The 285,912-nt window shown below is 39.8% G+C and overlaps 2 protein-coding genes and 1 long non-coding RNA gene across 5 annotated transcripts; 2 read left to right on the top strand and 1 right to left on the bottom strand.

Moving 5' to 3' along the window:
- Nucleotides 1-68,323: 68,323 nt before the first annotated feature.
- Nucleotides 68,324-253,134, bottom strand: LOC113025860 (transmembrane protein 132C). The gene is made up of 10 exons (XM_026174062.1): nucleotides 252,996-253,134; nucleotides 252,362-252,553; nucleotides 195,749-196,670; nucleotides 145,660-145,803; nucleotides 110,114-110,303; nucleotides 93,422-93,565; nucleotides 87,271-87,479; nucleotides 82,227-82,536; nucleotides 72,211-72,402; nucleotides 68,324-71,609 (listed from the first exon to the last, which is right to left on the bottom strand). The coding sequence occupies exons 2-10, from the start codon at nucleotides 252,408-252,410 to the stop codon at nucleotides 70,527-70,529; spliced, it is 3,243 nt and encodes a 1,080-aa protein (XP_026029847.1). The 5' UTR covers nucleotides 252,411-252,553; nucleotides 252,996-253,134; the 3' UTR covers nucleotides 68,324-70,526.
- A 5,144-nt stretch (nucleotides 253,135-258,278) lies between these two features.
- On the top strand, nucleotides 258,279-259,695 carry LOC113027326 (insertion element IS630 uncharacterized 39 kDa protein-like). Its single transcript, XM_026176943.1, has 3 exons — nucleotides 258,279-258,353; nucleotides 258,588-258,870; nucleotides 259,052-259,695. The coding sequence occupies exons 2-3, from the start codon at nucleotides 258,589-258,591 to the stop codon at nucleotides 259,568-259,570; spliced, it is 801 nt and encodes a 266-aa protein (XP_026032728.1). The 5' UTR covers nucleotides 258,279-258,353; nucleotide 258,588; the 3' UTR covers nucleotides 259,571-259,695.
- Nucleotides 259,696-266,628: 6,933 nt separating this feature from the next.
- On the top strand, nucleotides 266,629-270,043 carry LOC113027325 (uncharacterized). 3 transcript variants are annotated; one of them, XR_003273025.1, is made up of 3 exons: nucleotides 266,629-267,912; nucleotides 268,698-268,758; nucleotides 269,243-270,043. It is a non-coding gene; the product is annotated as an uncharacterized LOC113027325 (long non-coding RNA). The 3 variants fall into 3 exon arrangements; XR_003273024.1 differs by having other exon boundaries at nucleotides 268,698-269,866; nucleotides 269,925-270,043; XR_003273023.1 differs by having other exon boundaries at nucleotides 268,698-270,043.
- The last annotated feature ends 15,869 nt before the right edge of the window (nucleotides 270,044-285,912 follow it).

Here is a 285,912-nt window from a genome sequence, read left to right as displayed (position 1 = left end):
CTTTGTCAGAACAAAAGAAGAAGTCCTATTTTAGAAAAGAGAAATTTCAGCAAGATGAAACCGTGTACAGACAACAGGTAAACAATTTTGGTCATAATAACTTTTATTTTTGATGTCTTTTGAGTAAGAAGGCATTAAACAACATATAGTTTATAACTAAACGCCTAAGTAACAAGAAAAGTACAAACTAGGACAGGAGGAAACTGACAGGAGGCAAGCTGGGATACAGAAGATGGGATGACTCATTACTGCATGACTGTCTGCTCCTTAGAAACTGTTTAAATTTTTAAATGATCAAACTATGTTTTTTTTCTGTTGTTGTTGCTGCGTGGTGAGGCAATTGTGCAAAATATTTTCCAAGTAAGACTTTGTAATTCTCCACAGACATTAAGCCAGATCATTGTGAGATTTCATGAGTTCATTATGAGTATGAGGAGCTTGGTCTTGTTTCCCTGTTAATGTATGAATGAAATAGTTCTCCTGAGATTGCTACATTTGTGAGACCATGACAATAGTCAATAGCCATTTTAGTCAATGTGAAGCTTGATGTGGAGCTCACAGCAGTGTTTTCAGCTACTATGAATGCTGCCATAGTAACAGTGACAGTGTGATGATAAGCAAGTGTAATGTTTATCACCTTCACCATTTTTATGTTTGGCACGTTGGCAAAAAAGTACAGCTAAGGCTGATTCATGATTCATTGTAAGGTATGTACAAATTCTGATTTATGTTTATTATTGTTTGAAATTGACATGAGCGCTTAAATTTATCATGAAAATATGCCAGATTTAGCCACACAAGCTATTTTTCGTCTGTAGTTCCTGGCGGTTTGATCGAAGACAGAAATGTAATTAACATAACACACATATTTTATAGATTTAAAGAAAGAAGTAAAGCATGTCATGTTCTTTATTTCTGTGGGTGTATGTGCCACCTGATAGTACTTTTCCTGAGGGCTGTTCTACTGTTCCCCCTAGAAGGTGCTCTGTTAAATGTAGATTATTTTGATTTTGGTGAAAGTTGAGAGTTTTTTATGTTCTTTTTTTAGACCATATAGAATATCTGTAAATTTAATAAATCATATCTTGTTTAAATTTTTGTAATGATGAAACAAATTTGACTTTTTATGCAACAATTTCAAGGCCTGCTTAAAGTCTTTTTATTGACTGTAGTCCAGCTTGTGTTAGTGAGAGAATAGTTCATATGACAGGGAATCATGGCATTGATTTACATTTTTGAGGCTTTAGTCGTTAAATTGTTTCTAATATATTTGACCCTATTGACTCTATCAATGCTTCATTCATCCAATATACATCCTTTGCTCTTGAATGTTTAAGAGAAGAAAATATTATATGAAATTTAGAATCAGTCACTTCTCTAAAAGTCAGCATCTGACTTTGAGCCTTAAAAAATCTAAAGTCAGCTTTAGTATTTAGAATAATTTAAGTCAGCTTTAACGTTTTGATGAAAAAAAAAAGAAAAAAAAAAAGGCTGTTGTTGCCACTATAATTTGATCACGATTCACACTTCTCCCGTTTTGTTAAACCACAGGCATTGTATTTCCCTGCCAGGGGTGGATCCAGAGAAATTTTCTTAGGGTGGCATGAGGGTGGCAAAGAAATCAAATGGCGTGGCAAAATCAAAGCCCCTTTTTTTTTTCAAATACATATGCAGGTGGTTATATATGATTATAATGATTCAAATGCAGTAAGTATACACGTTTTTCATATAAATATAGTCTATAACTTAATTATTGTCTGTAGCCCACATAATTACACACTTTAGTTACATAAAACATGTGAGTTTTGATCTTATGTACTGTATAGCCTGTATAATAAATAAATACGTAGCCCAATAACTATAAAATCCAGAAAGCTACACAACATGGGGCAGTTCAGTTACAAACACAAGTCTAACTTAGGTTTCACACTGTTTTTTTGTTAGAAAACAATCACATTGTTACATGCTTAAATTACACAAAATGTCAGAAATCTGCACTGTCATGAACAAAAATTTAAACCTAATTTTCCATGATTTGTTGGATTAACCCACTAAGGTCTGTAATACAACCGGCCATTTTTGATTCCTTTTGAGTTTACGCTTGTAGTTCACTCTCAAATTGTTTCATTTTGGTTTCTTTTCCCCTTACCTTGTTTGGTATCATTCTTTTCAGCTCAATTGAATTCAGTTGTTTTTTTCACTGACATATTGCATTAGTATTACTGATCTGAAATCACACAAAGAACTTAAAATCCTAGTAGTATTTTTTACTGTAAAAAAAACCCCCACAGACACGTTGAGTGAATTTTTATAACTTGAAATGCAAATATAAAATGTACATTTTGTAAACATATACAACTATTTATCTAAAAATGCAGCCAATACACCTGCAGTTTTTTTCATTTTGCACAACCATTTAAAAATATTACTAAAACTAAAATGAGAGAACAATCAGGTGTTGCAATCCGGTTGTTCAGTCTGACGTCACTAGCCGTGTCTGGACCTAAACTCCGCTGCAGGTCCATATATCAAACGATCACTATGGCATTACTGAGAGTTGAAAAACTGTCTAAAGTCTTTCATCTTTAATAAAATGATCAGCGTTCTGCTCTACCAGGTGTAACAATTGAGTTTAACATTCAGGCATCCATGAAAACTGAATTTATGACATTTAACGGAGTTAGAAGTTAGCAGGGAGTTAGCTCGCTAGCTTCTATCTAAATACAATATAGCATGTCCTGACTGCGGGGTTTTGGAAACAAATTAAAACGTACAGCTCTGCTATCACTTCCAGCATAAATGAAGACAGAAAGCTAAACAGCAGTGACGTTTGTAAGGTTACTGAAGTTTGGCTAGCTGGTATATAATGATGTGCTACGTGACCGCTTGCGACACAGCTATGTTAGCATAATATAAACAAGCTAACTTTTTTTCCTCTTGATAAAAGTTTATGTGAGTGTTCTCGGTGGTCTGGAACAAATGTAATTGCATGGCAGGATGCTGTAAAAGGACCAAACTTCAGCCAGGAGAACAACTGAGATAATCCATCCACAATACGAGGTTAGTCATTCATATACTGCTGCATGGGCTGGGCTGTAGTTACATCCTAAGGTTTTAAAAACTGAGCTTAAATAAATGATTAGCGGTAATAAAAGCCGAGGGAGGTCAACAGGGATCACTGACTATTTTACGAGCTTTTTGAGATCAAATAGAAGAAAATACATAACATTAAACATGTTAACAACACAAAAGCCATATTAAACGCAGACTACTTTAGGCCCGGAAGTAGGATTCGTCGCGTCATCACTGAACAACCGGATAAGGTGTGCCAGCGAAAAAAAAGTTTGTCCAACAAAAGACAGAACAGCGCAGTAAACCTGCAGGCCTGACAACAGGAGGTGTAGCACTCCGCTGGTTTTCGACTTTGTGACAGTGTTTAAGTTGCAAATGTGCCTCTGTAACATTCATTAGTGCCCTCTAGTGATGGGATTTCCAGCTCTTTCAGCTCCGAACCGGCTCTTCAGGTTGTTTTGTTGCTTTAATTAATTTATTATTAACAATAATATAAAATTATGCACAAAAGGAATTACTAATGTAAAAAAAGTGGTTTTATTTATATATGTTTATATATAAATATATGCGGTGGCCCCTAGAGACAAAGCACGTACAAACTCTAAAGCATATACAAACTCCAAAACACATTTCTAGCGTTAACTGAACTTCCTAAACAGAGCTACCTAGATCACTTAAATTACACAATTGAAAGCATATGTGTATTGTTTGTGTATTTATAGACAAGCACTCACATATATTCAAATAATAAAAAAAAAAAAAAAGTTCATTTACCTGTTACTACCACACACCAAATCTGATCGTTGATACTTCCTGGCTTGTGTAGCCACTAGGTAACAAAAGCTCAACACTGCGCCTAGCATCCTGGAACACCTCTGTTGTCTTTTGTATGTGCTTCGGAGTTTGTACATGCTTCTGAGTTTTTATGTGTTTTGGAATTTTTACGTGTTTCGGGGTTTGTACGTGTTTTGGAGTTTTTACGTGTTTTGGAGTTTGTACGTGCTTCTGAGTTTTTACGTGTTTTGGAGTTTGTACGTGCTTCTGAGTTTTTACGTGTTTTGGAGTTTGTACGTGCTTCGGAGTTGTTACGTCTTTTGGGGTTTGTACGTGCTTCAGGGTTTGTACGTGCTTTGGAGTTTGTATGTGTTTTGGAGTTTGTACGTGCTTTGTCTCTAAGGGCCACCATAAATATACTTTATTTATTCACTCCACATAAAATGTAATAAATAAATCATATAATACAAAAAACAACTATTTACATTTTAAACTTTTAACTATTTAAATGTTCAGCTTTTTCCTTTTAAACAAATTTAAAGTGAAACAACACAAAACACTGCAAACCACAACACAATTAAATATAAATTAAAATATGAAAACAAAAAGAAGATGCATATTCTCTGTCATATGGGCCTGCAGGAATAAGCTTTCTGAATCCGTTATCATCCACAACTGAAAATAGTTGTGGATGATTACTATACCTTTCTAGTGTGACATTATTGTCCCTGGCTCTCTTTCTCTCCGGCTCTGTTCCTGTGCTACTGCGAGTGTAACTACCGCCCCCTCTTCCCAGCGCAAAGCACAAGACTCGCGTGCAGAGTGAAGCAGAAAAAAGGGCAAGAGAGAGGGTGAGAGAAAGAAAAAAAACAAACCCCCATGACTCCCATTAAGGATCCGGCTCGCGTTGTTCACTTCAAAGAGTCGGCCCTAAGAGCCGTTTAGGACACATCACTAGTGCCCTCACTGACACACAAAACAAAACAACTACACAAGACAACACACTAAGTATACACTCCACACTAAACTCACAAATCGCCCACATCTAAAAACTCTCTCTCTCTCGCTCTGTCTCCTGCTGTTACTTCACTCCCAAAACTTTCCCTCTTCCTAAACAACCAAATCCCACGTGTTGACTTTTTTTTTAATTGGTCGACATGGTACATTTTTCCACCGATAGGAAAGAGGTGGCCTTTTCCCTTTCTTTACTGTTTTCGTGCTGTCCTTACAAAACGCTTAAAACACAGTATTTAGAAAAAAGCATGGCTGATATATATTATCATAACTCTGGATGTACTAGCCTGTAATTAAAATGTAAAAACTTTGAAGTCCGAACTTTTAATGTGGGCTGAAATAGAGACTCAGCGTGGCTGCAGCTTGTTGCCATGTCAGCTTACATCAGTCATGTGATTTGGAGGTGCAGTGTCCACAGAGGTTTAATATCACTCACCTTCCTTCCATGTCCAGAGTGTAACATCCAACCACCTGTGTAAAAAGCGAAATTCCCATTATATTGTTCAAAATGTGCTCTGGCACAATCATAAACATAGCTTGCTACTGAAAACAAGAAAAAAGCCGTCCTGCAATGGGCTGAACCATTTGTTAATGGTGGAGGGGGGAAACACTATGCAATATATTCAGTTTTAGCATTTATAGTCACCGTTGACTGTAACTACGCTCAAACTGTTAATGCTATCTTATTTTAATAAACAACACTGTCATATGGAAAACTGGGGTGGCACTTGGGGTGGCAAGGGATCATTTTAGGGTGGCACTTGCCACCCCATACCACCCTTCTAGATCCGCCCTGCTAACTTCTTTAAATTCTGCCAAGTTTCTCTTTGCTTTCCAGATAACATCAATAAAAATGCTTACTTGGCCTGAGCTGTTTTTTTACAACCTTATTTCTCAATGTAATAAAAAACCACCTGTCATCTGTGTTTTATTCTGGAGAGCCACCTTTAGGCATGGTTCCTTTGTTTCATAAGTAAACATAAACATATTTCCATTTAACCAAAGTAAATAAACTTTTTGGCAAGTTTTACTTTTAAGTTGTCTGATATATACTTTTCTGTAATAAAGTTATGAAAGCATGACAATTATTATCCATGCTTTCATGAAAAAAAACCCCAGCAACAACCCTGTGCTCTTTACAGTTTATTTCAGTGATTGATTTTCGAGATTCATTTATTCACTCTTATACTGCTCATTAAATCTCCTTTTTGTACATTTTCTTAAAACCAGGATCATATTGTGGTCAGATAGCCCTTTAACACCTCTTTTAACTCTTTTTAAATGTATCTCTCCAGTTTATATTAAAATCACCTAATGACCTCACTATTGTTAACACACTCTTTAATAAGAATATTCAGTTTATTATAAAACACTTTTTGTTGCAGATACTGATCTATAGATTTATAATTGCAGTGAAAGACAACTTTCAGCTGAGTATTAATTTGAGAACTGCACATTCCGAGTCATTAACATGACCATTGTATTTGTTTACAGCTTATACTGTTTTTAACATTGAAAAGGACTAAAATAATAAAACCTATTAAAATATAATAACAATGCACATTCAATATGTGAGCAGGGGAGTTTTCATATAGCCATCTCTACAATAAGAACATAAGGTCCAGGTTTGAGTCATACATAAGATGTTGTAATTGTTCCACATTAGGAAAGATGTTTTAATGTCCATCTAATAGTTACTGTACTTGGTCTAGCCTGAGAATCCCATAATCCGGTTGTTCAGTCTGACGTCACTAGCCGTGTCTGGACCTAAACTCCGCTGCAGGTCCATATATCAAACAATCACTATGGCATTACTGAGAGTTGAAAAACTGTCTAAAGTCTTTCATCTTTAATAAAATGATCAGCGTTCTGCTCTACCAGGTGTAACAATTGAGTTTAACATCCAGGCATCCATGAAAACGGAATTTATGATATTTAACGGAGTTAGAAGTTAGCAGGGAGTTAGCTCGCTAGCTTCTATCTAAATACAATATAGCATGTCCTGACTGCGGGGTTTTGGAAACAAATTAAAACGTACAGCTCTGTTATCACTTCTAACATAAATGAAGACAGAAAACTAAACAGCAGTGACGTTTGTAGGGTTACTGAAGTTTGGCTAGCTGTTATATAATGATGTGCTACGTGACCGCTAGCGACACAGCTATGTTAGCATAATATAAACAAGCTAACTTTTTTTCCTCTCGATAAAGGTTAACGTGAGTCTTCTCGGTGGTCAGGAACAAATGTAATTGCATGGCAGGATGCTGTAAAAGGACCAAACTTCAGCCAGGAGAACAACTGAGATAATCCATCCACAATATGAGGTTAGTCATTCATATACTGCTGCATGGGCTGGGCTGTAGTTACATCCTAAGGTTTTAAAAACTGAGCTTAAATAAATGATTAGCGGTAATAAAAGCCGAGGGAGGTCAAAAGTGATCACTGACTGTTTTAGGAGCTTTTTGAGATCAAATAGAAGAAAATACATAACATTAAACATGTTAACAACACAAAAGCCATATTAAACGCAGGCTACTTTAGGCCCGGAAATAGGATTCGTCGTGTCATCCCTGAACAACCGGATAGATGCCCACCACAGTTATTATGACGCATCCTCCAAACTGTGCAGGAATTCATTCATCTTACTCTCATGGCAGCACTAGAGCTAAATCAGCCACTCAGCATTGTGATAAGCCATCTCCTCCAGAACAATAAACTTCGCTACAAACATTTCATGGCTGTCCACCAGGGAGTTGGCATCGAAAATATCAGGAAGAGAAAGGAACTGTTTTGACAATGCTGTCAAAAGTACTAAATGAATAACTGCCATTCAGTTCAGAGAACCAGCAGATTTAATGATATAGTGATACTCATTCTTAATCTGTTTATCATTATCAGTACTGAAATCTCAGCATCTTTTGGTCAGCAGCAAGTCTCCAACTCTTATTAATGAAATAATATTTCATCTCTCTCACAGAATTCCAGAAAGTGTAGAATGAGTTCCAAAGTGCATTGAAACTGTTCTTGTGGTGACACTTTATGTTTTATTTTCATTAGACCAGTTGTAGCTCAGGTTAACTTTAATTCATTGTATTGATGTAGAAGGAAGTTCAGTGACCCCCAGCCTTGAAATGTATCTGATTTGTGACAGAGCGTTAGTAGCGTGAGTGAAAAGGCTCATGGGAAGACCAATTATTGTCATATAATTGTCCATTTGCAGCATTCAAAGCCTAGCTTTCAGATCATTGACGCTATCTGGGGAGATTTCGTGGAGTGCTTCCTGAAGCAGCTTCAACAAGTTGGATTGGTTTGTCAGGCACTTGTTACATAACATACAATCATGCTGATCCCACAAGAGTCCAAAAGAGATGAGATTCAGCGACTGTGCCGGCCACTTCACCAGAGACAGAAACCCAGCTGGCTGCTCATTCTATAGTTCTCACATGTTTTGGATCAGTTGTTGTCCTCCAGACGGAAGCAGAGTGATAGCCTTCCTTGTTCCAGATCACTTATATATATCTTGTGTGAATCACCCACTGTGCAATCACCAAAGCACCCCAAACTATTACATTTATCTGCCATGCTTGAAAGATGGCGTCAAGCACTTCTGTAGCAACTTCTTATTTGTTTTGTGTCACACGAATGTTCCTGTTTTTAACCCAAACACCTGAAACAAAGATTTATCTGTTAATAAAACTTTTCTGCAATCTTCTTCTGTCTAATGCTTGTGTTGTTTTGCCTATCTTAATCTTTTCTTTTATGTCTTTTTTTTTCAATCCTTTGTCACATATGGCTTTCCTTTGCATCCAAGAGTCGCCTCTTCAATGTTGACATTAAGACTGGTGTTCTTTGCTGTCGCCATGTAATGAAGCTGCCAGCTGAGGACCTCTGAGGTGACTGTTTGTTTCTTAAACTAGGGACTCTGATGTATTTGTCCTGATGGCCTCACACTTCTCAATCGATTTTGGTTAGAGCCAGTTTACGTTGGTCTATGTGTGAAGGGAGTAGTTCCCTCTGTTGAATGAAAACTCAAGTTTTGGGGGGCAATTTCCCATAAATGTAATAGCATTCATTTAGAAAACTCTAAAGTGTTTATTTTGGGTGATTTTGATACTAAAATTGAAACCACAAAGACTGATCCAAGATATATTTAACAAGTCATATGCATAGCTCTATTAAAGGGCAGTTTTTGGCTGTGTGAACCTTATTGCAGTGTTTCATTGGAATACAGGTTGGGAGCCAGTATATATAATATATATTTAATCAGATTAAAACCACAATTGTTTTCAGACTCTGATTAATAACTCTATTGCTCAATAACTGCAATGTCATGAAGAAGATAAAATGTATTTATCAAAGAACACCCTGCAAAAATAAGTTGGATGAACACTAGGGACCACAAATATTAACAAACAATTTTCTAAGAATAGTGCTAATCTTGCAAATAATACCGAGATGATTTTAGTATTGTTTTAAACATAAATATTAATGTTGAGAACTGAAAATGTACACACACCTTTCACACTCAGTAGAATCGGTTTCTTCACCTCCAGCAACTCCATCTGTGAATTTATTTTCTAAGGTTGCTAATGTGTTGCACACAGCTAGACCCCATTTCGAAAAACCATGAAAGCCTATTTATGCTTTCTCATTAACAAAACGCATTGCTTGATTGCTGTTTGCCCCCTTTTATGAGTTGTATGCCGCAAAGTTGCAACCAGAAATTATGGTGCTGCTACCTTCAAGAAAAATGAAATGATGGGACTGCATAGCAAGTCAGACGTACCATGGCGACATTAAAGGTGTTTGTAATGGAATAGTTGTATTCATCCCTGAGATAGCTGCAGGCGCCCGTCTGGCTTCTCAGTTATTTTTCCACCTCATTTCAGATCTGAAGAGCGGGGTATGGGCGTGTGTCTGAGAAATATAATCATACTTTCACATAGAAAGAGTGAGCTTGGGTTTGCCTGTGCATGTCTGTGTATATGTGGGTTAAGTATGAAGGTAAAGGAGACAGAACTGGTTTGTCAGATAGGAAAAAAAGGAAAATGCTTGATAGGTTGTAAGGAGTGGAAGAAATTCTTAAAACTCACACAAATGTTTGCAATATTTCTTTTTGTTTAGCTGACAAATCATTTTGAAGAAGTAAGCATCAGTGATTCACCCACAGTAGCCTATACTCATTTGTTTTTTGAACTGTGGTCTCAGCTTGTTCACGGTAAACACCTCTCTATTAATTTAATCCTTGACAACTGTTATATTCCACATCTTGCCTTTCTGTCACACTTCCTTTTCCTCTACTTGATTCTCCACTTGCTTCACACTTTATACACATGGTGCATTCATCTTGCCTATAGCCCTTAGACAAAGACTACCTGTCATGCGGTTTTCTTCCCCACGCTCTTTCTCTCCCTCACACCTGCCACTCTCCCTGTATCCTCTTGATATTTGTTTCCCCTTGAGTTTTTTGCTGACACTGTGTTTTCCTCTGTCTATAGAATATCTCAGTGCCTGACACAAAGTGAAATCCCAGGATTTAGGATTCATTTCAGACTAAATCTATCAAATTATTTTAGACTGCAGTATTACACTTCATGAATATTGCTTTCCTTTTGTTCAAGGATTCAAGGAAGCTTTATTTTCATTCGCTTTGCATATTTACATGAGGTGGAACGAAATTACATACACAAATAAATAGAGTGCAACAACCTCAGTACCAGTATGGAGTATATATAGAGAAATGTGGAAATTTTGTTTTGGGAATAGATGCAGAAAAAAAGTGAAACAGTAACTATAAGTGGGGGAAAAAATGCAGAGCTTTAAAACTGGAAGGGGAAACCAAATTTTGTCCTAAGAAAGGTTGCCACTCAGCCATAGATCCTTAGATATGTTAAATGTGCACCAATTTATTCAGGTTTTTCCTTAATTTGGCTCTCCTTTCAATTTCATATTCTGATTTACCTGTTATATTTTCCTTTTTGTAAAAGATTCAAGTTATTTTATTTCCACAGATGTTTGACTCATAGTGGAAAATGCCATTTGTTAAGAATTCCTTTTGAAAAGAAGAAATCAGAATGGTAAGAAACAGTGAGCTGTCAGACCAAAGCAGCACCCAATCACAAAATTAGATCTGCCGGGTTTTTTTGTCTTGATTGACAGAAAAAGACTAAACATGGCAATGTCACCTTTAATATGACATTAATGTAGCGTATATTTAACTGTGGTTCATATTGTTAGAGGGTTTTTTTCAAGATAATTTATTTAATATTGAATACTTTGAGTGCCTGTATTTGAAAGTACATGCTTATTTCTGTAGGAAAACAAAAATAATAATTTGATAATTATTATTTAATTTTACAATAATGATTATTTAATTACAGAAGAGGATTAGAGCCACTGGGAAAAAAAAGTGGGCACGTCTTTATTTTTTTCTTTTCCAGAATTCTGAGATTGAATTCAGAATTCTGACTTTATTAAACTTCGGTTGTTTTAATTAAAATTCTGTTGTTTTTATTCAGCTTCTGTTGTTTTCATTCAACTTCTGTTGTATTTAAGTTGAATATAAACAACTGAATTTGAATGAAAACAACAGAAGCTGTAAAAAAGAAGAGAAGTTGAATGAAAACATAAGTTGAATAAATACAGAATTTGATTAAAAACAACAGAATTTTAATTAAAACAACAGAAGTTTAATAAAAACAAGAGAAGTTGAATGAAAACAGAAGTTGAATCAAAACAACAGAAGTTGAAAACACACAAGAGAAGTTGAATGAAAGAAACATGGGTTGAAGAAAAGCAGACTTTGAAATAAAACAAAAGCACAGAATTCCCAGATTAAAGTCAGAATTCTGAGGGGGGAAAAAAGAACTCAGAATTTGAATGAAAACAAGACAATTTGAATGAAAGCAACAGAAGCTGAACAAAAACAGAATTTGAATGAAAACAACAAAAACAAACACACAACAGAAGTTGAATGTAAAGAACACAAGTTGAATAAAAACACACACAACAGAAGTTAAATGAAAACAACATAAACTGAATAAAAACAGAATTCTGACTTTTCCCCCCATAATTCTGTCCTTTTTCTCAGAATTCTCAGATTAAAGTCAGAATTCTGAGAAAAATAAAACTCAGAATTTGAATTAAAAACAACAGAAGTTGAATGAAAAAAATATAGGTTAAATGAAAACAACAGAATTTGAATGAAAACAACAGAAGTTGGAAAAAATACATAAGAGAAGTTGAATGAAAGAAACACAAGTTTAACAAAAAAAGACTGAAACAAAACAAAAGCTCAGAATTCTCAGATTAAAGTCAGAATTCTGGGGGGGAAAAGAACTCTGAATTTAAATTATAAACAAAATAAGTTGAATAAAAACAACAGAATTTAAATGAAAACAACATAAGTTGAATTAAAAAAAACAAAAGAATTTGAATGAAAACAACAGTTTTCTTTTTCTCTGAAAAAACTTTTTTCTCTCAGAATTCTGACATTAATCTCAGAACTCTGATATTAAAGTCAGAATTCTGACTTTTTGTTCAGAACTCTGAGAATAAATTCAGAATTCTGAGAAATTCGAGAATTCTGAGAAAAAAGACAGAATTCTGGAAAAGAAAAAGAAAAGACGTTCTCCCTTTTTTCAGTGGCCCTAATCCTCTTCTGTATTGAATTATTTAAACAGTGCCTCTGGAAAAGTTGTTATGGAGGCCCCTAAGGGTCACAGTGTGAACTATTTTAATGGCCTACAATACCTTTCAGTACTTTTAGATTCCCTTTTATATCGTTTCACTTTTGTGTTGTATTACTGGTGCACATTTTTAATAATTTCATGAAAATAATTTAATTATTTAATTTTTGCATAGGGCAGTGGAGAAGACAGCAAAGCTGAGAAAAAGACCAGGGAAAGCAAATAACCCAGGCCTCTGCATTAACCTTACTCTGCATTAACCTTACTCCAATCCACTAAATTTTAAATAAATGCTTTAAACAGCATAATTCAACAGAAAGACCATCTATGATTTTATCTGTTTTGATTTTATATACTGTTGTTTGTTTGTTTGTTAATTAGTTAGTTAGTTTATTTGCTTGTTTTATTCAATTTTAAATCATGCTTTTTATTTGTTCTTGTTTCTAATGTCTCTGTAAAGCACTTTGAATCACCTTGTTGTTGAATTGTGCTATACAAATAAACTTGCCTTGCCTTGCCTTGCCTTACAGGTTGTAGATGTTTCCTATAACATTCCTACAACATTGAACATTTCGATTTCAACAATATAAAGCTTCAGTCTGCAAAGCAAAGTTATCACCCCATTCTAATTTCAGAGAGGAACATGGTGTGGAATTTGCAGCACTGAAAGGCAGCATCACCTGAAAGTGTAGCCACCCTCATGGGAGACTTGGGTTGCTCAGAGCAACTCATATTTATTTGATTGGAAAATGAGGGGCAGTGCAAATGTGAAAAGGAGAAGCAATATAACATAAATTAAAAAAAAAAAAAAAAACTCCCAGTAGTATTCTCCTCTTGGGCTAGACCAGGGGTAGGCAACGCCAGGCCTCGAGTCCTGCAGGTTTTAGATCTCACCCTGGGTCAACGCACCTGAATCAAATGATTAGTTCATTACCAGCCCCCTGGAGAACTTCAAGACTTGTTGAGGAGGTAATTTAGCCATTTGAATCAGCTGTGTTGGATCAAGGACACATCTAAAACCTGCGGGACACCGGCACTCGAGGCCTGGCGTTGCCTACCCCTGGGCAAGACTAATGGTTGTTGTTATAGCTTTTCTGAACTTTATTTTCATACTTACATACTTTCCGGTTCAAATTAGACAAATTTTAACACTTAACAGTAGCAAAAACAGCAACTACTTTTCCTAAAGTGACCCAATATACAAACATTAAATATTTTTATATCTATTTCTATTATATTTATATGTATTTTTTACATTATTGTGCAGGACCTACAGCATTTTTGTACACACAATGCTGTCAGATTCAACCCACATTGTGATGGATTTTGCAACTAGTGTGGGTCTAATATGGTCTCGGGACCTTCCGGTTACGCCACCGCGATATGGCAGCCTCGCTTCTGTCAGACTGCACCAGGGCAGCTGTGGGTACAACCGTAGCTTGCCTCCACCAGTGTGTGAATGTGAGAGTGAACTGGTATTGGATCAACCCCAAACATACAATATGACAAAAAATATATAATTTTTTTAATCTATAGCCTATATCACATTTGAACAGTGCTTTAGACGCAGGCACATTTATATTCCAGGTCTCCAAAAAAACCCACAGCTTTATATTGCAAGGAAAGGTGAAAGATGTGTTTTGTTCTGTTAGCTATGTACAGTGGAAATTGAAAGTTACAGTGATTTAGTGGCCATTGAATTGTGTTCGGAACTAAATTGATCATGATTCATCTCATCTTATCACATTGCTTTCCCCTACATAAGCTGCCGTTATAGGGCAAAAATATTGGTATCACGTATTTTTTCAATGTATGCAACTAATTAAATTGCATTAAAAAGAAATGATTGAAAAAGACAGAGAAGAGAAGAGAATGGCCAGACTGCTTGAAGCTGACAGGAAAACAACAATCACTCAAATAACCACTTGTTACAACCAAGGTATACAGAAGAGCATCTCTGATCACACAACATGTTGAATCTTGAAGCAGATGAGATACAGCAACAAAAGAGAACACTGGGTGCCACTCCTGTTAGTCAAGAATAGGAAAGTGAGGGTACAATCTGCAAAGGCTCCCCAAAATTGGACAACTCAAGCCTGGTGAAACATTGCCAGGTCTGATGAGTCTTGATTTCTGCTGCAACATTCAGATGGTAGGGGGAGAATTTGGTGTAAACAACATGAAAGCATGGATCCGTCCTGCCTTGTATCAACAGTTGAGGCCTATTGTGTAATGGCACATTTTGCCCCTCATCACGAGCTGAGCATTGTTTAAATACCAGAGCCTACCTGAATACTGTTGCTGACCATGTCCATCCCTTCATAACCTCAGTGTACCATCTTTTCAACACACCATATCATGACCATTGCCTGGTCAAACAATGTCATAAAGCTCAAATAATCTCAAACTGGTTTCTTGAACATGACAGTGAATTTACTGTACCCCACAGGCTGTCTAACAGAGCAGAGGTTCTGTTACTTGTCTGTTGCAGCAGTCAATTCAAACTGTTTTCCTGTATGGCATTATTTTTGTGCCTCTATTCTGAGCGCATGTAAAAAAAAAAATTGCAAGCACAAATGTTGCATTCTGATGAGAAAATTATTTTGAGCAAAGAAAAGTTTAATTTGAGCAAACAAAATTCATTGCCTCGTGCAAGAAATGTATTTCAGTGTTTGCTATTATCCATATACACACACAATAACAGGCCCTCTCGATCAGTTGTTGGCATTTGCTCTTGCTCAGATCTCTGCTCTGTGTGCTCACAGACTTCTGCAGACCTGCTCTCAGGGTGACGTTCACGCTCACAACATCTCTGCTCCGTGCTTCAACTCTCTGTACGCTGTTACAAGTGTGCCACAAAACCAACCAATCACAAACTTGGATGCAAAAATTCTGATTGGCTGTTATGGTCTCCAAACAGCTCGCTAACTACACTATTCCGGAAACATGATTCAGGATGTAGTTAAATCCATTTTCAGTTAGTATGTTTATTTATTTTATTTTAAAATGTATAATTTTTAAAGACCACTGTTGGTTTTAATCTAGTTTAAACCAAACCACTCCACTGGATTTAGCCAATCTGAATTTTTGCATCCAAGTCTGTGATTGGTTGGTTTTGTGCTGTTATTGTGTGTGTATATGGATAATAGCAAACACTGAAATACATTTCTTGCACGCTGCAATGCATTTTGTTTGCTCAAATTAAACTTTTCTTCGCTCAAAATAATTTTCTCCTCAAAATGCAACATTTAAGCTTAAAATTTTTTTTAACATGCGCTCAGAGTAGAGGCACAAAAATAATGTCATATTTCTGGAGTATTTGCTTTGTAGCAATTATAACAGGTTTCTGAATTAGGATATAGCTGTTGTTTGCATTTTATACACCACCATCCAGGTGAGTAGCCACAGCAGTTTTCCTCAAGTTTCCTTTATGAGAGATTGTACTGTGCATTAAGTGCTGTAACAAATGTGTTGGGTTGGGTGAAAAATTTTACTATTATCCTGAGCTTGTAGGTGGTGATGAGATTAGAAAATAGATATAGGCTACTCACTGTTTTGTTTTGTTTTACAGACTACATCTGTTCCAGTAAATAAGAATCAAGGGAAGGGAATATTTTTTATTCATATTTAAGCATCATGGATCCATTCTTGTTGTGCACTACTATCCAGAGGGCATGAATGCGTAACAACCTTTTTGATTTGTGTCTTTCTTTCACTTATTCCATATCACTGTATTTTACTTTCTCTCACATTCAGCTCGAGGCTACTATTTTAATTGTGCCATGACAGTAAACTTGTCTTATCCAGGTCAAGAAGAAAAGGTATTTCTTTTTTTGTACTAATTTATCAGTAATCTTTTTTACCTCACCAGATGTCTTGATTCATTTTTCTCCTGCACTGGGGTTGGAAGTACAGCTCCACTGCGGCAGGTGCAAGAACATAACTGTGGTATAAAGCGGCACCAGTTCAGTTCATGAATATTTGCTGTCTGGAGCGTGAAAGAATCTGATGTGATATTAATAACTTTTTTTGTCATTTTGAGAACACATAGATCAATCCTGTTTTGGCTGACATGCACTGTATGGATGTCTCATCTAAATTACATATGATAACAGACGAAGACATTCTGTAACCAAACCTCTAGACTACTACATCACTACACCACTAGACCAGTGTAAACATGTACATTGTTCTGTGATTGTTATAAATGTCAAAATTTTATACTGCGATAATTTTCTCTATGCTACTGAAAATTATATCAACTTATTCTAGATGTATTTTGTAGCTTTAAAATCCTATTTTCAGGACATCAGTACATTTCTTTAATTACAAAATTCAAGAAGCCTTTGTCTGGGAATAAATGGTTGTTGATGAAAATGATTAGTCAGCAAAATTAACACTCCATCCATCCATCCATCCATCCATCCATCATGGTGAGGGAGTTTGATTTTTAACATGTGCAAGACATCTTGTTTTTACAAAGTAAGTTCATTTGAAAAAAAAAAACCCCCAAAAAAACAACAACTTTACTTTTTTGTCACATCCTTTTCATTTTTATCTGATAAATATTATTGCTTGTCTTTAACTAGCCCCTGGCCTCCTGTCATAGTGCAAGAGTGCCCCTAGAGAAAATCAAGTTGAGAATCCCTGCTCTGAACTTTTTCTTTATAAATCAGATCTTTGACATTTTTGATCTACTACTTTGGAAGCATCTTATCAGTGTTATCCCTATAGGCAGGGTTTCATAAGATAGCTTACCTAAGAATGCAAAGAGAAATTCACAGTTTACAGAGTTTGTCTTTAAATATCCTATCGCAGCCATCACAGGGTGCACCCTGTAAGAAGGATTGCGCTCCATTCAGGTCACCTCTCCATTGCTGGGTTAACACGAAGAGACATTCACACTCAAATTCACACCTAGGGTCCACTGAATCACCTGTTAACCTAATGAGCATGTCTTTGGAGTGTGGGAGAAAGTAGTACCAAGAGGGAACCCATGGAGAACATCAAAACTGCACACAAAAAAGGTCCCAGTTGGCTAACATGTTGTTATCTGAAAATTAAATGATAGCAGTCACATTCAAAAATAATTATACTGTAATAATATAGCATTACATCATGATCCCATCAAGCAACAGTTTGGTAGCCTAGTCAATTATGTCATTTTGTTGCCAAGACTTTGTTAGTTTAATCTTATTTTCACCACTAAACGGTCCGGCAATTAATTAGTTGATGAGATCAAGTTTTATTTCAGGAAGCTCAAATAACTCAGGCAATATTACATATGACAAAGGGTAATGACAAGCATGACTGAAATGCCATGTGGATGGAAGAATTTATGAGTAGTAATGGAGAAAACTATAACAAAAGTTCATCCTTTTTTTTGAAGGGTTTTAACATTTGTTTTAACATGACTTTGTAACAAAGCTGTAAAAAAAAAAAGCAATGGCACTGGTAAAAACAAGCAAAGAGTCATCATAGAAAAGTTTGTTTAAAGGCCCACATGTTCACCTCAGGCTTCAATCTGGCAGTATCTTCATCACTACACTTGTCACCAGATCTGATGTGTGCTGTCCATGAAAGCTTTTAGATCACAAAGACAACTTGTCGTTTTGAGGCATGGGACTTTGATTGTCAGCATTACTACATGCCTGTAATCGTGCAGGATTGGTTTTGCTGATCAGGCGGCAACGTGCGGGGGTGCACCCAGCAGGTGGTTGACTTCCACAGTGATCTGATGTCTTAACACCCACAGGATGTCTGTGGGCTGGATGTGTCACTATCAAACGTCGCTACCTTGGATTCAGTGGCAGAGAGATGTAATTACATTGTGTTGCATGAAAAATGAAATGAAAACGACGGGTGTGTGTAGGGGGCTGGGGGTGGGGGAGTTGGGATGGTGGTAGGAGGGAGAAATAGAAAGTTATTACCTTTGCAGTGACAACTCACTGGCAGAGATGGAGGGCCTTTGATGGTGAGCTCAGTGTGTATCTTTTTGAAGTCAAATTGGAGATCTGAGAATCATTTATTCATGAGTCTACATATCTAATGCTTGCTGGCTGGCTAAGTTGTTTGTTATTCTTGCCTTAGGCTTGTATAGTTCCTGAATAATTTCTTTTATTCACCATTGTTTCTGGTTTATTTGGGTGCAGAGGATATAGTTGTCACTTTAATTTGTTCTTTCTTCTTAATTTAACTGTCCCTTGTCTTTTGTCGCTCTTCCACCATAGGCTGGATTACTGACCACTACTTAGCTGCTCAGCCAAATGGAAACTTAAGAACTATTAGTTGAAAAAAAAATGTTTGGAACTGTTGTTTTGGAAAACCATGCTTATGTACTGTGGACTGACTGTGTCACACAAGCTCAGCAACAACATCGTACAAGCCAAGGGCATCACTTGACAGCATCGCATGCTGTCAGTATGAAAGAACAAGTCAAATAAGTCTAAATTAAAGTAAGTCTTACATGAATTTTCTCAGAATAATACAAACAGTGCATCCAGAAGTTATTCATAGCAATTCTCTTATGTTATTTTACAGCTTTACTTCAAAATTAATTGAATTAATTTTTCACCTTGAGATTCTACACAAAATATCCCATAATGAGACAGCAAAATAAAACGTTTGCTTGTAATTCTTGCAAATTTATGGGTATTGCATGCAGAATATTAAAATGAAAAATACATGTAATCTATGTTGGAATAAAACATGCTGCCAATTAAATAAATCTGCTACATCACAATAGTTCTTCCGACTACAAAATTGAACTGTCATCACAAATGCAAAAGATGTGCAGGGTCTGAAACAATTCGAGAATATGTTACGAAAAACTATTATCCTAATAAAAGTAGAAAAACCCCAGTGACAAAAAACCCCAAATATTAATGCTTCAGTCATTCCCTTGGTGGTTGCATCTGTGAGGAGTTCAATGGATCATCTTGGTCCAGGTGCTCTAGTGATCTTCACAGGTAAGAATATGAGAATTTTAGGTGTTGGGTCAAGGGCTTTATATATGGTTCTCATGGTCCGAGTGAGTGCAGGGTTTTTTTCCCATAGAGCCAGTGGTTCAACCTCTGGGCGGAGTCGCCACATTCCAGCTTGCAGTCTACACCTGTTGGCAATTAAGCTGCCGGTACTTAAGACCAGTGCTCGTAACTACTCTTCGCCAACTAACTAACCTTCATTTGGACACTGGTCTTCTCGGCAGCTTTTTCAGTCACAGCTCATGCTCACTTCTCTCCTGTGCCTGAGCTACTGGGTACCTCGGATCATCCCCGTCTGGATTCATCTCTGTCTCACTCGGACCACTTTCCCCTTCCATGCCAGACCTCCACCTGCAACAAGTAAGACTGAACTGCACCAGAACACCGGTTACAGTGACTCAAAGACTCCTGGTTCCATTCCCCAGCCTGACTTCCCCTTTGCTCCATGCCACAGAGTTCATGATATTATTGTTTACGAAAGTTTCACATTTATTGCACAGTTCACGTTTGCTACATTACTTCATAGAATTTTACGTACATTTCATAGCTGATGTAAACCTTATAGTTCACAGTTCATGGTTGCTTCACAGTTGTATTTCTCAGTTTTTAAATAAAGCTTTGTTACCACATTTACCAGTGCCTCCGTCTGTATCATGCAAATTAAGTCAGTTTTCCTGGTTTGGCCTTCGGCAGCGCCAATGGTCATGCCCAGGGATACTTCCTATCGTCACTCATTTGCCAGACAACCGGGGTTACCTAGGTAACCAAATTACCAAGTGCATGATATTTAATATCATCTTCACATGTTTTCTAGGGTTCCTATTGTGTCATCTAAATTTAGGTATTGCTTCTGTTCTATTACTTCCCGAACTTTCTGTATTTAACTACATGTACTTACATCTAGTACACTGCACACAGTGGGGTTTTTTGTTTTTTTTTTGGTTTTTTTACTTTGTTAAATTCAGCAGCAGACATTGTTTTGAACAAAGAAATTGTATCTGTGGCATTCAAGTAGTTTTCCTGTGAATCACTTCAAAAGTTAAGAAGCCCACTTGATGTGTTAGTGAGTTCTTTAATCCTCTAGGAATCATAATGAAACATGACAAGCTGAAGCAGCTTTTCTTTTATAGAAGCCTCAGAAATCATGCTAACTTTTTTTATATAACTGCTCTGTCTGTTTTAGTGGGCAACACTGGCTTTTCCCCTTCTTTTTTGAAAACAGGAGGTTCACATAACAAAATCAAACAGTCAAGGACAGAAAATGCCAGTTGCAGCTCTTTCAAATCTTAAGACTGTTTCTCTGCTGCACAGATTCCTTTTAATTCACCCTATCATTGTGATAATTTAGCTAAGCTGAATCTAACCTGGATGCTGCTTTCAGAGGATGAGATGGGTTTCATATATTCGACTAGCTGTCTTGATTTCACACTGTGCTTTTTTGTGGAACTGGCACTTCCTTTCATTTTTCTAAGGCAGGGGTTTCAAACCTGCAGTGATTTTATCCATCCCCATTGGCTTCCTGCGGCTTGCTATATCCTCTTAAATTTGCTGCACCTCAATAGCAGTCATTGAGACGGATGTGTACACATAAATGTATCCTTCTAATAAAAGTGAATAAATAAAACAGGAGGATGAAAACAGAACATTAAAAGTTGGACAGGCGTCTTTGCTTTCACCATTATGCTTGATCTGCAGCTGGTCTTTAATTCAAATTAAAAGAAACTTGACAGCACAGTAGTTTGACGGTTTGTGCTATCGTCTAATAGCAAGAAGGTTCTAGGTTTGCATCCAGTGTCTGGTAGGGGTCTCTCTGGGTACTCGATCTTCTCAAAGTACAGGGACATACATGTTAGGTTAATTAGTGATATTCAATTGGCTGTGAGTGTAAAAAGTTGTCTCTGTATTTGTCCTCCAACAAACTGGCAGCTTGTCCAGAGTGCACTCTGCCCTTTGCCCTGTGGCAGCTGGGATAGAATCCAGTGTTACAACCCTGTGACCCTGGCTTGGATAAACAGGAAAAAAATGGGTGGAAGCGATAAAACTGGACTTTTTGTGATATTTATTATTTTTAAGGCATAAATGCTATTTAGTAACTAAATTAAAAATATCTATTTATTTTCACAGGCAGAGGCAATATTCAAAGTCCCCTCCACAGCTTTACAGCTACTCTGTTTCAAAATGGACTTATATATGGTAATTAGGGATGCACCGATACCGATACTGGTATCGTGTATCGGGGCCGATACTGTAAAATGTGTGTGTACTTATACTCGTAAAAGTTAACCGATACCATGAACCGATACTAACTTATTTCATTAATCAGAGGGTGGCTTGTCATTTCTGTTGTAGTTTTTTAGATTGGCCACTAGGGGAACATCCCGCGCTAAACAGGCACAGGGTTAGGCGAGTGAGACTAGTGGCTCCAGATAAAAAAGAGAAACTGGAGGCTGCTGTAGCAAGGCTAAACAAAATGTCAGCAGTGTGGACCGGAACAGCCAACTTTAACTCAGGTTTTGGAAAAGCGATGAAAAATGTCAAGAGAAAATCCACGGGCAGTTAAAATAACAGAGGCTCTGACTCCTTTTATTGCTCTGGATGACCAGCCAATGCCGGTCGTGGAAAATCAGGGAGATAATGGTGCCAAAACTTTCTGAAGAGGTAAAGACAAGCAGTGTGCGCGCGATGTCAGTCCTTGGTTTAACGGCACAGTGGACTGATGATCCACGGGCAGATGAGGAGTTTGTTCGTCAATGCCGAATACTTTCGTTATTTTGTTTGTTTACATTATGGACACTCTGCAATAATTTAAAAGTTTATCTTATTCTCAAACCTAATTTGTATTTATTTTATTCCAAACAGAAGTGTTTATTTATTATTCTGAAAGCTCGAGACAGTGCCAATAGTTCAGTGATATTTTGTTAAATTATGTGGCGACTCTGCAATAATTTAACAGAAGTGCTTATTTTTCACTCGAAATTTTTTTGTGGTCATTTTTATTAAGATTTTATTTTTTATTGGCAGAGAATAAAATAAAACCTTTCTTCCAATCCATTGCATTTGTGTGTGTGTGTGTGTGTGTGTGTGTGTGTGTGTGTGTGTGTGTGTGTGTGTGTGGTAGAAGTATCGGTTTTTGTACTCTCTATCGGCAAGTACTCAGATCCAAGTATGGGTATTGTATCGGCTTGAAAAAATTGGTATCGTTGCATCCCTAATGGTAATAAGATTAATTGTTTTGGTACTATGATTTAAATGAAATGAAATAATATATTATTACATTGAAAATGCAAATTTAAAGTCCTGTTGCAGAGTAGTCACATGTGCCAAAAGACCTATTGGTAATATTAATAGGCTCAATAGGCTATGTTATCTTCATTAAAATATAAGATAAGAGTAGTTATGCATTATTTATCCCAAAGCTGGTACAGCAGGTAAAAGGTTAAAAGGCGTACAAACATATAGCAAATGCATCAAATATGCAGATTCTGGAAATGGTGGTGACATTTCTTTCCATATTCTGTCCAATTTTCAGTCTGTATTTGTGTAAAAGAACATTGTTCATCATGTGAAACACGCTGGTTGAAAATATTTTTTCTTTGTGTTTGTGTTCTGAATCATTTTCTAAAGTGCCTTTAAGATGAATATATTCATCTTACTGGAATCCAGTAACAATAATGCTGGCAATATTGCATGGCTGCACAAATCTCCAGTGTTAAATTAACACTGGAGAGTGTCTATATGGGTCCACACCTCTGAGTGTTAAATACAACACTGTTGAGTGTTAAATTAACACTTTTGACAGTGTTATATGTTTAAAAGTAACCTAGTCAGTTTTGAAGATTAACAAAAAAAAAAAAAAAAAAAAAAAAAAGATTAACAATCGCTAACACTGAGCAGTGCTGATTTTCTAACACTGGAATATTTCTAACATATTGAGTTATTTTCCAGTGTTAGAAAAGCATAATTCTTGCACTGGGTGAATCAGCGGACTTTGGTGTACTTTGACTGCGATTTACATAGCTCTTTGTATCTCCGTCGCGGAGATATGACGAGAGAAGAAACGGCTTCATTTTCGGAATTTGAAAACTGAGAGGAGGACAGATTTCCACCCCTCAAACAAGTCCAACTCATCTCAGAACGGTAATAGGTGAGAAAATAATTCTTGAATTGTGAGCGTCAGGAGTGTCTGAAGATATACGGGGACAAGCCTCATGTCTTAACTTTGCTTCGTTAAGGAGATATGACGATTTGAAAATGCCTTCAGTTTCAGTATTTCAGCTCTGACTTTCAAAACCTCCCCATAGACTTTGAATGGGGAGTTTTTAGACCATGTGTCACTTCGAGGCAAATTGTGAAAAAACCGTAACTCTCACAATAATTATAGTGACACTGTCTTAAAGCCAGCAAAAATACCTACGTTTTGATGTATAATTTGTGGAAGTTGAGTTGAGAAAAAAGCAGTCTGCAGAAAAAAGCTGAAAAAGTTGAAAAAAAAAAAAATGTTGCCCTGATGAGGATTTGAACCTGGCCCTCCTGGTTTAAGGGCAGCTATTTAGCTCACTGAGCCAATGTCATTCTCACAAAGAATAGGTGGAGAGATTGACAATTGGGCTGAAATGAGCAGAAGAGGCGGAGAATTGTGCTGATAGGAGGTGAAAAGGCTTAAAATGTTTCAGAAGAGGTGAATAAGCAGAATTTGGGCAGAAAAGAGGTGAAAACTCTGAATATTTTGCTGAAAAGAGTTCAATCAGCAGAATTTCTTCTGAAAAGAGTTCAATCAGCAGAATTTTGCTGAGAAGAGGTTTTTTCTGAAAACGGCAGAAAAAACTGAAAATTTTGTTGAAAAGAGTTTAATCAGCAGAATTTCTTCTGAAAAGAGTTCAATCAGCAGAATTTTGCTAAAAAGAGTTTTTTTCTGAAAATAGCAGAAAAAAGTGAAAAACTTTTCTGAGAAGAGTTCAATCAGCAGAATTTGTGGTGAAAAGAGTTCAATGAGTAGAATTCTGCTGAAAAGCTGGTATTTGTGTTGAAAAGTGGTGAAAAAACTGAAAATTGTGCTGAAAAGGGGTGAAAAAGCTTACATTTGTGTTAAAAAGACTTAAGAAAGTGTAACTGTTGACTGAAAGAAATGTTGCCATAAGCGGGATTTGAACCCGGACCTCCCAGTCTGAGAACGGACGCTCATCTCACTGAGCTAAAACACAGGTCAAGCCGGCAAGGAAAATCAGTGAGGCCACTGATAATATGCAAAAAAGGGCAAAAAATATTGAAAAGAAAAATCAATATCTCAAAAAGTATAGAAGTTATGAGCACCAAAAGTCATAGCTGGAAAGAGCAGAAAGAGCAGAATTTTTTAAGATTTGAACTGAGAAAATCGGCTGAAAACTGAGGGAGTAGTTAAGCGCCGAAAAACGTACGGAAGCAACTTGAAGATGAAGAAAAGATAAAGAACTAGAAAAATTTGCATTTCCTGCGAAAATGCAGTGTGGATGCTTTAAAGCTGAAGCTGTATGCAAAAAGTAGCTGAAAAAGCTGAAAAGTTGCAAAAATTGTAAAAACTTTGCAGAAGCAAAGGAACTTTGCTAAAATGGAATAACTTAGCAGAACTGCAATATCTTAGAGGAAACATAATACTTGGCAGAAATACAATAGCATAGCAGAACTTAGCAGAAATATTGTAACTTACCAGAAACATAACTTCTCAAAAATACAAGAATTTAGGAGAAATAGTATAAGATAACAGAAAGAATATATTTAGACAAAAATACTTAAGCATTACAGAAACACTATGATTTAGAAAAATAGTACAACATAGCAGAAATACTGTGATTTACCAGAGACACTGTGATGAACTATGAATATTGTAATTTTAAATTAAGACTATGTTTTAGCACAAATATTATAATTTGGCAGAAATACTATGATACAGCACAAATACTCTGGTTTAGCACAAATATTATAACATAGCAGAAATACAATTATATAGCAGAAATGCTATATTTAGAAATAAAAATATAATATAGTAGAAATAGTATGATTGAGCAGAAATACTACAATATAGCATAATAACAATGATTTAGCAGAAATACTATGATTGAGCAGAAGTACTAAGATGTAGTAAAAGTACTTTGATTTAACAGAAATACAATTATGGAGGAGTAATACTTTAAAATGGGAGAAATATTGATACACACACACACATACACAGAGCCTAAAGGGAAGAGTATTTGTGCCATGGAGTGTTAAGAATGTGAGGTCCATATTAGAAAAGCTGGTAAAATCATAAAAGTTTGCAGAATTGTAATAAATGATGAATATGAATTACTGGTCTGTGACAGTGTATTAATTTGTAGGGAAAAAAACATGTTGACCAAGGTGGAATCGAACCCACGATCTTTGGCTTGCAGACCCGTGTCATTACCAACTGCGCCACTGGGAAAGAGAGGAGCTGTTTGAAAAACAGGGTGATGAGCAGTCAGAATTAGATCCCGGTGAGAGGCGAAAAACGTTGTGTAACTCAAAAACTAGGTGGACTAGAGGCATAATTCTTGTACTGGGTGAATCAGCGGACTTTGGTGTGCTTTGACTGCGATTTTCATTGCTCTTTGTACAACCGTCGCTGAGATATGACGAGAGAGGAAACGGAAGACCTCAGACATGATTGGCTGGCTGGGAAGCCGTGCAGGCCCTGATATGTGATATGTGTCTGAGTCCGCACAGAGGATTGGCTGCCTGGCAGAAATATATAGAAATAGTATGATTAAGCATAAATACTACATTTAGCAGAAATACTATATTAAGCACAAATCCTATAAAAAGCAGAAATAGTATATTAAGCACAAATCCTATTAAAAGCAGAAATAGTATATTAAGCACAAATCTTATAAAATAGCAGAAATAGTATGATTTAGCACAATAGTAATAAGTTAAACAGAAAAATTGGAAAAGCAAAATGGACAGCTGAAGAAATGCTGAACATGCTGAGGGTCCCTCAAATATACTTGTTAAATGAAAAAAATCAGCAAAAAAAATATATAACAGCCACACAATCAGAAATATGTACACATAAGGAAACACACATGCACAGAGAGACACACACACAAGATCCAATTCAGTCAACCAGTCTAAATATATTGAATTTGAATCTTAGAATGAGATCATCCCATTAAAAGGCCTTCTCTCTCTCTCTCTCTCTCTCTGTCACACACACACACACACACACACACACACACACACACACACACACACACAGGGAGAGAGAAGTAAGTTTCTAGCTCAGTCAGCCTGGGAGCTGCTGAATTTGAATCCACCAATCAGAGAGCCTGTGCACTTTTTCCCGCCAAAACAGGTGCATCTATTTACACACGCAGCACAGAGAGACACAGGATTATCCGGTTGTTAAGTCTGACGTCACTAGCCGTGTCTGGGTCTAAACTCCGCTGCAGGTCCATATATCAAACAATCACTATGGCATTACTGTGAGTTGAAAAACTGTCTAAAGTCTTTCATCTTTAATAAAATGATCAGCGTTCTGCTCTACCAGGTGTAACAATTGAGTTTAACATCCAGGCATCCATGAAAACAGAATTTATGACATTTAACGGAGTTAGAAGTTAGCAGGGAGTTAGCTCGCTAGCTTCTATCTAAATACAATATAGCATGTCCTGACTGCGGGGTTTTGGAAACAAATTCAAACGTACAGCTCTGTTATCACTTCCAACATAAATGAAGACAGAAAGCTAAACAGCAGTGACGTTTGTAGGGTTACTGAAGTTTGGCTAGCTGGTATATAATGATGTGCTACGTGACCGCTAGCGACACAGCTATGTTAGCATAATATAAACAAGCTAACTTTTTTTCCACTTGATAAAAGTTACCGTGAGTGTTCTCGGTGGTCAGGAACAAATGTAATTGCATGGCAGGATGCTGTAAACGGACCAAACTTCAGCCAGGAGAACAACTGAGAACAACCATCCACAATACGAGGTTAGTCATTCATATACTGCTGCATGGGCTGGGCTGTAGTTACATGCTAAGGTTTTAAAAACTGAGCTTAAATAAATGATTAGCGGTAATAAAAGCCGAGGGAGGTCAACAGTGATCGCTGACTGTTTTAGGAGCTTTTTGAGATCAAATAGAAGAAAATACATAACATTAAACATGTTAACAACACAAATGCCATATTAAACGCAGACTACTTTAGACCCGGAAGTAGGATTCGTCGCGTCATCACTGAACAACCGGATTGCAGTCTATTTCTCATAATGACGACTCCCCTCAAACAAATGACCATAATTTCCTAATCGTAGGGGCTAGAGCGGTCATTCTTACACCGTTTTGTTCAGAAGAGATGGGGGAATCTTCAAGTGTTGACAATTTATCATTAAAATATGAATTTTTAGAGATACATGACATGGATGACTTGTTGACTTAGAAGCCACGAATTCCCCAATATGCAAATTTGAATGCCTCAGACCACATATATGATTGGCTGGCTGGGAAGCCGTGCAGGCCCTGATTTGTGGATTTGAATTCCTCAGCCCTCAGATATGATTGGCTGGCTTAGAAGCCATGAAGGCCCCAATATGCAAATTTGAATGCCTCAGGACACATATATGATTGGCTGGGAAGCCGTGCAGGCCCTGATTTGAAAATTTGAATGTCTCAGTCCTCACAGAGGATTGGCTGCCTGGGGACCTGGCAGAAATATATAGAAATACTATGATTAAGCATAAATACTACATTTAGTAGAAATACTATGTTTTAGCACAAATACTATAAAAAGCAGAAATACTATAATTTACCAGAAATACTATATTAAGCACAAATCCTATAAAAAGCAGAAATAGTATGATTAAGCATAAACACTACATTTAGTAGAAATACTATGTTTTAGCACAAATACTATAAAAAGCAGAAATACTATAATTTAGCAGAAATACTATATTAAGCACAAATCCTATAAAAAGCAGAAATAGTATGATTAAGTATAAACACTACATTTAGTAGAAATACTATATTTGAGCAAAAATCCTATAAAAAGCAGAAATACTATATTAGGCACAAATCCTATAAAAAGCAGAAATAGTATGATTAAGCATAAATACTACATTTAATAGAAATACTATGTTTTAGCACAAATCCTATAAAAAGCAGAAATACTGTAATTTAGCAGAAATACTATATTAGGCACAAATTCTATGAAAAGCATAAATAGTATGATTAAGCATAAATACTACATTTAGTAGAAATACTATGTTTTAGCACAAATCCTATAAAAAGCAGAAATACTGTACTATGATTTAGTAGAAAAACTATAAATAATCAGAAATACTATATTTTGCACAAATCTTATAAAATAGCAGAAATAGTATGATTTAGCACAATAGTAATAAGTTAAACAGAAAAATTTGAAAAGCAAAATGGACAGCTGAAAAAATGCTGAACATGCTGAGGGTCCCTCAAATATACCTGTTAAATGAAAAAATCAGCAAAAAAATGCACAGGGAGAGAGAAGTAAGTTTCTAGGTCAGCCTGGGAGCTGCTGAATTTGAATCCACCAATCAGAGAGCCTGTGTACTTTTTCCCGCCAAAACAGGTGCATCTATTTACACACGCAGCACAGAGAGGCACAGGATTATTGCAGCCTATTTCTCATAGTGACGACTCCCCTCAAACAAATGACCATAATTTCCTAACCGTAGGGGCTAGAGCGGTCAATCTTACACCGTTTTGTTCAGAAGAGATGGGGGAATCTTCCAGTGTTGACAATTTATCATTAAAATATGAATTATTAAAGATATTTGACTTCTAATGCACCATAACTGAGTAGAGCGAAGCAAAAACTGGCTTGACTTGCCCTCAAACAACGCTTTGTAACTCGAAATCTATTTGGAGTATCGATATCATTCTTTCACCGTAAGAGACAGCAGGCTTTGGTGAACAGTCATGGAAATTTTCAGGTCTCTGTGGAAATCCAACAAAAAGTTATGACGAGAGAAAAAAGTGGTTCATTTCCAGGGTTTGAAATCTGAAGAAATCTGAGCGACGGACGAATTTCCTACCCTCAAACAAGTCCAACTCATTTCAGAACGGTAATACGTGAGAAAGAAATTCTTGAATTGTGAGCGTCACGAGTGTCTGAAGATATACCGGGACAAGCCTCATGTCTTAACTTTGCTTCGTTAAGGAGATATGATGATTCGAATATGCCTCTCATTACAGAAATGCAGCGGTGATTTTGAACAAACTCTCCATTGACTTTATATGGAGAGTTTTCCGACATTGTGTTGGTCTGAGGAGATTTGCGAAAGTTCTATGAATACCACAACAATGATAGTGACATTTTCGGAAACCCAGCAAAAATACCTATGTTTTGATGTATAATTTGTGGAAGTTGAGTGAAGATTGAGCAAGTAGCAAGAAGTTGTTCGGACATGAAGAGAAGACTGCAAAACCTTCAGTGGCACACTGGAAGCCAAGTGCATAGCAACCATAACAACGCATGTATTTTGTGAAAAATCACAATTTTGCAACTGAAAACTTTAAGAGGCATAAAGGTAAAATGGTAAAAGATTTGAAAAAGCTGAATCATACCTGAATAGCCCAATAATTTGAGAACATTTTAAAGTTTGAATGGTTGTTCTACGTGAAAATATGAGGAAGTAGTTAAGTTTCAGAAACAAGCAAATTTTAGCAGAATTGCAGAAGTTTCCCATTCATTTCAATGGGACAAATTAAGCTTAATATTTTAAAAAGTATAATAGTGAAAAATACCAAAAGACATAGCAGGAATTAGCAGAAATAGCAGAATATTTTAAAATTTGAACGGTGAAAATCGGCTGAAAATTGTGGAAGTAGTTAAGTGCCAAAAAGTGTACGGAAGTCCCAAGAGGAACTCAAGAGTGTGGATGCCCTCAAGGGCATCCACACAATTATCTGACTAAGCTAACATAGTCATTGGGGGTAAAAAAAAGAAAAGAAAAAAGGCTTAATTTGTCCCTTTATGTCATTAGATGAAGATGCTTTTAACCATGTTCATCTCAGATGAAATGGTTTTTAGTGGGTTGAGTTTGGTGAAGCTCCTATATTGTATTTTCAGACTTTATTGTTTGCTAGGGGCTCATTCAGTTCAAATATGTAGATTCTGAAAATGAGATTTCTCCATTACTTTAACACTGTGTGCTATTGTAACCCATCCAATGGGAAATATCTTATGTATTTATTCAAAGTGGAAAACTAAACCACATCCAAAATACTGTAAATATCACTGGTATATAATTAGCAGTGCTACCATTATGGGTGAGCCTTGGGGGTCCAGGCCCATCCAATAAAGTCTCTATGCTCCCCCAGCTGAATTCTGCTGAGATATTTCAACTGTGAGTTACATTAATTCATACAGTTTGTCGGTGAAAGACATAAACACCCATATGGCCGATAAGCTATTGCAGTGGAAGCTCAATTTAATTATTTGGTTTTGCAGAAAACGTGATAGAACGACAGAAGAGGACACTGCATGGATGGGCCTAAGCCGGTCAGACTCTGGGAAGTAACACTCGTGTCTCTTTGAAACTAAAACGGGGTCATTCATCAGCTTGTGCAGCTACTTTTAAGCACAACCCTACTTGAAAACTGCAAAACAAATTTAAATGTATTGAGGATATTTTGCGATAGTGTGTGGTGAGTTCACAGATTCATTTCTGCACCTAGAGAAAATGTCTCTCCTGTTTTGCCACTGCAGTCCACTATAGATGTTTCTGCATTTTTTAAACTGTGCATGCATTTCTCTACGACCATGCTATGTGCGTATGGGTATAATTATGCATACTGAAACATTCTTGTGGTTTAAAAAGTAACATGTTTATCCTTAGATAAATTGTGTAGCCTGTAAATGTTGAGGTTGAGTAATCATACAGGACTAACTCTTATAGTATTCTTTAAAAGTGTACATTTAATAGGTATTGCTGTGCATTTTTTTTTATAGCTTCTAATGTAGCATGTGTGAGTACAATCTCTATTCTCTTTTTTTTTTTGAATAGCAAAGTTGCTTGAGTCAAATGCCACGCTGTCAAAACCAGTTGCCTGTTCAGTTCAAATGGTATTGTGCTGACCCGAGCTGTTAGTTTTTTCAGTTTTCTGTTATACATCCAGCATAAAAGCAGAAAAAAGTTGATTTATATTATTTTGGACATGTTGAACCTTCTCAAGAGTGTGTGGGTATGTAGGGTCAAACGCTGCCTGATTAACACGCCTCTTACTCTTCTTTCCACCCAGTTTCCATCACATTTTATTTTAACGTGAGCAAAGCTCTAAAGAGAATAGCTGAACACACCTTTGTAGGGCTTTTAACTACCATATATTATACACACGTGAAAAACTTCTTAAAAATGCAAAATCATTTCACGATAATGTTTTATTTTGTGCGATGATCTGTGCTTACACTAGCAATAAACATGGTAATTGCAATTTTCTGCTGCTTCCTGAAAAATCCTACCCAGGAAATCATTTAACCCGTGTCTTTCTAAAGGAAAATCCATTTGAGCTCAGCTGAAATTTTTCATTAGTTTCCTTTTTTTTTTTTCCTAAGAAAAAAATGTTACTTTGTGAAAACACAGGCTTTTTATCAGTTGGCATGTGTATTCATCTATGGGACCAAAGTCTGTTTCCATCAGCTGCTTTTCTTTGTTTTAGAAGAAGTATTGTTTTATAAGAAGAATTAGGAACTTTGGTGGTGGTTTTGTTGCTAGGTAGACATCAGTGTAGCAGCTAAAGCTCACAGTCCACTGAACCAGCTTGTCCTTTTGAGTGCTGAAGGCAAAACTGGTAGACTTGAGTAGTAGCAGGAAATAAGTAGCTTTAAATCTGGACACAATCTTTGGCTTTTATGTGAAGGTGTTTCTCTTTTCTTTCACACTGTTTTCTAAATGTCTTGCACTTAAATGTGATGAATACATTTGGGAGAAGCACCATAGTGCTGTGGTTAACACTGTAGCCTCACAGCAAGCGCGCCCTCCACCATCCAGATGGCGCCCTTCTGTTTGGAGTTTACAGATGCTCTCTTTATTCACCTTCCTCCTGCAGTCCAAAGACATACATAGTGATTAGTTGGCTATTCTAAAATTTTCACAGCTGGGATTGGCTCCAGTCTGCCTATCACCAGTCATAATACATTTTTTCAGCTATACTCAAAAGTATTTCATGCCAGCATGTTCGTGTCAGTTTGAAAACTTATTGTCCTTTTAAATAGCTCTATATAGTGTTTTTACCTTTTTGACCTACAGCTCAATCTATTGAACTTGAAGGAGAGGTCAGAAGTCAAATGTGGCATCATATTTAAAACTTTATGCAGTACTTTCTGTACATTGACAAAGTAGGAATCATATTTTTTAATTTGTAAGGCTTTTGGTTAATTTTCAACCAATAACTCACTAATTTGACCTTGGAGACCTTGGTAAACCAAATTTTAATGGTTTCTTTACATTAACCCAAACTCTACTCCCCTAAAAAAATTATCAGAGTTCATTCAAAACTTTCTGAGCTATCTTGTTTACAGATAGATTGACCTGCAAATGCTACGAAAAACATAACCTCCTCAAGTGGAAAAAAATGGTATCCATCCAGTGATTAATGAATTTCAGGGGCGATCGTGGCTCAAGAGTTGGGAGTTCGCCTTGTAATTTGAAGGTTGCCGGTTCGAGCCCCGGCTTGGACAGCCTCGGTCGTTGTGTCCTTGGACAAGACACTTCACCCGTTGCCTACTGGTGGTGGTCAGAGGGCCTGGTGGCGCCAGTGTCCGGCAGCCTCGCCTCTGTCAGTGCGCCCCAGGGTGGCTGTGGCTACAATGTAGCTTGCCATCACCGGTGTGTGAATGTGTGTGTGGATGACTGGATATGTAAAGCGCTTTGGGGTCCTTAGGGACTAGTAAAGTGCTATATAAATACAGGCCATTTACCATATTTACTGCAGCAATGTGAAGAAATCATGGTGCCCTTTGGCATACATCAGCTAACTCCACTTAGCGCTTTCCTTGTAATTGTCACACTCTCCTCATAAGTTGCTGCTATTCTTCAGTGAGGTACTTGATCTTTTGCTTTGATCAATGCCATCCTTCTTGGTATTTTTAACATGGTGCGATAACGTTAAATCACCCCTGTGAAGACGACCTTAAAGTTCTATACATCGACTATATTTATTGATAATGACCGATTTTAACATTTCCCTTTTGTGCTTTTTGTTAAAAAAATTTTTTTTTAAATCATCGAAGGTTCCACAATGGTTTGACATCTTTCATTTAATGCGATTCTGCACTGACTCTATCCTTATGACTGCTGTCAGTCAGTATTTTCTGATTCTGCATCAGGATAACTATTCTGCAGAAAAATAAACTCTACACTCTGAGACAGAGACTATTTTGTGGAACTTGAAAAAATGTCTTGTGTCAAAAGTCTCATCTAAAAAGAACATTAACCATTTAGTATCACTCCATGATGATACTGTCGTGTATATGTGATAATGAGATTGAAAAAATGTTGACTTTAGTGTATTACAACACAAATCAGCCACACATCAGAAGTATATGACTCAGAAATACATATTTTTCCAGAATTTCTTTTATTCCTTTTCTTATTTTATTTCCCACAAGATTTCCTTACCCCCACTCGCACTGCCCCAAGAACAAACAGAAACGAAAACACACCCATGTGTCTGTCGAATGTGTATTAATTCAAACACCATGGTTTGTGCCATGCAGGCTTCATCCTCCATCACCTTGCTGAGCCTCCATCGTCCCGCTGAGCTCTCTGACTTGTTTGTCAGGGGCTTTGACTTCCTTTAGCCACATCAAAGTGAAAGAATAAACATGCCTGAAATAAGAAATTAAAGAACACATACAATAGCATACACAAACACTACTGCAGAAGAAGTAGAGTAATTCTTCTAACTGTGGGCATTAGGGTAAAACTGCTATTCCCAGTCTTAAGAATATTTGATTGTAAATTAATGAATTTGTCTGTGTGCACATTATTAAGAAAATCTGTAAAAACATGGTAAAATATTGTGATGAAAATATGACATACAATTAACAAATAATAAAAAAAAGTACAGAGCTATGGTATATAGCGATATGCAGAAAATAGGTTTTTATTACATTACTTACGTTAAATTACTATCAGTGCTTGGATTTCATATCAGCGCTGTACTTTTCAATGTCCCTGTGTACCACGAAAGATTGCATCTATTCAGTGGCCATTTGCTGGTTGCTTTTATTTCTCAATACAGCTATGTATTGATAGTTACTCGTAGAGCTCTGGCATCTGGACGGATGAAGAAAGGAGGAGAAGTCTGAATGGAGAGAATTTGCTCCTGTAATGGTTTTGTTGTGTCCCCACATGTCCTTTTCCTTCTCTCTGGTGACTAGAGGAGGCATGTGCTACACTGAGACAGATGGTTTGAAGCAGCTTTCTTTGGAGCCAGGAGGGACACAGAGGGAGGTAGCAGGAAATGAATGAAAAAAGTAGGAGGACAGTGGGAGAGAAATTGAAGTGAAGAGATTACTTTGTGAGTCCAGACCTAGTCTTTGAAAATCCTTTGATTTAAAAACATCTTGTGCTTTTCAGACAGGATGATTAAAAAAAAAATCATTTCTGGGGATTTTCAATGAGAATAATAAACTATTTTTTTTAATCAGTAGTATTAACAATTATTGGAAGTCTTGCAACAAAATTCCCAATAAGCTAATGTTAGGTGACCTTTAACATGCTTGCATTTTACAACTCCAATTCCAAAAAACATGGAGATGCTGTGCAAAATATAAATAAAAAACAGAATGCAATGTATGCATATCAGATAATTCCATATTTTATTCAACATATAAAACAGAAAACATAAAATGTTTCAAATGAAATATTTAGCTATTTGATCAAAAAATATTAGCTTGCTATCAGCTCATAGTCCAAACTTTTGCATCTCTGATGGTACCGGGGTGCATCATCACCTATGGAACTGACATCTTGCACATGTGGAAAGGCACCATCAATGCTGCTGAAGACTTTTGGTTTATCATGAGCAGCTACAATCCCATGCCAAGCAATGGAAAAACATGTCTCTCCCAAAAGTCCAGCAACAGAAGAAGAGGGTGTGCTACACAGTGGTAAATATGGCCCTCTCCCAACATTTTGGGCCTTTTTTGACATGCATTACTGTCATTAAATTCAAATGAGCCACTTTTTCCCTAAAATGGCCCATCTTCTGAGTTTTACCATTTAACTTGTTTTCTGTGTTTGACTGTAAATAAGAAATGCATTTTTGTGATTTGCAAACCACTGCATTTTTGGAATTATGGTTTTATTTTTGCATGCTATTCTGCTAACATTTTCTAATCAACATCAAACATGTAAGCAAGTCAGCTAAATCACTGTTTAGATTCATCCATACAGGACCATTAATATCTTTGCCTTTGTAAGGACATTTGCGCCAAACAACATATATTTTAGAACTGAGAACTGCTGATTGTCTCTTTTGCCAGGCGCTCATTGGATAAATGAATGCAATGTGTGCATCGGGGTGCTGAATGACGAGACAGATGATAACAAATACCTTAGAAATTTAGCGTAGCACAGTTAAAGCCCAACTCAGTCTGCTATGAATGTATTGGTCATCCCTCTAAGATTTATCCTTTTAAATGGCATGATATTCCATCAGGGAAACATTTAACTGTTTCTGGTTGACGTACTACTACTTAACAACCTTCCTATGCCGCAAATGAGGTGGATGTTAGACGAAAATTAAATTGAATTCATTTATAGGGTTTCCAGAATAGTTTAGGACCCATTCACGTTGCACCAACATTAATTTATTTTTTTATTACTAGATAGACGGGCATTTAATTAAAGGCTCAATTTGAGGTACTGGGATCACATACTAGGGGTTTTAGTAACTTCAAACACAGTGACTTACAGTATATACGACCTTTTTATTTATAAGTACAGCAAATGCCTGTAAAGAAATCTAAGACTTTGACCTTTCCTGACATTAAAAGCCAGCCATCAATTACAGATTCAAGTGAAAAGTACCAACTGTTGCCAAGTTGAAAAAGCTACTACTGAAGACTATCTTCTGGCTCATTTAGCAAGCCACACAGCAGGTTGCTTCAGTCTCCAGAGTCAATTAATCATGCTCCCATTTACTGAATAAGTAGATGACATTTCTGTGCTGCTGCATCCTCCCTGGTGGTTGGTAAAATTGCACCTAGAATTTTTTCCACATTTAACACTTTTAATTGATCTGCTATGACCCTCATCTGCTGCAGAAGCCTGGTTTTATTCATGTATCTGTGTTTGCAAGGACAGCCAAAGGTTTGTGAGGCAACACCGAGTGGGGTTGGCAACCTTAAAGCTGCTGAGTTATCAGTACAGTAAGCCTGAGCTCACTGACAGAGAGGCTGAAGAGGCTTGACAGGTTATGTCAGGGCAGCAAATAAATGTTTGAATGGGAAAGTGGGCCCAAAGAAAGGAAGCATGCACAGCCAGACAAGCTGACACCTCCCAGATAATGGAGCTGCCAGAGCCTCTCCCACATTACATTTCACCTCACCAAAACACAATCACAAGAAAACACATCCACGTACACATGCTGACATGGTCCCATACACAGCACATACAACAGAAGTGTCACATGCATTCTTGAGGTTCCTGCTGAGCTCTTTAAGAACTGGATAGCTGAGATAAAGACAGAAAGAGAGAAAACATGAGGTTGGATCGGTGTGAGTAGAGAATGCTTCATTGATTAGTGGCTAAGGCATAGGGCTCCACTTGAAAACCAGCTCTCCTTTTCTGTGTACTGGTAGTCTCCCCTGTCAACTGTACAACCAGCCTGTAATTTGATAAATTGCTGGGCTGAGATGAAGTGAAAATGGGCTTGACAGCGCAGAGGCCTCCCACCCTCTGACACCGATCATCTGATCCTTTTTTACAGCACATTAAATATAGAATAGAGCTTCTTTCTTCCATGGCTTCATGCTCTAAGACATAATAACAATTTGTGTTGCGAAAAGAGTAGGATTAAAAAGCAAGGGGCCATGGCTGTCCCAACAGAATGATAGGAAAAGTGCAGACCTTTGGAAACAGTTTAAATTGGCCTTGAAACAATTGACAAAAGTGATCCATTACCTTCAAACCTTGTGTAACACATCATCAGAGTTTTATTTTTGGTTTTTTATTAGAGCATGATCCCAGAAAAGAGTACCAGAAAAGATGACAATGAATGTGTTCACAGTGAGAAATGCACACGGATCATATTATCTGGATAAAATAAGTGACTGAATCAAATCCAAAGCTGTTGATGTATGATTTGCTGTCCTCCATTATTGTCACAGTGGTGGACGGACTCAGGCACAGACTGAGGTAGCACGGTTCAACAACACTTAATTAATCACTCCGATGCACTATGTATGTACACGTGAAAGGGGGGACACCAGGGTCCCGGGGGTCAATAGGGGGGAAACACACGTCTTCACACTTGCTCCTCTCCTCGTCCAAACACTCCTCACACGAGCAACCCACTCACACTCACAGGGTCCAGGAATCAAAACGGGCGGGTCCAGATAAACCTATAAACATAGACGAGGGTAAGTCGGCGGCAAGCACGGGAAAAACTAATTCACAATGAAGCCAGGCAATACTGATGAGGGTCACTCAGCCACTCATTCCAGTGACGAATAGCTCAGAGCCCCAGCCTTAAGAAGAGCCAGAGATCAATTGCAATTCACTCAAGATCAGCTGCAGGTGCGTGGGCCAAGGGCGGGAGCCCAATCAGAGCTCCGCCCAGGCAGACGGGTAGGAGGGAGAGAGAGAGAGAGAGAAACAACAAACACTTGTGGCCACACTGGGCTGGCCGGGGAGGCACAGGGACTATGACAATTATAGTTTAATGTCATAGCACACTAACATTTAGGTGAGGGATTCAGTGGCAACTTATTCTCTGATTAGAGAAAACTAGATAAGGTTTCTTTATCAGCTTTTGAGTGAATTGTAAATCTTTCATTTGATGCTCTTGATTTAATGAAATATATAAAAGATACCTTTTGCACCCCTTTTAGCACTTTTTCAGGTAACTATACATACATGTCTGCTAAAAAATGTTGTTGCTCATTAAAAAAAGAAAAACAAAGCAACCCTTGAGGCAGTCATTTCTTTTGTCTTTCTTTACTTTGTACATCAAACATGTGCAAAAATGACAACTCTGCAGTTTTGAGTTTCAACTCTTTCAACAATTCCTAAACACACAGAATCCAGCAACGCCAATAAATCCAAGCATTAGTTGTAGTTGATTTTTGTACTTTGACTTAAAATATGTAGACAAACTGTAATGCTGATTAAAATAATTAGATCACAATAGTTAAGGATATTCATCCTGAAAAGTATGTGAATATGTGCTTAATGGCCATTTATTCATTATTTGTAGTTTAACGTAACCAGTGAGCCCAACAGCATACACACCCATATGGAAAAGATATATATAAATCTTATAAAGTTTGTATCTGTCTTGTGTGAAACTTGTAGGAAAAGTATACAAGAGTGAAAACAGATATAAGATCCCTTGAAAAATCATATAAATGAAACTTGTATGTTTTGTATACTTACTAAAACAATATATGAAAGTAATGAGAAAGTGGCCACTTTCATGAGTAAATCATATAAGCCTTATCGCTATATGAAGTAGGCCACATCTTATGCAAGTCTTTTATACGTTTTTACTATTTCTTTTCTTTAAGGGCACAGGTGTACAGCATTATGTACATTAGAGCTCCTAGTAGACTTTATTAATCGTACTTAACTCTATTAGACTTTGATAGACTTCATTGTACAATCCCTTGAGTAATCAGCACTGATACCTGCCTGGTGTCATGAATGGGAAAGGGTAAACCGATTCATTAGGGTCATTAGGTGGACACCCTGCGTCCTCAGTGTTTTGTTGATGTTATGCCCACAACACTTCCTGAGGGCTCAACAGCAAAACCTGGTGTCCCAGATGTGCCCCCCCCCCCCATGCTATTACCACTCAATGGTCATCACACTGCCCACTTGTAATTCTTTCTAGTATTTAAGAAGATGACCACAAAATAAGGTCTGACCTGAGATTAGTTTTTATTATCTCTGTTGGAAACACTAGTTTGTCATCGAGGTTGACCTGCAACTTCCAGTTAAGAAGGCTGATAATTTCACTGGGCATTCTCCTGCTCGCACAAAGGCAATGGTAATGGGCAGGCATTGGAGTGAATTGGTGGCAGATCTTCTTCCTTCTAGGATACATGGCAGTTGTCTCAAAACCTGGTTGTTCTCCAGGTATGGTGGCCTTGGGACAGTCAGCCAGTAAGGATCTGCCTAGAGTTGCTGAAGTTTGGCACAAACCACAAGTAGGATCTTTTTGGGGGTGTAGGAATTACATTATTGGTGGTTCTGATTTTAAAGCTGATTCTGGTTCATTGTGACTCCCAGAAATCTTTCTAGGTGAAGTTTCGATGTTCCAGGTTTTCCCACTTTGTCTCCTGGCCCTGATTGGATTGTATAACTGCCTTTCTGCATCGTTCTCGACCTTCTTGACACCAAACCTGTTCAATTACCAGTCTTCTTGTCTGGATGGATGCAAAAATCTGATCAGAATCTGAATCAGAAAGACTTTATTGATCCCCAAGGGGCAATTAAGTGTGTGTGTGTGTCCTGATGTGTGGAGAGTGGGACGACAAGATTATTTCCAGATGATGAAAAGTGAGACTTTGGATGGGTGGCTGATACACTTGGAGCCTGAAGCAGGAAGATAGAAGACCAAGGTAAGTTAAGGGGAAAAAAGCTAAACTGAGCCAAACTAGATATCACTAAAGTTTCTGTAATAAATTGATGTGAGTGGGTGTTGATCCAGGCCTTTTGTTTGCAAGATGGGGTCCTAAGATGGGAGGCAGGTGCATCAGCCAGTGTTTCAGCCAGCAGGTAGGACCCTCTTCTAGGAAGACCTTGTAGGCAGGTGGGTACCATGTACATGAAGCAGGGACAGAGGAGAGAAAGACAGAGAGCGGCAGAAAAAAAGAGAGAAGGAAAGAGCCAGGCCACCAAAAAAAAAAAAAAAAATCAAATAGGATGTAAATAAGGTGGTAAATAAGGAAAGGTTGGAGATTACTCAGAGTTATTCATCTAGGAACCAGGAATGTTGGTTCCTAGTTGTAGTCCACATGATACCTCTGATCCACACAAATCCCAAGACCCATGGTTCCACAGAAGAACAATGGCAACACCATCAGTATACCTGTTGCAACCATTTTCTCACATGACTAATGTAGGTCATGTAATACAATTCATTCAGCCCACCTTCCTCCACGGGCACGTTCTAATACTTGCATGTCCTTTCACAGATGTCCTAACACAAGTCAAACACAGATTTGAAATTTTCAGCAATTTGTTCTTCATTTGCTCTTCTTTAGGATCAAGACATGAGCTAGTCTTTTCTCCCCACCATTCAGCTGTGGAGACCCAAAACGCTGCTGCCAGATCACTAGTTTTCCTTTTTTGGACTACTTTTGATAGGGACTAACACCGCTGCACCGACCCACTCACATCCCTATTAGACTTTGACCCTTGTCAAAGTTCCTCCTTGCTCTTGTCCATTTTTCTTGCTTTCAAAACATCAGCTTCAAGAACTGTTCATCTGTTGCTTGGTATATCCTATCTCTTGACAGGTGCCACTCTTGTTCTACTTCACTTGTCACTGTTTTTTATATTGTGGCCAACAGATCTATACTGCATGTTTGCCTGGGCTGGAAGAGAGATACAGAGATACTTAAGCCAGTAGACGCTCATTGAAGTTTTTCTTTTCCTATTTTGTTTAATCTCCCTTAGAAACAACTAAAATATTTGCTACTCGGAGCTGTAAGACTGTTAAACAATGCAGTCAAGTTAAAAACTCCTACCACCGTGTGAGTCAACATTTCTCTGAACGTTATCGAGAATAAAAGGGAAAGAAAATATTGTTTAAAAATGGTTAAAAGATTTAAGTGTTGGAAACTAGTGCATTATACTGCACAGGTTTTCCAGTAACAGTTGGGTCTTCTGGTTGTCACTGTAAGCCGGCTATGGCAGGGACAACAGTATGCTCTTTTGCATACACAAAAGCAATATCAGAGGGACTTTATGCATTTTAACAGCTGGATATCTTTCACTTTTAAAATATGCCATTTAATTACCGACTGGCAGCGTTCTTTTAATATAGTCTTGCTATGCTTTAACACAACATACTGTATGTTGTTGGTGATACATACATTTAAATAGACTCTGAGTCCTGGTTATTACTATTGTGGCACATATAGAAACTGTAAGAAAACTAGATTATTCTAGTGGACATTGTGCTTTGAGAAAAATTAATTACCTGTATAAATATATTCACATCTAAAGCCAGCATATTTACATTTTACTGTTCACATAACATAATGGAGTTAGGGGAAATGTATTTGCCACTGAAGGCTTGTGATAGAAATATATGCTCTACCCAAGAGTGCTGATAACAAACTCTAAAACTGTTTGTGTGTTTTCTGTTTCCTCCTGCTGGCATTGTTTATTTTGAAGCTCTTCGACTGGGAAAGCGTTGGCCAACATTTTTTCATCTGACTCTACACAAAACAAACACACACTTGGATTACAACTATGCCTACTTAGCACGTGAACAATAGCAGACAGAAGAAAACTAGCTGCGTCCAATTTTGTTGGACTGCTTTAACCCTAATCTATCCAAGGAATGCTGACTAAATTTGCTGTGTACAATTGTTTTTTTTTTTTTATTGTAGTTGCAATTGAAGCAGCTTTAGAAATACGTTTTGTGTGTCCACACTTACAAGGCAAATACTGAGATGCAGTCTACAGCACTTTTTTCAAACCTCAGGTGATTTTTTTGTAAGTATCAGACCCATTAAACACTGACAGGGTAAGAAGCTTCCAGGCAAATCTTTTCTTTTTAATTTAACAGATGTTTGACAGGTAATGGAAAATATCCATTATTAATGCAGTTTGGGATGACATAGTATATGCTAAAGGGGGCCAGGGAACATTAGCATGAATAATATTTGTCAGCAGGTGACAAGTGCAATGACACTACAAGTTCAGAAGCCATTTAAAAACCAAAACAATAATTTTGCAGTATTACATAAATTACCCTGGTGTACTTAAGAACCTTCACTTTCTGTACAAATATATGACAACAGTGTCAGAAAGTGTGAGAGAATGTGCTTGACAGTGAAAGAGAGAGAGAGAGAGAGAGAGAGAGAGGGGCATGGGAGAGAGCAAAGATAAAAAAGAGTTGAAGTTTAAGGGCCATAGAGAAAATCATCCATCCATTTTCTTAACCGCTTATCCAATTCAGTGCCACAGGGGGGTTGGAGTCTATCCCAGCTGTCACTGGCCAAAAGGCACGGTACATCCTGCACTACTCCAGGGCCAACACAGAGAGGCAGATGGACTGTCATTTATACTCTCAGTCACACAAGTAGCCCAATAAGAATCACCAGTTAACCCAACATCCATGTCTCTGGACTGTGAACCAGGAATCCTCTTCCTGTGAGACAACAATACTAACCATTGCACCAACATGGCAAATGCAGAATTGGCAACCCAGTGCGGGGCCATTTAATCTGACGCAAAGCAACAACATATTTCTCAGTCTCCTTCTCACTCTCTCTCTCCCCCTCTCTCTCTCTCTCACTCACTCACACACACACACACACACACACACACACACACACACACACACACACACACACACACACACACACTCATTTTCACATCTTAATGAGGACATCTAATTGCCATAATGCTTTCCCTAGGTACTTACCCTAACCTTAACCATCAAAAATAAATGCCTAAACCTAACCATAACCTAATTGTAACCCTGACCCTAAAACCACATTTTGAGTCTCAAAAATTCCTACAAACTTGTGGGACAGGCATTTTGTCCTCATAAGTTACTGTTGGTCCCAACACGGTCCCCACAAGTATAGTGGCATGCCAGTTTTTTCTGTCCTCACAAAGATGTTTAAACATGCGCGAGCACACACACACACACACAACCCCGTTCAGCTATCTTAGTGAGGACCTTCATTGACATAATGGTTTCCTTAGCCCCTAACCCTAACCATTAACCCCTAACCCTATACCTAACCATAAACTAATTGTAACCCTGAGGTGTGTGTGTGTGTGTGTTCCTGTCTAGCTATCATTGTGAGGACCAAAATCTGCATTCTACTATACTTGTGAGAACCAACAGTCACTTGTGAGGACACACTCGCTGGTCCTCACAAGTTTGAAGGCCTTTTTCAGGCTCAAAAAGTGGTTAGCTTAACAAAACAGTTTCCCACTTTGCCTCACTAGATGGCGATGTGTCTGGATCATGTTTACGTATCGTTTCTTTGCATGATACAGCTTCTGCCTGCATTTGTGGAAGGGTTCCTGAGTCTGTGACGTCATTTCCATGACAGAATCATGCTTGCTTTTATTGCAGTGCTGTAGAGTGGCCAATGATCACAGGCGTCTAATATTGATTTTCAGTCTTCCCATATGGAAAAGAAATAGTAAAAACTTATATGTGATTACTCATGAAAGTGGCCACTTTCATGAGTAAATCATATAAGGCTTACATGATTTACTCATGAAAGTGGCCACTTTCTCATTACTTTCATACATTGTTTTAGTAAGTATCCAAAACATACAAGTTCCATCCATCCATCTTCATCCGCTTTGTCCGGGGCCGGGTCGCGGGGGCAGCAGCCTAAGCAAAGAGGCCCAGACTTCCCTCTCCCCAGCCACCTCCTCCAGCTTATCCGGGGGAATACCAAGGCGTTCCCAGGCCAGCCGAGAGATATAATCTCTCCAGCGTGTCCTGGGTCTGCCCCGGGGCCTCCTCCCGGTGGGACATGCCTGGAACACCTCACCCAGGAGGCGCCCAGGGGGCATCCTTGTCAGATGCCCGAACCACCTCAGCTGGCTCCTTTCGATGTGGAGCAGCAGCTGCTCTACTCTGAGCCCCTCCCGGATGGCTGAACTTCTCACCCTATCTCTAAGGGAGAGGCCAGCCACCCTTCGGAGGAAGCTCATTTCTGCCGCTTGTATCCGCGATCTCGTTCTTTCGGTCACTACCCACAGCTTGTGGCCATAGGTGAGGGTAGGGACGTAGATCGACCGGTAAATTGAGAGCTTCGCTTTTACACTCAGCTCCCTCTTCACCACGACGGACCGGTGCAGCGTCCGCATTACTGCAGCTGCAGCCCCAATCCGTCTGTCGATCTCCGGCTCCCTTCTCCCATCACTCGCGAACAAGACCCCGAGATACTTGAACTCCTCCACTTGGGGCAGGAACTCATCCCCGACCCGGAGTGGGCACTCCACCCTTTTCCGGCTGAGAACCATGGCCTCAGATTTGGAGGTGCTGATCCTCATTCCCGCTGCTTCACACTCGGCTGCGAACCGTTCCAGTGCGAGCTGGAGGCCCTCACCCAATGAAGCCAACAGAACCACATCATCTGCAAAAATCAGAGATGAGATTCTGAGGCCACCAAAGCGAAAGCCCTCCGCCACTTGGCTGCGCCTAGAAATCCTGTCCATAAAAATTATGAACAGAACCGGAGACAAAGGGCAGCCCTGGCGGAGCCCATCACCCACCGGGAACGAGTCCGACTTATTGCCCGCAATGCGAACCAAGCTCTTGCAACGGTTGTATAGGGATCGAATGGCCCGTAGCAATGGGCCAGACACCCCATATTCCCGCAACACCTCCCACAGGACACCCCGAGGGACACGGTCGAATGCCTTCTCCAAGCCCACAAAACACACGTAGACTGGTTGGGCAAACTCCCATGCACCCTCAAGTATCCTGGAGAGGATAAAGAGCTGGTCCAGTGTTCCGCGACCAGGACGAAAACCGCATTGTTCCTCCTGTATCCGAGGTTCGACTAACGGACGAACTCTCCTTTCCAGCACCCTGGCATAGACTTTCCCAGGGAGGCTGAGGAGTGTGATCCCCCTGTAGTTGGAACACTCCCTCCGGTCCCCTTTCTTAAAGATGGGGACCACCACCCCGGTCTGCCAGTCCACAGGTACTGCCCCTGATCTCCACGCAACATTGCAGAGGCGTGTCAACCAGGACAGCCCTACAACGTCCAGAGCCTTCAGGAACTCGGGGCGGACCTCATCAACACCAGGGGCTCTGCCACCAAGGAGTTGTTTAACTGCCTCAGTGACCTCGCCCCCGGAAATTGGCGGGTCATTCCCCTCATCCCCAGACTCTGCTTCCTCCTCGGAAGACGTGTCAGTGGGATTAAGGAGGTCCTCGAAGTATTCCTTCCACCGCCTGACAATTTTCTCAGTCGACGTCAGCAGCGCTCCGCCAGCACTATACACAGTGCAGGTAGAGCACCGCTTTCCCCTCCTGAGACGTCTGACGGTTTGCCAGAATCTCTTCGAGGCAGTCCGAAAGTCTTTTTCCATGGCCTCTCCGAACTCCTCCCACACCCGAGTTTTTGCTTCAGCCACTGCCCGAGCCGCATTCCGCTTGGCCTGTCGATACCTGTCGGCTGCCTCCGGAGTCCCACAGGCTAACCAAGCCCGATAGGACTCCTTCTTCAGCCTGGTGGCTCCCTTCACCTCTGGTGTCCACCATTTGGTTCGGGGATTACCACCACGGCAGGCACCAACCACCTTGCGGCCGCAGCTCAATGCAGCAGCTTCGGCAATGGAGACGCTGAACATGGTCCATTCAGACTCAATGTCCCCAGTCTCCCTCGGAATGCTGTTGAAGCTCTGCCGGAGGTGTGCGTTGAAGATCTCGCGGACTGGGGCCTCTGCTAGACGTTCCCAACACACCCTCACTACGCGTTTAGGTGCACCAGGTCTGTCCAGCGTCTTCCCCCGCCACCTGATCCAACTCACCACCAGGTGGTGATCAGTTGACAGCTCAGCCCCTCTCTTTACCCGAGTGTCCAGAACATATGGTCGCAGGTCTGCTGATACGATTACAAAATCGATCATCGACCTACGGCCTAGAGCGTCCTGGTGCCACGTGCACTTATGGACACTCTTATGTTCGAACAGGGTGTTCGTTATGGCCAAACTGTGATTAGCACAGAAGTCCAATAACAGAGCACCACTCGGGTTCAGATCAGGGAGGCCGTTCCTCCCAATCACGCCCCTCCAGGTCTCGCTGTCGTTACCCACGTGAGCATTGAAGTCTCCCAGCAGGACAACAGAGTCTCCAGGTGGAGCACCCTCCAGCACCCCCCCAGGGACTCTAAGAAGGCTGGGTACTCTGAACTGCCACTCGGCGCATAAGCGCAGATGACAGTCAGGACCCGTTCCCCGACCCTAAGGCGCACGGAACAAACCCTCTCGTCCACCGGGAAAAACCCCAACGTACCGGCAGCAAGCCGAGGGGATATTAGGATACCCACCCCAGCCCGCCGCCTCTCACCAGGGGCAACTCCAGACTGAGACAGAGTCCAGCCCCTCTCCAGGAGACTGGTTCCAGAGCCCAAGCCATGTGTAGAGGTGAGCCCGACTATATCTAGCCGGTACCTCTCAACCTCACGCACTAACTCAGGCTCCTTCCCCACCAGAGAGGTGAGATTCCATGTCCCTATTGCCAGTCTTGGCAGCCGGGGGTCAGTCCGCCAGGGCCTCCGCTCCTGGCCGCCACCCGGCACACAATGCACCCGACCCCTATGGCGCCTCCTGCGGGTGGTGGGCCTGCGGGAGGATGGGCCCATGTCTCCTCTTCGGGCTGTGCCCAGCCGGGCCCCATGGACTAAGGCCCGGCCACCAGACGCTCGCCCTCGGGCACCCTCCTCGGGCCTGGCTCCAGGGCGGGGCCCCGGTAACCCTATCCCGGGCAGGGTAAACTGTTCCCTCGGTGTCCTTTTCATAAGGGTCTTATGAATCGCTCTTTGTCTGGTCCCTCACCCAGGGCCAATTTGCCATGGGAGACCCTACCAGGGGGCAAAAGCCCCCAGACAACATAGCCCCTGGGATCCCTGTGACACACAAACCCCTCCACCACGATAAGGTAGCGATTCAAGGAGGAGCAAAACATACAAGTTTCATTATATAATTTTTCAAGGGATCTTATATCTGTTTTCACTCTTATATGCTTTTCATACAAGTTTCACACAAGACAGATACAAACTTTATAAGATTTATATGTATCTTTTCCATATGGGTTGTCCTTTGCACACAGAGATTTCTCCAAACTGCCTGAATCTTTCGATGATGTTACGTTGGTAAACAGCTACCAAACTTCACTTCTGAGAAACTCTTTTTATAACAACTCATGTTATACTGAATTTTTTATGTTATTTGGAAATAGTAGTTTAAATACAAATGCAAAGATTCAAATAAATGGTGTTGACACTGAAAGAGTCAGTGAAAATAAATTTCTGGGGGTAATAATAGATGAAAAACGTAACTGGAGAGCTCACGTAAGATATATTCATTCCAAAGTATCACATAGCATTGCAATACTAAATAAGGCAAAACAGGTATTCGACAGAACATCACTTCATATTCTATACTGTTCACTGGTTTCACCATACTTAAGCTATTGTGCAGAGGTCTGGGGCAATAACTATAAAACCACATTACATTCACTTTTTACTCTTCAAAAAAAGCAATTCGAATCATCCACAATGCAGGTTATAGGGAACATACAAACTCACTATTTTTGCAGTCTGAAATAGTGAAAATTGACGATCTAGTGAAATTCCAAACAGCACAAATTCTATTCAAAGCAAAAAATAAAGAACTGCCAGGTAGGGATGGGTACCGGTGTCCGGTGCCATGATGGCACCGGTTCTGACATAAACGGTAGTAACCAGACCGAAAAGCAGCGCACATTTCGGTGCTTTATTTCGGTGCTTTTTTTTCCTGAGCTGTGATACACTTTAGATTCTAGCCAATCATTTTACGTTTCCGAGGATAGTAGGCGGGGCCAGGTACATACGTTCTGTTAGAGCAGAGCTACAGATTAAAAATGTCCAAGGCGAAGCGGTCAAAAGTCTGGCTGTACTTCACAGCAAAATATGCAAACTCAGCAGCCTGCAACAAGTGCTTTAAGCTGATACTGTGATACTGTCAAAGGAGGTAACACCTCAAATCCGATGAAACACCTGGCGACGCATAGCGTTTTTTTTAAAAGCCCAGAAATGCGCCGTATTTGATAGCTTGCTGCGAGACCTCACACCGAGCGCATCTACTGCGGGTGGGTTGCCTGTTATGCAACATCCCCCAAAAACACGAAGAGGAGAGTCCTGGCCCCTAGCCCTGCCAGTGTAGCAGAAATGATGACGGATGATGGTGGCAGCAGCCGTTCTTCTCTGCGTGAGTAGCTAATTTACGTTGAGTAGGCTAACCACGTTATTACATTAATGCATGTAAGGTGAACTAGCAAACATCATCATAGCTACATGCGGCTGTCCTCTTGTTTGATGGCAGATGCTCCCTTCACCCTGGCTAAAAAGGCTAAAATGACCAAAGAAAAAGTGGAAAACAGTTAAACATGAGAGGTTTAGGACAAAGTTTGTGTTTTTTCCATTGTTTAAGCACTGCTTCCAGCCAAGAGTGATACCATATATGCCCCATAGCTGCAGAAAAGGCTAACATTGTTATATTTTTACAAAAAACAGCTGAACATGAGAGGTTTTTGGACCAATTTTGTGTTCTCCATTCTTTAAGCACCGGTTTGAGCACCGTTTAAGCACCGGCACCGTTTCAAAAGTACCGATTTGGCACCGGTATCGGATAAAACCTAAACGATACCCATCCCTACTGCCAGGTAATATTCTGAGTATGTTTTTTTTTTGAACGAAGGAAGTTATAATTAAGGGGTTTTTGTAACTTCAAAACAAAGAAGGTACGTACTACAAGAAAAGGCTTTTGTGTTTCTGTTCATGGAGTGAAACTGTGGAACAGTCTGAATATGGAATTAAAGCAACGTCCAAACATAAAACAGTTCAAAAAGAGTTATAAAAATATGATCTTCTCGAACTATAAAGAAAGGGAAAATATTGAAATTAAGTGAATGTCTCTATTTAAAAAAAATACATAAAAATTTTCATAATGTGATATTATAGTTAGAAATGGCACGATACCACTTTTTTATGTCCGATACGATATCATAAATTTGGATATCTGCCGATACCGATATGAATCCGATATAGTGTGTTTTTTAATCAACAAAACAGTTTTTTTAATATCTTGCTGCACTTTGTATAAGTTCATACTCAAGTTTAAATAAACAAGAACACTAAAGCTATTCTGTTATACCTGTATGCAAAAAGTACACTGCACCCAAAATATTTCATAGTTCAGCAAAACTGATCAATCTAATAAACTTAAACCTACACCATCCTCCCTATTCTGGTATTTTAAAGAGTACTTAGCAGAAATATTAAGCAACCTAACTAATAGGGTTGCAAACTCCCAGCAAAAAAATAAAAATACCCCACCCTCCACCTCATGATGCTTAATCGACGTAATCAACTTTAATTTGATGCAGTGTGGAAAAAAAAATGCACAGAAATAAATTATTTTTCAAGAATAATTAAATAGATTCAACATCTTTCTTCAACAGAACTGCAGACTGCACAGATGGTATCTTCCCAACAGAAAAAGTACTATAGCTTACTAGGGTATATTAGACTTAACAGTTACTATATACAGTAATGGACTTCTATACATTTTACATCAGATTAAAACTTTGGGTGTAAGATTCAGATAATGATTTATTAAAAGCTAGACATTTTAAATGAGAATAAGAAAGAAAAGCATGTCTTTGTGCCCCCCTTTTTCCTGTTAATGCCCTATCGACCCCCTTGGCTAAACTTTGCTAGATCCGCCCCTGCACAGTTACCAGTAGTGATGTGCGATACCACTGATTTCCTTTCCGATCCGATACCAAGTAATATTCAGGGTGGTATCGACAATACTGATCAGATACCGATACTTTATTTATTGTATCTCAAATTATAGCGTTATAATGATTACAGGACATCAGATTACTTGTTCTTATCACTTAATCAGTAGCTGTTTTAGATACGGGCAACACGGCCGGTTGCCCGGGGTGACACCGTGGTGGGGGGTGGCATCACGGGCATCGGCAAAAAAAAAATAAAAAATTGCTTGTACTCATGCTGCGTGACATCATGCCAGCACATACTGGGAATGGCATAGGCACCGATCGGTTTTCTATTGCCCATTTGCTGGGAGTAAGGGCGCCCTCCGTTTGCGAGGTGCGCCTGCTGCTTGCGGCACAGGGAGGAGAGGCCGGGGCGGCGGGGGATTCTCTGGCTGGCTGGAGCAGCGTCTAATAACCAACTCGCAAAATAAAACAAAATAAAAACAAACCATATAGTATATAGAGAGAGGTTGAGCCCCAGCTCGGACAGTCTCGGTCGTCGTGTCCTTGGGCAAGACACTTCACCCGTTGGTGGTGGTCAGAGGGCCCGGTGGCGCCAGTGTCCGGCAGCCTCGCCTCTGTCAGTGCGCCCCAGGGTGGCTGTGGCTACATCACCAGTGTGTGAATGTGTGTGTGAATGGGTGGATGACAGGTTGTGTAAAGCGCTTTGGGGTCCTTAGGGACTAGAAAACCATACATGCCACAACCATACATGCCAACCCTTCCGATTTTTTTCGGGAGAATACCGAATTTCAGTGCCCCTCCCGAAAATCTCCCGGAGCCACCATTCTCCCGAATTTCTCCCGATTTTCCACCCGGACAACAAAATTGAAAAACCATGTCGGGTTATCGGGTTAAACATGATATATAAGTCACTTTGATAACTTAAAAATGTTATTGTTTGGCTTTTTCAGTGTTTTATTTGTTCGTGAGTAAATCGGTTTGGCTGAGATTAAAGTTATTAGATTAGATTAAATTAAATTTAACTTTATTAATCCCTCGGGAGGGTTCCTTCGGGGTTCTGATACAGATGAATAAATGTCAAACAGAAAATGATTAAACAGAAGAGTTTACGTCAGTGCCCGGTCATATTTTAGATAGAAAGGAGCAGACGGCAGAGCTTCACTTCTTTAGACCGCGAAGGCCGGGTCCTCAGGTGGAAGTAGCCTCTGAATTTGGATACTCCCGCTGTTTCGGGGCCGTCCAATAATAACGGTGACATTTAACGTATTTTGTCCGATAAATAAACACTGTAAAATGTATTTACCCCCCCCCCCCCCCCCCCCCCCCAACAACCCCTTTGAATGTCTCCCTAGTATGACACCTGTTCTGGGAATTTCTCCTACCCCGTAAACCGTCCTACCCGTTGTTCCTGAGCATGTGCACGCATGCACACAACACAAAAAGGGAAGCTAAGCGCATCTGGCTGTGATTTCACGCTACTCCGTTGTCATATTTGCAGGAGAATAGGTAAGTAGTAAGTATTAGTACTTTTTTATTGACGTTGATACTTGATTTTTTAAGCCTTTGTGATTGCTTGTCAATATGAAAGTGAAGTCGCTATCTGCTTTCTCCACAAAACTGTCGAATTTGCAGCTTTGGTGAAGTCTGCTGTCAAGTTACTGGACACGTGGTATTTGCACAACACTTTTGAGTCCGCAGCTTCGGTGTTTTAAGGCTGTTTCGGTAATGTCGTTATTTAATAAGTTAAAAATATTTGCATTGTTAACTGCACATATTGAAGCTCATAAGAAAATGTTTACTTACAATCGTAGATATGGAGAAGAAGTGGGAAGAGATTTACGCGTTCATTTCTGCGGGCTCCTACCCTTCAGGATATGACAAGGCTCAGAGGCAAAACCTCAGAAGATATGCCTCAAAATTCAAACAAAAGGGTCAGTAATTTATTGTTAATACTAACAACTCATATATGTGGTTAAATTAATTTCTAAATATATATTGTTTTACTGCAGATGGAGAACTCTTTGTTGGAACCAGAAGAGTAGTAAAAACCATGGATGATGCCAAGAAGATATTTCATGAGTTTCATTCATCTCCAATTGGAGGACACACTGGCACACACAAAACGCTAAATGTCCGATAATTTGAAGACGCACACAAAGTATTGTTGCTAAATTGTTTGTTTGTTAGAGAATATGTCATTAAGTGTTTTCGTTTTGTTTTTGTTTTTTTTACAAATGAGAATGTTGAACATTTACGTGAACTCCATAAATATTTTTACCTTAAAGATTCTGGAATGTGACCAGTGTCATGAAGTTGGGAAACCACTGACTGCTGTGCAACCATTGCAGTGTATTCAGGTAAATATTATGCCCCGTTTACCCATCAAACTATGCTTGTAGCTCATATTCATAAAGGCAGGAGGGTTTGCCACCTAATTTTAACCATCAATGTCAATGTGTACATTATACAAATTGTTATTCAAATTATTAATTTGTCCTTGATAGGTGTCTGAAGTGTGGGAACTTATTGGTATAGATCTTACTGGACCTCTTCCTAAAACTTCAAGCGGCTTCCAGTATATACTTACTGCAACTGACTACTTTTCAAAATGGGTTGAAGCTTTCCCATTAAAAACAAAATCTGCATCTGAGGTAGCCCAGCACTTGTGCTCCATTATATATAGACATGGCTGCCCCAAAAGGATTTTGTCAGACCAAGGCAGAAAGTTTGTGAATGAAGTAACTGTTAAATAATTTTCAGTTACATTTTTTAACTTTACTTCACTGGGGTCAAAGATTTTTTCTTGTGTGCTTGTATAAGCAGTATAACCTTGTCCTTATCTGTTGAAGCTCAACTCTGATCTTTGCAAGTTATTGCAAATTGAAAGAAGTGTCACAACAGCATACCATCCACAGACCAATGGTCTAGATGAAAAGACCAATGACAACATAAAAAGGTATGCCTAATTTTTATCTATCAGTTTTTAATAACATTACTTATGTTATTCAAACTTAATTGTTACTTAAGAATTTATTAATTTCTTTACTTCTAATTAAACTTTCTGTCTTACTTACTGTCTTTACATATTTCTATGCCTGCATTTAGAGCCCTCCGAAAACTGGTGAATGACCAGCAGAATAACTGGGAGCTGTATCTAGATCCCACCCTGTTTTCACTGCGGTCAAAAGTACACACCACAACAATATACACACCTTTTTTTCTGATGTATGGAAGAGAAGCAGAAGTGCCTGCTCAAGTGCCGGTGAGTGTTTGTCAAATTCTTTCTATGTTAGAACTAAGAATTGAAACCATTTAAGAAAAAAACCCAGTAATGTCTTTATGAATATGATATCATCTTGTTTTAATTGCTAATATCTACAAAATTTTAGATTTCCAACATCATTCTGCCAGACGACAAAAGGTACAGTGACTATGTACAGTCTGAAAGTGAAGCACAACATGCAGTTAAAGAAACTGCACAAGAAAACATTGCGAAGTCACAAGACAAGCAAAAGGTTGTATATGCCAAGCGGGCCCTGAAAAAGTACAAAAATGTTGTGTACAATGTAGGGGATCAAATTCTGCTTCTAAATATGAGGAAACGTGGGCGAAAAGGAGGAAGACTTGAACCGGATTTTTCAGGTCCCTACACAATTGATGACTTCAGTGGAAAATCTGTTAGACTGAAAAACGCTGAGGGAAATACTTTAAAAAGTCTATACAGTATTGGCCACATTAAACCCTATAGAAGAAGCCACCCTGTCCAAGTCTCAACTCCAACTGAACCTGTTGAGAGTAGCACATCTTCTGAGATGTGGCCTTGCAGTCCTCAGCGTCATCATGAAGCGCTGCAAAATAACAGATCCTCTGTCATTCAGTTTGCACCAAAAATAGCTCAGGTAAAATCAGTCCAAGCACCAGAAGAGCTTGTACCAGTGACCCCCCAGAAACCCAGCGTGCAAGAAAAAGGTGGCATAGCTAAAAATCTCATTCTGACCGGTTGGTCAACTGTTGCCAGTTTGGCTAGTCGAATGGATAGAATGTTTTATTTTTTTCTCCCCTCTTACTAATTTTGACCTGTTGGTCCAATTTTGGCTAATTTCTGATTTACATAAAGCTACTCCCCTCTGGCATGTTTATTTTGTTGGCCCTTTGGCCCTTGTCTGCTTGTGGCCCATTGGCCATTGACCGTGATTTTCAAATGGCAACTGTTATTACTAAAGAAACTTATCATATTTTGTTTTTTAGTGAAGTGGCTTTGGGCTGCAAAGGACACCGGGCGTGTGGAGGCAGTGGTTGGGCCATGCAAATTGTATGACTCTTCTTTTCGCACACTGGAGGACAGTGGGTGGCTTTCTGATGAGGTAAGTGAAGTAATCATTTTTGGTCGTAGTGGTGGTCTTTAAAAATAATCTTCTTTTAATCCAAACAGGTCATTGATACATACCTGCACTGCCTCATTAGGAAACAAAAAGGCAAGTAAGAACGTATGCCGGTTATTTCACAAAGGTATTTTATACAATTTTGTAATCTTTTAAAAAAAACAAAATCTTGCATTTTTCAGAAACCTGTGTATCAGTTGTCTTGCGTTGTTGCAACCTCTCTGTTTTCTGGGAAGTTTAAATGTGTCAGCAAGGTAATGTAGATGTTAAACCTTTATAAACTTAAAAATATTCCACAGATGTTGTTTCCGGCTGAGGACATTTGGTTGTGCTCACTGAACTCTGGTGCACACTGGATCCTTGTGGTACATGTTCACACCTCATGTGTTTTTTCTCTTTTTTGTTTTACTGTTCTTTTTAGCAGCATATTCTTATTTTGAAAATGCTTACAATTGATTATGTTTACTTAAGTGAGTGTAATACACATATTCTACTAAATACAATTTTTATTTTAGGTTGTCAAAATCTCCTCACAATCTGTACTGCTGTTAGACCCTCTTGGAAATGAAGGTTGTTATGAAAGGAAAGTTATGCGTAACTGGAGGTATTCATCATTCATTAATTTTCTGTTTTGGGTTGTTTGGTTTGTGGGGGGTTTTTTTCTTTTTATTTAGAGCAAAATGCTGGCTACATTTTAAAAACTTGTTTTATTTTTATTAGGAATTTTCTGAGGATGAAAGGAAAGGAAGAGTCCCGAGTGGATTGGAAAATGGAGACTCTGCCACACAACAAGCAGATGGACTCCAGCAGTTGTGGAGTTTTAGTGTTGAAGGTATTTAATAAGCAATTGTATTTAATTGTATTTATTGTATTTAACTAGAATTAAGTTAATCAATTCCAATTACTGTAACATATTTTACAGTTTGCCAAACACTACCTTCTGAGTGGAGAGGTTACTGTCCACTCCAGAAGCCATTGGGCTGCAGCGCACTGAAATTGCTTGCGAACTGCTAGAACATGAAAGTAAGTTGAGTCATGTGCTTTTGTATTGCAATAGCACTTTCAGTTTTGTTTAAAAACTGTTAGGTTGAACGCCAGTGTGTTTCTAGGTAATGCTGATGACTACTGTGTGGTTTGTTCCATGCTGGAAGCCGATCCTGAGTCCAGTATGATTGAAATGGTAAAACAAATAAACCACAAATGCAATATACAGTGGCTTGCAATAGTATTCGGCCCCCTTGAACTTTTCCACATTTTGTCACTTTACAGCCAAAAATACAAATCAATTTTATTGTAATTCCACGTGAAAGACCAACACAAAGTGGTGTACACGTGAGAAGTAGAACAACAATCATACATGATTCCAAACAATTTTTACAAATTAATAACTGAAAAGTGGGGTGTGCGTAATTATTCAGCCCCCTGAGTCAATACTTTGTAGAACCACCTTTATCTGCAATTACAGCTGCCAGTCTTTTAGGGTATGTCTCTACCAGCTAGAGACTGGTAGAGACATTGGTCTTTCACGTGGAATTCCAATAAAATTGATTCATGTTTGTGAATGCAATCTGACAAAATGTGGAAAAGTTCATGGGGGCCGAATACTTTTGCAAGCCACTGTTGTAATTATTTTCTCATCAAATTCACAATGTTGGTTAACACACTTACACCCCCTACCCTTCTCCCTCTTCAGGTGCAGTGCGAGTTTTGTTCCAGATGGGCACATTTTGGATGTGCTCAATATGAGAGCAGCCTGGTCAAACACCTGTGCGACAAATGTGCATAATTTGTACACCGTTTCTTTTTCAGTTCTTTCTCCCTGTGTTCTGTTGGATCTATAAATGTCAAATATATGTATCTGTAAATATATTCAGTAAATACTGTATATACTGTAACTATAATGGAGTGAGTTCATTGTCAAAGTTTATATAGTCAGGTGTTCCAATCACTTCAATAGTGACAGCTGTATAACTTAAGCACCTTGGCATGCAGACTGCTTCTACAAACAAGTGCCAAACCATGCTACTGTTGTGATTATAAACTAGAAGCATACTCTGATAGGAAGAATTACGTGCCAAACCATGCTACCTTTGTTAATATAAACTAGAAGCATAATTCTGACGGGAAGAATTGTGTGCCAAAACATGCTACCTTTGTGAACGTGACCTACAAGCACACTTTAATGGGTAAAAAGAAGTGTCAAACCGAACTGGCTTTATGAATATCAGCTAAAAACATACTCTGATGGGCAAAGTTAAGTGGCAAACCGTCATACCTACTTAAATTGGTGCTGGAATTATTGTTTGGCAGCAGAAATGTGCATAAATTTCGTACCGTAGGACATTTTGCCAAAGTAGGGCAGTTTGTCATATGGCAGCTTAAAATTATCCTACTGGTAGGACGGTTTGCCAAAGTAGGACTGTTTGTCAGGGGACACCGTAAAATTATCCTACGGGTAGGACGTTTTGCCAAAGTAGGATGGTTTGTCAGAACACCACAACACCTCACTCTTGGAGCACTTTTTTGCCACATGTATCGCTAACCACGTCTCAGCTGTTTGTGGAGGTAAAATATGTCCGCACAATTACGCTCAGCCATTGTTGTGCGTGCGCACACCAAGGTGCTGCGAGACATTTATACAGCCGTATTTCGGACATGACTATGAAAGGCGGAAGAGGAAGTAGTTCCTTTGAATGTAGACAATCCGAGTGTTATAGTTTCTTTCCATTGTGTCCCTGTTGATGATAAACTACAAATTTACTCTAAATTACTAAAATATCGATATTTTAATGTGAGAATCGATTCTAGAACATAAATGATTGGCATCGGAGGAATCTATATTTCAGGATTGATCCGCACATCACTAGTTACCAGCCGTCAGCTACATAGAAAAGGATCCTGGTGTAGAAAGTAATATTAAATAAATTCTAACAACAGCTGATCAAGCTTAAACGTGCTGCTGTTGTTCAGCTGCTGGTTTCCTCTTTCTGGTGCAAAGTGGGCCAAAAACAAAGAAGAGAGACGGACTCGCGACAGAAAAGCCGATCAGCTGATCATTAATCAGTTTCAGGATTGAAGCACCAGCAGGAGAAGGGAGGGAGAGAGGCAGTCGCTCCATATATCGGTTGTTAAGCTTAACATGGGAATGTTTTACAAACATTCAGAGATGAACTTACACATTTGCTTTACTTCTCTCTGGGATAACTTCCTCGGAGATGAAATGCCACAGGTTTGGTAGCGAGGCTACAAATACACACAGCCGCTCTATCACGTGATGCATACTGCTGCGAGGTGCTACGGGTATGAGCCGAGTTATGCCGTGTCACAAGTTTTGTGAGGTGCTCTTTTGATATTTAATGGATCGGATTACATTTTTTATTTCTCTCCGATATCCGATCCAGTAATTTATGTCAGTATCAGACAGATGCCGATATGTAATATCAGATTGGTCCATCTCTAATTATAGTATATAGTATATCAGAAATCTGTTCACTATTTTTTGTTACAAATTATATCAGTAAGGAAGCTGACTAAATATTAACTGATAATTTATGGCAAAGGGGTGGGATTAAATAAGTGTTTACTTCTTCCCACTCCCTTTCAACATGTAAATTAATCAGAATGTTTTTTTGTATGTATTTTGTATAGTATTTTTTCTCTCTTATTTTCTTTTCTAATGTTACGGCCCTAGCAGGGCCTCCTCCTGAAGGTGCCTGTGTGGGCGTGTCCCACCACTTCTTCTGCCTGAGGTGCCACCTTTCCCTGTTACACAGCTGACTCACATCAGTAATTAAAAGTATTTAAGCCCAGGGAAAGGTGAGCTCTGGGCCAGAGTGCCATTTTTTGTGGTGTTTGCAGCTAGTGAGCTGTGTGTGTTTTGTGGTGTTTGCAGCTAGTGAGCTGTCTGTGTTTTGTGGTGATTGCAGCTAGTGAGCTGTCTGTGTTTTGTGGTGATTGCAGCTAGTGAGCTGTGTTTGTGGTTTCCAGCTAGTGAGCTGCGCTTTCCTTTTGACTTTGCTTTATTGACCAACGCCTGAGTTTTTGTTTGTTTTTCTTAAATGGTGATAGCGGCTTGTCCGTCTCTCTTAGTTGAGCTACTTTAATAAAACTCTTTAATTTAACCCTTTTGCCTCCTTGACTCCTTTTTCTAACCCGGTCACTTTTTGTTACTCTCCCCTCACCGCCTAGACCCCTCAGGGGAACGTAACAAGTGGGGGCTCGTCCGGGATCGTTGAAAAGGGAGTTTTGAGTTAGAATTGGTTTTTGATTATCTTGGGTTTTTTTTTTCGCCTTTAGAGGTTCAACTTCCCAGTTTAGTTAGGTGAGTGTCCAGCTGAGCTTCGTTTTAAGTTCTTCCTTCGGGCACTCTTTTGTTATTTTGCCTTTTTTATTTTCGGAGTAATCCTGGGCGGGGATTAGTTCCCTGTTGGGGGTAGGCAATTCAGGGCTCCGGTCGCTGAAGTTCTGCCTTTCAAGTTGCCTCGAGCCCAGCACGCTCCAGAAGATAGGTAGGTAAAGTTTGTTGTGCTTAGGAACTGGGTAGGTTGTATTTGTTAGTGTGTGTGTGTGTAGCAAAAGGTAAGTTGGTCAAGAAGAGTAAGTTGTTCGGTTACCATTAATTGTTGGCTAGCCTGTGAGAACTGGCACAGGTGTGTGTGTGTGGTGGTTTTCTTCAGGCTGAAATGGCGTTCCAGTTGAATCAGCTGGAGCTGACAAGCACTGGGCCTACATCTGTTGGTGAGCAGGTGTCTAGAAGCTCGTTTGTGGGCAATAACATCCACCTGGTTCCCGTTTTCTGTGAATCCAGTGTTGAGAGCTTCTTCAGTGTATTTGAAAGCATAGCAACTGCATTACAGTGGCCTGAAGACGTGTGGGGGGTGATGTTGCTGTGTAAATTCACAGGTAAGGCTCAGGAAGCTTGCTCTGGTCTGTCTATGCAGGACAGCCTAGTTTATGAAAAGATTAAAAGTGCTGTCCTCCAAGCCTATGAACTTGTGCCTGAGGCCTATAGGCAGAACTTTCGAGGTTTGGAGTTGGCACAGGGTCAGTGCTACCTTGACTTTGCTCGGGAGAAGGCAAAGCTTTTTGGTAGGTGGTGCTCTGCAAGCCAGGTTAAAAGTTTGGGGTCGTTACGTGAGCTCATGCTTGTGGAGGATTTTAAAAACTCTGTTCCTGAGTGTATTGCTCTTTATTTAAGTGAACAGAGGGTTTCCACTTTACAGCAGGCTGCCATACTGGCAGATGAGTTTACCCTAACTCATAAAACAAATGCTGTAGAATGTGACATCCCTTCTCACTACAATACATCTTGGAGAGCTAGGAGGGAGCCAGCTAACGAGGCTGAAAAAGTGGTGGTTTCAAGTTCCAAAGCAAAACTGTGTTTCTTCTGCCACAAGCCTGGCCATGTGGTTGCTGATTGTGTGAAACTGGCACTTAAGCGGAAAGCGTATCGAAAGGGAAGAAGGCCTGATTTGAAAACAGTCACTCATGGTTCTCAAACTAACAAGGTTGTCAGGCCCAGCAAAGGACCACACTTGGGGCATAGTTGTATAAGGGGCTCCTGTGGTCAGTGTAAGGGATCAATTAACCCTGAGCGGCCGCTGGTTGACAATTTCCCAGGTCCCCAAAATGACCTGCAGGGGGACAGGCTGTGTATAAAACCACCAGTAAGACCCGCAACCCTGGCTAACAAACATGCCTGTACCGGTGACTTGAGGAATCGTCTGCAAAGTGTTGCAGAAAGGTCTTCTGACTGCCTGTGTTCTCCACATGTGATGGCTCAAAAAAGCCCTAGCCATCACATGAGACATTGTTTTGAGGGTCTGGGGCCACCTTCAGTAAGTATTTTGAACCCATTGAGATGGGGTTGGCAGCTTCCGCTGACAATGCCTAACCGTTGCTATGGGGTTTGGTAGGTGGAAAACCTGCAATTTGGTGATGCAATGGTTACGGACTTGATTAATCATTTTGGTTATCGAGATAATTTGACAAACCACGGGTTTGTATTTATGGGAGGGGGTGTTACGGCCCTAGCAGGGCCTCCTCCTGAAGGTGCCTGTGTGGGCGTGTCCCACCACTTCTTCTGCCTGAGGTGCCACCTTTCCCTGTTACACAGCTGACTCACATCAGTAATTAAAAGTATTTAAGCCCAGGGAAAGGTGAGCTCTGGGCCAGAGTGCCATTTTTTGTGGTGTTTGCAGCTAGTGAGCTGTGTGTGTTTTGTGGTGATTGCAGCTAGTGAGCTGTCTGTGTTTTGTGGTGATTGCAGCTAGTGAGCTGTGTTTGTGGTTTCCAGCTAGTGAGCTGCGCTTTCCTTTTGACTTTGCTTTATTGACCAACGCCTGAGTTTTTGTTTGTTTTTCTTAAATGGTGATAGCGGCTTGTCCGTCTCTCTTAGTTGAGCTACTTTAATAAAACTCTTTAATTTAACCCTTTTGCCTCCTTGACTCCTTTTTCTAACCCGGTCACTTTTTGTTACTCTCCCCTCACCGCCTAGACCCCTCAGGGGAACGTAACACTAAATGTATCTGTATATTGTTCACATGTTGAAATAAATTACCAAATTACCAAAGAAAACCCAAAAAACTTAGTTACAGCCTTGTTCCAATCTTGCTGTGCTTCACATCACAACTTGTTTTTTTTTTTTTTTTAGATGTGTTGATGCCATTAGATTCAAACTAAGATTTTTATTTTTCACGAAACAGTAAAATGTCTCAGTCTAAACGTTCCATCCATCCATCTGTTTACTTCTGCTTATTAGGAGTCATGTGTCTACGGTGATTTACTGAGCATTTCATAAAAATGGTGGCTGCAGGACAAACTGAAGCAAATTGGTAGAGCGGTGACTGTCAAAATTAGTACAATGCTCTCCTTGCCCATCAGCTGCAATTACTCTACCTTCCCAGGAGTCTAGTTTGATCTCTTTTAGAGACAACATATCTCATCACCACACTGCTGGTGAATGTGTTGCCTTTTGGAAGGCAGTCTAACCGGGTTTTGAAATCAGACAAAGCAAGTTTCAACTACTTAGGTTTCATTTGGACTCTGGCACACAAGTTATCACTACTGAATTTCCAGGGTAGAGAGTAAAGACTTGAGCTGGTCCCTGAGCTTGTCTCTGAAGCTCTGGGTATGAACGCAGAGCTCCAGAGCTTCAGGAGGCTTTAATTAGCTCATCCTTTCAAATGTAATAAGGTGTCTGTTCACATCTGACTCATCAGTCTGTTACAGAAGGAATCAGTCATTGCCAGATGATTCATCTTCCACATCACACTGAGATACTGTGAGCCTAGAGAGCATTTTAAAACTAATATTGTCTGCTCTTGTCACTGAGGGGTTCACATCAGCCATCCCATTTAAGGCTAAGTTATTGAAGAGACTGTGTACAGACAGTTTATCAAACAGTTTACAGTCAAAGTGATACATGCAACTCATAATCGCAGATGAATTTTTAAATTTAAAGATGTTTAGATTAAAATGAACAAAAATTTAAATCATTTTCTTTCAACGAAACTAACACAGGAGCTATTAAGCCATATAAATACTTGACCCCTTAACAACAATCTCCTCCACTCAGAAACACAGCTACTCTGGCTGCTCCCTTATTCCCCAGGGGCCACCACAGTAGATAGCTCCACATGTGTTAAGTTGCCAGAATTGTACACTGGATGTCCCTCCTGATGCAACCCCAAAGGCTTGTGTCTCCTCCTGGGGGTTAAACTGGGTATTTTTTGCTTTTTATGCGAATGTGTAAACCACTACACTCTGGTCCTCCACTCAAGAATCCTGTTAAGCAAACAGTGACTTTTTTTCCCTCAATTTCTGAACACCCTCCACAAAAACTGTTTCCAACAGCAATTTTCTTAGCCTGTCAGTATGGCATTGTGCTGCAGAACAAAGAAACCAGCTAACAAGCCATCATTATCACTTCAGGGACCCAGAATACACATTCCCCTAGGATGCTGAAAAACACAGACGTAAAAACAAAAATATCATTAGGGATTTTAAAAAACCCACCAAACATATATTCCAGAGCAGAGTAGAAGTGTTTTTTCAGCAGAAGAGGTGCATAAAAACCACAGCCCTGTCTGTTTGCGGAGCTCAACAAGACCATTACCACAGGGATTTGCAATGATCAGCTTCACATTGCTACAAATGCTATGATTCATTTTGTCTTAATGAACAATTCATTTGTTTTTCAGGGCTACGCCAGGTCACTTATGGCGGCATCCCATAAGGCTTTATTGTTTACAACTGCAGACAGAGTTGGGTCAAAGACTTCTTGTGTTTCAATGTCAGCAGAATAAAGAAAACAATGCCACAATCAGACCTGCCTTAATTGCAACACTGCAACCCATAAATCACACTGACGCATGGACACATGTAGGAAGACACACACACACTTATACACACACAGTGTGTATAAGTGTGTGTGTCTTCTTTTTTTAATATATATACACTCACACAACGACAGGCAAGCATGCATTATACAGTACCATTAGAAATGCACACTGGCCAGCGTACACACAAACTATAGTACTTCATAAGTTTCTTAAACCATAGTGCCTCTTCTGGCTTAAAGATAGATGCAGAATTTTGGCTTAAATTAATGAAAAGAGTAACAACAGGCTTACTTAGGTGTTCAAACATACAGTCAAGTAAATAAATACATTACAGGAGGGTCTTTTTGAATATCTTTTTATATAAATTGTATGTCTGGTAAAATTGCATGCCGTTGTTACATTTTTTTTAGTCTGCTGACTAGATCACCACCTTTAAATTTTAATTACCTAACCCTAAATGACTTTAGGCATGTCAATAATGGTCTAGAATGAAACCTACTCACTATGAGTTATAAATTATAAGTCACTTACCTGACTTATAGAAGTTTGTCCCATGACATCATGTGCACATTGCTGGAGAGATGTCCCCTATATTGGATGAGATACCACCATCTGTTGTGAGGGGAAATGTATATTCCCTAATGGTTGGTGAGTAGTGCTTGTAGGTTTCTGGCTGTCAGTAGGTGAAATTGGTCACGAAGAGGGTGCTGCACCAAAAATCTCCTTTGGTTTCTAGAAACTTGTTGGCCTCTTTCTGTAGCCAACATGTTTTTAAATATGCACCTTTTAACTTACAGTGGGGCAAAAAAGTATTTAGTCAGCCACCGATTGTGCAAGTTCCCCCACTTAAAATGATGACAGAGGTCAGTAATTTGCACCAGAGGTACACTTCAACTGTGAGAGACAGAATGTGAAAAAAAATCCATGAATTCACATGGTAGGATTTGTAAAGAATTTATTTGTAAATTAGGGTGGAAAATAAGTATTTGGTCACCTCAAACAAGGAAAATCTCTGGCTCTCACAGACCTGTAACGTCTTCTGTAAGAAGCTTTTCTGTCCCCCACTCGTTACCTGTATGAATGGCACCTGTTTGAACTCATCATCTGTATAAAAGACACCTGTCCACAGCCTCAAACAGTCAGACTCCAAACGCTGCCATGGCCAAGACCAAAGAGCTTTCGAAGGACACCAGGAAAAGTATTGTAGACCTGCACCAGACTGGGAAGAGTGAATCTACAATAGGCAAGCAGCTTGGTGTGAAAAAATCAACTGTGGGAGCAATCATCAGAAAATGGAAGACATACAAGACCACTGATAATCTCCCTCGATCTGGGGCTCCACGCAAGATCTCATCCCGTGGGGTCAAAATGATCATGAGAACGGTGAGCAAAGATCCCAGAACCACACGGGGGGACCTGGTGAATGACCTGCAGAGAGCTGGGACCAAAGTAACAAAGGTCACCATCAGTAACACACTACAACGGCAGGGAATCAAATCCCGCAGTGCCAGACGTGTTCCGCTGCTGAAGCCAGTGCATGTCCAGGCCCGTCTGAAGTTTGCCAGAGAGCACATGGATGATACAGCAGAGGATTGGGAGAATGTCATGTGGTCAGATGAAACCAAAGTAGAACTTTTTGGTATAAACTCAACTCGTCGTGTTTGGAGGAAGAAGAATACTGAGTTGCATCCCAAGAACACCATACCTACTGTGAAGCATGGGGGTGGAAACATCATGCTATGGGGCTGTTTTTCGCCAAGGGGACAGGACGACTGATCCGTGTTAAGGACAGAATGAATGGGGCCATGTATCGTGAGATTTTGAGCCAAAACCTCCTTCAATCAGTGAGAACTTTGAAGATGAAACGAGGCTGGGTCTTCCAACATGACAATGATCCAAAACACACCGCCCGGGCAACAAAGGAGTGGCTCCGTAAGAAGCATTTGAAAGTCCTGGAGTGGCCTAGCCAGTCTCCAGACCTCAACCCCATAGAAAATCTGTGGCGGGAGTTGAAAGTCCGTGTTGCTCGGCGACAGCCCCAAAACATCACTGCTCTCGAGAAGATCTGCATGGAGGAATGGGCCAAAATACCAGCTACTGTGTGTGCAAACCTGGTAAAGACCTATAGTAAACGTTTGACCTCTGTTATTGCCAACAAAGGTTATGTTACAAAGTATTGAGTTGTATTTTTGTTATTGACCAAATACTTATTTTCCACCCTGATTTACGAATAAATTCTTTACAAATCCTACCATGTGGATTCATGGATTTTTTTTTTTTCCACATTCTGTCTCTCACAGTTGAAGTGTACCTCTGGTGCAAATTACTGACCTCTGTCATTATTTTAGGTGGGGGAACTTGCACAATCGGTGGCTGACTAAATACTTTTTTGCCCCGCTGTAGAAGGCAGCGTTCTCTGTTTCCAGTTTGAAAAACACTTTCAAGTTTTACTACTTTTTGGCTAATAGTTTGTGAGTAATGACTTGCTGTCTACCATGCAAACAATGGTTTGCCAGTGGTTGTCTGGTGATGTATCTGACTAGTCTTTAGGCTTGTGTAACTCAGGCTTTAGCAACCGATTTCCCAGCAGCTACCATGAACCTCGAGCAACTACTCATCAACCAGTTGGGGAAAAGTTTTTTCCTGTTGGTTGCTAGACGGGGCGATCGTGGCTCAAGAGTTGGGAGTTCGCCTTGTAATCGGAAGGTTGCCGGTTCGAGCCCCGGCTTGGACAGTCTCGGTCATTGTGTCCTTGGGCAAGACACTTCACCCGTTGCCTACTGGTGGTGGTCAGAGGGCCCGGTGGCGCCAGTGTCCGGCAGCCTCGCCTCTGTCAGTGCGCCCCAGGGTGGCTGTGGCTACAATGTAGCTTGCCATCACCAGTGTGTGAATGTGTGCGTGAATGGGTGGATGACTGGATATGTAAAGCGCTTTGGGGTCCTTAGGGACTAGTAAAGCGCTATATAAATACAGGCCATTTACCATTTACCATGGTTGCAGACCAATCCTGTGTGACTTATGCCCTTACTCGCTTGCACCACCTTGACACAATGATTGTCACACATCCAAAAAGGGAAGACAGCACTCATATGTGTGCAAAGGCTCATGTTTCCAGTGGGTTACCAGCTGCTCTTTGACAATGGATTACAGCAAATCTCAGTGTAGGCATTCATGGTTAGACCCTGAATTTACGCCACACTGAACTTGGTATCTTGGGTTTCAAATAAAACAACTGGTGGACAGATTATCATGAAAATGGATGCATACAGTTATCAGACCCCTTTCAGTGTTTATTTATTTGCTGATCCACTGACTTTTTACCATCAGTTTCAACTTACTTTATTACAAAATACCTAAACCTAATCATACAAATCCCATCATCCTCAGCTGTAATGGGCTACATTACACCCACTCAACATGACAATTTTAGCATTGCGGCTTCTGTTGACTCGTATCATAGACTTGCTTTGTTATAGTCAATCCTTTTGCAGTCAAAACGATTGGTCAGCAGGAATATTTTATATATTTAGGATAGGAATCAAGGCCATGCATGGACAAACATAGACCTTACTTCATATTACAGACTTTGTATTGGAGCAGTTTTCAGCTGTGCAACTGCTTATACCAGCTAGCCAGCCTACATGTCAAAGAAACAAAATGGTAAGGAGAAGGGAAGAAGAGAGGGTCATGTTGAGGATTGTTGGCATAGCAACGGTGGGGAAAATGGAATGGGATAACAAGTGATGTATCTGCAAAATGAATGTCAGTGGAGATGGTTCGTGATAGTGAAAAGGTTCTGTTCCATTATACCTGACAGGTGCTCCTAGTTATTTAGTTAGCTAGAGTAGAGACCCTGAGATTCCTGTGTCAGCAAGAAGAGTACCTGGCACTTCAGCATACAAAGGACAAAGGCAGAAGTATAAGTCTCAGACTAAAGCGAATATGGAAGTGGAAGTTCAGGTAGAAGTGTGGCAGTGCAGGCTGTTTGTGGTCCAGTGTGATAACAGTATCCTCTGATGTGGTAGACAGATTTTGTTCTGACTGACTGAATTGTTCCTCTGTTTTACCTACAGATAGGTAAAAGAACCAGAAAGTGCTAAATATAAAAAAGCAAAATAAGCGCATGATACCCCCAATTTTGTACATCTGCTGCAATGTATTGAATTAATCTAAAAGCACATCATTCATGAGGTCTATAAATGAAAATGTTTACATCCTTTCCTGATATGCACAGGTCCTCTGGGTTTATTTTAATTAGGGTGCAAATTATATCAGAGTAGGTACAGTAAGTGGGCAAGACAAATTGCATAGGAAATGCCACATTAACATGTAATAAGACTGAACTAAGTAATCCCTAATTATGTTGCCCTTTTAGAAAGGGGAGCATGTCTGTGATCCTGTGGAAAAAGACCAATTTTCTGAGTATGCTACAAGTGTTTCGGGGCTCATATGCACTTAGCCTATAACCTTTTTCATCAGGAAATTGTTATACACAAATTATGCCCACGGGTATTATTACATGTAAAGAATGGTCAGTTTAGGCTGGCTCCAAAACCAAATAAATCCCCAAATGCCCTAATGTCATACTCAAATGCCCAGCATCATAGCAGAGAAAGGATGTGTACTGCCTGTACAAAGAATCGTTTTGGTCTTTAAAGGTAATAGCCCACTGTGCTGCTGCTTTGGTTCACGGTTCAACCCTCCTGGATGGTTTTGATCTTTCTGTGTGTTCTCCCTGGCTGTATGGGTTTTCCTTGGCTGTATAGGCTTTCCTTTGGTATTCTGGCTTCCTCTCACAGTCGTAAGACATATGGAGTTGGTTAATTAATGAGTCTAAATTTGCCATAGGAGTGGATGTGAGAGCGTGTGGTTATTTGTCTCTCTGTGTTGGTCCTGTGATGGACTGGTGACCTGTCAAGGGTATACCCTGCATTTTGCCCCATGAAAGCTGTGATGGGCTCCAGCCCCATCTGTGGCCCTAAGCTATATAAGAGCTTAAGAAAATGGATGGATGGAGCGAACTTTATTTAGGCTTAAATGTTTGACTGACAGGTGGATGCCAACACAAGCAGCTGTAGCCAGCAGCTGTCTGCCAGGCTCCATATCTTCTAATTGGAATCACAGGAGTGGACCTTCTAACTGTATTTGTGGTGTTGGTGCCCTTCAGAGTTTTTTGATATGACAAATAACAGAGCTTGCTGTGTGGGTAATTCTACTAGCATGCCATCCAAAGAAGTCTGAACTCCATCTTTGATAAGTGAAATTCAATTATTTTATTTATAGGCTGCTAGGCACTAATTAGGAAGTATTTGTGTGATGAACCCATAGTGTCTGTGGATGCAGCTTGCTAATCGTTTCTCTGTGGTAAAAACTGATCCAGCACAGTGATATGAAGGTCGCAAAGTCTGACACTTTGACTGGAGGTGAACATTTTTTAAACAGGTACAACAACATGGGTATCACTTGCTCAATAGCATAGGGCCTGCATTTAGTCTCAAATTTGTAGTTTTGCTTGGGGAAAAGAAAAATTGCTTTTAAAACCCTGGTTTTGACTGGTAATAATGATAAGGTGGTGCGTTTGAGCCATCTGGTCTCACAGTTTTGCTCACACTGTTCCTCACTGATTTATTTTTAAAAAATTTCAATATGAAAATTTAAATTAAAAAACCTACCTGGGGCTTAAAGGGCTGACCAGTTCTGCAAATTTTGGCTGTTAACTTGGCACACTCTACCCTCTCCTCTCATCTAACTCATCCAACTTTGGTTACTTCCAAAGACCATGCTTCCAAAGCAAACAAACAGACATTATGGAATCAAAACTCGTGGCTGACATTATGATGGTAAAAATATTATTGTGTTTATATTTTTTTCGGTTTGTCTATTTCAAATCACGGTGCGGCGTAAAGCCAATATATAATATTATCTTAACAGTATTCACTTGTGAAACAAATAAAAAAACAAACAAACAAAAAACATCTTTTACTTTTGCCTTTTGAAGAGAAATGTGAAGAACTCCAAAAGCTGCACCAATCATCGTTTTGATATCTGATGAAGCCACTGTCTCTGTGGTTATTCGTGAGAGCAGTATTTGATGGACTGAGATTGGAAAACAATGGCTAGGCCAATAAATCACACAGCCACAAAAAAAAAAAGGAAGAGTCAACTTCAGGGTTTAATTAGTCCACCAGCCAATTTTAAAACAGACATACAGTAGAAAATGTTGGAACTGACTAATACTGCTTATGACAAAAAGCAAAAGGGTCAGATTTGGGCTTTCTTCTACAGTTTACAGGATTCAAAATGTCATACAGCAATTTGAAAAATCACTGTAAATGTGTTTTCTGACGTCCACCTAATTTGGGCCACACAACTTGAAACCTGGACAAGTTTTACGGGAAAATTATAATGAAGAATTTTTTTTTATTTTTTATTTTTTTTAAATGTGATTGTCTTTGATACTTTTGGTTGTGTCAGTATATTTATATTGACTATTCTGATTTAATCAAAATTTGTCCTTTTGAATCCTAAAAAGTCAGTTTAATGTGAACTATGCAACAGGAGGTTACATAAACCAATATAAGGAGGGAAAATGTAGGGCCCAATAAATCTCTTAAACCAACATCAACATATTGAATTCAAAGCTAAACTCACCCACAGTGAATGACATGTCTCCAGGGGTACTGGTATTAGTTATCTACAAATTTTCAGTTTGCATACCAGATCAGACTCACATGCCTCCTTTTAAATAACATCATGCATGGATCTGCTTTCTGGAGACAAAACTAACTGAAAAGAAACTAAAGCAAAACAAAACCATACATCACTTTAAAAAATGTTGCTATACATACAGTCCTTCCAAATTAAACTCTGCTTTTATTTACAATACAAAATTTCTTTTAACCTTACTCTCCTAGATTCAATAATTTCTGACAGGGAAAGAAGCCTCTAGAAAAATAACAGAAAGTCGCAAAAATTACAACAAACGTGATATTAAAACATGGCGATTTGAAAAAACAAAACAAAGCGGTGTAGATGGTGCGTAGGAAAGAAAACTAGAAACAAAGAACATACATTTAATTTAAGCAACAATACTAATTTCACATTTTCTTCTTGATGCTGTGGTGTTGTGGTATCTTTTTGTAGTCCATAGCTCGACCTTTTCTGAGTACTTTCATGAAAAAACAGAGGCTGAATGCACCATCCTCTTGCTATGGTAAGGTGTACAGTTTAACAGCGGCTTCAGTCTCTTCTTCACCTCTCCTTCGTAACCCTCCTTCCCTTGTTAGTCTGAAGGCATTCAGGTGAGTTTCTCTTTAGTTCAATGAAAACACCCAGTACCCCCTATGCAATGTTCTTAATTGCGTTCTCATTAAGCTTTTCCATGTAGTTCCTAAGATCCTTTGAGTCTCCGAGCTCGATGTCTGGACATACCCATTTTATCTCACTGGTCTGCACTAGTGCTAAGGGGCTGAGGGCAGGACACCCATTACTCGACTTGACACTTGAAAAAGTGGTGAACTTCACCCTCTTTCTCTTGGTGGTGGGTGAGTTAAGTGACTCATTCCTGTGATCCCTCCCACTTGAGCTACATCCTGCTCCACCAGTATTACCTCGCTGGAGGCCTCCATTTAATAGCTGACTACCTTCTTCTAGGGTACCGCCCAGTTCGTCCTGCTGCTGTTGTTGGAGACACAGCCCCTCCTCTTGGCCAAGCCAAACCCAGTCATGTGCATGAGGCATTGCCTCTGGAGCCTCCAAGGAGAACTGCTTGCTACGGTACTTGTATGCATAAGAGATGCAGTTAATGAGAAAAACCAAAATGGCCAGACAGAAAACTCCCAGCAGGGCATACATACCGATCTCCAAGTCCGTCAGGCCTCGTCGGGAGGTCAACAAGTCCTCATCGGTGCTGCGGCTCCGGGGCAGCTCGGCCTGATCGGGATATTCAGAGAATTCATTTGGAGCCCTTGCTCCAACTTCTGCTGAAAGACGGCCCCCACTTGGCCTTACTGGAACATGGCCCCTGATGGTAGTGGCTCCACGGTTATTTAACCCAGTTTCCATGTCAGAGATAGATCCGCCATAATATGGAGGGTCAGGGCGTGTACGTCGGCCACCTGGCTGTCTGAATTGTTCCTCTGTTTGACCAAGTCTTACATGTGTGCTCGCCATTCCTGTGGCTAAAACAGTATGTCGTTTTCCCTTCTGGCACATTTCTGATGGGCTCATTTCAACACGTACAAGCAAACCTTGACCTTCTCCTTTGGCAACAATGATAGGCCACTTCCATGCTGGACTTTGCTGCACCACCACAACCTGTTCATCCAATGAGGTGGCTGCCAGGGTAAAATGGGCAGGGTTGTAGTTATCTAGAGGAGTCATGGATCCGTCACTGAAATGAAGCCAAGCACTGATGAGGGACTCCTAAGAAATCAAAACAAACAAACAAACAAACAAAAAAACCCCCCAACGTTACACAGTAAAAATAATATTCTTCACAATTCTTATTAATACATAAGGACCATAAACTAAAAACAGACACTAAAAAATAAAGTAGAGGAACATGGAGGACAGAAAAGTCAGTGTTAACAAAGGTTCATTGAAACAATTGGATAGAACGGATACAAAACTATTCTCCTGAAAGCTAAATATCCTTTCTAGGGAAAGAGACTGTAGCCTACCTTCATTTGAAATTATAATTATAGGAATAACAGAGCTGTTCCATGGTTAGAGATGCAAATCAAAGAGAAAGCTTTGTATATGAAAAGTGAATTAATTCTAAACAACAATGAATACCATAGACTTCGTAATAAACCTAATCCATTTCTAAACTTGCAAGCTATTATGACTGAGCTGAGCATAAAGCCAAATATGAAGCCAAATCAGACTCACAGAAAAATGCTAATTTTGCATCAACAAGTCCACTCTAGTCTTACTGTTGGATGAGCAGTTATTAGTCAAATTGCCATGTAAAATGTTTATATGTCTATATTACCTATATTATATATTATTATAGAAGTCATACCTGCTTGAGAGATTCAATAACTTCCTGTGTTGTTGCAGTGGCAACAATAGCCCTGTTGCTGCCTGGGCTGAGCTGCAGGGACAGAGTTAATCCAGATACCAACTGCACCCCTAGCTCTGTCACGCTCACTTTATCATCCACCACTCTGATGCTCCTTTCAGCCAGGACTGATGATGTCAGAGGGGACAGCACCTGGAACACATAAACAAACAAACAAAAAAAACCCTTATTGCTTTGTTACTAATGGTAGTCCATTAGGATTTTGTTGTTTATAGTGGTGTCAACGTAAAGGATCAGATGTCTTTTCCCACAGCCCTTCTGCTAAATCCTGGAATTTAAATGGAGTTTTGGCAAAGGTAGTTCCTTCTCAGAATACATATTTACAGAGTACGCCAACTGTTATTAAATTTAAGTCGGTACAATATATGTGCAATCACCACATATTGAAAATGCATGGTTTTAAACTGCTCTCCCAAATGACACAGAATAAAAGTATTTTGTGACAACCTGGTCGCCAGGAAGACATTGTTTGTCCATGTTTTGTATTAGAAAAAAACAGTAGTATAAAACTAAGGGAGATTTTATCGTTGATTTCAACTGTAGCCACAGCTCACACTAAACATTCCTGACTTTGGAATAAATAAATATAATTGACTTCTTACTAAAGGAATAGAAAAACTGACCTTGCTAATGCTTAGGAAAGTATAAACTAGAGCAAAAACCACAGTTACAAACATAAAACACCATCCTATGAACAGACACATTATAAACACCAAAAGAAAAAAATGTTTTAATGATTTATCTTCCCTGTGAAGCCCTCAACTATACGTTGGCTTCCTAAATTGGCACTAAGTCATCAAAACTTTGAGAACTATGCCCTAAGGGTAGCGCCCCAAGAACTACATAACTTCAAGGGTTATTTTTCTGTTTGTATTCACATCACCAGTAGGAACATTTGAAATTATGTAACAGCCGTCTGGCATTTGGTATGTGTCACAGTTGGGATGTATTTCCTCCACAACATAGTCTTATTAAAGCCTTGGCTTCACTGTCAGTCCAATGTTTTACCAATGTTTGTTTTTTTTTTTCTTTTTTTATCATAGCAAGAGCTGGTGTCAGTCTGATGCTGTGTCAATCAAAGGTCCCTGGTGTGCCAGGAGAATACGTACTGGGAGCTAGGAGCTCAGAAAAAGCCCTGAGAACTGACTTCTAAGGCCTTTGATGTTTCTTAGATCCTGCAGTGCAAGCACGAAGAAAGGCGGCTCTTCCTTCCACAATTATAAGAACTTCCTACGGTCTAAAAGCGCTTCATCGTAGCCATTATGACTTAAGAATGATTGTGGTCAAAGCAGATTTAGTTTCTTGAACACACAAAAAAAATCATACTTTTTCAGCCCTGGAACAAAAAATGCAGTAAACGTATGCTTTTGATTGGTAGAGAAAGAAAATACTATTCTTTTGTATTCTTTAACCTAAACTTTCGTATTTTATGATTTTATATTCTGTGATTATAAAAACAGGCACATACTAACACATGAAGTGCTCCTGAACTCACATGGCAAAAACGATCTCCTCCCTAATAGCACACTCTCTAAGTCTCTGAGTTGCCAGAGGTGTAAGCATGTAAATAGTTGTGATATTGTTATGATATGAGAATCCCTCCCATCCGCTCCAATTAGGGCTCCCGTCTCTCCTCCTGCCGCCCCCACATGGCTGCATTTACCAGCCATAATGAACTGTCAGCACAGATCACTGCCTCATTTGTACAGACCAATTCCATGTTTTCTTCTCTTTGGTTTAGCTCTTTGCATTTTTTCTTTGCATTGCTAGTCACACAATGAAACTGATATCTGAATGTTAAACAGCATAAATGAGCATGGTCTCAAAACAGGCATCAACCTGATCTTTGATGTAAAAGCAAACATTAAAGAACCAGACAGCTGGTAAATATGAAGATTGTTGAATATTTTCAAAAATAAAGAATAATAAAAATAAAGATACACATTAATTGATGTGAAATCTGGGTTTTTCTTTTTTTACAGACAAAAAGGAAAGCAAAATGAGCAAAAAAAAATACAGCTGCTGGTTTGTTATATTATTTTAGAGTTTGCAGCAGCCGTTTATTCTTCAAGTAAATCCACCATCATTATCTTTTCTTTTCCTCCAACATTGGATGCTTAGATCTATTTTATTCCACTTTACGATAAAATTAAATAAAAACGGATTTGCAGATGACGCATACTTACTAGGAACTTAAGATATTAAAATAGAAGCAAGGAAATTGGTATATAAGGCAAAGTTTGAGAAGTTAAGAAGAAGTCCATTTTGGAGAAGGATAAGAATGACCTGTATCATTCTCCTCTAAAGGTATAATCTATAAACCTACTATAGAGCTGTCCACACGATGTCAGAAGTGATTTTAGCATCGCTCAAAAAGGAACAATACTCCTCTCCACCAAACCCCAACTCCATACTAACAATGCCCACACTTTGTACTGCTCTCATCTTGGGATGTCAAGATTCTTTCCCCCAGTTCTGTGATGGAAGTCAGATCCCTTCTTCTAACCCCTTCATCAGTCTCCTTTGTCCATTTTTTAGAAATGTTCTGTCTCTGCTTCACACCATTAGAGAAACCGCAAACACTGCTTTTGGCCTACATCCATATTCGTGAGAGTCTCCCAGAAGACTTCCAGAGATGTCAAGTCCCTTCCTTATTCTGGCTCTAGAGTTTACAGATTCCTTCATTCTTTCTCGAGAGAGCAATTAAGTACTCCTTTCAGGTTTACCACTATCTATTCACAGCTGTCAGAGCTGCCTTGTCTTGTATGAACCTGAAATCCCATGTGCACCTGGAACTAGTCTGGTGCAACCGATACTAATATATAAAATCTACTGAGGCTCACACAATGAGTCTCAGACTTACAAACTAACACATTTGCAAAGGTTAATAGCTTAATGTGTTTTGCATGTAAGCACTCTATCCATAACATGTGAGAAAGGCAGTGCTTAAATGGATTTGTTACTTTCTTTTGCCACACTATCAAACTTGCAGCATAGTGTATATCGGCGATCACATTTCCAATTCCCTACCTGATATAGAATCTTCTAGAATCAATGACCTTTTGAAATCTTTGCCTTTAGTTACACATAATCAAAGTTTTCCATTATAATACTTCAAAGCTGAATCTAAATGAAACTGTATTACCACTCTATCATATGGTAGCACTGGAAAAGATAAAAGGTTATACTCACAGCACTTTATTATGTGGAATGGGCCTAAATTAATTTAGACTATTGGCTGATTTAACAATCTACACAACTGTCAGATGTAAAACTGTAAATGCTACTTTCTAGGTCTAACAAGACCTTGGGTATATTTTTTAATGGGCTTCCATTTATGAGTAACTACTTATCCTATTCAGGGTCCATGGCTCGTGTATTTACGAAGAAAAGAAAAAAAAAACCATTGCAACTTTGCTTTTCAATCTTCTTTTTACATATCTGAATAAAATCAACAGTAGAAGAACAAAAAAGACAAAATGTTTGAAAATAATGAGTATATGTTCCTCTTGCACATTCCTCTAATAAGCTACACTTGCGGGTTATTAGTGTAATACTACAATATGTCCACCTGTATAAATACTATTTTTAAAATTGCATTTAAGATGTTGGGAATGAACCAATATAACAAACCAAAAATTGCAGTTCTGCCTCTGTACACTGCCACAGTGTATTTTAAATCAAACAATCAATTTGTAGTGCAGACTTTTAGTTTCAATTCAAAGGGTTTCACAAAACTTTTCCATTAACACTTTAGGAATTACACACATGCACATACAATATACACAGTTCCCCATTTTTGGAAGCTCAGAATTAATCCGGTCGTTAAGTCTGACGTCACTAGCCGTGTCTGGACCTAAACTCCGCTGCAGGTCCATATATCAAACGATCACTATGGCATTACTGAGAGTTGAAAAACTGTCTAAAGTCTTTCATCTTTAATAAAATGATCAGCGTTCTGCTCTACCAGGTGTAACAATTGAGATTAACATCCAGGCATCCATGAAAATGGAATTTATGACATTTAACGGAGTTAGAAGTTAGCAGGAAGTTAGCTCGCTAGCTTCTATCTAAATACAATATAGCATGTCCTGACTGCGGGGTTTTGGAAACAAATTAAAACGTACAGCTCTGTTATCACTTCCAACATAAATGAAGACAGAAAACTAAACAGCAGTGACGTTTGTAGGGTTACTGAAGTTTGGCTAGCTGGTATATAATGATGTGCTACGTGACCGCTAGCGACACAGCTATGTTAGCATAATATAAACAAGCTAACTTTTTTTTCCACTCGATAAAAGTTAACGTGAGTCTTCTCGGTGGTCAGGAACAAATGTAATCGCATGGCAGGATGCTGTAAAAGGACCAAACTTCAGCCAGGAGAATAACTGAGATAATCCATCCACAATACGAGGTTAGTCATTCATATACTGCTGCATGGGCTGGGCTGTAGTTACATGCTAAGGTTTTAAAACTGAGCTTAAATAAATGATTAGCGGTAATAAAAGCTGAGGGAGGTCAACAGGGATCACTGACTGTTTTAGGAGCTTTTTGAGATCAAATAGAAGAAAATACATAACATTAAACATGTTAACAACACAAAAGCCATATTAAACGCAGACTACTTTAGGCCCGGAAGTAGGATTCGTCACGTCATTACTTAACGACCGGATAGGACGGTTGACTGAAAAGCGGTTTCATGGTCAGGTGAGATGTGACAAATTAATTAGGCATATCTAAAGTTGACTCAAAATGTTGAATTTGTATTTAATTGCTTTGCAATGTAATTTTAAATATGAAAGCCTAACAGATGTGAGTGCAAGTAGGGGAGGTTGTTACTAGGTTGGAAAAAAAAAAAACATAAAATAAATAAATCAGAAGTTTAGCAAAAAAACTTTAGTGTCCAACAGAACAATTTAATACATTATTGAAAAGAAGGAATGCACTGACTAGCTTATAAACACCAAAAGGCCTCAAAGACTACAGAAGACAACGAAGTTATTATTTACAACAGACTTATTTCCATGGTTAAGAAAAGCAACTTCATGAGATCTAACCAAGTCTAACCAAGTGAAGAACACTTGAGAGGAGGTAGGAATTCATTTGCAATGTCTGCAATCAAGAGAAACCTTAATAAATGGAAATCCAGAGTAAGGTGCAAACCACCGGTTTCCCAACAAAACACAATGAAATGAAAATTAACTTGTGCCAGAATAATGTGAAGGAAGGAAAAAGTACGGAAAAGGAAAAGAGCAACTGTAGTATACCTCATTACCTGTCTAACACGGCGGAGACAATGTTATGGGATGGACATGTAAGACTCAATAGCATTGATGTGACTGCTGATAGATGTAGAATGAGATTTTCTGAAATGTACAACATTATAATCTTCTACGGTTCAGCCAAATGCAACCCAAGGGTTAGTCAAGGCAAAGATATAAAATGTTTTTTTGTTACTGAAGACAAAACTGAAGGCTGAGAGAGAGAAGTGAAAGTGGCTGCAGTAAAGACTTAGCAGAAAATTTCAAGGGAGTAAACAGTATTTGGTGATGTCCATGAGTTCTACACTTCAGACAGTCATTGACTACAAAGGACTTTGATCCAAGTCTTAAAAATAATCCTCATATTTTGAAATTATGTTTGTATGTCCGATTAATGTTGAGCCCCTGAAAATGGGAGACCATGGATAAGAATATCTCCACAGGAAAAAAACCTTGAATTAAAGCTGGAAGTGCACTTCAATTGATTTTTTGATTTAAAATCCACTGTGATAAAATGAGAAAAATTGTTTCTTTGTCCAACAAATTATGGACCTATAATGAGAAGCACAAGTCATAGAAAGCATGATGCTGAAATAGGTTGTGCTGATTTTAAGAGAAAATAAAACATAAAAAGGCTTGAATACCACCACCAGTAGTTCATTTGTCACGATCCACAGTGGCAGACCGAGTGGAGAGTGTGTGGAGGACTCAGGTGCAGACATGGGCGAAGACACGAAACTGAGTTCAAACGAAAAGCGAGCCTTTATTTTGGCTGATGACATGGGGGTCAAACAAGGCAAAAGCACAGTGACGAAACTAAACTATAACTAAACTGGGAAACTGGTACTATGATCCCACAGAAAACTATGAATGCAAACATGGTGGTTGAGAACACAGACGACGCAACACTGAACACAGCAAGGCTGAGGACTAAATACACACATGAGGTGATCAGGGGAAGTGGAGACACATGGGGACACAGCTGACCAGAATGAAACATAATGACAACACAGCGGAGAGTAAACTAAATGCAGTGAACAAAGAACAGACTCTTTCAAAATAAAACAGGAAACACGGAGACATAGATATGAAACGAACTAGACAACAAGAGCCACACAGACATGACACATAACGGGTAGGCACACGAACCAGGGAGACCGACTACAGGGGAAGATGACAGAAACGATAACATGAACTTGACAATATAAGACACACAGACATAAACACATGAAGGGCAAGGGAGACTTAACACAAGGGTAATACAATAACAAATGAGCTAGAAAAACTTAATGAACCTAAACAAACAATAAACATCAAAATAGACTAAAACTCAAAACACTGGGTCGCACGACCCAGGACCATGACATCATTAGGCTGACTGTTGGGCTTATGGAGCTGATTCTGTCATTTGTCCACCTACTACACTAAGCTTTAACATGATTTCACTCGATGAAGCCCATAAACTTTGACCTGACCAGCATGGCATGCCAAGCACTACACTAAAAATACATAAGCTGATAGCACACAGGCAACAACGTTGACTTAAAATGGACAGCTGGATAGCTGCAGACTATTTAAACTTTCTCTGCATTTTGATTTAATTAACACAAGCTTCTTTCATACAGTGGGGCAAAAAAGTATTTAGTCAGCCACCGATTGTGCAAGTTCCCCCACTTAAAATGATGACGGAGGTCAGTAATTTGCACCAGAGGTAAAAAAAACCCAATGAATTCACATGGTAGGATTTGTAAAGAATTTATTCGTAAATTAGGGTGGAAAATAAGTATTTGGTCACCTCGAACAAGGAAAATCTCTGGCTCTCACAGACCTGTAACGTCTTCTGTAAGAAGCTTTTCTGTCCCCCACTCATTACCTGTATGAATGGCACCTGTTTGAACTCATCATCTGTATAAAAGACACCTGTCCACAGCCTCAAACAGTCAGACTCCAAACTCCGCCATGGCCAAGACCAAAGAGCTTTCGAAGGACACCAGGAAAAGTATTGTAGACCTGCACCAGACTGGGAAGAGTGAATCTACAATAGGCAAGCAGCTTGGTGTGAAAAAATCAACTGTGGGAGCAATCATCAGAAAATGGAAGACATACAAGACCACTGATAATCTCCCTCGATCTGGGGCTCCACGCAAGATCTCATCCCGTGGGGTCAAAATGATCATGAGAACGGTGAGCAAAGATCCCAGAACCACACGGGGGGACCTGGTGAATGACCTGCAGAGAGCTGGGACCAAAGTAACAAAGGTCACCATCAGTAACACACTACAACGGCAGGGAATCAAATCCCGCAGTGCCAGACGTGTTCCGCTGCTGAAGCCAGTGCATGTCCAGGCCCGTCTGAAGTTTGCCAGAGAGCACATGGATGATACAGCAGAGGATTGGGAGAATGTCATGTGGTCAGATGGAACCAAAGTAGAACTTTTTGGTATAAACTCAACTCGTCGTGTTTGGAGGACGAAGAATACTGAGTTGCATCCCAAGAACACCATACCTACTGTGAAGCATGGGGGTGGAAACATCATGCTATGGGGCTGTTTTTCTGCCAAGGGGACAGGACGACTGATCCGTGTTAAGGACAGAATGAATGGGGCCATGTATCGTGAGATTTTGAGCCAAAACCTCCTTCCATCAGTGAGAACTTTGAAGATGAAACGAGGCTGGGTCTTCCAACATGACAATGATCCAAAACACACCGCCCGGGCAACAAAGGAGTGGCTCCGTAAGAAGCATTTGAAAGTCCTGGAGTGGCCTAGCCAGTCTCCAGACCTCAACCCCATAGAAAATCTGTGGCGGGAGTTGAAAGTCCGTGTTGCTCGGCGACAGCCCCAAAACATCACTGCTCTCGAGAAGATCTGCATGGAGGAATGGGCCAAAATACCAGCTACTGTGTGTGCAAACCTGGTAAAGACCTATAGTAAACGTTTGACCTCTGTTATTGCCAACAAAGGTTATGTTACAAAGTTTTGAGTTGTATTTTTGTTATTGACCAAATACTTATTTTCCACCCTGATTTACGAATAAATTCTTTACAAATCCTACCATGTGGATTCATGGATTTTTTTTTCACATTCTGTCTCTCACAGTTGAAGTGTACCTCTGGTGCAAATTACTGACCTCTGTCATCATTTTAGGTGGGGGAACTTGCACAATCGGTGGCTGACTAAATACTTTTTTGCCCCACTGTATATCGCTTTATCTGTAATTTAAAGTTTCCTGTGACCAGCGGTGAAAGAAGCACTTGTTCTTGTCTCACACAGTCACATACTACTAGCAGCCACGATACTAACAAGTGAAATAAATAAGGTCGGATCTGTTGTGGTGGCACAATAGTAACCCATGTGGATTTAGAGTAATACTGTAGTATAGCTGATTGAACATATCCTTGAATTTAAAAAGAAAATGGAAGGTTTCACAACGCCATTCGACTGCTTCAACAACTGATGTTCATTTAGTGTGTGAGAACATGTGCTATACTGAGAAACGCCTTATTGGATTATTGGATAAATAGTATTCTGAGATACACGGTGAAAGGGTCACAGAATGAGAGGCTGCACAGGTGCAAGCTTTTACAAGACGTGCCATGAAGGCATGTTTCTTTGTCAACTCATGATAGGCTTAAGTGTTTGTTCCATGCTGCAATCAATATAGTTGTTTTTATATCTTACTCCGTTTAGACTAAAAAAACATTCTACCATACTCTGCACAGACTCTTTCAGTCCATAACTGCTTCACCATATGTTCATCAGCTTATTGTTAACCTTTTATGTCTGTCTGTCTTACTTTCTATCCATCTATCTTTATATCTATCATGACCCCAAATTGGATAACTTAGCCTCTTAAATGTGATAATATGATGATTATTTATCTGTGGCTTACAAGTTCAAATAACATTTTGAACATTAATATTGGAGCAGATGACCATTAACTTTTTAAAAAATGTAGTAGACTAATGGTATCTTTAGTGGAGAATTAAAGTTATGCTTTCTATGTGTGTCCTGTCCCTGCATTTATAAACAAACTAGAAAGCCACATTCTGCTCCGCATTGACAAAGCAAAGCGGCTGAGCACAGTTTGGAGCTTTTCAGCTTGAAAAAACTTGAAACCCTGTTGGGTAATATTGACTGTGACAATAAGACGGATAAGACCAGAGTCAACAGTGGTCCGACTTTTTCTATTCAGTTCTTTTGGTCCATCGTGCTTGTGCTTTGCTTAATTCATACATTTCTAATACTTCAATGTCAACCTAATCAAAATACTTTGCATTAAAAGAGTCTAGATGAATGGATTTGCTTTATTGCTTTTAGACTTCTCATTGTAATTTTCCTAATCCACTTGCCAGGTTACTTTACTGCTGCGTCTATGTCAGTTTATCAGTTCAAATACGTCTGATATTGTGCTCACTTGTGACCTTTTGTTTGGCTGCCAAAACAACCAAGCCAGTCAGGTCATTTAATCGAGTAAAGCTGCATGTTTCCTTAGTAACAACAAAGACTGTATTGCGATGGCTGATTCAAGCATTAGTTACTGCAGCTTCCGTGACAGTTACAATTTAGGTCTATGAGATGAACGTGTAAATCCCCACTGATCAGTCATGGCAAAACAATCCTGACAGCCACACTGCAGAGACATGCAGTACAACTTCTGCTTTAGAAACTGTGATAAATTATACATAAATACAACCTGTAGTTTGGTGTTTCCAGTGCTCAGCCCGATTACGACTTGGTCATCCAAAAGCTGGGCAACCTTTGGGTCCTCCACCCTCAGAGACTCCTTCACCAACTGTGTCACATCCACCTGCCAGTCAGTGCCCAGCAGGAAGGTCTGCTGGCCCAGTACATCTTCCTCCATGGCTCCTCTACTTTCACTGATGTCAGCCACAAAGTGGGTGAGGATGCGCAGAGTGGTGCTTTGGTACTGGGCAACACAAGCAGTCTCTGTCCTCCCCTCTACTGGATCGACACTATCCTTATCATCTGTGACCCTCTCGTACCTAATGAAGAATGAAAAGAGGAAAACACTGATCAACTGCTGGCAAGCCTGAAGAGCAGGGATATCATAAACCCATGTCAGACTGTGTTTGAGGTAAAAAGCGCTGAGAGCTCTCTGTGGACTCTGTGTCACCATTAGTGTCCATGAAGTAGAAACTCTCTGATGTAAAGTATTTACTGCTGTCAAATCATCTGCTGTGTGCTTTGCTGCAAGTTCGCCTGACTTTCCAAAAGTAATAGCCTCCCATTATTTTCAAAAATCCCTTAAAAACAGCTTGCAGAGAGAAACTGCCACCCGGCTTGCGTTCTCATTTTCTTTAAAAGAGCAACTGATATTTTTCTGTGTACCTGCTATTTATTTGGCTCACAGAAAACACTCTGCAATTTTGGCATCTCAGAAAATGTTTCCTAAAAAAAATCAATGTTTTTAAACTCACAGCTGGATATTTGTAAAGCATTTGTTCTACACTCTTGCTCCTATTTAAGTGGAGCTTATACAGCCCTTTATTTTTATTTATCTAAAAAAAGAAGCCAACCAACCCCCCACAGATAAATCTGAACATGGTGGAAAAGAATGAAGGAGAAATAATCCTTTAATGGTAGCAACTACAGAAATCCGTTTTTATTTGCGTGCTAATAGGTGCACACCTAGCCCAGACCCAAGATGGCAGTAAAATACAAACACCAGAAATGTTCAGAGTGACAAGTATTTGCAATACTTGCCAGACCTCACAAATAATTGCCTTAATCAGTATTGTTTGGCCTATAAAAGAGGTTGAGTCTTAAAGAAAAAAGGTTTAGCAGAGAGCTGAAGCTCCTCCTTGCCTAGTTTGCTAACGGCCAATTTTTTGGATCAAAGATTTTCATTTCCTGAAATTCTTTTTTCGCCATTCAGGGCTAAAGACAAGAGGGACCGCTTACCTGTTATCAACACACAAGTCAAGCATCCCTTATGGTACCAGCATGCATCAGTTCACATGCCATGAGTAACCTGCACATTTGGAGCAACATTTCCTGTCATTCAGAGGATCTTTTTTCAGTAAAGGCCTTGCTAATTTAAGCAGGTCAATGGCAAATCACATTCTGCTGTTATTACACCAACCTTAATTAAAAGTGTTTGGATATTAAACTTGCCTGCTGTCTATACCTGTCACCCATTTATAATAAGTAGAATGAGAAATATGAGCTCTCTTGAATTTTTATCACATATGAAACAAAAATGGACCCAAATGCTTACAGTATTTTAAAAAATGCAATGCAACACAGTGGTAAACATGCCCCTATTTGAACTTTGTGCCTTTGTGCTACTTGTTGTCTTCTGTTTTCTGAATTAATTGCAGTGTTTAAATCATTTGCAAAGGATTTTTTTTTACACACCAACTGGAAATGCTGTTGTAATAATAAAAATGTACATTTCTAAAATACTGTAAATATCCCACTGGCCTGTCTGTGCTGTATTTTCTTATTGGTATGTCTTACCATTCCTGTTAAGGCACAAGACACACACATTATTCTCATCCATCTCCACTTTATATTCCATTAGTATATATCACTCGCCTATAAATCTGTTTTTCTTCTCTCTTTTTTCGTCCTGTGCTATGCCATCATCATCGCTCTCACACTGTGTGTCTGCCTCATTCTATATTCTCAACATAAACTTGTTATTGGACTTCCTTGTAATCTATTTTTCCAACTTTCTTCCCCTGCTTTTCTCTCCCTCTTCTCCTTGCTCTCACCTCATATTGTCTTTTTCTTTCAAGCTCTGCCAGCCTCTTTTTACCGGTCAGGTGGCCAGGGGTGGAGTGACAGTGACAGTTCCCATTAGGTTTAATGAGGTATGGCCGGTCTGGCAGGAAAACGGGCTGACAGGTTAACATGATGTGGCCCAATGGCTTGGCTTAGTTATAACCTGCCTTCCCCATCCCCTCCCAGGTTCTTATTCCACATCAGCAAAAGGACGGCACTTTAAACCAAGGTGACACTATTTGCTGGCATCAGAAACAGGAGGTCAGGACATGTTTGTTGCAGGAAGTGAGAGGTCAGCCATAGCACTTTTGTCAATGTACACATAAGCACACTGACCCATGAAAGCATTAATAAACCAGTGCCACCCCTGTTAAAGTACACATAACACACGTTCTTCACACAGTGATGCGCTTGAAAGAAATGATTGATGTGATCTTGCTTAGGTAGCAGGGGGCATTTGTGTTAGAGTGCCACCCTGTGGGTGGTACGCTAACGTGAGGAAATGTGAGGTATTTCTGAGTTGAAATACTCTCTAAGACTCCTTAGTTAGCATTTACAGTGCTTTCTTTAATTGAAAACATAAATATAGCCCTCCAAGGCCTATCTCCCCTCACCACACTCCCTGCCGGTGACTGATGCCCTCAGGGGTCGGTGCATTGGTGGTTCTTGGTGTCCGGGGCTGGGCGCTCAGGTATGTACCAGCTCACTCCCGGTGGCTACTTGGCGGGGCCTGGCGCCTGTTGCTCGGTCAGGCCTCCTCCGGGGTGCGGGTGGCCCTCAGGCCTCCGGCCTCTGGGCCTGCAGCTTGGTTCACTCTGGCACAGCTGGCTGCCGGCAGAGCCGGCGGGCACGCCGGTGCAGCCCCCTCTAGTTTCTGCTCGGTGGCTACTGGGTGACGCCTTGTCTGGGGATCCTCAGCCCTTCTCATGAGGGTGGCACAGATGCCCCTCCGGTGGTCCTCCTTGGGCTCTCGCACTCTGGGGCCTCTGGATGTCTGGGGCCTGGATCTCCTCCATGCCTGCTTCATGCCCTGGGGGACCGGGCTATGGCTCTCTACATCCTCTTGCAGACCATTACATGTGGAAACCATTTGAATACAAGCGCGCTGATCCACACAGGTGTGCACACGGGTGTTCACTGTTCGTAGACTTAAATTACACCTTTCTTGGCTGCTACTTCAAAGCACATTGTGCACTGTCGGTCCTGCGTGCTGCACAACAACATTGAATATTTAGTATTTACTGCTGTTTACACTTAGCTAGATTAATGCGATGATGTTGTGTTTAGTATGTTGCTTTGGTTTTTTTTTGCTCGTTTTCTATTCTTTCTCTCTCAACAGGTGATCCAGGAGATTTTATTATTATTTTTTCCCCCTTTCTCACTGTCCCTCTTCCCTTCTGTTTTTCTTTTCCTTCCTCTTTCTTTCTCCCTTTCCTATCCCTCACTCATGTCTGTCCCGTCTGTAACAACTGAAAATAAAATAAATAATAAAAACAAAGGTCGATCAAATGGACCAATACGGCAATGCCACGATGATCCATTTGGCAAAATAAATCCATTGGGTATCCTTGTTGGTCTTCAGACAACAATTCTGACGGCTAAAGAACCAAATGGGACAGGCAAAAAACAAAACAAAAAAAACAAACAAAAAAAAACATAAATATAAATTAAAAAGTGTTTGTACACATGATATATACACCGTAACTACCCCTGTTGCAATAATGAATGACATTATTTTGACATATTTCATCATTACATACTACATAACATGTTTTCCAGTTCAAAAATAGTAAACATGGCCATTTTGAAAGCAGCGTCACTATTACTGAAAAAAGTACAAATTTTAAAAAACTGTCTTCATAAGAAGTTGGGCCAACACCATGAGTGTCCTGATGGTTGAGTTGGTGCCTATGAAAGCCATGCCATATGACCTACATCATATCAAACCACACAGACGGATTTGGGCTGACCCTTCCATCCAAGGTGACAATACCGATATCCATATAATCTCCTGAAAGCATCAGAATAGGTAAGGTAAGTTCTTCTGTGTTAAGCACATTGAGTTTCACAGCAAACTGGGGCTCTAACTGTGACGACTGATTCTATCACTCATTACTCACTGCAACAAATCATGACGTATATGTCATCTGCTAGCTCATGTAACCGCTGCTTTCATTCCACAGTATAATTCATGAATGTATATCTTGGCTCAAAGACAAAGATGGTAAACACTGGGGCGCAGGGAACAATCTAAATCTTGTTCACTTTATAAACACAACAGTGCTCTATTGTTTCTTCAACATAGTCACTATAAATATGATCACAGTAAATCATAATTATAAAAGCTATTATTAAATGTAAATTAGTCACTGTGCTTCACTGATCTTTGATATTGAAAAGGGTTAGTTCTATTTTAATCAGCAGAAATCATATTAGCAGAAAGATCATTAATTTAAATATTTTTATTAGGATCATCTTGTACAACTCACGCTGCACTGCACAGATCATTGTACACTATATATCTCTTTAAACCCTCAGGAATATGCTCAAGCTCTGTAATGCTCAAAATTATTAGTCATTCCTTATTCAGTATAAGTACTTTTTTTCCCCCTGTAGACCAATCCAGTGAATTATTAGACACTTATTATGCAGCTGCACTTGCATTATGCTTCATATGTCTGCACCATCATTACTGAGCCAATTTCACGTGGTCTCCATTTTTATTTTTTTATTTTTTTAACCAAATGAAAAATATGATTGTCATAAAGGGATTGTTAAGAACTTCTCAGGTTTATGACCTACACAGAGAAATTTAGATTTTTGATTCTTGTGATTTTTTTAAGTTGCCAACTTTTCTTGTGATATACAGATGTGGGATAAAGCCCCCTCGGCCCATCGGAGTCAGTTTCTGAAGTGATGAAAGTGATGATGTGTTTTTTTTTTTATTACAACATGCAACAACATAGACACAACAGACAGTCATGACTTACCTCCTATTGCCCATACTAACAGGGACCTTCCAACCCTTAATCTGACTGAGCTCAGGGTCAGCCACATCAATTAGCAAGGGCAGGCGGGGCATCCATACGCTCATCTCGAGTTGTGCATTCAGAAAACTATAGGTGAAGTTAAGCATCACCCTGTTTTTTCCTCTTGTCTCCTTTCCATTGACATACACATAGTCACAGCGCTCTGACACCTAAAGAATAAAGGAAAAATTGCTGTGAGAGGAAGATAAGATGCAAACACACTATCTACAGTTCAGTCAGATCTCTCAAGTCATCAGGGCAGATCTTTAAACGGTTCCTATAATTAGATCTAAGCGTGATGATGTCACGGTCTGGCTGGGGCAGACCGTATGTGTTGCAGAGGAGGACTCAAACGCAGACCAAAACGTAGTGTGGATAAACAAAACACACAGACTAAATGGACACAGGAAGATAATGAGGGAAGTGGCAACACCTGGGGAAACAGCTGGCACACATGAACATAATGACGTCACTGTGGGAGAGTAAAACTGAACACGATGAACACAGAAACGCCAGACCTCTTCACAACAGAGTGAGACATAGACATGACAACCTGAACTTGACAACATAAGCCACAGACATGAAATACATGAAAAGCAGGGGAGACTTAACATGGTGGAAACACAAGGGGAAAATAACTAGAAACACCTAGGCATGAAAACGATGAACTTAGGAAACCTGAAGGCTACATAAACTAAACACAAAACGCTGGGTCAGCAGACCCAGGATCATGACAGATGAAGGTGCTTTCAGTTATTGCTGTCCTGTTCTTCGGAACAAGCTGCCTGCTGACCTGAAATCAATTACATCTGTGCATACATTAAAAACAGACTAGAAACCTTTTTATTAACACAGGCCTACACTCAGCACATGTTTTCACTGCCTTTGGCATTGTAAACCTACACAGGTTTTTATGTTCTTCTGTGTTAAGCACATTGAGTTTGCCATTGCCAAAACAATTTACATGACTTAAAGATTGCAAAGTACTCAAGAACAATCTCACTGCCAAAAAACAACAACAACAAAAAATAATAAAATAAAATAGGAATAAATAATAAAGCATAATTAGACATAATGTTTTCATGTTGCCCATCTGTCCATCCATCTGTCTGTGCAACTCTAATAAACATGTTATTTCTTAAAGAATACTTAAACATGACTTAAAGATTGCAAAGTACTCTAGAATCTGATTGCCAAAACAATCTAACCGGGAAAAAATAAGAATAAATAAGCAGATACAAAAATCCACTGTAGAAGTAAAGTTGCTCTATTTCACCTTTTTATTTACATAGTAAGTAAATCTGATCATTTAGGCTGCTTTGAAAAAGATTTAAGTGCTTGGATTACTCAATTTCTTCCAGTTTCTTTTCTGTGTGTGTTTGTTTCAGAACCGCTCTATTCTTAATGCATGCCTGTGTGTGAAGCATAGTATGTGCACAATTTATGTGACTTTGGTCCAACTTAACAGATGGAGCTACGAAATGACACAAACCTAATTCATCTAGCCAGAGAGAAAAACACTTGCTCAAAACAAATTATGAAGTGTCTGGATAAAGTACACCACCAGTCATTTGCCAAAGTTACTCTAATACATCTCCAACATAAAGAACTGATACAGCATGAACATCAGAAGTATCTGTCATTATCTCCAAAGCCCCAGAATCTCCTTATCAAACATTTCCCCCTTGACGAACAAATGTATTTAACAGTCTGTCATTGAATTTTGTTTGTAATCACTTGCATTTCATTTTTTTTCCACTCTCAAATACCATATAAGCTTGATTGGCACAACTGGTAATTTCAACACATGTCCTCAATACTGACAATTGCTTCTTTATAACAAACCAGTCACAAGAAGACTGTCATCTGTCGCCACTTCTTTGCATATAACTTGGCAGCTTTACTCTCGAATGATGTCAAACCAAGCCCTCTCTCTGAGGAACAAAAGTGACAGCTTGCTGTCTGTCAGTTTTCTCCTCCTCCTCCCTTTCATTTCCCTTTTCTCTTTCTCTCCCACTCCTTCGCTCTCACCCTCAGCCTTCTCCAGCATTACTGCACCTCCTACATATTTCGTCTTCCTGTAATGAGAACAGGTTGGAACTCTGAAAGGAGGATTCTTAGATATGAGGGAAAGTTTAGGGTTTCACCTCGATGTATGCTAAATGGAAATGTAAAGCGGTATGAATGCAATTCATTTTCATTTAAAGTTTCCAAATTATTTGTCTTAACGAGTGCAAACCAAGGAATGCAAGGCTGATACTGGATTGCATACAGTCACAAAACTCACACAAGGATAATTTCTTTGTTCTTGTGATTTTAAAGTATGAAAGGCAACCATCCAGAGAGTAAACTAAATCTATCTACTTCTGCATTTTTTAGTCTCACTTTTTTTTGCTCTTTTATTATGCCTCAATGCTTAAGACATAATGTTTTCAGATTGCCCATCTGTCCATCCATCTGTTTGTCTAATTCTAGCAAACGTGGTATTTCTTAAATAATACTTAAACAGAACTTAAAGACTGCAAAGTTCTCAAGAATGATCTGATTAAACTTGGTGGCAAAAGACCAAGGTCACGGTGACCTTACACAGCACTTTTTTGGCATTAACCGAATAATTCACTTGCAAAATTATGATAAACCTCATACAAATGTCTACCATGCACTGCAAAAGTACATAAAACACACTAGATATTGAACAAAATATGATGGAACAGATCCAAACGTGACAGAAAACAAAACATGCCAAGGATTGCATCTGTGTTTTAAGGGAGAAAAACTTTTGCTCTTTTGCTTTTATTCTTGGTTTGCTTTGGTAGCATTTTTTGTTATTTCCACCTATTCCAGCACACTAAACACTGCATCATACTAATAGGATCTAATAACATTTTATAGGTTAACTTCACTGTGACATCATAATGAAAAGAAAAGTAAAAACAACTGTTTTCTTACTGTTACAGCAGGGTACACATGAGAGTTACTGACTGAAATAATTCTGTCTGACTAACCTGACTAAAACCGACTCATGAGAGAGCACTGTATTTAACATTTATGAAGTACTATGCTTTGGGGGTTGCAAAATTTCTAAAAGTTCCTAAAACCTAAAGAGCTAAAGCTTAGTGGTTTACTGGATCCGTCAAGTGTTCTACATTATTGGGATACAAGGAGAAACTGTAGCGCAACACTTTAAATCAGAAAATAATCATCAGAAAATAAAAACTTGCAGTGCAGTACAGCAATGATGGATCTATTGTCTTTTTTTCCCCATTCTAAAGCTGTGACTTATATGAGGGGGCTCACAGGATTTGGAAACAACGAGCATTTTAAAATGGGTTCAATGGCAGTTTGTGTCTGGATTGCTATTGAAACACTCTTAAATACACCACGCTATAAATGTCGAGAGCAAGCCAGATGACTGGGTGAACTTCAACACAGTATTATTATATGTGAAGTGTAAAGAAGAGTACTTGCTGTGATTGAGGCTGGAAGTTACACTACATGGACAAAGGTATTGGTCCATTTTAAACCTCAGGTGTTTTCAGTCCTATTTTCACAGGTAAAATCAAGCTCCTAATCATGCATGCAGCATCTGTAAAACAAGCGCTCACTGCATTCAAGTACCACAGCTGCAGAAGTCAGTTGGTATAAAATTTCTTCCCACTAGAAGATCTAGTTGCTATTTAAGCATATTGTGATCATACTGCCCTTCAGTAGAGATTCAAACTATAGACTGAATGTTTTTTGTAAAGGTAACTTTTTTGCTGAAGTTCATAAAAATGTATATGATTATTGCATTTTGTTTTTTTAGTCATGATTAACATGGCATTAATCATGTAGTGCAGTAAGCACAGCAGTCTGTTGAAGGTATTGTATTTGAATATAATGTTAGGCAGAAAACAATGTTTTATTTATGCACTGACAGGCTACTTACACTTTTTCGTGTCTTGTCTTGCAGGACGGGCTGCACATCTGGTTGTGTCGCTCCACTTTTTTCTTCCTAGTTTGATGTATTTTAAAACTTGGGGTTGTTTTTATGTTAACTGGGCCAGGCGCAATGTTAGTCGGGCAATGTGCAGTCCCTGAGTTGGGGTTAACGCCTCACAGGAATCAGGCCTTGCATTGGTGTGTATGGCAAACTGATTTGCTGTGTCTATTATAACTTGGTTGCAGTGGTATCAATTATTTCTTAGGGGTACACTTAGTGCATGTAATAAGCACCCCTGTGGGATCGTATTTTTTTGGGGTGGATTTGGTTAAAAAAAAAAAAAAAAAAAAAAAAAAGCACCTGTAAGTTTCCTGTTGGTGAAAGCGAGTTATCATGTGATTGCTACACTGCTGACGAGCTGCACCATTAAAGGTACATTATGGATCATTAGTGGTCTTTTATTATGATAGTCTGATTTGATTGCAAACTCTCTGAAATAATAAAATTGTATACATTTTGGATGATTTTGATCACTTGTCCCATTTATTCTGGACTCGTCCCTGCATGATTTCCTGACTGGAAGTTTGTAAGAGCAGGATCAAGGCCTCAATGCTCACCATGGGTGTTTTTGATCACTACACGTATATAACTCTCTTATGTTTCCCAGTGTTTACCAGTTTCCTGTCTTTAATGACCCTATGTTTGTGTCACTGTTGTCACTTTGGGTTTCTTTTGGTAACTACATTTCCTTGGGCTTCTTTTGTTGTTTTACTCCCTATCTTTGTCCCTTGTAATTATCTGCTCTGCCCTTATTGTGTTCATCAGTTGCCTTTGCCTTGCTCTTCCACTTATCTTTGTCAGAGAAGTGCCCTTTGCTCATGTTTCACCTGTGCTCTCCTTTTATAGCACGTTGTGCCTTCCTCTGCTTCCCTTTTTTGCTCATCACTTTGCTGCAATCAACTTTAGATCATTTACCCTGTGTATTGTATCTGGATTACTTATCACCATTTGGACTTTATTTTTGAAGTATCAGCTTAGTGAAATAAAGCTCATCTTTTGTTTGCTTAACTTAGATTGTGTCTGCATTGGGGTCCTCCTTTTTGTCTACATATAACATAAAAAAAAGAAGGATTTAACTTCAAAGTCTCAAAGAAACAGTGAAGTGGGGAAAAATAAAGCTGTTTTATCTTGAGATGCCTTTGAAAATAGTATGAAGAAAAGATGGGTACTGCTTACTGTTCTCAAACCCGACGAGCGGGCAGGGGAGTAGACTACTGAGGTCAGCGTCACAATATGTGGTACTACTTCAGTTGATAATTAAACCCTTTGAGAGATCTCCCTCTTTTCTTCTATCTGATATGCATGTATAGTAAACACAACACACTTGTAGCACTGTTCTTTTTTTATCACGCCTACTCACAATCAAGAATAAACACTTTTATTTTTCTTATTTTTCCCCAGTTATATTTTTCTTGCTTCTCCTTTCACATAACGCCGCAGAGACGGATAATAAATCTGCTGTGGTGGTAAACAGCTCACAATTATTTCCTTATTTTATGTTAACAATAAATCCTTTGCAGCACTTCCCAAAAATTCAGTAAGGTTTCAGATTAATTATGTAAGACCTCTAAAAGCCAATGAAAATCAACTTACAGAGATTTAAAACTTGCTATATTCAGACATGGTGAGCAGTTTGTCACCTTGACAGTTTGATGGTGTTATGTAATATATAAGTGGTATGGATACAGACTCTCTTTCAGCATGATGATTGTTAATTATTCCTCCTTTAAAACAAGAGCAGAGTATAGAGTATGTAATCAGTGTTTTTTTTGTCTGTTTCTCACCAAGATTACACAAAAAAGCTGCCAAGCTGCACTTCATGGTGGCGAATTGGAGCACGAGAAAAGGATACCCCCCCCCCCCCCCCTTCTAGGGTTTCTGTGATTTAAACCTGACTTTTTCAAACAGCTTTCTGTTTTTCCCTTGCCATTAAACTAATGTATTTTGGTACATGTTTTGATGTTTTGCTAGAAGAAAACGAGCACCTTCATTTTGATTTCACTGTGCGAAAAACTCTTGAAGCCCACAAACAGAAGTGTTATTCTTCCTGTTAACGTACCTGCATGCCACTAGAAAGCTGAGCATTAAGGATGAGATAAAGTGGAAAAAAAGAATTCATGTTGCACGAACCTTGATAACCTGTTCATCCGTTGACTTGCACTCCACTGACTCTGTAACATCAGAGACCGCACCATCCGTCCCTACAGTGACGACCTTCAGCGGAACAGCGACAGTACGCCCAGTGAGCACAGCCGTGTTGAGAATTTCAGTGTCCTGTCAGGTGAAAAAGAAAGAAACACACACATACTCTTAATATTACTATTATTATAAACTTTTTTGCTGCTGCCTCAATCCTGGTTTACCCCAAGTTAAGAATCCATTGGCTGATTTTCTACTAGATAAAGCAGCTGATGGGCTGAAAGTTGATGATGAAGCAGCAATGAAAAACTTGGCTACAGCTTTTCTACAAGATGACCAATAACATTCAAAGAGCAATCACCAGGGGTAAAACATGAAAGTGTGAAAAACATGTATGTTCTTGAAAGGCCACTCGAGGCTGGCTCTGAAAGCGGATCAGTCCCTGTAGATTCCAATGTTAAAATACAGCTAATATATGCTTTTACAACCTGCCACCAAATAATTTTCATTGCTTGAGTTGATTTCTCCCTTGACAATAACGAATGATTTTTTTTCTGTTTGTTTTTTTTTAACTCATCTGTTTATATTTTACTAAGGATTTAATTTACTTCTCTTTAGTAAATTCGATCACCTTTAGGGGCGATCGTGGCTCAAGAGTTGGGAGTTCGCCTTGTAATTGGAAGGTTGCCGGTTCGAGCCCCGGCTTGGACAGTCTCGGTCATTGTGTCCTTGGGCGAGACACTTCACCCGTTGCCTACTGGTGGTGGTCAGAGGGCCCGGTGGCGCCAGTGTCCGGCAGCCTCGCCTCTGTCAGTGCGCCCCAGGGTGGCTGTGGCTACAATGTAGTTGCCATCACCAGTGTGTGAATGTGTGCGTGGATGACTGGATATGTGAAGCGCTTTGGGGTCCTTAGGAATTAGTAAAGCGCTATATAAATACAGGCCATTTACCATTTAGCCCTTTTGGCGCGTGGCTGTTTTGAGGGACAGGTGGGTGTTGATTAGGCCACTCTAAATCTGCTAGCCTTCACCTCAGCTAACTGGTGACAACGTGTTGATAGTGTTTGTGGTGTTGGTGCATCGGTGCCAGCAAGCCTTATTATTATCTGACAATATAATATCTGACAAATAACAAGGCTTGTGCTGTGTCTTCATTATAATGAAAGCTGGACCAAAAAGTCTGTGCTTCACTTTTGGTGTTTTTTTTATTTTTTATTTTTATTTTGTACGAATCAGCAGAGAGGTGTACTATGAATGGAGATTAGGTTAGCCAAGACTGTTGAGCTTAAGGTCAGAGTTTTCACAAAAGTGTCACTTTTTTTTACCTTGATAATCACCATGGTAGTACGTGCTCAACTCAAACTGGCTCTCAGCAGACGGTGTTTAGTATTTTGGTTTAAAGGGGGCTGGATGATCAGGAATTTTCTGGAATGCATGTTATAGATGCATAAACTGCATAAACTGCAGCTGTTGGAGCTCTGATTAGAAAGATGATTAGTAGATTTTTTTTTATCACCAGTAATTTTCAATCATGAAAATTAATTTTGCATTAATAAACTAAAGGGATTTCCACATCTCCTTTCCACCGACTAACATTTAATCCTTAAATGTATCATAATTTTCGAAGCTCTATTGTGCAGCTTTCCTGTACCCAGCAGCAGCGAGTGTGCACAGAGTGGTAAAATAAACACAAGTCAATGTTTTTTTTTTTCTTCCTGCTCAGCGTGTTTGTAATGATTGTGGAATCAGAAGATTAATGATCATCTGCAGCATTACTTTTTTGTCTTATTTTCAGCACCAGTTTTGCATTTTAATGCTCACTATATATCTTTATAATGTTCATAGATCTTTATTATTCATCAGTGTGATGATGTCTCTGATTAGAGTAGGTGATCCTCAATGGAAGCATGCAGCGAGCCTAATGCAGAAAGTCTGGTTTAACAGAGGATGCTGATAACCACCATCATGATACTCGTCACCTCTGACTGGGGTTTCACATTTTGTCTAGCTAGCTAATGCAAAGAAACACTAGTGAACGTTCTTCATAATATACCCCCTCAGGTCTCTGTCTCCATGGGATGCACCCCTCAAGTCCATGGATACAATTTACTAACCAATTTTGCTATAGCATTACTGTATCTGATAACTTCTGGCATTCCATCCTCTTGTCACTTCTGGTTACAGATGCCAATGGAAACAATGCAATAATGCATCCAAGACTTCAAAAAATGGCTCTAAAAACCAACAGCAGTTACATCCATTTTTAATAATCGAGTCTATGATAATATCACTTTCATGCTGGAATACTGAACCAGCATGAAACCGATGATCTGACGACTTTTGATTGTTACTTTCTACTGACACCTTCATCCTCCTTATTAGCCAAACGTTTGGTGTTGTTGATTTTACAAATACACAGGATCATTTTGTGTGTAGAGAAGGTTCTATTCTCGACCATCATCTTTGTTGCTATGAATATTTTTTGTGAGCTCCATCAAAGAGCAGAACATTTCCAACAATATCAACGATAAAGGTAACGCTAATACTCAAATACTGCAGGCAAATTAAATGTAAGATGATATGACATTTATGTGTAGACTTGGAAAAACACGATTTACTTACTGGCAGCTTTCCAAGTTATATACATAAACATAAACAGGATAACAATTGGCTAAAATAAAAAAGAATACAAATACATAGCAGGAATACCAGTGTGTTTCAAAATGACCTAAATGCTTTCTGCACACTAGTGCAAATAAAACAAAGCAACCAAAAATCTCAGTGGTGGCAGGGCAAGGGTTATTAGAAATGCCCACTGTGTATAGGCAAACTTTTGGCCTGTGGGGTGGGGGTCATAATATTTAGGCAAAAGGCTTTAGTGCTCAGTCTTTTGTTTTCTAGCTAGACCAAACAACACTTCGTGTATGTTTGCATACATTAAAAACATGTATTGTAGAAAAAAAAATATACGTTTTATATTTATAGTGATATCCCTAATGAGTCTTCTATATGCTGTGAACCTAGTTTCAAATGCCATTTATTATCCGAAGGTCAAATCTCACGCAACTATAGACTGTAGTTATTGCAAAAGGTTTTTTACCTCCGCGTTCAAGTAGCCCATCATACAGTAAGGATGAGCAGCAGCTGTGAGAAGTGCTATTTACTGCTACAGAGATCCTGCAAAGCACAAGTGAGGCTGTGTGACTGTTCACTTAAAGATCTTTGAGCGCAAATAGTAACGATTTTTTAAATGGACTTTTGCATCAGTCAATAAGCCTGCTTTTTTCATTTTGTTTACATTGCATAGAATGTATGAAGCAGCAAGTCTTCACATTTAACAATCCTGAAATAACTAAGTGTGGCATTTTTTAAAATAACTCGAATGATTACAAGATTCTCAATCTCTGAACGATCAAAAATGCAACATTTCTATGTAAGAAAATATATATAAATCTTTATTCCATGCATTTTTTTCCTACCTTCTTAAAGTCTGATACCTACATCCCCACAATACAATATTCAATGATGGGTGTGATGGTTCAATCGAAGATTAGAAGCAGCTAACACAGCTCTGGGCTACAGAAATGTTGTAAGCTCACTTCTAATTCTCCCCTTGATTTTTTTTTAATTTGAATGTCTACTCTTTAGCCCAGCCGATACCGCCCCGAGAGACATCACTTATTAGTTTAAATCGATTTTGAACAGCCCCCTCTTGAACCACGTAGGGCTTTACATCACATATACAGTGCTAATTCTTCAGATCAGTAAACAGATGCCTAATATTGTTCCCTCTACTGGTTTACATTGCAGTGAGGTCACAGTATGACAGTTATTCGAGTCTTCCCAGCTATTCACCATTATTCCCCAGAACCAACCTTAATTAAAAGAAAAAATACAAAACATTGACAATAATGCTTCACACCAAATTGCAGTCATTCCAAAGCTATAGCTAGATTCACTTGAGAATGACAGCCCTTACAGAAGAGCAGGAAGAAGATAATGAGATCAATTAAGACAATGCCTGGTAATCCTTGAGTTCTCAGTGTGTTTGTCGTATAGAAGATTTGCTATAACAGTAGATCATTCTCATCACTGCTCAGTTTAAATAAGACTACTAAGAGCCTGTGAATGCCAAAGGCATCTATTTGTTCATTAAAACAGTTGCCTTTTTGTTTTTCTTTGTCATTAACTATCCCCCGTATCTGCAGACATACACACAGAGAAACTGCTTTTTAACCTTGGTGAAATGTGTGGTGGTGATTCCATGCTGTTTTGTTTAAATATTTCTTGCTTGGCTGATAGATCTTTCTCAAGGGATGTGTTTGTCCTGCCACAAGGGAAACAAACCCGAAAGTTAGAATGAACAGAGGGCAAATTCCTGCAAGTGAGCAATTTAGTGCTATCCTTTACAAGCACAATTGTTAGGCCTCTTGTACGTTTCAAGTTTCACAAAGACAAACAAACTTGCAAGTCTGCCTTGTTTGAGTTTCAGATCATTTATAGTATATTGATGGTAAAGCATGGGATATACAGCGCACAATTCATTTCCTGAAATGGATTTGAAAGTGAGGCTCGTTTTTCACAGATTCAAATGATATGCAAGCATATTTAAATCTCCAGCAATCCAGTAAAGCCAACACTCAACAAGTGAGACATCCATATAAACTCTAGTCCTTGTTGTGAATGATAAATATATCTGCTGCTAACTGCATGGTGCTGATGATACTAAGCACCTGTAAAAAGTCTTCTCTGTGTGATCACTACTCCTACATGTAATGGGAAGTACCTTTTTTTTTGCTTAGTGAGCCATTACAACTGGAACAGCATGATAAAAAAGAGGTCTTAATGATCTTCGGCATGTATTGCGGAGACTGTCCATTCTCATAAAGAACTGAGTAGTGAACAAGATCAAATGTAATCCACATAATGACAAAAAAAGTGAAATTTAATAAGAGAGCATTAATGATGCACGAGGCAGCAAAGGCAGCGTCTTCATCTGTAAAACCCACCTACGTCTCATCAGCCACCGCCTGGCTGTTCAATATCCCCCCTGTGGATGAGAAGGTCTGGTGTGTATTCCTCATTGACGAGGCGTACTTGTACACACCAGCAGATAAGCATTTATGACTGAAAATGACTATATTATAGACTAATGTGCACACATACACGTAAACAGCTAAACACATAAAAGTGCTACATATATTGCATAGCAACCCACAGTATCAGTATACATATGCAACAACTTAACTTAGACACACACTTGCAAGCACAAAGACACCCTACTTTTTTTTGCCCAGCTCAAACAAAAGAAAAAAGAAAAAGAGGCATGTCTCCCCCCTTCTCATGCTGCAGCTTATCTTAACAACCTCTCATTGCAGTGCAGAGAGCAGGGCAAGAAAAGAGAAGAAAGAAGGCGAGAGAAGGGAGAATCAATAAAAGGCCATTATATTTCTGAGCAGCAGGGGGTAGAAGCATAGAGTGTGTGGGGGCTGATATGGTTGTGGATGAATGATGTGTAAGGTAGCAGACAAACTACAAAAGTCCTGCTTGGAGAATAGTTACTGTATGTAAATGTGTAAATGCTCAAGGACAAAATCTGCTGTTGTTACCCAACTTTGATTTAATATATATGCTTTATTGCAAGAGGGCATTATTATTCTGCCACTTTGGTTTCAAGACCTGCGCAGATCAGACAAGTCCAATGAAAAATTAGGAACTGATGGCTCTTTTTTCACATAACGACTACGCACAACAAACCCCTAAAGTTCCTGCACTTTTGGATAACCTCCCAGTCTCTGCAGTGGAGTCCCTCTTCTGTATGGCAGGCTTGTGTGAATAATGACTAATGTTTATACCCCTATCAGATTGTTTCATCTTACGACTGCAGCTTCTTTGCTCATTCATACAACATAACGTATTATTTTCCTCACATTTTTTTGCAAACTTGTTCACTGTCAGTAACAGTATTTGGATGCTAGAGCAAACGCTAGGAAATAGGGTAGTATTAATAGTAAAACACTATTATTATGAAAAAAAAAAACAATATACAAAAACTACTGCTAATAAAATCATAAAATTGTGATTTTGTGTGTAGTCTCTTGCTACGATACACCTTATAAGCACAAGAGGTCTAAAGATGGAGTTAAAAGAAATTACAGCATAATGATAAGTGACTACTAATCCATATAGACTTATTCAAAGGGTTTAAACAAGCAGGGTAGGGACACATCTAAGATATGCTGGTCTTAGATGTGGCCCAGAACACCTTTTAACCATGGCTAGCTGTTTATTATTCAGTCACTGAACAGATGCCTCTGACCCACAGAAAACCACAGCTCAACTGTTTTCTAAGCAGCTGAGATTGGCAGGAAGCTCACAGGTCCTGTTCTGTGTTTGCCAACAGTACAGTAGGTTTATATTGCCACTGCAGCACTCCATCCATTCAGTTCATATCAATTATCAATCAAAAAGTCTATTCCCTCTAGCACCTATATAGTCTCCCCCTGCCACTCAAAAACTTTGGAACATCTTAAAGTGTATAGTAGGAGATAAAATGAAAGCAAAGGCAGGGGAATCAATGCCTCTAAGGATTTAATTTCTTTTTTCCCACTATTTTTTTTTTGTTAGAAATGGTGATACAACAGAAGGAGAGAGCGGTGTTCATACAATGTAATCCTTTTACGGTTATGACTTGGGAAAAAAGGCACAGCAGCCAAGGTGTTCTGCACTGCAGTGCTATAGTCGGACAAAAATCGGAGCAAGGTGCTGATAACTGAAGTGATGAGTGATGTGATGGAGCGAGCAAAAGAGGGAAATTACTATTTTGTTGCCAAAGTTAGGAAGATGACAGTCATTTTACGTGTAGCTGCTGAAACTTAGCAAATCGTCAGGGTTTGGAGTTTTCATTTTAGCGAGTGAACAAAAATACTCCATAGTACTTACAGCGGAGTATGCAGAAATCCTACATTTTGCTAGTAAGCTAGGTATTTGATGAAAACACGCTGAAAGTCAATTGAATCTGGAGTTTTTTTGAGGATGAAATAAGCTGAATAATCAGCTTCTGCGTCTCCGCTGATTTACCTCAATTGGCATAGCAGCTATAATTGCAGTATTAGCAAATAAAGAGTTGAAGGCAGTTTGGGGCCATTCTGCATTGACCATGAGTAAGAAATACCACTATTGATTATTAAATTGGGGCCTACAGTGATTTATACTCTCCTCATTAATTAGATATTGATTTATAACTTCTTGTCCTGGCAATGGGTTGGGTTTGTTATTGTGTACTGTGAGCTCTAAATACTTTTAGTAAGATTAAATATTAAGCGTCTGTTGTTTTTTCCTGCCTCATACTTCCTCACTTTAACATAAGGAGCGGAAATGCCAAAGTCAGCAGTGATAAATTGGCTGTCGCTGATAAAGCCTGTCCATATTCTGAGGACCTTTCTCCTGTCTCCGGCTGAGGCCATTTGATTAGAATAAACCAGAGAGCACTATACTGGTCCATGGCCCGTGCTGGCCAAATAAAAGACCCTCAACCCAGCCTGACAGAATGAGGGAAAGGGTAAGGAAGGCAAGCCAGCAAAAAAGTAAACAAACCACAACAAATGACAGAACGGACAGGCTTAACTTCAAAGTAAAGCCTGACTGACATACATATCTTGGGCCCTGAGAGAGGCAAGAGAGACATGCTGGGCGGCAGAAGTGAAATAGTTTGTGTGTGAGTACAGAGGATATGCACACATGTCATCCTCATTCTCTGCCGCTCCGCTTCATGCTCACTGTTACACAACCCACCCTGAAAAAAAAAGTTTTTGAGTCCAACCAATGTGATCATTCACATTCTTTAGATTTAGAAGTTGCGTGTCAATAAGATGAAGGTACTTGCTGACACTGCTATTTTACACTACTGTGCAAAGGTTTTGAGCCACCCTTCATTTCGTTCTTGCATAGGATATAGATTCAGTGATTCAGTGAAGCATGCACATGCAGAAATTGCTATACAGAAAAGACGTTCGCAGGATTTCGAAACTGGTATGACATTACTCAGTTTTTGGTTCCCCCCCCCGCAAGATCTTTATAAAGTGTTTCCTTAGAGCCTCAGCTTTGGTGTCAGCTGGCCTCTAATGCAGGCATGTGCATAACACAGAAGGAGGGAAGGAAGGAAAAAAGAAGAAGCAAAGAAATTACAGTCCTAAACAACTAAATAAATAACAGAAACATTGTTATTTGAATAGAGTTTGCTAATTTTGATCTCCCTGACTGTCTGCTGTCTCATCTCCCTCTCCTGCTTGCTGTAGGATGATCAGGATCAACAATGACAAACAAGCCTGATGCATAAGGAACATTTTTCCCCAGAGCGAAGGTGATAAAGAGAATTTGTTTATTCAAAAAGCACAGCATAAAGATAAGGCAGAAAATTAGAGACCCATATATACACAAGAGGACTTAATTAAGCTATAAGGGGCATTATAGTTGCATGCAGATGGCTAATGTTGCCCTGAGGGCACTTAGCATGCCAATGGATAGCCTCACTGCTTCCCGATTAGTACTCTGTCATGTCATTTCCAAATACTGTTACTGACAGTGAAACAGTATGACTGATAGCATCTTGCTTGAAAATTGCTGGCGAGTTCTGATGCAGTGATAGCACTTTGTATAAATTATAGATATACGACCCTTTATTTTGGACTTGGTTTAGGCCGCCAAGCAGCATGGGAACACACAGGGTTTCTGCTTTCTCTTCTTCTTTTGTTCTTTTGATTTTCGAAAGCATTTGTCCATCAAAGTTGATTGCCAACTTAAAATTGCAAGGACAGTAAATGAGAAAACCAAACTGGGTACAGTGGAACCCCGACTTACGAAATTAATTAGTTCCCAAGGGTCTTTCGTAAGTCTGAAATTTTCGTAAGTCAAAGCACCCATCGCGCCTATAGCCTATTGAGTGAACAATAGGCTATAGGCTAATTGCTAACGGCAACAACAATACGTCGTTCAAGTGGAACAGCGAAGCGCAAGTACGAAAGCCAAGGGGTTGTCACATGATTCGGAAGGCATTGTGGACATTCTGGGCTCAGCCAATCAGAGCCAGCGGATTTCGTAACACGGGCAGAAATATTGCCGTTCAGTGCCTTTGTAACTTGAATTTTTCGTTTAACGGGGTATTCGTAAGTCGGGGTTCCACTGTATATGGATTCAGGACCCTGTTATTCAAAAGCACTATAAACTTCGATGCATTCACCAGTCACCCAAGTAGTATTTCAGCTGCTGAATTACAGTATTTGCTTTAACCAAAAAAATTTTTCTTGACTTGTAATACTCGCAGGAGGCCTGAAGGCTGATAGATGGCAGCTAGTCATGGCAATTTAATTGATTTATCGAAAACACTTTCTTTTTCTCTTTCAATCTTCACCACTATTGGCACAGATAAACTTCCCGCCAAGCTTTACCAATGTTATCTGAGGAATTTCTGATTTTTTAAAACACCAGTGCGAATTCTGACCAATCTGACAAACCGAAAGTTACATTCTCAGAAACTGTTTCATGTATTGACACGGGATTTGTTCTAGGACTAGGCACCCCTCGCTGAGGGAGGTGTCTTGCTGGCTTCAGAGTATCATTATCTGTTAATGAAAGATCATTTTAACTTGGGGGTACCCTCCAGCCCCTGTTAACCCTCCGCCCTTAAAAAAAAGGACTATACCCTGATTGCTCACCGTGTCTGCAAAAGTAATGCGTTTTCTGTGAGTATGGGAAGAGCACTCTCCGAGCTGCTGGTTAACTTGCATTCTTCAAGAGCTTGGACAGGATGAAGACTCTTGTGTTCACTATTGAAGTGAACAAAAGAACATTTGCTGTGCTTTGATCGCAGATGAGACTTTCTGAAAGCACAAGCGGCTGTTCAAAGTAAATAATGGCAGACTGCATCGTTCCTTGAGAGTGTGCCAAAGTAGCCGCTATGCGGGTATTTTACATTTTTTTTTCCCTACATAGTGACAAAGACAGGTAGGCTAACAGATGAGAAGCCTTGACTACAAAGAAAGTTTCTCAGTTCTGTAGCAGAGAAATACTCTCTCTGGTGCTGACTTTGGGCTTTGTAACTTTACACACTGCTTAAACGTGGGACTATAAATCATTTAAAAAAAGGAAAACCCTCTTTAAAAAAAAAAGTCACTTTAAACCACTGAATGGAGCCAAAATGAATAAATCTGAATTTGCCCTGGTGATTATAATTCTAGACAAAGGTGCTTAACCACGGCCACAAATACAGTTAATGCAGAGCTTCCTGCTAATGGTGCTGATTATAATGTTATGGGACTGTAAGCACAAAGCGAATGTTATTGAGTTTGAAATAGAGTGAGTTTCAGAAGCTATGAATAAAATGCTAATGATTACATTTGGGATGTACTGTAAAGAGCTATGGGGGCCAACTGGCTGTCTCTTCTAATGAGAGAACAGAGAGGCAGGGAGCAGCAAGAGAGGGATCAAAAATTCATGGGAGGATGCAATAAAAGTAGTGCACACTCAGCTGGCATGTTCTCTGCATGTACCGTCTTTCAAGCTTATTAATGAAACACCACCATCGTCTCTCTTTTCCTGTCTGTTCCCGGGCCAGATTGTGTTCAGCCCTGCAGTTTTCTTTGATTGTCCCGTTAAAATCAGAGTAGCCAATATCACTTAACACAAACAATGTAGCGCCATTTGTCTTGGTGACGTCGAGCTGGCATTCACAGGTCCAGAGTTCAGTTCAGTATCTCAGTAATTCTCAGCACGAGAATTCTCACACAGTAAGAGGAAAATAGCAGTGTCTTAAGTGCAGACAACTTCCTCTGCGCTTGTCCTCTATTAAATGTATTGATTTATGAGATTTCAAAAAGGAGTGCGTTACAAACTGAAGACGAGAGCCACTGAGGGTTTCTAAATGGAGACAAAACTGCTCATCTGAACAACCCATACAATCTAGTATTAACTCCTAAAAACTACTCTCGTGAAAGCAGTTTTCAGTAGTACTAAACTCACAAATTTTCCAATAATAACTGCCACTTAATATTAGCAATGCAATCTCTCTATGATTTTGTCTTTCTTAAGGGTAGCAATAGATTACATATATCTACAAGTCTATTATTTCATCTTCAATTCAATTCAATTTTATTTATATAGCGCCAAATCACAACATAAGTCGCCTCAAGGAACTTCATAGATACAGAGAAAAACCCAACAATCATATGACCCCCTATGAGCAAGCACTTTGGCAACAGTGGGAAGGAAAAACTCCCTTTTAACAGGAAGAAACCTCCGGCAGAACCAGGCTCAGGGAGGGGCGGCCATCTGCTACGACCGGTTGGGGTGAGAGAAGGAAGACAGGATAAAAGACATGCTGTGGAAGAGAGACAGAGGTTAATAACAGATATGATGATGCAGAGAGGTCTATTAATACATAGTGAGTGAGAAAGGTGACTGGAAAGGAAAAACTCAATGCATCATGGGAATCCCCCGGCAGCCTACATCTATTGCAGCATAACTAAGGGAGGATTCAGGGTCACCTGGTCCAGCCCTAACTATATGCTTTAGTAAAAAGGAAAGTTTTAAGCCTAATCTTAAAAGTAGAGATAGTGTCTGTCTCCTGAATCCAAACTGGAAGCTGGTTCCACAGAAGAGGGGCCTGAAAACTGAAGGCGCTCCCTCCCATTCTACTTTTAAATACTCTAGGAACAACAAGTAGGCCTGCAGAGTGAGAGCGAAGTGCTCTAATAGGGTGATATGGTACTACAAGGTCATTAAGATAAGATGGGGCCTGATTATTTAATCTTCACGTCAGAATTCTCCTTTCATATCCAGAAAAAAAAAGAAACACGCTTTGAATGCTAAATTACTTGCTTAGCGCACTCACACAAGATCCTCATTGTCTTCAGTATTCATCTAGCATTCTATAATATCCTGTTCTGCCATAAAAGGCACAAAATTGCGAGTCATCGGTTGAACTACAAATTGCTCTGTTCAATTTTCCTGGAAAATGCATCTCCTCTGAAATTATGAGCTTTGACCATTGCTGCGGGATGAATATCCAATACTGATCTCTCGCGCTCTCTTAAACACTGACTGCAGAAAGCTTATACCTGTAGAATTCACAGAAACATGTCTTCAGTAAAAATGAAAGAAAATTAAAAATGTCAGGGTATGCGTAAACTGATCTCACCCATCTTCTGTTTTAACATGCGCCTTCTTATCTACTCATTCGTACTTGTTTCTTCTTGACCTTTTTGTGCATGCACACAAATGACAAATTTAAAAAGCAATTCTAGGCATTTTCAGCTGTTCAAAAAAACCCCTTGTAAGAACAACAAAAAAAAAAGGAAGAAAAAAAAAAGACAAGTTCTGCACTTCATGTTTGGCAGCCAGGAGGTACTGGGTGAGTGTGAGCATGCGTGTGCTTCTCTGTGGGAGTTAAGGCCAGAAGCACTCACGGAGAGATGAGAGTTCTCTTGAACAGGGGTGTCTGGCATTCTGTATCCAGACAAGTACTGCTAAGTGCCAGGAATGATTGGTGTCTACCTACACATACTGCCGCAAAGGTGATGGCTGATGTCATATATCCACCCATCCATCCATCCATCCATCCGTGCATCTATTTTTTACACATCCTATCGGGTTCGGTGTTTTGGAGGAGGCTGGAGCCTATCCCAGCTGTTATTGTTCCGAGAGGCGGGGTATACCCTGGACATGGCCATCTAAGGCGCAGTTTGCTCAGACAATGACTCGTCTACCTTTAATTTATTAGCTGGCACTTAACAAGCAATATGTGCTGTCAAAGCATGGGTGCCCTTTAGAGAGCAGAATTTGTTTTCGGAAGTCAGAGAGACAACTAACGTCTCAAAGACTGCACCAAGACAGTGTCCTACATATGAGGAGTGAGCAAAACGTTTTGAGAACTGGCTAAGAGTAATTCACATGATCTTCTCTTATATTGCTTAAATATTTTAAATGGGGCTGCTGTTTTTAGATCACTCTGTTGAAGTACCATTATGCGCCCTTGTAACGTAGTTGATCCTTCAGACTTTTTGTAAAGTGGGCCAACTTGCCAGTGGTGCAGGTAGTGTGTGAACACTGTGTCGGTGTGGCCACAAACACAATCACAATTTTTAACTAACTTACAGCACTAGTAAAGATAGCAAAGTACTGTTGTTCTAAGATTTACCTTCGTTATTGCAGTGCACTTTTACGTTATCCAAAAGTTCTAAATAAAAATTCATTTTCCTGTTGTGTGGGCTCTTAGTTCATTTTAGGTCTTCAGCCTTGGTGTATTTAGGCTTCTTAGCTAAATATTTTACTTCATTTATTTATTTATTTTTATTTTGTGTGTGTGTGTGTGTGTGTGTGTGTGTGGGGGGGGGGATTACAGAGGCATACTGTTAATGTTATTGTTTCTGTTTTTTGTCACACATATTGGTTTTGCTTTACTCCTTCAGTTTCCCCATTTCCTCTCACCTTCTCTGTTAACCGGTTTCTATCTTTTTTTTTGCCAATGTGTTATCTGTCTTAGAGTAACTTCCTGTTTTACTTTGAAGGTTATTTTCCTGTGTCTTCCTGCCTTTGTTTCTTCTCCTCACTTTCTTGATTATATTCCCACCTCACCTGAGCATGCCTTTGTCCCATTTCCCAGCCAGCCCTCTGTATATATCTATTTTTTTTTTTTAACAGATCATTTTTTCCTTCCCGTTTCCGTCGCCTGCATTCCCGAGATTCCTGCTGTTGCCCCTTTGCCACCCCATGCTTACTTTAACACTAATTGGCATTTAAATAATGTTTAAATAAGACTTTAACAGAAAATGTTTATTACTACTACTACTATTAATTTAATAACAGCTAACTAATTAGACCTATTGACAAATTGTTGAATCTTTAATAAGACACATTTTCTTCTTAAATCAAAGTTTGCACGCTGTCAGTACTTTCTGAAATCTTTATTACAATACATCTTTGCATTTTTTCCATATCTCTTTCAATTAGTTGTCCATTAAACTTTTTAGTATTACTATTATTTAATACAATATAATTGGAGTGTGCATTCTCTTTTATTAAGCCACTAAAAGTGGAGAAATGTAGCCAAAGCCTTAAAGCTGCTCTACTCGCCACAAACCATAAATCAGCAGTGCACCGCTGCCTCACAAAATGAGTATGATAAAACTTTATGAAGTGCTTGAAAGCATTTGATTTGTACATGGACATAATCAATGACAAAAATTAAAACTGCCCTATTCTCTCTTCATCACACAGAACGATTTTCCTCAAAAACAATTAAGAACAATTCATTATGTTTACAGTGTCATTATGATAATACAGTTAGCAATCATAAGCCACTTGCCAATTCATCCACATTTGGATTGTTAAAATCCAACTCAATTTAACTTCTCATTCTGCAAATTGAGAGCGGCGTTTAAAAGCTTCATGACGATTAGAAGTTAGTCCAAGCTTTGTTTTAAAAATAATAATTGGGTCTGGGTTTTTTTCTTCAGGACTAATAAATGATGATTGCTTTGCCATACTTTCATATGGCAAATTATTATTCTTTATAAAGAGGCTAAATACTTTTATTTAAAGTCAGAATCAAAAAATGCACAATGGCCTTGCTAAGAAACTTGTAGACTTTAAGACTAAAAATGGGAAATGAAAATAAATGAAATACAGAGTGGCTCCTAATTAGACAATACCTTGTTGTTCACTGAACAGGACATGCTGCTTTTATCCCTTTTATCATTTATACATTATAAAAATGTTTTTAGTGTGGGAGAGCTGTAAACTCTTTAAAAAGAAACATGTTTTTTTTTAAAGTATTTCCACTGGACCTTGAATGTCATAGTAAACAAGTAAAAGAAACAGTTGCCAAGTAACTGCCAAAACTATCTTGTTACAAGACATGATTGAATGTGGGTGTTCATCTTGTACTATGTTTAGCTTTAAGTTGATCTCACAAATCGAATGGGGTTTGTGAGGTTTTCTTCATTACAGCTCTCTTTTTGCTCTTTAACTTTCCAGTGCATCCACATCTCAGCATTATTAAGATGCCGAGACATTTTCCATTGTGTTGGGTTTTATGATGTCAAACTCAAAATTAGTTTAATTTGTTGACATGGTTCTGTTCTGTCGTATGTAAAACCAGAAGAGCAACACTCCTGTGCAGAACAGAGGAGACGTCAGTGGAAAGCGGCTTGTAAAAGGGCAGCAGTAACTATAAACTAAAAAAGCACTGGCTATATGAGATTTGCCAGTTAGATTTGTAGAAAGGAATCAGCTGAGCCAACAGCTGATATTCTAGCCTGCCTGAATTAACACCAGCCTCAATGCAATGGCCGCCAAGTTGAAAGTTTATCTTATTAATAGCTACTTTGAGCTGCTCCCTGCTCCCATTCACAAGGGGTTGCCACAGCGGGTAGCTCCGCATTGATTTGGCAGAGTTTTACACCAGATGCCCTTCCTGATACAACCCCAAAGGGACTGTTTCTCCTTTCGGGATGAAACTGGTGATCTTGATAGTTGAATGCATAAACCACTACATTATAGAGAGTTATGTTATTAATATAATATTACTTTTTGGGTGGAAATAAGTTCAAAAGCTACTAGACATCTAATATAATCTCTTGCTTTTGCTTTCAGACTACCACTTAACCAATTTAAGGCTGTGGGGTAGAAGTAGGGGGAATCTATCCCTGATTTCACAGGCACTCCACCAGTCTGTCACAGGACTAACACACTGAGACAGGTAACCTTTCACACTCACAATTTAGATTCAGCAGTAAACCTAGGAGTACCCCACCCTGGATTCTAACTCAAGACCTTCTTGATCATCCTTCTTAATCATGTTTTAGTCTTGTTCTCTGCAATTGCAAAACAGGCTTTGTTGGATATAGGTCACCTTGTTTCAACAAGCACTTCATTGATGCATTTTTAAAAAAATGCGGTCTCATCTGCTTAAGACAACTGTCCTGCTGCATGGGTCACATTTAGCTCAAGTTTCCACCATTGTGTAGGATTATATATCACCTGCTACCCTTGTTTGAGCTCTTCACATGCCAAAGTGTGTTCTGTTTCTACCAGGTAAGGTCTGCCCCAGATTCTGTTTATCTTATGTGTCTCGATAAATCTTTTGTTTTCTTCTCAGTATGTCAGTGTCCAAGAGCTAAAGTTGGTCTGACCGAATCTGTTGATGTGCTTTTTTTGAGGCATTTTAGTCTCATGTAGACTTCTGCACTGGAAGTTGAATACACAGACGACTAGTATAAAAAGCATCACCAGGATGCCACAACCCTTATACATATAATATATGCATTATTTATCCTTTCCTAATTTCATCAGTCAGTTTCATCTGTCCCCTGTCAACCCCAAATGACCCGGGTATGCTGGTTTTTTTCTCCCGTTGTTTGGTAGGAGCAACTCAAATCGCTCTTTTGATGTTGAAGGTTGCTGACGACTGGTTTGGGGTAAAGTATCAGACACAAAGTAGTAAAACAGTTTATAACATTGGAAGTAACAACTTTGCAAACTTACTGTGGCTCTAACTATCTGTGATAACACACTCAAAAAACAAATGCATGTAGTGTTGATGGGTTATTTTAAGTTAGCCTAACACTGAACTTAGACACATATTCCCTTACGCACACATGCTTCCAATTTCCAACCAGTCACTCCTCACCATGGCCAGTGGCACGATGCCACCCAGGTCCTGCGGTGCCAGACGGATGAGAGTCTGCACTTCACTGGTCAGGGTGCGCGTGAGCGGATACTCGACCTGCCATGCCACCTCCCTGCTCCCCTGAGTTACCATCAGCCCATTTACCTCCAAGTCTACTTGTAGCACTCGCTGGTAGCCCACTGCCTCCATTCTGCAGAGAGAGGATAAAAATTTGTATGTCAGGAGTGGATTTTGATAAAAGGTTAAATAAAAGGTTGGAGTCAAAAGGGATAAGAAGGTAGCAGGGAAAATAAGGTAAAGCAAGGAAAAAAGAAGCAAACACAAGAACTTGAAATAATGTGAACACACAGGAATGATGGAAGGATTAACAGGAGGGGAAATAAAACATCGGTCAGCCCATTCAGGGAAAACTACCTAAAAAGAAGAATTACACTTTACATTTTAATCACCTATTTAAAAAGTTATGTAGCACAAACACTTTGATGGTACCATTAAACCATTAAAATTCCATGAACCACGATGTGTGCAAAAAATAAATAAATAAATCGTTGCAATATGAAGTCTGTCTTGCAGACTGCCAGGGCCATGCAAATTATTTTCCAGCATCCGATGGAGATGCAAACAAAGCAGAAAAACAATGAATGTCAAAGAACACCCATCAAACTTATTTGATTTGCTGAATGCTTGCCTTGATCAAGCTGCTGCCTTTCACCTCTCTTTGTCGCAGCTAAAAATCAATGCCGCACCATTTTCTGAACAACCTGAGACTGATATACAGAGCACGCACTGTCTTGAATAATACAGTTTACCAGATCGGAAGTCTGGAAGTGACTCACAGAGGTAAGTGCTGAGGTTGTGAGAGTCTGCTACTTTAAATCACAGCGACAACAAAAGCTAAAAACAACTCAGATGCTTCCTATAATTTAAAAAAAAGAAGATAATAGGCATGAAAATTCAAGATGTTGTTAGCTTTGCATCTGTTTATAATGAGTACTATCCTAATTATATCTCTAGCCTAAAAAGTAGGTTTGCTTTTTCTGTGTCGCAATCAATACAAGGCTGGATAGAGTCCAAACTGAGGTTCAGGAGGTTTTGAGGGATAAGATCCAAGGTTTTTCTTGAACATATTTTGGCCAAGTCTGCAGTTAAATATCCCCAAACTCTCCCTTATGTTCACAGTTCAGACGCTAGCCCCATTTCAAAGTGCAGATTTAAGGATCCACTCCGGTTTAAAAAAAATAAAAAGAAAGAAATGCAAGGGAGGACAGTTTTGAAAACTGAAATCAGTGTGGATGAAAACTGCTTAAATAGCAATTCTAGGTCAGGCAGAAAAGCCTCTCAGTTTCAGTGGGTAATATTCTGAATTATACAAAAACATGCTTTCAAATAACCATTGAGAAGGTTTGGCTCTGGATGATCACAGAGGAGCACTGCTGTGAATCTGACCCCACAATGAGAAATATTAAGGTGCAGTTCCGTTTGAACAAAGCAGAATTTCACGGGTGAGTAGCATTGTGCCAAAGGTAGGGGTTGTTCTTTGTACTGTACTAACATTCACAAAGTTAAAAGTCATGAGATTTTTACACAAAGGATCTGCCTTCCCTTCTTTTATCCCCAATTTTTTTTAAAAACAAAAAACAAACAAATAAGACAAATACTTTTTTGCTGCATTGCTCTATTTTGTACACCCATTTAAATACAGGTTTTGAAATTCAAAGAGAAAAATGTATCAAAAATGTGCCACACTTTGGTGCCAGTATGGTTCACCAGGTTAATCCATATGCTGTAAGGCTACTGCAGAGACCTGGGTTCGAATCTGCCCTCAGGCCTTTTACTGTCTGCCGTCCCCTCCCTATTCCCATATGGAAAAGATATATATAAATCTTATAAAGTTTGTATCTGTCTTGTGTGAAACTTGTATGAAAAGCATACAAGAGTGAAAACAGATATAAGATCCCTTGAAAAATTATATAATGAAACTTGTATGTTTTGGATACTTCCTAAAACAATATATGAAAGTAATGAGAAAGTGGCCACTTTCATGAGTAAATCATATAAGTTTTTACTATTTCTTTTCCATATGGGTTGTTTTCTACTCGCCTTTACAGAAGTTTACAGGCTTCCAAACTCGTATAAAGTTGTTTTGAAATTGCACAATAAAAATATATATCAACTGAAGAAGAACGGATAAGATCTGAATGCTTTGTTAATCTTGTCATAGATTGGCGACCTGTCTATTGTGTAACCCTTCTTTTGTCCAGTATCAGCTTGAATAGGCTCCACTCTACGGATCGGTGGATAGCTGCAATTTGGTCTGTTTGAAAGCAGTATACAATTTATGAAGTGTCTGTTGTGATGCACAAGATCATGGGAAATGCTGGTAAATTTGAAAGCAAACGTAGGTAAGATCTGCTATTAGCATACTATCCCCACTCTCTCAGTAGTGTTCAACCTATCTAGAGAGCAGCTTTGATGGCAAAGATCCTACAACAGGTGGCCCTGAAATGTATTAATAGCAATAACATGGGACAGGGTTAGACACAAAAGATGGATCGTGCACAATGCCTGCCATGCTGGGCTGTTTTGTCTGAATACAGAATAAAAGCGTTTTGCTTTTTGAAATAAATAATCAGGATGCAGATGGCAGAAAAATGGATATTTGTAGAAGTTTCTGTGCAAGATGCAACAATCACAAACCAATTTTTGTACCTGACAGAGCTGGGTAAATGGCCCAAGCAAGGCAAAAAGACACCCAACTAACTAAATCATGTTGGAGTCTGATAGCATTCTTTTTGTGGCAACATCAGTTAAATATATCCATCACTTTCACGTTTTGGTAAGCCAGGCAGAAAGAATCCCTGTTAAATGCAGGAAGGCCTTTTAAATCCTTAAGTTATTTAGGAAAGACGTGCATACTAGCTATGTCCTTATTAATATATTGGTACAAAGTCTGTATGGCAAACAAATTCTAATGTTAAGTAAAGAACTGATAAAAGGAAACGTTTAAACCAAGTGTGCATAAATAATAAAATGTAACAGGGTTCTGAAACAATCCACAACTCATCAGAAATACCCAGTTTTTCCATTAAAAGTAGTGCAGAAAAGAACTCGAATTTATGCGATCTAGTTATTAACTCACACATTTGATCTCAGTGCTGCTCCTTTGCAAGTTGTGGCAAGTTGGAAAGATGAACTAACACTCATCTGTTTTGGTTTTCCACGGAATAGGATTTGAGAACAGTTGGAAAATATTGTCAGTAAATTTTGTAATGTATTCAGTGTAAAGTAAGGCCAATGTACCCCGCTTTGTACAAAAGATGGGGAGAAGGAAATACATTCTCCTTGAATTAATTACCCCATCTCTATCACATCTTTCTACTTATATTACTCTCTGTGTTGAAATTCTACACAGTTCAATCAGCATTTTTGAGGTTGGATCTGTGCCACTGGAAAAACTCTAAAAACTAAAATGAGGGATTAATAAAAAATAATAAAATCAAACGATTTGCCAAATATTACATTAGAATAAAAGAGTTGTGTTGATACTATATGAATAAAAAAAACATGCTTTCATGTAGGGCACACTTAAGCAATTTCTTGACCATTTTTTGCCCTTTGATTTCCCTTTTAAAGTAAAAACATCAAAAGCAAAAGAGAGGAACTGATGAGCGCAAACATCCCACATAACGCCATGCTGTAGATTTTAGTTCTATTTGGTTAGCTGTATTAACAGATTTGTTGAAAATCCTTACTTCTGTCTGCGGACAGAGTATCAGTCATTTGTTGGAGCTTATTCAAGCCCATCCATTACCTCTTTTTCTTTTCAGTTTCTTTCAGAGACAAAAATTTGGAGTGCCACAAAGCCACAGTATCCTCTACTGCCTGGCAGCATCCTGGGCTCAGCGGTAGTGACTGTAGTGATTATGTGATTTACGCTTTATGGTGTATAATTACATCCAAATCAATTATCGGTAACAGACAGTTTTGCTTTACAATGTAGCTGCAAGCAGTCAGAGCTTCAGTGCTGAACACAAAACGACACCCCCGCTTCTCCAGCCTGTTCCTCTTTGTGTTGGTTCTACAAGGTGGGTTTTTTCCCCTAATATTCTTCTCATCATCCCTTCTTCATCTTTAATTTATTCCTCTTGCTGACCCGCAGTGTGGTGTTACTCTCAATAGAGGGCAGTGCTCTCTCTCTCTCCCCCCTCACCCCTTCATCCACCATGTGTTTGGGATGATGAATGTCTGCAGCGCACCAGCTGGAGAGGTCAGGCCGCTTCTCTGTGTCTCATTAGAAACATAACTGCACCGTGTGCCCTTTTCTCACTGCGATTACCATACAATTTAATACACTCATACACTCACTGGCAACTATCACTGCTCTTGCCCTGAATTGTGCATGCGGATAAGAGCAAGAGGTTGACACGGAGATAGAAACAAAAAAAACACAGAGCAGAAACAGGGTTAGAAGGGCTCAGATAAAAGCAAAATGTCTACAAGGATCACAAAACTGGCTCTGCCACTATAAAAGCGAGTAGTGACAATGCCCTGGTATCATAGTGGGTTTGTTGTGGCAAAATGAGGTAGAAAATCGCTCATGTCAATTTGAGAAGGCTTTTGAGGCATCTCCATTTGTCAGTCCTATTGTTGGATGTAAAAGCACAAACAGAACAAGGTAAAGGAATCCACTTAGATGAAAAAAAAAGAAGCTCGCACTTTAAATTCTGTAAGATACATTTCAAACACATCCTTGTAGCAACAAAAGGACTCTGTCAAAAAAAAAGTATAACTGGGAAAAAAAAAATGACAAGAATGAAATTCCTTTTGTTCGTAAATAGGAAAATAAAAGTGGAGCTAAGGAACACAAAAGCCCTGTTAACCATACAGTCATGTTTTCCTCTTTTCACTCTGTGGATATCTGTCTTGGAAAAAAAAAAAGAAAATCAGTGAAAGAAAAGTCTGCTGTCTCTTCTGGAGACCTGAGGGGGTTCGTTTCATGCACAGCAGTGATTTGGTTAGCACTGACAACAATGATACATCAAAGACCTGAATCTGTTTCAACACCGCAAATTGACAGTGAGTCCAGCAATGGAAGGAGAGATTGTGTGTGTCTTTATGTATTAGATTGTTATGTAAAACACCTTCTTCCAGGTAAATGTGAATATATAATTTTTCTTTTACTCATATGTGAGCAAAAAGAAAGCAGGACTTTTGCAGCCGGTGTGGAGATATGCTCTGCTATGGCTGTGGCACTTTTTGTGTAGTCAGATTTCAATGATAGATTTCCTTTCAAACTTGGTTTTGTTTGTTTGATGTGCTGTAGATAGGCCGCTTGTTTTTGTGACCCAGCACACATGATTTCCTGTGTGTTTGTCTACTGGGTCATACTAACAAGAGAACGGGACATCTGCATGAAAATGCATTCCAAGATGGACATGATAGACCTTTTGGCAGCAGGAAAAAAATGACCAGATGGAGGTATTGTATGGAGAACAGTGGGTACAGTTGTCTTGGCCATAACTGAATCCTGACTTGTGAGACCAGCGTTAATTTAAAAATGTGATGATGGGTAGGATGAAAACCCCCCAGCTGTCCATCTATTCTTGCATGAATCTTGCTTGGATTTCTCTCTGTTAGTAGTCAGATTTTCAGTTATAAATTAAAAGTAAGGTCTAAATTCAGAGAAGGCACTTCAATCAACTCAGTCACTAGCTTTATTTCTTGAAAATACCTTCTGGAGATTTTTCGAAATGTCCTCTGCGCCTGTCATGAAGGCTTTGTGGTGTGGAAATGGAAAACTAAATGCTAGTTTCTCCTGGTTACTGGAGTGTGTTAGCTGGGTCACATGGACCTCACAGGCACAAGGTGGATAAAAGTCACAGCGACAAGGTTTTATTATTCAATATAAAGCAACATCAAATGAATAATTTGGCATTATGGTAACAATGTGTAACCAAACAAAATGTGACAGAGGCATATTTTATGAGGAGTCACGTACTGGAGCTATTTCTTGGTAATGGCCAGTAGGGTGCCGTGGCTTCCTGTAATTTGCTGGTTGCCCGACTGTGACAAAGTCCAGGAAGTGGCAGCTGCAAGTGAGAAATAACGTGTATGTAACAAATATTTTTAATCTCTCCTTTCCGACACAGATTAGATAAATGAGCGTCAATAGGGAGCTAAACAAGAGCCACAAGGCTCATGTTTGCTCTTCAGATGGAGAGGGTATTAAGTGGAGCGCCAAACAATGCTGTATTATTCCATTAATGCAGTCCTTATCATGCTAAGAACTGTATCCCTCCCTGCTTTCTAAATGTCTTGGTGCACTGACATGAACGATTTACTTTTGCAGCTGTTTTAATTATTTGTAGTTCAATTACTCTCCAGCTGTGTGGCTGACTGTTCTCTGTGTCGGAGTCTAGATGTCTCTCAAACTGAAATACATTTTGATTCTAATTGGTTTGAAGACTTCAAGGGAAATCAGATAATAGCTCCAATGAATAAAAGCTGGTTTCAACAGGAGCTCCATCTGCTTCTTACTGTGACGCAGCTATAAAGGCCGTAGCATATTAATAGTAGAGACTACCTCTGACTCTACTAGTTCACCTGAAGCTAACCTAAATGTGTGTGTAATGAGGTCATTTAGCCTGATGTATTTGGGCGTCATTAGACTATTGGGATTAACTCAGGATCTGGTGGCGGAGATACCAGAAATTTTGTGTGCTGATGGCGTGTGTGCTTCCTAGGGGGGGTTCAAGCTCCTCTCTAATGAGTTTCACTTCTAATATTTGCCTTTTCACTCTGATTATCTTATTGAAATGTTAACTTGCTAACAACATGCCTTCTGTAAAGACTGAAAGGCAACAGTAGGTCACTGTTTGGAGAACTGCTGAGTTATTTAGAAAGGACAGGGGAGTGTAAACCGGGTTTAAGTGTCAAAATATAGCTCAAATTTGGAAATGGCATTATTAATTGCCTTAAAAAGGGCCAGCTTTCTTAATAGATGACAGCTCACTGAGCCAGGTTACAGCCAGTAATAAATGTATGGAGCTCACAGAAAATCCACTCTAAAATCCCAAACTCATAGTGTCTGGGGAGCTAGTGGCTTCCCATACAGTGATGTCTGTTTCATCTGGTATCACTTAAACTCATCAAGTTTAAAGAGTGATAAAGACTGGCATATGACAGACAGATAATGAAAGAGATCATAAAATGAAACCATGTCAAGAGGCAGATGAAACGTAGAATAACCAATTTATGTATGTGGGAGATTTCCCTCAGGATCTATCAAACACTCCACGTCAGCCCTGTCCTTGTCAGTACAGATTAGTTTGCTCTCACAGTAGGACTGCAGACTGTGGATTGGGTGGGGACTAAAGGGAGGGGGGGGGGGGGGGGGGTGAGAGAAGAAGAAAAACTGAAAGAGAAATATTGGAGTCCCTCTCCAAAATTGCCTTTTTGGTTCGTCTCATCTTCAATATTTTCTGAAATAACCCCCCTCTGTTTTGGTCTTTTGTTGCCTCGCATGCCTATTCCTTCACTGACCTCTGTTCTTCCTTTTCATCCTCTCTTTTTTTCCCCTCTCTAGCTCATCTTTGCTGTCTCAACTCTCTCCTTCTGCATTTCTTCATATATTTTTTTTCCCCAAATGTTGTGTGAAATGAAACAGATGTGGCTCCACGCATCAGCCAATCAAAAGGCACTGTTGCCACTCTACACCATATTGTAACAAAAGGCAATCAGACCCTAAAAACGCAGTCGGGGAAACAGAGACGTGTCTTGGAAAATTGAAAATATTAACGTAGTGTAAAAAACCAAAAAAAAAACCCTCAAGCTCATCTTCTAAGAATTTAATATGAACCCAATAACCAGAAAGCCTTATTAACGCTTTTAAACTTGTGTGTACCCACAGCCATGTCCTTCTCTACTATATAAATGTGATTTTAGTCTGTTAGGTGGTCACCAGGCAATGTGACTGCATGATAATAAATAATATATATCTTTATATTATAGTTTGTTGATATGAATTTAATGTCATTGGTGTGAAATGAATTGATACAATGCTCTTATAGGTTTTATAGGCACATACATGCTAAAAATGGGTAATTTGAGAATATTTGAAGAAGGCTGCTAGGCAACATGATGACAACCTAGGATCTGGCATAGATGAGAACCTTAAGGAGCCTAAGATGTACCTGTGTCAAATTTGGTTGCTCGACTCAGGATTATGTAGGAGGAATTTGAGGATAAGCAGACAGACAGAAAGTTGGTGCATTACAATAAGACACCAGTGATGGTATTCAGTGTTGTAGTGTTTAAAACTCCACTCATGTCAAATAAGTGGAATTTTTTCAAAAAAAAAAAATAAGAGAAAAGGTCCGCATTGACCTCCTGATTACACAGCAATGATGGTGCCTACATTTAAAGGGAAACATATTTTGAACCCTTTCATTAAAATCTAAACATCAAACAGAAAACGTAATGCTTCTTTATATTGATGCCTTTGCAAACTAATTGTAATATTAACCTCCTGAGACCTCCTCTTTGATATTTGGGCATATTGGGGCCCGATGAATGTAAAAACAAAGAATTACCAGATTTTTTTTTTTTTTTACCTTATTTTTGTTTTTAAGAGAAATAAGAGCCACATCTGAGGATATTCGTTTACATTTTTGATAGAACAGAAGCAGTATAATGTCCTTGTAAGTGGATATCAGGCCCTTGCAGAGCAAAATTGAGTATTTTGGGCTAAATAACCCAAAATGTGATGCCGACATATGTGGACGCCAGGTCCTAGGAGGTTAACTAAATGTGGTTTTTTTTTATTTTTTAGAACCATAGCCTTTATTGATTTTTTTCTGAAAAAACATTTCTAATTTGTTTTTCCTGCAGTACGTCCTTCTAATTACTTATAAAACAGTTTATTTCCCATTTTGTTTCACCAGTTGGAACTAAAGAAAAATGTCAACATCCACTGAATGGATGGCCATGAAAATTTGCACAAGCATTTGTGATTTGTGTAAAAGATCTTGAGCCACCTGACATTTCTGTATATTTTACTTCCTTTGAATTTTATAAAAATTATATGTTAATTCTTAAGAAGTTGGCAACATGCTGGTGCAGTGTGTCTTTAGCACACATGAGGAAACATGAGGAAGCTGGACAAGTTATAGACAAAACAAGATGAAAGGTGATGATGTTGATAATGTCAATCTACTGTTCACCCAAGCCTGATCAGAAATGATCTCAGTGGGAGGGGGAGGGTGGCGGGATAGAGGTACAACAGTGTCGTATGGAGGTTCTGCCGTGATTTGGGAATGCATCTCAGCCACTGGTGTTGGGAATCTTGTAGAAAGTGATGGAAGATTGTGATTCAATATCCAATACCATCTAGAAAGAATTTACAAAAGAATCTGTTGGCTACTGCTTTATTTTTAGCATGAAAATGCAGTAAAAGCATAGCTGGATAGAAAAACACAATAGAGCACTACCAGTCATGGATTGGCCACCCCAGAGTCCGGACCTCAAAAATATTGAAGCAGTGAGGGATCATCTTAAAATGGAACAAAAGACATTCATCATCCAAAGAAGAGCTTTGAATGTTCTTCAATAAGCCTGGACAATTATTCTCGAGGACTACTTAAATAAATAATAAGAAAGCTTTCTTAAGGTTCTACTGAGAAATATTTTCTAGCAAATTATAAAGGAATGAGAGGTGACTCAAACCAAAAGCAGGTTCTGCTTTTTTTTTTTTTTTTAAATTTACTTGGCAAACTAATGACACACCCATTGCCCTGTACCTTGTGTTTAGAGCCAATTAGCAAATACAAGTTAATCCATTAAACTGTCCTGATCGACCCTGTCTCAACTGAATGTTAGATGCGCCATTGTCAGCACACAGCCCGTTGATGTTAACATTTGTCTTTCAAAAGCAACACTATTTCTAGGTACAGTTTTTCAGATCAGAAGCAAAAGATGAAACATATTGATTTTTAAGTATTTATCCAAAACAATATTCAAATCTTAATCATAACTAACTGGTTTAGTAGAATACACATGAGGTATAGATGAAAGATTTGTACACCTAACCATCCAGCAAATCCCATTTACATATTTTAGCAAACTCTTTTCAACTTAAATTGTTTTTCTACAAATAAATGCAGTTTCTGTAAAGCTTTTAACATTGTCCTTTGAGACACCTACAAGTGTAGCATACAAGATTAAAGAAATTTGTGAAAGCTGGGGAAGTAGCATATTGAAGTACAGCAGTTTTTTTTTTTTAATCAAATTCATTTTTATTCAGTTTATCAGATTATCAAAGGCCACACAGTGCCAGACTGGAAGATACCAGCTTTCATCGTCTTGTAACTATTGGCCACTAAACCGCTCCCAAGGACCAGCTGGTGGTTGTAAGCCATGCTGAACACAGTGAAAATGATACAACGCAATCAATCAGTGTATAAACACCATCTTCGCTCCCTTTATTGATTTCAGAAAGCTGTAGCAGTGTTGGTAAAAATCTCCAGAGGGCCATGGTGCTCATCCTCTTATCCTGGACAATGAGATCAACTCAGCGTGACTGCCTAATCTCCCCCTTGGAGCTTAAACTCTCCACCAGAAATGGCACTTCCCCTTTTCCTTGTTACTCACACATATACACACACAGATGACAAGAATTAGATTAACTTGTCCTTTTCATTATTTGCCCCTGAGTTGGTCCTTCATACTTTTAAGGCTTGTGAGAAGCATGATTTGAGGCTTTGTGCACTGTGGCCTGAAAGGCATCACATTTAAACAGTGTTCTTGTGTACTTTTGTCTTTTCATCTTGCTTTTCTGATTTTGGCTTACCGCTCCAGCCACTTCGTACATTGCCTCTCTTCTTTTTTCCCCTGTTTTGAGTCACTTTATCTCTCAGTGGGCTATAACGATGTGAGAACAGAGGGAATCTAGCATGTAATCACAAGCTTCCTCCCATTTCACTTCTCTTTCCTCTTCTGATCTTAGAACTTCAGTAGTTATATTTGGCTGTAATGTTTATATACAATCAAATGGAGCATCTAATGCTGAAAAACCTCCTCTAACTTTAGAGTTTACTACAGTGCAAAAATGGTTCGCCAAAGTTTGCGGCAGGCAATTTACTGCATCACATAACGCTGAAAGTAAGTATAACTGTAATACTGCAGGTGTCTATGAGTGGTCATTAATGTGAGTAATGAGTGTGTAATTTGCACAGATGTGTTTTCCAAAGTTGTGATCACGATGCCAAAAATGTGACAGTTCATGTTTAAACTTAGATTAGTTCTGTTAAATAATATTTTTTAGTTTTTATGTTCAGAAATCAGCAATAACTGCAGGCTGTATGCATCACTTTCTGCCTTATGACTCAACTTGAACAATCTCCAGTTCGTGTCATTGCCCTGTATGTTTACTGGTTTGTGTATATGAGCAGAATTGGTGTTTTCAAAAGGTGAAAAGCTTCAGAAATGACGTTGTGACTTTTGACTTTCTATTAACAAATGGAAATGTGTTACAAAGATGCTAAAGTATAGACTTTTGCTAACATGTTTCTGTCAGAGTCCTGCACCTTCCTTTATATTTTCTGTAGTTTAGAAAGTCAATACACCTTCTGACTTTGGAAAGTTTTAAATTGAAAATGACAATGGTTACTTTTGTGGAGGGTTTTACCTCTCTGTATTTGCTTTGCATGTGTAATACAGGGTTTTTAAACAAAGGTCGGGTGGCTAAAAAAAGACAACCAAGTTTGAACTCAATATGGCAAATACAGGCCAACAAACACTGCTCAATGTTAGAGCTGTTTGGATCACAGAAAGAAAATAGTCTAAACAGATAAAGAACATGCCATGTTTTGTTCTTCTCCTTGATATCATTCAATCAGTGGTCTAACAGGCTAATTAGTGAGCTGCAAAAGGAACCCCAATTCCCATGTAGCTGTAGAAAAGTTACAGTGGGTGGCTGGTTTGATTTTAAATGACAACGTGAACTCAATATACAGAGGATGCAAGTTTCTTTCATTTGGACTAAGGCATTTTTTTTCTCAGACTGTGCATTTGATGATAAATGACCCAACTGCTGCAGACCAAATCTTTCTACAAATAAACCAATCTGAACCTGGAGATAAATAAAGGTCAGAGCCCTGGCCAAAAACACAAAAAGGTGGCAGCCGGTTTGGACAGCCTCACAATAGGTTATAGTGGCTTATCACCCTAAGTTAATTAAATAGTGAATGCACAAGAAAGAAAGAAGAAGAAAAAGCACCGCCAAGGCTTCCATTGAGAAATAAAAAATAAAAAATCCACAAAGCGACAGAGAACTGATGGTGCTGCAGAGGAGCTTGGTCTGTGGGACCAAGAGATGCTTTTGGTAATGCTGGCTTCTTTTAAACAGGGGCAAACAATCAATTGGTCCCTCCTGACAAAAGTGAGAATGAGAAAAGCTAAAACAGATAAAAACAAACAAACAAGAAGACACCAAAAATGGATTGAAGAAGGAGTGAATACAATGGGGATGCATAACGGAGCCAATAAAATGTATGTCCTCATAGCTTGCAAGTATTATACTTTTACCATGAATACACTGAGGGTGTAGTAAAATCTGTAAAAGAAATACTGCTTAAAATTATGAATATTTATGATACTTGTCTCAGCTCTTGTAGGTTTCCAGTGCAAACTGTTTTTTTTGTTAGCCTAATGTATATTTTGTGGTACTTGAACTTACAACCACAATTGCTAAAAAGTTGGGATGTTGTATAAAACAGAAAAAATAGAATGCAATGATCTGCAAATTTCATAAACTCATATTTTATTCTCAATAGAACATAGAAATCAAATATTTAAACTCATTAATTTTCCAGATTTGTTGGTAATTTGTTGGCAACAACACATCACAAAAACGTTGGCATGAGAATAACAAAAAGCTGGGCTGATCTAGCTGGGGGAATCGCTTTGCAACCAATTAGATCGATTGGCAACAGGTGATATAACAAGAGCATCTTCACTTGCTCTGAAGTAAAGATGGGCAGAAGTTTACCAATCAGCAGAAAACTGCAGCTACAAATTGTGGAATAATTTCAGAATAGTGTTTCACAATTGTGAAGACTTTGAACATAGTATCATCTGCGGCACAGATAATGTCATCAAAAGATTCTGAGCATCTGGAGAAATCTGTGCCCCAAGGGACAAGGCTGAAAATCAATATTGGATGTCTGTGATCTTCGGGCCCTCGGGCGGGGCCACATTAAACACAGGCATGATTCTGTCATGGAAATCACTGCATGGGCTCAGGAACAGTTAAAAAAAAAAAATCACTCTCATGCCACCCACAAATCCAGGTTAAAGCTCTACCATGCAAAGACGAACCCATATATGAAGAAGCTCTGGAAATACTGCCATCATCTCTGGGCCAAAGGTCATTTAACATTGTTCTCCTCCTCTTGTCTAAAGAAGAGGGGATGCTACACAGTGGAACTACAAACATGGCTCTGTCCCAACTATCTTGAGAGATGCTGCTTCCATCAAATCCATCAAAATGATTCTGATGATTTCTTGCTTCCTTAAAGTGGTGCATAAATGCATTTAAACATTTGATGTGAATAGAATTAGATTAGAATAAAGGCTTGTGAGATTTGCAAATCACATTTGCAAGCTGACATTCTGTGAACAATGCTACATGCATTGTTCACAGAATGTCAACTTTGAGGAATTCAGGCTGTACGCTAACTAAACACACACACATGACAAAGTAGTGAATAAAAGTGTCACGGAGCGCTGTGCGGCAGGCAGGAGTAGGACCCAAAATGCAGGACTCACAGGCACGAGGGAATGAACTCAAAACTCAGCTTTATTTGCTGGCAGAACAAACATATAAACTAAACTAAACTAAACTAAACTGGGAAACCACAAACTAAGAACTCACAGAGAGACACACAGGGAGATCCACACAGCAAGAGGGACGACGTCACGCTGAACAGAGGGAGACGCAGACAGAAATACACAGAGGGTTAACGAGGGGAGTGGGAACACACGGGGAACACAGGTGACACTGATAATCATAACGAGACAGGGCGGGGTGAACTGAACACTGACGGGAGAGGTGAAACAGGAAGTACAGGAGGAGAGAGAGCACGAGAAGGAACACCAACGTAACAGGCAGGGGAGACATGGAATAAACACGAAGGGGACGAGGGTCATAAATACATAGAGGGCACGACATGGGAATGAGAGGAGCACGGGGAGACTTAGACATAATGGGCAGGGCCACCCAGGCGAAGGCGGTCCGGGGGCCGGCCGCGCGGAAGGCAGCGGCGGCGGCTCTCCAGTGTCAGGCGTACTGGCCGAGGCCCGGTGGGCACAGGACCAGTCGAGACGGGACCAGGCGGGGCACAGGACCAGTCGAGACGGGACCAGGCGGGGCACAGGACCAGTCGAGACGGGACCAGGCGAAGCACAGGCTGAGGCCGGACCAGACGAGGACGAAGACTCGGAGGCCGGACCAGACGAGGACGAAGACTCGGAGGCCGGACCAGACGAGGACGAAGACTCGGAGGCCGGACCAGACGAGGACGAAGACTCGGAGGCCGGACCAGACGAGGACGAAGACTCGGAGGCCGGACCAGACGAGGACGAAGACTCGGAGGCCGGACCAGACGAGGACGAAGACTCGAAAGCCGGACCAGACGAGGACGAAGACTCGGAGGCCGGACCAGACGAGGACGAAGACTCGGAGGCCGGACCAGACGAGGACAAAGACTCGGAGGCCGGACCAGACGAGGACGAAGACTCGGAGGCCGGACCAGACGAGGACGAAGACACGGAGGCCGGACCAGACGAGGACGAAGACTCGGAGGCTGGACCAGACGAGGACGAAGACTCGGCGGCCGGACCAGACGAGGACGAAGACTCGGAGGCCGGACCAGACGAGGACGAAGACTCGGCGGCCGGACCAGACGAGGGCGACGACGAGGCGGTCGCAGATGGCGGCTGGACAGGCTCCTCGGGCCCTCCAGCCGATGCGGCGTGAGGCTGAACGGGCCCCTCAGACCCTCCAGCGGAGACAGGAGGCTGAACGGGCCCCTCGGACCCTCCAGCGGAGACAGGAGGCTGAACGGGCCCCTCGGACCCTCCAGCGGAGACAGGAGGCTGAACGGGCCCCTCGGACCCTCCAGCGGAGACAGGAGGCTGAACGGGCCCCTCGGACCCTCCAGCGGAGACAGGAGGCTGAACGGGCCCCTCGGACCCTCCAGCGGAGACAGGAGGCTGAACGGGCCCCTCGGACCCTCCTGCGGAGACCAAAACAACGCCAACAGGCATGAAGTCCTTCGGCCGACATGAGGACAACTGGCGCTGCACTGAGCACTGACTCTGCCCAGGCAATGCGAACATGGTGCAGTTCTTAGGGGGCTGCTTAAACTTCAGGGGTCCAGAATCAGCTGGTGACCGAGACCTAGCCTCTGGGGAAGCCCTGGAGTGGCAAACTGTGCCAACAACGGCTAAACCATGGAAAGTACCCTGAGTAGAAATCCAGTTACCTCTCTGCATGGAGTGAATGAGAAAAACTGGCGACACAGGAGACTGAGCGGAGAGTGGCTGCTGGGCAGCTAACTGAGTTACTGGAGACACGGGTGAGAGCGGGAGCTGAGCTGCTGGAGACACGGGTGAGAGTGGGAGCTGAGCTACTGACGGTGGTGAAGTAGATAACTGCACGGGAGACTGAACTGAGGGCGTCTGCACTGGCACAGGGGACTGAACTGATGTCTGTTGTAACGGAGGTGGTGAGAGTGGAGAAGGCAGGGGAGTTGATGACTTCACAGGAGAATGAACCAGAGGTGAGTGCACAGGAGACTGAGCTAGAGGTGGTAGTGATAGTTGAGGGGAAAGTGGAGCTGGTGATTGAGTGGATGACTGTGCTAAGGGATGCTGCACTGGGGACAGCAGGGCTGCTGGAGACTGCACTGGGGACACTGGAGACTGCACTGGAGACACTGGAGGGGACACTGGAGGGGACACTGGAGGGGACACTGGAGGGGACACTGGAGACTGCACTGGGGACACTGGAGACTGCACTGGGGACACTGGAGACTGCACTGGGGACACTGGAGACTGCACTGGGGACACTGGAGACTGCACTGGGGACACTGGAGACTGCACTGGGGACACTGGAGACTGCACTGGGGACACTGGAGACTGCACTGGGGAAAGCAGAGCTGCAGGTGACTGCGCTAGAGACTGCAGTGATGGTTGTAGTGGAGGTGTGACGGGTGGAGGAGTGGCTGAAGTGGCTGCGGGTCGGGCGGCTAGTGGCTCAGCTACAGAGCATATTAACGGCAGGGCTATGGGTTGAATGACTGACTGAGTAGCAGCCTGAGTGGCTGGGTGTAGTGACGGTTGTGGTGGAAGAGAAACAGGTGGTAGTGTGGATGATGGAGCTAAGGGCGACTGAGTGGCAGACCGAACTGATGACTGAAGCGATGGTAGAGGTGAAAATGGAGCTTGTGGTGGAGTTAATGGCTGAGCTAGCGGGGACACAGGAGACTGAGCCGCGGGTGGCGGCGAGGGAGCTAACTGAGCTGCGGGTGGCGGCGAGGGAGCTAACTGAGCTGCGGGTGGCGGCGAGGGAGCTAACTGAGCCGCGGGTGGCGGCGAGGGAGCTAACTGAGCTGCGGGTGGCGGCGAGGGAGCTAACTGAGCTGCGGGTGGCGGCGAGGGAGCTAACTGAGCTGCGGGTGGCGCGTCGGCGGCGTGAATGCCATTTCTTTTTTGATGATGGCTCTGACGGGCCGAGCGGCTCCACATCCGGCCCTTCAGGCAGGTGGGTAGTAGCAGCGGGGGGATGAAGGTGGAGCTCGTTGCGGATTAAATCCTGTTCGAGTGGGTGGAGCGCACTGAGTAGCCAGGGAAGACCAGAGAACAAGCGCTGTAGTTTGGTTTCCACAGCACGGCGAAATTCCTTCCCCTCATGTTCGAGCCACAGATGCAGGAGTCTTTCCACGGAGTAGATTATGTCCAGGCGCAGTTCTTCTGGTGGGTTGAGTGCTGCTGGGTCCATATCTGGTGACGTCGTACTGTCACGGAGCGCTGTGCGGCAGGCAGGAGTAGGACCCAAAATGCAGGACTCACAGGCACGAGGGAATGAACTCAAAACTCAGCTTTATTTGCTGGCAGAACAAACATATAAACTAAACTAAACTAAACTGGGAAACCACAAACTAAGAACTCACAGAGAGACACACAGGGAGATCCACACAGCAAGAGGGACGACGTCACGCTGAACAGAGGGAGACGCAGACAGAAATACACAGAGGGTTAACGAGGGGAGTGGGAACACACGGGGAACACAGGTGACACTGATAATCATAACGAGACAGGGCGGGGTGAACTGAACACTGACGGGAGAGGTGAAACAGGAAGTACAGGAGGAGAGAGAGCACGAGAAGAACACCAACGTAACAGGCAGGGGAGACATGGAATAAACACGAAAGGGGACGAGGGCTCATAAATACATAGAGGGCACACAGGGGGAAGAGAGAGCACGGGGAGAACTTAGACATAATGGGCAGGGGAAACATGGAATAAAATACAAACATACAAGGAAACTAAGAACACTGGGCCAACATGGCCCAGGACCATGACAAAAAGGCCATGCAACCCTCACTTTTTCTCTTTCCTTAATTTTGCTCAGCACATCTACACCTTATAAATACTCCCCCCCCACCACCGCATTTAGTTACATTGATTCAGTTTTACTGATTAACGGGCCTATAATAGATATCTACACTTTCTCTTAAATTTCATTGCCTTTTAATCAGATAGGGTCCCATACATTGTAAAGAAGGTGATCTGCAAAAGTCGTTTTTAAAAAAAAGAAGAAAAAAAAATTGGGAATTCAGTCATTTGTGTTTAAATGTATAGCCTGTGGTGGTAGCACTGTGCCCCTGGTGTAGTGCTGTAGACTTTTTTGGGAGCCCTTTGTCCGAGCCTTGTTTACTTGTAAATTCTAATGAAGTCCATGTTTCATTCAAAGTAGTATTAGTGCCATTGTGGGTTATTTTATTATACTCATGGGTCATCATTAGACTGTTTTTTGTTGTACTTGTTTGGCTGCATCTGACACAGGAAATCAATATGAACACAGCATTAATTGCTCTTGACGGAAATTGTGCATTTTTGTTCTGTTTTCTTCATTTTTTGCCTCGGTACATGCCAGAGAAATGGTTGAACAAACTGTCAGTGGCACTAAGCCACGTATCAGACATCTTGGTTTGTATTGCTCTCTCATTAAAATATACCAAAGTGGAAATCTTGTTTATATCTTGAGGGTTTTACATGCATCATCGACTTGTATGCAGTGCATGCTTTCAAAGGCAGCCTTTAATATTTTATGCTACCTTGAACCACTCTAGACACCTGCGTGATTTCTGGCCACAAATCTCATACTCTGTCTCTCTTTCACACACACTCTCTGAAGTACAAACAAATGTAAACACTGGCAACAGACGCACATGAATGTTCAGGTCTGACACAAACATAAACAAACAGGCAGACGCCTCCCTGGATGAGTTCAACTGAATCGGTGTATCTGGCAGGGTTAATAAGAATGCTGACCCCCACAGTGACCCTTTTCTGATCTGGGCCCTTACTTCTTCTCCCCTGCCTCATTAATCTGTCAAGTAAACAGAATCCTTGCCTCTGGATAAGAGAAGCATTTGATGGGAGAACGAGATATAAAGGCTTTTTTTCCTCCCCCCATCCTGTACATTCTGCTTTTTTAAAGGTCGCAGTTCACTGGAAACTACTTTTCAAGCTTGTCTAAATTTTTCTCACTCTTTCATCACATCCCACTGAATTTTAAATGACATTCTGGGAATTCTGGTGATACATGACAATGTGAGTACTGTTATGATAAGTGGAAAAGGATGAGGTCTGCTAACTTCACTCCATACGCTATGTTTAAGTTGGAGTAGGGCTGTGTGCTGGAAATCCCTTGACATCTTCCTGCACCACCTCAAAGAGAACTCTAAAGCATTAACAGGGGCCAAGGTTTCAGAGGATGATTTATTAGAAGATGAAGTGGATCAGAGGGTCTAAGCCTAGGGTCCCAATGCCAATAGGCCTGCCTTATCAAACACCACCAGGTTCCATTGCCAATCTCCAGCTTGTCTGTGGGCAACACCCCACCAGCCCTGGCTTTGGTTGCTGATAAGTCAGATTGAGGAACTACAAAGCTTTGTTAGGAGGAGAGAAGAGGAGACCTCAGAATGAGGTGTATTCTTCATTCCTAAATAAATATGCTCTTAAACTATCAGGAAGAGGTTATGTTATGAAGATCTTTACACAAACTTTCTATTAACTTGAATTTTAACACTCCAGAAAGAGTTTAAGGAGCATGCCTGATCTGATTTGGGGTTTTTGATAAAACCTGCAGTGTAGGGCTCATGATTGGTAGTGAAAGCAATAACGTTAACATGTGGGCTTATGAGATATACAATATACAGTGAAATTTTCCACAGTTGTTTGGACAATAATCATTTATTTAGGCAGATCCCGCTCCAAATATTTTACAAACACCAACCTGTTAAAGAGCCTTAAGGTGATATCTGTGTTGCTCATAGTCACTTCTCTTCTCACAGGGCTCTCCAATGACGAAAAGCTCTACTGAGAGTAATCCGTGTCCTTGCCAACAACAGTTTTCTTTCTGAGACTATAATCCTTCTTCTGAAAACTGAGTTTATCTGGAGCCTTAGAAACTTTGCTTGAATGCATCCAGGTTTTTCTATAGGCGTTGCTTTATCCTGCTCTGTCTCTATTATTGCTTCCACTTTCAGCACACGCAAACCACAGCTTGCTGAAACCACTGCTGATTTTGGGGCAGAAGTCTGAAGTTTCAGTCTTATCCGGGACCAAACTTTCACTTGTTTAATTTTTACTTGCTGTTTGGTTACGTTTTGGCACAAAAATGAGAAAAACAGCACTGCTTCGGTGGACAACTTGATGAAAGCTGACGAAACTATGGGTGTGCAGGTAAGGTGTGGTAGGGCAATATGGCCAAAAATATTTATCATGATATATATTTGAAAATTTGCAATAGAGATATAACTGACTATATAATAGATGCGAGACAAAAAACTCCACAACTTCATTAGTGCAAAAAAAACCCCATCAATTTATTTTCACTTAAACAAGCAGTGTGCCAAAGAAATAAATCAAATACGTATTTTTCTAACAGAACTATAAGGCGCAATAAGGTCAGATAAGTCTAACTTTTTGGCAGCACGGTGGCACGGTGGTTAGCACTGTTGCCGCACAGCAAGAAGGTCCTGAGTTCAATTCCAACACCAGGCCGGGGTCTTTCTGTGTGGAGTTTGCATGTTCTCCCCGTGTTTGCGTGGGTTCTCTCCGGGTACTCCGGCTTCCTCCCACCGTCCAAAGACATGCAGCTTGTGGGGATAGGTTAATTGGATAATCCAAATTGTCACTAGGTGTGAATGTGCGAATGAATGTGAGTGCAAATGGTTGTTTGTCCCTGTGTGTTGGCCCTGCGACAGACTGGCGACCTGTCCAGGGTGTACCTCGCCTCTCGCCCTATGACAGCTGGGATAGGCTCCAGCACCCCCCGCGACCCTGAAAAGGATAAGCGGAAGCGAATGGATGGATGGAAGTCTAACTTTACTCAATTCAATTCATTCTTCTTGCTTCCTCCACTTCTGTGCCATTGATTCAATAATGACGGTATAATATGGCTCAATCCTAGCTATGGGTTTCTTAACTTCAGAAACACAAGTACAGTTCATGGGAACAGTTTGCAGAAATAAGCTATGGAGTCATTTTCTGTCGGAGAAAAAGGCTTGATTAATTTGCACTGTGCGCAACTTGTTTAGCAAGGGCTTGAATGTAGCAGACATAAAAGTAAAAGTCACGCACTCCAGTGTTAACTTGACAAGACTGAAATTGATGCAAGCGCCAAACAAGTGATAAAGGAGCACAGTAGAGACAGATAACAGAAGAAGTTATCCTCCTTCCTCTTCTCCTGCAGATTCTCTCCATCTGTGTTTTTTGGTGCATAGTCAAGGCCACATTCAAAGCCTCTGAAGGCTCAATCACAGATGATTTACTTCACACAGGCAGATACAGTAGTTCACTGATGTTGTGTAGTTCAAGGGTACGAGAAAATCCACAGCAAACATCTAAATTCATGTCTTAAGTGGTTAATGGAAAAGGTTAGATGGAGGAGAAGGCAGAGTGCTTCTACGAGGATGGGGCATAAATCATTCCCCTGAGATTTAATTAATTATATTTCATTAGTGGCATTTGTCATGTTGATTTCCATTAATGATGGCAGATTGGAGAGAATAAATAGGACTTGTGTTTTTATTTTTATCCCATTAGATTCAGGAGGGAGTCTTAATGATTAAAGTATGAGAAAGCCCAGCAACACATAGGACTCATCTGCCACTCATGTAAATTAAATTCTAAGCAGTCAATATTACAGATACAGCTAACAATCTCACAGACAGTCTGGCTTGGGCCACTGCAGGGATCTTCTTAATGTAAGAGAGGTAGTGAGAAGAGCCTGTTTTTATCAATGCATTAGTGACCCTATGGGCAAATGCAGGTACAAAACGATATCCGAATGATTGCTTAAAAGGATCGTGGCACGTATTCATATATTTTTCACACTAAATTGTAAGCTACCTGTACCTGCAATAAGCCCGCTAAAGAAAACAGCAGTTCACAAACATATAAATTAGACCACCTGGGAGGGTAATTGCTTTGTCTCCCCTATCCATCAACTATAACATTGCACTTTGAAGACCCTTCGCATATCCAAGGACATGGAAGAAAACACATGCACAAACACACACCTACACACACAAATGCATCTTATCTCCTCCTTACACTGGATTTTTCATCTGTCTCGCACTACACAAGCTCCTTAAATCTTTCCGCTGGGCCTTTTACAGTAGAGGATACAGTTTTAACCACTGTTAACTGGGCACATTACAAAAATAGGGAAAACTGCTACACTCCTCCAAGGCTCTTTGTAATGGTATCCAATCCTTAAATTTCCCACCTAATCAAAAACACACAAATAAGTGTCTACGTGGCTTACGATAGACCCTTTGCAGGAAGGTCATTAAGATCCACGCGACTTGCTGATGTATTGAGAGTTCCTTCATTGTAATCAGATTGCACTGAAGGGACCTTTGATTTAACTCCAGTTGTAAATGCAGTCCCACCGCTCCCGCTTGGTCTGGCCATTGATTGTATTTGTTCATTCGCCATGTGAGCTAAGCTCAGTGTAATCAGAAAGAACAGCTCGAGGCCCTCTGACCTCTTCTCGTGAAAGCAGGAGAACTGAATATTGAACTCCTTTCTCGCTCAATCTTCACTCATCATTGTTCTGTCAATTACACCAGCTACTAACAACTCTCTGGCATGGAGTGGAGCTGGCTTACAGACACACACACTCTCTTACCCAAACAATGCAAATGTACATAGGCAGAGGTCCAGTCAAATGTCACTGGTGAATAAACACACTGTTCTTTATGCAAACTCTTGCTCTTGTATATGTATATATTCCCAAACTGAAACTCTGCAGCCTTATTTTGCATACACAAATTCTAAAATGGCACATAAGGAATATTATCATTATATCCATTGCGGGATGACAATATTGCTCAAAATAAAAAATGGCATCATATGCCAATGACAAATGTCTACTATTTTCTAATGACAGGATTTACATAAGAGAAGTCACACAATAAGTGGCTCGCATTTCATATCAGGCGCAGAGAAAGTGAGCGAATCTGTCATCGGGGTGGAGAGAAGAAGTGATGAGCAGGGGAAGGCGCAATCATCTCCTTCCTGACAAGGCTTTAGGCTATTATTACCGTATCATGAGAACAATCATTCAAATTGTGTTAAAATGTACATGTGGTTTCAGGGTCACTTAGGCTTGCGTAACAATATTATATATACAGCACAGATTTCATATAAGGGGAACAGAGTGGGCTGCTCAAAACCCTGGCCCCAAGTAACCTACGTGTGATTGAAGACTTCATGCAATACAAGGATCATTTAACCTTCCGTGTATTTTTTCGATCCTTGTCGTCTATGATTATCTTCTTATCTATTTAAATTAGATTGATAGATGAGAGGCCTTTATTGAGATTTTATAGCATAGTTTCCTCTCCATTGAGATAGATGTCTGTCTATTGAGATAGGATAGATAAACTATTATCTATCTTAGGCATTAGAGTCATCTTAGACAGATGGATGTCTAAATATTTATCTGTTCATATTTCTTTCAACATGGTTTTGCTGCTGGGAGTGTCCTTTATAGAATATGATATGTTTGAATCATATGTTAGAATGTGATTGTTTTTATATAAGAGAAAATAGCCATCAGGGGATTTCATCCAATAATTTTTCAAATATTACAATCCATAAGCAAACGCTACCATCAAAGGAGCCATAACACTGCTGAGGCACAAAGAACATTTACACAGTCAAATTCATCATTACCACATCAACAACATAACATGATGAGATCCTGTCATTATATGTTTCAGTGGAAAGTCGATATACAATTACTGTCCCTAAGGTCCACAACTATCCATAGATCTCAGCGTAATAATACACCATATGTGATTCACAGGACTCAAGTGATGTCTTGAAGAGCGATAAAGGAATGCCTAGCAGAGGCAATCTCAAACCTTTATGGACTTTTTAATACGGGAATTGTGATTTTCTCCTTCCTGGGAACCGAGTATGCTAATCATTTCAGTCTAAAACAAGTCTGCCATTCGCCTCAATGATGCTTGCTTCCTCTGTTTCACATAAAGACCCTTAGAGGCGCATGTCACATTCCCCAGCAGATGGCTGGGGCAAACATAGAATGACAAGCCTCGATTTCAGCAATGCTTAAAACATGATTTCATCAACTGTCGGAAAACAATTTGAATCTTTAACCTATTTTCACACCGGAGTTTGCACACTGAGCGGAGTCATCAAAGGCTCAGCAGTACACTGAGACTCTTTGTGCAACTTCCCTGTAATCCTACCCCTAAAATAAGTTCCATTAAATGGCTGAAACAAGTGCAAACATGATGAAACGCACGCACACACTGTAAAGCACACATTGTTGGCTCGAATTTAATTCCATTTATCCCGGTGTCTCGTTGCATTCTCACTCGAGACGTGTTGTTTGTAGATAGCGGCCCTACGAACTTTGGTTTGCAGGCTTGCATCATTGTGTAGGTGTTGTAAGGCTGTCTTGTCAATCTTTTAGGTTAAACCTTACTCCTCCACACTTACAGCAGGGGTTCTCTCTAGCAACAATAGACAAATTGAATGTAGTGACATGTGTCATGATCCCATAGACTTTGAAGGTGAAAAATGCTGGAGAGTTCTGTTTCTTCTGTGATGTTTGTTTGGGTAAGTGTTTCAGATAGTGCCCATGCTGAGTTGTACACATACAGTACAAGCGGGACTCTGTAAATATTTACATTAAGACAGCACCATGTAGTTTTGCATATATCAAAGCACATAACCTCATTTAGAGATGTACTGGTTTACATAAAGAGAGCTTCTACTTTTACATCTGTCAAGCCTGAATAAACACCTGAGCCCCTTTTTATGCAAAGGTCACATCATATGTTATACCTGGAGATTATTTATATTACAACACATAGGTTACAAATCTGAATTTAAGCATGATAATTTAAAGCAGTACATGAGGAGATAAAAGGGGAAGGATCCAAAACAAACTGGTCTGCCAGTATTAAAAGACTGCATCTTAACTGTTACTAAACCATGAACAATGAACAAATGTCACGCATGAGGAGACGTTCAGTTTAAATAGATTACACTGGTTTTGCAGTGTAGGTGCAGTAATCACATAACTACCAATGAACAAGGCCATTGTAAATTACTTTTAATGTAACTCTTTATCAATTAATTTACTTTCCTAGGAATGCATAGCATGTGGCTTGTGTGCGCTTTACTGGTCAATAAACAAAAAAGCAGCGTCAGTTTTTTTCATTCAAAATGTTTTTGTGAGAACATATTGATCTGCACAACAAACAGGTTATTTGCTCTGTGTGTGTATTGTTTGTTGAGTTTATGACTTGCTAACAGGTGTTGGTGAAAACCCAGTGCTGTTGGTATTTACAGAGAAAGTGCAGTGACAAGATTGCATGTAAAAGGTGGGACTGATTCTGTTGCATAAAAAGAGACATTTTGCGCCATGCAAAATATACAGAATATTTTAAAAACGCACGTAAAATGATTTATTATCATTTGCAACTCGCAATTTATTGCTAAGTGCACCAATATTTAATGCGCCAAAAAAGCATGTCTTAGTTCATTTCGATATTTTAGACTTAGACTTAGATCCTCCCATGACTTATGTGGCATATCGGGCTCGATCTTGTGCCCGGGCTTCAGCTTCTTCCAATGATATATTCGATGTCTAGGTCTTGATGGAATGACCTCCGCCAGGTGTTGCGGGGACGTCCTCGTGGTCTTTTAACACCCAGGGGTTGCCAGCGCATCGCTGTTTTTGGAATCTGTGCGTCATCCATGCTGAAGATATGGCCGGCCAGTGGGAGTCTTCGGCATGCGACGACTTTGTGAAGTTTGACCGTGCCACTCCTTTGCAGGACCTCCTCGTTGGTGATGTGGTCGGTGTAGCGAATCTTCAGAATCTGGCGAAGACATCGCTGCTGAAAGACGTCGAGCTTGGTGTTGATGCAGGTCGACACCTTTCAAGTCTCGCTGGTATAAATGGCGGTTGGGATCACGAATGAATTAAGCAAGCGGAGTTTGATCATTTCAATATCTACCACTAAAAATGTCTGGAGAGGGACCCTGGACATTTAAGCCCAGGACCTTCTTGCTAACCTCCTCCACCACATATCTGAGAGTGGAAATAATGCCTTGAAATACATGTATAGCCACAGGGTTAGATTTAAATTTGTCTCTGATTGTGCTGCAGTGTTCAGCTATGAGAGATTTTCAAGATCTCCTTGTCTAACCAGTCCACATGGACATTTAAGCACGCCTATGACACTGACAGTAGAACATGAAATTACCCTTTTAATGTTGTATTTTTCCCATAAGAGGGTGGGTGAATTGACACGCGAGACCACAAGGGTAATTTTCAGAGGGAACAGAGCTGAACATAATGAAGGAAATGTGAGGGCGATAGAGAGGGAAGACAGCATCTTAAGTAGGTTAGAAGGCCTTTTAGAAAAGCAGAAGAAGGCTGAGAAAAACACTTCTTATTTGCTAGATACATATCAGGAATGTGAGATTATTTTGAGTGGGTTTTAGCAAGGCAACTAGATTGATATTGAATTATACAGGTCTTAAAAATTATTTCTCTCTCTCTCTCTCTCTCTCCCTCTCCCTCTCTCTCTCTGGATACAAGAGTAATCACTGGAACTGCGTAACTACTTAATTCTATTAAAATAGGACACACAATATTTCTTAAGCGAAGTGGGATGATAAAATTCACTGTGAATAATAAAGTTTCTGTGAGCTCACACTATAAAGAATAGCCTTAGTTTTTTCTTTAATTAGCTGTAAATCTATGAAATTAATGTTGAAACAGTGAACCGAACATGTTTTCCTAGTTCATAAGATTATGGAATTCCTGTAACGAAGCATCTGATCCTGTATAAAATAAGTAAAATGCCTTCAGCAATTTAACACGTACTGGGTAAAAAATGAATTCCCATCAATAATAACAGAAAATAGAAGTAATTACACATCCAAAACTGTGTACTGCAGCATTGGAGTCCAATTTAAAAAGAATATGGCAGCTAGCAGGCACCGTTCAAAGGGGTGCCTGCCTGAATATATAGGGATTCAACATCCATTGAAAAGTGCTGTGTGGTTTCAACTTCCTGTGCTAACTTCATGACTCTGATGAAGTGTTCAATAGTACAGTTTTTACCTGTGGTTATAGAAATTAATACAACAAAAAACTGAAACTAGTCAGGAACTCCATTTGTGTGCATGTTCAGATTAATAACCTCATTCAAATAAGGTTTTAACCCTGCTGTGAAAGCACTGACTTGTGAAGTTGGTCTGTAGTCCAACTTTCTGTAGAAGTCAGCATTAGTGAGATGTTTTCATCTCCCAATCATATGACATCCTATCTAATATGACCTTCATTTATCAGCACTCTGAATAACCTGTGTCATCTTTTTTCCTTTGAAGGAAGATAAAATTTGAGATTTTTCTTTTAATAAGAACCAATTTTCAGTCACCAGACCAGTGAGTTTGTCTGCTACACCTCAAATGACAGCTATCAAAATAATGTGTACTTTATTTGGAAAGGATCATAGGCTATGTTGCAGGTATTCCATAGTACTAGAACCACCAAGGGGGTCATTTTGACCCCTTTTCATTTTAGAATTGAGTAACTCTTACAATAACATCCAATAATCTCATGTTTCATGACTTTTCCTGAAATGAGTTTATCACGCAGTGAATTTGGGGGTGTGTGGGATAAAGAGAGAAAAAAAAAAAGAAAGCTGAGCACCATCAAGGATGTCAGTTTGACTTCCATTGAAATCAATGTAAAATGCCGCAGTCAACATTCTTATTGTTGACATGCTTTTTCATATGAAGGCTGATATGACAGGAGCCAGAGGTAGCTAGATACGATTGATAGAGAAATAGGCAGTAGACTAAAACATGAATAATTAAAAGGTAGGACTGAACGGGTCATAAGTCAGAGCAGAGCAGAGAGCCTGGCAGGTTGCTGGCTGTGCAGAACAGTGTGAAAAGTACTAATCTGAGGAAATAAAAACTAAAATCCCAACTAGAGCAACCGAATCGGACAGATTTCAGGCCTGAGGAGCAGAGCTGAGGAGCTGAAGGGCTGCAGACTGAGGCGGAGCAGTGTGGACGGTGGATAAGAGAGGATGACTTGGCTGCAGGCCTAGTGAAGAGGAGGCAGAGGTGGACAAGTTGATAAAACGTCACTGTTTTAATTTTACAATCATAGTTTTTGATATGTTATGTATATTGTTCTGTGGCACTGTTTGTCCGTTAGTGAATTCTAAAACATATTTTGTCTTTATGATCTGAAATGAAATAATCTCAAATATTTGTAAAACTAACGAAACCTCCATAATCTTAAATACTTATTTTCCCTGAAAAAATCCTTTTGCATTCAATTAGATAAATCTGAGGTTTGAATGAGGACTTCTTCACCCAAACCAAGCATCTGGAAAATCACGTCAGAGAAAAAGAACATACACAGGCTTGAATAAAAACGTGCATCATTACTTTTTTCCCTACCTGTCACAAACTGAATGCCTTGCTGCTACCCACTGAAAAGGAACTGAACTTAGAATTCAGCGGTTTCAAAAGCTTCAGAAAATGTAATAAAAAAAAAAAAAAAGCTGGCACATTCTTGATACAGATCCAGCACTTAAGCAGTGTTTTTTTCTGCACCCTCATGCGGTGCACAAAAGACCTCCTGACCTATGTAACATGTTGGCTGGCGCATCTTCCCACTCCATCGCACTCACATTCACTCATTCTGTTGTGGTCATTGCCAATGATGCCATTTCACATATAAAACTAATTCATCCACCCCCTAAATGGGAAAGAAATACAGCATAAAAAAGGTCATTTTGTGTTCTACTGTGAAAACCTTGTAGAATACTTAAATCTCCATGTGGATTGGATCACCATCTTTACAAACCTGCATAGCTGAACACTTCAGCGCTACTGAAAACACAACATAGTAGGGAAAAACAATATTTCACCTCAGATAGAGTTAATCAAAAATCCATTAAGAGGGGAATAGTCTTACTTAGGTTGATTCACTTTCTGCATTTAATTTTTGCCTGACACTAGAAAAACAGACAAAACAGACCAATAAGAGCAGGTATCATACTCAGTCTTTATTATTCTGAAATTGTTCTGCAATGTAAAATTATGATGACTTTAAATATCATCTATAGCACATAATGAAATGCACTATTAATATCATCATAAGATTCCAAAGAGAATCAAGAAAAATCTTTGTGCGCAACAAACAAAGCTGAAAATTAATACCAGATGTCCGTGATCGTTGGGCCCCCAGGAGGCACTGCGTTAAAAACAGCTATGATTCTGTCATGGAAATCACTGATGAAGAAATGCCCCCATTTTCTTTATACAATACAAAAACCGTGTGTGTGTGTGTGTGTGTGTGTGTGTGTGTGTGTGTACTGTATATATACTTCACCAACACAATTGATTTGATAAAAGTCTGTGCAATGCATTCATTTGAAGCTGTTTTTCTTTGCCGTACCAAGTAGTGGTTACATGCTGCTGCTCTTGACTCACTCTGTGAAATAAATTGACGTTCATTTATGCTCTCAGACAAAAACAAAACTAAGAAACAGATGATGAGAGTACATTTCTGTTGATATAAATGGGTGGGGATGTCACCCGTACAAGCTTAAAAATAAAACAGTAAGCAAGAAATAGAGATTTGAACTTAGAGACATCTAAGTAAGACCAATTCATCTGTCCAGATAATCTGATTCAGTTGTTTTGTTTATACCCCCTAAACCACACAGTACAACATTCCTCTGCTTTAATAGCAGAATGTGTCAACAATCTAAAACAGAATTGCCCTAATGCCTGTACCATTCTTCTGAGAAACGTGAATAAATGCAACTTTAAGAATTGTTTAAGGAGACATTCAAGGCTGGTAACCTCCAGAAATCTGAAGACCATGAAAACAGGTAAGTCAAGTATGAGGCACAAGTCATTCACAACTAAATACACTTTTTTTTAATCTCCAGGTTTGAAACCATAGAAAACCCAGAAAGATGCTGAGGTGCTGGAGTCTAAAAACAGTGGGCTTAAGATAGAGTGGAAGTCTCAGAGGGTCAGACTGCCAATGTCTTTCAACACTTCGATGAATGTAATCCCGTTTGCTCCAACAACATCAGTGCCTCTATTCTAAAGACAAACAGTTTTGGATTTACCCTGCTGTGCCAGCCCATTTTCCCTAATTTTCTCTCTCCACAAACACACACATCCATCCACACAGCCTGGGAAACGTCAAGCAGCCTAGTTCTACACCCCAAGGAGTGCAATGAGGTTTAACCCGTGGCCCTAAACTAAAGACTTAATAAGTAACTAATTAGAGAAACAGCTCTCATATGCTCTCTGATGCCACACAGGATAAACCAAAGATGTGAGAGCCGAACACTGAAGATGTCATTTCCACCCTTGTGCACCTTGTGTCAATATATCCACTATTACTTAAACAGCGTATAGTTGTGTATCCCTCAAACAGGGATCAGTCTTTTTTGTGTGTGTCATGGCCTATTGCCATTTACAATCAGTGCCTGATGTATAGCAGTTAAGTCCAATTAATTCTTTGGTTCTTATATTTGGAAAGCAACTTCAAGTTTTCTGGAAAGCAGAAAAATTGACCTCTGATCTTGACCTTGAGTTGAAGGTCACAGAGATTTGAACTCGTCTGAGATTTTTAGTAGATGTACCTGTGGTATCAATTTCCTACATTGCTTCATTCTTGAGTTGTTCACAAAGTTGGGTATCGACGCCACCCGCTAGCCTGCCAGCCCCACCAGTCCAACCAGCAGAGTGACAACATCAGACTTTTACACTGAGGGGTAAAACCATACTAAAGGAATCCACCTTGTAAAATCCTCTCATACCAGAAGATCATGAATAAGGTTTTTATCTGAAGCTTGTTCAGCTTGTTCTTTGACAGCGTGCATCCATCTTTGAGAAGCAATATTGTAATCTTTGATGTTGATTATGTCGAGGACGTTGTCATTGTCCTCGCTCTAACCTAGACACTGAGTGACATTTAATTTCTCTCTGTTTGTTATTTAACGCTGTTCATCCAAATTTGGCACTACACTTCCAGATAGAATGGCTATTGAGAAAAACAGCACGCATAAATTTAGCCAAAAAAAAAATAGCTATTATCCAACTTATCAGTAAAAACACACAAATAAAGAACTGGCAGATGACACAGCATTTATCTTTTAGTGATTAGATCAGGTAATATATTTTATGGTCACTGATTGAACACTCAATTCACTCTATTCATAGTTAAATCTTGCCAACAGTGTTTAGTTGTTCACAAATTATGTCATATCAATTAGTGCAGATATGATATTAAGTTTTAGTCTTAATATACAGTACCTAAGTTATTTTGTACACTTGTTAAAACAGCAAAAGAAAGCATTGTATATGCTGGATGTACTTTAAAGAAAAATGTATAACTGTATAGGAAACTGTTGCTGACTGAGCTTAAGTTAGGTACAGTTAACTCAGAGACACCCTGATGTTGCCTGGGACATGATCTAGCTGACCTTTTTCTTTAAGACAGGAATCTAGGTTTGATGAGTTGACACATGGGGGTGTCCATGCGTCAAGAGGAGGGGTCCAGAATTAACATGAAACTATGTTTTCTATGATTTTTGCAGTGATTTGTGGGATTAACAGTTCATTTACAGGTATTACACCTATACAAGTGGTGCATCCATGTTCAGATGAGGCTTTGATGGTCCATAAGTGAAGTTCACTGAACTAAAGAATGTGGTTTGATGATGGTTGACGTGCTTTCCAAATAGAAGGTTTTTCCTCCTAGCAAGGAAATACAGGTGCAGCAGTCAGAGTATTGCTGAAAGGAATCTCCTGAGAAATTTTCAGAGGCCCAGTGAGAAACAAGAACCATTCCAGGCATAGCAGACAGCCCAGGCAGTGGTTGAGGTCGAAGGTTGAGCTGTTTGGGGCCCATCATGAGATCAGATTCCGGAGCCACAGCAAGGACCACAAAACTGCGTTGGAATGAGATCTGTGCAAAGGGGGCTTTCCAGAGGCCAACAGAGGAGATTGTGGACAACAGACGGGCACCTGAAGGATTAGGGGAGCGTGCCAAGCTCCATCGACAGCGCAGGAGTCCAAGGATGGCATCATGATTCTGTGAAAAGCACAGGAACCAGAAGCTATGGTGTTGCACCATGACCACTTCTACATGTCCCGTTTGAATGCCTATGCTACATACATTTGGACTCTGGTCCTATGGACAGTGATGGAAAAAACTGGAAGAGACATTTATGACGCCCTGCAGAACAATGTATGAACGTGTGATTAAAATGTGATTTTTTAGCCTGAAGTCTAAATTTTGTCATGGTGAGTTAAAATGTACTGGACCTGAGAACTCATGATACTACCCTACTTATTTAAGGTAGACACATTAACAGTTACTGCTTATTTCTGTAATCTCTATTTATCACGATTATCTGTGCCTTCTCGAAATAGCTTCCAAGTCCACCTTTGACTTTAATAGATCATGGCGCTGCAGAGATTTCTCTCTTCCCCTTTTGTGGCTATGTTGTCAGTTTTCATTACCTAAGAGGGAAAAATGCTTTCATCTAAATTCCCTAAAATCTATGTTTGCTATTATAACTTTTGTAAGGTTTTATATTACATTAAATCTTCTTGTTTCCGCTGGTCTCTTTAGGGGTCTGCCTACATCTCATCACTACATCCATGAGTCTGCTCTGTGGTCTTTCCTCCTACCTGGAAGCTACATAACAACATCCTTTGTCTAGCATATCCACTATTTCACCTCCGCATGTTTTCAGACCATCTCAGCTTTGCCTCTCTAACTTTGCCTCCAAACTGCTCAACCTGATTTGTCCCTCTGATATACTCATTTCTAATCCTGTCCATCTTGGTCACTCCCAGTGAAAATCTTTATCTGCCACTTCCAGCTCAGCCTCATGTCTTCTTTTTAGTGCCACTGCCTCCAAACTATACATCATAGTAGGTCTTACAGCCATCTTGTAAACATTTCCTTTCACTGCCATCCTTCTGTCACAAATCTCCCCTGACACTCGTCTCCACCCACTCCACCCTGCCTGCACTCTCTTCTTCACCTCGCTTGGACTCACCTCCCCTGTGCACTGACATTGGTATTACATTGGCTTTGGCACAAAATAAATATTGTGGGAAGATCTGCACTTTCCAACTTTAATCAACTGGTGGATTAAAGTTGCTCCTTTAGGCACCAAATGTTTAAAACTTTTACTGACAGTAGTATGCAATGACACAGATTATAACAGCAGGAAAGAATAAAGCTAAATGTGTACAAGAAAAGACAGGGAACACTGCTGGAGGCAATGTGGTGTTGCTTCGTGGCCTCCAATGAAAGTGGGCAGATGAAGTGACAAAACCACACAAACTCTCTACTGAGGTCGAACTGCCCCGCCATCATCCTCGGGGTATACATCTTTGAAGCTCTCCTACTGATTCTGTTTTAATGCTCAGCAAAGTAGGTTGATGGACATCTGACCAATATCTTTTAGTCAATGCAGTCAAATAAAATGTCTCCCTGACTATGAACATACTACTGATGAGTACGAAAAAAGTATGTCAAAAGCAAGTACGAGAGTTAAAGGATTATACACGTATTTAAGTGAAAATTATTCTAGATTGTTTTTTCTTTTGTTATAGAGTCTCAGCCCACCAGCTGGGACTCTGACCAGTGAAGTTTATTTGAAAAACCTCTGGGAGACAGTGGACAATAGGATCCCCCTGCTCAGGAGACGAAGCATACTGTGATTTGTGTATTTTATGTTATTTACATACCTTTATTTTTTATGTATTCCACATATTTTTATCTTTTCAATAAAATAGAAAAAAAAACAAAAAACATGACAGCTGCCGTCTACCAGTTTACAACCCTCAAAGAGATTCTTAATTACAGTTATGGTCATTTCATGCACAGGTGTAGTAAATAACAGAACACTAAATAAGTTACAGATTTTCCACATTACTCAATTTGATGAATAACCCACAAAACTTGAAAGCCCAGGTTCGTGGTCATTTCAATACTTCAAGGCAGTCTTTTGCTGAGTGGTGAATTGCAAGGTATAGTACGCAGTCAACATGTATGACCTTGATATGAGCGGTCCTGTATAATTCACTGTATCTTCCCCTCAGCAGGGCTGTGAAAGAGAAACATGTAAATGATAGATGACTTGTCTTTCATCACTGCCGTCACCTTGACACCCAGGAGGAAATAACAATCCAGCCAGTGGGGTGTGTCACTTCCTGTGTGGAGCTACTTTGTCTTTTCCTAAAGCCATTTAGCTGCAGAAGTGAATGTCAAGTACTGTAGACTGCCACGCACAGAGACACGCACACAGTTATCACTCACTGATTGAAAACAGCCACCTCTGAGCAACAATCACCTACATGCAGTGCTTTAAATCCTTTTGACACATAATGACTTTAACTAAGTTTGTTCTTGTAAATACTTTTAAGTAATTGCATTGTATAGTTGTAAATTAGAGGTTTGCTCGATTTCAGCATATAAAGTATATAATATTTATATACATTTTACCTGATAACCACTTAAGTGTAGCATAATTACTAGTTACCAGCACATGAAGGTTTCACAATCTCAAAATGTTTTTAACACGTCCAATAATACTTACACATCTGTGTCAGTTTATCTTATTGTCTTGGAAATCTGATTTTTATACTAACAGCTCTTTGATATTTCTTGAATCCTCTTTATATGTAACACTAGTTGTCTCTGCTTGTAATTAGAGTATCACACCATGCTATAGACATTTTTGGATAGAAGCTGCAAAGGATCAAGTATCAGTACCAAACTGCAACAACGTGAAATCTCGAGAGGTGTCTGCAGTAAAACAAAGTCTAAATAACTTGCTTAATGTAATGTATGTATACTTGACATTCAATTAATTTTATAAGACTTGAAAGTTTGCGATAGTACAAGATGTTAACTGGAAAACCATATTTGTTGTTCACCGTTTTCAGCTGTGCATTTGGTTTCCCATAGCAGGACTGTTCATGTTTGACTGATACTTAATGCATCATGCATTATGTAACAGTGGATTTCAATAAGCTGTGCGTACACAGAAGGCGTAGTGTGCCGAGATGCTCAGTGTGACTATGTATGTGTGTTTAAGTCCAATACTAAATTTAGGGTCGGCTGAGGTTTTTCGAAGTGCTCAGTACCTGAACCCCTCTAAAAGAAATTGTACCTATGCAAAACATGCTGAAAATAAACTTAAGTGTAACATTTGCTTTTGTTGCATTTGCAGGCAAAGTATATGTATTTTGATGAATGACTTTAATGTGCAATTACAATGCTACATGTTCAGATATCCTTTTAAGTATCTAATGGTATGTAGACAGAAAGAAAAATATCAGATATTACCAAAATTATCCTTTAAGTCCAAGCATACCTTAGACTTTATGTTCCTCAAACAATTCATTTTATTGACTACACTTGGGACTAGCTGAGAACCTGCATGAATGGCAGTGCCAAAGATTAATGTTTAATAATGTTCTCCTTCATACTCTTTTTTTTTGCAATCGCTCTTTCAGCACCTGAGAAACCAAGCGGGGTGCTGCTGTTTGGTTGTTCAGCAGGGATGTAAGGTTATTATTTCAGTCACACACTCATTAATTCAGTAGAAGGAGGGAGTCAGACGGACCTTTGACTGAAGCTGTTCTCCTTCCTGTGGCAGTGCAGGGTGACAACTCTGTGACCTTCACTTCTGACATCCTGACTCACCGTCCACATAACTGGGTTACTGGCTCTAGCTCCCAAGAATGCCACTCCATCTTTCAGCTTGACCCTGAAACACAGAAATATACTGGTCAAAAGTCCATCCATCCATGAGCATGACAAGGAATGGATGGAGCCTATCCCAGAATGGTGGTGGTGTGTGTGTGTGTGTGTGTGTGTGTGTGTGTGTGTGTGTGTGTGTGTGTGTGTGTGTGTGTGTGTGTGTGTGTGTGTGTGTGTGTGTGGAAGAAAATGTGGCAACTCCCACTAACAGTCAATTAGGAAGAAGGAAAACGGAAAAAAATGAGAAGAATCAGCAGCTGAAACATTAGAGACTGTAAAGGTTAAGCACAACACTTAAGAACCGTCGAATGCTGCTGGATGGTCTATGCTTGAAAAAGTTTACAAGTCAGATTTATTCTATTAGCAGTCGTAACACCAGGATGACAGATGGCATGCTAGCTGAACTAAGGAGTCAGGGTTAGTGAGTTTAAATTAAATTCTGCAAAAGTTAAACAGAATTAGCAAACACACTGTAGTATCTTGTATGGCAAGTCTTGTTTTGCAAACAAAAATAAGGGCAACAACTTGGCACCAAGCACCATTTCAGACAAATTGTGTCCATTTTTTTCCCTCTCCAGTATCTACCACTTTCATGCCACTTCTACCTGCGTCCCACCCTTTTCCCCCCTGCAATCGCTTCCATTACTCATGGTCACAGTCTGTGGGAGGATACTGAGATAGTGAGAAACCATGACCTCCCCTTCTTCCAGTATGTCAGCAGCTGCTTTCTGCATTTTCGTCTGTCACATGAAGTTACTTCCAGTTCTTTTACAACATGCCAACCCGCTCTTTTTCAAACCTTTGGCACAAATGTAGCCGTATGTATCAAGTAGAAAAGGAAGCAGAAGAGGAAGATAGATGGCACGTGAAAGCTGCTCTAAAGTAAAACACCGGAGAACAAAAAGAAAAAAAAGTGAAAGTGAAAAGGAACATTTTCATTCACTAAAATTTCAGCGCTGGGTAATTTTCCCCCTACATCAAAATAATTGAAGACTGTCCTCATTCTGCATCTTTGAAAGACTTGTAAAGGAAGAAAAAAACATGAACGTTAACGGGGGGAGATGACATGACATTCTGTGAAGCAGTGCTTAGAAGAGAACAGTCATTACATCTTCCATGTTCAACCAGTCTCCTTTGATCTTATCATGGTCGCTGCTGCGGTAATAACTGGCCTTGTGTTGGTCGCTGCCTCTGACGAGCAAAGATAAAGGCCGCTGGTGTGGAAGGCGCAGGCAATAACTAGGAGGAGACAGCTGATTGCTGTCTGCCCCCCTGTATCCAAGTTGTCACCTTAGCCACAGCACAGTAATTACCACAAACTTGCAAGCAGATGTAGCACTGACAGAGAACTACAAAAGGACCAATAATCAACTAATTTCATGCAGCATTCTGTATGCTGCATTGATCACATCTCAAACTCCAATTTCACAGAATAAATGCACTGCATTTTCCTTCTTTTCCACATCAGTTTCTAGCTGGTGCAAAATGAACTTGAACAACAAGTTGATTTGTCTGTTTATGCTGATACCTGCATTTACAGGGGGCGGTTGGCCAAACTTAACTTTTACAATATGCTCTGCATTTCAGAGTAAATGATCAGTTAATCAATACGTTGTAGTTGATGAATTACACTCCACTACAGTGTCGATGTGCTCTGTGTTCTTTCTTTCTTACTATAATATTCTATTTTTCCTGAAATTCATCCACTCTTTGACGTAAAAAACAAAGCATCTCCTATAGGGTCGGAGCAGGGGGCTGAATTAAGAAATGGCATGTTGTAAATGAGATTGGTTTGGCTAATGTGATTTCTGGGGGAGGGAGGACAAACGGGGGGGAGGCAATAAAGGAAAGCAATTTGAAGGGAGCTCTCCTTTCACATGCATCAGCACATGAAGCTGCCTCATTAATTCCATGAAACCGTGCATCAGTGGGATGAGTATTTACAGATGAGATGAGGTTGTCAGAAAAGACAGGTTTCAACTCCACCCAACTGAGGCTCAGAAATGACACACCAGAATGGCCATAGTCCAAATAACATGTCAGCACACCTTCCACTCTTACATCCATCTTGCATACTGAAAGAAATACCTATGTGCATTAATATTAATGCACTTTACACAGCAGGAAATTGAACAGGATACAAAAACACATTGCAAACATCCTGTAAGATCAGGTGTTGTACGTTACGTATTTCAATCTGGTAATTGCCCTGGATGATTAGGTAAGGAATTGCCAGCTATTGTGGATAACTATTGTGGCTTTGGGGCTTGGGGAAGTATGCCCGTTTCAAATATTATTGGAATTCATCTAATATTTCACTCAAAAACAGAAATCTAATAGTGGTGCTGCAGAAAGTCATTAAGAATTCTCCTTTGAGCTCAACTGCACCAAATGTCATGACAATCTAGCCTACAGTTGTTGAGACTTTTCACTCTGCTGGACCAAACTGGGTGGCAGACAATCAAACCAACACACTGAATAAAATATACATGCATGCATTTATGTTTTCAGATGCCAGCAGTTCCAGCTTAGCGGCCCCACCAGTAAAGGCTGAATCACCTTCATACACTATTAGGGCCACTTTCTACTAGAGATGGCACGATACCACTTTTTTATGTCCGATACCGATACCGATATCATAAATTTGGATATCTGCCGATACCGATATGAATCCGATATAGTGTTTTTTAACCAACAAAACTGTTTTTTAAAATATCTTGCTGCGTTTTGCAAGTCTGCAAGTTCATACTCAAGTTTAAAACAACAACTACACTAAAGCTATTCTGTTATACCTGTATACAAAAAAAATATTTCATAGTTCAGCAATACTGATCAATCTAATAAACTTAAACCTACACCATCCTCCCTATTCTGGTATTTTAAAGAGTACTTAGTGTAAATATTAAGCAATCTAACTAATAGGGTTCCAACTCCCAGCAACAACAAAAATAAATAAATAAAAAATAGGGAACCACCCCTCACGCGCCACCTCATGATGCTTAATCGACGTAATCAACCTTAATTTGATGCAGTGCGAAAAAAAATGCACAGAAATCAATTATTTTTCAAGAAATATTAAATAGATTCAACATCTTTCTTCAACAAAATTGCAGACTGCACAGATGGTACCTTCCCAAAGTAAAGAGTACTATAGCTTACTAGGGTATATATATTAGACTTAATAGTCACTATATACAGTAATGGACTTCTATTCATTTTGCATCAAATTAAAACTTTGGGTGTCAGATAATTATTTATTAAAAGCTAGACATTTTAAATGAGAATAAGAAAGAAAAGTATGTCTTTGTGCCCCCTTTTCCCTGTTAATGCCCTATCGGCCCCCCTGGCTAAACTTTGCTAGATCCGCCCCTGCACAGTTACCAGCGTCAGCTACGTAGAAAAAGATCCTGGAGTAGAAAGTAATATTAAATACATTCTAACAACAGCTGATCAAGCTTAAACGTGCTGCTGTTGTTCAGCCGCTGGTTTCCTCTTTCTGGTGCAAAGTGGGCCAAAAACAAACAAGAGAGACTACTCCCGACAGAAAAGCCGATCAGCTGATCATTAAGCAGTTTCATGATTGAAGTAGCAGCCGGAGAGCGAGAGGCAGTCGCTCCTTAAGCTTAACGCAGGAATGCTTTACAAACATTCAGAGATGGACTTACACACTTGCTTTACTTCTCTCGGGGATAACTTTGTCGGAGATGAAATGCCGGGTTGCTAGCGAAGCTCCACATGCTATCCAGACCACCGACAGGTCCCGCATGCCACAGCCGCTCTATCACGTGATGCATACTGCTCCGACGTGCTAACGTTCTGAGGTGAGTTACGGCGTGTTGCAAGTTTTGTGAGGTGCTTTCGTGATATTTAATGGATCGGATTACATTTTTTATTTTTCTCCGATATCCGATCCAGTAATTTAGGTCAGTATCGGACCGATACCGATACCTAATATCGGATCGGTCCATCTCTACTTTCTACTCACTGTAGAGCCTGCAACAAAATTGTATATCGTTTTTCATTAACTCTGATTTCCAGTTTATTGTAAGGGATTATACAGGTTTTGCCTCAGTGCAATATAAAAAAAAAAGGGTAAAATAAAAAAATAAAGAGGTGCCATTAACTTTAAAAAATAAATAAATAAATACTATTATGAGTACTATTCACGATTTCCTCTTAAGACACAGGGGATCCAGAGAAACATAACAGTGCAAACAGTTAAACATGCCATAATTGACATACAGGTAAAGGCCCCAGGAGACAGACTGGATTAAGCATAAAGCAAACCTGTTTATTGAAGCTGTTTGCAACGTCAAGGCAAAACTAAATCCACACACAGGGCAGAGGGACAGATCACAGACACTCTGACAAGAAAGGTGCAAGTTATTTATACACACAGGGTTAATTAGGGGAAGTGGACACAGGTGGGGAAAACACACATGTGCAAACAGTCAAGGTACTGTGACAAGGAGAAGTAAAACTGAATACAATACATATTCAATTCAATTTTAATTCTAAAGTGCCACCTTACCCCAACAATAAGACAACCCGCTTCAAGCAAAAGCTTGGCCACAGTGGGAAGGAAAAACTCTGTTTTAACAAGGAAAAACCTAGAAAGCAGGCCCAGGGAGGGGCCTGTTAATGAAGTTAATAAATGTGTGAAAATGACATGAGAAACAAATTGTCAAAATAAAATGTGCTGCAGTTTAAAAAATAATAAATATTCCTCTACAGTAGATTCAGGAGAAAACAGCCTTTGGCTTTCCTACAAAGTGCCCCTTTTTAACTCTCATTTGAAGATCTCCATACAGGGAAGAAGGAAACATCCATTTGCTAATATCAGGAGTAGGACTTTAAAGTTTATGACTTAATATATTTGTAAAAATGGAATAACTATGTGTTCACGAACTCCAGATTCAAACTTGTGAATGATTATTTTTTTCTATTCTTTTTTTTTTTTTAAACACAGGAGTGTGGCTGCTAATCTCTTTCAGCCCTTCACAGCAGCTGCCAACAAAGCCAACAAAATGTGAATGTATTTTCTTCTAGAGATGTCCATTATAACTGCAGGATGTTGCAGTTAGCAGCTTCGGTGCTGGAAGTTAACAATTTGAAAGAAGAAGCTGCATAACTAAACTTTGTCACGAATTCGAATGTCAACGAACAGGCAACTGTTTGACACACAGCATGAATACTTCTAGGATTTTTGGTGAGCCTCCTGCCACTGTGAACACATTTCACTTCTCTTTTATTTAGTTAACGATAGTTTTGACCCTGAAACAGCTGTGCTTAGTGAGTTCATGAAACGGTGAAGCAGAACGAGATCTGGATGATCTCCTCAAACAGCGTCATCTCTGCTCTTACAGATTGCAAGCGCTAAAAGTCAGTTTCTGATTTGACTGATGTTCGTGCTGTTGACTGTTTCAAGAGCTAAAAATCAGAGGGAGGGGGTTGAATATTTATCCCCGCAGGAGATAAAAAATAATCAAGCAGAGGGAGGGAAATCCCTCTCTCCCTAAGCACACACCCTGGTAATACACAGTTGATGATCACTAACTAGGAGATCTTTTTATTTTAACTGCTGATATTGGGATCGTTGAGAGTTATAAATATCTAGGTGTGGTACTTGACCGTAAACTGTAGTGGCATCATGCTGATGCCACTACTAAAAAAGTTCAACAAAGACTGTTCTTTTTAAGGAAAATGAAATTTTTTAATGTCTCATCTGAGATGTTGTCTTTGTTTTATAGAAGTTTTATTGAATCTGTGATGTCCTTTTGTATCGCTGCCTGGTTTGCTAACTTGACGGTGAAGAATAAGAATCGGTTGGGACTTCTGGTAAAAACTGCTAGCAAAATTTCAGGGCGCTGGCAAGATGGAATTTTGGCCATCTACAATAGAAATGTGCTTAGAAAGGCGCTTTCTATTATTAATTGTTTGAACCACAGTGAGTTTGAGTTGTTGCCGTCCGGCCGCCGTTTTAAAGAGACCCTGGGGGGAAGACTAAAAGACTCGAGTTTTCTTTTATCCCTACGGCATCTTGTCTCCTGAATTCCTGAAGGCTCTGGACATTGTAGGGCTGTCCTGGTTGACACGCCTCAGGGCGTGGAGATCAGGGGCAGTACCCCTGGACTGGCATACCGGGGTGGTGGTCCCCATCTTTAAGAAGGGGACCGGAGGATGTGTTCCAGCTACAGGGGGATCACACTCCTCAGCCTCCCTGGGAAAGTCTATGCCAGGGTGCTGGAAAGGAGAGTTTGTCCGCTAGTCGAACCTCGGATACAGGAGGAACAATGCGGTTTTTGCCCTGGTTGCAGAACACTGGACCAGCTCTTTATCCTCTCAAGGATACCTGAGGGCGTATGGGAGTTTGCCCAACCAGTCTACATGTGTTTTGTGGACTTAGAGAAGGCATTTGACCGTGTCCCTCGGGGTGTCCTGTGGGACGTGCTACGGGAGTATGGGGTGTCTGACCCATTGCTATGGGCCATTTGATTCCTATACAACCATTGCAAGAGCTTGGTTCGCATTGCCGGCAATAAGTCGGACTCGTTCCCGGTGGGTGATGGGCTCCACCAGGGATGCCCTTTGTCACCGATTCTGTTCATAATTTTTATGGACAGGATTTCTAGGCGCAGCAAAGTGGCGAAGGGCTTTCACTTTGGTGGCCTCAGAATCTCATCTCTGCTTTTCGCGGATGATGTGGTTCTGTTGGTTTCATCGGGTGATGGCCTCCAGCTCGCACTGGAACGGTTCGCAGCCGAGTGTGAAGCAGCGGGAATGAGGATCAGCACCTCCAAATCTGAGGCCATGGTTCTCTGCCGGAAAAGGGTGGAGTGCCCACTCCGGGTCGGGGATGAGTTCCTGCCCCAAGTGGAGTAGTTCAAGTATTAGTGGTAGGGGCTCAGAGTAGAGCTGCTGCTCTTCCACATCGAAAAGGAGCCAGCTGAGGTGGTTCAGGCATCTGACAAGGATGCCTCATGGGCACCTCCTGGGGTTGGTGTTCCGGGCATGTCCCACTGGGAGGAGGCCCCAGGGCAGACCAAGGACACACTGGAGAGATTATATCTCTCGGCTGGCCTGGGAACGCCTTGGTGTTCCCCTGGACAAGCTAGAGGAGGTGGCTGGGGAGAGGGAGGTCTGGGCTTCTCTGCTTAGGCTGCTGCCCCTGCGACCCGGCCCCGGATAAAGCGGAAGAAGATGGATGGATGGATGGATGGAGATGGCATCTTGTCTCCTTAATGGCAAATAACTGTCCTTTGACTTTTTTTATCACTATTATTGTCATTATTTTATATTATTGCTCTGTTTATTTTTATCCTGCTGCTAAACTAATTTCCCCTTGTGGGACAATAAAGAAATTAAATTGAATTGAATTATTCATGAATTTTAAAAACATATAAAAAGGAAGAAAAAAAAAGACCATTAATGAAAGACAAGGATCCCAGTAGTAATATAACATCCTCCAGTGGCAGTAGCAAGGAAGATTTCAAAACAAAAGCTTGCTTTGGATACGATAGTCTGATTTTAATCACTCTGACAGGATAGACAGTCACAGGATTTGAGACAGAAAAAATTTAAAATGCAGGAATAATTGCCTTTAATGACCTTTAATAGAGTACACACATACTCATTTAAAACTGAGGCAGGACAGATTTGGAATAAACAAAAAACCCAGGACCCAGAAAATGAGGAACAGCATATTACCTTGAAAGGAAAAGTTCACTTCAAGATAATAATAACTAGACGGCATTTAGCAAATGATTGCACTTTCAGGTATTATATCCTGCTGTCACTCAAAAGCATCCTTTCTTACATGATGTGTAAATGGCCTTTTGATAATAATGGAGGAGAATAGGTTAGGTAGGTGGTGGGGGTGATGTTGAGAGCATAACGGTCTCAACATCAGGGGAGATCTTGGTGTTAAAGGTATGTGAGCAGAAAAACAGATTAGCTGTGAGGATTAAAAAAGAAGGGTGTTGTGTCAGGGTGGGTGAAAAAGGCCAGAGTATGGGGAAAACATCCAGCAGTGGAAAGAAGCTAAAGTGAGAGATAATGGATAAGAAACTGGAATATTATATATATAGCAATGGCATTTGCTGTGTGTTCTGATTATACATTTTCAACCAAAAGAGACAGAAATTTATGTCAGTGCCATTATCAAGAGGCTACCTGAAAGGTTTTGAGCTCTAAGTTATAATAATTTTAGTTTAAATGAAAAGAAAAGGGAGAGAAATTATCCCTTGTATTACCCTTAAGGAGAAAAAAAACAACAACTCCCTTTTAACAGGAAGAAACCCTCAGCAGAACTAGGCTCAGGGAGGGGTGGACATCTGCCACGACCTGTTGGGGTGAGGGGAGCAAGAGAGGACAAAATCATGCTCTGGAAGAGAGCCGGAGATTATTAATAATATAATTGTTTCATCGCAGAACAGGTAAGGGTTTTGATTTTTGTTCTAAGAATGAACACATTAGGGGAAGTCAGCATTAAAAGAAAACTTTTAGTGAATATAAATGAACGTGAGCACAACAGTTTTGATTTGAGCTGTGTCACAAAAAGTACCTTTGGTTCCTACATCACCTAACACCTCTTACAAAGGGGTGTTAGGTGATGTAGGGTCACAGCACTTATATATACTTGAAACCAATGAAAGGGAAAAAAATAGATTGCAAATTGCTCTGGTTGGTAAACTCATTGTTAAGCATATTCCAAATTGATTTTAAAGAGGTATTTTAGCTGAATTTAATCTACAAACAGAAGGGTAAAATTGGCCAAATTGCATTTAGGTTATTTAGTCAGCCTGTGTTCCATAATTCTCAAACACCTGCAGCTAAATCCTGTTATGAAATATAAACAGACAAGCTGTTGGGTATAACAGCCTAGATTTTCTTTAGGCTTTTCTCTGTTGCTCTATATCCCTGTCCTCAAAAACGAAATAATCTTCACCAGCACGGGGTAAAATTGAATTAGAAAGTAGCCCCTGACAGCACAACCAGGCTGGGACCTGGACCAATAAATTAGGAGAATGAAACAGGGCTGCACAGGAGCTTTGAGTCAATTAGCTGAAGAGTAGTTGTTGGCGGAGTGTTTTTCGGGGCGAGTGGACACAGGCAGATGTGGAGATAAAGAGAGAGCTAATTCAATTAATGAGTTTGATGCTGTTCCTCCCATTATCAAAGCTAGTTAAAAGTGCTGGTGCGTAGCAATGTTGAGAACTGAGGACAAGATTACCACTATCCAGATAAAGAGTGCACACCAGACAATGCTCATCTCCACCCATGCATGCCGCTGCGTTTCTCTCCATCTCAACCCTTTGTGTCTTTCTCAGCACATCTCTTTTCCCATCTGCTTTTGTCTGTCTTTATCTTTTTCCTTTGAAACATTATGCTCTTCCTCACTGCATCTACACACCCAAACCTCCCTCACCTCAACTCCATACCTCTAGAGTTCTCCATCTGTCTTTGGTGTTCTGCATTTATTCATAAAAAAATGAATCACACATCCTTGAATCGGTCATGCTTATTAATTTTATGTAATGACCTTATCTTGGTTGATAAATTTTCATCAGACAATTTGAAGCACTAATGAGTGAAACATGTTAATTAAGAAAAGCGTGTACAAATAGCCGACAGTTTGCAGGAACTCCTTCCTAGTTTGCAGTGTTTTGGTCCAGCACACCTGTAATTAGGACTTCATAGGGTATGAGACCGCTGCTGAAAGTGTTCACAGGTAGTCTTTCTACCACTGTGGTCCAAGCTTTGATGAGAAATATACCACAAGCAGTAGCAATGTCTCAGCTGTTGAATTGATTAAGCAACTGGTCATGTTCATGTGGCTTTAGTTTACATCTTCTGCCATTACTACAGTAGGTTAAATTTCAATTTGTCAGCACTGTCTTTGCTTTCTTTATGGTAAGTATTAAAAACCAACACAGGTTTGTTTCTGCTGTCTCTTGTAATCATTGTGCATAAAATCAGTTGGTGATCAAATCCATAACCTTTACATTTTGGGACCAAAAGACGTACCAAATACGTCTGTTGGTTCAAAAAATAAATATTTGTTTTGGACTTTAAAACAATTCAGACATGAATGATTGACATCTTTATCTGTTCAAGTGATCAATCGCTCACCTAATCATCTGCATCCATGATGATTAGGTGAAAACTGAAAAGTGCTGAAACTAAAGGCTTAAATGGCCTCTAACTTTACCTTTCTTATTTTCACTTCTTTCTACCATTCCATGTGCGAAAGATACAGGGAAAAAAAACCTACCATGTTTTCGTGAGTTATGCTTCATTTTTTTTTAGTTCTTTGGGTAACTGCTATAGCTCAGGAGATCAGGAGATCAGGAAATCAGGAGATCAGGAAATCAGGTAGCCCTCAGCTGGAAGGCTAGTGACTCCTCTGGTCTGAATGCCAAAATGTTCTCAAGGAATATGAGTGTCCGTTTTAGATAAAGCCCCAGTTTAACAGGTCTAGAAACCAGCTGGCCACCCTCTAGTCTACGACTGCTAGGGGAAAAAATTTATATTTCCCAAATGGTTTATGAATGGTTGTTCCAAGTGTTAGGTAAAATTGATGACAAAAAAATAGTAGATTGCCACGGTCGGTTGTAGTTACATTGAAGACACCAACCTGTCTACAAACACTTGCCTAATACGTCCTGAGGAGTTGTGAAACTGAAAAGTGCAAGAAACTAAAAACAGAGACCATAAAGTATAAGTTATGCCTATTGTTATATGTTGGCTGTAATGGTTAGACAACTCTTACTTTGAAAGAAAATGTTCTCCATTACACTTTTTCAGTTACACTACTGCACAACGAATAGTTGGCGACTGTTTGCAGACAAGTTGGGGGTCTTCTAACTTGTTGGCATCTTGCTAGCAAATTGTCAACTTTGGCAGTCTGCTAGCCACTAAAGCAATCACAACGAGGTTTTTCCTCTCTGTGTGACCAATTTCAGCTTGTGACAACCAGCAAACAATCGCCAATCATTTGGCCACAACATTTTTCCCATAGAGGCAGCCAGGAAGGTACCGAACAGTCTCTAGGCATAAACTGGGGTTGCACAAATGTGTCCATCTGCGTATACATTTCTGTTCAGACAGCAAGAAGAAGGGTTTTTACCCATCGCACACATGCTCCCGTGCAGTCCTCCAAAATGCTAACTGATAATTGGCTGACATTGGTTTGATGAGAAAAGGGAAAGGAGTAACAGCAGAATTCAATGGGAATGGTACAGTAGAACTGTGAAAAAACTTAAAAGATCAAAAATTTCAACACAAAAATCACAGACAGTGGCTGCAGTCGACATTTTTCACTGTTGTTAACCCTTGTTTCACTTCAGCTCTTTGTCTGTTATAACTCCGCTCTTCTTCTGATAGACCAACAACAACACAAATAAGATTGACCCACAGACCAGGTGTACCACATGCACTGCCGCCATCTGACAATGAAGCTCTCTGCAGGGACACGGGTCATCCGCAGACTCCCAGTGGACCGCAAACGTGCTACCCTCGCTGAAGGATAAATTCCACTTGAGGCCACACGTACTGTTTGCATAAACTATAGAACTCTGTGAAGCTGGCTTGTACTGTCAAGTGTAGTAGTGTATATAGTGTTCATAGTGTCAAATGTAGTAGTGTATATAAAAATGTAGAGAAGTGCTAAATAAATCCCGAGCCATTTACAATAATTATGAAATTATGAAACAATTATAAGAAAAATTCAAAGGTGGACTTTCATATGTAAATCACACTATCAAAGATATGTAAAACTAATGAATCCTACAATACATATAAAATACGTTTTTAACTTTTCAACTTCTTTTTCCATATGCATTGACCACCTCGTTCTTTACAGAATACGATCCTAAACTAGACAGCATATATATTAGTTATAAGGACGTGTTAGCTGCGAGGGTTAAAAGCTACCAATCTATCAAGGGACAAGGATGATCAGAAGTAATACTTAAAGTGCCACTCAGTAATTTCAAACTGTGGTGGATTGTATTGAGTGCTACTTAATTGAGTAGATGTTGTCTTTCACTAAACACTACCCACATTTGTGCATGTGGCTATACAAGGTCTGCACTACCCAAGAAAATCAGTTTTCACTTGTAGAGGAGAGAAGAGCACAAGATTGCCTTTAGCCAAAATCTTTCTTCATCCATAGCTCATCCCCGAATAACACACAGAGTGTGGTTATGCCTCATATGCAGTAACATCTAACATCTCTTTCGGTCTTTTTTTAATTAAAGGGAAAAGCAGGCAGATGACTGACATATGAAGCTTGGACCTGAGCTCTGGGAACAAACTCTCGCCTTTAAAAGAGAACATGATGAAATAACTGTCAGAGAAGTGTGGCTGACTTCAAATGAGAAGAGGTTAGAAATGTGAGCTGGCCATACCCTCATGACACGAAAGAATCCATGACAGATCAAGAGAAATCACATGGGCAGGAGCACTGAGAAATGAATTTGAGTGAAATTCAGAGAAGCCCCTGAGCGGGGAAAGGAACATTTAATTTAAAAACCCAGGTTTAATACATACAGCAAATCTTAAATATAGGACATCTTAGTACTAATAAAATCATTATTTTCCTGCAGCAAATAGCAAAGGTCCCAAGGTCATGATGGCCTTTGATCCTTGAACAGCTGAATTGATATAATTTACACTCACAATGAGCAGTCCTATCATTCTCAAGTATACTTTTCACTTGTCACACAGCACCATTTAAACAGCATCTGAACAGTGATCAAAATGCACATGGCTTCTATAACTGAGGCAATGAAAAAAGGAAAATTCCCAATGTAATGGCTAAAGACCAAATTCAACCAGCCACATACTTAAACAAATGAGACAAATTGGGTTCTAAAAACATGACTCTTTGAGCAAAGGCCTCAAGAGTGCTATGACTGTAATATGATGAGATAGCACTAATGTTCCAATTTTTGTACAATAAAGGACTGCTGTTTTGGCCCACAGTGCAATCCATAGAGAAACCATACTATAAAAGCGAGGAAAGAAGATGTAATTAATGCATTATTTCTTTTAAAAATGTAGGAAATGTAGAAATTGTAGCTCATTAAAAATAAAATTCACAAACGCTTACAGCTTAGAGCAATCAATGAGTTTCTTTAATCTCCCCCAAGCTCTCATTATCTCCCTAAGTCACATTATTTTTAATGCAACAAAGAATATGTTATTCTAAATAAAGAAAAAAGGCTATATGTGGGTGGGTATTGACTGAAATGACAAGGAGATCCTTGTGTGTGCAGCGACTGTGTACATGAAAGCGGGCCAACGGGATGATGACACCAAGGGGCGTGACAGTGCAACACCCACAGTGGCCAAAAGCAAATCACCTCCAGTATATCACAGCTTGGTTCTTATCACCATGCAAGGCTTGAAATGTAAAATTCAGGAACATTACCAATCTGGTGCCCTACATGTAGCATATTTTGATCCTTACTTGAGTCATGGGATTGTGAAGCAAGCACAGGATTTCAGACACACAAATTTGAAATATGTGTCACAAGGGTTTTCCTTTTCATATTTGATGTTTGTGCAAATGTACAGGATACTAAAAACTTCCAATTTTCAATTTGCTTTAATGCTGGATTTCAGGAACTTACTACACTGCTGCTGTAGATTATAGCTGAAGGAATGAGGTCATGTTGTAGCAGACAGAAGCTTGATCCCTATGGCTGCCATTTGAAAAGAAGCCTAGCCAGTTAAATAGGGTAGGAAATAGGGGATACAAACACATGCAAACACTGCTTCCAGTAAAACCTATCTGACATAAGGTTGCGTTCACGGGATAAAAATTAGACTTTGCGTTTTCCTCCATTGAGTTCGACGGATGATCCAGGACTGATCCAATATTTGGATTGGTACACAGTATAATCTCACGATATAGTAGGTCAGATTATGGCAGACTGGTGGACCTGATGGAGAAAGGGTTACACTGATTAACACTGGTGCTATCATTGCTCCAAGCATTGGGCACATACAAATGCAGTGCAATGAGTAGTCAATTGGCTTTTCGTCAAAAATCACAAATCAAAGCATCAAATGGCTGCACAGTTTAATGACCAAATGATGTCTTCTATCCTTAGACTGGTGGTTCAATAAAGAAAAGTCCCTCATCAATGAAGAATGAAGGATAGTGTCTGTCCATCCATGTATTCTCTTCCACTTATCCTTAACAGGGTGATGAAAGATGGCATTAAACTTAAATTTAGTTTAATCACTGATAGTGCACATTTTCAGGCTAGAATTATTAACCCACTCACAATCACTCTTAAGCCATGCTTTAGTTTTTTCACTGTATTTTTCAGCTGATTTAATACTTTGCTCCAGAGTAAAAAGGATGGATTACTATATAGAGAGGATAAATATTATATGGACTAGTTCTTGCATAGCACTACTACTCAGATGAGCACTTTCTACTACAAGTCTCATTAACCCAATCACACACGCATTCACACAGTCCATTTATGTATGCCTAAGCACTTTCTAACATTCACACACAAGCATACAGCACCTGGCATTACCAAGAGGTCTGACATCCAAGTACTAACCAGGCTCGACCCTGTTTAGCTTCCGGGATCAGACATGCTCAGGGTGGTATGGCTGTAAGCCATATTACTGGCATACATCCATCTATCCATTTTCAACTTCCACAATTTGGCGCCATGGGGTTGCTGGGGTTTATCCCAGATGTCATGGGGCAAGACGTGGGATACACCAGTCTATCATAGGGCTAACACAGAGAGACAGATAACCAGCCCATTCAGAATCCCCAGTCAACCCAACATGCATGTCTTTGGACTGTGGGAGATCCACACAGGCACTGGGAAAACATACTATATATAAACTGAAGCCAGCCGTTGAGTGTGAGGCAACAGTGCCAACCATCACACCTACATACCACCTACTGATTTACAGTATTTACAAATGGCAAATTGAATCACATTTATAAAGCTCTCATAAATGGTCTTCAAATTGCTTAAAGCACAGAGGTCTGTTTTGCCTGTATGAAGCTAAATGCAGAAATTTCATGACAACATCTGGATGGAATTTGATGGAAATGGATACAGGAGAAAATATCTGTAGTTTTCACATTTTCAGTGAAATTTGTTCAAGTCTACAACATTTATTGTCATTGTAAGAGGGTAAAAATATATCATGTCAATGTCCTTGTGAGAATGCCATACTCCCTACAAACACAGATCGGACTAACATATATGCATATATATCTCTATATATTTATCTATATAAATATAGATATATATATATGTGTGTGTGTGTGTGTGTGTGTGTGTGTGTGTGTGTGTGTGTGTGTGTGTGTGTGTGTGTGTGTGTGAACTTCATATGTCAGTAACCTTAAAAAAGTATAAGAACTTTCCTAAAGCTGAACTATGTTTTAGATGCGATATTTGCTATATACTTTGGCAGAAAGTTATTTCTAGACAGAAGTGTCAGAAACAGTTTTTGCAAATCAAGCAGATGAAGAGCAGAAAAATCCTAATTGCCATATGTATGCAAATTACATCAATCTGAAGCGATTACTGAAACAATTAATCTTTAGCAATCACTAAAACATTTTAATCACGATCGTTACAAATGGTTGACTATTCATTATGCCCTCTAATTAGATCATAAATTGTATGAGCACATTGTTGTGGGAGGTTTTGAAGGATGTGACACACGGGGGACAAACACAAAAGCCAGCTAGGACTAATGAAGTGTGCTGCATAAATGGCACTGGGAACTAGGGTTGCTGAGGTGGGACTAAATGCCTGTTCCCTCCTGACTTCATCTATGAGTAATTTATTGACTGGCTCACTGAAGGTTTGAGCTTGCAGATGTGTGATCAGGTGATCGGTGTCAGATGTGTCAGTAAGTCATTTAGCTGCCCTGAGGTTAAAGAGAATATTCCAGATGTAATTGATTAAATGCTACCTGCTGGTGTGAGTGAAATGTGAGAGCCCTGCCAAAAGTAGACACATTCTTGGTCTAAATGTCATGTGTTGTTGTACTTGTCAGTACTGTGACATTTCTGTGAAGCAGTGGGAAGGAGGTATCATAAGTGCTGGAGTGCCAATGTGACAAGGTAGATGACAGTTACCATACTAAGACAACATTTCAGATGATGTCCATGTACAGTCTGTCATAATAGTGTCACAAAATCTGAGAGAATTGTCTCTTGCTGAGAAAATACAAACTTCACCTTGGTTTCATTCACTGTTTCAGACTTCCTCCAGGGACAGAAAAAGAGGCATATGTCTGAAATTACCACAAATTCGCCTCAGCACCTTGCAAAAATTCAGAAATAAAATTTCAGATGAATTGATTCAGGGCTGAAAAAGCTAGTATGTCAGCCAGCCCATTAGTCAAATTTTCACTTCGTTATATGCACCAGTGGACAGTCAACATCAGCAAGCTCCACTACATACAGGAGACAGGAAAGAAGCCCAAGTCACTCCAAAGACATGCGTTATATCGTGTGGCTGAAAATGAGGGATGTGAAGGATGTGATGTGACAAAGAGAAAGAAAGGCAATCAAAGAGAAGATGGATTGTTGATTTAGGGGTTGAATAACTGACTATGATGAAGGCTTGGGAAGAAAAAAACAATACATAACCCCTGCTGATGCATTTGTTGTTTTGCTTTTGTCACAAAAGTATAGACAAAGTAGAACACTGAAGATGTTTTTGCTGCAGTGTTCGTTTTTCAGCGAAGCTACGCTATAGCCCTCCTTAAAAGGAAATAAAAACAAAATCTTACAGGAATATACAGACAGATATTTTCCTTTGATTTTTGTATTATTTAGAAGTATTTGTCAAACATGGTGCTGTGTTATCATTAGCATCACCAATAATAAACTTCTCAAAACTAGTGTTTCTCCCAATTGTAGGCACTCTTCCCCTCATCATCCTCTCAAACTTGTTATTTTCCCCTCTCAGGGCTCTGATAATAGATCTGAGACAAAGGAAAACAAAGTCTCCTCATCACTCTGTGTGAAAGTAAGTAGTTTTTTTTATTTCCTCGGGAGCAATGGATACTCACACTGCATTGCATATTTGTGTCAGTGAAGAATTTATAGGTGATTTATAAGAAGTGGAAAGTCTTACATTGTAATATTGGTGATACTAAAAAAATGTTTTTTTCAAACTGCCCACATGAAAACAGGCATTTACTGGTACCTTTGTTGTCTTCATTTGGACTTCTAACAGCCATTTGTATAGTGCAGGACATTTTAGATACTAAGAATTTAAAACCTTCTCAAATGCGTTGACAGATACTTTCATTCCATTGCGTAGCAGGTGTTAAACACAAATAACATAAACTTAATGACATATTTTTTACTGTTAACAACCTTGCAAGGGAACATTATCCTTACAAAATGGTTTCATCATGCAGTGCTCATGGTGTGCATTTCAGAGACGCCGGAGTAGCATATTTTATACCCGCTGGAAAGTCCATGCCTCACATCTTCAAGGAAGAAGGAAGGGTGAAATTTAAATGAAGTTTAAGGCTTACAAGCAAGGCAACCGCTTACTTGCACAGAAAAACAAACAGTACACTTACTCTTTTTATGGGATGAGAATATATATATATATATATTATTTATCAGTGGCAGATATCCAAGAAAGGGTCTCCAGTATGAAAAGTTAGATAGCATCAGGACCTGACAAGATTCACACCTACTGGCATCTGGCAGCACAAATGAAGCTGCTGTTAGTGAGACACACTTGTAATGGCTAACTGAAGGCCGGATAGTTCGGATCCCCAAGGATCCCCAAAAGAGACCGGTCCCATCTAACTACCAGTCAATAACCAGCCTCAGTACTGCATGGCAGCTCCTGTCAGGCATCATAGCAGCTAAGATGAACAGGCACATGGCTCAATACATAAGCAGGGCACAGAAAAGCATTGGCAGGAACAACAGAGTGGCAAAATATCAGCTACTGGTAAACAGAGCAGTCGCTTTACACTGCAAGACCAGGCTCACCAACCTGTGCACCACCTGAATTGACGAAAGCCTATGATTCAATGCCCCACACATGAATCCTGGAAGGTCTAGAACTATACAAGATTATCAGGACACATAAAGTAGGATAACTTCAAGCTTTATGCCAGGAGTGAATGAGACATCAATTCACTGATCCATACCACTAGGATATACTGCAATGAAATCGGAATGTCATTAGGACTGGAGAAGTGTAGTCGCATGGTAATGAAAAGAGGGAAAGTAGTCAGAACTGAGGGGATAGCAAATCCAGAAGGTAACATTGCAGACATGGAGGACAGCTACAAGAACCTGGGAATCCGCCGGCATGTGGGAACCATGAAGAGCCCGCTAGGAAAGCCACAACCGCCAAATACCTGCAGAGTAAGGAAAGTCCTGACGAGTCAGCAAAATGCTGATAGATAGAAGCCACTGACATCAAGACAAGGAAACTCCTTACCATGCATGGAGGATTTCACCCCAAATCCAGCATCCTGAGACTGTATCCTAAGCGGAAAGAGGCCTAGTGAGTGTCAGAACCACCATCCAGGATGAGACAAGAAACATCCATCCATCAGGTAGATGGCAACAATTGACTGTGTGCTTAGTCAATACCTTAAGCAGTACAAACCTGAGCAAGAAGAGGAGCAAGGAGAAACACAATCATAGAAGGCTAATGGGCCCTGCACCACCAGCAGACACCAGCAGATAGTAGAAGGGCCTGACATCCAGAAATCACACCAGTGACTGGACAAAGCTGGACTGATAAACAGCACAGAGGCACTAATCATGACAGTACAGGAACAAGCCCTGAGCACAAGATGCATAGAGCCTGGGGTCTATCGCACCAGGCAAGACCCGAGGCCTAGTCTGTGCAAAGATTCCCCTGAGACAATCCGGCACATAACGGCAGGGTCCAAGCTGATAGCACTCAGGGCATACATGGAACACCATAACCAAGTGGCCGGCATAGTATATGGAAACATCTGTGTCAAATATAGCCTGGAAGTCCCGAGGTCAAATAGACAGACAAACTGGTGATGGCAACCAACCGGTCATAGTAGCGGTGGACAAGCAGTGGAAGACAGACGTAGTGACAGAGGGCTGAGAGAAGTGCTTCAGAAGATGTGGAGGGTGAAGGAAACAGGGATCCCAGTGGTTATCGGAGCACTCAGTGCAGTGACCCCAAAGCTGGGTGAGTGGCTCCAGCAGATCCCAGGAACAATATCCATGCAGTCCAAGGAACAACAAAGATACTGCACAGGATCCTCAAGCTCCCAGGCTTCTGGCAGAGGACCCAAGCTTTAATTTCCATCCCAGTATCTCACAGTATGTGCTGATAATGTGACTGTGTTCATGGATTATGGAATTAAGCTTTGTGCCAAGGAGCATGTAGAAAAGAGAAAGATGAGAGTCATACAACATGATCTCACAGATGATGATCTTTTCATAGCTGGTTTGTACATTTCCAGGCTTCAAGCACAAAATTTTTAATGCCAAGTATGCCCCCTTTTGTGCAAAATTCAGTATTTCCACTTTCAAATCCTTCTGTTTTCTTTGGTCATAGGTTAGGCCTAGGCTGCCATAATGCCTTGAAAAGACAGCTACTTCCACTTTATATTGCTCAAGGACACTTATGAAAAATGGGTTTACACTCTGAGCCCCTACCAGCCACGGGGACACAATTTTGATGTCACAAATCGTACTGTTTTGTGACAAGGAAAAAATCCTTTTCTCATATCCATTGAAAGTTACACATATGACTGTTTTCTGATCCAATCTGTCTGTCCTAAACATTGTTTATCAGTACTATTAAAAATGTTAAATAGTGTTTTACAAACTTCGTCCTTTATGATTATGGACTGGATATAATATTTTATTAAAAATAATTAACCCTTACATACTATCTGCTTCAAATATGATGTGAAGTTGACACTTGAGAGATGAAAAAAATAAACTAATTGTCAATTATTGTGCCTGAAATTTGATCACTTTCCTAAAATGGCACAAAAAATATAAAAAATAATCTATTTAAAAATTTTTACACTGTTTTAGACACGCTACAAAATTTTGCACACTGAGGATGTTTGGGGTCAACTTCATCCTGTATTTATTCAGAAGGATTTCAGATCTGCGAGTATAGATCAAATCAAGGTAAGTGGTGCTTTTAGGAAATCTTGAAACTCTGAGCCTGCCATGCCACATTTGTGTGTATTTTCTAGTTTTACATTTGCCCAGGTTCTCACAGAAACAGGAACTTGCTGGCCTTTGAAATAGTGAAATAGTAAAACAGCATAGGATAAAATCATCATTTTGGTGAGTGTAGGAAACACATGTGCATAGAAACAAAGCTTCCTAGCACTGCTTTGAAGGCATAGCTAAGTTTGCAATGAGTCATTTTTTTGAATGTTGTGTGTTCTAAATGTTAATTAATGTTATAATATGTAAGCAGTGGCTCCACAGTGCAGTGGTTTTACATACGTACTTAACTAATAAATGAAAGAGCCCTGGTTTGGTGCATGGTTATATATTAAATCCCACTAGTTCCAGATCACCGTATTCCATCTGTTTTTGATTTCAATAAGATATATTTTAATTATCATGCCTTCATCTCTTCATGTCTTAGGTAAAACAAGGCATTAAGTTGACAGTACAGGTTTTTCTCCAAAAATGAGTGTTGAAAAACCTTAAAAAATAAACTCTGCCTGCTATCTGAAACATGAATTAAGGATGGATTATCCATTTATTAATGTTAGATAGGCTATTTATACTTTCTAAATATATCTGCAGTTCAAGTTAAAACTAATCAATCCCATACTGTGAAGGCATGGAATATTAACAGTATATATAAGTAACACTTATGTGGCTGTTGGTATTAAATAGGATCTCTCCCTAACATCTCTCCAGTATTTTTGTTACGTAATAATTCTGCTGCTCTTGTGCTTCATCTTCTTATAACTGACCTGCCCACCTTTAGTATACCTTTCAGCTTATGATACTGTATAATTGATTTGATTGGCCCTATATGTACACACCTGAAAACACACAGTCTTGTACCTAAGGTGCAGAACACGTCATGCCCTTCCGCCCCACTTTACTTCCCCTGCAGGAGTTTGAGCTTTCTCTTAGTGTTTATCAGCAGTAATATGGTGGCAGGGGAATGGCTGGCTGGCGGTGTTTTAACAGGTATGACCAACTCACTTCTTTACTGCATGTTAGTGGAGCTTATCACCAAGCACCATGCCCTGAGAACTGCTTCTACTTCACAGGGCCACCAACACCTCAACTGCCACTGGATGTTTACACTGATCCCTTCATAGAGGACTCCCTTGGGCTGCTCTCTCTGTTTGTGTGTTTGTGTGTATCTGCATGACTCCCTTGGGCCACAACACAGTGTGTCTGCATTCAGCTTTGTGGAGTGACAATGCTGGGTCTGTTCCTCCGGACCACAGTCAAGCCCTGCGTGCCAAAGGACAAGTGATGAAAGAACGAACAAGGACAACAGGTCATTCGATTGAACTACCTTGACATATAAAGCGAAAAACAAAATATAGCAGCTGCACGCTTTTAATACTGCAGTGCAAATATTTCTTCTCAGATTTAGAATATTAATATGTTTTCATATTTAAATAAAAAAAATATCAAAGGAGATAAATATGACTATATATAAATATATAAGGTGTAAATGCTTCTGTTGATTATACTATGTTGGTCTAAGCACTGCTAATGATACTCAATGGCAGTTAAGGAAACAGGAGTAAAAGGCAGCGCTGTCTTCTTTTATTTTGCTTTTTTTCTTTACCTTGGCCAACTTTCCACAAAAGTGAAAATTAATCCTAATTAATCTTGTACCACAGCTACACTCACCTTTATAATCATATTTTGAGGGAGATGGTTTCAGTTATAAAAACTGACACATGCTCTTCAGTTTGTTAAGTAGCACACAGTAGCATTTGGCTAAGCAGTGAGAAAGCAGTCAATAGACTGCAGCCAAAAATTTTAACTATTCTTTTTTCTTTTTTTCTTGGCCATACTTGGAAAAATCTTTCACTGAGCAAATCAATCACATCGAAGCAATTCAAACAACACACTGAAGCTTCAGCTGAGCAGACTGCATTTAATTCATTTTGCTTCCTGCTGCTCATCACTTAACACCTCTTTCAGGCCTAATAACAATGTAATGCTCATGGCACAAACCATCATCTAAGTGTTTGCTGCAATTGGCAGTATCACTATTAATATTGGCCGTGAACAAATCTGTCCTTAGTCAGAAAAAATGTCCTTATCACAACAATAGGCAACAGCTAGATCAGAAAGATGACAAGCAATACGCTTTTATCACATGTCAGGACAAACTAACTCAGACTGGAGCAAACTGAGCCCAACCTGCACAGTTGTGACCCCCAAATGTACAAAACTATTGTAGTTGATACATGAATAAAATTACAACAACTGTTCCACCGAGTGGTTTTCTCACAGAGCTAGGATATGCAACATGAATCCTCATGCCAGTATGGACATGAAAAAGTGACCTTGTATGGAAGAGGGTTTGTAAATGGACTGGAGCACATTTCACGATGCTCACAAATATACTTAGCAGCTACTAAAGGAATAGGAATAGCAGAGAAAGATATTTGACATTTGTGTCAGTGTACTGCTTGGTGTGTTTGTGTCTGCTTGCGTGTCACAAAAATGAAACAAAGAGAATCAGAGTGAGTCCTCTGGGCCATAACACAGCTCATCTGTGCTGAGAGAAGTGGAATGACGCTGCCAGATCTCCTCCAGTCACCATTACTATGGGCTCGAATACAGCCGACTAGTGAGTGAACCAAGTGAAATGATCATCCAGGACTTTACAGGCCTTTACATAATTGGCAGAAACGACAGGAGAGCAGAAAGCAAACATACATCGGCATTGTAAATTCTCGCTGCAGGGTTTCTGCAGCAGCATTTGAATCACAAGCGCCAGGCGCAGATGACAGTGAAGGCTGCTTTGCAAAACACAAAGGGCGTTTCACCCTAGAGTGAAGGCACCCTTTTCTCTTAGATTATACTGAAAATTGAGGAGGTGCTGTCTTGTGCAGCCTGTACGCACATAGAGAGTAACAGTTTGTAACACCAGGAATCAAAACAAAACCCTTTTAAAAAATGATTTAGACTATTACCCCAGACTTAGTTATTTATAGCTGTAGCAGATGAATCATTCCTTGCATTCTTCTACAGCTTTACCTTAATCAACCAGCACAGAAACTGTGACAGTTTAGCATTCAATCTCTGATATATTAAGAGTTTAAGTAAATAAAAAATAAGCATTAATAATTCAATTTGTTTGCAGGCTTATTTGTTTTTATAAAGATTAATTATATACTATCAGCCCCATAACATTTCATGAACAAAATTAGTTTGATCCAACTCCTGAAAGGGAAGTTTGTGATTCAATAATGAGAAATTTAGCAGAATGACATACTGACATTAGTTTATCTTGAGCAAACAAGGCTGCCTTACCAGAGTGATTCTAAGAAATCTTAAAGTTTTTAAATTAGTTCCCAACTTTGAAATACTCGAGATCTTTAATCTTTTAGCACAAGGGATTGTTGCATCATATTCCATGCATTGTTAATGAGAATCCACTTTAAATTTTACTCTGCAACTAAACCAGGGTGGAGATTAAAGGGGGGTGTAAAAAAAAAAATCCTGGTGTTTCCGAGTCCGACTAATATAATGACAACTGATTTATCCTTTTGTGGTAACTAGACAAAAATCAGTGCTTTAGCTTTTCTGAAAAAATGAAATCTTTTAAAGTTTTAATATTAACATTGCATTTCTTTTATGTTCCACATATGCCATTACCCAGTCATTTTCCTCACAGACCACAAATCTGTCAGATTAGTCAATTGTTATGGCAGTGCTGACAGCCCTGTGGTGTTTGTAACAAGTAGCAGTGCTATAGAGCAATGCTTTTATGAGTCTGCATACACACTTGTACAGGAAGGATACACATGCAACAGCATGCAGTGAGATACACGTTCCTTTTCAGTGTGGCGTTAACTGATTGTCAGTGGGTGTCTATAATGCGCCAATAAACTTTGCTCTTTGTGGCAATGTGCCAGCAAAACAAGGTAAAAAACCAGACAGACGGAGCCAGAAAATATAGAAGTAAACAATGAATACAGTCGAAACAAGAATCTGCCTTTTTTAAGTGAAGAAGATGCATTTGGTTACGTTCCAATGATAAAACTGTGGGTGAAAAACTATCTGTATTTCTTTGTTTACTCCACAAGGTGCCCTCATCTTACCCAGGTTCCTTTTTTGTTGTTGTTCCTTATAGGATAAAACCTGCCTCACTTTCTATTTCAACAAGTACTTGAAAATCTACACTGCAACAATAATGGAAAGAGACTGTTTTATGTGGCAGGTTTTTAAGTATAAGGTGGAATTAGCAACGTGATGACAAGGCCGCTCATTTTTAACGTCACTAACTAACATTTTAAAAGGCAGCCACACAGCTGAGTCATTGAGCCGAATGGTCAGGCATCAGAAAAACTTGATGTCACTTTTCAGAAACAATAGACGTGAACAATACTCAAGTTGTTCAAATCGCTGCACAGAAATTCATGTTGAAATATTCCAGATTTCAGATTTGTGGCTGTCAGATACAGAAGCTGTCACCTGGGGTAAAATTAAGGTGCAGCGTGCCAATGAGTGTGACCACTCATGAGGTTTTTTTAATTCTATCTATAGCGATTCATGCTGCCACCGCTCACCTAGAAGTTATTTAATGTAATGCTTTGTAAGATAATAATTAATTTTACCATAACTGTATTCATGGGTGCTGCCCACCTTATTTCTATCTTACCTATCATTTATCTCTATATTCACTGTTATTATTCACTCTCTCCTGCAGGACTGCGAATTGACAAAACAAGAATCGTACAGATCACATGCATCAGTATACGCACACAAACAGAGCGCAGCCACACTGGCACACACACAGATTGAAACCCCTGAGCAGATCAAGGCTTATCCACACACAGTGGTAGCTCTGCAGGATCATGAAGGCTTGGATCCAAAGTACCAGCTTATATCTTCAGATCAATGGCTGACCTCCCAACCAGCTACAGCCAGACTGACCAACACTACGTAGCTCAAAGCCCAGCCAAAGGCACTGCTCCAAGCTGCATGCTGAATGTTATATCAGCCTAATGATTCACCCCAGAAGCCCAAACTCTGTCAGCTTGTCAGTTCTTTTTTTCTCCCTCTTTCTCTAGGTCATTGTCACTGCTTTTTTTGTTTTTGTTTCTGTTGTTGTTGTCACTGCCACAAACTCTGTATTTTTCGCCTGTGTCTGTGAGGGAAAGGCAACCTGTTCTGGGAGTAAAAGCAAAAAACATAAAAGAGCAATACTTCTGGGGGAGCAGAAGGTGAATTTTACCATTCAGTAATGCAACTATCATAGCCAGCTCCAGGAAAATGCTTTTAAAAGTATGAAAGCAGGAATGATAACTGACACCCCTACAAACAGTAAGATGCCTCAAACCTTCACAGCCAAAGGCAGTGCTGTTGGTCAGCAAGAACAAACAGCATATACAGTTTTAAATCTAACTAGCTACAAAATATAGTATAGTATAGTATATATAGAAAAGACAGAGGTGATCAGATTAGGTACAAGTCAAAATACATGTTCTGAATAACAGAGAAATGCAGATTCAATAAATAAATAAGGTTTTTATCAAGTTTTTTTCTAGATTTTTTAGATGTGTTTTTTTCTGTGTGTTTATCAGCAGCTTCTGTTGCTACTGCTGCATGAAAACACAGCGATTTAACTTTTAATACTGGCTAGTGGGGATGTTTCTGCAGGAGACCGCAGTATTTTAGGGATTAACATACTTTTCAGACACTTTCAGATTTCATTTGCAGCATTGAGACAACTGTAATTTTCTCTAAATCTATTAGGGAAAGTGATTCCAGGCCTACCAGACTATCTAGCCCAAGTCTGCGCCGTTGTCAGGCAGGAAATTGATGGAATTTGGCACCTCGTATCCCCCTTTTCAGTCAGTCCAGCTCTTGGCACAGATCTGTGTTTGAATTGCAGGGGGCTAAACAAAACTGATGAATAACCATTAGCATTTTAGTTCTGCAGTGAATAATATATAAACAAACAAACAAACAAAATAACACACTCATGATTCAAATAGAAATGACATTTAATGTCAAAGACCATTTTACCCATCTGTTTTTGGATGCCTGACTTTTTCTGCTGTCGATAATTTGGACATATAACGTTACAGTATATGCAGTATGCTTTTTTTGAATGATCGTTACTCATTGTTGCTTTATGTTTTCCATACCTATATGCAAGTATTTTCAGTTTGAATCGGTTGAATCACACTCTTCTAGACTCCTCCAGAGCATTACGTCTTAAAGTGTTGGGTAGACTAGGTCTCAAAAATGGAAAAATATGAACCATGTAAAAACTTAAGGGTTTTATTTTGATTAGATTACCTACTGATATTTTTTGTTTTTGTGGTAAAATATTTGCTTAATATAGCATGAAAATAAATGAACAGCAAACGTTATTGTGCGTTATTGTGAAATTCTATAACTATATAACTTTCAGAAATTGTCACTCGTTGCCCTTTGCAATGTGAATGTGTTTAAATGTGAATGTTTAAAAAAAATAAACATCATTGCATTGAATGCAAGCATTTGACATATGAAGCTAGAAATTCACAGTAATCATTACATCTGTCCAAACTTTCCAGAAATTTTTATGGAAGTCAGAGACAGTCAACTACGAAGCCAACGATGATTTGACATGAAATGAACCAGATGCTTTGGAGTTTTTGGATTCTTTTCATCCAGCTGTCATGGGACAAAAGGCAAGGTACACCTGGACAGGCTGACAGTCTATTGTAGGCCTAATAGAGAGCAATCGACACCCTCTCACACACATTCTCAACTATGGTAAATTTAGACTCACCACTTAATCATAGCTCCATGTATGTCTTTTGACATGAATAGAGCATTGAGGAAGCCAGAGCACCTGGAGAGAACCAGCACAAGCACAGTGCAAAATCCACACAGAAAGGGCCAAGCCAGCTTCTTGTGCTGTTTATTATTAAATGTTTTCTGTTTGAGTTCATCCTTTGTCTAATATGTCTTGTCTTTTGATTATGTTTAGTCAGAGTTTTTCATTCATCGTTTTAATTTCACAATCATTCCAGTTATCTTGAGCACAAGATCTTTTTGGATTTGAGTTCTTGTTATCTTTTAATGTCTATGGAGTTTGTCTTTTCATCTGAATTACCCCCTCAATTAAGGGGGGTGTCTGTTTTTTTCAGTTATAGTAGTTTGCTTCCCATTTTCTTCTGTTAACTAGTTTTCTCTTATATCTGGGTTGTACTCCCTTGATCGTCTCGATTATGCTCAACTGTGCCTTGTTCCTCCTAATTTTTGTATTTTGCTGGGAAAAGGGGAACCATGTTTAGCAACTTACTGAAAATGCTCCAAACATAAATGGAAATTTTGTATTTAAGGTGAAAAAAAGAGTTTTCACAATTACAACAAGCTTGAAAGTAAGTACTTCATGAGCACCTGTGTTGTGTAGTATAGCCTGAACATTCTTGGGCAGACTTTCTCATCATTTCTTTTCATTGCTCTTCAATGAAAGAAGGGCATTCTCCTCCACTGTGTTTTATAGAGGTCTGTAGACACACACTATTTTACATCTTCTGTGATCCCTCTGATTTTAAACAAAGATTTGGATCGTCAATCTATAAGATATGTTGTGACTGATTTTCAGCTCATTGCTCTTTGGGAATCACCTTGTTGGTGCAAAAATACTATGTTATGCCAGTAAAACTGGGTTATCTTTGGGATTTTTCATAGATTCAGCTGAAGGACAAATTACGTGTTTTTGAGACAGACTTTCAGTAACTGAGCCTAAAGACACAATTTACAATCAGTTCTTTGCTGAGTTGTCCGTTTAGTGTAGACAGAACAATAATTTATTCCTTGAATTATGTGGCTTTAAAAAATGCAAAAATCTTTAAAAGATCTTCAGATAGCAAGTGAATTATTATTAAACTATTGGAGAACTATTGCTTAAAACCACTTGAACAGTTAAAGAGTTGTTGCTTTAAACCACTTTAAAATTACAAGAAAGTCGGGTTCCTTGAAAGTAAAACATAAAGGAATGTGTGTGTCTCAAGAGTTTTGCACATTGTACTTTGTATGTTTCATATTGTCTGTTGTGTGAGTTTTATATATTCCTAGTTTTCATGTTTGTTATTTTTCTGCAATTTTTTACTTGTGTTACCTTTTGTGTTGCCTTTTCTGGACTTTTTATAAATTATATATAAAAAGCTCACTTTTTATTTTACTTCAGTCTCAGATCTATTTGGGTCCACTTTTCAACATAACGTGCATGACCCAAAGCTCAACACACAGGCAAAGTTGTGTTCATGGGCAACTGAATGAACTATTACAAACCTTTCTTTGAAAAGAACTCACTCTTCCATGTGAATACTTGTGTCTTTTAATGACTTATTAAAGAAGAGAAGAATACAGAGGCTTTTTTTGTTATAGGCAGGCGAAAGGCAATGCTGTAAAATAGAAAAAAAGCAACAGAACATGCAGCAGGAAAAAAATCCTAATGTGGACGGCTACCAAAGATAACACCATGTCAGCTGCTGCAGTTTCTCCTGGTGAGCTCTGTCCTTACTGCACAAACTGATCCTCGCTAATTTGGACATAGCTTTTTTGATTCCCTCTTTTTGCAGCCAAAGCAAGGCATCAACTGAAGTTTAAGTTGTGTCACCTTGGCAAAGGCTTGCAGTTCAAATGAAAGCTCATCTTTCTGGTTTCCACAGAAGAGGGAGAGTCTTAATGATTTGAATTTGAAATTTTGTGAAGAAAGCAAAAAGCCATGGCAAATAAGTCATACTCAGACCTATTTGATTTTCATTTTTCCCTTTTACTAGTGACAAAAATTCTCTTACCATTGCTTACCAATGACTTTGCTGTCTAGTTTCTCTCATTCCCAGTATATTCTTTGACAAAATTTCAATCTTTCAGAGTCATCTCTCAACCCACAATGCATGAGGAACTTTGCATATAGCTAGGATAAGTAAAGTGCATTTTCTATGTTTTTAGTTGTTAGCTATCAGCCTCTATAAAAAGACTGCAGTTATGACAGCCAACACATAATCTCTGTCTTTATTCTTTTCCCACAAGTCCACATTAAAATTTCTCTGATTTTGAGTTTGTGTTACAGCTGTCGAGTCTGTGGAATCAAACTTTCAAAGTAAATTCCTACAAAAAACATCAAGGATAAACAAGTGATTAAAAGGCCAAGCTTATGATTGTCTGAGAGAGACAGAAAAAGAGAGACACATCCCCTCACAGTTAGCTGGCAGAGCTTATTCTGCCTGTACTGCCTCACTACCTAATCTCACACTGTTTGTCATCCCCTCTAGTCCTATATATATCATCTTCAACTCAGATTGCAAAAACTGGAGTTGTACAAGTTGTAGCAAAAAAATATTGCCTGAAGATGTTAGCAACTGCAGGATAAGTAAAGGAATTGCAGCAGTAGATAAAAAAAAGAAACTAAAGAAAAGAGTAATCCTTCATGACAACCTCGGCTGCTTCTTTACAGGGACATTTTGTTGTTACAACATATTTATGATCACATGTGTTGAGCTATGTTCCCATTGGATCAAACACAGTGTAAGAAAATTCATCCAGACACTATCCAGATTTGATTTGACTGAGATTTTAGTTGCCAAGGCTCATTCTGTATTGCACAGCACACACAGAACATAGCTGCCACAATGACAGCTAAATCAAGAAAAGTGTATTTGTGGCAATTCTGAATATTTGGGGTTTAATTACATGAGCTGTTTCTGGATTAATACATCATTACTCACTGTTAATGAATACAGTCTAAACAATTCTATAGCATTCAAATGTTATCTGTCAACCAGAGGCGGAGCCAGACATTTGAAACACCCGGGGCTTAGCCAAAAAGGGTAGTATGCATGTGGGATTTTTTTTTTTTTTTTTTTTTTTGGGGGGGGGTATAAATGACTGAAAGATTAATTGGCTCTGTTTTGAGTTTTGTTCAAAGAAGAATGACTTCATATACACTCAGAAAAATTATGGTTCTTAAATGGTTCTTCAGATGTCTTCATGGTTCTTTAAAAAACCATATATACTACTGAGGACTACTGAGGACTTAACCAAGACAGAACCAGAATCAGAACTAGATGATAGTAGCACTAAAAATCATCATAGACCTGCACTACACTTATTTTTTTAATTCTACCAAAGTCCACTATTTAGATTGAGAAAAGTTTATATAATTATTTAGCCTTGTTGTGCAAACAAGCCTGCATAACTTAATAAATATAGAATTTGAAAAATAACAAACCTAAAAAGAAACACTAGGTACGAGATACATGAGGACCTATGATACGGTGATACTTTTGGTAAACAACCATTTGATTAACATGTGTGTCTCACCTGCTCTTGTTCATCTCTGTTCTGTCCTCATTCTCCATCTCAATCTCTGCTCCTCTCTCTCCCTCTTTGTGCTGACAATCATCAAATATACAGGTGAAACCAGATATTTACAAACTCTTCAGATCAAAACACTTTTATAATTGTAACATCAAATCAGACTAAATGTTTATTTTTTAGATTGATAAATGTAAAAAACATATTTGTTAACTTTAAGAGTAAAGAGAGAAACTATCTGTATTTCTTAATTGCAAATGGCACCAAATTGTATTCAAACTGAGCCACACTTATGGAGCTCCACAATTATTTTCCTGGTGTTTTGGTTGACATCTCTTGATTTTCCCATGTCAAAGAAACAGACTCTGTGTTTTGCCTTATATGTATCCACAGCTGTGCCACCAATTTACTCACATGGACTCTACTAACCTATCAGAAGCTTCTTCAGCTCAGAATGGAATCGTCTGGAGTTTTCTTATTAATTAACAATAAACTTAGTGTACATGTACTCCTACATTTGATGAAAGTGATAAAAAACAGAAATCTCTCTCTCTTTATTCTGACATTTAACTAATTCAAAATATATTTCAATATTTATCTAAAACAAAAGTTTACTCTAAATTGATGTTGTACAGTAAAAATGTTTTATGTTTTCTCCCTAAAGTGTATGTAAATATCTGGTTACAAATGTGAATATCCTGCTGTGTACTGAAATCCCTCTTATTTTGCATAGAAATATACTGAACAACATACAAAGCATAATATATAAAATAACATTTACCCGAGTTTTTTCTTTGAAAGAACCCTCTAATGTCCATTCTTATATTTCAGTACATAACTGAAACCGATTTAGTCGGGGAGGGTAAGAACTGAAAATATGAAATAAACACACGTAAGCTAAGACTCTCTAAAAAAATAGCATTTGTTCGGCTTTTCATTTCGCCATTTGTTGATTCACTTGAAGAGCAAGTAACGTAATATTGGTCAAGTGATCAGTTTGATATTGTTACCGCGCCAGATCCGCGGCCCCGAACCGTAGTAAGGAAACCTCTGGCAGTTACTTGACTCGCAGCCGGCAACAGCTTACTATACAGGTCAACTCCGCTAGCAAGAAGATCGAGGGAGGCGTAGGAAACTGCTTTACCGAACCTTTATTTCTCCTCCAAGGCACGAACACCGCGTACAGTGGGCTGAAACAGTTTACTCACAGCGGGCATCGCCGATACAACTTTGGCTGCCGAGGGAGTTATTATATTCCTTTTATTTACTTTCTCTTCGTCTCTTCTGTAGTTAACCGTTACTTTTCTTTTCCTTCTCCGCTCACCCTCACACACCCGACAGGCAGTTCCGCTACACACACCCGCATACATTTCCCATCACTCTTCACCCTTAAAGGACCATGCCTGTAACACTACCCCCACTCTGGATGATAATTAAACCCTTAACATCATTCCAGCACATGAACCCCCCATTAACAAGGAAACATACAGCATTCGTGCCCCCAGTCCAAAAATGGCGATCCTTAGGATGGAACAATCTTGAAGTAGACAACTGTCCATATTTTAAGCACAAGAAAACATAGGATGTACAGGGTTCACTTTGAGGAGGGTGTAAGTCAATGTCCATATCCCGCCCTTCACATAGACAGTATTCATAAAGAAAGACATTAAGGCACTACAGCTGAACGTTTACCCCTATATCCAGCTTTACCTCATTAGTATAAACAGTTCAAACAATAACTTGCAGCCCGTCGACAGCCATGTTGCCAGGAAACAGCAAGACAAACAAGCCCAACAGTACACGTAAGAATAGCCCCCTGTAACAACTCAATTTACAACAGTCATATCACTTAACATATGTAACATGAACAATTATTTATTTATTTATTTATTTTAACTACTGAGCAGGGCAGCGATCCGCCTACACCCCGACTCAGTTAGGACATACTAGCCTAGTGACTGACCCAGTCACCAAACATGTCCGGCGCCCGCCGCACACGCTGTGGTCTGGAACGGGGTGTGGACCTGAAGGAAGGGTGCTGTTCTAGTCCTTCAGCCCCATCCACGTAAGGCTGAACAGGGCTGGCTGGCAACCCACTACCATCTCCTTGAGCGGGTGGCGGAGAGCCAGCTCTCAGGGAAGCACCAGTATCTGGTTGATCTGCCCCAGCTGGGGTCTCCCACAAGTCGAAGGGGCCGAAATCAATGTCAGAATCGCTTTCGTCGAGCGCTGGAGGAGGCACCTCGGTGGGTGCTGCCTGGTCGGAGTCTTGGAAGACCCAGCTGTTGTCCAGCGGCGTTCTTGAGTGATAAGGCTTGAGTCTGTCGTGATGAACCACTTTAGCCTTTGCTCGGGGCCCCTTTTTAATGCAGTAGACTAAATCATCCAACAGGCCCACTACGAAGTAGGGGCCCTCATAGGAAGGCAGAAACTTGCGAACCTTGTGTCGCACTCTCTTGGTCCCTTTGATCAGATGCCACACTGCAGCGCCGACTGGATACTGAACTTGGCAGATATTCTTATCGTACTGTTTCTTAGCGCGCTCAACAGATTTCCCGAGAGCCTCCCGTGCCAGTTGGTGGGAAAGCTCCAGCCTTTCCCTGAGTTGCACCACATACTGTGGTGTAGTGCAGTTGGGGGTGTCGTCGGCCGGCAGACCCGCGACCAGGTCAATAGGCTCGGTTATCTCTCGGCCCAGAAGCATCATGTTTGGGGTCAATCCTGTGGAACTGTGCTTAGTTGCCCGATAAGCCATGACAGCACAGGGGATCATTATATCCCAGTCCCAGTGGCAGTGCTCCGCGGTGGTGGCTAAGGCCTTCTGCAGGGTAGCATTAAAACGCTCTACCTGGCCATCGGACTGTGGATGAAAGGGCGTGGTGCGTGTCTTTTTGATTCCGAACAGTTCACACATCCCCTGGAACACAGCCGACTCAAAGTTGGTGCCCTGGTCGCTATGCAGAGACTGTGGGGCTCCATATCTACATACCCACTCCGCAACAACCTTTCCTGCCACCGTGGGCGCTTGTGCATCGGGGACTGGATAAGCCTCCACCCACTTGCTGAAGTAGTCTTGTACCACCAATATGAATCGGTTATGCCTTTCTGTTTCGTTCAACGGTCCCATCAGATCGACTGCAATCCTCTCCATGGGGGCGCCAACACGTACTGTGCCCATCGCTGCCTGGGGTTTTTTTTGGGGCCGCGCCCTTTCAGCACAACTGGTGCAAGTGCGGCACCACAGGGTCACATCATCTTTCATGTTGTACCAGTAGTACCTATTCTTCAAGTGTGCCAGGGTCCTTTCTGCCCCAAAGTGGCCACCCACTGGGCCATCGTGCATCTGCTGCATTACGGAGTGACGATAGGCGTGAGGCAGAAGGATTTGGGGGAAAAACACATTACTTTCTGTACAGTGGAATTTCCTCACCAGCACTCCATCTTTTAGGTACAGTCTCTTCCACTGCGCCCAGTAGGCTTTGGTTGCGGGGCTGCATGCCGCTACATCGGCCCAGACGGGCCGACCTTCCCCTTTTTCCTTCCATTCCCAAACTGGGCCTATATCCACATCGTTCTTCTGGCTAGCCAAGAGCTGTTCTGGGGTCCAGCCACTGAACAAGCTAGTGTGATGGGACTCATCCACCCGGTGGATATTTGGGCAGGTGTCGTGGCTACTACTGGAACAACAGTCCACTGCTGCTACGGGTGCACACTCTGGTTCTGCTACCCGGCTTTTCCCATCGGTACCATCAGGCCCCACTACCCCCACTGGGGGCTGCCCTGGGGGGGTCATGCTGGAACCACAGTCCTCTAAGTTACACTGCACACCTTTATGCTCGAACCGGTCGCTGTTGATGGTGGGCTCTGGGAGTGTGCACGGGCATGAAGCGCGGCAGGGTCTCCTGGAAAGTGCATCCGCATTCTGGTGGTTTTTCCCAGGTCGGTGCAGCACCTGGAAGTTATACTCTGCCAGCTTCTCCAACCAGCGGGCCAGCTGGCCCTCGGGCTCCCTCAGCCTGGTCAGCCAGCGGAGGCTGCTATGGTCAGTCCGGACAGTGAACGGCCTACCCAGCAGGTACTGTCTGAAGTGGGAAGTGAACGCCACAACCGCCAGAAGCTCTCGCCTGGTCGTACAATAGTTTTGTTCGGTAGCCGACAGCCGCCTGCTCCCATAGGCCAAGACCCGCTCTTCGCCCCCTTGCACTTGGGAGAGAATCGCTCCAATCCCACAATTGCTGGCATCAGTGTCGAGGAAGAAGTCACCCTGGTCCAGTGGGTAACCCAGGACAGGGGCTGCCGTAAGCCGTCTTTTTAATTCCTGGAATGCTCCCTGGCAGTCGGCAGTCCAGTTAAAACGGGCATACTTCTTAGTGAGTTCGTGGAGGGGTTTAGCCACTGTGGCAAAGTCCTCCACGAACCGGCGGTAGTATGAGGCTAAGCCAACAAACTGACGCACTTCTGTGACGGTCCGCGGTGCAGGCCAGTCCGTCACCTGCTGGACTTTCTGGGGGTCCGTGGAAATACCTCCAGCAGAGATGATATGGCCCAGATAGGCCACCTGCTCCCGAAACAGGCAGCATTTAGATGGCTTCAGTTTTAGGTTGGCTCCACGCAATCTGATGAACACTTGCTCGAGCCGCTCCAGCATCTGGGTGCTATCCTGGCCCAGGACAATGATGTCATCTAGGTACACTAGGCATGTCTCCCACTGCAGCCCAGCCAGGACTCTGTCCATAAGCCTTTGGAATGTGGCCGGTGCGTTGCACAGTCCAAACGGCATCACATTCCACTCGAACAATCCCTTACGGGTACAAAATGCAGCTGCTTTTCGGGCTCTGGGGGTCATCTCTACCTGCCAGTACCCTGAAGTCAGGTCTAGTGTACTGAAGTACTTGGCAGTAGAAAGCGTGTCAAGGGTGTCCTGGATGCGTGGCAGGGGATAAGCGTCTTTAAGGGTTCGCTCATTTAGTGGTCTATAGTCCACGCATAGTCTGGGACTCTGGTCCTTCTTCTTCACCATCACAATTGGAGCAGCCCAGCCGCTATTGCTAGGTTGAGCTAGCCCACAAAGCCCTTTGTAGGGCTTAGCATCATGTCTCTATGGGCGGCACAGTGGGAGCTGGAAAACCCGGGGACCACATACTCGCAGCCTGGTTCCAAAACCGTAGTGCGTGCCACCCTAACAACAAGCACCTGGGGTCGAGGGCCCACGCCAGAACATGGTATCTTTTCATTAAACAGGGTTATCTCTTGGCGGCCGTAGTCTAAGCAAGCGCACGATTGTTGCAGGAAAGGGTGCCCCAGAATAACTTCAGTGCCTTCAGCCATGTCGGCCAAAAGAAAGTCTACATTTTCAACACCGCTCCCCACCTGTACAGGCAGGATGACCTCGCCCAGAACGGCCAATCCCTCTGGACCAATGCCTTGTAGAGTCTGAGCAATGGACGCCTGCACCTGAGGTCTTGACTCTGCGGGGATGGTGTTAAAATAGTGGAGGGGCAGCACATTCCGCCGTGCACCAGAATCCAGCAAGGCCCGTATTTCCCGTCCCTGTATTGCTATCTGGACACACATCACATCTTGGCCTCCGTTGTGGAACACTGTGCCTGGGTCAGGGGCTGGGCCTCTAGCAGCTTTTACAGGCTTTTGGGCAGGTGAGCGAGGAGAGGGGCAGTTCCTCTGTAGATGTCCTATGCCGGAGCAGTTATGGCAAACAGCCTCCTTCCTGCTTGACCTGTTAGATGTGCTCCAGCTTTGGCGCCCACGCTGGATAGGTCTTTGGGCCCTCTCCGGTGGTTCATAACTTAGCATATGAACACTCTCCCGTAATGCAGCTGTTCGGGTCCCCTGTGCTGTAGAGACTCGTGGCCCTGGCTGCATAAGCTGTGTGACTGCCCTGGCGGCCCTTTTCGTTGTCTCGAACCTGTGGGCGATTTCATAGGCTCTTGCCAGGGTGCGTGGTTGTTCTTCCAACAATTTCTGGACCATTTCAGCATCTGCCAAAGCATTAGTGAAGATCTCTACAGCAATGCAGTCCTGCTCCAGCTCGGAGCGGTTGGCATACACAATGGAAACCTTCTCGTATATATCATCTCTGAGGGTGTGCAGGGCCTCACCTGGTTTCCGGATTCTCTGCCGTAGCTCAATGCCAATGGCTGCTGCATGCTCTGAACACAGCCCATAGGCAGCCTCCACCTCCTCCACAATCCTCTGGTAACTCCAGCGAGCAGATTTGGGGTTTTTGTGGATTATGGCTCCAGCTGCGCCCCTCAGGCTGAATCTCAGTTGGACAGCTATGGTGTTCTCCGTCCAGCAGTTGGCCTTTGCACAGGTCTCGAACTGATAGAGAAAGTCTTTCCATGACCCTGACCCATCGAAATGGTCTGGTTGTAATGTGGGAATTTTCTCCTTGCCCCTCGTCTGTCCATCAGCACTACAATCTGCAAAACCCCCGTCTTGCACTACACCAGGAAAACAGCCGCGTGGCCCTGGCATGGCTTGTTTTGAACTGTGACCCTGGTCATGCTTGCAAAGCCCACACCCCCCATCTGGTGCTGGTATTGCCATGCGAGTTGTTGGGGAAAAATAGCCCTGAGCTGGCATTTCATAGCTGTACTGCGCAGGTTGGGGTATACCCGGCATAATGTGTAGCTTCACTGGCTCAGTAAACGGCGTTTTTCTAGGGACACTGCAGGTACAGTTCATGGCGGTGAATGGCTGGCTGCATGGCCGAGATGTAACAATCCGAGGTGGGTGATCATGCGAGCCATGCTGTCCCACTGTGAGCGGTGTAGATGCAGTGTTACCAGGGCCTCCGCAGTCTGAGCACTGCAACTGCTTAAACTCACTGCACACTGCATTCTGCTTCGCTATTGGTGTTAAGAAAGGGTTGGTGTGAGCTGAAGGTGGCGGGGTGAGATGCCATGCAGCCTCAAACTCCGTCGTATAGACTGCTGCTATGCTCGCCGCTGGCGTTAACTCTATGTCCGTGATGAAGGGGTTGCTGCTGTGGATTCTATTGTTTACATAAGTGGCACGGTCCACATTAGCTGTGCCACTCTCTGGGGTTTCTGGCAAAAATGGGTTGCTGCTCTTACTGAAGTACATTCCCATGCCATCCCCTTCAGCATCTCTCGGAGCCGCCATTTTCTCTGTCGTCCGAGGGAAAAGAGAAAAAGAAAGTTCGCTCCCTCTCTCTCGGCGCTTTGCGGAGTTTTATCCCGGACGAGCCCCCAGTGTTACCGCGCCAGATCCGCGGCCCCGAACCGTAGTAAGGAAACCTCTGGCAGTTACTTGACTCGCAGCCGGCAACAGCTTACTATACAGGTCAACTCCGCTAGCAAGAAGATCGAGGGAGGCGTAGGAAACTGCTTTACTGAACCTTTATTTCTCCTCCAAGGCACGAACACCGCGTACAGTGGGCTGAAACAGTTTACTCACAGCGGGCATCGCCGATACAACTTTGGCTGCCGAGGGAGTTATTATATTCCTTTTATTTACTTTCTCTTCGTCTCTTCTGTAGTTAACCGTTACTTTTCTTTTCCTTCTCCGCTCACCCTCACACACCCGACAGGCAGTTCCGCTACACACACCCGCATACATTTCCCATCAGGCTTCACCCTTAAAGGACCATGCCTGTAACAATATCAATCTTTCGTGATGCACCGTCATATTTACATTATTTGTACGGTACGAATGATTTGCTTTGGTACCTGGTCAAACTTAAGCTCTCCTTAGTATGGCTGGCTCCGTTTCTCCAACAGCGCACACAGGCAGCAGCTGCCCCGCCCCCTCGCTCAGTCGCTTAGTGCCTGAGCTCAGATCATACCAATATCAGGGGGGGATTCACGCACAGTCGTAAATTCCCCCAAGTGTGCACTATGTGCTTCGAATATTGTGTGTACTTTTTGTTTTATACAGTTGTCAGCCAGGCATCTATGAAAAAATTACACTCCAAAAGACCCCGGGCTTCTGACAAAACAACCCGGGCTTAAGCCCAGTAAGCCACCCCCACGCTCCGCCCCTGCTGTCAACCATGCTTCAGCTGACTGATGATGAAAAAACTAGCATCATGGCTGGAGAAAGATGCTGGCAATATTGTTCAGAGATATATTCAGCTCTATATTATTTTTTGGGTGAATAGCAATACATCATATATGTTTAAGCATCTTCTAAATGTTCAGTTCTAAAGGTTTTTTTTTTTAATAAAGCAGACTGAGTCAGGATTCCCATATGTATTTGAAAGTCTACTGTTTTCCCCCATTATGCAAAAGTTTATCCAGCGTTTAACGGAAAGTTGCTGAAGTTTATTTTATGTATTATGATGTTACATACTACAGTAATTAGTGCAAATTAACACACGAGGTCGATGCATCATATTTGCATTCCCTGTACATCGGGTTGCCGCCTCCGCTCTGTGCTCAGATACTGTATTTCACTTTTGAACTCCAAAAAGTAATTCTGAAACTTTGTGAACAATGTGAAGCTAACTCTCACTACAAGGGATTTTTAATATTTTATTTGTGGATAGTGTGAATCAATTAGGGAAAACCTTTTTTTAGTAACAGTTAAATGTGAGAAACTCTACCAATTATTGTTTTGTTTTTCTTTTACTTCTCTTTTTTTAAGACGTACTTTCTAATAGAGGCCTTGCAGAGACATGAAAAACTGTGCATCTTAAACCAACATCAAATATTTACACAAAATCTGAAGCTGACATTTTAAAAATGTATAATAAAAAATATAAATTTTACTGTAGTGTAAGTATATTATCTTTCTATTGTTTACTTTATGACCCATCCTAATGTTAGTTTATATGTGTTTTTTTTTTAACTTTTAAATACTATTCAATTATAACTGTAGTAAGAACATAAGCCTAGGTATGAAGATTATCTAATGCACAACTTATGGGTTTATCATCAGGCCATTATTATTTGCCAATGTTATTTATTTGCTGGTATCTGCATTTATAGCAGCTGTTAAATTGAAATCAAAGTAAATAAAAGACAAGAGAAACAACCATCAACTATTTTATGACCACTGACCTTGCATAGTTTGCCTGTCAGAGGGCAGATCAAGTAGAGCATTAAAAATGAGGAAATTAATAAATACACATAGTAAATGTTGAGATAATCTGCTTATGTTTTGTGTGTCTGCAAAGGAAAATATATTGACTGTTATATTAGATTCTTAAATCATCAAATATCAATATTAGTATTGGTCTTAAAATAACACACAAAAGAAATCATATATTGGTCGGGCTTTGACAACGTCTCCAGAAATGTAGAGTATAAATATTAGCCAAACGCTTCTACTTAAATGCACTTTATTAACTCATTATCAGCAACGGTTATGAAGGCAGGAGCTTTAGTTTGCTGATCTGCAGCAAAGCTTTATACAACTCCAAGGAGGAAAGACAAAAGCAATGACTGCAGAGAAACAGTCGTTACTGCTCATCAATCTGTCTGAGAAGGGTTATGAGGCCATTTTCAAGCACGTGTCGCGCTGAATGTTACAGCAGATCAGTATGGCTTTCACAGAAATCCATTCCTTGGAAACACACTACCTTTCAAAAGAAACAAGGGTGAAGGGAGAAGGCAAAAACAAAGAAGACAAATTCAAGAAAAGAGCAATGACAGAAAGTCATTATGTTAGAAATATAATGACTTAAATAGATTGCTATTTGATAATGGCGATAGCTTTGTTTTGCAACACCCTATAGAGAGTAAGATCTCCATAGTGAATCTCGCTGGATTTCTAATGCTGTATAACTTATTAATGAGTAGATGAGGTGCTGTCAAAGTAAATAACTTTGGCCAACGGGGCTAAATGTCAAAAAGGAGCTAGGTAAAGAAGACCAGACAGCTTTAAATACAATTAGTTTTTTATTCAAATTTCTGAAATTTCAAGTCGTGTCTATCTCAGACAGAATTCTGGGGTTTTCTCACAGTGTTTCAGCACAGAGCAGCTCAAAGAAGAGAAACATGTCAAATTCGGGGAAAGCAAGAAAAGGAGAACGTGTATCAGGAGAGAAAGGTTAAACAATACAAAGAAGAGAGGGAAACCAAGACAGAGCAGCAGATAAAATACAAGAAAGAGTACAGATAAGTATAGAAATGAAAATGGAAAAGAGACATACCTATCTTGGGTGACCTTTACCAGGAACTGAATCACGGTGGAAAGCAGTCAAGATAAGCTGAATACACTGAGGAGGACATCTTTATTCCTGCCTTTTCTCCTGCTGATATTTCAGCAAACAATTGCCAAAAACAAACAGCCAAAGCACAAGACCTGTAAACCTGAACTGTATTAAAGATCAGAATCAGCTACACACAGCACTGAATCATTTCTGCGTAACGTCTGAGCAACAACAAACTGGCCTTAGCTAAATCAGCTGCTTCATTCACAGGGCAGCGATGAACCTGCCCTCTCTCACCTCCTAAGTCTTCAGAAAACAAAACTGCTCATGCTGGCTGTTTGGCTGGCACAGCAGCTTGAAGGATCTCGTACTTATACCTTCACACTCTCAGATATTAGAAATTCATTTGCATTCATCAGCAACACCGCCCCCGAGGGGATCTGTGGAAATATGTTGAATTGTTTAGTCAAAATTACAATACAGCTGGGGCAATTTATCTTTTGAAAAGCCTGTTAATTTGTTCAGGAGGAAATAGTGTTTTCATTTGCATGTTGAATAAGGAGTAGCTGGAGAACCCTTTACCAACCTGTTACACCACTCTCTTCATGGCTAATGAGGCAGGGAGCAGTGAATTACTGATTCCACCGGGAACATTCAGCATGACAAACACACCATGACTTTACAGCTGGCAGAGAGAAGGTCCACATATGTATGTGTGTGGGTGTCACTATACATGTGTGCATGTATTTGTCTGCAAATAGGAGTGTAGATGTGAAAATTCATGCCGGTGTTGTTTTCTTTTCTTTTTTTAGCTGCTTGGATTAAAGCCTATAATTACATTCAAAATAATTACATTAGATTAGTTCAGATTAGATCAAACATAGCCAATTATATAATAAAGCAGAGGGAGTTAAATGCACACATAATATAGCCCTTGGTAAGAGTGCTAATTAAGTTGTGGAGCTAAAGTAACAGGACAGGCATCAATTTATGTGATCAAATTACAATCACTGTGCTACTTTAGAGGATAAAAACTTTTTCCAAGAGCTGTAACACTGAGATGCAAAAAACTATCTCAAGGACGCCAAAAGTGAATCTATGATTTATGTGATGCATTAAAATCAAAATACAAGTTTTAAAGGAGTGAAAATTAGCGTTCTTTAAGACTAACTGATCTCGATATTACAAATATTCCATTTGAGAAATAAACTAGTCTGTAAGAATACACTAGATTATTAGCAACATGCCAAGCTTTACACACTTTTATGGAGATTAATTGTCGCAATACTCATACACTTACTCTAGAGCAGTAAATTCCAATATCTGGGACAGGGCCCCCTGGTGGGATGCAAAGGTACTGCAGGGATGAACACATAACATACGTGAGGCTAATTGGCTGAGAACACTGGAAATCAGTTGATTCTTTGTATACTTTTCTCAGCTTCAATCTGAGGCTTTAGGAGAAACACACCACCTTTTAGACACAAATAATTGTGTTATCATGACAAATTAACACTGTCTATCAAAGTTACAGGAAGGACTGATAACTTTGCTGCCTAGCTCCAACATTAGCATCATCCTGTTATTAACCATAGCCACTACCTTAGTGATAATGTGGCTATCAGATGTGCTCTCGCCAGATTAACATTCATAACTGTTTAATATTTTATTGTTGTTAAAAAGGGATCTTTAGCCCCCCTAAAGATCCCTTTACCACTTAAATTCCTTATTAAGTGGTGTTCAGCATTGTGATTGTCAACTACTGTTCATGTGTTTAGCTGCTAGTGAGGGGAGGGGCTTGTTGCCTGCCTGTCTACAGTAGAGCACCTAATCAAATAGCAATTTCGATGCTGATTAGCAACTATTACATTTTTGACAACCCTACTGACAATTGTGAAGACCTTCATGAACCAAAAGATAGAATAGTAACCCCTGTTTATCAAATATAAGCCTGCTGATTGTTTCTCAATTAAAAAGAAAATATACATTTTTGAGGGGAATTGAAGTCACTGTGACTTTGCTGGGAACAAATTTGAAAAAAAAAAAAAACCCTTCAAAAATCACCTTCACAACAATGGGATGGACAGCATGAAAACAGAATGCCTCCTGTCATAGCTGTCACTGGTGTGGAGGCATATAAACACTGATTCCAGCTGACAGCAGCACATTTAGGAGTAAATGCTATCTTGGGAGAGTCCCACAACTCTTTTGTCAAAAGTTAACTGGTGGAGGAAAAGGAGGAGGGGTTAAAAAGGAGAGAAAGCGATAATGCGGAGAGGAAAGGAATAACCCTATAAATAGTTAATGATGTATCAGTGGCTGGGGGAAACACACCAAAGCTACTTGTAAAGTACGCTTCTCATAAACACCCACGGCCTGCATAGGCAAACATTGCTTCGAGCGAGAGGGAAGAAAAACCGCTTTGTTCAACATAGCAATTTAAAATAAGGATCAACACAAACTCCAGCAACCCGCTGGTGATGCCGAACTTGAATTCACACCTTCACCATGGGCATTTCAAATCCTTAAAGGGTATTTAAAGAAAGTTTTGTATTATCAGAAAATCCAGCAGCTGGGAGAACACCACACTGAATAGCACCACAGGTTTTGTCCTGTAAGATAAAAGCAACGCACAACAAAGCAAATGCGAGATTAATCATCAGCATACGGATGTTCAGCTTGACATGCTGGTAGTCAAGTACTCTAAAGTAGCCTGTGATTTTTTTAAACACTTTGAGGCTTAATCTTTTGGTTGCTAATTAGGTATTTTGGCTGAATTTTAAGTCTTTGCTATCCCTATGGAAAAACATAAAAAAGATGAACTTCTGAACGGTTGGGGTGCAACACTGGTGCAAAAGAGGCACTAAAGGAAAAAATACCGCCTTTAAAGTTCCCATTTACACACATGCTGACAAATGTGATAAACACACACTGTGAGCGCTAATACTTCATGGGAGTTCATCATCACTGGAGTGAGAGAAAAAGCAATGAGGCTTTTTGGCAGATTTCCTGCTCACCCAGGGTTGACAAATTGCCAAGGCTCTCTGTCACAGCTCCACTTTGAGGCCACTAACCATTTCATCTGCCATGATTTAGATCTCGAATAAAAGTAGCTTGATGGAAATGCATATTCCTTACACCTTAATTTGCATCACGCAACATGCAGCAATTACAGTCTCTTTGAAAAGTCATTTGTATGAGACAAAGCTCAATGAATCAAGTACATTTTTGCTGCCACTGTGCAGATTCAACTCAGATTTATTCATTTATTTTTTTTAAATCATGATAATTTTGAGTGCGAACACATGAAACAGTCTTCATAAGTAGCACAAATGTGTAATTAAGGTGTTATCCACTTCACTGCAAACAAACTCCTATATGAGACGTAAGCGCTGTGGGAAATCTAATATCCTTCAATTTAAGTTTGTAGGCACACAAGACAAACAAGCTGATTGTATAAAACACATCCATCACAGTTTTTGTAAAAAATTATATCGTTTTTCCGGAGTTCTGTTCACTCAGAAGAAAACAGTGTCTCGTTCGCTGGAAGGTAAGTGTAAAATGCTTTGCTCTTTCAGTTTTCAGGAGCATCAATAAAATAAATCAAGCACAAAATCTGTTCAGAACAAAAAAAGAATATTAATCCAGGTGATATTCAAAGCATGCTTTTTTTGAGAGAAAGAAGTTATAATTTAAGGGTTTTTTGTCACTTCGAAACTGTGAATGTGCGTACTGCCAGGAAAGGCTTTTGTGTTTCTGTGCGTGGAATGAAACTGTGGAACAGTTTGAGTGCAGAGCAATGTCCAAACATAAAGCAATTCAAAAAGAGTCATAAAGATACGATCTTCATGAGATAGAAAGAAATGGAAAATGATGAATATCAGTGAATGTCTCTGTTTAGAAAGTTGTTATTTGGTGCTTATTTGGATTGTACAGTTAACTTTTCAAAACTGGAGGTACCGGCTTTGTTGTGAGGAGGCAAAGTTATGGAGTTACAAAAACATATTGATATGATAATAATTAATATTTTATGTGGTGTATATATTATATTAGAAATATGTTCATTGTTATTACTGCAGATTATATCAGTAAGGAAGCTAAATAAATGTTAAGATAAGATCATCTTTATTAGTCCCACATGTGGGAAATTTGTTTTGTCACAGCAGAAAGTGGACAGTGCAAAGTTATACAGCAAAAATTTGAATACAATAAGAATAATATGCTGTACACAACTGTACAGAATAGAATCAAATAAAATACTATAAACAGTAGAATAAAATAGAATAAAATATAAAATAGGATAAAATAGAATACAAATGCTATATTCAACTGAGTAAAAATACAACTTTGTCAGAAAAGAGTATTGCACTTAGTCTTATTTCTCATGTGCGGGTTTGTGTGTGTTTGATCAGCTGCAAAAGTCTTTGTTGTAGAGTCTGACAGCAGTGGGGAGGAAAGACCATGTTAACTGATAATGGCAAAGGAGTGGGATTAAATAAGTGTGCACTTCTTCCCACTCCTTTTAGACATGTAAATAAATCAGAACAGGTGAAATGTATTTTCTTTTATTTTGTAAAGCATTTTCTTTGCTACATAATCTCCTGTATATTGTTTACATGATCAAAATAAGATTTACCCCCCCCCCCCCCCCACACACACACACACACACACACCACACACCCACACACACAGAAAACTTTAACATAAATGTGCTTTTTAAAGATTTCAAGTTGTTGTGGAGTCAGTAGTTGTTTAAAGTGAAATTAGCATTTGCATTGAAGCAGTGCAATATATTTACCCTTTGAAAGCCTACTTGAAGTAGGCATTTTCCTTCCTTCATCTCAATTCTGGTAAAACTGACATTCCAGACAGTTTTTCTAAGGGGGTCAGTCAGTATATCAGCCCCCACAACCTTGAAACTCACATCTCAAAGCTCATCCAATCTTGTTTCCGTCACCTAAGAAATATTGCAAATATCAAACCTTTGCTGTCATTCAATCATCTGGTATTTTTAGTTCACAACTTTAATTTTCTCCCACCTCGATTATTGTAATTCCCAGCACGTGCATCAGTCAGTCCTCCATAGCCAGTTTCCAATTAGTGCAGAACGCAGCAGCAAGACTGCTGACAAAAACTAGCCAGCGGTCAAATATTACACCTGTTCTTGCATCCCTTCACTGGCTCCCAGTGAAACTATAAATCCACTTTGAAATTCTGTTACTAACACATACAGCTCTATATAGACAGGGCCCTGCTTATATAGCAGTGCTTCTGAGACTTTATCATAGCACCCGGCATCTCTGATCCTCTAACCAGGGTCCCCTAACTGTCCCTCGCTCTGATTTTAAAACCAGAGGGGATCGCTTTTGAGGTTGTTGCGCCTACACTGTGGAACAGCTTTCCTTAGTCAATCAGGTCAGCTGACTCTGATATTTGTTCTGATAAAAACTCATTTTTACAGGTTAGTTTTCCCTTAATCTTTTCCCCTTTATTTTCAGCCATAGTTTGTCACTATTTGTATGCGTTGGAATGAATAACTGACCATATGGTTGATTATGTGTCAGTATGTTTGAACACGTACACGAGGGGTCGGCAACCTTTCTGATGATGAGTGCCATCTAAAATTTCCTCAGAAGTCAGTGTGCCATATGATTGCATTAGCAATAAATTTAATAACGCTCTATATCAACAGTTACACACTATATAGAACAACTTTATAGAATTATATTTGTTCGCAGATGTTGGCAACTATCAGCGAATAGTTATCAGCTATTTTGAAACAACAAAAAATAAACACTTTTTATCCATAACAAGAACTCCACAACAGAAAATGCAAATGCTATTTATGGTCTCCTCACAACAATGATAAGAAAAATAAACTGGGCCAATATGGCATGTTTGTTGATACAGGGATACACATGTTAATGTGATGTCTGGTCTCCCACTCAGAGACACAGGTCTCTAAGTGTCCAGCATTCAGACGGCTACCCGAGGACACTATTCATGTGGGAGAAAATCTGCTCACACAGATATGTAGAGCCAAATATTGTCAATAAGGCCTCTGCAATGTTCTGAAGACAGTTAAACTTGTCAGGTAGTGATGTCCAGCAGGTGAAAATGCAAACTCCATGAACACGCACAGCTATGGATACCAGCTGCGTTCGTAGTTCTGCAAACTTTGACCCCCACAGAGTCGAGCTTTTCAGTTCGGTCAGCTGCATTTCGATGTCCTCTGAGTTCAGCCAGTTAATACAAGACAAATCCAGCTGCTCATTAAGCCTTTCTGGTTTGATCAGAAAAGAAAACATTGGTCCATACATTGGTCCATACACCTGAAAGTCCTGAAAACACATTGTGACTTCTGTCTCAAGTCTACGGATGTATCCGTGTATTTACGTGGTGCTGATGCTGCGCTGAGCGGACAGCTCCTGAATCATGTTGGAATGTGGGAATTTCAACATCGCTTGAAAAAGGTGCCAGCTAGCAATGTCCCTCTCATGAGGCTAAGTGATTTTTAGCCAACTACAAGTTGAATCTGGTAGTTGGAGTTGTCAGCTAAGATACCATCATTACGAAGTGGCACAACTAATGTGTGCGATGTGTCACCGCTGGCACGGCCATTTATTTTTTAATGCACCTTCTCAGATTAATTCACTGCGTGTAGTGCCCAGGGCTGGACTGGGACAAAAAAAATCGGCCCGGGCATTTTGACTAGAGACTGGTCGCCCAGGTATTATAGGAAAAGCCATAAAGCCTTTGAATGAAAACGAACGCTGTGACAGTGATGTACAGTCCTGTTGATATATGTATGATCTCTATACATTTTACATCAGATGAAAACTTTGGTTGTGAGATTCAGATAATTATTTACTTAAAGCCAGACATTTTAAATGAGAATAAGAAAGAAAAATATTTCTTAGTGCCCCCCTTTCCCTGTTAATGCCCCACCTGGCCCGTGGCAAAACTTTGCTAGACCCGACCCTGCACAGTTACCAGCTGTCAGCTACTTAGAAAAGGATCCTGGTGTTATTCCCTTCAACTCATTCATGTCACCTAAAAGGTAAACCTGTTTGTCCATCACCTTTTCAGCTCTGATGATTCAGTAACATCAGGACATCTCCTGGTTTCATCTTCATGTTTCCCTCTCACCAGATAACCAAACCGGTATCACGCAGCTTTTACAGCTGTGGTTCCCGCAAACATCAACTGATACTAGAAATTAATAATAAATAAATTCTAACAACAGCTGATCAAGCTTAAACGTGCTGCTGTTGTTTACCGCGACGTCCGCCGGTTTCCTCTTTCTGGCGCAAAGTGGTTGATAAACAAACAAGAGAGAAAAGCCGATCAGCTGACCATTGATCAGTTTCATGATCATATGAGCTGTTCGCACTAAAGTAAAAAGCACCATCACTTCATGCGGATACCCTTTCGGCACCAGCTGCGGTCGCAAGGCTGGAGCCGAACAAAAGCACCCTGATAACGACTGTGTTTAGTCTGTTCCTTCCCATTCCATGCAAGGCCAGCTGGGTTGGCTGGAAGACTGTTTACTTAGCCTAGCAGGGCGAAGGACACTGTCTCAGCTGAACTCTGGACATGCACACACATACATATACACTGATATGCACACACTCATCCCCCCTCCCTTTCCAAACGCCTTCGATGCTTGTTCCCTCCTGGGAACACGGCGGTCTGAGCCCGCACTGGAATGGTAGCGCTGGGCAGGATGGCTGCTGTGTTTGCTTCGGATTACTCCTCACCCCCCACCCGACCCTGTGGCTTGTCACGTGTTCCATAATGTTGTGCTGTGGACATTTATGTGCTTTCTTGTGCAGAGGAGTTTTTCTGTTTCCCGTTCTCATGCTGTCCTCCCAGGAGCCCAGCATGAGTAGAGGTCTCTTTTTTATCTCTTGTACTTTCCCATTGTAGTGTATATTTCAGTGTTTTTTTTCTGTAACGCTACCGATCTCCGACCTGTATCCCCATGTGATGTCTGTGTTGTGTGTGTAAGGTCGGGGGGGGGGGTCCTATTTTACTGCAGGACAACCTGCACGTGATTGATTGATTGATTGCTTGATTGATTGATGAAGTAGCAACAGGAAAGGGAGGAGAGAGAATGAGAGAAGAAGAGGCAGCTGTGCAGCGTAAAGGTGCAGAATAATATAGAAACTCTCTCATGCTAGCTAGTACGCAGTACGAGTTATTCTAATTGACTGTAAAAAGTCAGCACAACGAAAATACACTACACCTGAACTTGGTTTATACCTGAGCCAGATAGACTGCAGGCCATATCTTCTTACCTGAAGTTCAGTTCACCTGACACTCGGTCCGGCGGCCGTCTCCTCCTCCTGCCTCCCCTTTCTCTCATCCACCTGCTGGCCTCTGTGGAAGCTTCGCCATAGCCACCACCAAACAACTGACTTAAATTTACACATCTGGCCAATCCACCACCTTTCATTGTTTATGCCTTTACAAAAAAAAAAAAAAAATCATCGGCCCATAAAAAAGAAAAATCACCATCGATGGCCAGTCCAGCTATGGTCGTGCCATCAGTTAATCATGGCATACGTGACCAGGGTTGCCAAGCCCTGGCGTACACTATCTTCAATATGTAGCTTTTATTCAAACTGTGAAGTGCTTTGTAACTCTGTTTCAAAAAGTGTTACATAAAAAAGTTATTAATTTCATTTACTTATTTATGTTTAACTTTTTACATTTTTTTACTGATATGTACTGAGGTCTCAAAACTTGTCATCAAGCGTAAAGCGCAGGTCGTCATCTTTATGGGGAAAAGAGCTTTTCCAGACCATAGTTTCTGGCCAAAGGAAATATGATAATTACGCTTCACCTTTTCTCCCTGTAGAATATGGTTTCATGAACAAGAGCGCACATTTATCTGCGTAATATAACTACTCAGACAGTACACTGTTTTAGAAACAATAATATTTTGTTATTTTGCAAGATTAGTTCTACCCTGTCTGATGCTTTTTACAGTGTGACAATGACCAAAAACTTCTTAAGAAAAGTTTTATAAGCTTAAGCACAATTTCAAACATGGATAAATTGTAAATGTTGTATATTATCGAAGGGTTGGATGTTTAGTGTTCTCAAAGGGTTTTATATATCATTTGTTCTTTTTATAAAATTCAAATGAAACCCTTCTTTTCAACTGTGTGCATTTCAAACAATTTCTGTTTGAATTGGAGAATGGAGAATGAGAAAACATTAGTACAGCTGCAAAGTAAACTGCGTTCTCCCTGGAGGAGGTTGACTCACCTGAGGGTGAAAATTTGTACTGAAGAAAGAGCAGATAGAGCCAGAAAAGTTGAGACTGTTTCTCGCTGCCGAATGGGTTTGGAGGGTGCCATCACCACAAAGTTATTGTCTAGTTTCAGCTCCAACAGTGGCTGAAACAGTCTGACACTTCCAATGCGCTGCATAGGGGTATGCCCTGCAAAGTACCCTAACGGCCTCGGCTGGTCTGTGAGGACAGAGCTGCCCTTTCTTGAATCCTCTGAAGTGCAGTCTCCGTTATCTGTGGTTTGAACCATATAGTAGAGCTCCACCGGAGTGCCTTGAGCTTCCTCGGAGACCTTCTGCCTACCAGGCCTGACAGTAGGTGGGCTGAACCAGCTGGCCAGGGGCTCCAGCTCGGCAACACATATCCCCAGATCGCCTTTTAGCTTGCATGTTCCACGCACCTCTTGAGTCTCATGAAAGGCAAACATCCTGATACAGGGTAGCTTGTGGATGGTGCTGTAATCATCCCAGTCCCTGCCTGCAATATAGAACAGCACTTGAACTTTCGGCCAGCTAGGGTGAATCCTCTCGCTGATAATGTAAGTGTGCACCTTCCAGTTGAATGTAAAGAGAGGCGATGCCGACACTGATGTTGTTGAGGATGAAGTGAAAGAGGGTGTGCTAAAGGGCCCTGGCGAAGTCTGTAGCAGCTCCAGGGGGACAGGCTGCTGGACAGACAGTGGTCCATAGCTAGCATTGACAAAGGGCATCTGCCGGGCCTGGTGGATGAAAAAGGACTCAGTGCGAGCCTGGAGGCTGGAGTTCCTCATTAAGTCCTGGTTTGCCTCCTGTAAAAAGAACGCTGACTCTGCATTGAGGATCCGGTAGCTGACAGGTAGATATATTGGTGTGGGGCCAAGCCTCTGCAAACCCTCCAGGATCACCTTGGTGTCCACGACTGAAACAAAAACATAAAATGACAATAACCTGTTAGCCTTTATTTCACAGACTGGAAAAAATCTCTACCAGGGATCTAGTAGCTGTGAAAGTAAGCTTCATTTTGCAAATTGTATCAGTAAAATCAAATTGAGGTGTGAAATCTAAAACCTTAATGAGAAAATTTGGATGAAATAATTCAGAAAAGGGAAGCCAACACTTCATATTTTACATAACATTTGCATGCATTGCCTGCAACCTGAGGCAATCATATCTACAGTCAGTTCCAGCAGTGAATGTTAAATGGTGTGTTGGAGACATTTCCATATGATATCACTTTCATGAGCCACTGCTCTTATTTGGAAGAATTTGCTCGACACAATCCAAAACACTTACGTCTTTCTCAGTCACTTGCTTATCAGGCTTGTCCATGTTCCCTCCTGCTTTCAATCCTTTTCATTATGGTGCGCTAACTCAATCTCCCACCCCACCCCCACTCTCCTTTAATTTCTCCGTCCTGTTATTTTAACTTTCATACATTGTCATCTTCTTGTTTCCGGCACTCCTGTATGTTATTCCAACATTTTCATTTTCATATTTCACATATATCAGATATGGAAAGTTGAAGTCTTCCAAACTGAAAATATTTGAATATTTGGTACGTAGATGTGCCATAGATAAAAAACAAAGAGTGAACAACTTTGTGATAATGGATAGTATTGGAGAAACGTTGGAGAACAGCTGGGTTAACCAAAGAAGAAAACAGCTGTTTGCCTTTGTCAGCTTATGTGACATATGGTTTTTGGATGAACCCTACTTTGTATATATCTACAGAATATTTCACATCTTTGGAAAAGCATGGCTCTGTCATATGTTTGTGCTCAGTATGTGCTTGGTTTTGGTGACAAAACCCTTTCGATTTCAAAAGATGCAAAGGCGTTCATCTCTTTCAGTATTACTCTTTATTCTCGTTGTTTGGCTAAACATGCTCTTAAATCGGGCCTCACATGCCCCTAAAACCTATGGCGTTATTTTTGTGCCACTATTCTGAGCTCACCTAAAAAAAAATTGAGCGCATGTAAAAAAAAGTTTGCAGGTGCAAGTGTTGCATTTTGAGGAGAAATTTATTTTGAGCGAAGAAAAGCTGAATTTGAGTGAACAAAATTCATTATTTTACGTGCGCTCAATTTTTTTTTTACTTGCGCTCAGAATAGTGGCACAAAAATAACACCATAAAACCTGCTTCCATCTCTCCCTCTCCTCATTCTGCAGACCTGACCCCCACCCTCTTCTCTTCACCATCAGTGCACTGATGGAGTTGCCCATGAGAGTCCATTGATTTTCTGTCCTGGACCCTGCATGCTGTGGGAGATGTGGCATGGTGGTGATTTGTGACAATCCATGGCCCAAAAAGCAATGACAAGCTTGCCAGACGAACAGCACCAGACAGAAGAGCAACACTTCAGAAACAGTGCAGTAAAGGGTTAAACTAGCTTCCCAAAACCTTACATGAAATGATGAGGGAGGGAGTTTGGGGGTAGGGGGATTATTCTTCCTTGAAGAAATGTTATTGTCATATGCACAGTAAAAATAAACACAGCATTTTACACTGCAAAATGAAATTCTTATTTTAAATAAGCCTTAAAGATAAAGGTAAACCAGGCAAGTGTTGTGAATAAACACAATTTACCTGAATTTGTTCAGCTAATGTACCCCACTGTGAATCGTTCCCTGTTGCTTCTCTCCTCTCGCACCAGCAGCAGTGTATCTTGAGTCTGGAGAAGTGAAAGCTGCAACTACACAGCTCTGTTTTTCCAACTTAGCCGCATACTATGCAGTACTGCAGGTGGACACTGCAGGTGTCACAGGTGTTAACCTCATAAGCAGCACTGTGTCTAACATCTTTCCTGACAGTCACCCAACTCTCACGTGGACTGCTGTATTCATCCATCCTTTTTTTCCCCTACAGTGAAATGTCTATTGTTCGTTTTTAAACAAATCCATAAGTGAATGATTTATAATATTCCCGGTCTTTAACTTCTTTCACATTACACCTGAGCTACAATTTAGCATATACCTTCAGATTACCTATTTAAAACTTATAGTTAAGCAACTGTTTATGCAAGAGCTGCCCCATTAAAAAACTACCAATTTCTAGGCTGTGCAAGCTACTTTAATGAGCTGTAGATAAAATCTAAAGGTAGGCATCCTCTAGCTGCCAAATAAGTGTTAACATTTACACCTTTAAATTGGGCGGCAGGGAAAAATCGAGCTTTCACATTTGTATTTAACCTTGCATAGGTTGTTTCAAATAACACAGCAAAAAAATTATGAGCCTGTTTAAGGGTTATTGATAAACCAGGAGGCCCTCTATCCCCTCATTTCTACCTCTATATCTACTAATCTGTTGCAAAGTCATGCATTATGTTGTGAGAAAAGTTAAAAATGTTTCTACAATATGTCAAGGACTTTCACTGTTATGTATCTGTATAATTTATTTATCTGTTGCCTTTGGCTGTTGGTTAGTTAACTACCAGTTCCATCTAGCCTAACCCCCTGGGAACTTACACCATCGGACCGGGAATCACAACAGTTTGGTCTGTTGTGGCATTATTGAAATGCAGGTCAGGATTTGTACTGAAAAGTCAGTGGCAAAAAAATAAAAAATCAGCAATCAAGCACACGGCTTCCATTTTATTCTGAAATAATTAAGTATTGTTCTAAATATTGCTTGTGCCACCACCCCAGCTAAATAAAATTGTGTTTGCTGCCTAAATAACAAACACCCACACAGCTGAAGCTAATTACAGGCGTCTTTCTTCTTTATAATCATATGCATTAATAGTAAAATGTCTGCCTCTGATAAATGAAAAAGAATAAGAATAAGAATGAATCATAAATATGAATTAGTTTTCTAAGCAGTCGCTTTCATGTTTGTATTCATGTGGCACACCTTCAAGCTAATCACACCTTAAAATTAGTCACCCTCTGTGTGCCGAGACAGCGTACAGTCAGTGACTGCTGCTGCATAGCTTTTACTCAGAAAACTGTGTTTGCGAGTGACAAAACTGAGACCGTGGTCAAGGGGCGAGCCGGCCCTTAGTCGGTGCTGGATCACGCTTACAGCCAAGTGAAAGGATTTTCCTGTCTATCCTTTTCTCTGGGGGATGTGACACACTGTCCTAGTTTCCACTTACTATGACACAGATGAAACTAAATACAACAGGAAAAAAAATGCTGTAATTTGTAACTTGAGATTTAGAATATGTCCCTTTCTATGACACCAAGAGGACATCGTAAACAGAGAGGCAAAGTCAGTGTGATTTGTAGCCTTGAGTTGCCCTTGGATTTCATGTAAGCAGCACTGTACTTGTAAATCATGTCTGTAGGACTGTTTCTGCAAATGAAAAAGGGAATGATTTGTGTAGATAGCTTAACTCCATGTGCTAAATCCTGGCTGTAAACTCTACAGGAGTAATTTTGGGCACTGCCAATCCCTCAGGATGTGGCCTGAGGAATCTGATCACATATCAAACAAACAGCTGAACCAGACCTCATCATTAGACAGATGTGAAACTTGGGATTTACTGACTTGATGTTATATACATGCAGTATGAGGCAAAAGGCCTATGGCAGCAATGGGAATGGAGATTAAAATGTTTTTTCCCATATCATTTCACACCATGCAGCAAGCAACTTCTAAAATAAACCCCAACATGGTATTGACGCATTTGTGTCCCCAAGACAGACATGTGTGGCTCCAAATCAAACCGTTTCTTATAATCACCTGTTTTTATCCCTGGCGACCTAAGTAGAACTTCACCCAAGAAATATAAGCCCTTCATCTCCCTTCAGCCTCCCTCCTACTCCTCCTCCTCTCATCCTATCTTTATCCTCCACCATGTGTGCATCTTGCAACCACTCCCTGATCAAACATATTAGGCTGGCCAACTTCAGTAAGTCACTAATCAAACAGCATTTTTTTTAATGAGATTTATAAATGGAGACTGAGGTAAGAGGTAGGAAAACCCGAACAGCAACAAAGATTGGAATGGGGCAGGGCAAGAGGGTGGTGGTGGTGCACTGTTTGTGTTAAGAAAAGTAAAAAATTACAGCAAGAACATTACAGGATGGGCCGCATGCCTTTATTATGATACTCTGATTACAATTTTGTTTTTTGTAAATCTAGCACAACATTGTTCTCACCTCCTTTAGAAGCACCTACAAAGGTTTAATGCCTCCCAACCTGCTGATGCTACTCTCCCAGACTAATGTTTCACAGAAATGAAAACAATTAGTGGTCACTGACAAAACTGGCATGTAAAATCTAAGGTCTCCAATCATATAACTGTGCCCATGGGAACAGAAAGTCCTGTAGGTGATCTCCTGACGCTGCTCTAATTTATAAACAAACACGTAGATAGCTCATTTCAATAAAGAGCAGCATTCTTAAAGGGACAGTGAAATTAAATGGTCCATGATGATGGGATGAGATGAGGCTGCACTATATCTGCTAAGAAAATATCAATAAGAGACAATTGAAGAAGAATCTGGTACAAAAGTAGAGTCTTCTGGTAAAAAGACTGCTTGTGAAAACTGCAGTCTGTTACACCATATAAAGCTGAAATGAGTGTATAACTGCGGACATGTGACAAACATTATTTAGCATCAGATATAGAACCAGCCCAGTGTTAATGAAGTTACTGTTACCGCGCCAAGCGCACCCCTCTTTAATTTTTTTGCAGCGGTCTGAGGCTGCAGTCATTTATTAAAGTCAATAAAATATATTGTAACATTCACACACTGATCTAACACTTCAAGTCTGCTTCAGTCTCATTAATTGCTGCATTCTGACCAATATTTTAATCTGACAACAGACCTGATACCAGGGAAAAGATGTTTTTTCATTGAGGAGCTTTCTCTGTGTATAAATGTGACTAAATTCCTGGCACACTGCAAACCTCATCTCTGTAAAGAAACCCGGCTGCCTATAAAAAAAGAAGCAACCTTCTATGCATTTCGTAATGGGATTCTCCTCTTCTCTCTGACGCTCGGCTCAGTCCAGTTAAGTTAGGCTCTGTTTTATCAAAATGCTAGTTTTACTGAAGACAAGAAGCATGTAGGATTCATCTTTAAACATGCAGGGTGGAGGAGTCAGTGAAGAGTTACAGGACATGGCCAAAGCTTTCACAGTGCACGGACAGCTCTGAGCCATCAACTCGCACCAATTATATGCTCTTTCTGATAAACTCTACCCTTCTCATTCTAAATAAATGAATTTTCCTATTGGCAGATATCTCAGCTACACTGGGCACATAATACATGATTTTTTTCCAGGCATTACATTCAGGACAACTTGGAGTAAACAGTGGTGCAACCTTTGTAAATCATATTTGTGTGATTCATTTACATACTCTCCTCCCAGAATTTTGCACTCTGAAAAGGAAAGTTATAGTAAGTAAGATTACCTGCATCCACGTCTATCAGTTGGAAAACTGCCCCTGCTTTAGTAAATACCTACAGAAGCTTTTTAATGCCAAAAGAGGATTTCACGATGGCACGAACGGTTAGTAAATCCAGTCCTAAATCTGATCTAATTCCCTGTTTAGCTCAAACGGTTCTGCTTTAGTACATGATGGGTTCTAAAATGTCCTAAGACAATGTTATCATCAAAAGACCACAAGAGCCAGTCTTTTTTTCAGCATGTTTATTAATGGCATCAAGCTCAAGCCCTGTTTAAACAACACTTAAAAATTACCAAGGTGTGTGTCTCACCCATGTAGCAGCTATCAACATTAGATTAATACACAGGTGAATGTAAACCCAAATAAAAACCCTATCCCACAAAGCAAAATTGGTATGGCCCACACAATGGCCCACACATGGCCCACATACCGCAAAGAATGATGGCCCTTTGGTGGCCCAGATCTGGTTTGCCAGATGAGGCCCACACATGGGCCAGCACAAGGCCAGTTGCAGACACACTATGTGGTCCTGTGCTGGCCCAGAACAGTTTCAGCTCTGGCCCCAGATGTCAGCCTAATGTGTACCTTAATCAAGCCATGTAATAACAACATGTGCCGGAAGATAATAGTGCAAAAGTAACATGACAAAACTCTATTCAGACAGTGAATGGACTGATTCTTTTATACCGCTCCTCTACTGTCTGGGATTACTGAAAGTGCTCTATCCAACTATTTGGGTCTTCTAACTAAAATAGGAAAATAGGAACATAAACAGTGCCATCATTGCCAGACCTGGCCCACATCTGGTTGACATACACCCTGCCATGACACCAGTCAGTCAGAAGTGCCAGGTTGATGCCAGATCCGGGCCAGACCTGCTTGCTATGTGGGATGTTTGTATAACAACTGCATTAAATCTTTAGGAAGCTCACTAACAGTTTAGCCACTATACCTGAAATGTCTCAGCAAACACTTTCATTAAGTGTCATTCAGACATTTGTGTTGTCACACCACTATGTCAACGTCTACAGACAGACTTTTAAAGTATTTTTTTAAGACACACATGTTTATTTTTCAAGGTACACACAGAATAACTCAAAATTATGAGTTACCGTGGGTGCACTCTCTACAACTCCAACCTCTGCTTTCTTGTAAGTGGCAGGCAACCGGAGCTGTGGCTTTTCAGCATGTGTGTGTGTCTCTCAGGTCCGAGTGCACTACCGAATAAGAAGGGAAGTGGATTAGAACGTTCACAGCAGGCGTGCAAATTGCTCCACCTGGCACTAGTCCCTGAATCACTGTGCCCCACCTTTCCCTCTCCAGCTGGCTAAAACTACACCCCACCACATGTCTTGGGATGAACTGTATTCAGCTGAATGATGATCAATTAATTTTTATCTCAAGTGCAATCCTTAAGTCAAGAATGTCTTCTCTTCCACTTGATGAACAAATATTTCCTTTTTTAAACTGCTTATGCTGGGCTTACACTGTGCAATTTTTGACCCATTTTGAGCCGATTTTTGAGTCATGCGACCGTTTTGGCGATCGGCCCGATTTTGGCCTTCATCGTGCGTCGTGCATCGTGTAGTATACGTGGGGTAACGAGAAGCGATTAACACCTCACGACCAGCTCCCGATCATCAATTGCTTGGTCGTGAGGGTGTCACTGCAGTTTCTCACACTGCGCACGCGCAAACACAAATGTCAGTGAAAAAGACGGCGCAGCACGGCAGTGCAGCGTGTGATCTGGACACAAGCGATGGAGGCACAACTTGTAGAACTTTGGAAAGCTCATCCGAGCCTTTTCCATGTGGCCTCACAAAATTATCGCGACCACAACAACTGTGAAAATAGTTGGATTTACATTGCTGCTCAATCACAGCTGCCTGATCAATGTTTTTCATTAGCAATTTAGCAAAGTTGATGGTGGTGGTGTGTGTGTGTGAGTGAAAGACAGAGAGGGAGAGCGAGCGACAGAATTTCTGTTATAACCTTCATTTTATGGACGCACAGTGTGAGCACTCAGGTCGCATCAGAGCATCGAGCCGTATAGTCTAGTTAGTACTCTACACTATTGTACATTCAGAGTTCCTGAATAACATTTTATTAAGAGACAAAAGCTATTGTTTACACTGGCTAAAATTAGGCCTTGCCTGAGGATAATTGAAGTGTATTAAAATCCTTGCGTCTCAGTAATTGTATTACTTCAAATGTATGAATACTTCATTGAACTATTTACAAGTAATAATGCTGCCTGCATTTTCTGCAGCTGTGGGGCAGGTTTAATATTAATCAGGACGGTATAGGTGATGCCGAGATTTATAATTATGTGATGTTGTCCTGAAGAAGGAGAGGGAGGTCAAGATGATAGCCAGTAAACAGGAGGTCAGAATGAGGTCAGAATGAGGCAGGTAATGAGTGATTTAAAAAGACGGTATTTAAGGTTGCATGTCATCATACCAAAAATACAGAAAAAATATTACTACTACTTGCCCATGTACCCCTACTGATACTGTCTTGTAATATTGTAAAGCTTTTAATGATGTTTTCGCTGCTGCCTGTAAAGACAGCATTATAGCATTATTTTCTTAACCTTGTGGGTTAGCAAATAATCATGAGGGCCAAAGACGCTGGAAATCTGCCATTACTTTGATGAAAGTGATGATCGCTGGACAAGCAACACCATAGTTGGAAAGGCACTGACCTGTGACTGTATATAAAGGATTGTAAAATGGAATAAAGTTCCTGCTGAGCTGCATAGACTTTGTGTTGTCACTGTGTGACAAAGCACCGGCAATGCATTTTTCTAAATAACAGATCAATGGAGTAGTGGCAGTAGTTACAAAAAGACACTAAAACAACACGTGTTCATTTATTGCCATAAACAATAGACAATAGAAAATTCTGACTGTATTATATAAATGCAGAGCTGCAAGTCAACCCCAAAGGCTCAACGGTATATTTTAGCCAGCTTGTTTTAAGGTGTAAGCATTATTGTTAAGAGAGCAGGGAAAATAAATAGCTTCAATTTTTCACTGACAACCTTGTTCAATTACTGAGGCACCTTAAGAGGTCTAGTTGCCTATAAAAGCGTGAAGAGCTCGTCTTGTCTGATGAGTCTGGGGTGCACAAGATGACCTCCTTGGCAACCTGACCAGAAAAGTGACTGAAGATTTCAGAGGGTGTAAACTATAGGAGACACAGGAGCCTCTCCTGAGACTCTGAAGAGACTTGTGATTGCCATTAAGACGCACTTCCAAAATCTACCAGATGTAAGAGGCGATTTTCAGCCGTTACCATGGGTTCCACACATTAACTTTCAGTTCTGAGGATGACAAATAGGAAAGCCCAGGAGAGACGATTCAAACCAAACTGTTTTAAGGTTAGACTGATTTCACAGGATATTTTGCAAACATTTGCCAAGAAACTAGACCATGCAAATCTCGTCAGCTGTCTTCTTACTTGGAAAAGACTTCAACAGAAAATATCAATCCAAATGCCTATAATGCCATAATATCTTTTCCTTTTATATTAATGGCGGAGATATGAGTCACCCCAGCCTTGACTTTCAAGCTTTCAGACCAAATCCAACCTTATTGTATTATTTTAATATAGTGAAAGGAAAGGTAAGGACTAACAATGCAAAAATGCTCATTTGTTTTTCCATTCTTATTTTTTCAATGAATAGTCTAAGAAAAACAGATGATGCATTTAGACAATTGGGCTACGCCTTTAATGTCGGTCTTCACTGTATAGATTTGTATTGGAAATAACTGCATTTCAACTACTCACTGAGCATTGTTGCAAATAGGGCTGCCACGATTAGTCGACTAGTCACGGTTACGTCGACTATCAAAATCGTCGACGACTAATTTAATAGTCGACGCATCGTTTGAACACCGGACTCCCGGCAAATCGTTTTCAAACCCACCGCCGTCTTTCGCGACTCAGGTTAAATATATATAAGTCACTTAGATAACTTAAAAATTATATTGTTTGGCTTTTTTCAGTATTTTATTTGTTCCTCAGTAAATTGGTTTGGCTGAGATTAAAGTTATAGTCTTTACACGACTGAATAAACATCAAGTAGACAATTGATGGCACATGGCAGAAGTGTGAGACACTCGAGAATATACTCCGGTGTCCTGTTATATTTTAGATAGCAAGGAGCAGACGGCTGAGTTTATTAAACTCCACCGAAACAATTTGCAAATTTAATTTAAATTTAATTTAAATTCAATAAACTATCATCTTGTTTTTATTTTTAGTTAGCACATACCTGAAACACTTAAAGCTGTAAGCTAATGATAGTTATATAAGAGCAGATGCATGCTGGTGCAATAAACTGTACGTTTTACGTCGAATTGATGCATGATCTGACTAGTCGACTATCAAAAATAATTATACAAAAATGTATAAATAAATGATTTAGGTGTAATTATGTTTAGTGTTAAAAATATATCTTCAAAGTCCACTTTTAAACAAATCTGTCAAACAAACCACAGTCGAGCTTTTCAGAGAACTCTACAAGAAATGCAAAAAGAAAATCTGAGCACCTATTCAAAATTTCTGAGAAACAAAAAACAGTCTTTAAAAGAAAAACCCAAAAACAAATAAAAAACCAACAATATGTTATTTTGATGGTTGCTAATGGTGTTGCTCACTTTTGCATCAGGTGGTGCCCACATTTTTACTTTACTGATTATGGTGTTTTGAAGAAGATGGCACATCTTGTTTTTCCTCTTCTAATACTGACATTTAAAAAGCTTTTGAAATCCCAAATTTTCATAAGTCCACAAGGTAAAACATTAGGACGTGATCTTTACATGGCATTTCCTTTGGTTAAACATTTGCTCTATGTGCACTGTAGAGAAACTGCTTAAGGGACCTCGAAGTCACTATCAATGGACCTACTGTCGGTCAGCATGAGAGGTAACTTTCTTATTCTCAGCCACAGAACAATGAAATCTTAAAAAAAAGGTATTTTCGAGCTCATGGAGGGCTGGATATAAATGTCAGCTGCTCCTCAGATAGAGAAAATGCCACTGGCAAAGTCAAGAAGTTTAAACCTTATCAAAGACAGCTTCTGATAAAGCCTTATGAACACATAAAGGGGAGAAATAGGCTGAATGTGTCCAAAACCACTAAGCAGCACACCACTTAAGTAACACTAAGTTACTGGAGAAAGGTATTTCAGTTGTTATAAACGAGTGTTATGCTATTACAACACCCAACCGCTCAAAAAGCTACATAAATGCATCATCACCCCATAATTTATTTGTTTATTGCTCAAAACAATCACCTAATTTACAAATGCCTATTTTTTTACAGCCACAAAGAAAAAAAGTTTGCCATCTTCCATTCACTGCTGGCTACTAGATATAAAGCTAAGCTCCATAGCAATATAATCCCCTGGTTAGAGAAATGACATGGATGATATGTCAACAAAATCCAAACACACAGGAACACTAATCACTCCAAGTGCCCATCACATGCACTCCGACACTGCAGGAGAAGCAGGGCACAGCAGAAAGCCCTCTCCTAGCTGGAGGTTAATTGGATCACATAAAAGCAAAGCACACCTCATCTTTCATCACTAGGCAACACATTTACGCAGCAATCGATAGGTGGAATCATATTTTCCCCTTTCAGAAAAATGAGGGAAAATGAAGTATTGTGACCCGACTGAGATGGATAGGGCATGGCTTCATACCCTACAGATAGCAGCGATAAGTCTGTGCCCTGTGTTTGTTCGCGACTTGAGTTGTTTTTGCTTCTGACAAATCATATAGACTTTTTAGTTCCAAAATGGCCTTTGGTTATTTATGTCGATAAAATCTGAGTCTGAAAAAAACTGTCTTTCTCAACTCACCTTTCAAACACACAACATACACATGAGATCGAACGTCAACAGATTTAAAGATATTTACTTTTAGAAAGACAGACAGGTAAACTAACAGCAATTCTAAACAAGTCTCCATCATAAAGGAATAAATATTCTTTCAAATATTAAAAATACATATTTAGATTTTCTCTCAAGGCATATTCGCACAGACTAGAAGCCAGTTAGCAACCACCTCGCAACTAGAGAATATGAGTATTACCCAACTGGCTGAGAATGGTTGCTGGAGGTTGCTGGCAGCTTCTGTGAAATCATTTGCTAAGACCCATTCCCAAAACTGATGAGTAACCTCATGATAACCAACGGTTGTTAGGCAAAAATTGTATATGGTCACAAAGAGCTATGCGGTCCTGGCCCAGAATCGTCCTTGCGATTGCTTTGGTTGTAGCCTTCTGTAGTTTGCATGGAAGACACTAACTTGTCCTCAAACACTCATCAACTACTCACTGAGAAGTTGTGAAACTGTTTGGAGAGCGATACAAACTGTAAATGAAAATAATTAACCTTCAAACTAAAGTTTGCGCCATTTGATACTTGTTGGTTTCAGACTTTGTGGTCTTCGTTTCTACTTTGATTTGCATTTTTGTAAAGTTTCCCTGTCACTCTGTGGTAAGTTATCAAGCAACTTTGCAGACAAGTCACTGTCATCCATGCAATCTACAGGCAACTCTGACAACACGCTAACAACCAAAGTAATCACAAGGAGGTTTCTGTGACCAGTTCTCCTAGGATCTAGCACTGGCCAGCCTATTAGGGCACAATTACAGCTGCGATTCACAGCAATAACAATGAGAAAGCAACACAAAATGACTGGAATAGCTGTTATGACACATGAACACCAGCATGAACAGTCCCATGAGTCTTTGGGTTAGTGACCCCTCCCCTTGAGCCGTTACAATACATTCTTCCATAGCAACTGGAGGTTGCTCACTGGTTGCCCAAATACAAAAATGTAATTCCATATAACATGCTCAAAGCAGTCGTGGAAATGAGGCTGCCATATCTTCAACCACGAATGTGTTGCAACACAACCTGCCTCAATTAGATCCTAAAGGTGACTGCTACAGAGAATGGCATTTAAAACCCATCCTCCTTCTCTGCTTGCGTGAGAATAATGTATTTGAGCATCACAGGAATCCTAACAAAATGGAAACAAAAAAGCTAAAGTTCCTGTTTGAGCATTAGTTATGCCTGACTGGGGAGAAATTTCACTAGCTTCCAAACATCTCTCTGTCTGCTTAAAAAACTTTTTTTTTCAGTCATTTTGCAAGGCATCACATCTCCCTGGTGGAAGCACTGAGAAACAGCAATCAACATCCCTTTGCCAGTTGTGCCGAAATAAAAAAAAAAGAAAAACCTCAAAGCTCTCTGCCTTGAAGACACATTTGGGACATAAATGGGCTTTTTATGACACTTCAATTCTGTCCATTTTCTTTTTGGCCAAGTGTTGTGCATTGTACAGTGTCAGAAAGAGAGGAGGAGAATGGCGGCACTGGGAGTCACAGAGGAGCCGCCGGTTGTTTAGATGAGATGAGCGAGAGACGAGAGCTCTTGAAGGAACGGGAAATGTGCTGAGCAGAGCAGAGCAGCAGTTAGCCTTCTTACGAGGGCACCCACAGGGGTAATCGAAGGCTTCAACTCTAACTATGTGTGCTCTGCTGTTGTCATTTAGGCTCACAGATTGCCTCGGTGCACTTATGAATGTGACCAGCTCTCTCCCTATCTGAAGTAACCACACTTTGAAAGTGAGTCAAATAAAAGCAGTGACAGTGACAGATGATGCGGCATTGTGCCTGGATGGAGGGGGTCCCATGTCATAAATAACAACGAATCTCAGTACTCAGGTATTCATATTCAAGTGAATCCATTTGAGGTATACTGCATATTATACACCGGGGTGCTTTTTTGCAAATATATACAATCAGATGCAGTTAAGTGGGTAAGAATAATGCATTGAGTTGGCAAAAACGAGCAGGGTGAGTAATGTTCTGGCATTTCCAGCAGGGTTATACTGTAAGAAAGTCAATGGGCCTTGGACATCAGGCACTGCAGCGGCTCCCTGATCTCAAATAATGTAAACCACAATATTAATTATGGTTAGGACAGGGGATGGGCACAAGTTCAACATTTACTTACTTTACTTACACTAGGAGGTGTATGTATATATATATATATATATATATATATATATATATATATATATATATATATATATATATATATATATATATATATATATATTAGGGCTGCCACGATTAGTCGACTAGTCACGATTATGTCGACTATTAAAATCGTCGACGACTAATTTAATAGTTGACGCATCGTTTGAAGCTTTGTAAGATCACAAAGGACGCAGGAATGAGTAGTAGGATTTAAGAGTGTAATAACGGACTGAAACAGAAGATGGCAGCACTGCATGTCCAAGGATGCCAGCTGCCGTTAAACCCCGAAGAAGAAGCAGCTGTGTCCCAGAATTCATAGCGCAGCCCAGCGCAGTTGTCAACAATGGCGGCAGCTAGTTAGTTTTAACTTTACTCTTATTATTCTTTCTGGGTCACAAAATAAACGTTTAACATATTTTCAGGCGAGAATGTAGCTGTGTAAACCTCAAATATCTGCTCAGTTTATCAAGACACCACATATTTTCAAAAGCGCTCTGACGTTTTCGGAGACGTCTGTTACCCACTAGCTCGTTAGCTAGGCGGGGGCAAGGCTAACTAGAGCCGTGAGAACACCGGACTCCCGGCAAATCGTTTTCAAACCCACCGCCGTCTTTTGCTAGTCAGGTTAAACATATATATAAGTCACTTAGATAACTTAAATGTTATTGTTTGGCTTTTTTCAGTATTTTATTTGTTCCTGAGTAAATCGGTTTGGCTGAGATTAAAGTTATAGTTTTTGCACAGCTAAAACTGTCAAGCAGACAGCTGATTATCAGAAGTGTGAGACGCTGGAGAATATACTCCGGTGTCCTGTTATATTTTAGAAAGCAAGGAGTTTATTAAACTTCACCGAAACAATCTGCAAATTTCATTAAAAATTAATAAACTACCATCTTGTCTTTATTTTTAGTTAGCACAAACACTTCAAGCTGTAAGCTAATGATAGTTATATAAGACCAGATGCTGCTGGTGCAATAAGCTGTACGCCCAATGGATGATGATCGCTTAATAAACAAACTTCATTTACATATCAGTTAAATGAAGATCAGTTGCAATACATTGTTAAATATGCTTCATGTGCTATGACTTATGATACATTTAAAGGAATAACTGGGGCAGAGATTATCATAAGAACATCCAGGTGACTATTATGAACTAAAGACTGGGATGGGATAGGTGTTTATTGATGTCAGCAATTAAAGTCAAACCACAGCTTCAGTAGTCTTTTGTACTGTGAAACTATTATTAGGCAATAGAAAAAGATAAAATCACTGCAACTCTTATTGTAATGTCTTAAGTACAGAAATAAAGTTATACTTCGTCATCGGTCAGTCATAGTACAGAATAGAGCACGGGTGATATGACCAAAAATATTATACATTTGAAAATTTGCGATAACGATATAACTGACGATATAATTGATGCTAGACAAAATACTTTACAACTCCCCGACTTTATTAGTGCAAAAAAACAAACATCAATGTATTTTCACTTAAACAAGCAGCTGTTTTTTATGTGCATTAACGTTATATAAAAATTTTACAGTGCAAATGCAAATTCCTTGCTGACAGTTTAACCAAGAGGCATTTCCAGTGGAAATTGGCCGACATATCCTCAGCACAACCATGTATAATATCCAAAAACTTAAAAAGAGGTTATACAGACACACAGTACAGTAATATTATGTTGAAGCACAGTACGTATCACTCCATGAGGCTCCTGCCTACGGTAGCCGTATTGCTCCGACAATCCATCAAGCGGTGTGGCTTCGTAGCTTAGAAAAGTCGCACTAAAACATTTGACAGATTTTCGAGCGCCGTGTACCACATAAAATCACTTCGAGGTTAGTAAACACAACCAGAATTCATACATAAGGCACACAGGTTTATGAGGGGCACTGTCGATTTTCAGAAAAATCAAAGGATTGATTTTAAGTGTGCCGCATTTTCCAAAAAACACGGTAATAACGACAGCTCGCTAGCATGCTCTACCAAAAATAGTGCTTTGTTGTGTATCTGATGGACGAAAGCTAAACCAGTTCCACACCACTGAAGTTGCAGCATTTTTACAAACCAGTTCTGGTTCATCCGTTTCATTAATCTCACTAATCTCAACACTGCATAAGGTCATTGGTCCCTTGGTTTGATGAGCGAATGACGTGAGAAAACTTTGCAAGATCAATGTCCAGAAAGCACTTTTTTCACTGAAGAGTGCTATTCTGAGAGTAAAGATAAAGCATTGGTGCTTAAATTTAAGAAAACAAAGATGTCTCCTGAACACGGAACAGCTGTCTGTTCCAAGAAATACTCTGACAAGTTTTATTTATACTTTAGAAAGGTAGAATAGTGGAGGATGGCAGTCTGTTATTTTGTCTTCTTCAATACAAGTGTCACTGTTTTCATGTTCTCGCTCAAGCAGAAAGACAACTGCACTTGGCCTTCCATGATACCGGGTTACAGAAATTCAGGTGAAAAGAGCTGAGATATACAACTGTTCTGCTTGAGTGTTTGTGATTAAGTATAAGAAATGTGGGCCGTCAAGTGACTCTAAAAAACTGAATTTCAGGCAAAGATAAAAACAACAATAGAAAAAAAAGCAACATATTTTGTAATATAACTACTGCAGAAGCAATTTTACAGCTCAAGGATCTTTCCTTTTGTAGGGGGGATTTAAACATGACTTGGACAGTTATTAGGAGGTGTTTGCAACAATATCAGATGTGCTCTTTGTGTAACAGTTGGTGTGAAGATTTGTGTAGCTCAAAGTGGAATATCCTACAATTAGACTGTGTACAAAGATGTACAAAGTTCAGTTATATTCAATTCTATTTCATTGCATTTATGTAGCAATAATAAAGATATACATAATGCAAATACACTGTGATATTTTAAACAATAGTATAGAAAGATCTATTCAGGGTTCAGGGAGTCTGATGACTTTCTCAATCGGTTGGGGTGAAGAGAGATAAGACAGATATGGTTATAAGGACGATCTGATTTCCTCGTGTCAGCATTGTTCCCAGTCGCAAAGGAATGACGTCACAAGAAGGTGATTGGTCACTTGCAATGTTGAACCTGGAACAACATTAATTATGATGATGTGGGAACAATGCTGACACGAGGAAATCAGATCGTCCATGGTTATAATGCCTGTGTGTATTTGTGTGTGTGGCAGCATGCATGTGCTGCTTTTTGCTGTTTTTGTGTGTCAGAGTTCATGTTTATATCCCTGTTTATGTGCGCCAGTGAGTGAGCGAGTGCGACTGTCTGACCATGAACGCACTTGGATTACCTTACTGCAGGGGTCGGCTACGTTTCTGATGATGAGTGCCATCTAAAATTTCCTCAGAATTCAATGTGCCATATGACCGCATAGCAATAAATTTAATAACGCTCTATATTAACAGTTACACACTATATAGAACAACTTTATAGAATTATATTTGTTCGTAGATGTTGGCAACTATCAGCGAATAGTCATCAGCTATTTTGAAACAAAAAAAGACACTTTTTATCCATAAGAAGAACAGCAAATGAACTGTACAACGGAAAATGCAAATGCTATTTATAGTCTCCTCACAACAATGATAAGAAAAATAAACTGGGCCAATATGGCATGTTTGTTAATACAGGGATACACAAGTTAATGTGATCTCTGGTCTCCCACTCAGAGACACAGGTCTCCGAGTGTCCAGCATTCAGGCGGCTACCTGAGGACACTCTTCATGTGAGAGAAAATCTGCTCACACAGACATGTAGAGCCAAATACTGTCAATTAGGCCTCTGCAATGTTCTGAAGACATTGCAGAGACATCACGATATCATGACCAGCAGCTTTACAGCTGTGGCTCCAGCAAACATCAGCTGATACTAGAAATTAATAATAAATAAATTCTAACAACAGCTGATCAAGCTTAAACGTGCTGCTGTTGTTTAGCGCGACATCTGCTGGTTTCCTCTTTCTGGCGCAAAGTGGGCGATAAACAAACAAGAGAGAAAAGCCGATCAGCTGATCATTGATCAGTTTCATGATTGAAGTAGCAACAGGAGAGGGAGGGGAGCGAATGAGAGAAGAAGAGGCAGCTGTGCAGAATAACTCCAGCTTTGTGTCTTTTTTCATCCTAGCTGAAGTACAGGACAAACTGTTCCTTTTCAGCTCAATACGAAAAGCATAATATTTTCTCTGGATACGAGACGATTCCGTTTTTTTACGGGACGGTTGGCAACTCTACTAACAAACCTTATGAATAAAATAAAGTTCACTATTCACTAGTAACATCATAGCACCCACCCAGCTGTATAGAAACTCCGTCATGCTAGCTAGTACGCAGTACGAGTTATTCTAACTGACTGTAAAAAGTCAGCACAACGAAAATAAACTCCACCTAAACTTGGTTTATATCTGAGCCAGACAAACTGCAGGTCATAACTTCTTACCTGAAGTTCAGTTCACCTGACACTCGGACCGGCGGCCGTCTCGGGTCTCTCCTCCCCCTGCCTTCCCTTTCCCTAATCCACCTGCTGGCCTCTGTGGCAGCTCCGCCATAGCCACCACCAAACAACTGAGTTATTTTTACACATCAGCAATCATCTGGTCAATCCACCACCTTTCGTTGTTTATACCGTTACAAAAAAAAATAAAAAATCATCGGCCCATAAAAACGAAAAATCACCATTGGCCCACCGGGCAGATGCCCGATGGCCAGTCCAGCTTTTGGTCGTGCCATCAGTTAACCCTTCACGTGCCAGCTGTGGCACGCGTGCCCAGGGTTGCCGACCCCTGCCTTACTGTCATATAGCCTCAGGCAAGCAGTGTCAACAGATACTTGGAATTAGAGCCAGTATGTACCCCACTGGTCAAACTCCAGATGATCAGAAGGTAAGCCTCTAAAGGCCTAACTATAATATCTGTCTAGCCCAGATGTATTTTTTTGAGAGTTAAGGAATGTGTGTAGTGCGGTGCCTCTGGCAGAGATACAGTGGACTGTGTTGATCAGTGGCACTGGATGAGAGTTGTGTGCCTCTGACAGCAGTGAGGTGGTAAACAGCGTGGAACAGAGGAGCCTGGTAGCCCATGGCCCCGAGGAAGTCCACTGCACGCTCCAGCAGGAGCCGAGGGAGAGAACAGACAGTCATTTCGCGGCTGCTCAGAAATTCTGAAATGAGATGAACTCAGAGGTCTCTCCCTGCAGCAAGAAATGCTCACGGCATGCATTTCTTTATCCATATCCTCCCCCAAAGTGCCACGGAGAATTTTGAGTCTTTGAGTGAGCTTAGTGGTTAAGGGAATAAGCAGAAAATGGAAATAAAGATGCCAAGAGAAAGGCTGTCTATCATTTTCACTCAATGCTCAGACCTAGTTTTATTTGTCAGCTCCATCCTTCTCTTGCCAGATTTTGTGACTAACAGAAGCTGTGAAAGGTTTAGTCAGATAATTACCTCACAACCGCCTTAGGTTTTTGCTGAGAAAAAGCTTTTTTAGAAAGTTTCTTCATTTTTTTATAGCCAGTCGTAAACTAAAAATCTGCGCATCATAAAATGTCTTTACATCACTATGGTTCTCTTTAAAAAAAGCTGTCCCTCTTTGGTAGCACTCATGGATGAAATACAGAGGCCCAAGGTCACCCGCTCTATGGGCACACAGAATAAATGTAAAATAAATCAAAAGTAAGTGATTGAAAATCTGTTATTTCATCTTCTTCCAGATGGCAAAACTATGAGAAAGTTATATTTTATTTGCCCCCTGCAGTCATTTCACACGCACGAAAAGGAGAACTCTGTGGGTCCTCCATAATAACAGGTTGTGGGAAACTACAGGAGGCATATGTGGCGAGAGAATTTTAAGTTAGAAAAAGTGAAACACTCTTGACTTGAATTTGTTTTGAAAAAGTTGAAAAGTCTTATGGTATAGAGAGGACAACTATAACTTATCATGCTGCACTTTCAATTAAATCTATCCCCCTGCTGAGGATAAAGAGCATGTGCATGAATGAATGAGGGTCTTGTGCTCATCTTATGCTCACATTATCCATTCATCCATCCATTCGCATCCGTCCACCCATTCTTTTCTGCCTATCCAATTAATGGACGCAGGGTGGCTAGAGCCTATCCCAGCTTGCTCACAACACATGCATCTAAAATGTCTCATTACAAGCTTAAAAATATGAAGCTTCAATTCAGAAAAAGGATCAAAGTAACCTCTGACAGCCTTACTGTTTGCATGAGCATTATGTCTGTCCCAAGGACAGAGAGACTACACACAAAGTGTTTCTTCAAAGAATTTAGCCATAAATTTTGCTTTCATTTTTGCATTTTTAAACAATTTATTTATTTGTGTATTGCATTCTTGTGGTATACTTTTCAACAAGGACTTATACTGTACTATTTTTTGATCAGTTGAGGGCTACATTACAAAAGTTTATTATGATATATATTTTTTCTTTCTAGGGCAGTATAGTGCCGCAGTGGCTAGCACAGTCCAAAGATATGACGTTAGTGGTAATAGCTGATTCTAAATTGGCCGCAGGTGTTAATGAGAGTGTGAATTGTCCTATGTTTTCTCTCTGTATTAGCCCTGCAACAGACTGGTGATCTGTCCAGCCTCTTGCCCCATGACAGCTAGGATAGGCTCCTGCAGCCCTGAATTGGATAAATGGAGGAAGATGGATGTATATATATAACAAGATATCAGTTTCTGTGGCACCCCGATTGTCTCAGCTTGACCAACCTTATAAAAATTCGCTCCACTGTTGAGCAGGAGTGGGTGTTCCTCAACAGCTAGACATACATGGTTGGTTAAGGTTAGAGGTAGAACGCCCACTTGTGTTATGCAGCAACTCTTTACTCCATTACTCTTTGGACTTTGTTTGTACTGTGTGAGCTTTCAATATAGTTTTTGTTTTGGTTTACTTTTCTCAGTGTTTGTTATCACATTCTATAAATTGCATTACGTTAAACTTCTTTCCTTTCTCTATTTATTTAGTTGCATTCCATCCTGGCTAACTGCTACGCATGTTCTGCATTTGGGTCCTCATTTCTCCCCTCATCATTACAATGATGTTGGGTTTTATAGGGCACTTGGTTGTGTTTTTCTTTCTTTCTGTGACACCAGTTGAGCATTTACAAGTATTGACTGGTGAGTTGATGAGGTGATATTGTTTTATAGACAATATTTGAATCTTAAAGTGGTTATATGTTTGTGTCACTTGTAATAAAACTGACCTTTTTGCTATATGGGGTGAGAAACAAAACACAATAAAACACTGGTCTGAGATTATAAAGTAAGTGTCTTTCTTCTGTGACAAAGTAGGAAAAAGATTTAAAGCTTAATGCAATAACACAAAGTTACATTATATACAGTAAAGTATATATATTGTACTGTATGGTAAAAAGACCCAGTAAAGGTCAGCACAACCATTATAGCAGAAAGCTATAATTTATGTGTGCAAATGTGTACATCTACCACAGATCTATTTTTAGCTTTGCTGTCATACGTTCACTTCATCTTTCTTCTTACATCATCATTCTTTCCATAGCCTTCTCAACTACACGCATGTCCTGACATATACAGTAACATGCAGCCGCACTGACATTTATGCCACAGCCTAGCACTTCCACACTGATTGGTGTCCTTGGAAATCACTCAGAATCGCTCTCATACTTTTTATCATCCAAATGCCATCTAGGTCAAAACCTGCCCTCTCTTTACTTCTTAATGTTAACATTAATCTGTTTATCATAAGGGATAATTGACTGGACACTTTTGTTGATACTGATAAAAAATGGTGCATTAAGAAGATGGGCACACAGCCATAATGGCCTGTGATTAGGCAAGGGCTATAATGACTACACTTATATAGTTCCTCTTTTAATTAACTCTATTAGGGCTTGCACGAGGGCATTTGTTCTTACATGCATTGGTATTCATATCACATGTCCTGAAGTCCAGAAAACCAAGAAGGCTCTCAGAGAAAACCACTCTGTTGGTGAGAGCAGATCAATATCTAAGCTGTCTATTATTATCTCCAACCAAACTGGGAACCTAAAAATGATTTTCACAAGTTAATGACCTTTCCTAAATATCAGCACAAGAGACCTGGCCTGTTTATGTTAGCTTAGATCAATCTGACACAGATTGTGTGGCCCTGAACATGTTCTTTGTAATCATATCAGTCCAGATAAACTAAAAACAATCTTTGACTGTGACTGTGATCAGCACCTCCAAGCATGTGGCAAGCCAAGCAACAGCCGAAATCCACTGTAGAAAAAAAAAAGATGTATTATTTTTTCATGACTTTGCGCGCAGTATCGTTAACTTAAGTTTCACATTGAATGGGTAGTTGTTTTTTAACAGCCCAGCTGAGCAGTTCATGAGCCTCATATTGGGCATCATGCCTTGCAACTTGGCAGTCTGGCATAGCTCCCCAGGCCACCAGCAAGCTCTTGTTGTTTTTTTATATTCTCACTTCAGCAGCAAGAGCCATCAAAGATAAAAGCACAGTTGCTCTTTGTCACACAGAGACAACAGTCATGAAATTTTAAAAGCTAGAAGTACCAATCTAGTAGTGGAGAAAAAAAATGCTCCCTGAGCAGAACTTAAATTCAATGGCACAGATTCAGGCAAATAAAACATATAAGACTATCTATTAGTGGACAGATTGGGGTTGTTACAGTGTCTCTTATGCATTCTCTTTAAATATAATATACAAACAAATTGACTGGGGAAAACATAAAAAATACATAAATAAGCAAAATCCATTAAAATCATCAAATAATATGAAGGTCCAAAACATCCCTGTTTGAAAGTCTTCACAACACTTTTGAAGTTGGGCACCAAGACACGAGTTCTACATCCTTTAAGTCTTGCAAGCTGCTTTTTCCAGCATATTCGACAAATGCTTGATCAAACTGAAATCTGAGGAATTTGAAGGCCAAGTCAACACCTTGAACTTTTTGTCATGTTTTTCAAACCATTTCTAAACTGCTTTTGCAGCGTGACAGGGTGCACGGCCCTGCTGAAAGGGGACACCACCATCAGATAATATCAATGCCATGAGGAAGTGTCTCGTACATCACTATGACTTTGTCTGTTTGCCTTTTTCCCCATAGTGCAACCAATTGCCATTTCTTCCCCAGACAAATTATACACATGCGACCCGCTGTCCACAAGATGTTAAAGATAACGTGATTCATCACATCAGGTCACATTCGTCCACTGATCCCTCGGGCACCCGTGACCCTGTCGGCAGTTCACCGGTTGCCCTTCCTTGGACCACTTCTGGTAGGCACTGAAGACTGAGAACCCCCACAAGACCTATCGTTTTGTAGAAGCTATGACCCAGACATCAACCTAACATAATGTGACCCTTGTTAAAGTCATTCAAATCCTCACTTTTTTTTCCTGCTTACAATACATCAGCTTCTCTATTCCCTTTCCCTCCGTAAGGCATGGTACTGCGTTACTACTGCAAAAAAAATCAAAAGGCAGTATTTTTGCTCGTCTTTCAACAAAAACATGACAATGAATTGACCTTGGTCAGCAAGGCAGAAGAAAATTATTTTCTACAGGTATTTTTTTTAAAGTAACATTACCAAGTCATTAAGAAATGTGCATTTTATTCCTCATCTTACAGTTGTCTGCTTTGCCTGACCTTAACAGCACCAAACGCATATATAATCAGCTCATTTCCACATTTGATAAATCTTTAACATTTCTGCATCATAAATTATGTGAATGTTGCATATCTGGTCAATTTTAACAGTCAGTTATTTTAATACTTAAATTAAAAAATTATTTTTTCTTCAAAATAATGATGAAAAGCCCCGAACAGAACACACTATCAAAAACAGAAACAGTAGAAGCGCCTTTTAAACAGACGCTTTACAAAACTGGTTTTGAAAGCACTCCAGTGCAAAGTACGCACGCAAGCTGATCTGCTCGTCTCCTTCAGCACACTGCAGTCCGTTAATGGCTACCGAACGCAATCCAAAACCTCTACAAGGATGCTGTTCATAGCTGGGCAATGTCTCCAGGGCTCTCATTCACAACTCAGCATCACTGTGAACTCATTTCTAAGCCACACAGGATGCTTCGCGCTCCTCATTCGGTCAGAGATGACATGGTTTCAAAGGTCACACTGTTTTCTGTATGAGAGGTCTGCTGGGCTCACAAATAGAAATCGCGAGTGCGCGAGCCTCCAGTGTTTTGTGCGTAAACGTATACAGGTCAGTGGGTGTACTAAATGTGTATTACGTATCTGTACCTGTGTTTGCAGATGCGGCTGTAGATGAATACCTCAGAACAAAACACGGACCTGCTATCTGAGTGGGGTTTTTGTGTATGTATGTATGTATGTGTGTGTTCCAGATCTTCATACAGCCCCCTGTAGAGATCAGTGGGGCATGCAGAGGAGTGTCTGTTCCTACCAGCACACGCTGAAGCTGAGCTGACAGCGCACACTGTTCAGTGACTTGGATATGAAAAAGAATATTGGGCAGCTTAAGGCGGTCTTAGAATTCGAAACGCACGGTCCCAAGTCACTCCACTATTGTCTCTCTTGATCTTACAGATGCCACAAAATTAGCAGCGGGCATCTCTGGATTACAACTCTCGCTTACAAACTCTCAGTTGTCTCGATATAACGATTCAAAGCTATTCCCAGAAACTACCCAAACCTGTAGTGCTGCCTTCTATTATTCACCATCTCTTTCAAATTCGTATTCAAATTCTCTCTTTTCCCTTCATGCATCATTTACTGTCTTCTGGAGAACTGTCCTTTTCATCTAGTGCATAGCGTCTGTAGCTATTATAGAAAACATAAGGTCAGAATGACATCGTTTGTTAGTACCTTCCAAGACGCATATGACTGTTACTGGAAGTATTTTACTGAAATGCATATAATGTAAGTCTTCACACAGAGATCCTGGAGTGTTCGGTTCAAGGGACAAATACTGGGAACTAAAGACTCCTGCAGCCCTTTGTTATCTGCTTTAGTACCACAGACTGGAGCGCTGTTGTAGTCAATGTAACAATGTAAGAAACATTGCTTTTGGTGATAAAGACTGGATAGGAGTCGATATAGTCAGTTATAGCTTGAACAGAAGGCACTGAGGTTAACGAGAAGCTAATGAGTTACAGGATACCACTGTGTGATGATGGGTACTGGTTGGAATGAACACTTTAAAAATCTACACTCTTTAAACCATAAGACAGATGTGAAGCGATATAAAAACAGATGAAAACCCAATGTAAATTAATTTGTTAATTACATACATCTGAATGACTAATCAGAAATTATTTTCAGTACTGGTACATCTGTGACATTCAGGCTAAGAAAGTATAAAAACTAATTCTACTTGAGATTACAGCCTTTACTCTAATTATAAGCCAAAATGTCAGTCTTTATTCCTCGCTAAAGCAAATTTTTACAACTCCAGTGTTTCCTGACATCAAAGAGTGATGCACGAGAACCTTCATTATTCAACACCGAGCAAAGTGGATTAATGAAAATATAACCTCAACATCCGATTAACGTGCACCTGAGTCTTTATTGGAAGTGATTGCGGCAGCAATCTGGCAGCTATAGTAAAAGCGAATGATTTTCTCTGTCTTTCGGTTGCTTTGTTGAATTCAAAGAGCTAATATTCCAATGGATTTTTGACAAGTATATTATACAGGGACAATTTACATGTTACTGTTTTTGTTTAAAGAAGACAGAAGGCCTCCAGTATGGCATTTGCACTCAGCATAGTCTCGAGCATCGCTGCTCTTCTAAACAAATGTATAAATCTTTACACTCTACCGAGTTTCCAGCTGACACTTAATTAAATCCATTTAATTCATTTTTTAGGTGCACTGGTTTTTATTCATCATGGAATAAAGTTCATTTTAGGAGTTCATGCACAGTAAATATGAGTATTTTTGATCAAAACAGTTTTTTTCCTCCCGTTATCTCTCTCCTATGTTCTTTCCATAAGCCCCCTATGAATTCTAATTTTTTCAGCCTTACTTCTTCTATTTGTCTCTCTTCTCTTCTTCCCTTTTCGGTTTCAGCCTATAACTAAACCCTGAAGAAACATTCCCCCAGGTTCCCATCAGCACCACTTCACACCGACTGTGTAGTGACATCCCTCTGCAGTATAGCCTGACATCCTGTCAGTCACATGCATACAAAAGCACACAAAATTGTATGCATAGTTTCATGCGTGTACACGAATAGACTCTGGATATAAAGGGAACATGTATACACAGAACACTAAACAATGTTATAGATCCCCCTATTTATAACAAAATGCTACGGGCAGTATCATAAATTGACTCTGTATACATACAGCGACAAAGAAAGACAAAGCAAAACAGAGACTCATCCATACACCAACGCTGAGTAAGAGTGGATCCATCCTCAAACACACACGAAAACAGACTTTGTATGGCACGCTGAGAGGAAGTGTACAGTGGCTGTCACAGCTACTGTCACGGTCAGCCTTTCTCAATATGCTCTGCTCACTATAAACCCAATCTACAACAGTCAATATTTACAGCCAGCCAGTGGAGATGATCCCTGTTGCTAAAACCAACCATTTTACTACACCTGCTGCTTTGGCTAATTAGACACATTTGTCTTTCATTTATCCAAGCTTGAAGTGTGGGAAAGCCATCAAAGAAAAGCAAGCAGCAGCCGTCGTTTTCAATTTCACTCGACGACTCGAGCTGAGAAAAAAAAAGGAAAAAAAAGACAAAGAAAAAAGAAACAAATATCAACAACAACTTTTTTGGCCCTTTCTTCATGTCTGAATTTGTGAGGGAAATCTGGTAAATTGGCTGTCAGTCTGTGACGATAGCCAAAGCTTTGTTCGATGTTCATCTTCTAGCGAATAAGCAGAAAATAAACATAGGTGAAAGTTTCACAGCACTTGACTATCTTGACTATCTTCCTCATGGCATGTCCCACCAGAAACTGCATCTCTAAGTGGGCTTGGGAACGCCTCAGTGTTCCCCTGGAGAACCTGGAGGAGGTGGCTAGGGCTGCTGCTATTGTGACTCGACCCACCTAAGTGGAAAAAAATGTGTGGAAGGATGAATGGACAACTTTGCTAATTTCTTTTAAGCACTCCAACAGTTGTTTATGCAATTCCCCAACGCACCAACGCATACTGATATGGCTACATTTTGGGCTAATTTGTTAGAAAACAGCTGCCCATTTAACACAGTGAAGTGTTTCTGTTCAACCATTCTTTGTTTGATGCTACACCGAAGCTTGAATAATGTTTTCACTGGAAATTACCACCTACATAAGTGAGTCATATGACACAAATAAATATTCAGGGTGTATAACTAATGCTACAGTGACATGAGGGAAAACAGTGGTTGGAAACCACAATTACTGTGACTTTGTGCAATGAACTTGTCTTTGAAGTAGCTGGTTTACTTCAAAGACAGGGATCAGGTCTTGTTGTGGCCATCTTCAAAGTGGCTTTGGTGCACCAGCATAGAAAGAAAAAAGATGAGTTAGTTTGAAATCAGTTTTCAATTAAATAGGGTCAAGTTGTCAACTACATGCCATCTGTTTGTGATAATGTGAGGATGAAGTATGTTACACTGACATAAAACTGGAAATCTGCTGGCTAAATACACAAAAATCCACAGAACAGGATTGTAACTGCAAGGTTGTTAGCAACCCTCTCTTTTATATACAACATGAATACACTAGTTGGTTGTGTTACCTACTGCGAAGAGATGCATTGCAGATGAGTTGCAGATTGGTGCAGACTGACTGCAACATGATGGCAATCTGTCTGTGTTTATAAATTAGCAGTTACTTGCAGACCTTCTCCAATCTGTCCAAGTGTGACTGTAGACAATTATTTAAATGGTAAATGGTAAATGGCCTGTATTTATATAGCGCTTTTCTAGTCCCTAAGGACCCCAAAGCGCTTTACATATCCAGTCATCCACCCATTCACACACTGGTGATAGCAAGCTACATTGTAGCCACAGCCACCCTGGGGCGCACTGACAGAGGCGAGGCTGCCGGACACTGGCGCCACCAGGCCCTCTGACCACCACCAGTAGGCAACGGGTGAAGTGTCTTGCCCAAGGACACAACGACCGAGACTGTCCAAGCTGGGGCTCGAACCGGCAACCTTCCGATTACAAGGCGAACCCCCAACTCTTGAGCCACGATCGCCCCATTTAAGGACAAGTTGCCTCCCAGTAGGTGATCCCTGCAATCGCTATGAAAAGTGCAATGACTAAAGGCATCGCTAAACCTCTTGGTGACCATTTAGTCTCGACAACTACCTGCAATCAGTTGCAAGAAATCTGCAACCTGTTGACTGCAGAACAAAGAGTTTGGAGTCTTGGTGATTGCCTGCTTGAGTGAACAGTGTTGTTGTCAATTTCCAGTTTGTTCTCCTTTTCATCTCTTGTCCCTGCGTCTAAACTCTAATCATCTTTTGTCAATGCCCCTCTCAAATTTTGGCCCTGGTGAGTCTTGTACCACTTCACTCTACATGAAACAGATAAAATCACACTTTTGAAAATATCTTGTCAGCCCACAGTGCATTGCTTTGCTCTGCAGAGCCTGTTCACACTACAAAATAATCTGCACAGGATGCCAGGATGGTCAAGTCAGGTGTAGAATTACTGTTAAAACCATCTGGTGTGACCTTGGCTCAGAGCACAAATGGGAGGGTTCTGGTATGTAATAATCATGCTGAGATTGCAGGGGCTTCAGCTTCCTTCACCTTTCTTCCCTTTTTTCTCTCTCCGTCTCTTTTTTGTCAAACACTACACCAACAAAGACCTAATGTTTTCCCTTTTTTGAAATCAAATTAACTTTTTTTCTAATTGAGATAAGTGCCGTGGGCATTAGAAGTAGGTCTATAGATGCTTGGGGGAAAATGCCCAATTTGCTATAGCAAAATCACCTCAATGAATTTATCTAATGGGCAAAGTAAAAACTGAATTTAAATTAATTTCCTCATTATTCATGTTCAATGTCTCAATAATGGAGCAATTAACAGAGGCTCCTTAATTGCTGGAAGCAATTAAAGCTGTGAAATTACATGTTCAAATAGTTTTGGGCAGTGGGATCAGACTGGAAACATGATTTAATTAAACTGCTCATTATTAAGGAACTTATCTGCAATATCTCGGGGTTATCAATGAGTAACGATATGAAAGAAGGGAAGAATTTTATTCACATCTGCACAGAAGAAAAAACATTTTACATTTGTGTCACTTTCCCTTATTTATCTCCCAAAATTGTTTCATTGTAACTGCCTGAAACAGTTGCTGAACTCCACAGTGGGAGACTTGGGCTTTCAAAGGGATACAAACGCACTAATGAAAACACAAATCTAGCACATTCCTGCAGCTCTAAAACCATACTGATGGGGATATTAATGGAAGATGCTGCTACCAAGAGAGAATAAAGAGAAGACAAAGTGAAGTTATAAAACAAACACGCAAAAACAAATGGAGCTTACATGTAATAATGATGTGAATTGTAGAAAGTTTTTTTTTTTTCATCAGCTTCTAAACAGGTCAAAACTTTTTTTTTTAATCACCCACATGAGAAATTTCTGGTGGAGAAAATAAAATGCAAAAAAAGAAAAAAAGAAAAAAGAAACTGAGCGGGGGTGTAGCGCAACTCACCACCAAGCAAAATTACTGCAGCTCCGCTGACAGCAGAGAGCAGACAATCTGTTTAAGATACAGTCTATGCAGCTACAGTAAACTGACAGCATCCCATCCTTCGATCACTGCTCCTAGTCAATATCACAGTCGGGCCCAGAAATATTTATTAAAGGAAGAGCAGATTTTATTTTTTTTTTTATTTACTATGTGCACGCTGGAAAAGGCGAGAGGGAGAAGGGTGAAAGAAATTGGCACTCAAACAAACCTGGATGTATTCTGTGCAGTTAATTAAGATAAAACGATTCAATTCTAGAGAGATTGAGGCAGCGATTCAGCGCGCGTGGCACGTGGGGGCCATTCTGATTAGCAGCCAGCCAGCGCATTCCTCGACATTTTGATGCGAGACAATCTTTTGCATTTTCAATTACACACTCCAACAGCCCTCTAACTACCAAAACCAAGCTGATTTGCATGATTGAAATATAATTATGGTGTGCCAAAAACACAGTTCTGTTTTGGTTTCTGTTACAATCCTTTTCACCCTGCCCTGCTTTCCCACTGAAATCAATCTCCAGTGACAGGCCTATAAGCCAATACATCAAGATAAAAGTTTGACTCAAAGCAAAATAATAAAACTAATGAGAACCTTTTCTGAATTAGTTTAAATAAGGACCATAAACTGTAACTGAACTGTTTCTAGCCTAACAATGCAGTAAATGTAATTGCTGATAGAGCTAATGGCTATTATTATTTCTAAGCAGCACCAAATTGAATGAAATATAAAGATCTGAATAAAATTGGAGTCATATTTCAATATTTCAGAAGGACTTTTGTCTCCGGGTGTCAACTTGGGGGCCTGAGTTATTGTTTGTGCCTCTTTGAATCACTATTCCAACTTAGCAAGGACACCTGACCGCTGGTGTCAGTCGTCAATTTTATGTTACCTGTGGTAATAGCTTCCAGAGTGATGGAAAGACAACTTCACTACAAATCTGGGATCAAGCCAAATATGCCTCTTTTTAAAGTATTTTTGAGACCTTTTGGTCTTAGCCAAACAGCTCAGGGCAGATTTTAACCCAAGCCTCTGCAATAGTGTTAGGGTCACGTGCTCAACTCTATGAACTACAGCAATGTCTATGCAAAATTTAACTAATCAGATGACTTCAAAAGTGATTGGTAAGTAACTGAAATGACAATTTCGTCCTTTAAATTTTGAATGTGCCAATGAGCTGTCCACTTATAGCAACGGAGATCTTTGGTATTTTAATTGTCAGTTTCTAGAAGTAATCTAAAGACATTTTGTTAGCAAATGCTCACCAAAAAGGACCTCCGACTAGTTGTACTGTTTTTTGATGGGGCCTGCAGATGCCATATGGTTAAGCCATTCCCACAACAGGTCAACAGTTGTGAAATCAGTGACTGACAGAATACTGGGTGAATGCTACTTTTGATATGTTTAATGTCTTATAAATGTCTTGTTTTTGGCTGTTATAACCCAAACTACAACTAATAAGATTTCTCTGTACATGTTTTTTTTCCTAATCCTCCTTTGTTCAGCGCGGGCATTATTTTACCCATTTTGACCTTTTTTCTTACTGGCTAGTCTCAGATGACTTCATTTGCAACTGCCTGGAAGGCCAGCATCCATTAAAACTGGTGCTTTGCGGGTACCATTTGAGCGGCTCCAAGGCATTTGTTTCTCAAACTGCAAGACAGTGATGTAGTTGTCCCCTTGCTTAGTTTTGCACTGCTCAGTGATCTGAAACTTTGATCTCTGCATGTTTTGTGGTTAGAAGCTAGTCTGAGCTGTTCTGTGAAGTGAGTAGCATACACAATTTAATAAAAGCTTCAGTGTTTTTGGCATTTTTCTATACATAACAGCCTTCATTTCTAAAACCAATAATAATCTAATGAGTTTCAGAAGAAAGTTCTTTTTGTTACCATTTTGAGTGTATAATCAAACCCACAAGGGCTGATGCTCCACACAACAAAGCCAAATTTACTGCTTCTTTAATGAGCGCAACAGTTTTCGACTGCACTGACATAGCTAAAAGAGTTTTTCTAATGAGCAATTAACCATTTAACATATTGAAGTTGATTTAGGTAACATAGGGTGTCATTTGAACACAGAAGTGGAGGTTATTGAAAATGAGCCTCTGAATTCCATGTGGATAATCCATTAAATAAGAGATAGTAGTGATAATTAATAAGTAATCATTCATTTTCATGAATTTTTGACATTGTAATTTTTTTAAATTTAATAATTGTGTGTGTGTGTGTGTGTGTGTGTGTGTGTGTGTGTGTGTGTGTGTGTGTGTGTGTGAGACAGAGAGAGAGAGAGAGAGAGAGAGGGAGAGAGAGAGATGGGAGAGACACAGAGGTAAAGGACATTGGGAAGAAAAAAGTTAAGTGAGTGTTTTTTGACATGTTGACATGAAACTGCTCTGTATGCCCCACTGGCTTTCCCTTCTGCTTAGTCAGGATATTTATTCATAGAACCAATAGAGGCAGAGCAGATGGCTGTTATGACACTGTCATATTTTTTCATGGGTCACTGAGCAGCTCCTTGGCATTAATCTGCTGTCTGTTAGCAGCATGCTGGTCATTTCCCTGCAACACACACACACACCTGTAAAGGCGAGGGTTTCGCACCTGGACACAGATGGTATTTACAAACTATTTCAATTACTATCAGCTGGGACAAGTGCTGCAGTGATCGTTCAGCAACTGGATGCTTGATTATGTGTTAGCGTGCGCGTGTATTTCAAACACATTGATTTGAACATGCAGGGTCAGCTCTTGTTGTTGTCGTCGTACACTAAAAGGTTAGGATGTAATCTTTAACACTTAATGAGGAAAATTAGTGGCCAAATGCTGTTTATTTATTTCCCAGCTGGTGACAGCAGTGACCTATGATAGAAGTGATTAGTAGGCAGAAGCATTAGTTGACAAGTTTCTACAGAAACTGTAGCTTGAAGCAAGCAGGCTCTACAAACCCTAATATGATGTCCAAGAATAGGATACATTTCTGATAATCACCTAACAGCTACCTGACTTTACAGGTTTAATTTAATATTTGCTTTGGATTTGTTGTTGCCATTGTTACATAGTTATGTCATATACCATGCTCAATACAACACACAGCCAAGAACACTGTTATTGCTCCATATGGCACAAAACTGGGAAAAACACATATATATTTCTATGAGGTCATCATGACTCAAACCTTTGTACCCTGCCTTCAGTAATTATATATATATATATATATATATATATATATATATATATATATATATATATATATATATATATATATATATATATATATATATATCTATATGCGCACTGTGACAGGAAGTGTGACAAGACGTTCTTTAAGAAAAAGTGGTGAACAGTAACAGTAATATTAACGCAGGAACATCCTCCATATTCTGATGGGATGCCCTCTGGCAATACAGACTGACCTGACTCAGCAACCACAGTCTGCTGGGAAGCCCAACTCCAGCTTCAGCTATTGTTCTGTATTGTACAGACAACTTGCTACTGGTTTTTTATTGGTTAGTAAGTTAGGGGTTTTTTTTAATAATGAAAAAACCCATGAATTGATTACGTTTTGTTTCAGACTCAAATTTGTAACGTTCTTTACTTTGTGCAGTAATGACAGTGGCATGACTGGCCAAGTGAAATTTATTTTTACTTTGACTTAACTCTGTCTAGAGTCATAGATGTAGTCTTGGAAGTTCACAAAGAGTTTAAAGTATGTTAAAGATTGGTTGAAAGTGGCCCGATCCCCCTGTTTCAGGTGTTATTTACTCTGTTTATTGGTCATTGGGCTGTTTACGATACGTGTAATATGTATCTTCTTCAGAGAGATGGCCGGTGGGAAACTTGATGCAATGCAGATTGTGGACTGCTTCTCTAAAAGCTGAGGCAAGACATCCAAGGTCATGTCGTCACTGAATGAGGAGCAGCTGCATGAATAGTTCTTTGACCCTAGTTTTCAAACAGTTTTCCCTAAGGCCTTGTCACAAACAGTGTGGCTTCTTTTTGCAGCCCCGGGGCTCAGTAAGATGCCTGGATGAAGTTGACTGTCTCTAGTTCTCTGATATAAAAGTACCAACAAAAGGTAGAGAAAAGTTCATACTGTGGGTTGTTGGCTTGCACGAGTGCTATGGTGCTGATGCAGGGTCCCATCTCCATTAGGGATTTAAATACCTTACACGTTGTCTCATTTACTACTGATTTTATCACTTTATTGTTTGCTGACACTTGTTTTTTAAGTATTTGTTCCTTCTTATGATCTTTGAGACAAAACCGTCTTCTTCGTTGAATTTTAGTCACTTTTTAAAATGCAAATCAAATACTCACTGAGATCTAATGGTCTCATTTGTTTGCATTACTTACACCAATGTCCCAATATTAATGTGCCAAATGATATGCTTATGTTAAATTACAGCACTTTTAAAGTTTTTTGTTTCAATTTAAGTACAAATGTATGATCATTAACATCGGTTGACATACACAAGCAGTTCCCCAAGTGTATTTTTATCCATCAGACCATCTTACTGTGTGAGCAGAAATGAAACTTATGTTTGGGAGAAACGTGAAAATATAGGGAAAAAACGTTTTCTTTTTCCTATAAAGAAGACATTCTTGGTGGCTATCATTTTAGACTTGATGTAATTGTGTGCATCAATCCAGGCAAAATTACTGGATGCTTAAATAGCTACTAAGCACATTTGTTTATATTAGTGGACATTTTGATTTGTACTGGATAAATCTTGATGTTTTGATATTTGTATCCATATGCTTCTCATAATGAGCAACCCTTTGCGCAAACACACCCAAACACCCATTGATCATCACTTTTTTTTTTGTGTGACCTTGTCCGATGATGGACTCATTTCCCATTCAGAACCTGCCGGGGGGGCATTTTAATGTTCCTCCTCTTCCCACATCCCACAACATTCTTCTTCATTACAATTCTGCAACACCACGAACATGACCTGCACCAATAAAGTGTTCCATTAATTCGATCACAGCCCAGAATAGATTCTCAGCAATCTTTGTGCTGAGGCAAGGACTCGACACAATGCGATGCATTGTACCTACATTACCATACAAAAGAAATATAGAATAAGATTCTCTTATTTCACGCAGCCCCTCATCAGACACTTGTGCACACAACACAGCTGCATCAAAGCAAGAAATCAATTTATTTTCTGCTCTGCCTTATTCAGTCACCGCATGTAGTCCCCAAGTTTATGAAGACACACATTATAATTAGTCTACAAAGACTCACTGAATATTCAGTGGTCCAGATACACTGCCTCATTTTATCACAATGTGCATGAAAATAGATGAGTACATAACACAAGTTTGGGACTGATTTTTGATTAGCCAAGCCAAACAACACTGCGGTGCACCAAAATAGATCAGTATACATAATGAAAATTAGATGAAAATACATTAATTTTCCTTTCATACATAGCTTTGAAGGATGACCCATCCAAAAGTATTATATCACTAATAATACATAATAAGCTTGTTTGATGATTACATTATATTTAGTAGTTTAAGCCGCATTAAACTAATATCTTCGTAAAGCAAAATTAGGCTTGCAAAGCCCTTTGTCCTTTAATAACATCATCAACCCATCATTGTATGTGTTTCCTTTTGTATGAGGAAGAAAAGGGGAAAAAACATCCTTTACATTCAACTGAAAATTTGAAGCTCCCTGGCTATGCTGCGCCACAGTAGCATCACAGCCGCACAAAGCTCGACAAGCACTTATGCCCCCTCTCAGTGTCTGCTTGTCAGCGTCATACTACCAACAGAACTGTGTGCCCTTCATTTTTGTCCCTGCTCCCAGTTATGGGAAAGTGCATTGGGATTATGTACAGAATTCTGTGCGCAGTGCAGGAGCTTATACTTCACACCATAAGTCTGATTCCCATTGAGAAGCCTGTAATACCTCACCTGCAGAGCTAGATAAGCCCTCAGTCCTCCCTTTTATTTCTACCACTATTATTCTTCAGCGCACTATCAAATCAGGAAAATAAAGCTGAAAAAAAAAATCATTATGAAAGAAAAGCTTCAGGCAAATGGAAATACAGTGTCAATTTGTGATGCTAATATTCATGTACACACCTCATCCTGCATGTTTTGGATGCTGGAAGCACTGCAGGGAGTGCGGCAGGTTATTCAGCCGTAAATGTTTAACAGTTAAACTTACCTCTTACTGCATGATGTTAGTGTTGCATACTGCCTCACTAACATCATAATCAGCTAGCCGATCATTCCTCTGACAGCTGGAAAGATAAAGTGTTCCTTTTTTCCCCTATAAAATTGCAGTCGGGGGTGGTGTTGGTGCAGAGGAAGTTTGACAGCAGGAAAAACGGGGGCTCGTGATTGATGGCTACCTCTCTAATCTTTTTTTCTCACGATTAGATCCACTGTATTCTTTAAACAAGCTAACTTAAAACAGTCAGTCGCCCTGTCGATTCATTCATAGGCAAATTTCAGCAAAAACAGTTTAAACAAATAGAAACTGTGATGTAATGACTATTGCTCTGAATCCACAAAGTAAAGCTTTTTGCCTGTGAATCTGTTAATTTCACAATTAAATCCCATTCATCAAATTTTAATTCAAAACAATCAATTTGAGGATGAGTTAATTGCTTCTAAACTAAAAAGCATTCTGATTTTCTCAAAAAGAAAAGATCAATGAAGTGACCCACCTACAAAAATGGTATTCTGACTCTACACAGCTGATGTGGCCCAAAATACTGACTGTCTACCATAGTTCTTTGATCTCCTTTCTGACCCACTTAATTAACCAGCCAGACCCATTATAAAACTATGAGAGTGTTTAATATAGCAAAGTGAGCCATAAATTTAAAAGCAGCATGGTGCCATTTCTTAGCTTTGATGAGCAGACAAGACTTTGTAAGCATGCAGTGCTGCGCTGGTAGAAAACCAGCCAGGAAATGTTAGGTCATCACAATCCTGTGATTGTAGTACCCGCCTTAAGTGGGTTCGGAGGGGGGGATGGAGCACAAAAACATTTCTAAATGTAAATGCAATCCAGTGAGTTACCCATGGCATAATTTAATCATATCTACATATGAAAGAGCGTCTGTACGGCCTGTACGGCGTCATGATGGACGTGGTGGTATTTTGTTTTATAGGCTGGAGGAAATCCAACATAAGAATCTCAAGATAAAAGTTTACATCATGTTATCCAAGAACACACTTTAGAAGAGCGAGGAAACAGCAAACGGGTTTTGAAGTGTTTAATGAAAAACCTTCAAGTAATCAAAATGCAGTTTTTCAGTGCCACGATTCTTCAGAAAAGGTGATGCATATTTTGTTTTGGGGTTTTTTTACCTTCTCACATCTTTACTTGTAGCTTCAGCTCCTTCACTTGGTCCTGTTTTTTATGCTTCACTACCTTTTATTTTACCTTATAGAGGCAACATACCTGTCTCTAGAAGGGTTTGCCTCGATGGCATGCAGCATCTGCTTTAGATCATAAGCAATGCTCTGTTGCTTAGCACAGCTTTCTTTAATTTGTACGGCACACAGATGTCGAAGCAACTGTTGTTTGCGCCTTCTTTTGCCAAATAGAGCTAAAGGAAAGAAATCATCTACAAATGAACCTTCATAATGAGCTGCTGGACAAGGTATGCCATCTTCGAAGCAGGGCGCTACTTCCTGCCACAGCCTTGTAACAGTAACCAGGGGGCGGGACATCATAAGCTGTGTGCTAGTGTGGCAAGAGGCTAAAGAACAAACTGTACCCAGTCAGCTTTCTAATTAATCCTTTTTTCAGTGGTTGCATTCAACAAGCTTCAGCCATTGTTGCATGACTGTTTCATTCATTGACTGCCTGTCCTTCAACATGAATAAGAAGAGGTCAGAATCATAAACTGCGTAAAAGGCACAAGCTCTTGACAGCATTACTTCCTCAAATGCACCTGACTTTTCACTTTAACTATCCTCTGAGACAATTCTTAACCATACCTTTCCATTTTAGTTCTTTTTATTTAAGATCCAGAACTAGAAAAAAGTTTGGACGCAATATGCGAGTGCGTTTGAAGTTTTGACCAGTGCTGTACTCTCTAGAGTTTGCTCAACCTTATAACTGCAGGTTGCAATAAGACACCTTTGAGGGGAGGAGATTCTAAAAATATACCTAATCAATACTGAAAACAATCACTGCAACCACAGTTGATGACTTATAACAGTCCTTCCACTTTAAACAACCTCTGCAATGTGATCTATACTGCATGTTTCACTGATATCTTTCTTTTTCACTGACGTCTGTCTTTTCGAACAGATTGTTTAAGCAAACTGACAAACGGTTGTTTAAACAAAGGCTACACATCTGCTGTTGCAGATAACCGTGTAGGACAGGCAGTCACTACATGGAAATCCTGATCCTACACAATACACGCCTAGTGTACAACATCTTCCTGCCAGGCTAACAATTGTATTGCGTACTGTGCTGAGTACTGAGTCTAAATGTATTTTAGGATTTCTCAACATTTTCTGGCTCCGGAGGATGCTTCTTTTCCCAAAAACATTCATGACACAAGCAATTAGACAGATGCCAAGTTGTCAGTCGAATCTTGGCTTGGCAAAATGTTACATTCGAGAAAACACAAAGGTTTCCACAAAGATTATAAAAGGATGATGATACACCTATTTTATATGGAATTATTTAAAGCAAAAGTCAACATCGGTCACTGAATCTCCCTGGAAACCATCAAGCAAAGAAAACCACAGGGGACTAAAACAGGGCGAGAAGCTAAAGAAAATTAAAGTGCAGATAGAAATCGCACCTCAGGCCCTCGGTGTTAAGACTTGAGCGGACCATGTCACTCCAGATATTTACCTCATCCGTTACCTTAAATAGAAGTGCCACGTGTCCTTCCACATCTTTGGAAAATGAGGAGTGCGCCTTTACTGTATTTATGGAGATTACACTAACTGACCGAAAGATTCCTGATTACCTGCTAGAAAATGCTGCCACCAAAGAGATCCAAGACTGGTACCAAGAGCCCACATAGGGCTCAGATACTCAGCTTCATACCCACAGTGAAACAAAGGGGATTTCACGTCTCTGAATCCTTCAGCTTTGGATACTTTTCTTCTCCCTCTGTATGGACATTTTAGGAATTGATTTATCCTCTATTACTGAAGCACTGTGCCCAGATCTGGCCCTGGGCATGCTCAGCGCAGCACTGTGTATCACTCTTGTGAAAAATGGGGACAAGACGACTAAATAAGAGGCATCATTAAATCACTGTTACGGCCTTGGATAGGGTGCAGGCACACGCTAAGCATAGATTAAAGCAATAGAAATGCACATTATGGCCTCTGATCAGATATGTAGGCTAATCTGATCAACCAATTTTCCAAAGCCCTCAAATCTGTTTGTTGACAAATGCTAGCACAGCATCCAGATGAGTCAGAGGCCTCAGAAAGAGATAACTTGGTCTATTTTTACTGAAGGCACACAGGAAGGAAATTGCAATATCAATGAAACAAGTTCTGTCTTCTTCACTTTGTCTGTCAATGGAGCCATTGCAGCCATACAGAGCAGGTGGTGGATTGGCTATTCCTCTTTGATTCTGGTGAGAATGTATGTTAGTTGGTCTGGTTACCTTTGGTAATTAAATTCTAAATTGAGTAAATTGGTAAAGGTAATGAATTCATGGAGGCGGCCTGGTGGATGCATGATGGACAAAGTGAAAACGTGGGTAAATGGTCTGAGCATGGATTACAGTACTAAAGCAAGATGTACAGATCCTGTAAGACAAGGACTCAACCCAGCAAACATCTGTGATAATTTTATAATGTCTATATGATATTTTCCTAATATTATAGTACCAAAGATGGCATATATTAAAAAAACAGGTCGAATATTAAGGTGTCAGTGCATTGACAATAACTCTTTATTTATCTCTTCATTGAAGCTAATGCAGTGGTTTAGTATTTACCTGGTGTAAATTATTATTAACTTTTAATTCACAGAGCTAAATGACAGAACTGGCATTATCCTTGTGAATCATGTTAAAAAAAAGTTGAAGATGTAGTCAGCAGGCAGTCGTCTCTGCTTAGCATTAAGACTGACTTCAGGGTGAACAACCCAGTCGCATGGAAGCTCATGATATTGTCACAAAAAATCAGTGATTTTTAATGAAAGCAACTGTGATTAATGCAAATATTTTATGTACGTACCATTTATGCTGATAGTAGGGCGGGTATTGCCATGGCAACCAGAAAAAGTTTTAAAGCCAATTGTTGCATTTGAACCCAAACCATATTTTTTATTTCAGTTTGAATGCCTAACCTTGTACAATTATACACCTAACCAAGTAACATATTTGTAAATAATAACATATTACAAAGAATAATGTGTCCAACTCAAACGTGGGTCTCTGGTGTGATAGCCATCCTGACTTACATGATTACTTTTTTTTCTCTTCCCTTTGATCGGTACATATGAAAGGAACTGATGAATGTTGGAGTTCAAAAAAATTAAATAATGTGGACCAAAACAATGTTAGAAAATTCCCATCCAGCAACACAAATAAACAGATTAAAGCTTGTTACTATATCAGGAACTGCCGTGAGCCCAGGCTGGGGTAGAAGGTTAGCCTGTCTTTGTCTGAAATAGGCAACCTTTAGCACACTAAAGTTGTATTCCTGGTGGGTCCTGGTGGTTTAACAACCTGACAGTGATGAAGGCTGTACATATAACCCATGCAACGTGGGTTATTTGTTTCAAATAAGGCAGCAAGGGGCTCACTAGTAACTGGCTTCAAGATGTGCCATTTTTCCTGTTTCCAGTCCTGATCCTACCTTAATTAACTGCTTGCTGGAGCTTCTTATATAAAATAGACACACAAGAAAAAGATTAAAATTAAGAGTTATTTACCAAAATGCTGAACTTCATTTAATGTCTTCACCCCTGTTTTTTTTTTTTTTTTTTTTTTTTTTTGGGGGGGGGGGGGTGTCTTTTAATTATTTTTTCCTTGAAATGTTACAGTTGCACTCCTAACAGTCTTAAATATTCCAGTGCATTGAGGAAAATCACAAATCTTGCTTTTTAATCTTTCACTTTAATTTGCGCATGTTATTTCATGTGAGGAAAAGAGAAAACATCAATGAAGTGGGAAAAGGCCACAGAGGATAAGAGGACTCAGAGTAAGATGTGAAGGTGGAGGTGGTGGGGAAATCTAGTAAGCAGGGAAAGGAGGGTTGAGCACAGGATGGATGAGGAGGACGAGAGGAAGAGAATACATGGGGGGATAAAATAAATAAGGGCCATATGTGCTTATCAACATATCTGATTATTGCAAATCAGATTCATTCTTTGGAAGGCTACACCGAAATTGGGAAGCAGACATGTGTATGTCAGAGTTGCTATTACGCACGCACGCACGCACGCACGCACGCACGCGCACACACACACACACACACACACACACACACACACACACACACACACACACACACACACCGTTCTGCTCAAAAACAGATTTTTCTCATTTCATGATGGCATCTGCTCCACTGTTGCACAGACTGCAATTTTCTGACCTAATAGGGCCTACCAATTGGCCATCAGCACATTTAACGTTAACAAGAAATTGACCAATAACAGTTTTTAAGGCTGCTCACAATTCTGAGCCCAGGTCTGGCCCGAAGCCCACAAATCGATCAATATCTGTGTCTCATTCTTCTGGCCAATGTATCAGCCAGCCAAGTGAAACACAGATACACATAGATGCAGCTACTGAAATCCAAACCTTGGTACTATATAAAACTGTTTATGACCTTATACTTTGTTCCCGCACAAAGTAATACTGAAGAACCAGTATTATCTGGCTATCAGAAGTTACACGCACTAGTGCACATTTCTGATAATCTGAAGCAAATAGTACCCAATTATTAAGTCTGAAAAGTGCCAGACTATTTAAATCTATTCATCACTATGGTTGAAGTGTTCTGAGCTCCCCTTTGCTTACTGGATCAAACTATTAGCACTTATACAGATATAGGTTTGGGAAGATGGAAGTCCTATTGCTAATACATTTTTTTTATTGGATAGGGCTCTCAGTAATGTTTACCTCTCTTGAGGCAGTGTTGCTGAAAATTGGTAAGGGAATTGAGTCCCGGTTTGGGAATCACATTCCTAAAGGTGTGGAATAGTTTGCCCTTAGGTTTCAATTCTGTAGTGTCTATCAAGTTGGAAATTAAAATTTGCCTCCACTTCCTCTTTCTTTCTTTCTTTTTTTGTATTTTGTGTTTTTTGTGCTGAGGCTAAACTTTTCCAGTGGTTATTTTTCTGTCTCTTAACATTTAATGAACTGGGCGGTAAATTAAATAATGAGGATCAGCTCTTCACCGCAGACTGACACTCAGGTGAAGCAGCCAATAATGAGCATGAAAACAGGCAGCAGACAGACAAGAAGAAAGGAGACTTCGAAAGATGAACTGTGTTGGGACTTAAGAAGAAAAATCTTTTGACGTTGCCACACGTCCGCACTGTTTCCACACTAATAGAAGTAGAAGAAGAAGAAAAATAACACAGGGAATTGCTTACTTTTCTGACCTAGGCACGTAATACCCCCTCTTCCTCTACCTCCATATTTGCCGCATTGACACACACAAAAACTGGCAAAAATGATATAACCATCTTCAAGAATACAAGAAAAGAAAAAACGGTTATTGGCTTTCTCTGACAACTTATTGCACTACTCTTCTGGCAAGTGATGCAGTGTGAGGACATCTCAGTGGGGGGGATGAAACCCAGGTGACAGACTTGCAAGAGAGGAAAGCACGTACTGTTCCTCCATTGTCTTATGGGACCAAAGCTGATGAAGTGAGATAAATATGTGATCTCTCGCTGTCAATCTGTCTTGCAGGAGGTGCCAAAAATGCTGTTAAAATTCTTTCAATGCTCCGAGTGGGTAGGTTCATTCCCATTTCCTTCTGATTTACTGTGTGTGTGCCGAGTGTTCTGTTAGTTATGCTAATTGTCTCTAGACCTCCCGCAGAGTGCGATCTTTTCCTAGTTGGATGGCTGTGAAGTTGTTTGCCCAAGGAGATGAGGCTGTGTGTGCCTGTGTGTGTGTGTGTGTTTACAGTGCACAGCTACAATGTGTCACAAAATCTTTAATGATTCTGTGCACACGCGTCTGTGTGTGATTATGTGTGTCGAGGTGAATCAGCACAGATCTTCATGCTTTGGTTAGGCATGGTGTAATCCCAATCCTCCAAACACTAAGAGTGAAGAGGGGAAGCAGGGAAGCATTTCATCATTACGCTGTCATATATCGATTATTCTCCCTTTCATCTTTGCTGTGTTTCATCCTATTAGTAAAGAGAAACCTGTGGGAAAAGAGAGAAATTTTACATCCATTTTTTTCTTCAACGAATTTTCTGTGGAATTCTGGAAAAGGAGACGACAATGCTGCAAGAGTGGAGTTAATCACAGAGGAGTAAAATCCCTTTATGACATGTTTTCTGGAGCCTCAATTTTTAGAACTGCCAAAAAAGACTTTTTTAAAAATCATGTGACTTTGTTAAAATTAAAACCCCATCGACTTTTCCTTAAGTTGTTTTATTCTTGGGGTACATGGGATAAAAAAATATGGCCGATTCCGTCCAATACACATCAATGTAAAATGCTGCGCTCAACATTTGCAGCATGCCTGGTTGCCTAGCAATGCGTGTTGTTTACATTTTGATATATGCTATGACATAAGTGAGAGCTGCCTTTCCTCTCTTACTGATTTCTTTTTCTTTTGCATATTTGTCACACTGATTTCAGATTACCAAGCAAATTTTCATATCGCACAAAGATAACCCGAGTAACACAAGTTTTAAATTAAGATGTCATGTATTTGAGTGAAAATACCTGGCCCTATATCAAAAAGTAATTAAATCATGATTTAACTGTGATTAACCACACCCAGGCCTGATTACTGCCACGCTTGTTGCATTATTACATCTGGTGAAAAACTAACACAGCATTTCATACAAAGAACATCACACCAGCAGTCAAACATGGTGGCGGTAGTGTGATGGCCTGGATTTGCTTTGTTATTTAAGGACCTGGACAACTTGCCACCGTTGATGGAACCATGAATTCTGCTCTCCACCAGAAAATCCTGAAGGAGAATGTCACCAGTTTGTGTCCTGAAGCTCAAGTGCACTTGGCTTATGCAGCAGAACAGTGATCCAAGACATAAACAAACAAACAAACAAGCAAACAAACAAAAAAAAAAACAGAATGGAGGCTTTCCAGTGACTTAATCAAAGTCCAGATTTAAATCAGATTGAGATGCGTTAGCATGAGCTTAAACACGCTGCTCATACTCAAACACCCCCCTCCCCCCATCCCCAATGTGGCTGAATTACAACAATTGTGCAAATTCCTCCACAGCGATGTGAAAGACTCATTGCCAATTACTGCAAAAAGCTTGATTGCATTTCTTATCACCAAGGGTAGCGCAACCAAATATTCAGGTTAGGGGGTAATTACCTTTTCAGACAGGGCCAGGTGGGTTTAAATGGCTTTTTCTCCTTAATGAATGAAATCATCATTTAGAAACTGCATCTTGTATTTGTTTGTGTTATCTTCACCTTTAATGTTAAAACTTATTTGATGGTCTAAAACTCATTGGAAGTGTTTAGGGCCTGAGGAACAAAGCTGAGAAGGGCATCAGACTGATGGGGTTCAGCAGTGGTGAGACTGCAGGTGAAGTGTCAAAAATATATGGGACGATCAGTGTGTGGGCTTATTGTTCCATCAGCATCAGCAAAAAGAAGAGCAAAATTCATAACGTGCAAAGAACTAACTGAAATTAAGTGTTGAAAACAATAGGCAGTGTCCACTGCAGCTATCGTCTGTACTTTTCGTATTACATTTTCTGATCTTTGATCATTTTTTGTGTTTGTGATGAACTCTGCTGTCGCTCCCCTCCCCATTCCAGCCCACTTGTAAACAAATCAGCATTCGGCCAACGCACAGGATCATTCACACTGAGCACCATATAGGTGGGATTTTGGAGGACTACATGAGAGAAATAGGCAAATGCCTCTGCAAACAGACACAACCGCAGTGGCATAAATTAAACATCTGGCAGAGCAGTGTGCACGGTGGATGAGAGAGCGGCTGCAGAAGTGGAGGCAGACGTGGGCAAGATAGTAAACTTTGACTGTTTTACTATTACAATAATTAATTCATTAAAATTTGTTTTTTTATTTTATTCTAGCCAACTGTGAGGTCAAATTTAAAATGTAGGCAATGACCCGTTCAATCTGTTTAACAGCCCTCGGTTTTTCATTTCTTCTTTATTGCGTAATGAAAACAACACATTATCCAAAATTCATTTTTTAACAGTTCCATAATGATCTTCTACAATAATTAAATTACTTATATGTAATATTAAGTAATGTGTTAGTTGTAATTAGCAGATTCTAAAATATAGTTTACCACTTACCATCTGCAAATAATTAAGCTAAATTATTTATAAAACTTAGCACCTACAATGTAACCTTAAAAAACTGTTTTGTCAAATCCTATTCCTAATTCCCAAAATATATTGCTTAAGAAAAACACTTTTACTGCTATTTCTGCTGTTGTTGCAGGACAGGGTCAGGCAAGACTGAGCATCACGTCAGGAGAACAACACAATTCTCTGTCATTACTGTACAAGTTCTAATGAGAAAATGCAACTAAATGAGCAATTACAGTGGACACAAGTCTGGAAAAACAAGAGTCACCAATATTCCTGTAGCTTTAATTCTCAGCACAGAGAAATGTGATGGAAAGTCACTGTACTGTAAAGTCACCATGCAACAGCAAAGCCAATTCTCGTCAATCACTTAGCATGCACAGCTAATGATATTAGCTAATGCCTTTAGCTAACTAAAGGGGAAAAAAAGTCAATATCAATTTCAATTACAGCATCCTTAGCCTGATGCTGTTATAACTTTCTTTTCTTAAGCAGCAGCTATAGTTACTATAAATGTGTCAAAATCTTATACAGCATGCGCCACATGACAAGAACAACCTAAATATGATGTTACTAAAACCCCTTAAATGAAAAGTCATTCATTGCCTAATACAGACCTTCCCAAAGTGTGGGGCCCATGGCAGGGGGGGCGCGGGATGAAAAGGGGGAAAAACAAAACAAAACGCTTGAACACTGCTAGCCCGGGCGCCCACACAAACGCAAAGCAGGAGATGAAGCATCGCTGAATATGTTTCCAAACCAACTTCATTCTAAGCCAAAGACTAGAAAATATGGTGAAGCATATCTTCCCTTTGGTTTCACCTGCACAAGTGCCGAGGTAGGTCTCCCCTGCAGAATTGCTTTTCCCTTTGTCGGGAGCACCGCTGGGCTGTTTAAACAGTATCCCACATTGTTGATTTTTAGTTCACAAACACTTGTTGTAATGACTAACTACTCCTGACATTTTGGAGATGTTAGCTCTTTATACAGCAAAGTTACAGTGGGATACAAATAATATCAGGCTGATCCTGCCACAATTTATTCCCCCGGTTCAAATCACGGACAAACAGTATCCCGTGATGCCTCTGCCTTTGTAAATGGAGGGACAGTAACTGCGTGTGTATATATAAGCATGTTAAACCTGAAGATAGTCAGATTAACAGTATTTTGTCTCTATCTGCCATTCTGCGGTGGGGGGGCGCGAACATTTTTCTTGTAAAACAAAGGGGGGCCTAGCAAAAACAGTTTGGGAACCACTGGCCTAATAGATGGTGTCAAAACTGTCAAAGTTGGTTTTCCACAGGTTATAATTTAATCTATGTTCTGATTAATATTTACCTTACAGTCTATGTAACACATATCTTCAATTCATAACTAAGAAAATATACAAGCATTGCATTAAACCCTGAATTGTTGTTTTTAATAAGTTTGGGGACAAGTTTTATACGTTTCTATGACAGAATATGAGAGCTCAGGTCACCCAGAGTGCAAAACCAGGAGACATAAACTGGGGTGGTACACTGCCGCCTCACAGCAATAAGCTCCTGTGTTTGAGTCCAGCCATAAAGGTTAAAGCAATGCAATTAAATTCATGAAACTCAGGTTTGAAAACATTTTTTCTTCTTGGTCAGCACGTGTTATTCAGCAATAAAAAGACATGTTAACAGCATGCTCAGGTACTCTGTGCAAACGATGACAGCGCCATATATTTTCCTGCAGGCCATCACTGTTAGCACATTATTCGACAAAAGAAAGGATGAGAGTAATCCCCCCATGCTCTTCAGACACAGACTCCAGTGATGAAAAGGAGGAAATCATTTTCAGGCAGCACTGCGATGGAGCCGGCAAGTGAGGATAGTTCTACAGAGGAGTGTTATGATGAGGAGGAGGAGGGGAAAAAGTTCAAAAAAAGCCAAGGGATTTAGGTTACAGTAGGCATATACTTTGATAGAAATAAGTGAATTATTTGTTAGCATGTAAGATGTGAAGAAAACAAGGAAAAACAAGAATTTCGATAAAGAGAACATTAAAGTGTCTATGATCAGGAGATGGCCATCAAAACAGCCTAAATAAGCAATAAATATAATGTGTGGAAATGTTGGGTAAAATGGTAAACAATAATTTGCCTGTAATGCATAGAAACATTGTTTGGACCACACAATTTTTTAACAGTTAAAGAGTAGATGTGTTTTTTTATAATTAGGTTTACACATGCACTTTTTTTAGATTTGGGAGCTTTGCTCTACCATTGAAACATGTAACTATAGTTTTGGATAGAATGCTACATACTTTATTATGCAACCATAATACATTTTTTAAACTATCATAAGCAAAGGAGCCATCTATTTTCTTCTAGGCTTGGGCCTGTCTTAGAGCAAAAAGTGGGGTACACCCTGAACAAGTCACCAGCCAGTCACAGGGCTATCACGGAGACACATTCACACCTACGGCCAATTTAGAATCACCAGTTGACCTTGTGAAGCATTTCTTTGGACCGTGGGAGGAATCCAGAGACCTAAAGAGAGCCCACACAGGCAGAGAAAGAACTTTAAAATCTCACACAGAAAGACACCGGCCAGCAGATGGATTCATATCCAGGACCACAAGACTTCAGAATTTGAAGATTTGACTCTGATGATTATTCAGTCCTGCACTTTGGATGTCCCTGTGAACCCTATGACTTGCATGTGGTACAAAATCTTAGGACCTTCTATTCTGGAAAAATCATTGCAAGTGAATATTCAGTTGTGTTTCTTACAAAATGTCAGCCTATTCTAGAGCATCAGATACTGCCAATCTGTCATAGTTGCTGCAGGGACATACACAAGGTATTCCTGGATATCTGTACTTTAAGAGTGACTGTTCAATGTGCACCTTTTCCTAAACCTAACCAAGAAGTTTTGGCACCCAAAACTAACCATTCAGTGAGCGAAGGTAAAGTAAACAGAGCACAAACTGAATTCAAACTTGTCATTTGTGATATTTTTGAATAATTTTCCTCGTAAAAATATTTGTATATTGTGCCATGGTGCAATGTGACAGGCAGAAAACACAAGGGGGAAATAACACACAAAAAAACTAAGTTTAAAAACTCAAAAGTTTTCCTAGAAACTGGCAGAGGTTAAAACAAAGCTAAAGGAAGGTTAAGATTTGCATTTATCTGAACATCGTGACCCAAAATGTACGTCGATGAAAGCAAAGCAAAAGCAATGCAGCTTAAGTGTTATAGTATGGTTAATCATTTATATCATAATTTACTACTTTCCCATTAGAGTAGCACTGGCGCACATTTACATGTTTACTTGGTCCCACCCATTCTGCAACACCAGAAAAACAACCCCAATCATACAGCCTAAGTCATAAAAAAATATTTTTCAGCAGCAGGAAGAACAAGAAGTCCTGGAACAGATGGTGTGGCCCCCACAGAGCCCTGATCTCAACATCACTGAGTCTGTCTGGGCTTACATGAGGAGATGGAAGCAACTGAGCGACAGCCTAAATCCACAGACGAACTGTGACAAGTCCTCTACGATGTCGGGAACAGCCTACCTGCCAAGTACCTTAAAAAGATTGTGCATAAGCATACCTTAGCAAAGAGTGGTCATAAACTGTTTTTTTTTTTACTTTTTACTGCACCGGTTATGTTTAGAGCTAAAAAAATAAAATAATAAAAACTAAAAAAATTCCATCTTTTCATGATAAAAATATCATCTTGTGACTAGCCTCCCTGTGCTGTAATCCATATAAAACTTATATCATGACTTATGGCTCCCTCCTGTAGCATTCCTTTCTGCTGCTCTCTGAAGGATTCGTATAAAATTCAATTTGCTTTATTCGAGACAATGGTGCGCAGAAGCTTTTTGAAGCATACAAATTTGATTGGTTTGTCTTACAATTTGTTCTCAACATAACTCTACATCTCTTTTCATTTTATGACTTTTGTCTCTGTGTTATGATCCATACAAAATGACATATGGCTCCCTGGTGTAACATTTCCTGCTGCTCCTCTCTGGAGCCTCGTGTAACTACAGTGCCACGCAGGATAACCCAAGCTTCATCCATCAACTTACAATGCAACATTTCATTCACTGTACTTTTTCTTTTTTTAAATGGATTTATCAAATTATTAATAACTATGTTTCTCCTTTGACTTATAGCTTTAGAAACAATGCAGTATGTCTTTTTTCAGTGTGGTAAATGTTGACTTTGCCCCAGGAAAGACCCTCAATAAGACTCGCTCAATATTTTCCTTCCTGGACAAAACCCTTCAGTAAAAAGTACCTACGTTTTTGTTTTATGGTTATCGCCATTATAGCACTTAGAACCCATTAGAGGGAAAACAGGAGAAAACGGAGAAGAAAAGACGAGAGGTTATTTTATATAAGACTTTTTGACAAAGTCAGCTAATTCCACAGGCCTCTGCTGTTTCTTTAAGTAAAATCACTGCCCAGAACCACACATCCCTGCCAACTCCCTCCCAGAATTAATCCAGGAGATGTTAAGAGCCAACAAGTAATATCCCATGAGACTTTACTATCCTGGAGGTAGTTGCCAGTTTAGATTTCACAGCCTTAATGTGTGTGCAGGGTCACTTTGGGCTCTTCCTCTCTCACTTTCTTTCACAGTGGCATGAGATAATCAGTTTTAACTCAGCTTTTGGCCTGTTTCTAAAAACACCCCATAGAATGACTTTAATCCCTGTCAAATACACTTTGGCATCTAAAAGTGGCGAAGACACTGTTTGCTTAAATCAGCTGATGTCAGTACGAGTTTTAATTTGCGATTTCAAAATCGTGGAAAAGTTACAGGAAAAAATAATATACAGACGTTGACTGAGCAAGTCGGCGCGGGCGCTGTAAAAGCATTACCTCTGACGTGAAGATAAAAATTTATCAGGGTAACAAAAACGCATCCGTGAAATTTGACGCAGCAGGCAACAGCAACTGATGCTTGAACGTCACCAAACTCTAATTATGCTATCACAACAACTGTCAATGAAGCTGAACTGACTAAAATTCCTGATGGAATATATTGTGACAACAGCATCAAAACTCACTGAGCTACAGAATGTGGAGATAATCTCTTGCCTCTGGGGGCACATGTAGAGTTTCTTAATGGGGCTTTTGAACTTTACATACAAAGGATCACCTTTCAAACATAAACCTTCCACTTTTTATAACCTTTTATAGGAGTACAGAGGTTATGTTTGCCCAAGAACCATTTTTATGCTTTTATAGGGGTTCCAGCCTGTTGCCAAACTAGAAGGCAAAAAAAGGAACATGAAGTCACCAGCACTTTGTTAGGAACACCTGTTTATCAAAGCGGATCTCGTTAACCCCAATTTCTAATTAGCCAATCACATGGCTGCAACTCAAAGCATTTATCCATGTAAACATTGTCTTGAGGACCTGCTTAAGTTCAAACTGAGCATCAGAATGTGGAAGAAGGTGTGGCATGGTTATTGCCACCAGCTGAATATTTCAGAAACTGATTATTTCCTCAGAGAAGTTTTCTCTGCCTGTTTCGCTCTCTCCTTCGAGCCAATAGGAAGGAAACGGTATCTTAAATAACCAGTCATTACAACCAAAGTTTGTGGACGATTATCTGTCAGTGCACAACACGTCAAAACTTGAAGCAGATGGGCTACAGCAGCAGAAAATCACACCAGGTGCCACCAGATGAAAAAATGTTGCCTGGTATAATGAGCATCGATTTCTCCTGCAATATTCAGAGAGTAGTAGTTTGGTGTAAACAGCATGAAAGCAGTTATCCATTGTGCTTTTTATCAATGCTTCAGCTCGGTGGTGGTGTGGGAGATATTTTCTGGGCACAGTCTGGATCCCTGAGTACCATTTATGCTAACCATGTCTTTTATGACCACAGTGTCAACATGTCACAAAGCTCAAGTCATCTCAAACTGGATTCTTGAAAATGAAAAATAGTACATGATACTCCAATGGCCTCCGAAGTCACCAGATCTCAACAGAGCACCATTGGGATTTGGTGGAACAGGAGTTTGTCATCGTGGATGTTAAGCAAACAAATCTGCAGCAACTGTGTGATGCTATCACATCAATATGTGCCAAAATGTCTGAAGGATGTTTCCAGCAACCTTGTTGAATCTATGCCATAAAAAATTAAGGTGGTTCTGAAAGCAAGGGCAAACTGTACCTAACAAAGAGACGAGTGAGTTTAATATTTATGTACAACAACTTTTTCCAAATAGTTGGGATACTCAGTAAAATATAAATAAAGCAGATAAAGACATCAAGTGTTGAAAACACTTTTTTGTGTGTGTTTTATTTGAAAAATATATGATACATACATTTTAAATCTGATGCACTTGTTCCAAAACAGCTCTGTTTGAAAACCGCAGAAACCAATGAACCCAGTGCTTCCTGTTGTTACTCGTTATAAAATTTTAGCTTTCTTTGTTAAATTTTTCATTCCACAGTGGATTAAATGTTTTCAGTGGATTATATTTATGGTATTTAGCACTCGTCCCCTTGATAAAGTCTTCAAGACCGCCCCTGAAAAGGACAAACATCTATATATCATTCAGCATTAATGGAACCTAAGTTACCCACTAATACACCCCTGTAGCATCATATTATTATTGAACAAGCCAATGATTGCTCTCCTCTTCAGCTCAAAGAACGTGTCATCCACGATTTCCAGAAAGAAATCAGAAAGAGCATCTCAATTAAGCTCATAAAAATAAAAAAGGCCAGGAAAAGTTAGCGGTATTCCAAGATTTTTTTTGCATATTTTTTCTTGTACGGTAATAACGTAACTTGCATTCCCATAGCAACAAACTGAAATTGTTTCTTAACCCTTTAAGACCTACCATAGAACCAAGTCCGCCAGAGCTTATATTATATTTTTACATGGTGTGGAGCCATTTTTGGGAGCATTTCAAGTTGCTATACATCAATACAACCATTACAGCCTAGATTTTAATAATATGTCTGCATTAAGTGCATAGTAATTACATAAATTGCAAAAAAGTGCAATAAACTACAAAAAAATTGAAAATCGTTTTTGTTTTTTTAACATATATTTCTAGTTAGAGAACTTTAAGAGGCTTATCCCTCAAAACTGTAAATACAAAATGTTGCACAAACTAGTTTCCCACCACAGGAAATTTATTTTGAGTGTCTTCATAGTTTTATTTTTGAAATACACCAATTTGTATATACTGCAGGAAAAACGAAAATAAATATTATAGTGCAAATTTGCAAAAAAACAGCATATGCATCAAAATACACTATTTCCAGCAGTGCAATATTAGTTCTAAGCATCCCAGAAACAACACAGAAAGTCATAAAGTCAAACATAACCTTTAAAAACACCAGTATAGGCCCATGAGACCCTGATGGTAAAAAACTACATTTCCGCGAAAATGACGTCACTTCTGGTTTCGGGCAGGTCATGGCGGACGTGCGATAGTTCGCGCTGACATTGCAGGAAGTGTTATGAACAGCTGATCGGAGCGGCAAAGCGTGTTTCTGGAATATCATGTTTTTGTTGCTGCAAGTGCTTTTTATGCAGTTTTTGCAAAGCTATATGTGGAAGGAAACTGTGACCTAGGACAAGCTGGTGGCATAAGAAGTAAGTACAACTCCTCTGGTTTCATATGCAAAAAAAATTATTGCGCTAGCTCACGTGGTTGCAGTGCTACTGGGATTTAAAAGTAGTTGCGCAAAACGGAGCGTGCCCGCTCTGACCGGTTTTAAAGGGTTACAGACCTCCTGAGACCACTCAGTGATTTTGGAGCCCAGAGATCACGGCCACTCAATATTGGTTTTTAGCCCTGTCCCCTGTGTACAGAGATTTCTACATTTTTTCTCAAATATTTTAATAACATTATCTACTACAGAGCCCCCCACATGCTCTATTTACATTGAGAACTGTTGCACTTAAATATGTGAACAATTTCTATGTCATTTTTTTAAATTCTGAACAATTCAGACTGAGCTTCCCTGTATCATCTCAGAGATGCAAGAAAGACTTCTATTTTTATTAGCTGGAAGCAGCTATCAGTCCCTACCTTAATCAAACATTTCTAATCCTTATGACTAACTTGACTGTTGTGTTTTGACTATTCTGTTTGTTGCCATGGACAAATAATGCTGAAAGAAAGCATGTAACATTTTCAAAGAGGATGATCTTTACTGAATCATATAATTTTAACATTGTTGTTTGATGATAGACTGGAATAGACTTAAATAAACTGTGTTTACACTGGCATTATGTACTTTATATGAGTAAATCAACTCTACTGTTATTGTTTCAACACAATATTGCGTGTGTGTTTGTGTGTGTGCTCATGTTTATACATCTTTGTGAGGAACAAAATTTCGACTGTTACAATACTTGAGGGAACCAACGGCCCCTTATGTGGCCCAAATTCCAGGCCTCACAAATTCGAAGGCATTTTTGAGGCTCAAAATGTGGAGGGTTAGGGTTAGGTATTCAGTACTGATGGTTAGGGTTAGGGTAAGCGGCTAGGGAAAGCATTATGTCAATTAGATGTCCTCGCTAAGATATAAAAGGCAAGTGTGTGTGTGTGTGTGTGTGTGTGTGTGTGTGTGTGTGTGTGTGTGTGTGTGTGTGTGTGTGTGTGTGTGTGTGTGTGTGTGTGTGTTTAAGTGAGAGCACAAGTGAGCTATTATTAAATTAATGCTGAATGAGTGTTTTGGTTTTGTAACTTTTCAACTGTCCATTCCAATTTCCCCATCGACTCTGGCCAGACCCACACACATACAAAGAGCAGGCAAACTTCAAGTGAGAATCCTCCCACGTTTAGTACAGTGCCCTTTATGCCAGGCACTTAGGTATCTTTTTAGTGCTATGATGAGTAAGTGATAATAAAAACTGTACATTGTGCAAATAAGGCAATTTAAATGGCAGTGCCATATGACAAAGTGAAGGAAAAAAAACATCCCTGTAAAGGTAATTTTTCACCCCGATACTTTTTTCTGTTTGACAAAGAGCTCCAATCTGCAAAAAGTGCCAGCACCACATCCTACTGCATGCCAGGCTGTAGATATTTCCAAATGTCCTGATGGCTACTCTGACAGTATGTGAGTGTGTGTAGGTATGCTCTACAGTATGTGCCTGTCAGTGTGCTCGCCTCGCAGAGACAACCTCTGGGTGAAAGCAATCAGGTGGCTGGAGACATAATATCCTCAGAGACTGTGAACAGCAGGAGGTTGACTGACAGGACAGGATCTGTTTTTTCTTCTTCCTTTCCACTTTCACCTGAAGAGGCTGACCAAACTGATGAGAAATGGATCAATCTTTGGATACCTTCATATTTTGGAGTGGCTTTCAGCTTGTGAGGAGAATCACTTCCCTCAAGAAATTTTTTTTTCCCCCAAAACAATTTTCAGTAAAACGAAAAACTTTTTGTTTTCTAATCAGGAATTCACAGAGGGCATCATCACTAGAAAGGAGTCCATTAGAGCAAATGAGGAAAGTCGTTACATGATCACAGAGATTTGTTAAAGCAAATTCACAGTTTAACCAGCATCAAAAAACGCACAGCTCTGGTAGGTTCAGCAAAAAAGCAGCTTTGATACAGTAGATCTGAGAGATATTTACAGCAAGAGTTTAGGTCACATTATGAATATTTATCACTATTTGCACTTCTAAGTTATATTTGTTCTCCTAAAAGAATATAAATGCCTCTGCTTATGTCTGTTGTATTCCAGGAAAGATGTGATTTGCCTTGGATTAAAACTGGAAACAGAAAGATTTGACTCGTTCTGAAGGTGACAGAAAGCCAGGAAGACTCAGTAACATGTTTTAACCTGCTGTCTGCTTTCAGCTGCTTCCTTCAGGGGTCGCCACAGTAGATTATCTTCCTCCATCTCACTCCATCCCTTGCATCCTCCTCTGTCACATCAACCCTTTGCATGTCCACCTTCAGTGCATTCCTCTCTGTGGTCTTCCTCTTTTCCACCTGCCTTCTTCACTAATGTCCACTATCCCTCCTCTGCACATGTCCAGACCATCTCACCCTTGCCTCCTTTAACTTTGTCTCCAATACTGTAGCCTACTTTAACTTTTACTAAAAACTAGCTATGCCCAACAACTTAAAGTGACTCTTTAAGCATTACATACTATTAAAAGTTAAAAGTAACCTAATTTACCTGAATATAGTCTTTGGATACATTGTGTATTTATGCAAATGAATGCTTTGGATAATGAGGTTAAATTACTAGTGTATTATTTTTAAGTTTGTGTGTTAATGAATCCAACTTTAAGCTGTCTGCGTTCAAAAATCTGCACATAAATTTACACATAAATACAGAGTAAGTGTTTTGTATTTGAGGCTAGAGATGATTTCTACCTATAGCAAAGTAAGAGAGGATGTTCAACATAGAGCTTCAAATAGCATTTAAACACTCTGGATTAAACTGATTTTCCCTGGATTGGCATTTTAAATCGAATTTCTCCACAAGCCTGTGCAATTTTTAAAGTCACACAAAGCTTCATCTCACAGTAAAATGCATACACTTAGGCATCCTGAACACAATGGCTGTCGCTCACAAGTACACATTTACCCTCATATATTATTTTTTCCAAGAGCAGAGCAGCTCAAACTTAATGAAAAGATGCATCTCTTCTGCTTTGCTGGGTTGTGTCTGCAGCCTGTTGTTATTCCTGGTGCTCTGCAGTGCCACACTCACACACTGCATCCTGCTCCAACAACCAAACCCACACTCTCTCTAGGCAACTGTCATCGTTCATTCATGTTAATATTACACGTCATTTTGTATTCTGCCACAACAGCTTACAGCTAATTATATGTCTCATAAATTATATATGTCCTGCTGGCTGAAAGGACATCATTTGCATTTCATTAGGTGAATGAAATCACTCAGCAAAGGTTGATGTATTTATAGTGTCTCTTATTTCATGACCATTAACTTTCATTTCCATAAATCTTGTGCAGATGTATGAACACAAGTGCTCACTGTGGTTTCGCATGGGGGTCGTACCTGTGCACAGGAGAAGCGCGGTGAGTCCCATCCACCGGAGCGGCCCCATGTCTCTCCTCGGACTCGTGGTAATTCGGTGGAAGCCGGATGGATAGCTCCCTCAGCAGAAAGCAGCACAACTTTGCACACAATTTATCCCCTCTGAGCAGTTCTCCATTTAAAGCAAAACTGTTGTATTCCGTCCGAAACCACCTGCCATCACAGACATGAACACAGAGCGTCACCCCAGTGAAACACAGAGCATGTAGAGGGCAAACAGCAGGGAAGTAAAGTCCGCATTTTTCGTTTTCACTCCCAAAATGGAGAATTTATATTAATCAACTTCTTTTTTCTTTCAGCTTAAGGTTTTTTTTTCACCCACAGGACGCTTTGGGTGCTTTGGGACGCGTGAAAACAAACCGTCTGTCACAAATCGCACCCAGCACCCAAAGGATGCTCAATATTTGGCAGACCTCTGCTGAATTTGTGCCATAATTTTAACAGCTTAGAGTCTCACTATCTTTCTAGAAAATAAACACGTTTTTTTTCAACAACTGTCGAGTGGGAGGCAGCGAATAAAGCAACGCAAACGTCAATCAAAGGAAATAAGAACAAGTGTGTGAAAGTGTTGCGATGTTTCTCTGTGGCTTCTTACCATTTCTCTTATTGCACAAGATCCGGGCGCCGCGGTCTCATCCAATGTTGGCATGTGGTTTGAAATTCGAGCGGCTTTTCCTTAACAGGCTGCAATTTGTACATATATATAAATGTTTTCCCTAAATCAACGAGGTCAGCAAAAAAAACAATCCTCGAAAAAAAAATCCAAACACTTTGTAAGACATTCTGTTTTCTTCTTGTTGTATTTCACATAGTGGTGGATTTACAACGGTCCAGATCGCCTTTGTAGTTCACGCGGAGGGCTAAGTGTCGTACAGGACTTGTATTATCTCACAAATAGTCCTGCAACTTTGCGCACGGCGAAGACGCGTGCACAGATGACAGCGAGCGCGGGAGAAAGGCGGTGGTGAAGCGGATCCTGTTGCCGCTCTGTAGCCTGTAGTTGTGGACCGGAGAGTGTTGGTGCAGAAACTGAGGGGGTGGAGGTGGAGGGAGGTGGAATGGGACGCGCACTCCTGGCTGAATTGACAAATTAGAGGGTTTGCGGGAGTCACGTCAGCAAGTATAGTCCCATCAGTTTTCTAAAGCTCAGATCACGAGACGACTGCGCTTTCTGTCCCACATCGTTGGAAATAAAGATAATAGTAATCATAATAAATAAAGTTGGCACATTAGAAAGGAGCTTGGCACCTCACGATGCAGGGTAATTACGCTGTTGGTTCGGGGGCGAAAATGAACATATACACGTGACTCACGGCGGAATAGACACTAATTAGAGTTGTCCCAGTGGGGAATGGAGATAGGAATTATTTAACACTGTTTGGAATAAACCGATTTTTACATGAAAAGCTCAATGTCATGTGCACTGCCTTGCAGGAAAAGACAGCTTGAGGCACGCGTTTACGTTTAAAGCATTTTATTAAAAATAAAAAATCAGGTTCAGCTGGTTAATTATGGCAAAACATAATTTCCCATTTCTCCGCTCGTGCCTGTCAAGTTGGCTGGACAGCGAATGTACACTTGGCGAAGAGAGAGTGGAGCACTGCAACCTGTTGTGCCACAGGTCGTTCATGAGAACCAACAGTGCCCTCTATGGGACACCTCTGACTGCAAACAGCTGCCCTGGCTCAGCTTCATGACTCAGACCTTGAGAGTGCTGCATAATTATGAGTGTGTCTTAGATCAGCTGCAGGCTGAACATGATGGCCAACCTAACATGGCACAACGACACCATAAACACTACTGTTATCAGAGCTTGAGCTCTGGGTTAAAGAAATCAGTGACATTTAGAAGATGGCGCATTTAACCTTGTTTTTCTATTCTGCCTTTTTCAGTGGATGGAGCCGATCAATAAAGAAAAATAATGTTTATCCCAAAATCTCGCCACAGTACTCTTGTTAGTATGTAAAAAGGTTAGCTAGTGAAGATTTTAAAGTCAGCGTTCCCTGCTGGGTGAAAGCCCAATGGCCAAGCTGTCAGTGTTCACATTGACTATTCTTTAAGAGAAAAGTGAACAGGCACACAAACCAGAGTCATGTTGAAAAGTATCAAAAGGGTGACCCTGCAGCTCAAGCCTCTTCACATCAGTGCCAAACACCGATTAAAGACCATCAGCAGAGCAATGGAGGGACCCTGTGGGTTTGAAGGAGAAAAGTTCCCTCCTTTATCCCCTTTCCTGCTTCTTGCTCCCTGCTCCTATAGCACCATTCAAGTAGAATAAGATATCAAAAGAGAAACAAATTATGCTTTTCCCCCGCAAAGCACAGCGCCAGAGGAGATCTTCCCATAACACACATCTGATTCGAGGTTAACATAAAAGATGAACGGCACATTTTATTGTTGCTGGAGTCTTGTGCTGACTTCCACGATGATGTACGGCTTCAGCTGCTTTCAGGATCTTGGCGTGTCACATCTTCTCTCAAGCGGCAAATCCAAACATATAATTATCATTTCCTGCACTCTATTTACAGAAGCCACTATATGTCCTGTAATATGTTATTACTCTAAAAAGAAAAAAAGGATGCCTGAATGATGCCAAATTAATGCTTTACAGATCGCTAAGTGGCGGAAGGTGTTTGCCAATATTCATGTTAGAACCAGCAATCAAAACAATGTCACCAGCTAAAAAGAAGTATCCTTGAATTGTTTCTTACATAAGCCTCTCTGTCTAGCTTCCTTCCTCTTTGATTATGCGTCTCTTCACACTTTTTTACAGTCGCAGACATATTCTGAAACATCGTGGCTGCGACCTAAACTAATCATTTATGGCTGCTTGTGAGAAGTTTATTGCACTTGCATTGCAAGTTGATGAGAACATATCACATGTTAAACGTCTGGTTTGAGCAACTGTGCGACTCACACGCAAGGTGTTCATGAATTGGATTTTTGCATATAGCTGCATTAGGAAGAATTGAACTACTGTTAATTTTACAGAACTAAAGTCATCGGTTTCACCTAACAGTTTGCACAGTGAGTGTTTAATAAAGAAATGATAGAAGAGGCAAAAATACACTTAAACAGATTATCTGATGCCAGTGTAAGGCAAGAGATGAGTTTGGGCATGATCCTGCTCAGACACACAGCCTCCAGGAGAAAGCTTGACTGCCGTTTTCCTCCTGGTGAGCATGAGTCCCATGAGATGACACTTGTTTGCTCTGAGCGTCTCCTGGTTTTGTTCTGGGACTGGTTGCTATGCTGCATGCTTCAAGGCATCAGCTCAGCTTGCAAAATGAGAGGTTCACTGAATGGGTTGACTTTCTTAGCATTTCTCTCTCTTTTTTCCCTTTCTTCTAAGGAGCCACAAAAATTGTGATGTTTGTCTCATACAACAGGCATGACCAGAAGGACAAACTCTTAAGCATTCAGTTCAACTCAGTTTTATTTATATACTTCACACTTTACCTTTTATACTTCACCTCGAGGCAATAACAGTTCCTTCACTGTGCTTTATGTTGCAAGGTGAAGGCCCTGCAATATCTGAGACAAACAGATGATTGCCTTATGAGCAAGTAGGTGGCAATAGTGGAAAGGAAGAATTCCCTTTAAACAGGAAGAGATCACTGCCATCTACTGTGGCTGGTGGGGGTGGGAGGGTGCAGCTGAAAGAGATGAGAAAAAAAGTAGAACATTGGGAGACCAGGATAAAACATAAACTATGGGACCAAGTAGAAAAAGAGATGAGTGGAGATGAGCGGCTCAGTTCATTGTGGGACTGCTCCAGCAATCTGACCCCATAGTAGAAAATAGTATATAGTACCAAAGGGTGGTTCAGGGAAATCCAATCCACCCCTACACACTGTGGATACCCATTAACCATTGAACAGTACAGAGCCTTTCAGCAGTGGAGCTATGCATTTAAATTATCATCAAGACAAGAGTGACACGATGAATGATCTCTGTGGATCGGAGACAAAAAAGATCTGTCACTAGCAACTGTAGTTATTCAGGGACAACTATTTTACTCATATCTTAGTTTTTTAAGTTTATATTTTGTTAACTGTGTATTTGTGATTAGTTGTGCCTCTCAGTTATCTTGCGTTTTTCTTGAAGTTGCTTACAACATACAGACAAATGTACTGGGCCACCTGCACACTGGAGCTGTTCAGCCATAAAAAAACAGGTTATGACGCTCCTGGTGCTCAGTTTTCCTGCTGATGTTAATGCCAGAGGTAGTTCACAGCTCTGCAGTTAGTGTGTGTGTGTGTGTGTGTGTGTGTGTGTGTGTGTGTGTGTGTGTGTGTGTGTGTGTGTGTGTGTGTGTGTGTGCACTCATAAAAATTAGTCATTGGATGAACTCAATTTGACTGATGGCAGGTTTTCCACGTAATACATTTATTTTGGTTCAACCAAATCTACATACATCATGACAATTTAATTAAATTGAGTCAGTAGAACACGATTTAAAAGGAAAAAAATTACATTAATAAGATGTGAAAGGTTTTGGTTGGTTCAACTCAATACAATGTCATTCATTTGAGCTAGATTTTCTTTCGAATTGAAATGATTATTTTAAGTTCAACTAAATCATAATTTTAATTACCAGAAAACTAATTTAATTATTAAAATAATGACAAAATAAATTTGTTTTTTCAACTCAGTTTTATTCACTTGAATTAAAAGCAGAAACAGAATATTTTGTGAATAAACATACATTTCACATGGTCAAATTAACCTTAACAAAATCAAAGTGCTCACAAAAAAGTGCCTTACATTTGAAATGAATATCAAATCTGAAAAGCACACACCTTTGTATTACTAGGCAAGACTGAAAACAAACTGGAATTTGTAAAATCCGATTTCACGTAAGAATCATTGTATATATATTTATAGTGACACTTGCAGGTAGGTTTTCAGCAAATTCACAATGATAACCTACTAAACATTGCAATTCACACCATATTATGCCAGTCACTGAACATTTTAAACAACCCAAAAATACTTAAATACAAATATATAATGTATATATGTGTATATATATATATATATATATATATATATATATATATATATATATATATATATATATATATATATATATATTTATATATATATATATATATATATATAAAAGATTTTCATTAAGAACATTTTGTGTTACCAAAGGGGAGGTATTTTAATAAAAAAAAACCTTTATTTCTCTAATTCAAACTTTTACAAGCTTATAAGAACGGGAACACCAACTTTAAAACACTGGAAGGCACCAAACTTGTCAACATTTGTTTTGTCTCTTCGAAAATCCCAAACGCAATTACAGTTTTTGCCCGTTGCTTGAACACTATAAACCCATGCTCAGACTAAAGTAACACAACGTGAAGCTTTTGTTACCATACCTCAAACACATGTACCCATACCTTAAACAAAAGCGCTGCTTTGCACCCCAGTACCAATTATGCAACACTCCTACTCCTTTATGCAACACACCTACCCCTTTATGCAACACACATGGTCCTGCATGCTACACTCTATTTCATACATAAGACACTTCGCTCACAAAATGAAATCTCAGGGTGCCATTCGGAAAACACATGTATCCAAAATACAAAACACATCGGATAATTGCAACCACTCAAATACACACCTGAAGGCACGTACTTGCAAAACCGAACACCAATTAGCCAACTACAAAAAGCCCTCAGCGTAGCCATTTCAAGAACTTTGCAAGCATGGATGGAGGGAGAGCAAGAGGAAGAGGAAGAGGTAGAGGAGGAGGAGGAAGAGGAGGAGAAGGCCGAAGAGGCCATGAACGGACCCATATTTCTGATGAAATAAGAGCAACTTTGGTGGACCATGTCATCAACCATGGCCTGACTATGAGGGAAGCTGGGCAGAGAGTCCACCCACATCTAAGCCGCTTCACAGTGGCATCTGTAATACGAACATTCCGACTAGAAAACAGGTATGTCTTCACCTCCATACCTTCTGCTCTACTCAGATGGTTTCATAGCACTGTTCTACAGTATATCACATTACCATATCAAGTGTACGGGGTGCTAATGCTCCTTTTGCAGCCAAAGTGGCTGATTCCTTATATTGAAGTACAGTGTTGTACAGTGGATGACACAGTACATACAGTAAAGTACTGTAAGAAAAATAAGCAAACCGATGACAATATGTGGTTGTATTCCTCCAGAATGACCCGAAGACCTTCTGGGGGAGGACGGCAACGCCTGTTCACACAACAGCAGGAACTTGCCGTTGTGGACCTAGTGAGGGCAGACAATGCCATCCGTGTCCACCAGCTACGACGGAAAATACTTGCAGACAGGCGAGTGTTCAGCAACATAAACCATGTGAGCATCACCACCATCAGACGCATCTTGGGTAAACTCAGCATCACCATGAAGCAGCTCTACAGAGTCCCATTCGAGAGGAACAGTGACAGGGTCAAAGGACTTCGAGCTGAATATGTACGGGTACGTGTAACTGTCCCTTACATTTACAATAGAGTATTGGTGAAGTCCAGTAGCAGCTGAATATGTACCATATCAGTACCACATGGATCTATTCTGAGAGCTACACAGGTACCTGTGTGATGGGGTGAGGGTGCCGTATGTGTAGCACTGTAGTACAGTGACATGTTCCCCTTTTTTTCAGAGAATCTCGGCCATGGATGGAGCTGCACAGCCTCATGAATACATTTTCATTGATGAAGCTGGATTCGACCTGAGCAAAACAAGACGACGGGGTCGTAATGTAATTGGCCAAAGGGCAATTGTGCACGTCCCAGGGCAGCGCGGGGGAAACATCACATTATGTGCCGCCATATGCCTTCGAGGGCTTCTGCACCATCATGCAATACTAGGTCCATACAATAGCCAACACATACTCATATTTCTAGATGCTCTCCATGATATAGTTGTACAGAACAGACCAGATCAGCCCAGGTTTGTGGTGATATGGGATCATGTCAGTTTCCATCGGGCTGCTCTGGTCCAGGCCTGGTTCTCCAACCACAATCAATTTGAAGTGGTATACTTGCCCCCTTACTCACCATTTTTAAACCCTATTGAGGATTTTTTTAGGCTTGGAGATGACGTGTATATGACCGCCAACCACATGCCCGCATGCCTCTTCTGCAGGCAATGGAACAGGCCTGCGGCGACATTCAGGTGACAGCAATCCATGGATGGTTTCGACATGCAAGAGGATATTTTCCCCGGTGCCCAGCGGGAGAGGACACTGCTTGCGATGTTGATGAGGTCCTGTGGCCAGACCCCAACAGACGGCGGGATCCATGAGCCCACTTATGCACAATTGTCATGGTTTTTTGTGTTTACAGTATAGTGTTTTTTCTATTGCAGTATTATTGTGTTGTGGTTTTTTTTTTTTTTGCTTTATCTGAATTCATGGTACTGCGATGTACACTATTGAGTAGGTCTATTTGCGTTTTTGGTTGTTTGGAAATGTGTCTCCTGTAAATGTGCCTTCTGAATACACAATGGAAATCAAGGACTGCAGTGTTTTATGTAAAGAAGACTAGTGTGTTCCCCCTGATCTGTAAGTGTTTGCATATGATGCAAGTATGTGTCATTTTGTCAACAGAGTTACATTTTGACAGAGGAATGTTAGGTTTTGACAGCAGAGTTTAGGTTTTGGGAGTGGAGTTTCATTTTGGCACAGATGTGTATGGTATATTTCCCAGTGTTGTGTCGTGTTTACTTGTGTTTAGAGTTTTGGCACAATGAGCGACGTTTTGCCAAATGTGTTCAAGCAACGGGCAAAAACTGTAAAAGGAAGATGCTGGTTACAACCATTGAATTTTTTTTGAGCTAAATTCTCACAGTCCTTTTATCCATCTATAGTAGTATAGATTAAAGGTTACATCACTCACAACAGAACAGCAGACAAAAATAGACAACTTCTATTTTTCAAAAAAAGGGGAAAAAAAAGGTCACAGTTTGAACAAAAGAGATAAAAAGGCCAAAATCAAATTTTGTGCTGGGGTCTTGTTTGCCTAAGCAAACATCTTCAATTTCATTTGTTGCATTTGTACTGAGCCTTTGTCCATCCAGATTCATTAAATTCTTCTGACATAACTCGAAAGTGTACTTGAGGTCATTTGGATAGCTCAGATCAAGTGCATAAATCAGTCCAAAGAGGACGATGAATGACATGATGACACTACCGAGGTTGTTCATAACTGTAGTACCTTCAATGACAACTGCAACATCCTCTGGCTCCTGAATGCCTTCTCTTCTGATGGTGTAAATACCCATGACAGTTGCTGCAGTGGACCTCAACTGTTCATCCTCAGTGGAGGAGGTCTGAAAAACAGGATGTTTCAGGTTTAAGGGCTCTGTCACTTGGAAGGGGAAATATTATGCAAAACTCAGCTTTGTATCCTTTTGTGCTGAAACATGGGTCTCTACTGCCTCTATAAACACTCCAAACATGAATAAAACCCATCAATCTGTTCTCTATCAATAGTTTGGGCTAAGGTATTATGTACCTCCCTTTGGGAGGGGCTTGAAATAGAGGAGCAGCTCCTCAAGTGTCTATAGGTGTAGGTGTGTGTGTGTGGGGGGGGGCTGGGTCAATTTCCCTTATTTCATGACAATTGGGGACCTTTTGAAACAGCTTGTTTTAGGCACATTATTCCGGAAACCAGAGGATCGCTGTAACGCCAGTGACACTAGTCAGTGTCTCGATGCAATCTGCTGGGTTCCTTATATAGAAGACTTTTTACTAATTGGCATAATTAACTGAACTTCATTGGAGTGTTTACTTTATGAAGTGCCTTGAGATGACTGTTGTTGTGATATACCGCTATATAAACAAACTGAATTTAAACACTGACAGAAAATGGATGAATGTTTACTTTACATTTACCGTGTTTATAGAGGCAGTAGATACCTACATGGCAGCCCCAAAAAAATGAACAATTGAATTTTTACTGAATCTGTCCCCTTAAAAGGTGCTCTCCAGTACAAGTTTCAACAATGACTATTAAGAATAATACATATTTCACAATTATATTGTCTTATTTGAATATATGAGCATTTTGCGTGCGATGAACCTAACTCAAATTGAATCTAGAAAAGAAAGTGTGATAAGCGTACCAGATACTCCTTGAACAGTAGGTCTGGATCTTCATTAAAGTAGATCACCAGGCTTTTAAGAGTATGCTCCCTCTTTATGTCGATGTCATCATACTAATGCAAGGGTGGGAAAAAAAGGGTGAAAAAAATGGAATTGATTGATTGCATTTAATTGATGGGTTTATCATTAGTACTGACCAAACTACTGATCGCCATGATATCCTTGATCTTTTGGCCCTTTGCTCCTTTGCTCCCCTCAAAAATTTGCATCAGCTTGTCTGTTAAGTTGTCCAGCTGAGCCAAGAACTTTGCCTGCAGGGGTTTTGTAGTGATCTGCAGGAAGTCTGCATTCACCTGGAAATAAAACATACATAAATATAGTAAACTAGAAGTTTAAATACAGACTGCTGAATCAACACACTGAAAGTTGCTAAACATTTGAACCATCAGTGAAGTTTGTCAAGACCTAAACTGTTTTTAGCTGAGTTTAGGAATATATCGCCACCTGTTGCTTTGGCATGTTCCTAGCAGCGTTTTCCTTCATTTTTGCGTTTACCTGTGGACGGGATTATTTTTTAAAACGAAAACGGAAAATCTCCGTTTTCAAAAATACCTGTGTAAGTGTGGACGTAGCCGAAATCTTTTATAATAAGAAATAGGTTTGAACGTCATGGGAGTGCGCATTGTGCTGCCTGCAGTTACTCTTCCGGCCACATGGTTCGCTTTTGGTAGCACCCTCAGTAAACTATGTAGTGCTTTTAAAGACACCTCAAAACGATACTTTCTACTAGAAAATGGCATATAATAATAATAAACACAGAATACATAATTTTTAGATTATAAAAAGAAAACAGTAAGAAAGAAGTTAGCTATAGGACATCATCTTTCATTGAGCACAATGGCTAGCTGCTAATAAGCTAGCACACGTTCAGACTTAAAAGTTGGCAGCTACACAATTTCTCCTCTAAAACAAGGCACTTTTGAAAAGACCTGGCTATATTGTCAAAAAAAATAGTATTCAAGCAGAGAAGAGAATGGTAGCACCACCAAAAGTTCAAAAAACAACTGTTACAAGCTTCTATGATAAATAGCATTGCCATAGATTTAGCTGATAAAGAAATACACAATTGGATATATGAAAAAATAATATTTTACCTTACCTGAAGGTGTAGTTTTATCCAAAAAGTACAGAAAGGCCAAGAGCAGCTGCATTCATTTAGGTGATCCTGAAAGAGCGCAAAATTTTCAAAGAAGGCGGACCGTTGTGTAACTCAATAACTTTGTGTTCTTGTAACAAAGACTGCTTTGAGAGAAAATAATTTAGGTTCACCACACGAATAATAATTGCAGTAACGCTGGAGTGCTACATTTGCGTTGAATGAGATTAAAAAAAATGTTTAAGCTTAAAGAGGGGCTTGAATTTATTTCTTTGAGTTTACAAATACTTAATTGCAAAAATGTACTCCTCCTACCCCCAGTGCCCCAACAAACTCATTCATTTTGTGTTCAGAATCAGCCTCTGCTGGTTTAGAATAATTTTAGGTTTACACAAAGAAAATCAAATTAATTTGGTATTTTTTAATTACATTTATGAACAACTAACAAAATTTGTATGTGTTCTTTGAAAGGAGGACCTGAATCTGTTTTTTGAGTGTGTGTGTGTTGGGGGGGGGATTGCTATGCACCTCAGTGCTTGGCGACCGTGCTCTGTAATTTTAATTTTGGTCGTCCACTTGGTGGCTGAGTTCCTGTGGTTATTAAAATTAAGAGGCATGGCTCAACACTTTTGTCCAGAGATATATGTATGATCTCTGTATGATTGCCATGCTCCCTTATCCACTAAGTTCAGGAACTTTTTATGTCCTGTCAGCAGTATGCATTTGTGTAGGTTTTAATGGAACATTGGCATGGATGCATAAAACTGGCATCTAGAGGGGCTCCTCGTGGATATTTCAAGCATCATATCCTTCAGTTACTGCATTATGGCTCATTTTTATGCACCAATTTGTGCCTAAAATTGGTGCATGAAAATTTTATACAATTTGTGCATCAAATCTTTATGCGATTTGTGCATAAAATATATGGAGGTAATCTCAGTAAGACTTTTCTATCACATATTGATACGCAGAAATTTATGCAATATGTGCACATCAATATATTATGGAAATGTGTCAATTAAGTGAACACACAAAATACAGGCAGAAGGTGGCAATTCACAATGTAATGGAATATCACATAAGTCAGCAGTAAGCATTCTGTAATTCTTACTTTCCTCAAGTAATAATATCCATATAATGTCCTAATATAACAACCTCCTTTTCTCTTCAGGCTCCTCCATGCTTATCAACCTGACTGCATGCACACTGCATCAGAGGAGAAGAGCATTTGCGTCTGGCGGGATAATTACCTTTGCAAAAGAGTGAGTCATTGTATGAGTTCATAATTCATATTAATATAGTTTTTTTTTCTTGCCTAAAAAAGACCCAGTTATGAAGCAAAAATGAAACACTCCTGTCTATGTATGAGTGGCATTTTATCGACTTTTATAAATTAAAAAATTAAATAAAAGATTCTTTTTCTGCTTACAATCATAAAGAATTGCAGATATTCTCAACATTTAGGAGGCAAGTGCAGGAGCCACACTGTGCAGAGCTTTGTTTTGCTGCTGGGATGGAGGGGGTCTTCCTTCCAACCCCAGTTAGATCGTAATGTAATGTCTTAAATTATCATTTTTACAAGACACTTAAGATGCTTGTGTCTGGTTTACAGCAGTCCTTACAAGTTTTCAAGTGAACTCTGATAAACACGACTCAGAGTCTCATCTCTTTTTTACAGGGTCGTCCGTCTGACATGGGCACTGTTAAAGTGCACAGACCTTGCAGTGCGAATTTTCTTGCAGTCATGTATTTGACAGCTTTCTGCCAGCCTGGGATAATGTGTCGTGTTCGATCTGTTTGCCTATACTGCTGGCATTACAACTAAAGTTCCTGTGAGCTGGGATCCATTGGTAAACACTTATGTGGTATTTCTTTGGTGCGGTTCCGTTCTCAAGTAAGTCTGCGTGGCTTCTTATGCAGCAGTGGAATGAAGTAAAGCATCTCTTCTGTCAGTGACCCATACATCATAACGGAGCAGCATAAGTGGCGACGCTGAAAGAATCCTAAACGGTGAGTGTAAAGGCTGAGTGGAGTATTAATCGCACTGCACTTTCTCTATAAATGTTAAATTGAGCTGGTTAGCTGTGAGCCCAGCTCCATTGTTAAGGTTTTACAACAAAAGATACCGCAGTTCATGTATTTTCTTCATAATGCAGTAAAACCTGAACCCTCCTACTTAAAGAGTAAAGGGGAGACAAAAGGAGTGAGTAAGCACTGATATGATTAAATATCCCCCCAATATCTCTCTCATACATGCACATACATAAACACACACACACACACAATTTAGGGTCATTACCAGAGGCTGACCTGATTAGGGATTTAAAAAGAGAATTGTTTTATGCCCTTCTCGCAGCAGGGGCAACACAAACAAAACAATATCATAATGTGCTGATGAATGAGAGTGGAAAGACAGACGCACAATGACGGCGATGCGTTATGAATAAAAGATCAGATGCCGCTGCGAAACCCGTCTTCCTTCACATTGAGATCCACCTTTTAGGTATTCTTCGATGCAAATGAAGGACCGAAGAGTTCAGAGACAGAGTGTCAATGTAACTCATTGAGAATGAGAAAGAGATAGAGGAAAACCATTAGTGAAGGAAACATATTGTCAAGCTGATTTATCTCATCACAATGCTTTCCACTTTGACTACTAGTACAGGGATTTGTTTCCCCTAAATCTGTGCTAGGTTGGAAAATACCTCCAACCTGATGCAATAATGTGATGGTGCGAATGGATGGGGTCAAATTTTTTCAGACTCATTCTCAGAAAAAGTGTTACTACCAAGCAATCCAGCAGTCTTTTAGTTGGAAGTTAACGGCATGTTGGAAGCTTCCTGCCAGCTTGAACTTTGACAATAACAGAGTGCTCCTGAAAGCCAAAGGTTTCAAAGGCAAAATGATTGCTCACTGTCTTGTAAAGCTAGGTGAGATCAATACCTGCAAATTATTGTATTGTTTCAGTATACAGAACTGAAGAAATGAATAGCCTGGTTCACAGTGATCTCTGTAGGAGCGCCTCATTCAGTTGTTTAGTGGAAGAAAAAAAAAACTAAAATAAAAAAGAATAATTTGAATGTGGGGACACATACAGCAGTGTTTTTTAACTATAGGTGTGGTGTCATTGTGAGGTTGCACGAATACAAATAAACACATTTCTTAATTACAAACCATAATTCTTTGATTGGTGAGTCCTACTGATGGCCTGATTAGAAATCTATCTTGACTCCTCTGTCAGGTTTCTGCTTGCACAGTTTTGTAAGTGCATCCAATATTTTCCAGCTTCATTGCTCATCTTGAAGCAAACAATATTTGGATATACTCCAAATCGCTACTGAAAGTCACCCACATTTGTCTGTTCAGAAAAAAGATGAAGCCTTTAGTGTGAGGAGTTTGGAAATAAATCAGCTGGACTTCTTTAAGTTTCCTGAAGAAGCTTCTTCAGTGCTAAAACCAAATGGTGGCGAGTCCCAAGTATTTAATCCCTAGTGGGAGTTGTCCATTCTTTCCAAGCTCCTTAACATGACCTGGATGACTGAGAACCTACACAGACACGATGGAGCCTTTTCTTTTCAAAACGTATTTGTGCACAGAGCACAGAAAAGAGCTAACTCTAAAAAGAGAAAGCAAGGATGAAACTTCCCACGAACAGACTTTTAACAAATGATGACAACATTTAAACCGCATCAGTGCACGAACCTCCTTTTGACTGTAGCGTGTTTCCATGGTAGAAGAGAATTAACACAGGCTGCAAAACATCATATAAAATAAAATATAAGAGACGCATCTCCCTTATTTGCTGTTTTCATATACAGGATACCAATTAAAACAGCTTGCATAGATGTGGGTGATGTCCACAAACACTGCCAAAGAAACCTCAATTAGCACACACTTATCTCAATATCATTAACATCAGTTTAGTCCTGATCCTATTTTTGCTATACATACAGTGAGCTCTAATTGTAGTCTATCCTTGTGGCTGTCTGCTCTTCTCTAATTGTGTCTCTCTTTTTCTAGCTCACATGCACAAAAATGTCGAGCCTGCATCAAGTTGTGTGTTAATTTGAAGAAAAGATTTCTCTTGTAGCGGTTCTAGTTTTTCAGGTGATTAGTGTTAGAATTTCTTGAGGACTCATCAGCTGGTTCACTCACAGAGCATGTGTTCTCTTCGAGGCAAAATCACTGAAGTATTGATTAGCTGTATCACATCCTTGCCACTTCCACTGGGCAGACTCAGAGCAAGGCTGTTAGCTGCTATATTGATTAATGAGGACAAATAGATGGACGATATGCCCCTGCACCAAATAAATACTTATTTAATTCCCCCGGTTAATACTTGCTTCATTTTTTTTGCCTTTGACTTAAGTGGTTCCGGTTCATAAACCTCAAATCATAGTTACTCCTGTTTAATTTGTTTTATGATCATTTATTGGGTCATGCTGAAAGGTCATTTTTGATTATTTTGTATGTATTTCTGAGAAGCGTGGTTTGTGCCACAGTGCTCCACCATTGTTCAAAACCTTTAAGGATACCTCTATCATTTGCTCTCTGACAATATGCATGGGTTTATTAAGACCTGGCTACCCATAGCCAGTAGTAGATGTAGATGTGAACCAGTTCTTGTTGTTTGTTTCCAATGCAGACTGCTTGACAGTCAGTGTGTTCAAGTGCTGACAGTACAGCTCTATCGATTTTATTATTTTTATATTTCAATGTTGGTGAAAATTTCTTTTCTTTCGCTTTTATTCCTCACATCTTCTATTTCTGTCAGTTTTAATACCATGACTATACTAACACAGCAGCACAACTTCTAAAACATCACGCGTTTGTCAAACTTCCTGCCCTAATGCTTTTCATATTTGTTGTTCCTTTGACACTCTTGTTTCAAAAGCTCTAGCTGAAAACCCTCTACACTGAAAAAAGTCTAACATGCAGTCATTCATTCAATCTAATAAGTGCCATTCAAAACAGAATAAAATCATTGATTTGATTGTGAAACCCTTTCTTTTTGCATTTTAAAATACCACTTTTGATTTGGATGAAACTAAATATCTGTACAAAGGACACAACGCAAAGTTTTTGATTTCTCTCAAAACATATATTTCTTTTCATGTTGAACAGATAATATCTTTAATTTGAGTCAAAGTGATTTGCACTTGAACACGCCCACCAGAAATAGACCGGGACCCATTTTTATTCTGCATGGCTGCTGGAAACATCGTGTCACATCTTTGATTAATTTCATCTGAAAATAAACGTAAGTAAAGCCAAGTGTGTTACGAAAGCTTTTATAATTTGTATTGCCAAAATTGCAGAAAATAACCCCATTTAAGCTGGGTCGACAGCCACCCCTAATTTTTGCATGATTGTAGCTGCTAGCTACAAGCTAGCTAGCTATCCGGCGCGACGTTAGAACTGGTTACCAGAAACCGACCATCACAGTCAGGAATGCAAGTTAGGCAAAAAGCCGTTTTTTACCAGTATACTAACTAGCTAGCGTTACCACGATGCATCGGTGGTGGATACAGCTAGCTAGCATAAGTTCATAGTTCATAACATTCATAGTATAACTCCGTGCTCCGCTTCGTTTGAATTTTTCTGGTGAGCGCGCGGTTTCTAGACACAAGCTTGTGTTTGTGCGCGCACGTTTGTCTCTGTCTCTCTTCATATAAATATCTGTGTGTTATGTGTGTGTACACCGAGCGCAAAAGATAATTATTAATGTGCATGATTTAGAGACAGAAATAACACGCCAGCATATAAGATCAATGACATAAGACTAATTCCTTCAATTGACTTTCAGGCGCGGCTCGGAAAAATGTGCATTTTCTGAAGAAATTTTAATTTTAACAGCATTAAATTGACCCTATGCCAAACTTAGTCGCTAATGGCTGGTCTGTAGACTGTTTGGTAAACCTAAATCAAATTATAGTACTAGCTTTTTATAAGGATGTGTATGTCATGTTACGTATTTCTTGGTTTTTCTATGTTATGTGTTTTATAGAGAAGTAACATTATTCTTTTTTTTCTGTATGCTTTCAGAACCACAGATCGCTCCATCCATTCCATGGCTGAAGCATACGTTTTCATTTAATCTGAACAGGTATCATTTTGCATTTACACTGCACATCCTTTTTAAACATTTCATAATAATCTAGACCCTCCATCATTATCCTCTCATTCACCTTGCTGATGTGTTGAGGACTTGATAAAAGAATACATGGTATGTCCATATCTGTTCTGTCTCTACATGAGATGCAGTCTCTTGATGTAAATTTGACAACTCTGCTATTAAATGCAATGATTAATGTAGGACAGCAACGATTAATCAACTCATCAAGTTAATATCTTAGGGTTCTGTATTGTTTTCTTTTTTTTCTTGGGCTTTGTGGAACATTTATGAAAATTTTCCACCATTGATTTAATTTAATGATTATGCAATTCACAATCTGATTAGTCAAATAATTGTTCTAATAGTCTGTGACCAAACAACTATCAAAATAGTAGTTTATTATGGTCAAAGATTTATCAGGTGTGCCAGACTTCAGTTCTTCACTTGTACATTTTGTTCCATATTTTACCTCAAGATATCCCAGAAAGATGAAGCTGAGGAAGAGCTGCAGAGTAACCACCATGGCACTCTTCATCTTCAGGGACAACTCAAGCCTCCTACATCAGCGTCGAGACATCGGGATAATCATTGATGGTGTGGAAGTCCTGAATGAGTTGCCTTCTGTGGCAGCTGGAGTGGCAATGGTCTTTGGACTCTGTTATGCTCTTAAAATGGAATATCCACGAGGATTCAGGTTCACCTTTGAGGCTCTTCAAAAGATTATGATGGAGCTTGACTTTAACAAGATGACCTCTAAGATTCGCAAACTTAATTGTGAACTTAACACTGCACAGTAGTGTGTTTGCATGCATGTGTGGATGTGTATGTGCACATGCATGTGCATGTGTGCTTGGTTATTTTCTTGGTTGGCCTGCAGTGGTATTCTACATTCAAAAATTATAAGAACACCCATTTGAAAGGGAGATTTAAGTTGATTTCATTGATACATGTGTAGATTTTTTTTTTACATTGTACAGGCACAGTGCACATATAAACATTTTTGAGTACTTGCAAATTGGTTTAAAAAGAGTTTTTATAATGGTTTTATGCCAGTTTTAGACAGGTTGCAGGTTTTATACTGGTTTTCAAAAGGTTGCAGGTTTTATACTGGTTTTCAAAAGGTTGCAGGTTTTATACTGGTTTTCAAAAGGTTGCAGGTTTTATAAAACAAACATTTCTCTAATCATTTCTGCCGTAGCACTAAATCTGTATATTACTAATCCTCTCTATTGATTATAGTTAAAATGGTTTGGAACAATAAATAATTTTGAAATAATTGGTTGGCCAACTGTCTTGTTTTTTATAGGAAATGCAGAGCGTTTTTGAACTGAAATAAAATGAAATGTAAAAAATATAGTTTGAATATATGTAAATCAATTACCTGGCTTCAACACAAACATATTAGTTCATGTTAATTTGGTTCGATGTGAATACATTAGGTTGGTTAAATTTCAATATATTAGCTTGGTTCAATAATTAAAATATGGTTCTATGTAAAAAAATCAATTTGGATCAATGCAAAATTTAAAGTTTCAGTCAAGTCTAGTAATATTGTTTATATCAACATAAAAGTATCAGGTCAAATCAAGTGACTCAATTTGGATTCTCTGAAGCCAAATATTTTGGATGTGACAATTGGACATCATTTTTTTTAATTTTAATAGGGTTATTCTTTTTACAGTGTACAGCCACTCTGTCAGTTTTACCTTTTAAAGAGATATATAAATTTAAAGGGGAGCCTTGGATTTATAATACACATAAAAAATTAGAGCACCATTATGAAAAGAAATAAATGTTTTATCTTGAATAATGTACCACTCTTGTTTTTGCAATCCTAGGGCACAATTTTTGTAATTTAATACACAATTAGAAGCCACTTTATTAGATGTACCTCTGGAGTTTAAATTCAGCAAGGTACCAGAAATATTCCTCAGAGATTTTTGTCCATATTGACATGATAACATCACACAGTTGCTGTGGATTTGTCAGTTGCACATCCATGATAAGAATCTCTTGTTCCGGCACATCCCGAAGGTGCTCTAATAAGATCCCTTGACGGTGGAGGTTATTTAAATACAGTGCACTCACTGTCATGTTCAAAAAAACAGTTTGAGCTTTGTGATGTGGTGCATTATCCTGCTGGAAGCAGCCATGGGCAAATATCGAAAAGGTCGGCAACAATACTCAGGTTGGCTATGGCACTGAATCAATGTTCAATTTGGTGCTAAGGAGCCCAAAGTATGCCAAGAAAATATTTTCCACACCTTTTCATCTCTACCACAGTCCTGAATTGTGATACAAGGCAGGATGGATCCATGCTTTCATGTTGTGTACACCAAATTTAGACCCAACCATCTGAATGTTGCAGCAAAAATTTAAGACCAATCAGACCAGGTAAAAATTTTCATCTATTGGCCAGAATCCATGTGAATTGTAGCCTCAGTTTCCTGTTCTTGATTGTTGTAGCCCATCTGCTTCAAGCTTCAGTATGTTGCGCATTCAAAGATGCTCTTCTGTATACCTTGGTTGTAACAAGTTTGAGTTAATGTTGCCTTCCTAGCTTCATGAAGCAGTCTGGCCGTTCTCCTCTGACCTCTAGGATCAATAAAATATTTTTGCTCAGAGAACTGTGCATTTTCTCTTTTTTTAGTCTGTTCTCTGTAAACCCTAGAGATGGTTGAGTGGGGAAGTTACTGCAGATCAGGAGTTTCTGAAACACTCAGACCCACCACAGTCAGAGTCTACGTCCCTAAATGCAAAGAGCTGCTGCCATGTAATTGGCTTATCAGAAGCGTCACCTAACAAAGTGACCAGTAATTTAAATCTGTCAGTCGCACAGCTCTATAGTTACACAAGCATCCACATGAGCATGCATTGTTCAGAGTGGGCAGTTTAAACATGGCTTAAGTTTGGTTGCTGAAACTAATGCAAAGTGCATTTTAAAGACTGGCCTTTAAAAACTCAGACGGGGCTTTGTGAGGTAAAGACGAGTTGTTAAAGTTTGCCAGATAATAAACCAAATAGATAGTAGACCAAAGTGAATATTTTACTGCACTCGTCCAGCATTTTAATTCAGTTCCTTTGGACTCAGAATGTGATTTTCAATTAGATTTATAAAAAGGTAATAAAAAAAATAAATACTTAAAATACAAACTAATATGGGAAAAAAATGCCTCATACTCACAAGTAATTCCCCTTTCTCCATCACCAGCTCCTTAATTTGCTGCCTGGGTTGCGCTCTCTGACTGATGTCAGGATTGAGTAATTAACATTTATCAGTCTCAAAGAGAGACCTTTCCCCCACAAGAGGAGATTGATGTCTAACCTGCCATGGTCTTTACTTGCCCACTACACCACTCCCTCAGCCATTACTAACAACAGACGGTCAGGGAAAGAGCTCATATCAAGGCTGAACTGTCATTAGCTGCCATTATATTCTGTAGAGCTGCTAATACTGAGTGACTGGCCAATTTGATATGGTGAGATCTACTTGGAAAGTTCATGACCAGCAATGCAGCCATCAGATCTAATGTGCACTGATACAAGTAGTGATAAATTTCAAATATAATATTATTAAAACTGCCTTATCATTACCAGCCCTGCATAAAAAGAAAATACCTCACTTTATACTCACCTTGTTATGAGTGCAGTGTGGAGCAGGGAAATTATTTTACTGCTATTGTTAAATAATCATCATTATTACCATTGCATTAATAATATAATCTGCAGTATGATCATTGCTTTAACAATGTAACAGATAGCTTTAAGATGGCCTTAAGATGTTTATGATGATGTTAATTTTGTATTTCAGATGCAGTTATAACTATTGTGTACACAATGCATATCTGTGCTTATTTGAGTTGATGTTCAGGTTCTTTAAAGGTCTTAAGCTTCACTGACGTGACTGTTCAGGTGATACATGCTGAGGGAAAACTAGAACATAGAAGAAATTGCAATACATGCTTACAAAACACTTATATCAGGTCATTTCATATTAAGGTTTTAGTAGAGGTTCTTGGTTAAAACATTTATTTAGTAGAAGACATACATATAGTCTCAGTGAGCCTCTGGTCTGGTGAAAGGTCAGAAGTGCAACAGGTGAATTGAGAAAGAGCATTTGAGGACGAGACACAGACAGTTAGTAGGTGAAGAGGTGACACAAAGAGCATGTGAGGTCAACACACACACACACATGAGTTAGATTTATTTAGAAGAGAGATTAGTTATGTCTCGGCAAGAAAGAGGAACAATTCACTTTAAGACAAGAACGGAAAGTACCAGCCATGAAAATAGAAGATGATCTTCTGGGTTAAAAGTCATTGTGGTGTTGATCTGATCTATGTATAAAATGTATCTGTGACGCATGAAGGGGCGTCAGTAAATCAAACCCTGATGCTATAAAATATCTGTTCATGCTTTGATTAAGTTGAAGACTACTTGCTGTCTGCGTACAGAGTTGTCTTCCCACACGTGTGTAGTCATTAAAATCATTGTTTGACCAAGAGCTTCTGGACCAATGGTGGTTTGTACTCTCCCTCCTCAATTTTGAACCTTAACAGCAGTTAATAGGTTGATCCCATCTGGTGATGTGCTGGCTACCATAAAGTACTGACAGACAGGCTTTCACAGGAGGATGAATTTCTGATTATATATGAGAGAGTCTTATCAGTTATCTGCATTATATCTGAGTTTTGTTTTGAATACAGGAACTGAATAGCCTTTTTTCTCTCTCTTTCAGCTGGTTGCAAGATTGCAACTGGATAATATAGAAAAGAGCCTCCTACTAAAAAGCTAGGAATCTATACTCCAGCAGAAACCACAGTGTACAGTGCAACAAAGAGATTAGAGATGACTGTGGTGATTAATTTGGATTTGCTCACTCTGTGTGACACTACAGTGGGCTGCATTCCAGATAAAAACAGTAGAAACATGACGTACGTCAGTCTGCACTGAGGATCTGTTAATGAATTTAGAAAAAGCACATTTCCTGACATCTATGAATATTTATAAAAATGTAACCAGACAGTAAACCTTAAATAAAGTAATAAATATATAAATTATGAAGATACAAGCATTATGATTTCTCAGATTTTCTCTTGTTGACTTTTCAGACTTGTGAATATAACTCCTGATAACTGGAGACCTTTGGCGAGAGAAGCTCGCTGCTGCGTTTTGCTTAATTTTAACAATGTATGTCTCCTTTTAATGTTATTCATTGTTTTGCAGTTTATTCACTGTTCAAATATACATGCTGTTTATTATCAAGTGTACACTGAAAGCTCCAGGCACTGTGGAGTAACAGCAGAGCATTCGAGAGAAAACTACACTGTTGTGCAAAACTCTTGAACCACCCCTCATTTTTTTATACTTTGTTTCCAAGCAGCCAAAGTCTGTTGTAATTTTTTTAAGCTGTGTAAGTCATTAGTTAGCTTTCAAAAGGTCCTTCAAAGCTTTTTTTAATTGGACATTTTATTGACTGTTTTCCAACTCATTTTCAGTCCAGCCCTTGACTTCAGCATTTTCAGAGTAAAAGTTGTATTATTGAATGTGTGTTGTGTCTACACGTAACGATTTGTTGCAAGCAGACTGTTGCAAAAATGTCTACTATGAAAAATGCCAAAGATACCTGATAAAATAAAATAAACTAAAAAATTGGATACTTGAAAAACAAAACAAAAAGCAGTAGGTCTAAAAAAAAAAACTGTCTACAGCAGACAAACGGTATCTGAAAATCATGTCCTTAAGAAACAGGGGGGGAAAAGAGCAAAAACCTAACATGACACACTGCTTTTCTTCTATGGGCACTGACCACTTAAAATGCTAGCTGCCTTTGAGTGTAGTTTGTGCATAATTGATTTTTAGTTTAAGAAAATGGTGTTAATACCTTGCAAAGAAAAAAGGGAGAATTATAGCAAATGGCCCATTTTTTCCTTTTCTTCTTTTACCAAACTGATTTTTTTTATTGCCAACGTGCTGTAACTACAAGAAACCAGTACATGCAATATTACAAAATACTAAATATAAAATGGTTAAATTTTTTCTCCAGTCTTGTTTTCTTCTGCTCTATATTTAAGTCCCAAAAAGAAACCTTTTCATACTATATGGTTCAGACTTAATGTGTGACATGTCAACATATCACACCACTAAACTGTAAGAACCCTTAACTGCTGTTGTTCAGACCATTTGTCGTGAATGCTAATTAGCAAAATCATTCATGAGGTTCAGGTTTCAGTGGAGTGTAAATGAAACAAAGAGTAAAACACTGTCATATCGCTTAACACAACAAAAAACAACAACAACATGAAAAACAAGAAAAAGATGTAGGCGAGCTGTGAGCGAAGCTAAAAGTGTATAATTTATGTTGATGCTCCTCTGGCTGTATAAACGATTTTACATCTGAAGTGAAGCTGTATTTGATGGGAAGCTCTCAGGTGAATGTTGCTTCATTAACTTTTAGTGATTGCTCTTGGAAAGATGGATGGGAAGTGTAAGAATTGATGAGAAACGTGCCACTGTGTACCCACAGACTCCACAAAATCACACAGAATTCACTTGCAAATAATAATAAACAGCATACACTTTGAGTCACTTACACAAAAAAAACCCATCTAAAAATAAATCATCTAAAGAAAACCTGGCTTCATTAACTGCAGTGGGAAGGGCATTACTTTTGAGCACACAGCACCCGCAACCTTTGAATTAACTTATAATCTTCCAGACAGTAAAAAATTATGCCTTCAGACTATTTTCATACACCTTGAGACAGAGACTTACACTTCAATTAGAAAGTACTTGATGAGTCATTGTCACAAAGTCATTTGTAGTCAGAAAAAACTTTATATTTTATAACATCAGGTAGGAGGAGATAATCATTGGTGTTTGATTTGCATGCGAGACAAGTCAGATACACTGAAATTATTACTGCAAGCACAGAAGTGAAGAGCTACGGGGAATATACAATGTGTTTCCACAACCTGACACTATCATGAAAGAGCCTGTCCCACTGAAAGAGGGAATACACACTATTTTCTCATCATGCAGCATGTGAAAATAGCAGGAAAATGCCAGACATGTCTGGAAATATATCAGAAAGAGCATTTCTAATGTTGGTGCTTTTAAAAAAAAAAAAAGGTTTATCTGAGAGTGAAGAGATTTTCCTTTTCAGCTTTGTGATATGGAGAATAGCCCCGTATTTGCCAAGGTGCCTAAAGCCCCTTGAGCACCTATGTAATCTCACTTTTTGTAGCGCCGCCAAACATGAGCTCCCCATTGCAGTGCTTGGCTAAATGGGACCGACAGCAACAGATTGCCCCGCAGCCCATTTACCTTTGGTAATAAAGGCCTCAGTTATCCACTCAGAGTCATTTAGGAGGCTAACTGTAACACACTTTGCCTGTAACCTCGAGCGCAAATCACAAACGCTCTTTTCTAAATGTAATAAAATACTTTTCTGCTTCAGTGGTAATTAATAACAATGTTTACAATGGATACTTTGATTCTTAGGCCAGCTATGATTAAAATTCATGCAGTGTCTTAAATAGATTATTATATTATATTATATTATATTATATTATATTATATTAGATTAGATTAGATTAGATTACATTAGATTACATTACATTACATTATTGATTTTGGATTATTGTTAAACATTAATATTTTTGTCAAGACTATACTAGACCACAAAGTGGTTGGTCCTCGTTATCTGTTGGGTTTGTTGAACCTCTCTCTGCTACTAGCATCTCCATTTCCTTCTGCTCTTCTTTGTTCCTCTGTGTCTGTTTTCATTTTTCAGTGTTAGCTATATGCCTTTTGGTCTGATGATGATGGTAATTTTTTCTTATATGTTTCGTTGTGGTCTTACCTTTGTTATTTTTCTTTCTTCCCTGATTGTCTGCTATGCCTTAATTGTTTCTACCTGTGTCTTATTTCCAAATTAGCCCTGCAAGTACATTTAACCTTGGCTTTCCTTGTCTTTTTTTATTTTAGGATCATCTGGTTTGTGAGTATGTCCTATGTGACTGTGGTTATTAGCTTTTCCCCCCTTCCTTTTATTCAGTAAGTAAAGCTCAACTTTGGATTCATTCACCAAGTTTGTTTATCTGCATTTGCATCCCGGTTTGAACTTATGTTAGCTGCATCTACAGCCTACTGCACAACATAAAAACACAACTAGGGAGTTTACTTTATTATTTTACAAAGTAGTAGATACCCCATCAGTGGAGCTGAGAGGAAATAGATGAAAATTTTGGGGCGATTTTCCAGAGAGGACTTGAAGCCAGGAACAGGTCCTAATCGAAAACTGTTAATTCCAGGCTAAAATAAAATTAGCTTTATCAAACAGACAATTGCTGACTACTGACTCCTGAGGAGGTGTAATATGAAGCAATATTAATGGGTTAGCACATTTGTACATTTGTAGGCTATTTATCACCCAAATTAACTATCAATAAAATCAATTTCAGTTACTTGCTACTGGTGCAACAGCACGAGAATAGATTTAGTGTGTTCTTGGACTCTGTTTTCTCCCCGATAAAGACTTTTATGTGAAATCTAACCACACCATGGAGAATAAAGATATTTTCATTTTATATGATAGTGCAGTGGATTTTTTTGAAGAAGTTGAAGTGTTTCAAATCCAGGAAGCACTCCTTCTTAACAATTCAAAATTAATTTCTGTTGAAGAATTACAGTGATTTCCACATCTCCTTTATAAGGCTGTGGGAGAGTGACAGACCTGAAGACACTGAGTGTCAAACTGTAACATGTAGCTCTCATGTTAAACAGCAGCACTGAGCAGTAAAGCAAATATAACTCAAGATAATAATGTTTTCCGCTCAGTGTGCTTCTGATAATCATAAACTCACAAGATAAATCATTTTGAGCATTAGTCCTTTATTTGCAGCAACAGTGTTGCATTTGACTGTTTTTGATCTTTATCACCCAATCATCTGATCATGTCCTGATTTGAGTGAACGATGCTCTGCTGTTCCCGTGTGTGCCGAAGAAGAGTCAAAGTCAAGCCTCCCTTCTTGTAAGCTCACACATAACCTGAAGCAAAGAGCTTGTGTATAGAAAGACAGTTGGTAACCACCATTATTTTTATTTTTATTTAACCTTTATTTAACCAGGAAGATCCCACAGAGATTAAAAACTTCTTTTTCAAGGAAGACCTGGCCAAGATAGGCAGCAGCAAGTATCTCACAATTGTGACACTGTTATTTTAGTAAAGAATGTCTAGCCATGTTTAAGTTTCTTCAAGCTACACCGCTCTGGACTGTAGAGTACTGAATTATAAGAAGATTTAACTAAAACCACCTATGCTAATCTGAATGAGGTGGAACAAGGTTTCTTATAAAACAATGAATGAATTTAGAAACCTTGTTCCACCTCATTCAGATTAGCATAATTGTACCATAATGTGAAGAATTCTATTTGAAAAAAAAACAACTGCACAGTCTATGGAAGATAAACTGCATGCATCAGCTGTAGAAACAACGAAAATGAAAGCCAGGATGTCTATTTGTAAGGACTTCACTGAGAACAAACAGCTAAACAACTTCAAGTATCTCCTTATTCTTCTGTGAAACAAATATATTCACATTATAATACTTATGCCACACAGCTGTTGGGGAAGAATATAAACATTAATCTAAAGATATCTGCTGCTGAAGGCTCAATACAGACATTACAGATTGGTGGGGGACCTGCAAATGAAGACCACTTGGATGAGTTACTGACAGGAATACTGGAGTGCCAGCAACCTTTGGACAACACCAGGTTATGTCCATCTAGATAGTTTGCACATATTTTCTCCTGTTAAATTTTCTGTTGTTTATGTGTGTTCCTATCTCCTCATTTAATCTACATTTATTTGAAATTTGTATGAATTATTCTATTTCTCAGGTGACAAAACACATGGAGGAAACTAAAGGGTTGCAAAGCAGTTTAAACTTCAAATCCTCAGAGGCAAGGGTAGCAAGGTTAGTGCTGGTCATTTACTATCCATTGAAAGCCCAGCTATTGAATTTCATGAACTTAAATTAAGGTAATTTAGGGAGGAGCAGGAAATGAAAAAATAAAGATACTGCTAGTAGATCTGGAAATGAAGGCGAGAGATGCACCTCTCATTTCAAAAACGTAGACGTTTTCATTACTGATGCTGGAAATCTGGGGGTTTTTTTCTGTTTCTCTGTGGTAATTAATTCTACATCTGGACTGGATCAGACTGTTTTAAACCAAGGATGAAGGGAGGGAGGTCAGTGCAGTTGCTGCAATGAAGTGTGTGCATGAGCCTGGTTATAGTGCCATTACTCAACTGTCATGGGGTGCAAGCATGGTGCTCTGAGCACACCCACTGTCACTGAGCAGTACTCTATTACAATGTCCACTTTACCTTTTAACAGTGGAAAACTATAACTGAAGGGTGCATACATTTTTTTATTTGTTTGTATGAGGCTCATATTCATGGATATTCATTTTAACTTCTAGCTAGCCTCAAGGCAGTCTATGGCTTGTCCTTTTTGTAGCACTGCATACACTGTGAATGTCTTCACATACGAATCATTCATTGATGTCACCAAAAAACACCTTAAATTTAGAGGCACCTGGTGCCAAATTGGTACAGGCTGTCCTCTTTGGTTCACGGAAGTGAAATAATCTCCGCTGTATTTCCTTCATGCATTTGAAAATGATCTTGAAAACTCCTTTCATCAAATTCTTGTTTATCTTAATTAATGCAGTCCAAGTAATCCATATGTTTTCTTCGACAAACATTAACCTGTGGTTAAACCTACATCCCTGGAGGTTTAGTTTAAGCTTCAATTTAATCCTAGAGAAGCACCAATCTTCCTTCAGAAAATTGCCAATTTCATTCAGGACTAAGCGTAGGAGAATTTCAAAGCATGATTGAGAAAACTTTTAGATGGTTATTTTAGTCTAGGATTTGACTTGATGTCTTGGAAGCCATCCCTTAGTGTTTTTGAGACATCACAAAGAACCTGCTATGGCCATAGCACATCTTCACCATGGTGAAGAAGGCTGCTATATGTCTGTACCTCTGAAAGAAACTTGAAAGGGCTAAACAGAAGTCAAGTTCTTCATCTGAAGTTAACTTTCACAAAGAAGCAATAGAAAGCATCGTAACGGGAAATGTCACAAACTGGTATGACCTGAAGGCTGTGCAGCAAGTGATTAAAACTGTGCAGAGGATCACAGACACCCATCTCAAAGCATCCGTGATATCTGTGAAGTGAGGAGTCTGCAAAGAGCTCAAAAGATAATGCTAATAATATTGATAATATCAACCCCAGCCACAACCAGCCAATTAAATGATGCAATTATGAAGTGTTAGATTTATAAAATACAAAGTGATGGTTGCCTCTCCTTTATATATGTGTTTGTATTACATTTGCAGTGCAAAGTTAGGCCTGTGAAAACAGTGAGTATGAAAGTTTGGCATTTATATGCAAAGAAACATGATATTAAACTGAGTGATTTTGTTCACTCTTATTCATCCAAAGGGTTTTGGCTACTTTGTGCCACAATGTCCTATATATTAGATGCACCTTGGAATACTGTCCATGATTGCATGATACTGTCCATGAGCAAACGTTGCAGGTCATAGGAGGAGACAAAAGCTTAACATAATGAAAAGCACCAACAGTGTTCATCTTATGTCTCTATCTGGTATTGGTGCTTTCTGAGGAGGCTGTAGCTCAGGTGATAGGATGGGTCAGTTCCCAAATCGTCCAGCCACAATCCAAAGTATCCCTGGGTAAGAGACTGAATCCCAAGTTTCCCCCCAATGTGAGCATGTATGTGACTGTTAGAAAGCACTTAGGCACAGAAAAAGTGACTGCTGCAGAAAGCACTTTGAGTGCGCAGTTGAGTAGAAAGGTGCTATATAAGTACCACTCCATTTATCATTGTGTTTTATTTTGGTAATCACTTACTTTCTGTGTCTCTAATGCTTTTGCTTCCTGCCGTTGTGTTTTTCCCTTCATTTTTGGATTGTTTGCTCCTCCCTCATTAGGCTTAGCTGCATCTATGTATATTTATATCCCATCCCTCCCTTTGTTAGTTGTCAGCACGTCTGCTTGCTAACATCCTTCCCTGTCTTTATTCCTGAGTTTGTTCTTTTAGCATGATTTGGATTGTTCTTCATTATCCTTCTCCTGCCTGAACCCTGAGGCATCTTTTGCCTTTCTTCTTCAGTAACTTTCATGAAAGTTTGTTTTAGCTGCCTGTCGCTTTGTTTGTGTTTTGAACTATACCAAACAATTATAGTCTCTCTGAGAATAACACTTTTATCTTTGAAGACAACGATCATGGTAAATCTTCACATTTATAAGGTGGGTGTTTAAGGTCCCTGAAACTTGCTATATTTTTTTTTTTTACATTATCCTCCTATTTGACTATATGAAGACCATCATTTACAAAACAAATTCCAAGTTGTATTTAGTACAAACCTAATAAAAAAAGAGTTGTGGTGCCGTGTGAAAGTTAAATAAAGTCAGAAAGCAGTGATTTGTAAATCTTACAGACCCATATTTTATTCACAATATAACATCTCAAATGTTTGAAACTGATTAAATAAACACATTTTAAAAGAAAATATTAGCTTACTTTTACTCCCTTTCATAAATAGTACTTAAATGTCTTGCTATAAAGACACTATAGCTGCTAAAGTAGGCAAGGCCTTCTGTGAAAAATAAATTGTCTGGATGGGAGTATATGTTGCTCTCAAAAAACTTTCAGCACTGATGGTGCCTTTCCAGATGTACACGTTACCAATTCTAGTTCCATTTCCAGTTGCACGTCCTTCTTCTCTATAGTATGGATGATGCAGCATCCATAGTTTTCAAAATTAATTTCACAATTCTGTTTATCGCTGCAGTGAACTGTGTTCACAGACAGTCAATAATGCACCTTTTTAATACAGAGTTGAGATCTCAGATTTCCGATGCTGATTTTCAGCCTTGTCCCTTGTGTTCTATAGAGTTCCAATTTTTGTGATATCATGTAGTGAAGAAGTCATGTTACTCCTACCAGTCAACCTAATTCTTTTTTATTAATACTTATTTTATTAATACTGCGACCATCATCAGGAAATGTTATAAAGAGGTCAAGGGAAATCAAGAGAGCAGATGGATCAGATTTAGAGACTTTCCGAAACTATTCATGGCATTTTAATCACCATGTTGGTAACTCTGGCATTCTGTTTTGCCAAACTTTCATTGTTCAAGCATAACTGCTTGAATTGGTATCTTGCAAATTAATTTTGGGCAGATAAACTGACAACTAGAGACAAAAATTTAATATCAGTCAGTACTGGCTAAAACTCTTTTGAACTTCACTTCATCTAAATACAGCACTTTAAGCCATTAAGCGGGGTGTAAGACTCCATCACTCCATCACATAATCAGACTGTTTTCTTTGAACTTGGCATCATTATGCATCCCCATTGTTTGCACTGATTTGATCAAAGGACAGCCACTGTCATGAATCGCTGTGCGGCAGGCAGGAGTTGGACCCAAAGTGCAGGACTCACAGACTCAGGGAGGTGAACTCAAAACTCAGCTTTATTTGCTGGCAGGGAAAAAACATACAAACTAATCTAAACTGGGAACTTGGAAAACTCACAGAGAGACACACAGGGAGATCCACACAGCATGAGGGACGACGCGACACTGACTCAGAGAAACACAGGGTTTAAATACACTGGGAAGTAACGAGGGGAATGAGACACAGAAGGAGGGCACAGCTGGGAGAAATCAGGACTGACGAGACAAGCAAAGCAGGACGCATTCACATGAGACACGGACCATCAAAGTAAAACAGGAAGTATCACACAGAGACGCGAACTTGACACAGTGGAGACAGCAACTAAGAAATAGAGAGACATAAACCATAAGGCAGAGGTCTAAGAACCAAAATACACAGGGAAATACTCAGCTGGGAACACAAGAGACTAGACTAGAGAGAGTAACAAAAAACCAACCATGAGAACATAATGCACAATGCAGAGTGACAGAAAACAAGAAACTCAAACATGCAAAGACACACAATTACACAGAACAGAGGGGACACAGAGAGACATGAAGGGCAAGGGATCAAAACTAGAAGCCATAGACTAAATCACACACAAGTACAATAATACAAAAATCACAAAGAACTAAAAACGCTGGGTCAGGAGACCCAGGACCGTGACAGCCGCATAACACTAAGCTCTTCAAATTCTCCCCTAATATGTCTGTAACTGTAGTGAAAGTTAATGGTGACAATGCAATCAATCAAGTTGTGCAGGCATCTTTTCTCTTATATGTATAATCATTTAATTCAAAGACTTTTTGGGGACAAGAGTCCCTCAGTGGGCATTCTAATTTTCTTCTTAGACAACAACAGAGACACATTTACAGTGTTTCATTGTTGCCAAATTATGTCCTTGATCACATAGTAGTTAATGCAACTGGATCACATTTTCTACTTTTGGTGCTTTTTATTATATGTGGTCACATGTTACTGCAATCCAGTCACACGTGTTCCATGTTAATGGTTTGTAAAGCTAGTCTACTAAAGGTGGTTTGGAGCAAAAGAACAACCAGATCTAAAAATTTTATTTTTTTTATGCTGTCTCATCATGATGGCAGTTGCATCGACCTTAAGCCACAAAATGTGTTCTGAGCAACAAATACTCTAAAAAGAAGATATTATTGGGAAAAATTGTGTCGTCTAGATTTGTGTCACAATGTCTAGACAAGCTAATACAATGCCTGCTGTCCACCTCACTAATCATGACATCAAACTGTATCAGATGAACTGTCTAACTGTGGAAGAAATGCCTGACAGAGTGTTTACTCTGCAGTCCCTGCTTGTGTCAAAGTGACATATGAAAGTACTTAAACCCTGTTAAACCCAAGGAGGTGGTGTGGCTATTCACGAGAAAGTTGAAAAGGTGTTCAAGTGCAGGAGCAGCATGTTTATAATGAGAAGAACAGGGTGCACTGCAGCAGTATAAAGAAAGAGCTCTATTGCACATTAAAGTCTGGAATGTTTTACAGAGGGTAATAAAGCCCCCGGCTAATCACAATCACCAGGAGTGCACTATCTGTCAGCCAATGACCGTGTACAATCACCGAGGTTTACCCCAATAATATATATATATAGATATAGATATATATCTATATATCTATATCTAGAGATGGAGATGGAGATAGAGATATATACACACTGGCTGTTGCACTTTAAGGCTAAAACTAACACCCCCAAAAGTTGATTCTGTTCCTCTGGACATAGCGTTTTGAGTGGTAGAATGATGAAGAAACTGACCTCACAGCCCATTGTTTGCCAGTGGTACTAGCTTACCGGTGAATCATTATGCAAATGTACTGTTTAAAAGGTTTGGGAAACCTGCAGCTGAGACTCAAGTCACTTGGATGAGTGATGAAAAATTTCTCCCAGTAAAAACACTGCGTCCAGATCAACAGAATCAACTTTTTGGGTTGATGATTGAGCATGCAACAAGACACTATAACAAACATCATCAGGATGTACTCCACAAGTCCTCTCTGTGTGGAGTTTGCATGTTTTCTTCAGGTACTCTGTCTTTCTCTCACCGTACAAGGACATGCATGGGGTTAGGTTAATTGGCTTCTAATTTGCCCATAAGTATAAATGGTTGTCTGTCTTTATGTGTCAGCCCTGCAACTTGCCCACGGTATGCCCTGCAACCCTAAATTGGATGAAGAGAAGAAAATGGATATATTAGAAAGGAAAAAATAAAATTAGTGTAGCATGTCAAAAGTAAAATAATCTAAAACTTGGTTTGTATGCAAGGATCAGCAGTCCACAAGCACCATCGGCTCATTAGCTAACAGGTTATTTACTATGTCACCATGACATGAATGCAGGCCAGCCTAGTCTATTGTTTAGTTGGCACAGTGGTGACACAGTCACATAAGTATTTTATGATTCATTTAGCTCGTGAGGATTCGGGGCAATTAAGAGTATCATTCATTAGCAGCATCATGCTGAATTGTAAACAGAAGCTCTTGGTGGGAAAAGATGAAACAGGTCTGCTTTTTTAGACTGACAAAAGCACAAAAGCAAGCTTTAATCAGTTTATTCACCATCCAATACAGTTATCTTCACCGATAATACTTGGCCTTTCACTTCCTACATTCAATTATTATTATGTGGACTAACTTATGGATTCATCTATCTGTGTGCTTAAGAAGATATTTTCAAACACAATATTAGATTCTTAATACAGCGGTTCATTACAGTGAAACAAAGATGAAGGTGAGTCATATCATGACTTATGTCCTATTGCACCAACTATTTTCTGGGAAAGAGTTTTAGCTTTTATTGTTTAGAAATGTTTAAAATGGGAATAACAATCATATGGATGATATAAACACCCGTTTATGCTCATACATTTGACAAAATTGACAAAGACTAAAAACGAAAGACATTTTGATTATGTTTCGTAATCACAGGGCTTCAAATAGTGCTGTTTTTACAGATGTCATTGGTGTCTCAGAGATAAAGTGAGGGTATTATTAGATACCAATAAATAATGGTTCTCTCTTGAAATGGATGTTGAACGGGGAAAGTCACGAAAAAAGCTGTGATGGGTGTCACTTAATTTATTTTCACTTGCTTTTTCATTTTGCTTGAAGCTTTATTAGGTTCAGTTCAATTCAAGTTCATTTTATTTATATTGTAAGGTAAAGAGCCTACAATAATACAGAAAAAAACCCCAGAAATCAAATGCTTTTTCTTAATCCTTATCCTGGGGAAAAAAACTGCCAGTGTTTCTTGCTTTCTTGCTCTTTTTATTTTGTGGTATCACCTTCGGCGTGAGTGGCACCTGTGCAGTCCTATTTTTTTGTTTGTGCCACACAGTTAGCATCATGACAGGAAACCATGGGATACCTTTCAGGTGGAAACCATGGCTGGTTTAAAGGACCAAAAATTACTTGGTCAGACTATTGTTTGGTTTAAAATATACCCTTCCACAAAATTAATCCTAAAAGTGCTCTTAAAACTAGCTGCTTTAATCTGTTCTGCCAGACTTTGTCCTGAAAGCCATTTTTAATGTATGATAACTCTGTGGCTGAGTAAGAGGTTATTCATAGGTTC

Source organism: Astatotilapia calliptera, chromosome 7 (assembly GCF_900246225.1).
Source record: "Astatotilapia calliptera chromosome 7, fAstCal1.2, whole genome shotgun sequence".
In the NCBI taxonomy this organism is placed as follows: Eukaryota; Metazoa; Chordata; class Actinopteri; order Cichliformes; family Cichlidae; genus Astatotilapia; species Astatotilapia calliptera.
The sequence above is the reverse complement of the archived record's forward strand: the minus strand, read 5'-3'. Positions and strand labels throughout refer to the sequence as shown.

Coding starts and splice junctions, on each gene's coding strand:
- LOC113025860 (XM_026174062.1), bottom strand. CDS start 252,410: ATGGGGCCGCTCCGGTGGATGGGACTCACCGCGCTTCTCCTGTGCACA. Junction 145,804..195,748: donor GTACAAATTTTCACCCTCAG/GTGAGTCAACCT, acceptor TCTGTGTTTCAG/GGTCAAGCTGAAAGATGGAG. Junction 93,566..110,113: donor GCATCGTGCCACTGGCCATG/GTGAGGAGTGAC, acceptor TTCACCTGACAG/GACACTGAAATTCTCAACAC.
- LOC113027326 (XM_026176943.1), top strand. CDS start 258,589: ATGACCCGAAGACCTTCTGGGGGAGGACGGCAACGCCTGTTCACACAA. Junction 258,871..259,051: donor TTCGAGCTGAATATGTACGG/GTACGTGTAACT, acceptor CCTTTTTTTCAG/AGAATCTCGGCCATGGATGG.